The 288,358-nt window shown below is 41.7% G+C and overlaps 11 protein-coding genes and 1 pseudogene across 21 annotated transcripts; 10 read left to right on the forward strand and 2 right to left on the reverse strand.

The window, feature by feature from the left end:
* Positions 1 to 4,023: 4,023 nt before the first annotated feature.
* On the forward strand, positions 4,024 to 38,359 carry LOC139367745 (glutamate receptor, metabotropic 6a). The gene is made up of 11 exons (XM_071106064.1): positions 4,024 to 4,164; positions 10,365 to 10,979; positions 26,633 to 26,849; positions 27,149 to 27,284; positions 28,948 to 29,102; positions 29,960 to 30,100; positions 30,224 to 30,424; positions 33,152 to 33,291; positions 33,818 to 34,441; positions 36,983 to 37,294; positions 38,114 to 38,359. Exons 2-11 carry the CDS (start codon positions 10,416 to 10,418, stop codon positions 38,357 to 38,359), a joined length of 2,736 nt encoding a protein of 911 aa, XP_070962165.1. The 5' UTR covers positions 4,024 to 4,164; positions 10,365 to 10,415.
* Positions 38,360 to 51,308: 12,949 nt separating this feature from the next.
* LOC139368915 (ubiquitin specific peptidase 11) lies at positions 51,309 to 64,767 on the forward strand. 2 transcript variants are annotated; one of them, XM_071108405.1, is made up of 22 exons: positions 51,317 to 51,515; positions 53,181 to 53,290; positions 53,377 to 53,507; positions 53,968 to 54,085; positions 54,254 to 54,399; positions 54,602 to 54,663; positions 54,863 to 54,962; positions 55,061 to 55,234; positions 55,357 to 55,515; positions 55,640 to 55,864; positions 55,955 to 56,038; positions 56,167 to 56,261; positions 56,365 to 56,571; positions 56,711 to 56,829; positions 56,948 to 57,170; positions 57,225 to 57,517; positions 59,005 to 59,075; positions 59,190 to 59,302; positions 60,302 to 60,451; positions 61,406 to 61,521; positions 61,602 to 61,690; positions 61,786 to 64,767. In XM_071108405.1, the coding sequence occupies exons 1-22, from the start codon at positions 51,406 to 51,408 to the stop codon at positions 61,954 to 61,956; spliced, it is 3,066 nt and encodes a 1,021-aa protein (XP_070964506.1). In that variant the 5' UTR covers positions 51,317 to 51,405; the 3' UTR covers positions 61,957 to 64,767. The 2 variants fall into 2 exon arrangements, with proteins under 2 accessions (XP_070964505.1, XP_070964506.1); XM_071108404.1 differs by having other exon boundaries at positions 51,309 to 51,515; positions 56,948 to 57,517.
* A 157-nt stretch (positions 64,768 to 64,924) lies between these two features.
* LOC139368916 (ER membrane protein complex subunit 3) lies at positions 64,925 to 68,799 on the reverse strand. Of its 2 annotated transcripts, none has more exons than XM_071108407.1 (9): positions 68,536 to 68,799; positions 67,993 to 68,176; positions 67,810 to 67,867; positions 67,631 to 67,724; positions 67,346 to 67,450; positions 67,054 to 67,135; positions 66,490 to 66,569; positions 66,146 to 66,228; positions 64,925 to 65,883 (listed from the first exon to the last, which is right to left on the reverse strand). In XM_071108407.1, exons 2-9 carry the CDS (start codon positions 68,139 to 68,141, stop codon positions 65,755 to 65,757), a joined length of 780 nt encoding a protein of 259 aa, XP_070964508.1. In that variant the 5' UTR covers positions 68,142 to 68,176; positions 68,536 to 68,799; the 3' UTR covers positions 64,925 to 65,754. The 2 variants fall into 2 exon arrangements, with proteins under 2 accessions (XP_070964508.1, XP_070964509.1); XM_071108408.1 differs by having other exon boundaries at positions 68,292 to 68,608.
* Positions 68,800 to 76,313: 7,514 nt separating this feature from the next.
* Positions 76,314 to 78,193, forward strand: LOC139367746 (ubiquitously-expressed, prefoldin-like chaperone). Of its 2 annotated transcripts, XM_071106065.1 has the most exons (7): positions 76,314 to 76,381; positions 76,516 to 76,670; positions 76,780 to 76,861; positions 77,185 to 77,252; positions 77,342 to 77,449; positions 77,672 to 77,735; positions 77,894 to 78,193. In XM_071106065.1, exons 2-7 carry the CDS (start codon positions 76,585 to 76,587, stop codon positions 77,954 to 77,956), a joined length of 471 nt encoding a protein of 156 aa, XP_070962166.1. In that variant the 5' UTR covers positions 76,314 to 76,381; positions 76,516 to 76,584; the 3' UTR covers positions 77,957 to 78,193. The 2 variants fall into 2 exon arrangements, with proteins under 2 accessions (XP_070962166.1, XP_070962167.1); XM_071106066.1 differs by lacking the exon at positions 76,314 to 76,381 and having other exon boundaries at positions 76,415 to 76,670.
* A 1,511-nt stretch (positions 78,194 to 79,704) lies between these two features.
* Positions 79,705 to 100,015, forward strand: LOC139368917 (ETS transcription factor ELK1). Of its 2 annotated transcripts, none has more exons than XM_071108409.1 (9): positions 79,705 to 80,470; positions 89,055 to 89,263; positions 89,586 to 89,999; positions 90,115 to 90,258; positions 90,500 to 90,769; positions 90,849 to 90,984; positions 91,269 to 91,504; positions 91,775 to 91,876; positions 94,766 to 100,015. In XM_071108409.1, the coding sequence occupies exons 1-9, from the start codon at positions 80,446 to 80,448 to the stop codon at positions 94,862 to 94,864; spliced, it is 1,635 nt and encodes a 544-aa protein (XP_070964510.1). In that variant the 5' UTR covers positions 79,705 to 80,445; the 3' UTR covers positions 94,865 to 100,015. The 2 variants fall into 2 exon arrangements, with proteins under 2 accessions (XP_070964510.1, XP_070964511.1); XM_071108410.1 differs by having other exon boundaries at positions 80,227 to 80,470; positions 89,586 to 89,960; positions 94,766 to 95,088.
* A 21,096-nt stretch (positions 100,016 to 121,111) lies between these two features.
* On the forward strand, positions 121,112 to 133,825 carry LOC139368918 (leucine-rich repeat neuronal protein 1). Its single transcript, XM_071108412.1, has 2 exons — positions 121,112 to 121,319; positions 129,378 to 133,825. Exon 2 carries the CDS (start codon positions 129,461 to 129,463, stop codon positions 131,687 to 131,689), a length of 2,229 nt encoding a protein of 742 aa, XP_070964513.1. The 5' UTR covers positions 121,112 to 121,319; positions 129,378 to 129,460; the 3' UTR covers positions 131,690 to 133,825.
* Positions 133,826 to 139,744: 5,919 nt separating this feature from the next.
* On the forward strand, positions 139,745 to 162,237 carry LOC139368919 (OTU deubiquitinase 5a). 4 transcript variants are annotated; one of them, XM_071108413.1, is made up of 9 exons: positions 139,745 to 140,564; positions 143,348 to 143,441; positions 156,698 to 156,762; positions 156,846 to 157,002; positions 157,472 to 157,620; positions 159,865 to 160,053; positions 160,223 to 160,427; positions 160,558 to 160,671; positions 161,719 to 162,237. In XM_071108413.1, the coding sequence occupies exons 1-9, from the start codon at positions 140,010 to 140,012 to the stop codon at positions 161,838 to 161,840; spliced, it is 1,650 nt and encodes a 549-aa protein (XP_070964514.1). In that variant the 5' UTR covers positions 139,745 to 140,009; the 3' UTR covers positions 161,841 to 162,237. The 4 variants fall into 4 exon arrangements, with proteins under 4 accessions (XP_070964514.1, XP_070964515.1, XP_070964517.1 ...); XM_071108414.1 differs by having other exon boundaries at positions 139,750 to 140,564; positions 159,868 to 160,053; XM_071108416.1 differs by having other exon boundaries at positions 139,750 to 140,564; positions 143,351 to 143,441; positions 159,868 to 160,053.
* A 732-nt stretch (positions 162,238 to 162,969) lies between these two features.
* LOC139368921 (Pim-2 proto-oncogene, serine/threonine kinase) lies at positions 162,970 to 166,908 on the forward strand. Its single transcript, XM_071108417.1, has 7 exons — positions 162,970 to 163,252; positions 163,524 to 163,624; positions 163,771 to 163,821; positions 164,239 to 164,459; positions 164,605 to 164,774; positions 164,888 to 165,064; positions 165,192 to 166,908. The coding sequence occupies exons 1-7, from the start codon at positions 163,192 to 163,194 to the stop codon at positions 165,344 to 165,346; spliced, it is 936 nt and encodes a 311-aa protein (XP_070964518.1). The 5' UTR covers positions 162,970 to 163,191; the 3' UTR covers positions 165,347 to 166,908.
* Positions 166,909 to 167,859: 951 nt separating this feature from the next.
* LOC139368922 (solute carrier family 35 member 2) lies at positions 167,860 to 180,290 on the forward strand. The gene is made up of 5 exons (XM_071108418.1): positions 167,860 to 168,241; positions 170,588 to 170,770; positions 173,318 to 173,469; positions 173,738 to 174,447; positions 179,548 to 180,290. The coding sequence occupies exons 1-5, from the start codon at positions 168,166 to 168,168 to the stop codon at positions 179,573 to 179,575; spliced, it is 1,149 nt and encodes a 382-aa protein (XP_070964519.1). The 5' UTR covers positions 167,860 to 168,165; the 3' UTR covers positions 179,576 to 180,290.
* Positions 180,291 to 180,511: 221 nt separating this feature from the next.
* Positions 180,512 to 204,431, forward strand: LOC139368923 (B cell receptor associated protein 31). Of its 4 annotated transcripts, none has more exons than XM_071108423.1 (8): positions 180,512 to 180,856; positions 183,586 to 183,694; positions 184,111 to 184,211; positions 184,382 to 184,526; positions 191,605 to 191,740; positions 196,929 to 197,061; positions 197,226 to 197,326; positions 202,172 to 204,431. In XM_071108423.1, the coding sequence occupies exons 2-8, from the start codon at positions 183,603 to 183,605 to the stop codon at positions 202,211 to 202,213; spliced, it is 750 nt and encodes a 249-aa protein (XP_070964524.1). In that variant the 5' UTR covers positions 180,512 to 180,856; positions 183,586 to 183,602; the 3' UTR covers positions 202,214 to 204,431. The 4 variants fall into 4 exon arrangements, with proteins under 4 accessions (XP_070964524.1, XP_070964522.1, XP_070964523.1 ...); XM_071108421.1 differs by lacking the exon at positions 202,172 to 204,431 and adding an exon at positions 197,386 to 197,504 and having other exon boundaries at positions 180,828 to 180,856; positions 197,226 to 197,351; XM_071108422.1 differs by lacking the exon at positions 180,512 to 180,856 and adding an exon at positions 181,371 to 181,692.
* A 5,365-nt stretch (positions 204,432 to 209,796) lies between these two features.
* On the reverse strand, positions 209,797 to 238,828 carry LOC139368924 (solute carrier family 6 member 8). The gene is made up of 13 exons (XM_071108424.1): positions 237,830 to 238,828; positions 229,460 to 229,591; positions 228,894 to 229,158; positions 226,255 to 226,387; positions 224,123 to 224,257; positions 223,897 to 224,000; positions 223,648 to 223,772; positions 218,919 to 219,031; positions 218,374 to 218,511; positions 218,161 to 218,263; positions 217,878 to 217,978; positions 215,869 to 216,039; positions 209,797 to 213,738 (listed from the first exon to the last, which is right to left on the reverse strand). The coding sequence occupies exons 1-13, from the start codon at positions 238,140 to 238,142 to the stop codon at positions 213,598 to 213,600; spliced, it is 1,974 nt and encodes a 657-aa protein (XP_070964525.1). The 5' UTR covers positions 238,143 to 238,828; the 3' UTR covers positions 209,797 to 213,597.
* A 12,628-nt stretch (positions 238,829 to 251,456) lies between these two features.
* On the forward strand, positions 251,457 to 253,884 carry LOC139367369 (calcium/calmodulin-dependent protein kinase type 1-like; annotated as a pseudogene).
* Positions 253,885 to 288,358: the final 34,474 nt, after the last annotated feature.

Genomic DNA, 288,358 nt, shown 5'->3' on the forward strand with positions numbered 1-288,358 from the left:
GCAACCGCAGGGATCTCCAGAAGGTGGTGCGGTCTGCCCAACGCATCACCGGGGGCAAACTACCTGCCCTCCAGGTCACCTACATCACCCGATGTCACAGGAAGGCCAAAAAGATCATCAAGGACAACAACCACCCAATCCACTGCTTGTTCACCCCACTATCATTCAGAAGGCGAGGTCAGTACAGGTGCATCAAAGCAGGGATCGAGAGACTGAAAAACAGCTTCTATCTCAAGGTCATCAGACTTTTAAATAGCCATCACTACCACAGTAGAGGCTGCTGCCCTATATACATAGACTTGTAATCACTGGCCACTTTAAAAATGGAACACTAGTCACTTTAATAATGTTTACATATTTTGCATTGCTCATCTTATATGTACACTTGAAGTCGGAAGTTCACATACAACTTAGCCAAATACATTTAAGCTTAGTTTTCACAATTCCTGACATTTAATTATAGTAAACATTCCGTGTCTTAGGTCAGTTAGATCACCACTTTATTTTAAGAATGTGAAATATCAGAATAATAGTAGAGAGAATTATTTATTCCAGCTTTTACTTATTTCATCGCATTCCCAGTGGGTCAGAAGTTTACATACACTCAATTAAGATTTGGTAGCATTGTCTTTAAATTGTTTAACTTGGGTTAAACGTTTCAGGTAGCCTTCCACAAGCTTCCCACAATAAATTGGGTGAATTTTGGCCCATTCCTCCTGACACTGACCTGTAACTGAGTCAGGTTTGTTGGCCTCCTTGCTCGCACACGCTTTTTCAGTTCTGCCCACACATTTTCTATGGGATTGATGTCGGGGCTTTGTGATGGCCACTCCAATACCTTGACTTTGTTGTCCTTAAGCCATTTTGCCACAACTTTGGAAGTATGCAAAGCACCCCCACAACATGATGCTGCATCCCCCGTGCTTCACGGTTGGGATGGTGTTCTTCGGCTTGCAAGCCTCCCCCTTTATCTTCCAAACATAACGATGGTCATTACGGCCAAACAGTTCTATTTTTGTTTCATCAGACCAGAGGAAATTTCTCCAAAAAGTACGATCTTTGTCCCCATGTGCAGTTGCAAACTGTAGTCTGGCTTTTTCATGGTGGTTTTGGAACAGTGGCTTCTTCCTTGCTGAGCGGCCTTTCAGGTTATGTCGATATAGGACAAATTTTACTGTGGATGTAGATACTTTTGTACCTGTTTTCTCCAGCATCTTCACAAGGTCCTTTGCTGTTGTTCTGGAATTGATTTGCACTTTTCGCACCAAAGTACATCTAGGAGACAGAATGCGTCTCCTTCCTGAGCGGTATGACAGCATGGTGTTTATACTTGCGTACTATTGTTTGTTCATATGAACGTGGTACCTTCAGGGGTTTGGAAATTGCTCCAAAGGATGAACCAGACTTGTGGAGGTCTACAATTTTTTTTCTGAGGTCTTGGCTGATTTCTTTTGATTTTCCCATGATGTCAAGCAAAGAGGCACTGAGTTTGAAGGTAGGCCTTTAAATACATTCACAGGTACACCTTCAATTGACTCCAATTATGTCAATTCGCCTATCAGAAGCTTCTAAAGCCATGACATAATTTTCTGGAATTTTCCAAGTTGTTTAAAGGCACAGTCAACTTAGTGAATGTAAACTTCTGACCCACTGGAATTGTGATACAGTGAATTATAAGTGAAATAATCTGTCTGTAAACAATTGTTGGAAAAATGACTTGTGTCATACAAAGTAGATGTCCTAACCGACTTGTGGAGTTTTAATAATAACCTAAGTGTATGTAAACTTCATGCTTCAACTGTATATACTGTATTCTATACTATCCTACTCTATCTTAGTCTATGCTGCTCTGACATTGCTCGCCCAAATATGTATATATTCCTAATTCCATTCCGTTACTTTAGATGTGTGTGTATTGTTGTGATATTGTTAGATATTACTTGTTAGATATTACTGCACTGTTAGAGCTAAAACCACAAGCATTTTGCTACACCCGCAATAACATCTGATAAACACATGTACAGTGCCTTGCGAAAATATTCGGCCCCCTTGAACTTTGCGACCTTTTGCCACATTTCAGGCTTCAAACATAAAGATATAAAACTGTATTTTTTTGTGAAGAATCAACAACAAGTGGGACACAATCATGAAGTGGAACGACATTTATTGGATATTTCAAACTTTTTTAACAAATCAAAAACTGAAACATTGGGCGTGCAAAGTTATTCAGCCCCTTTACTTTCAGTGCAGCAAACTCTCTCCAGAAGTTCAGTGAGGATCTCTGAATGATCCAATGTTGACCTAAATGACTAATGATGATAAATACAATCCACCAGTGTGTAATCAAGTCTCCGTATAAATGCACCTGCACTGTGATAGTCTCAGAGGTCCGTTAAAAGCGCAGAGAGCATCATGAAGAACAAGGAACAGACCAGGCAGGTCCGAGATACTGTTGTGAAGAAGTTTAAAGCCGGATTTGCATACAAAAAGATTTCCCAAGCTTTAAACATCCCAAGGAGCACTGTGCAAGCGATAATATTGAAATGGAAGGAGTATCAGACCACTGCAAATCTACCAAGACCTGGCCGTCCCTCTAAACTTCCAGCTCATACAAGGAGAAGACTGATCAGAGATGCAGCCAAGAGGCCCATGATCACTCTGGATGAACTGCAGAGATCTACAGCTGAGGTGGGAGACTGTCCTGAGACTGGGACGGAGATTTGTCTTCCAACAAGACAATGATCCAAAACATAAAGCAAAATCTACAATGGAATGGTTCAAAAATAAACATATCCAGGTGTTAGAATGGCCAAGTCAAAGTCCAGACCTGAATCCAATTGAAAATCTGTGGAAAGAACTGAAAACTGCTGTTCACAAATGCTCTCCATCCAACCTCACTGAGCTGTTTTGCAAGGAGGAATGGGAAAAAATGTCAGTCTCTCGATGTGTAAAACTGATAGAAACATACCCCAAGCGACTTACAGCTGTAATCGCAGCAAAAGGTGGCGCTACAAAGTATTAACTTAAGGGGGCTGAATAATTTTGCACGCCCAATTTTTCAGTTTTTGATTTGTTAAAAAAGTTTGAAATATCCAATAAATGTCGTTCCACTTCATGATTGTGTCCCACTTGTTGTTGATTCTTCACAAAAAAATACAGTTTTATATCTTTATGTTTGAAGCCTGAAATGTGGCAAAAGGTCGCAAAGTTCAAGGGGGCGGAATACTTTCGCAAGGCACTGTATGTGACAAATAAAATTAGATTTGATTTGAAGTAATATAACAGGTAGGGAGAATGAGCTCCTCTGTGGTGGTTGGCAAACCCTCAGCCTCCTGGCCCATAGCCCTGCATGGAATCCACTGCGCCACAAAAGCCAAGTAGATATCCACGTTTATAAATACAGGTTCTCTACAGTTATTTTAATTTCTGGTCGTAAACATTATTTTGATTTAATTCCCCTCCATAGTAAATTTTGACGTGTCCATTATTTGTCAACCAAAAAGGAGTTAGGTTTGCCTTAATAACCACATATAACCTCAAATAAATATCCTCTCAGGTACAGTATATCATCCTTCTAATGGCTTCCAGATGCTTCGCCATGTTTCACTGTGATGGTGATGTAATGGTGATGCACCAGTAAAGGCCAAATAAAGGGAAGCCTTGAGATGACCAGTATGAGCAGTCTGATGTCATATAATCATATTTGACACACAAACATTTAAACCACATCTGCAACCATAAGTGTGTAGCTGGGAGAGAGAAAGAGAGAGAGAGAAAGAAAGAGCGAGAGAAAGAGAGAGAGAGAAAGAAAGAAAGAGCGAAAGAGAGAGAGAGAGACCATCCTTTTAAGAGATTTGATAGTGATTTGAAGCGTCACAGTTGTGGGGAATACTGCACATTTTAGTGTGATGCAATTTCAAAAGCCTCGAAAGCAACTTATAAAGACTTTAATCCAATTAATGACACATTTTTTTCAGAGCTATTCGTCACAAGCAAGTATCGTTCTTGATGTTTGATATAGTTTAATCGATGACAACCGCAAATTGCTTTCGGAGAGTGTGAAAATGTGAAATATTTTGTTGAGGCTGATCTGCGTTTTGGAATGTTTCAATGACTGCGTATTTTTAGGAGCAAGTTCAAGAAACATCAAGATGGAATTTCCAGGTAAGTGATTGCACATTTCACTGTTTTATGTAAACTTCAAGCAAATATTGTATGTTTAGTCGTGTAAATATTATAACTATGCTAAATATTATAGTAGACCACTGTCCAGCTTTTTTAGGACTGAGATGTGATGGTGATTTTCTGCTGTTAGTCACCTTTTCTATCAGCATCCGCCACAGTAGCTGTAATTATAGCTACTGTACAATACAAATATGTAGATTTTGCAGTAATACACCAAAAGTTCTAGCTTACAAATAGTTGCATGTTAAAATGCTCCAATTAATTACATGGGTACACAGCTGAAATTTGGCGCGTGGGCTTGCGTTGTGATGATGCGCAAAGTTCTTCAATTCAAGTCATACTCGCTCACACATTGTTGTTTCAGTTTGCCAGTTAGCAGTTTTCTTATTTAAACCGAAAAGTGTGACGAGGTTTACCTCGACCCTCTGTCTGTCCATTCATCCGTATGCAACTGTACCTCATCTCTCACGCACTGCGTTGGCGCGTATTTGCCATGGTTCTGGATTCATGGTAGCCTAAACGACACTATACTTCTTCCAGCCACTTAAGCGAAACTGCCCCTAAAAAACAACTTCTCATTTAGAAAACAATCTGTGTGGCATTGGTATGTTATAAACATTTATTTTAATGTCAAAATTGACTACAAAGAATTTTGGTCATAAAGTCGGTCTCCTCCAAAACTGAGTTTTGTGAGACTTAAGGTCAGGACTGCGTCACAATGTAAATTACAGTTGGGTTTGCAGCACACAAGTATCATCAATTCAGGTGGGCAGCTGCAGGTGACCCAATATTAATGCCAGTTGTAAACTTGGGTTGCCTTTGGATATCCCTATGGGGCTAGTTAGGGACCATCTGTAAATTGCACAATGTACATGGGACAATATGTTAAAATTCCAATAGCTCCAAATTACAATGACTTAAAAACCTCAAACCAACTATAAATTGTAGAAATACATATACAAATATTAAAATAATTTAATGAGAAAACAAAAAATTGTGCAACAGGGAAATATTGTCTCATTTACATTGTGTAATTTATTGACGGTCCCTAACTAATCGTGGAGACAGGCTATCCAAAGTAGGGTGATCACATTGTGCGGGATAGTCACGCATTTTGGCCCTTTGTCCCACTTCCTGCAACCAAACAATCATGTCCCACATTTTATCAACACATTAAAACACCACTTATTTACAAAAAAGGTTGATTTGTCCCATATTTCAGTCAGACTTCCTATTCATTTGATGAGAATTGACATTCCAACCTGTCTCTTTTGCAGTCAAGTTGTGCTTATGACAAGATGTTATATCAAGGATGTGGTGCTGGTGATGATAAACACTTCTTCAATCGTTGTTAAAATATGATATTCTGTGCAGTGCAAGAAGAGACGTAGGCCAATGGCATATTGTCAACCAATCACATTTGTCAAATCCTTTCTGGCTAAATTCCAGCTTAACTTGGAGAGGACAGTTAACTGTTTACAAAAAGCGCGAGTCTAACGAAGAGCTACAAAAGTAAGCAAATAGCCATATTAGACTGAAAGATATAAGGTAATTTCATCAAACTTGTGGGGCTCTTCATGCTCATTAGTTGCACATTCAACATATTTTTTGCTACTTCACTCAAAAAAAGTCTCCCTTCCTAACTGTGTACATTCCCAGAGAACAACCAGAAATGTTTCATTGGCCAAATATTCTCAGATTTTCATAAAACAGTCACATGTGCACTCACACAAAAATCTCCCTCCTGCAGCACTGAGCAAGCTAATTGATGCGCACGTTGCCTATTTTTGCAACACGCTAAATTTTGGTGATGAATAAGTGGTTTCTCGTTTATGCATCACCGAAATTTTGATCCCGCTGCTGACAGCAAACTGTGGGGTTAGCCGGACTGGGATTCGAACCGGGGTCTTGATTAGGCCATTAGGTGTGTACTTATGTTGTTACTATATGAGGAAAAAATTGACCATTAAGTATTCAAATGTAGTAAAACAGTAAAAAAAAATAAAAAAATACTAACACAAATAGTAAGTATTTTGAGATGAGATGAACCTGACTATTGATCAGTTTGATCTAGTATCAGCTTTGGTCCCTGTTGTGTACCATGTGAACTACAGCTGGCAATTTTGAAAGAATGAAACATTATCAGCCCTCTTGGGGCCATTGGTTAATGGACCACACTACTACTACTCCCGTGTTCCAAATGGCTCTCGGCGCGCATGCCAGTAGCTGTTCAATAACCAACCACCATGGTGTTTGATAGTGCTGGTGTATTCTATTCCTCACTCACTTCAGTAATCTTCAGATTTCCAGGTTTGGGGCCCTTTTCCTCTCCTGGACAAGCCTTGATGAGAGCACATCACAATCCATGATCAGACAACAACAGTGTCCCATATCCAGAGACGTTGTCTTATAGGATGAGAATATAGGATGGTTATTTTTGGAACTAGTCTGTCTAGAACTATAATGCCTTTGTTTATCTGTGGAGGTGACTGTCCATCATTTGAAGCCAGTGAGAAACTCACTCATACATGTGTGTCAACGTAGGATCATCCTCAGTGTGTCTGTTGACATATTTCAATGAAATGTTCCCAAAATAGTTTAGGGATGAGGATAATCCAAACATAGGGAAGATTAAAGTATACATCAACAAATGATAGAAGTAGATTCAAATATAGCAAGAGGTGGTTGTAGTCAGACCAAACTTGATAATTAGTTTAAACTTGAAGCATTTACCTCGGTGTAATCATGCATTCAGATACATTCAGACTACTTGTTTACTTGTTTGACTGATGAGTCAATGCTGCCTGTGGATGTCATGAGCAGCATTTGAATCATGATTTTCTTTCTAGTGCAAAACAAGTTACTCTCTCTTTGAAAAGTTACATCACAGGTCACAAACACACAGCAGCTCCCGGCAGGAGGATTTTTTCTGCATCAGACGTCATAATGACGTCACGTTTGGTTGAAATCTGGTTGAAGTGATAACTGGTAAGCAGATTACAACCAGGTAGTGACGCCTTTTTCTGGTCGCCAAAAATGACTTCTTCCATCAGTAAAAATGTCAGCGTCATGTCCTTGCAATCAGTTTTGCCTGCTGGGCTTGAGCCTACTGCTGTCAATTCTCCACATCTATGATGGTTGACCTGAAATAGACCGTTAATTAACAACATTGTTGGTTTGAACATGAAACTCCCTGCCTGCTTGCAATCCTGCCGCTATAAAATGTAGGCATTATAACTCTGACAAGACGCTTTCTCGTTTACACTGTAATTAGAGCTCTCTCATTTACACTTCATTTAGAGCTCTCTCATTTACACTGTAATTAGAGCTTTCTTATTTACACTGTATATAGAGCTCTCCAATTTACACTGTAAATAGAGCTCTCTCATTTACACTGTAAATAGAGCTCTCTCATTTACACTGTAATTAGAGCTCTCTCATTTACACTTCATTTAGAGCTCTCTCATTTACGCTGTAATTAGAGCTTTCTCATTTACACTGTAAATAGAGCTCTCTCATTTACATTGTAAATAGAGCTCTCTCATTTTCACTTTAGAGCTCTCTCATTTACACTGTAATTAGAGCTCTCTCATTGACACTGCAATTAGAGCTCTCTCATTGACACTGTAAATAGAGCTCTCTCATTTACACTGTAATTAGAGCTCTCCCATTACACTGTAAATAGAGCTCTCCCATGTACACTGTAAATAGAGCTCTCTCATTTACACTGTAATTAGAGCTCTCTCATTTACACTGTAATTGGAGCTCTCGCATTTACACTGTAATTAGAGCGCTCTCATTTACACTGCAATTAGAGCTCTCTCATTTACACTGTAATTAGAACTGTCCCATTTACACTGTTATTAGAGCAACACAAGAGTGTTTCTATATGTTATTGATACTGACCATTAGGCTCACAGGTTTAAGTTGTGTTTATAACCATCAGAATGACATTTCCAAGATCTACTGGAGTGTAACCCAGAGAGTGCTTGTCTCTCATGTTTAACATCCAAAGTTCCACCACTGTCATTTTACAGCATGCTCCAAATCAAATTATGTAATGAAGAGCCTGCTTTAAAACGTAATTAGGTTACACATTTTGAATTTGACTAAGGAAAGTTGTCAGCTCGAGCCAGCAATTTAATCAGAGAGTTAGAGAAAAGTCATGCTTCAAGTGAAGGCCTTTTCATTACACATAGATAATTGGGGTGACATATTTCAAGCCTATTTGATAGTAAGTCTGATCTTGGCTTGTTATCAGCTACTCAGAGAAGAAGCCGTGGCAGAGAACCCTTTAGGCATCCGTTATGATTTCACCAATCTGGCAGTGGAAAGTGTCAGTAGTGCTAATTTTCCCAGAAATGCAAAGTTACTGAAATATCACATATTGTAGATAAGGGCCATTTTTAACCTTCATTTAAGCAGGGGATAGTCCCATTGAGACTAACGTATCATTTACAAGGAACGACTGCATTACAAAGCAGCAATGAATTGTATATGTAAGACGGGCAGCTTTATCACTCAATTTCCATGTAATCACACATAATTGCAATTTAGGGACATATACCTCTGTTCCTACAGATACAGACTTTATATTTTGAGGTTGGATGTTATCACCTTCTTTTCTTTCTTTTTTTTGTGGTATTTTTAAAAAAAACTGCATTGTTGGTTAAGGGCTTGTACGTTAACATTTTCATTGTATACCTGGGCATGTGACAAATCATTCGATTAGATTATATTTGATTTGACATGGGACGCACTGATTGGTGTCACCTCGTTAGTCAGTATGTGTTATACCTGTGCTGGTTGCCATCTTGTAAGTGGGAAATTGTTTCACCTGTGCTGGCCCAGGTGCTATTTAAGAGTGGCTGGCCCAGTGCTCCAGTGGTCTTGAGAGATGTGGAGGATTAACATGTTTAATTGACTCTCACTATTTGAGTTCTAGAAAAACAATACTTTATCTAATCTTACCTGTTTTGGATTAGCTCCACTATTTGATTTGATGTGCGTTCTTCTTTTGTTTGCTTCTTCTTGTGCAAATTAATGGGCGCTCATGGTGGGTGTCTTTTAGGTTCTAGTTGTTGTTGCTTATCAACTTTCAGTGGACACCCCCATGAGTGTCTTTCAGAACCTCTCCTAAAACCCCACCTGTTTTGTTTTGCTTGTTGTCAGTGACTCATTGTTAGTTCCGCCTTCTGTTTGAGTGACATTTGTTGGTTTCTTCCTGGGGAATGTAACAGTACATATAGTAGGCCTACATCTATAAGAGTTTGCCTCCATGTAAGCAACATTTTATGATCAGTTGACCATCCACTTGTGTACAAATGCCTTGGCTTATGCTGCAATGCAGTCAATGCTGTCAATCGCGCATCCATTCTGATGCCCCAACTTCTGTGATCTCTATAAGAAGCTTTAACCCTATTGGGCCATAGATGGTCACAGTCACACCATCACTACACTTAGAAAAAAACGTGTTATCTAGAACTTAAAAGGGTTCTTCAGCTGTCCCAATAGGAGAACCCTTTGAAGAACCCTTGTTAGTTCCAGGCTAGAACCCTTGTTGTTTCCAGGTAGAACACTTTTTGTTCTAAGTATAAACTGGTTTGGGTTCCATGTAGAACCCTTTCTACAGAGGGTTCTACATGGAACCCAAAATGGTTCTAACTTGAACAAAAAGGGGTTATCCAATGGGAACAGCCGAATAACTCTTTTGGAACCTTTTTTTCGAAGAGTTTAAGAACCAGTCAAATCCACTTTCTACAATGAAAACAAGCTACATACTGTATCAACTCATTACACATTTCATTCCTATAGAGTGAGGGGATTACTGTACAATTTTGCAACAGGAGTGTGCCCTGAGCAATTGACTGAATGGAAGATGTAACCATTTATAGCTGAAAAGAATACAATATTACCTTGAGAATCATAAATATTGTTTGGCCGTTACTGGCATCTCCCAGATTTGTATTCAACAGTAAATCCTGGTTTGTGTGACTGTCCTCCATCCTTATATATTCTGAGCTCCCTGATTGGTCTGTGCTATCTCCTTCTCAATTATATCAGTTTTTGTACTCGCATAAGAAATAAGGTATAAATCTGATGAGTCATGCTCTCTTGGAAATGTAAAGCCTTGAATCAAGGCCTCCCAATTACTCCCTTCTCCTTATCTTATCTGTTAGCAGGTGCTTCAAGTAGAGGGTAAAGACTCGTGCCAATAAAGTCATAGCATCATGACATCTAAATCCCCCCCATCTCTACACTACCACCACCAGTATGGCATGGTTTGGCCATTTGGATGGGGTGGCTGTCATTCCACCACGTGGCCTCGCTTCCTATGGATGCTGTGTGTGGGGATGAGCCCTGGGTCCTGGGCCTCCCATCAACACTTCCATCCCCACTCCATCAAGATCCCTGGAGACATCACCCTTGGAGGCCTGTTCCCCATCCACGCCAGGGGGCCTCATGGCCTGCCCTGTGGGGAGATCAAGAAGGAGAAAGGCATTCACCGCATGGAGGCTATGCTCTACGCCCTGGACCAGATCAACAGTGACCCGGAGCTACTCCCCAACATTACTCTGGGGGCCAGGATCCTGGACACATGCTCTAGAGACACCTACGCCCTGGAACAGTCGCTCACCTTCGTCCAGGCCCTCATCCAGAAGGACACCTCGGACATACGCTGCTCCAACGGAGAGCCGCCCATCATCCGCAAGCCTGAGCGTGTGATAGGGGTGATCGGGGCCTCAGCCAGCTCTGTGTCCATCATGGTTGCCAACGTGCTGCGTCTATTTGAGGTGAGATCAATGTGAATGTCCTATACGTGGTGGGAGTTTCCATTGGCCAGTTTGTTTGTGTTTGTAAGTCATTTGTTACAGTGTTTTGATGTTGGACCAGTGTGTTATCATGTTAGACAATGTGTATGGTTGTTCTTGGCGATACATGGGGTCAGGGTGACCCTGGCGCTGTGGCTGTGGAATGCCATCGCTCTCCCACAATCCCCTCTGAGAGGGGGCAGTCACATGGGGCTGCTCTGGGACAGTCCATTCAGCTGACTTAGAGCTACAGTTAATTGACAATAAGGACTTAGACAGTGGAGCTAATCATGTTTATGGCTTTGATCAGCCTAAAGGTTCCGGTATTGTATTCTCTGGGCTGGATTGAGCCTGCTGGATAGAGTTCGGGTAGGAGTTGAGTAACAACAAACTTTCCATTACAGTTTTTCTACTTTATCTCTACTTCATCACATTTGGTGTCAAGGCAAAAGTTATGAAGGCCAATAATCTACTCACAAATTGAATTGTGAATGGAATGGAATGGAAATATACTGAGTTTGATTCATTATGGGACTCAATCATCTACTTTCTAGTGAATTGGTCAGATATGATCTGTGGTCATATGTGTTATTAGGCCACAGACTGTACAATAAGATTGGTAGTAAAAAAATAAAAAATAAAGCCTATTGTGAACTAACACTCACACTTGACCTTTTTTCCCCCTTACTAGCTCTGACTTTGCTGATAAGCTACTTTATTAAGGAAAAATGTACTTACCATGACTGTGATGTGTGGTTGTCCCACCTAGCTATCTTAAGACGAATGCAGTAACTGTACCAGGCTCTGGATAAGAGCGTCTGTTTATTGACTAAAATGTCAAATGTAATGGTATGCTTCTGCCATAATCAGAATGATACAGTTATCACCATGGTAACTCATTAGGTCCAGGGTCTGTAGTATACACTACACTATGAAACCAGTGTCTGTAGTATACACTTCACTATGAAACCAGTGTCTGTAGTATACACTACACTATGAAACCAGTGTCTGTAGTATACACTACACTATGAAACCACGGTGTGTAGTATACACTATGAAACCAGGGTGTGTAGTATACACTACACTATGAAACCAGGGTGTGTAGTAAACACTATGAAACCAGTGTCTGTAGTATACACTACACTATGAAACCAGGGTGTGTAGTATACACTACACTATGAAACCAGTGTCTGTAGTATACACTACACTATGAAACCAGGGTGTGTAGTATACACTACACTATGAAACCACGGTGTGTAGTATACACTACACTATGAAACCACGGTGTGTAGTATACACTACACTATGAAACCAGTGTCTGTAGTATACACTACACTATGAAACCAGGGTGTGTAGTATACACTATGAAACCAGAGTCTGTAGTATACACTACACTATGAAACCAGGGTGCGTAGTATACACTATGAAACCAGGGTGTGTAGTATACACTACACTATGAAACCAGGGTGTGTAGTATACACTATGAAACCAGGGTGTGTAGTATACACTATGAAACCAGGGTGTGTAGTATACACTATGAAACCAGGGGGTGTAGTATACACTACACTATGAAACCAGAGTCTGTAGTATACACTACACTATGAAACAGAATAAAAGGTATGGCTCTGATTAGGGAACAAAACAACCTTGTGTTCACACAGACATTTAGTGAACATTAAAATGATAAACATGTATGGGTAAACTGTATTAATGAATATATGGTTACAGCTCAAAATGTGTCCTTTGTAGCGTAAGGTAATGCAGTCAATGGATTATGCTTAATTACGACAAAGAATAACGACACAAATCATGCGTGAGATGGAACATGTAAATGTATTGGAGGGGAAGTCAAAAGCCCCAGGTAAACAGAACACAGAACAACCTCTCTGTTGCTGCTGCCAGACCTGGGCTTTTCATCTGAAGTCAGCAGGCATATGGAGATGTGATCATCTAAAAAGCTGAACTAATGGAACGCAAAATCGGAGAAAAACTCCAAACCGATCACTGAAAAAGGTTTGTTAAACAAGAGTCTTCAGGTTATTAGGTGTTGTTGTACAGTAGTATTAATGACAGTGTACCTCAGTATCGTTTGCAATGCATGCTCTATCATGTCTCCTCCGCTTCATTGGGTCTTGTTGGCAGTCAGGCTCAAGAGCTCTTTACTCCGTATAGATAGTGTGCCAGAGAACAGAAAATGTGGAATCTCTGTAACTAATTGTCAGATTTGCACCATACTGTAAGCTTACTGAGTATTTCCCTCTTCTTCTTGGCCCTCCATGAAAATAAAATCCCATCCTACATGGGTCTTATGTAAGAAAGTGAATTATGAAACGGAACAGCATTGTTAGGGATCCTTGTTGGTGTTTACGTGCTTTGAATCTAGGAAGAGGGAAATTGATTGTACGACACCTATTTGTCCGACTGCATAGTTATACAGTTGAAGTCGGAATTTTACATACACTTAGGTTAGAGTCATTAAAACTCGTTTTTCAACCACTCCACAAATTTGTTGTTAATTAACAAACTATAGTTTTGGCATGTCGGTTAGGACAACTACTTTGTGCATGACACAAGTCATTTTTCCAACAATTGTTTACAGACAGATTATTTCACTTATAATTCACTGTATCACAATTCCAGTGGGTCAGAAGTTAACATACACTAAGTTGACTGTGCCTTTAAACAGCTTGGAAAAGTCCAGAAAATGATGTCATGGCTTTAGAAGCTTCTGATAGGCTAATTGACATAATTTGAGTCAATTGGAGGTGTACCTGTGGATGTATTTCAAGGCCTACCTTCAAACTCAGTGCCTCTTTGCTTGACATCATGGGAAAATCAAAAGAAATTAGCCAAGACCTCAGAAAAAAATTGTAGACCTCCACATGTCTGGTTCATCCTTGGGAGCAATTTCCAAATGGTACCACGTTCATCTGTACAAACAATAGTACGCAAATATAAACACCATGGGACCACGCAGCCGTCATACCACTCCGGAAGGAGACGTGTTCTGTCTCCTAGAGATGAACGTACTTTGGTGTACCTTGTGAAGATGCTAGAGGAAACAGGTACAAAAGTATCTATATCCACAGTAAAAACGAGTCCTATATCGACATGCTCAGCAAGGAAGAAGCCACTGCTCCAAAACCGCAATGAAAAAGCCAGACTACGGTTTGCAACATCACATGGGGACAAAGATTGTACTGTCTGGTCTGATGAAACAAAAATAGAACTGTTTGGCCATAATGACCATCATTATGTTTGGAGGAAAAAGGTGAAGGCTTGCAAGCTGAAGAACACCATCCCAACCGTGAAGCACGGGGGTGGCAGCATCATGTTGTGGTGGTGCTTTGCTGTAGGAGGGACTGGTGCACTTCACAAAATAGATGGCATCGTGAGGTAGGAAAATTATGTGGATCTATTGAAGCAACATCTCAAGACATCAGTCAGGAAGTTAAAGCTTGGTCGTAAATGGGTCTTCCAAATGGACAATGACCCCAAGCATACTTCCAAAGTTGTGGCAAAATGGCTTAAGGACAACAAAGTCAAGGTATTGGAGTGGCCATCACAAAGCCCTGACCTCAATCCCATAGAAAATGTGTGGGCAGAACTGAAAAAGCGTGTGCGAGCAAGGAGGCCAACAAACCTGACTCAGTTACAGGTCAGTGTCAGGAGGAATGGGCCAAAATTCACCCAACTTATTGTGGGAAGCTTGTGGAAGGCTACCTGAAACGTTTAACCCAAGTTAAACAATTTAAAGGCAATGCTACCAAATTCTAATTGAGTGTATGTAAACTTCTGACCCACTGGGAATGTGATGAAAGAAATAAAAGCTGAAATAAATCATTCTCTCTACTATTATTCTGATGTTTCACATTCTTAAAATAAAGTGGTGATCCTAACTGACCTAAGACAGGGAATTTTTTTACTCTGATTAAATGTCAGGAATTGTGAAAAACTGAGTTTAAATGTATTTGGCTAAGGTGTATGTAAACTTCCCACTTCAACTGTACGTACATCATATGTCGGCAAAGCCCATTTCCTTTTTCAAATGTTTTGTTAGACAAGCTATTTTCCAATGGTGTCCATTCTCTCAGTGGCCTTTCCTGACTTGCTCTCTGTTGGGTATCAATTTCAAAGCAAAAACAAACGCACAGTGAAACAACAACATTGCTATTTAGGCTCTAAAGGCCAATGGCCTATAATCCATATATTCAGCCGAGAACTGTATTCTACATGGTGCAAAATATCAACTCACACTCAACTGACAAATACACTGTAGATTGTTTTCGTTATGAAAGGAAGCAATCCGTTCAAATAGAAAATAGATTTGTAAAGAGGCACTGGGCAATGGGCATGCAGTGGGACAGCTGTCTGAAGACAAAACACTAATTAAACCTTCCACATTCAGACGATACGAGGACAAAAGAGGAACACTGCACAACGCAGCCTGTGCACCTTCATTAAAAGCACATTTTGCATTGGAGAGATGAAAACCATTGAACCACACAACTTGTTATGATTTGGGCCTGAGCATTGTTCAGTGGAGGGCAAACAAAGGTTTACTATGATCTATTGTTTTTGAGTTTATTTGAAGTTACAGACATTTTTTTTTAAAGTACTGGACACAGATGTCAGTTGTGTCTCGTTTTGGATTTACATTTGGTTGTTGTCAACTAACGTGAATTCAACGGGAAAACAACATCAAATGTCACCAAGTCATTGGATTTAGGTAAAAATTTGGTTGAAAAATATATGAAACGCCCTTTATGTTGTTGACTTTTTGCCAATCTAAGCAGTTTTCCATCTTGATTCATTGTCATCACATACATTTTTGGGGTTGAAATTAAGTGGAAACACTATTGATTCAACCAGTTTTTGCCCAGTGGGAGCTTTGTCTGAATTGCTGTTAAAAGGTAGGCAAAAAATGTTGTAATTATTATTTATATTCAGATAGAGGTACTTTTGAGTTAAAAAAAAAAAAACAGGACCAGTTTAAATTAGTTGTGGAAGATTTAAGTCAGATTTGAGTGGTGGTAAGTTACGTCTAAATTGTCAGCACAGCACAGTAAATTGAGCATTAGCCCTGTCTGCCTGTCTATCCTCCAGCAGTTTTTTGCGCCAGTAAATCCTCTTAACAATCAAACATGTCAGGATGGGATATTGTGTTTTGTGATTGGTGAGGCTATTGTCTGTCAGCCCTATGTCAGTTCAGTGACTGTCTGAGTAGCCCTAGCTGCCAATGTTCTTCCTCCCTCAAAACAAGAGACACATTCACACACTGTACCTACAGCAATGTATGGCCACGGTCCTCAGATACACTGTCTCAGTCCCCTGTCTCTAATCTATCAAAGAGCCAGCTAAAGAGAGGCAGACAGCCACACGCATAATCACTGTCATCCGCACTTATTTTGATTACAAACAGGTCATGAAGTGACAAAAAAGCACCGAACAGTGCTGTCAATTCCACTCAAACAGCGGCTACAGCACTTCAGCGACCTGCCAGCTGCATAATTGCAGAATGCTACGCCGTGGACCCTTCTGGAGATGTGGAGATGTGCTTTTGAACGCAGCGTATGTTTATTTAATGAAGAGACATTGCATTTTGGTTCAAGGAACATCTTTAGGTACTCAATTTTTTAGCATTCAGCGCTGTGGCACGGCCATGCTAATAGTCCTTCTAGACCCTGCTTTTTTACCTCAGACCGATTTTTTTTTTACCTTTAAAAAAGAAATCTAAATATGTTAGTTCGCCTCAGAATGTATTAGATATTGCAATTAAATAGAAGCAACTCTAAAATAAAATCATGATTTACAGTTTCCTTCCCTGAACTGAACATGTATCCATCACTGACGTCTACTGGACAGTATGTATGCCTGCCTCTACATACAGTTCATAATGTCTTTGTCTAGAACTTGTCACAGGATATTTTAGTGAAAAGTATCCCCCTCTACAAGTATCTGATCCTTTATTTTCCTCCAGTAAACGGGCAGTTCTAATTCCCCACTCCTCGTGAGTTAACAGAACTCCCATGCTCCTCACTGACTGCTTGTCACACATTCTTAATGACACTTCCTTCACAATAAGCCATTTAACAGTAGCTGAGGAACCAGATAACATACAATGCAGCTGTTAGCCAGAGAATTAGGCAAGCCTTCCGGGACAATAAGCCCCTGGCCACCGCTCAGACCCCTGGCTATATTTAGAGCACTAGCAGGGAAGAGAAGAGACAAAAAATGAAAAGAAAAACGTTCAGCTCCAGGATACACTTCTCTAACCAACCAAAGCAAATGTTTGATAGAAAAAATACATTTAGGGAATTAAGCAAATTGGGAAGAACTGTGGGAAGTGTTTTAACTGTGCAATTTACTCAACTATAAATGGCTCGTGACGAGCGAAGATATTGTGGAGAGTAAGCCATCGCTTAGGATAAAGTTTAGCATGTTAAACAGATTCAGAAGAGCAACGAATTGCAGCAAATAAGCTTTATTTATGCCTATGAGTGCAGCAATTAGTTGCAAAGGGTCAGAAACTTTCCAATAAATTTCCAGCATTTTCCCAGAAATTTTCCATGGGAAGTTAAGCCCTGGAATTTGGGGAATTTTGCTTAAATTAAATTTAAAAAGTTAGCTTATAACAGTGAACGTTTTTTTTGTGGGATACACGTAAGGCAATTCTAGGTCTTGTGGCATATTTTGGTTAACCTATCCCCAATTCAATGGAATTGCAACACTGCATGCACAATGCATTCTTCCATCACATGTACAGCCGATTCTCAAGATCTTGCACACGAATGAGATGCTATTGAGCCTACACTACTACACTGTCTGAGCCAAGGACTACATGCTTTCTGGTAAGTTTTGATTACAATACTGGGTAAGGTGAATATGTTTTATATGACATACATAATTTTTTTGTTAACTAGTAAATAGTTTTTCTAACTCATTTATGCTAGTTCGTTTTTGCTACCATCTGGGTTTAAGCTTGCTTGAGCCTGCTAACTGAGGAGTGTTCAGTCACCTGTTTCCACACGTTTCATTTTAAAACATTTATCTTACAAAATTAGTTTTGTTTAATCTAACTGCTTAGCTATTTATCTGTACATGGAATTGTATTTGTTGTTTATTTACTCATTTTATTTCGAATATTTACAGGAAAATGCCACAGGCACTATCTGATATGTGGAGACATTTCACTGCAGCTGATGTAGAAGGATTGGCAAATACTGTGTCAAATAATCTGTAAAGAATGCAACAAAGGTGCAGAATCATCTGGCCATGTGCATAAAGTTCCCTCAGCACTCGCATCAAGCAACCTCTGACAAAAGTCCCTCTACTTCTATTCAAGATGAAAATGATGAATCTGACACCTTATCGATGGCAACAGTTCATGGTCCTCCTGGAATCAGAAGTTTTTTTGACTCAATGGAGGAAAGTAGTCAGAGATGCTGATGAATGTCTTGCTCGAGCTGTGTATGCAACTGTTTCACCTCTGATGCTCATAGGCAATTTGTATTGGAAGAGATTTCTGAATGTTCTTCGCCCAGCATACACCCCTCCAACCAGACATGCTTTATCTACTCATTTGCTGGATGCAGAGTTCAACAGAGTTAAAGTGAAGGTCAAGCAAATCATAGAGAAAGCAGACCGTATTGCAATCATCTCTGATGGGTGTTCAAATGTTTGTGGGCAAGGAATAATGAACTACATCATCTCCACCCCTCAACCAGTATTCTACCAGAGCACAGACACAAGGGACAACAGACACACCGGTCTCTACATTATAGATGAGCTGGAGGCAGTCATCAATGACCTTGGACCTCAGAAGGTATTTGCACTGGTGACAGACAATACTGCCAACATGAAGGCTGCTTGGTCTAAAGTGGAGGAGTCCTACCCTCACATCACACCCATTGGCTGTGCTGCTCATACATTGAATCTGCTCCTCAAGGACATCATGGCACTGAAAACAATGGATACACTTTACAAGAGAGCCAAGGAAATGGTTAGGTATGTGAAGGGTCATCAAGTTATAGCAGCAATCTACCTCACCAAGCAAAGTGAGAAGAATAAGAGCACCACATTAAAGCTGCCCAGCAACGCCTGTTGGGGTGGTGTTGTCATCATGTTTGACAGTCTCCTGGAGGGGAAGGAGTCTCTCCAAGAAATGGCCATATAACAGTCTGCTGATATGGACAGCCACATCAAGAGGATCCTCCTGGATGATATATTTCAGGAGAGAGTGGTAAGTAGCCTGAAACTCCTGAAACCTATAGCAGTAGCCATTGCACAGATTGAGGGAGACAATGCCACCCTGTCTGATGTTCAGACTCTGCTTGCAGATGTAAGAGAAGAAATCCGTTCTGCCCTGCCTACTTCACTGTTGCTCCAAGCAAAGGAAACTGCAGTTCTGAAATACATCATAAAGCGTGGACTTCTGCCTGAAGCCCATACACGCCGCAGTTGACATGTTGGACCCCAAGTATGCTGGCAAGAGCATCCTGTCTGGTGCAGAGATCAACAAGGTCTATGGTGTCATCACTACTGTCTCTCCACCTTGGCCTGGATGAGGGCAAAGTTCTTGGCAGTCTGGCAAAGTACTCTTCCAAGCAAGGGCTTTGGGATGGAGATGCAATATGGCAGTCGTGCCAACATATCTCATCAGCCAGCTGGTGGAAGGGACTTTGTGGATCTGAGGCTCTTTTCCCTGTTGCCTCCATCATCCTTCAAATCCCACTTACATCAGCCGCCTCAGAACACAGCTGGTCCTTGTTTGGGAACACACACACACCAAAGCACGCAACAAGCTGACCAATACAAGGGGTGAAAAATTGGTGGCCATTCGGGCATATTTTTGCCTGTCAACGAGCTAACCTCAACTAGATTGGAAAGTGACAGTGAAGATGAGGCCTCAGAGTCTGATGTTCAAGAGGTGGACATTGAGGAGGTCCAGGGAGAAGACATGGAAGCCTGAGAGGAAGACAACCAAAGCTTTAGTTTCTAGACTATAATTCTACAGATGTGTGTTGAAAACGTTTTTGGGAGATGCGATGGATCAATGGGAATCATTCAATATTTCTATCAGGAATCAAGGTAAGACCCAGATGCAGACATGTCGAATTGACAGTGGTTTAATTGTCCAACAGGAGCAGGCAATAGACAGGTTAAAGCGGGCAGGGGTCAGTAAAACAGAGGTAGGGCAAAGGTACCGTACGGTGGTCAGGGTAGGCAGGGGTCAGTAAAACAGAGGTAGGGCAAAGGTACCGTACGGTAGGCAGGGTCAGGGTAGGCAGGGGTCAGTAAAACAGAGGTAGGGCAAAGGTACCGTACGGTAGGCAGGGTCAGGGTAGGCAGGGGTCAGTAAAACAGAGGTAGGGCAAAGGTACCGTACGGTAGGCAGGGTCAGGGTAGGCAGAGGTCAACAATCCAGAGGTGGGGCAAAGGTTCAGGTTGGCAAACAGGGTCAGGGTCAGGGGCAGGCAGAGCAGTCAGGGGCAGGCAGAGCAGTCAGGCAGGCGGGCTCAGAGTCAGGACAGGCTCAGCGTCAGGGGCAGGCAGAGCAGTCAGGCAGACGGGCTCAGAGTCAGGACAGGCTCAGGGTCAGGGGCAGGCAGACTCAGAGTCAGGACAGGCTCAGGGTCAGGGGCAGGCAGAGCAGTCAGGCAGACGGGCTCAGAGTCAGGACAGGCTCAGGGCCAGGGGCAGGCAGAGCAGTCAGGCAGGCGGGCTCAGAGTCAGGACAGGCTCAGGGGCAGGCAGAGCAGTCAGGCAGGCGGGCTCAGAGTCAGGACAGGCTCAGGGGCAGGCAGAGCAGTCAGGCAGGCGGGCTCATAGTCAGGACAAGCAAGAGCTGAGAACAAAAACGCTGGTTGACTTGACAAACAAGACGAACTGGCAACGGACCAAACGAGAACACAGGTATTCATACAGGGGATAATGGAGAAGATGGGCGACACCTGGAGGGGGGTGGATACAATCACAAGGACAATCACAAGGACAGGTGAAACAGATCAGTGTGTGACAATTCCCTCTTTTGTTGTTCAGTGAAATCATCGCATGTGAAGAGTCATCTCATTTAATTAAAGTTCAATTCGTAACTAAATTGTTTTTTGTTTTTTTTTCTATTGGAAGGATTTAATAATTTGTAATTATGTCTACTCATGATAAGGTAAAAGGTTTATGTTTCTGTCTCCATATGATTTGGTAAATATATCCAATACAAAAAACATCTACATTTAAATGGTGTTAATATTAATTTGCATACATGTCCATTAATTCCCATATATTCCTGTTAATTCCCATATATTCCCATTAATTCCCATGGAAAGTTTCCACCTCTGAATATTCCCCAAAATGTGCAACCCTAGCTGCAATCAAGGTGCTGTTTTGTCTTCACTGTACAATGGCTCACTCTTCTCTTCAATAAACATTAGCATTTCCTTCAGGATGATCAGTATGCCGAGCAGTGTCTTTGAGTGCATAACCATGAACAAATGTCACGCAATACCCATGCAGGAGTCGGTCTCGGGAGTTCAGATGCTCTTATGCATACCTGTTCAGTGTGTTTAGGAATAGTGCCGTTGTCTTTCAGGGCTGGCCCAGTTGGCTGGTCTCCAGGGTGGTGGTTTGAGTTGAAAGGTGGTCTACAGTAGACTTTCCCCCTTCTGTGGTGACTCCTCACGCTTTGGGCCACTCAACCTCTTCCTCCGAGAAAAAACACTAAATCATACATGACTTCTGACTCGGTTCCTCTTCCTTAAATAGAGCTTTATTCCAATGTAAAAATCATGAGCAGCTGGATTTTATCTTCAGATAGGAATGTAAGTTCAGAAAACCCCAACTATTTAATATCCAGAGTGTAATTGAATTCCAGCTAGATGTCAAATGTTGATGGAGGGGAGGGTTGTGTAGAGGGGTGGACATCAGGGTCGACATGTCTACTGCTTCGCTGCCCCTAGGTGAAAGCCGAAGCCAGCAGGTAAAAGAGAATAGACTCATTTCCCCAGACAGACCCAGATACAGACAGAACAGTGAGAACCAGCTGTGCCCAGTAGGAGCTGTTCATCCCTACTGTGAAATTACCTCATAATGTAGGGTCACTAACATTGTTTTATAACACTGATTACTGTAATCCAGCCCATTCTGTGCCAAGGTCCTGTCTATTCTATTCAGTCCTGATATTTTCTGCAGAACGATATGGTAAAAAGCTAAATATTGTGATACTTCCCTCAGAAAATGTATCACAACTTAATAATGATGTTCTTTGTATTGAATCTGAAAGCATAACCATTGTCTGTAGTCTGCACGTAGGGGACTATTTGAGTTGTCTGCTGAAGATGTAATAGGTTGTTCAGTGTAGATGATTATCATAACATTATTTCCCTCATGATAATACTTTAGGTTGGGACCATCACCTGAACTCCACATTACCTTTGTTGGAAGCACACATGTTTGTTTTGTTCATTTAACTGTCTCACTGACAGACAGACAGACAGACAGACAGACAGACAGACAGACAGGCAGGCAGACAGACAGACAGACAGACAGACAGACAGACAGACAGACAGACAGACAGACAGACAGGGGGACAGACAGACAGGGGGACAGACAGGGGGACAGACAGGGGGACTGACGGGACAGACAGACAGGGGGACTGACGGGACAGACAGACAGACAGGGGACAGACAGACAGACGGGGACAGACAGACGGGGACAGACAGAGAGATAGATAGATAGATAGATAGATAGATAGATAGATAGATAGATACTATACACAGACAGACAGACAGACAGACAGACAGACAGACAGACAGACAGACAGACAGACAGACAGACTGACTGACTGACTGACTGACTGACTGACATTGTACAGATATTGTACAGATATACAGTGGGGCAAAAAAGTATTTAGTCAGCCACCAATTGTGCAAGTTCTCCCACTTAAAAAGATGAGAGAGGCTTGTAATTTTCATCATAGGTACACTTCAACTATGACAGACAAAATTAGAAAAAAAAATCCAGAAAATCACATTGTAGGATTTTTAATGAATTTATTTGCAAATTATGGTGGAAAATAAGTATTTGGTCACCTACAAACAAGCAAGATTTCTGGCTCTCACAGACCTGTAACTTCTTCTTTAAGAGGCTCCTCTGTCCTCCACTCGTTACCTGTATTAATGGCACCTGTTTGAACTTGTTATCAGTATAAAAGACACCTGTCCACAACCTCAAACAGTCACACTCCAAACTCCACTATGGCCAAGACCAAAGAGCTGTCAAAGGACACCAGAAACAAAATATTAGACCTGCACCAGGCTGGGAAGACTGAATCTGCAATAGGTAAGCAGCTTGGTTTGAAGAAATCAACTGTGGGAGCAATTATTAGGAAATGGAAGACATACAAGACCACTGATAATCTCCCTCGATCTGGGGCTCCACGCAAGATCTCACCCCGTGGGGTCAAAATGATCACAAGTACGGTGAGCAAAAATCCCAGAACCACACGGGGGGACCTAGTGAATGACCTGCAGAGAGCTGGGACCAAAGTAACAAAGCCTACCATCAGTAACACACTACGCCGCCAGGGACTCAAATCCTGCAGTGCCAGACGTGTCCCCCTGCTTTCGCCAGTACATGTCCAGGCCCGTCTGAAGTTTGCTAGAGAGCATTTGGATGATCCACAAGAAGATTGGGAGAATGTCATATGGTCAGATGAAACCAAAATATAACTTTTTGGTAAAAACTCAACTCGTCGTGTTTGGAGGACAAAGAATGCTGAGTTGCATCTAAAGAACACCATACCTACTGTGAAGCATGGGGGTGGAAACATCATGCTTTGGGGCTGTTTTTCTGCAAAGGGACCAGGACGACTGATCCGTTTAAAGGAAAGAATGAATGAGGCCATGTATCGTGAGATTTTGAGTGAAAACCTCCTTCCATCAGCCAGGGTATTCAAGATGAAACGTGGCTGGGTCTTTCAGCATGACAATGATCCCAAACACACCGCCCGGGCAACGAAGGAGTGGCTTCGTAAGAAGCATTTCAAGGTCCTGGAGTGGCCTAGCCAGTCTCCAGATCTCAACCCCATAGAAAATCTTTGGAGTGAGTTGAAAGTCTGTGTTGCCCAGCAACAGCCCCAAAACATCACTGCTCTAGAGGAGATCTGCACGGAGGAATGGGCCGAAATACCAGAAACAGTGTGTGGAAACCTTGTGAAGACTTACAGAAAACGTTTGACCTCAGTCATTGCCAACAAAGGGTATATAACAAAGTATTGAGATAAACTTTTGTTATTGACCAAATACTTATTTTCCACCATAATTTGCAAATAAATTCATTAAAAATCCTACAATGTGATTTTCAGGATTGCTTTTCTAATTTTGTCTGTCATAGTTGAAGTGTACCTATGATGAAAATTACAGGCCCCTCTCATATTTTTAAGTGGGAGAACTTGCACAATTGGTGGCTGACTAAATACTTTTTTGCCCCACTGTATATACTGAGACAAAATATAAATGCAATATTCAACAATTTCTAATATTTTACTGAGTTACAGTTCATATAAGGAAATCAGTCAATTGAAAAACATGTATTAGGCCCTAATCTATGGATTCCACATGACTGAGAATACAGATATGCATCTGTTGGTCACAGAAACCTTTAAAAAATGTAGGGGCGTGGGATCAGAAAACCAGTTAATATCCGGTGTCACCACCATTTGCCTCATACTGAGTGACACGTCTCATTTGAGTTGATCAGGCTGTTGATTGTGGCCTGTGGAATGTTGTCTCACTCCTCTTCAATGACCATGTGAAGTTGCTGGATATTGACGGGAACTGGAAGACACTGTCGTACACGTCGATCCAGAGTATCCCAAACCTGCTCAGTGGGTGACATAGAGAAATACTCACTAACAGGGATGTACATTTGAGAGAAAAAAGCTTTTCGTGTGTATGGACAATTTCAGAGATAATTTTTTTCAGCTTATGAAACATGGGACCAACACTTTACATGTTGCGTTTATATTTTTGTTCTGTGTAGATACAGATAGTCTGCTTTCACAGTCACGAAGCAATAACAGTATGATAGAGATAGAAACCATTATGGTGATTAAAATATTGGATTTGGATTGGGGTCCCCTCAGCTAAAAGATAATTAAATTCTCTGTCTGGTTAGTCCGCCAGTATTTCATCCATGGGCTGGGCTGATCCCATGTGAAATCTTTAAGGAATTAATTAATTCATATGATTGGTTCTTACCAACATAACCTTTAATTGTTAAACAAAATACACTTGCATTTCTCCTAGTGCTAATATATATATTTACTTTGATTCGGATAGGGCATGGCACACACACACACACACACACACACATATTGTGTGTAAATGTGTAGAATGAGTTGAGACTTTGAATGCAGGTTAAGCGGCACATTGTCAGACTTTGAATGCTAAGCGGAACATGGTCAGACTTTGAATGCAGGTTAAGAGGCACATGGTCAGACTTTGAATGCTAAGCGGCACACGGTCAGACTTTGAATGCAGGTTAAGAGGCACATGGTCAGACTTTGAATGCAGGTTAAGCGGCACATGGTCAGACTTTGAATGCAGGTTAAGCGGCACATGGTCAGACTTTGAATGCAGGTTAAGAGGCACATGGTCAGACTTTGAATGCTAAGCGGCACATGGTCAGACTTTGAATGCTAAGCGGCACATGGTCAGACTTTGAATGCAGGTTAAGAGGGGCACATGGTCAGACTTTGAATGCAGGTTAAGAGGCACATGGTCAGACTTTGAATGCAGGTTAAGAGGCACTTGGTCAGACTTTGAATGCAGGTTAAGAGGCACATGGTCAGACTTTGAATGCAGGTTAAGAGGCACATGGTCAGACTTTGAATGCTAAGCGGCACATGGTCAGACTTTGAATGCAGGTTAAGAGGCACATGGTCAGACTTTGAATGCAGGTTAAGCGGCACATGGTCAGACTTTGAATGCTAAGCGGCACATGGTCAGACTTTGAATGCTAAGCGGCACATGGTCAGACTTTGAATGCTAAGCGGCACATGGTCAGTATTAAATGTACTGTGTGGTGTAAAGCTGAGAAACAACACCACTGCCTCTTGCTCTCTGTCTCTCTCCCTCTGTGCTTAACTTAATTATACTAAAAAACCCTCTAATCCAAACCAGATAATCTGATAATCAGATAATCAATGTTTTCTCTCCTTTTCTATTTACATCCCTCTGTATCTGTCTAAACCTGACTATGAAAAAAATATATTTTTAAATGCCTAGACAACACTGGAATGAGTAGCCATGACATTAAGACCCTTATACAAGCAGAGAGCCTTGGGAAATAAGCACAGAGTCAGTTTATGCATTGACAGACACCGCTCTATCAGGTTGATATCCTAATATAAAGCATTGGCTTGGGACTGTGGTATGTTTGCAGTAAAACTGGGAAATGCCTTCCAGATATACTGTATATACTGCATACATGTATATATAATTAGACATTTATGAACCTCAGGGCACATAAAAAGAGTTGACGCAGATAAAATTTGCTTTTATTGTTAGTGTAGATGAACAGCTGTACAGATGAATTATAAAGAGAAAGTTTACTGGTTTACCATGTTCTCTGTTCAGATTCCCCAGATCAGCTATGCCTCCACAGCCCCAGAGTTGAGTGACAATAACCGCTACGACTTCTTCTCGCGTGTGGTCCCTCCTGACTCGTACCAGGCCCAGGCTATGGTGGACATAGTCAAGGCAATGGGCTGGAACTATGTGTCTACACTGGCATCAGAAGGAAGCTACGGGGAGAGTGGAGTTGATTCCTTCCAGCAGATCTCGAGAGAGGCAGGTACAGTCAACAAGCTCCTCTCCTCTCTTCCTGGTACAATATATATAATCTGTTACGTTAATCAGCTGTCCATCATAATACATATATTGGCTGCTGTAGCCGAAAACAGCCATTCTGAAGTCTATCGTCTCCTCTCTGTGGTCAACACGTTCTTCCTGTGGCCATCATCAATTAATAATGAGATCTCCGAGAGCACAAATATGGATTATTGCTGGTAGCCGTCATGTTTTATTCTCATTCATATTTCATTTTTATTTGTTCAGTATCAACATCAATGTCCATGTCTTCTCTCTCTGAAGGAGGTCTGTGCATCGCACAGTCTCTAAAGATCCCACGGGAGCCCAAGCCGGGAGAGTTTGACAAGATCATTAAAAGGCTGATGGAAACTTCCAATGCCCGGGGGGTCATCATCTTTGCAAATGAGGATGACATCAAGTAAGTGATAGAGAAGTTACGCCGTAGAGAACTGCATGTTAGATTCTCCTCTCTTCGGTGATGGTTCACTGTAATTAGAATGCAGTCTCCATATGAATGAGGCTCAGAAGTATGAATGGAATACTGTCTAGAGTGTTCTATTAGGTATTTAAGGAGGGGGATTTAAAAAAAGGAAAACCCAACTGGCCCCCTAGTGAATTCATCTATGTGGTACCTGAGGATTAAATGTCTGTGGAGCTCAAATGGATTTTGCATTGATTGATGCAATCAATTGTGCTTCTACACCTGCATTGCTTGCTGTTTGGTGTTTTTAGGCTGGGTTTCTGTACAGCACTTTGAGATATCAGCTGATGTAAGAAGGGCTATATAAATACATTTGATTTGATTGAGTGAGAGACATGTCTGTTTCATGCCTGAACTGATCCAAACTATGGGCTCAGTTGATTCAAGCTTGGGTGGAAAAGGAGATGAACTTACTATGAAAATACGTGAAGTACCCTTGTGTGTTCTAATTGAACCACACATCTTAAAGGATGAAAAACGACCACTGTCCTGTCCCATGACACATAAAATAGAAACACAGATTGTATTATCTGATTTAAATATAAGGTAAATGTAGGTTACCATTGAACCGGAAAAAGGATATTCAAAAATTATGGAATAGATGTCATACAGGATCAGTCATCCCTTTCTTTAAATTACCATGGTTTTACAAGGACACAATTGCATGAGTTAATGTACTCAATGACTCATGTCTTTTTGCTGCTGCTCTGCTCTTGCCACGTACAGTGTAACAGAATCAGACTCTCTTGGAAAGCACTCATGTTAGTCTCTTTTCCAACCATGTTTCTGTAGGATTTCCATGTGGAACGTTTTTAACACAAAACCTGCCTATTTCATTCAGATTGCACGATACTGTAGGTCACATGTTTTATCTCATTTCATTACGCCACTTGTCCTGTATATATATATTGTATATTCTGACACACAAAATATATATATGTGTGTGTGTGTGTGTGTGCATGCGTGCGCGCGCCTGTCTGCCTGCCTGCCTGCGTGCGTGCGTGTGCCTGCCTGCCTGCCTGCGTGCGTGCGTGTGCCTGCCTGCCTGCCTGCCTGCCTGCCTGCCTGCGTGCGTGCGTGTGCCTGCCTGCCTGCGTGCGTGCGTGCGTGTGCCTGCGTGCGTGCGTGTGCGTGCCTGCGTGCGCTGCAGGAAGGACAAACAAGACATGTACTACAGTATATGTTGTAGTCTTACATCTCTACAAGGTGTGTTGGCAGCCAATCCATCTGATTGATTCCATCTACTTGCCTGGAAGCAGTCATGTCTCCCTGTCAGTTGTTAAACATATATCAATCAGCACACCATATGGAATATGGAGTTGTCAGGTGGCATTATGTAAATTGCCTAAAGATTTGTGTGAATATATTTAATTTCCTTCTGTACGATAAGATTAAGCCTCCCCTACTGTTGATTCTATTCTCACCTCAGAGACTTGGTTGCTTATTATTCTAACACACAAAGCACCTTTGGCGTACGTCTTGTATGAAATTTGAATGTGAAAAACAGGAAAGTCTGTCTCTGATTGCTATAGTCTAGGTTACTGTGCCCTAGACTAGAGTTTAACCCACTCCATTTCCTCCTTTGTGTGTGTGTGTGTAGACGGGTTCTGGAGGCAGCGAAGAGGGCCAACCTCACGGGTCACTTCCTGTTTGTAGGTTCTGACAGCTGGGGTGCCAAGAGCTCCCCTATTCTAGACCAGGAGGACGTGGCTGAGGGAGCTGTCACCATTCTACCCAAGAGAGCCTCTATTGAAGGTATCCCCAACAACCCTACATTCCAATTCAACCACCTAACATCCCAATCCAACAACCCTACATCCAAATTCAACAATCCTACATCCCAAGCCAACAAATCTACATTACAATCTAACAACCCTACATCCCATCCAACAACCCTACATCCCAAACCAACAACCCTACATCCCAAGCCAACAACCCTACATTCCAATCCAACAACCCTACATCCAAATTCAACAACCCTACATCCCAAACCAACAACCCTACATCCCAATCCAACAACCCTACATCCAAATCCAACAACCCTACATCCAAATTCAACAATCCTACATCCAAAGCCAATAAACCTACATCCCAAACCAACAAACCTACATTTACAAGCCAACAAACCCAACATCCCAATCCAAAAACCCTACATCCCAAACCAACAAACCTACATCCCAATCCAACAACCATACACCACACTTCAACAACCCTACATTACAATCCAACAACCCTACATCCCAAACCAACAAACCTACATCCCAATCCAACAACCATACATCACACTTCAACAACCCTATATTACAATCCAACAAACCTACATCCCAAACCAACAAACCTACATCCCAATCCAACAACCATACATCACACTTCAACAACCCTACATTACAATCCAACAACCCTACATCCCAAACCAACAAACCTACATCCCAATCCAACAACCATACATCACACTTCAACAACCCTACATTACAATCCAACAACCCTACATCCCAAACCAACAATGCCTATGTATCATTGCCATGGTGGTTGATCAAAGGTGAGAAGATGAAGATGCCACTGCTTGCCACTTCACTAATCCTCTGACTGGATGTTTTGTTTCCATGGCTCAGGCTTCGACCAGTACTTCACCTCCAGATCGTTAGAGAACAACCGTAGAAACATTTGGTTCGCTGAGTTCTGGGAGGACGATTTCAGGTGTAAACTGACAAGGCCAGGCATCAAAATAGACAGCGAAAAGAAAAAGTGTACAGGTCAGAACCTAGCATTGATTAAACATCAACGTTGGTTACTCTATTTTGTAGTGATAGGACACTGGCAATAGTGTATCTTTCTCTCGCTCTCTACACCTCCCCCTCTCTCTCTCCATGTGACAGGAGAGGAGAGGATAAATCGTGACACTGCCTATGAGCAGGAGGGGAAGGTGCAGTTTGTAATCGATGCGGTCTACGCCATGGCCCATGCCTTGCACAGCATGCACCTGGACCTGTGCCCCGGCGCCATGGGCGTCTGTGACAAGATGGATCCTGTGGAGGGCCGGTTGCTGCTCAACTATATTCGTTCTGTGAACTTTAACGGTGGGTTATTATTGTGCCTTACTGACACAGCAGATGTGTATTTTGAATTTGTGAGGGATTTAGCTCAGCTAACTACTGCATCTACTCAGGAAGAGCTGGCTGGCTGGCTGACAGAGTTGTCTGATGGTGATACACTGTGGCCATCCTTCTCCTCCATGCTAACGTGCTGTGCTGTGGTTCTGAGAATACATCTCTTTAAGCTACTGTCAGTCCCCAATCCCACCACCATTGTCCAGGCACAAAATCCCCTTCCCCTCCCCGCTGTCCCTCCCTGGGCTTCTCATCTCATAACAGACCATTTTTGTTCTGTGTTGCTTTTGTGGGACGGAAGCTTTCTATGAGAAACATTCCCATTTAGACTGCCCCTCTGTGCCAGTGTCATCTGAAAACACTCTGTGAAGGGAATGCCTGAAGGGACCTACCGAAACAAGCAATATGCATTACTGCAGAGAACCTGCTAAGTCCTTATTTCCATGCAGGCATTTCAAATGAGGCTTCCTTTATCTTTAAGGTGGAGGAGAACCGCATCTGTATTTATCTGAAAATGGTTCGCAAATGGTCAGATGTCGCTGTACAGTTCAGCTAACTAACGGTCAGATGGAGCTGTACAGTTCAGCTAACTAACGGTCAGATGGCGCTGTACAGTTCAGCTATCTAACGGTCAGATGGCGCTGTACAGTTCAGCTATCTAACGGTCAGATGGAGCTGTACAGTTCAGCTAACTAACGGTCAGAGGGCGCTGTACAGTTCAGCTAACTAACGGTCAGATGGCGCTGTACAGTTCAGCATAACTAACGGTCAGATGGCGCTGTACAGTTCAGCTAACTAACGGTCAGATGGCGCTGTACAGTTCAGCATAACTAACGGTCAGAGGGTGCTATACAGTTCAGCATAACTAACGGTCAGAGGGTGCTATACAGTTCAGCTATCTAATGCAAATGAAACAGCTGCTCATCCATTGAAGATAAAAGACCTTGGCTAATGCAACAATTGTATTTGCCAATCACGTTTTTTAATTTTCTGTCCTTTGATTTACCAAAATCAGTGATTGTCCTTTATGCAATTCAAAATCCATCTGTTTTTATTTTGTCCTTGTTTAGAAAATGAAAGGAAATGTGTCTCTGTGTGGTATTTGAGGGAAGGAAAGTGTCTGAATGAATAATACATATGTAACAGCTGGTTGGGTTGAAGTACAGGACTGTAAAAAGCTCAGAGGAATATGCACAAAGTGGTTAGGAGTATTTAGGATTTCTGTTGCATAAAGCCTGTCTTCTACCTTGGTTTAGGAGTTCTGTTGCGTAAAGCCTGTCTTCTACTTTGGTTTAGGAGTTCTGTTGCATAAAGCCTGTCTTCTACCTTGGTTTAGGAGTTCTGTTGCATAAAGCCTGTCTTCTACCTTGGTTTAGGAGTTCTGTTGCATAAAGCCTGTCTTCTACTTTGGTTTAGGAGTTCTGTTGCGTAAAGCCTGTCTTCTACCTTGGTTTAGGAGTTCTGTTGCATAAAGCCTGTCTTCTACCTTGGTTTAGGAGTTCTGTTGCATAAAGCCTGTCTTCTACCTTGGTTTAGGAGTTCTGTTGCATAAAGCCTGTCTTCTACCTTGGTTTAGGAGTTCTGTTGCATAAAGCCTGTCTTCTACCTTGGTTTAGGAGTTCTGTTGCATAAGGCCTGTCTTCTACCTTGGTTTAGGAGTTCTGTTGCATAAAGCCTGTCTTCTACCTTGGTTTAGGAGTTCTGTTGCATAAAGCCTGTCTTCTACTTTGGTTTAGGAGTTCTGTTGCGTAAAGCCTGTCTTCTACCTTGGTTTAGGAGTTCTGTTGCATAAAGCCTGTCTTCTACCTTGGTTTAGGAGTTCTGTTGCATAAAGCCTGTCTTCTACCTTGGTTTAGGAGTTCTGTTGCATAAAGCCTGTCTTCTACCTTGGTTTAGGAGTTCTGTTGCATAAAGCCTGTCTTCTACCTTGGTTTAGGAGTTCTGTTGCATAAAGCCTGTCTTCTACTTTGGTTCTGGTCTATCCTCAATACGTTGAAAGGACCAATCATGCAAACCTTGGTTTAACTAAAGCGTTAAAATCAAATTGACATGCTTCACAATCACTCAAGTCACATTTTTACATCATACCCTTCTGCTGTATATCCACTAAGAACTACTGTATATTCCCTCGACTCTTCTCCAGTCATCTCTTTGTAAGACTCTTCTCCAGTCATTTCTTTGTAAGACTCTTCTCCAGTCCTCTCTTTGTAAGACTCTTCTCCAGACTTCTCTTTGTAAGACTCTTCTCCAGACTTCTCTTTGTAAGACTCTTCTCCAGTCCTCTTTTTGTAAGACTCTTCTCCAGTCCTCTCTTTGTAAGACTATTCTCCAGTCTTCTCTTTGTAAGACTCTTCTCCAGTCATCTCTTTATGGACCAAAACGGTGTGTTTAGCTGTTTCACAGTAAAAGATAATACAATCTTCTTGAAAGGATGATGATAGTGTGTTCCCTACTTATTATTTATGACAGGTGGACTTGTTTGTAGGCAATGTTGACATGTATCAGTGATCAGATAACACTGTATCTTCCCATTGACACCGATTTTCACGTGCATTATGCATTTATGTTTCATAGAATCAATTTATCTTACTTACTCGTCAGCGATTTCAGCAGTACTATCGGTAAATCTGTTATTTCCCTCAATGTGATTGAATTTGCTGGTTTGTCTCACTAGTCTTCTCTTGTGTTTTCATACAGGCAGCGCAGGGACAGGAGTTCTATTCAATGAGAATGGAGATGCACCAGGACGATATGACATCTTCCAGTACCAGATGTCAAACACTACCATTCCTGGATACAGAGTCATAGGTCAATGGACCAACAATCTGCGACTCAATGTAACTCATATTTAAGGACAATTACATTGTCTGTCTGAACATCTTGCTACATTGTTGATGATTTGTGAGAAGAAAGATATATTTCTAACTACATTTACAGCACTCATACTGTCCCCTCTCTCTCTCTCTCTCTCTCTCTCTCTTTCTCTCTCTCTCTATCCCTCCTCTCTCCCCCTCTCTCTCTCTACCCCCCTCTCGCTCTCCCCCTCTCTCTCTCTTTCTCTCTCTCTCTTTCTCTCTCTCTCTACCCCCCTCTCTCTCCCTCTCTCCCTCTCTCTCTCTCTCTCTCCCCCTCTCCCTATCTCCCTCTCTCTCTCCCTCTCTCTCTCTTTCTCTCTCTCTCTCCCTCTCCCTCTCCCTCTCCCTCTCTCTCTCTCTCTCTCTCCCTCTCCCTCTCCCTCTCTCTCTCTCTCTCTCTCTCTCCCTCTCTCTCTCCTCTCTCTCTCCCTCCCTCTCTCTCTCTCTCTCTCTATCTCTCTCTCTCCCTCTCCCTCTCTCACTCTCTCTTTCTCTCTCTCTACTGTAGATGGAGGAGATGCAGTGGTCAGGTGGAGACCGTCAGATCCCTGACTCAGTGTGCAGTTTCCCCTGTAACCCTGGAGAGAGGAAGAAGATGGTGAAGGGTGTGCCCTGCTGCTGGCACTGTGAGCTGTGTGACGGCTACCAATACCAGCAGGATGAGATGACCTGTGAGACCTGCCCCTTCAACATGCGCCCTACGCCTAACCGGACGAGCTGCCGGTCCACGCCCATCATCAAGCTGGAGTGGCACTCCCCCTGGGCCATCATCCCTGTGTTCCTGGCCATCCTGGGTATCCTGGCCACCTCCTTTGTTGTCATCACCTTCATCCGCTTCAACGACACGCCCATCGTCCGCGCCTCTGGCCGGGAGCTCAGCTACGTCCTCCTCACGGGCATCTTTCTCATCTACCTCATCACTTTCCTCATGATCGCAGAGCCAGGCGCAGTGGTGTGTGCGTTCCGCCGGCTGCTGCTAGGCCTGGGCATGGCCATCACCTACTCCGCCATGCTCACCAAGACCAACCGCATCTACCGCATCTTTGAGCAGGGCAAGAAGTCTGTGTCGCCACCTAAGTTCATCAGCCCCACCTCTCAGCTGGCCATCACGTTCATCCTCATGTCTGTACAGGTGAGTTTCAGGGCAGGCTCAGAGCGAGGCAACGCTAGTTGGTTCCCCTGGTGTATTGATTTGCGTCAGGTTTAATGTGTTGGGCGTCTACTTGCTCTCACTGTAGCTAGAACTGGCTCTATGTGCTCATCAAGCTACAACATCAAGGTCTTTCATGTACTGGTGTTGATTAGTATGTAGTGGTAGTGTGTTTCGTATATGGTAATGTTACATATGTATATCCTCCAATGCTTTTTAAGCTACAACATCAAGGTCTCTTTAGGATAGATATTGATTTATTTGTGTACTGTAGTAGTACATTCATTATAAAGAAGAAAAATATATAAAATGTCATATCCAGAACTTGAAAAGTTCAGTAATTATCTTGTCAATCAAGATAAACTCTGTGAGATATATTAAATACATGTATTTTTGATTTAAGGCAATACTGTGAAAAGATTATGATTTTATGCCAACATAGTGATTGATTTGAATGCAAACTGATAAACCTCATCAATGTGAGTGCTTATCAACTCAGCTTGTTCATCATAGATGTCGGCCAGCGGTATTTAGAAAATGACTCTAAATAAATGTAATACCAAGAAGAGCAGGTTGCTGCATGGATGTTCTGCAGGTGGCCTGCAGGTAAAATGTAATTGATCTAATTGAAAACAGTACATAGTCTATGGCAGATTATGAAAGTTGTCTGCTTGCCTGCCTGGGATTGACAGCAGCAAGGCCTTGGCTTCTCTCTCTCTCTCTCTCTCTCTCTCTCTCTCTCTCTCTCAGCAGCAGCAAGGCCTTGGCTTCTCTCTCTCTCTCTCTCTCTCTCTCTCTATCTCTCTCTCTCAGCAGCAAGGCCTTGGCTTCTCTCTCTCAGCAACAAGGCCTTGGCTTCTCTCTCTCAGCAGCAAGGCCTTGGCTTCTCTCTCTCTCTCAGCAGCAAGGCATTGGCTTCTCTCTCTCTCGCTCTCTCTCTCTCTCTCTCTCTCTCTCAGCAGCAAGGCATTGGCTTCCCTCTCTCTCAGCAGCAAGGCATTGGCTTCTCTCTCTCTCTCTCTCTCTCTCTCTCTCTCTCTCTCTCTCTCTCTCTCTCTCTCTCAGCAGCAAGGCCTTGGCTTCTCTCTCTCTCTTTCAGCAGCAAGGCCTTGGCTTCTCTCTCTCTCTCTCTCTCTCTCTCTCTCTCAGCAGCAAGGCCTTGGCCTCTCTCTCTCTCTCTCTCAGCAGCAAGGCCTTTGCTTCTCTCTCTCAGCAGCAAGGCCTTGGCTTCTCTCTCTCTCAGCAGCAAGGTCTTGGCTTCTCTCTCTCTCTCAGCAGCAAGGCCTTGGCTACTCTCTCTCTTTCAGCAGCAAGGCATTGGCTACTCTCTCTCTCAGCAGCAAGGCCTTGGCTTCTCTCTCTCTCTCTCTCTCTCTCAGCAGCAAGGCCTTGGCTTCTCTCTCTCTCACTCTCTCTCTCTTAGCAGCAAGGCCTTTGCTCCTCTCTCTCAGTAGCAAGGCCTTGGCTTCTCTCTCTCTCTCTCTCTCTCTCTCTCTCTCTCTCTCTCTCTCTCTCAGCAGCAAGGCCTTGGCTTCTCTCTCTCTCTCTCTCTCTCTCTCTCTCTCTCTCAGCAGCAAGGCATTGGCTTCTCTCTCTCTCTCAGCAGCAAGGCCTTGGCTTCTCTCTCTCTCAATTCAATTCAATTCAAGGGGCTTTATTGGCATGGGAAACATATGTTAACATTGCCAAAGCAAGTGAAGTAGATAATATACAAAAGTGAAATAAACAATAAAAATGAACAGTAAACATTACACATGTAGACGTTCTCTCTAGCTCTCTCTCAGCAGCAAAGCCTTGGCTTCTCTCTCTCTTTCACTCTCGCGGCAGGGTAGCCTAGTGGTTAGAGCGTTGGACTAGTAACCGGAAGGTTGCGAGTTCAAACCCCCGAGCTGCCCCTGAACAGGCAGTTAACCCACTGTTCCCAGGCCGTCATTGAAAATAAGAATTTGTTCTTAACTGACTTGCCTCTCTCAGCAGCAAGGCCATGGTGTCTCTCTCTCTCAGCAGCGTAACATAACAGATGAATGAGTTGCCACTTAACCACTCAGTCTGACAGGACACATCTGCTCTCTCTTGCTCTCTCCCCCTTTCTCTCTCTCCCTCTCTCTCTCCCCCTTTCTCTCTCTCTCTCTCTCTCTCTCTCTCTCTCTCTCTCTCTCTCTCTCTCTCTCTTGCTCTCTCCCCCTTTCTCTCTCTCCCTCTCTCTCTCTCTCTCTCTCTCTCTCTCTCTCTCTCTCTCTCTCTCTCTCCCCCTTTCTCTCTCTCCCTCTCTCTCTCCCCCTTTCTCTCTCTCTCTCTCTCTCTCTCTCTCTCTCCCTCTGTCCCCCACTCACACCTCAAAACAACTTTTATAGAAGAAGAATATGTGTTGTTGTGATTTGAATGTAAAGGTATTTTGTTTTGTGTAATTGCAATTCAATTATACATAAAATTATAGACATGCAGAACAGATCAACATATATAAAAACGCATATTCATTTGAGAGCCCTGATTCGTAGTGTGTGTCTCTATGTGTTTATGAAGCTGCTAGGGGTGTTTGTCTGGTTCGCTGTGATACCACCCCATACCATCATAGACTACGAGGAGCAGAGGCCTCCCAACCCGGAGATGGCCCGGGGCGTCCTCAAGTGTGACATGTCCGACCTGTCGCTAATCTGCTGCCTGAGCTACAGCATTGTCCTCATGGTGACCTGCACTGTCTACGCAGTCAAGAGCAGAGGGGTACCGGAGACCTTTAACGAGGCCAAGCCCATCGGCTTCACCATGTACACCACATGCATTGTCTGGCTAGCTTTTGTGCCCATCTTTTTTGGCACGGCACAGTCCACAGAGAAGGTGAGATTCTACCGTGACGTGATACTGATGTAACTTTTTGAAATGGGCTGTTTTGCATTATTTAATATAATAGAAATTGCTCTGTAAAAAAAGTATTTAGCAGGAAGTATTTCCCACGCTCACTTGCTCACGCTGACTTTCTTACCCTGTTCTTTACTCTGAATTTATGCAAATGAACCATTGTCTAAATGAGAGCATTAAATTGGGAAACAACCTGCCTGGCTCTTGATAACATTTGGAAGTTCCAAAGCAGACAGTATTTCTCTATAGCCAGCCTTTGATATGGGCATGAGGAGAGACACGGAGCGGGATGAAACGCCAGGAACACTTTGTTCCTTTTTATCATACGACGACACACCATGACACACTGACAAAGACTGCTCTTACCAACCGCATGCTTTGGGGGAATTTTATTGTGGTAGCAGGAAGATAAGAGAAGTGTGTGGGAGAACGGGGAACAATGTTTTAACCCTCTTAATAAATCTGTGTGATGGGAATATGGAATTATTGCATTAGCATGTATTACCACCTAGTGGCCAGGTGGCCTCCGACAAAAGACTATTGATTCAAAGCAAGGGGCGGGGGAGAGGTATTATTTTGTTCATATGTGTGAGAATCAGGAATTACTCAGAAACAAATATATGATTCCCCTGGGGAAGATACATAAAACCTACCCTGAAATAGAACAGCTAGGATCACATTCCATGGTCTCGTTTGTCCTTAGTCTACTATGTGTCCAGGTTGAATGTGTTACCATATGAATATGGAGTCTCTGTATCTGTGTCTCTGACCCTTCCCTGTGTTCCTCTTCCTATCTAGATGTTCATCCAGACCACCACGTTGACAGTCTCCATGAGCCTGAGTGCCTCTGTGTCTCTGGGGATGCTCTACATACCCAAGGTCTATGTCATCATCTTCCACCCAGAGCAGAACGTACAGAAAAGAAAGCGCAGCTTCAAGGCCGTTGTGCAGGCAGCCACCATGTCTACTCGGCTCTCCCAGAAGTCCAACGACAAGCAGAACGGAGAGACGCAGAACAAGATCGAGCCAGACAGAACACAGTAGGTCTCTCGTTGGCTGATGAGCCAGACAGAACACAGTAGGTCTCCTATTGGCAGTTGAGCCAGACAGAACACAGTAGGTCTCTCATTGGCTGATGAGCCAGACAGAACACAGTAGGTCTCTCGTTGGCAATTGAGCCAGACAGAACATAGTAGCTCTCAAGACGCTGTCGAGCCAGACAGAACACAGTAGGTCTTTCATTGGCTGATGAGCCAGACAGAACACAGTAGGTCTCTCATTGGCACACATTTGTCTCCTGCACTGTGACTTCACTTCTGTAACTACACTAAACTCGGTACATTTGCTAAGCATCAAGGTACAATATATTTCTTATGTATTGGCCATCACAGCTAAAGTAACAAACAGAGCTAATTGAATTCATGACTTACCAGTACCACGCTGTAGTACCATAAAATGTCAGAATCCTTTTGCCTCACAGCAGAACAAATCTAAAGGATGACCTCTTGAGCTGATCCTAATGTATCTATAGAATCAACATTTATAAGGTGACTTTAATTATTTTAAGTTGCCTGTTATAAATGCCCCATGGCCAGTCTTTTCATCCACACATTGCTCTGAAGCTTTATTTGTGCAATATCCAACTCCACTTCTCTCTCTGTCCTTTCTGTCCTTTCTGTCCCTCCTAAATCTCTGCAAAGCCTTATGGGTTTATTTCCACCGGTCCTCTATCTCGACCGAACACACTCCCTTCCATTACCAAAGGAAAACTCAGGCAGTTTCAGGCTGTTCATCTCATTACAACCCTATTATCTGGTTTTTGGAGCAAAATATTGCTAAGTTAGCATGACATTTCCAAAATGATAATTATTGATATGGATATTCCCATAGTGAACATTTGGATGCACATGCAAGAAACTTTATTAAAGACAAATTATGAAAAGGAAAGAAAAATACCTGGAGGTAAATTTAAGAAGAACTGATTCAGCAATTAATCTATCCCTCCCTTCACCTTGGAATTTCTTAATTAATAAGAATATATCTTTCCTCCTACATTTCAAAAAATGTTTGATGTTATTGAGGCTATGCTATAGTATGTACAGAGAGTAGGTTGATGTTTTAAAAAGAGTACGCATTAATAATGCCCCTTTCCGTGAATCCAGTGCCTTTTGTTTCTCCTCCAGTGAAGCTTCATATTTATTTCAGCTTCCCCTCCAGTTTTCAGTTGACATCACATCTTTGTATAGAGCTGCATACATTTCAGTCTGTTCAAGGTATAACCTACTCAAAGACTTGATTTCTTGGATGCACAGAAACTGGGAGTACAAGGCTCACTACTAGTTTACTACATTTTACAGTTCCATGGTATTACTGCAGCAAAACCTAGCTACTTCAGTATTGAACTAATGTTATCACCGTTTAGTGGGGTATCTCATTTCATTAACTTTCTTAAGTAAACATATAATACTTTATTGAAATTCCAGACTGCTGTTGAGACAATTGTCATGATTTCTCTATAAATTAACAATGTGTATTTAAAACAGTATTTTAGCTCTTGGTTGACGTGCTTCTGAGAGTCACATCACTCCCGAGTGGCGCAGCGGTCTAAGGCACTGCATCTCAGTGCTAGAGGCGTCACTACAGACACCCTGGTTTGAATCCAGGCTGTATCACAATCGGCCATGATTGGGAGTCCCATAGGGCGGCGCACAATTGGTCCAGCGTCATCCGGGTTTGGCTGGTGCAGGCCGTCACTGTAAATAAGAATTTGTTCTTAACTGACTTGCCAAGTTAAATAAGGTTAAATAAAATCACTACTCTGATGCATGACATAGATTAATGAAGGTGTTTCTAACAGTATTTGTTGTGAAGTAGCAAGTCCATTGAGGAATAGCTTGGAGTTTAGCTGACTATATCTTCAGAGTAACTTCCCCAACAATGGTTATTTTACTCAGATTTAAACATATTGCACAGACCAGTCTCCAATGCTCTCTGCTTTTTGTTTATCATACACAGTATAGTCAATAATCATTTCAAGTGTCCCATCAAGAATGGAATTTTAGAAAAAGGAAATTACATTTCTGCCCATATTTAGGTGGTGAATCTTTCAGCCAGTATAATCCTTATCATACACTATAATTGCTTTCATGGAGTTTTGGCATGATGAGTCAGTATAGCTTTCATTGAGATTATGAATCATATCACTTTAATCTTGGAACAGGATATTGAAGTACTGGATAGCATATGAATCGCCTATTTTTAACTCGTCTTTTCAAGTATGAGTGAATATCAAAGCTATTGCCTTTTTTGCCCAACTGTTCTTGGTCATGTTCATTGGAACTACAATAATTATTTCACTATTTCAACAACAGATCGTATTAATCAGTCAAACACATTGCTATGCCCATGAAACAATGGGTCGTTTCCATGAAACAAGTTGGCGCACATATCGAATTTAGTCAAGGCAGGAAATTCCAAAATGGATTGGCCTTCATGCACATAATGGGCCAGCTTAATTAAATATCTGTTCCAACAAAACAGGATAGCTGTAGAGTACCAGTGACTCTTGAACATTAAGGTCTGACAGGTCTTGTAATCTATTTTCCACTAATTAGAAACAGCAATTCATTTAGTTTCTTCCTTCCTCTTCACAGTCTTAGTTCATTTGCATCCCTCTCTACAGACTTAAGAAAATCTACTTTGACTGAGACCAGAGACCAAACACAGAATATTATCTCCCAAGCCCATCATCTGAGAGGACTATAGGAACACACCATGTTTTAGCCTCATTCAGTCACACAGCATGTTCACTGCTGCGTTAACTCTGTTGTCCAGACTCATTGTGAAAAGTGTCATGTGGTTGGACTAACTAAGAATAACATGGTCATCACGACTGTGGAAATAGCAGAGACTGTTACTTTGAAATACTGTATGTTTATAATGTACATTCTACACATTTTGTTAATCATGCATGTGACGTTTATGATGAGCTTTTGATTATGCATCATTCTGACTTACTCGTTATCCTTTTATCACAACAGGTAACTGAAGTGTGGCCAATAATTTATCCAGAGGACCTACATTTCACTAAGGAGCAGGAGATGTTATTGAAGGCCATGCAGTAGGGAGAGGAGGCCTGTCTTTAACAGTAACTAGGTACTTCACTGGTCCACTGGATGTCAATGGAATGAAACTGCAACAAGGAAGTGTTACACCCTTTCAACAAGAACTAGAATGAACTTAAACTGGTGTCAAAATGTTAAAGACTTCCAAAAGCCCACATTAAAAATGGGAGGGGTGGAGTCAAACTGGACCCATCCGTTATCAACCAGTTAGATTTACAGCATCACAACGATCATCACATTGAAACACATCTGGATACTGAGACACAGCAAACAGCAAGAGGTGTGGACCAAGGCCACCACAATGTGAGACTGATAATGTACTTTTCTAAATATTGTGCTGTTTTAATCTCTTTGCTCGCGGTTCTATTACCTTGACATTCAAACTTGCTCCAGAGGACATGTTGTCTCCATTGGATCAGTTGTATGCTTTGTTCATCAACATATCAACATGAGTTGTTTTTGTGTGAATATTTGTGTCCATAAAAATCTACAGTGGAGGTCTGCAGAGATGCTCAGACACTGCAATAAATGACACAGATGCCCCAGTTAGAAACTGACCTAAATGACAGTGAACTATTTTGTAGTGAACAACATGCAGTGATACTATTTGGCTTTGTTTGCTTAATTTCAAACTTAACTTAGGTTATATGTTGTTTGAGATGCCCCAACAATATTTTGCCCCTGTTATTTTGTCTCCTTACTGTATGTATGTGGAAGTAATGTACAAAGCTGTAGTGTAGACTGTACCTGGATCAATATAGTTATTTATCAACTCATTCAATAAACCGTGTTGATTTTTATTCATCTTTATATCCTTATTTTCCCTGATTTACTTTCATTTAGATGCTTTTCTTCTTCACGATTGCACTTTTTACCACCTTATCCAAAGATTTACGGATGTTTTCTCACAAAAGGCCCAAATGTTGTTAACAGGATGATCTATTATAAGGTCGTATCTACAGAGTAACCAATTTGTATTCATACTGTACAATTTAAAGTACAGAATGGATTTTCATTCTCTCCCTCATCCAGTCCATAACTACAGTGTTATTTTTTAAAGGGAAATCCTGAAATTAATTTTTTATTTGTACACCTTTATGGTTCCTTGGGCATTTTTGCATGTGCACAGAATAAAATCTGACATTTTTATATGATAAAGTATACACATTATAGACTTGATTCAGATAATGATGTAAATAGGGTGTTTATAAAGGTCATGGCAAAAACATGTCTGACTTATGTCTGAATTCAATGTACTGTATGTGTGATGCAGATGAGAGCATGCATATGATCGTCATGTCTTTAAGCACAAAGACTCCGCATCACAGAAAGCTAATGAAGGGAAAGCAGCCATTCCTAATATCCGGTGGGTTCCCATGTATTGTCAAATCATATCAGCACTGATATAGAGCACAGCACAGCTTCATTTTCAGTTAAAGTTGTCATAAATTATTTGTGGTGGAACATTGTGTTTTTGCATATATGGTGATCACAGATGACAAAAGTATTGCTTGAATAGTGGCATCTAAATTTAATCTCAACATAATTGACAAGGAAGCAATGTGCATTGTTGATGACAGGACATCTATTTATCAGAAAACGGGTTCTCTCCCATGACCAGAAGGAACAAAGTACATACACTTCAGACATGAGGCACACTGAATATCTGGGTGAATATTCACAATACTTTACCCGACAGAATAGTTCACTGTACCCATGTGGTGGTTAACAGAATCCATGACATTGATACATTATCATGGCGACTACTTCTAGGATTGGCAGAAGGTCTTACAGACACAACTTATATTAAAGCACAACAACCGATAACAAAAAATAAACGAGGTTCATAATGTGTGGAGAAGCAGCTTCAATTACATTTTGCTTTAAGCCTTTAATAGCTCATGCAATCAGTGCATTAAAACAAACAACAAGGAAATGTTGTATACATTTAAAGTTTTTCTGCTCTCTACATATAGTGTCAAGTATGGCATAAGAATAGAATACAAGTAGAAACCATCTTGATTGTGGCAAGTTTCATTGTTTATGTCATGCTTTATGTATGGTGCTATCACCTATTATTTATCAATACGTTTCAATTAGGTTATGCCACAATACCATTAGTGATTCCAAATAAGGCATTAGGAAGAACCACTTAGTTGTTTATACATGCAAAGACTACAATGTCCTCCTCTACACGAAACTCAGGTGTTTTATTTAGCATTTGGATAAAGGACAATCTCTCATTGTAAATGTCACACTCTGTATGGGTAGTTCCTATTTGTAAAGAAAGCTGTTTCCTTAGGACAGATACCAGGCATAAAGGTATTATGTTCAATATATGCCTATGACTTGCCTAGTTAAATAAAGGTTAAATAAAAAAATTGAATAAAAAATGCCTATGATGATGCATGTTGGAATAAATGTTTTAATACTGCAATGAAATGATTCAGCTTGACTTTAATTTGTGCACATTGCAGACACTAGTACGGTGTGGCTTTTAAATGATGTACAGTTAATCAATGTTTTTCCCTGAAAGGTAAGAAACATAACTGCGTAAATAACTGTTGTGCTCCATCAGATTCATATTTATGACATTCACCCGATGCCTACTAGTAAAAGAAACACAGGTGTGACCAACATCTTTACCTGGAAACGGGCGTGACCAAAATCTTTACCTGGAAACAGGGGAACAACATCTTTACCTGGAAACGGGCGTGACCAACATCTTTACCTGGAAACAGGTGAACAACATCTTTACCTGGAAACAGGTGACCAACATCTTTACCTGGAAACGGGCGTGACCAAAATCTTTACCTGGAAACGGAGGTGTGACCAACATCTTTACCTGGAAACAGAGGTGTGACCAACATCTTTACCTGGAAACAGACGTGTGACCAACATCTTTACCTGGAAACAGAGATGTGACCAACATCTTTACCTGGAAACAGAGGTGTGACCAACATCTTTACCTGGAAACAGAGGTGGGACCAACATCTTTACCTGGAAACAGGTGAACAACATCTTTACCTGGAAACGGGCGTGACCAAAATCTTTACCTGGAAACAGGTGAACAACATCTTTACCAGGAAACGGGCGTGATCAACATCTTTACCTGGAAACAGGGGAACAACATCTTTACCTGGAAACGGGTGTGACCAAAATCTTTACCTGGAAACAGGTGAACAACATCTTTACCTGGAAATGGGCGTGACCAAAATCTTTACCTGGAAACGGAGGTGTGACCAACATCTTTACCTGGAAACAGAGATGTGACCAACATCTTTACCTGGAAACAGAGGTGGGACCAAAATCTTTAACTGGAAACGGAGGTGTGACCAACATCTTTACCTGGAAACAGAGGTGTGACCAACATCTTTACCTGGAAACAGAGGTGTGACCAACATCTTTACCTGGAAACAGAGGTGTGACCAACATCTTTACCCGGAAACAGAGTGTGACCAACATCTTTACCTGGAAACAGGTGACCAACATCTTTACCTGGAAACAGAGGTGTGACCAACATCTTTACCTGGAAACAGAGGTGTGACCAACATCTTTACCCGGAAACAGAGTGTGACCAACATCTTTACCTGGAAACAGGTGACCAACATCTTTACCTGGAAACAGAGGTGTGACCAACATCTTTACCTGGAAACAGAGGTGTGACCAACATCTTTACCTGGAAACAGAGGTGTGACCAAAATCTTTACCTGGAAACAGAGGTGTGACCAACATCTTTACCTGGAAACACAGGTGTGACCAAAATCTTTACCTGTAAACAGAGGTGTGACCAACATCTTTACCTGGAAACAGAGGTATGACCAACATCTTTACCTGGAAACAGAGGTGTGACCAACATCTTTACCTGGAAACAGAGGGGTGACCAACATCTTTACCTGTAAACAGAGGTGTGACCAACATCTTTACCTGTAAACAGAGGTGTGACCAACATCTTTACCTGGAAACAGAGGTGTGACCAACATCTTTACCTGGAAACAGAGGTGTGACCAACATCTTTACCTGGAAACAGAGGTGTGACCAACATCTTTACCTGGAAACACAGGTGTGACCAACATCTTTACCTGGAAACAGAGGTATGACCAACATCTTTACCTGGAAACAGAGATGTGACCAACATCTTTACCTGGAAACACAGGTGTGACCAACATCTTTACCTGGAAACAGAGGTATGACCAACATCTTTACCTGGAAACAGAGATGTGACCAACATCTTTACCTGGAAACACAGGTGTGACCAAAATCTTTAACTGGAAACACAGGTGTGACCAACATCTTTACCTGGAAACAGAGGTATGACCAACATCTTTACCTGGAAACAGAGGTGTGACCAACATCTTTACCTGGAAACAGAGGTGTGACCAACATCTTTACCCGGAAACAGAGGTGTGACCAACATCTTTACCTGTATAACAGAGGTGTGACCAACATCTTTACCTGGAAACAGAGGTGTGACCAACATCTTTACCTGGAAACAGAGGTGTGACCAACATCTTTACCTGGAAACAGAGGTGTGACCAACATCTTTACCTGGAAACAGAGGTGTGACCAACATCTTTACCTGGAAACAGAGGTGTGACCAACATCTTTACCCGGAAACAGAGTGTGACCAACATCTTTACCTGGAAACAGGTGACCAACATCTTTACCTGGAAACAGAGGTGTGACCAACATCTTTACCTGGAAACAGAGGTGTGACCAACATCTTTACCTGGAAACAGAGGTGTGACCAAAATCTTTACCTGGAAACAGAGGTGTGACCAACATCTTTACCTGGAAACACAGGTGTGACCAAAATCTTTACCTGGAAACACAGGTGTGACCAACATCTTTACCTGGAAACAGAGGTATGACCAACATCTTTACCTGGAAACAGAGGTGTGACCAACATCTTTACCTGGAAACAGAGGGGTGACCAACATCTTTACCTGTAAACAGAGGTGTGACCAACATCTTTACCTGTAAACAGAGGTGTGACCAACATCTTTACCTGGAAACAGAGGTGTGACCAACATCTTTACCTGGAAACAGAGGTGTGACCAACATCTTTACCTGGAAACAGAGGTGTGACCAACATCTTTACCTGGAAACACAGGTGTGACCAACATCTTTACCTGGAAACAGAGGTATGACCAACATCTTTACCTGGAAACAGAGGTGTGACCAACATCTTTACCTGGAAACACAGGTGTGACCAAAATCTTTACCTGGAAACACAGGTGTGACCAACATCTTTACCTGGAAACAGAGGTATGACCAACATCTTTACCTGGAAACAGAGGTGTGACCAACATCTTTACCTGGAAACAGAGGTGTGACCAACATCTTTACCCGGAAACAGAGGTGTGACCAACATCTTTACCTGTATAACAGAGGTGTGACCAACATCTTTACCTGGAAACAGAGGTGTGACCAACATCTTTACCTGGAAACAGAGGTGTGACCAACATCTTTACCTGGAAACAGAGGTGTGACCAACATCTTTACCTGGAAACAGAGGTGTGACCAACATCTTTACCTGTAAACAGAGGTGTGACCAACATCTTTACCTGGAAACAGAGGTGTGACCAACATCTTTACCTGGAAACAGAGGTGTGACCAACATCTTTACCTGGAAACAGAGGTGTGACCAACATCTTTACCTGGAAACAGAGGTGTGACCAACATCTTTACCTGGAAACAGAGGTGTGACCAACATCTTTACCTGGAAACACAGGTGTGACCAAAATCTTTACCTGGAAACACAGGTGTGACCAACATCTTTACCTGGAAACACAGGTGTGACCAACATCTTTACCTGGAAACAGGTGACCAAAATCTTTACCTGGAAACAGAGGAGTGACCAACATCTTTACCTGGAAACATAGGTGTGACCAACATCTTTACCTGGAAACAGAGATGTGACCAACATCTTTACCTGGAAACAGAGGTGTGACCAACATCTTTACCTGGAAACAGAGGTGTGACCAACATCTTTACCTGGAAACAGAGGTGTGACCAACATCTTTACCTGGAAACAGAGGTGTGACCAACATCTTTACCCGGAAACAGAGTGTGACCAACATCTTTACCTGGAAACAGGTGACCAACATCTTTACCTGGAAACAGAGGTGTGACCAACATCTTTACCTGGAAACAGAGGTGTGACCAACATCTTTACCTGGAAACAGAGGTGTGACCAAAATCTTTACCTGGAAACAGAGGTGTGACCAACATCTTTACCTGGAAACACAGGTGTGACCAAAATCTTTACCTGGAAACACAGGTGTGACCAACATCTTTACCTGGAAACAGAGGTATGACCAACATCTTTACCTGGAAACAGAGGTGTGACCAACATCTTTACCTGGAAACAGAGGGGTGACCAACATCTTTACCTGTAAACAGAGGTGTGACCAACATCTTTACCTGTAAACAGAGGTGTGACCAACATCTTTACCTGTAAACAGAGGTGTGACCAACATCTTTACCTGTAAACAGAGGTGTGACCAACATCTTTACCTGGAAACAGAGGTGTGACCAACATCTTTACCTGGAAACAGAGGTGTGACCAACATCTTTACCTGGAAACACAGGTGTGACCAACATCTTTACCTGGAAACAGAGGTATGACCAACATCTTTACCTGGAAACAGAGATGTGACCAACATCTTTACCTGGAAACACAGGTGTGACCAAAATCTTTAACTGGAAACACAGGTGTGACCAACATCTTTACCTGGAAACAGAGGTATGACCAACATCTTTACCTGGAAACAGAGGTGTGACCAACATCTTTACCTGGAAACAGAGGTGTGACCAACATCTTTACCCGGAAACAGAGGTGTGACCAACATCTTTACCTGTATAACAGAGGTGTGACCAACATCTTTACCTGGAAACAGAGGTGTGACCAACATCTTTACCTGGAAACAGAGGTGTGACCAACATCTTTACCTGGAAACAGAGGTGTGACCAACATCTTTACCTGGAAACAGACCAACATCTTTACCTGGTGTGACCAACATCTTTACCTGTAAACAGAGGTGTGACCAACATCTTTACCTGGAAACAGAGGTGTGACCAACATCTTTACCTGGAAACAGAGGTGTGACCAACATCTTTACCTGGAAACAGAGGTGTGACCAACATCTTTACCTGGAAACAGAGGTGTGACCAACATCTTTACCTGGAAACAGAGGTGTGACCAACATCTTTACCTGGAAACACAGGTGTGACCAAAATCTTTACCTGGAAACACAGGTGTGACCAACATCTTTACCTGGAAACACAGGTGTGACCAACATCTTTACCTGGAAACAGGTGACCAAAATCTTTACCTGGAAACAGAGGAGTGACCAACATCTTTACCTGGAAACATAGGTGTGACCAACATCTTTACCTGGAAACAGAGATGTGACCAACATCTTTACCTGGAAACAGAGGTGTGACCAACATCTTTACCTGGAAACAGAGGTGTGACCAACATCTTTACCTGGAAACAGGTGACCAAAATCTTTACCTGGAAACAGAGGAGTGACCAACATCTTTACCTGGAAACACAGGTTTGACCAACATCTTTACCTGTAAACAGAGGTGTGACCAACATCTTTACCTGTAAACAGGTGACCAACATCTTTACCTGGAAACAGAGGTGAGGCCAACATCTTTACCTGGAAACAGAGGTGTGACCAACATCTTTACCTGGAAACAGAGGTGTGACCAACATCTTTACCTGGAAACAGAGAATCTTTACCTGGAAACAGAGGTGTGACCAACATCTTTACCTGGAAACAGGTGACCAACATCTTTACCTGGAAACAGAGATGTGACCAACATCTTTACCTGGAAACAGAGGTGTGACCAACATCTTTACCTGGAAACAGAGGTGTCTTTACCTGGAAACAGAGGTGTCTTTACCTGGAAACAGAGGTGTGACCAACATCTTTACCTGGAAACAGAGGTGTGACCAAAATCTTTACCTGGAAACAGAGGTGTGACCAACATCTTTACCTGTAAACAGGTGACCAACATCTTTACCTGGAAACAGAGGTGTGTCTAACATCTTTACCTGGAAACAGAGGAGTGACCAACATCTTTACCTGGAAACAGAGGTGTGACCAACATCTTTATCCTGGAAACAGAGGTGTGACCAACATCTTTACCTGGAAACAGAGGTGTGACCAACATCTTTACCTGGAAACAGAGGTGTGACCAACATCTTTACCTGGAAACACAGGTGTGACCAACATCTTTACCTGGAAACAGAGATGTGACCAACATCTTTACCTGGAAACACAGGTGTGACCAACATCTTTACCTGGAAACGCAGGTGCGACCAACATCTTAGTTATGCCTTTCTCTGCAATGAAGAATATTGACATACAGGAAATGATAGGATATTCTTTTTGCCATAAACGTGTGCAGATTCTCTTGAGGATGTGAACTATTTATGGATATAAAAAGGCAGCATGGCCATGAGGTGTCAGTGAATTCCAATATCCCATGGGTTCTAACACTGCAAAAGATACACATGGGGTTCTGCAAGCCTAACACTCTCAGACCAACACCAAAGCTTGTTTGCATATTTAACAAATAAGGGCAGACAGACCAAACTGCTGAAAAATAATTCCCGCACTACAGGTGGCTTTATCGATCTGCTAATACAGAACTAGTAAAGGCCCAGTGCACCACTTTTGAGAAAATCATTGTTTTCAAATGTTTTATTTATTCAGATTTTTTTTTACGGGGTGCTCAGAACCCTCAGCGCCAATACTACCTGAGGCTTTGGACATCCATTGTGATTGCAATTGGTAGTTAATTTCTGCAGCGTGCTACAGTGGGGCAACTGAGACTTAGTCCTCACTAGGTAACTGTGTAATTATGGATGCAGGTATTAGAGATTAATGTAACTACGATAGTCATAGGTTTGGGTTCATTGTGTCAAATGCAATCAAATAACACCTTTAGATAACTCTGACCAGACTCTGAAGCAGCACTTACAACTGATCATAACTACACCATGTCCATATAATGAACCCTAAAAGAAGGAAGGCTAGGAATATACAAAAACAGCCATGTTACTTATATTTCAACCACAGAGGAAATAGGTCATGTTTTTACTTACAAATGTTTTTACCAAATGAGTGTATAGTGCCATCTTGTGCCTATTATGAAAATGGCATTCCTCCGTGATATTCTCTCCAATATCATCATCCATTGACCACACTTCACAAATCATGTGTAATTTATAAAAACGTATCTTACACCAGAACAGCATATGATAGCCGCCCTGTAGGAATGCATATTACTGACAATCAAGAGGCCTGGAGCGCCATAACCACTGGGTGGCTGGTTCAAGCTGCACTATATTTAGCATTTTAGTCATTACGCAAACACTCTTATATAGAGCGACTTACAGTAGTTGGTGCATTCATTTTCATACTGGACTCAGGTGAGAATCGAACACAACCCTGGCGTTGCAAGTGCCATGCTAAACCAACTGAGCCACATGGCACCCTGCATTACAACTACCTTGTCAGGTATTCCCATGAGTGATACACTAGTACAGGTATACAGTTCCCCAACCCCACAGGCCCAATAGGTGGTCCTCGTTTTTGTTCTTGCCCTAAACTGATACAACTAATTCAACTGATCAGCATAAACCATTCTGGCCGTCCCCAAGGAGAGATATGGGAAACACTAACATTAGAGAATGAAGTGACGATTGGATTCATAATTCTTGACATACTGAACGTATGACCTCTGGATACAATATCACCTGCTTGGAAGGAAAACACTCACAAGTAAAAAATTTTTTTACAAAAAATACGTTTGCATTCAAGGATGTTGTCACCATCAAAATACTTCCTGCTTCCTGAATCATCTCACCAAGGGTTTCTCCACATAATCTATGCGGTGGTTGACTTCAGTGTTTTTCTTGCAGAATTCTGATATTTATGAGTTATTATGGCTACTACTACTTCAGCTGCGGTTACAGAACCTCCTGGATTAGAGACTCAACGCAAAGAAATCGAGTCTTTACTTCAGGAACATGAACTCCGTGCAGGGGATACTTGGTAAGACTAAAGATACTTATAACTAACCCGCCCTCTGCTCTGAATTTAAACCCTACACTGATGTACCGACAACAAATAATGACAGTGATGTCTTTGCTGTTGCTTAGATGGCATATATCGTAATCAGCATAATTTAGCATTATCTTTAGATAATGGCATTTTTTAAATTGCCAAATGTGTGTTATTACTCTTGCCTGAAATATATGCGCTGGTGTTTGTGGAATGACGTTTGATCACTGCGTTATTAGCAAGTTAGCATTTTAGGGAAGAGCATGATGCGGAAAACTAGCGAGCTAACGTTATGTCAACTCACTGTAGTTGTTTGGTTAACCAACTAGTTAGTTGGATTGTGATACTATTATTACGATTAACATCACGTCCCATACTCCCAGCTGACATAGCCTGTTAGGACATATCATGTCAAAGTTTTGGCTGTAGGAAGCAAGCTTACATTAGCTAGCTCCACTGCCAGCAGGCTAGCCCGCCTGTTAGCTGTTACGCTAGCTAGGAGAGGGACAGCTATCTAGTAAACCTTTCTATCTAGTAAACCTTTCGGTTTAATGTCAAATTGTTGGCATTCTGTTTGTTTTCTAAAGCTTGCAGATTATTCTGTGTTGTCCCTATTATTTTGAGAAAGTGAGCGCCATCTAAGTTAGCTAGCTAGCTGGCTGGTACTTTCGTTTTGCCAGCAAAGTTTCGTTTTATTCAGAGGTGGAAAAAGTACCCGATTGTCATAGTTGAGTTGAAGTAAAGACATCTTAATAGAACATGACTCCAGTAAAAGTCCCCCAGTAAAATACTACTTGAGTAAAAGTCAACGTATTTGGTTTTAAATGCACTTAAGTATCAGAAATAAATGCTAAGTATCATTAGTAAAAGTATAAATAATTTCACTTTCCTTATATTAAACAAACCAGACCGGACGATTTTCTTGATTCAAAAAAATAATATTGACGGATAGCCAGGGGCACAGTCCAACACTCAGACATCATTTACAAAGAAAGCATGTTGTGTTTAGTGAGTCCGCCAGATCAGAGGCAGTAGAGATGATCAAGGATGTTTTCTTGATAAGTGTGTGAATCGGACCATTTTCCTGTCCTGCTAAGCATTCAAAATGTAAGAAGTACTTTGGGTTTCAGGGAACATGTATGGAGTTAAAAAGTATATTTTCTTTAGGAATGTAGTGAAGTACAGAAACCCCCCAAAACTTCTTAAGTAAGTACCTTAAAGTATGTTTTACTTAAATACTTTACACCACTGGATTTATCAGTATAACACCCAGATGAGGAAGGATCGCTGCTACGGTTGTGGTTATATAAAGGCCAGGAAATCTGTGTGAAGGAATGAAACACCATTCAAGTGCTGTTTTGTCCTAACAAACTCAATTTAAAAAGGGAATTATACCACTAACGTTAGCTAGGTAGCCATGATTTGCTAAAGGTTAGCTGCCCTAATTTTGAAATATCCATTCCTGCAATTGTGCATTTTCCATTATAGCTAGAATTGTATCAGTAAATAAACCAAATGCACCCCAATCAGAAAAGAGATTGCTCTAATGATAAAATACTAGTCTAGGGGGATGTGATGTGGAGTTGTTGGTTAATTAATGTCAGCAGACAAAATATAAGTCTCCAATTTAGCTGTTCCTATAACTAACACATGCAGGTACCTGGTGGAGAGGCGATGGTATGAGCAGTGGAAGGAGTATGTGGAAACAGGAGACCAGAACTCCTCTTCTTTTCCTGGACAGATTGACAACACAGAGCTGTTTGAGGGTGAGTGTCACATCACAGAGGTCCTGTAACAACAGAAGACACAGTATTAAGTCAGAGACGTATCATTATGATTATGATACCCACAGAACTGGATTCATACCACCTGAAGGAGCGTCTGGTGGAGAATGAGGACTTTGTGTTGATCCCTGCTGAAGCATGGCATAAGCTTCTGGCCTGGTATGGCATGGTAGAGGTCCAGCCTGCCCTGGAGAGGAAGGTAAATGGCAATTCCACAGTAACAGTGACACCGAGACTCAGATCTTTCACTATGAAATGTATGTCAAACAAAAACCAATGATTTCAAAGTTAAACAAACAATACAACTCTATGCACAGGACTACTTTTAAAAATGTCCACTGACAATTTTACAAAAAACACATTTAATTGAAGAACAATGCAGATGCAAAGTTTGGTAACAAAATGACAGCACGCTGTCATTCTGTGACCAAACTTTGCATTGGCACTGTTCTTCAAGTAAATATTTTTTTTTTTAAATGTCACTCTTAACTTGGAATTGCCCCAAAATAGAATGGTCACAGAGATGCAGAGAACCTGCAGAACCAATGGTCAAATCATATCATGTTGTACTAACTCATGTTATGGCTATGAAAAAAAGACAAAAAGTGTTTCATTTGTATTAGGCAGTACATTGACTGTTAATGCATGGTCTGTTTCAGGTGGTGGATCTGCCCAGCCTAGTCAAGGTTGAGGTCTACCCTGTGGAAATCTTCTTGTGCCTCCATAGCAACATGGAAAATGTTGTGACGGCACAGTTTAGCCGTGCTGATCACATCCGTAAGTAGAAACACATTCAAAAGATGCGTTAGTAGCTATGTTGAGTCACTGTGCACCTCTATATATATGTGTGTGTGTGTGTGTGTGTGTGTGTGTGTGTGTGTGTGTGTGTGTGTGTGTGTGTGTGTGTGTGTGTGTGTGTGTGTGTTTTCATGTTTTCCCCTTCAGATACGATTCAGAAGGTGATGATGAAGCAGTTTGATGTGGTGGAGGGGGCAGAGACCCGGCTGTGGATGAAGAGCTCAGACACCAGCTGTGAGAGGCTGAGGAATGTCCACGTCAGAGTCCTCGACTCCTGCCTCAGCTCTGGCATGGTATGTCTGCTCCCCAGACTGTCAGCGTTCCGCCCCTCATCCCACCCCTCCCCACACCTTCCTGCTCCCCTGGCTGTCAGCGCTCCGCCCCTCATCCCACCCCTCCCCACACCTACCTGCTCCCCTGGCTGTCAGCACTGAGATACAGTGGTAGTGTGTTTCAATGGCAGCTGTGTTGTAACATGTCCTGTCTGCATTGCAGACGGTGATCATGGAGATGAGGAATGCAGATGGTACCTGGCCCAGCTCCAGACCGCAGATCATGTGGGGTTCTTTCTTTTAACCATTTTTCTTTCTTTGCTAATATTATCAGTGTGTCATTAGAGAATGTACTGTTGCTAATGTAGCAACGCAGTTTTGTGGCAATGGTGATTCCCATATGTCGGATAAGAAAGCGTGTTGTATCTGTACGAGTCTACACTACCTTTTTCTTATTGTATTATTCTCCTTCCCTGTCTTGTAGGAGGAACTCTGTGGAGGAGCAGGACTCTTACCGGGGCCAGCCAGGAGTTTGTGGCCTCACCAATCTGGGAAACACGTGTTTCATGAACTCTGCACTGCAGGTAAGTCATCATTACTACATAATGTGTCAATGCTGTACCTAAATGCAGGGACCTGGTCTATGATGGATGGATTGTGTTCCTCTCCCTGCTCTGTCCAGTGTCTCAGTAACACTCCTCCACTGACGGAGTACTTCCTGAGGAATGCCTATCTGGAGGAACTCAACTTCACCAACCCCCTGGGCATGAAGGGGGAGATCGCAGAGGCCTACGCTGATGTCATCAAACAGATGTGGTCGGGGAGGCACTACTCTGTGGTTCCCAGGATCTTCAAGGTAGTTATCAGTGTGTGACACTCTGCCCACACTTGTATAATAAATTAAAAAGGCTTGTCAGTCTGTCATGCCACAGTGTTACCATGCGTACCTTGAGAACCTCGTGTTGTTTTTCGTACCAGACCAAGGTTGGTCACTTTGCCTCCCAGTTTCTGGGCTACCAGCAGCATGACTCCCAGGAGCTGCTCTCCTTCCTGCTGGACGGGCTTCATGAGGATCTCAATCGGGTCAAGAACAAGGAGTACATCGAGCTGAGGGACGCCGCTGGCAGGCCTGACCAGGTAACAACATGTAGTGGAAAGAGGGCAGGGAGAATAATGGTAAAATACTGTACCACCATGGCTCTGCAAGCTGTAGTAGACCTAAAAGGCATTTTCACACTCACCCTTTGACCTCAACATTCAGGAAGTGGCAGAGGAGGCATGGCGTAACCACCGGAGACGGAACGACTCCGCGATTGTTGACACCTTCCACGGCTTGTTCAAGTCCACCCTGGTTTGCCCCGAGTGCCGCAAAGTGTCTGTCACCTTTGACCCCTTCTGCTACCTGAGCGTGCCCCTGCCTGTTAGCAAGGACCGGGTAATGGAGGTATTCTTCGTTTCTCTGGATCCTGTGGCCAAACCTGTTCAGGTACAAGATTCCTCTTTCTGTAGCTGGCCCTACATCATGCTTTTTATATGTGACCATGTGTATTGATTTATTTGTTTACTCTCCCACCAGCATCGCTTGGTTGTACCCAAAGCTGGCAAAGTGTTTGACCTGTGCTCCGTTCTCTCGGAAATGACCAAAATCCCAGCCAATCAAGTAAGACACCGTTTTAAAGTCACTGTGAAATAAACAGTAGCCTCTGGTAACTCTTTTGTCATTCGTCACATAAAATGTTGAGTTGATACTGACCTGTGCTTCTCTCATTTCCTTATTTCCTATTTCAGATGGTTGTGGCCGACGTGTTCAACCATCGCTTCTATAAGTTGTACCATGCTGATGAGTCTCTAAGCTGCATCCTGGACCGAGATGACATATTTGTGTATGTAAAAAAAACAGCATTTACCTCCACACCAAAAACATACTTTTTGGGGCTGTTCCTGTTAGCATCTCCCCTGACATCTGTCTGTGTGTTTTCCTGATAGGTATGAGCTGAACAGAGGCTCTGTGGAGGAGGAGGGGGATGAGGTGGTTCTGGCTCTGTACCTGAGGGAGCGCTCCCACTACAGGGACTACGGCTCAGGGAGCAGCAGCTACGGGACGTCCCTGTTCGGACACCCACTGCTCATGACCGTGCCTCGAGGCCAGTGCAGCCGTGACGCCCTCTATCACCTCTTCCTGCAGCGGCTAGCGTGAGTTACTGTCACAGACCAAACATCAGCTAAAAGAGTCAATGCTTTATAATGGAGGTTCTTATCAAGTTTGATTGTGATAACTGGTTGTAAAGATGCTGTACTGTGTTTGAAAGATGGTGCGATGATGTTTCCACAGGCGGTATGTCCGACCACCAGATCCCTCAGAGGAGGAGGATGAGGAGGAGGGTGAAGATGATGATGACGACGATGAGGAGGAAGAATTGTACAAGACCCAGACCAATGGTGTCAGCTACGGTAACTGAGCTCTAAAATTCTCACTTAGCAAATCATTGATACGCTGGACAGAATGGATTTCTACAAGCTCACGATTTTACTTATTGTCTCCACTCCACAATGTTGTCTGTCTCCACAGATGACGGCGAGGATGACTGTGAGAGGCCAGAACCCTCCAAGAGGGATCACTGTTGTGATGGTGTCGGCCAAGGGCCTGCTGTGACCCAGACTCAGCCAGACCAGACCCAGGAGTCTGGAGGAGAGGCACAAGCTGACGAGGGGGCCAGCAGTGAGGTCAGGGCAGGGTGCAGCACAGAGGACAGTGCCTCGGCATCCTGCAGTGCCTCGGCATCCTGCAGTGCCTCGGCATCCTGCAGTGCTGGGCCATCCTGCAGTGCTGGAGCCAGTGGTGGTGCTGGAGCCAGTGGTGGTGCTGGAGCCAGTGGTGGTGCTAGTGTTGATGCCAGTGCTACAGGCCCAACAGACAGCCAGCAGGGTGCAGGCCACCAGCAGCAGCAGCCATGTGAGGATGAGGAGGAGGAGAGGGGTGAGTGCCCCCCCTGCCTGCCACAGGCCAACGAGAGGCAGGCAAAGAGAAAGGGCTGCGAGGCCAGACGGAGGAAGCTGCTCTTCTCCATCCAGGCGGTCAACTCCAACGGCACCACAGAGAGAGGCATGGGAGAGGACGGCAGTGCCTTCTCTTTTAGCTGTGAGTCTCAGACATCACTTTCACACTGCCAACTGCTTTGTCACTCCTGTAGCTAGTGTCATATACACTGTCTATACAGCAGTATGTGGACACTCCTTTAAATTAGTGGATTCAGCTATTTTAGCCACACCCATTGCTGACGGGTGTATAAAATCGAGCACACTGCCATGCAATCTCCATAGACAAACATTAGCAGTAGAATGGCCTTATGAAGAGCTCAGTGACTTTCAATGTGGCACCGCCATAGAATGCCACCTTTCCAACAAGTCAGTTTGTCAAATTTCTGCCCTGCTAGAGCTGCCCCAGTCAACTGTAAGTGCTGTTATTTTGTAGTGGAAATGTCTAGGAGCCACAACGGCTCAGCCGCAAAGTGGTAGGCCACATAAGCTCACAGAACAGAGGACCGCTGAAGTGCATATCGCGTAAAAAATGGTCTGTCCTCGGTTGCAACATCACCACCGAGTTCCAAACTGTCTCTGGAAGCAACGTCCGCACAATAACTGTTCGTCGGGAGCTTCATGAAATGGGTTTCCATGGCCGAACAGCCACACACAAGCCTAAGATGTGCAATGCCAATCGTTGGCTGGAGTGGTGTAATGCTCACCACCATTGGACTCTGGAACAGTGGAAACGCGTTCTCTGGAGTGATGAATCACTCTTCACCATCTGGCAGTGCGACGGACAAATCTGGGTTTGGTGGATGCCAGGAGAACGCTACTTGCCCCCAATGCATAATGCCAACTGTAATTTTTGGTGGAGGAAGAATAATGGTCTGGGCTGTTTTTCATGGTTCAGGCCAAGCCCCATTTAGTTCCAGTGAAGGGAAATCTTAATGCTACATACAATGACATTCTAGACCATTCTATGCTTCCAGCTTTGTAGATCATTTTTACATTTTTAAATGTAACCTTTATTTAACTATGCAATTCAGTTAAGAACAAATTCTTAAGTACGGCCTACCGTGGAACAGTGGGTTAACTATCTTGTTCAGGGGCAGAGCGACAGATTTTTACCTTGTGAGCTCGGGGATTTGATCCAGCAACCTTTCGGTAACTGGCCCAACGCTCTAACCACAAGGCTACCTGCCACCCAACAAAGCGAGGTCCATACAGAAATGGTTTGTTGAGATTGGTGTGGAAGAACTTGACTGGCCTGCACAGAGCCCTGACCTCAACCCCATCAAACACCTTTAGGATGAATTGGAACACATACTGCGAGCCAGGCCTAATCGCCCAACATTACTAATGCTCCTGTGGCGTTAGTCCCCCGCAGCAATGTTCCAACATCTAGTGGAAAGCCTTCCCAGAAGAGTGGAGGCTGTTAAAGCAGCGAATGGAGGACCAACTTCATATTGATGTCCATGATTTTGGAATGAGATGTTCGACAAGCAGGTGTCCACATACATTTGGCCACGTAGTGTACTTTTCCTTTGTTTTGGAGCTTAGTAGCTGGACATTTGATGTGATGTTTCTGTATCTCTTTCACAGCTCAACCATATGTAGCCATGGACTGGGATCCTGACATGAAGAAGAAATACTACAATGAGAATGAGGCAGAGGTATGTGTGAATAATGCTTTACAGTATATGTGTAATTAAAGTGTGAAGGTGTTAAATGTGTTTGGGCCTGCTTGCTGGTCATTTAGCTAACTCCAGAACTCCTTCCATCCACAGAAGTATGTGAAACACCAAAGCATGGAGGTTCCTCACCAGCAGACCACAGTGCAGCTGCAGGAGTGCATTGAGCTCTTCACCACTGTGGAGACCCTGGAGGAAGAAAACCCTTGGTACTACTGCCCCACACCTGTTATTTCTATCTATCCTACCCTATCTGTCCTCCTGTGCCATTGGAAACTATTCAGGCCCCTTGACATTTTCCACATTTTGTTACGTTACAGCCTTATTGTAACATTGATTAAATACAAAATAAAATCCTCAGCAATCTACACACAATACCTCATAATGACAAAGCAAAAACTGTTAAAACATTTTTTTTTTTTTTAATTACATACGTTTTCAGACCCTTTGTGATGAGACTCAAAATTGAGCTCAGTTGCATCCTGTTTCCTTTGATCATGCTTGATGTTTCTTCAACTTGATTGAAGTCTACCTGAGGTAAATTCAGTTGATTGGACATGATTTGGAAAAGCACACACCTGTCTATATCAGGTCCCACAGTTGACAGTGAATGTCAGAGCAAAAACCAAGCCATGAGGTTGAAGGAGTTGTCTGTAGAGATCCGAGACAGGATTGTGTTGAGGCAGAGATCTGAGGAAGGGTACCAAAACATTTCTGCAACATTGAAGGTCCCCAAGAACACAGTGGCCTCCATCATTCTTAAAACGGAAGAAGTTTGGAACCACCAAGACTCTTCCTAGAGCTTTACAGTATCTATCTTTCTATCTATCTACTGTATTTATCTATGTACAGTATCTATATCTACACTACACTATCGATCTATTTAAAGTATTTATATATAATCTACAGTATTTATCTATATACTGTAGATTTTATTTAACCTTTATTTAACTTTAACTTAGATACTATAGTATCTAGTTAAAGTTAAATAGGATCTGTCCGTCTACAGTATCTCTATCCATCTACAGTATCTATCGATCTCTGTCTAACAAGAATGATGCTGAATAGAGTTAAAATGTCAGTTTTCCCAGAAAAAGATGTTGACTTAATATTTTTTACATCAGTAACATATTACAACTTACTGCTAAATACTGTTGTGATTTGTGTGCAATGGTCTTCTAAAGATGTGTTGCATGTGTTTTCTGCAGGTACTGCCCAATGTGTAAGAAACACCAACTGGCCACTAAGAAACTGGACCTGTGGTCACTGCCGGAGGTTCTCATCATCCACCTGAAGCGCTTCTCTTACACCAAGTACTCCAGGGAGAAGCTGGACATCATCGTTGACTTCCCTCTCAGGTTAGTTACATCCTGTCTGTGTCTTCTACACTGAACAAAAATATAAATGCAACATGTAAAGTGTTGGTTTCATGAGCTGAAATAAAATATACTTTTTCATACACACAGTAAGTTTATTTCTCTATAATTCTGTGCACAAATTTGTTTACACCCCTGTTAATCAGCATTTCTCCTCAGCCAAGATAATCCATCCACCTGACAGGTTTGGCATATCAAGAAGCTGATTAAACAGCATGATCATTACACAGGTGCACATTGTGACCATAAAAGGCCACTCTACAATGTGCAGTTTTGTCACACAACACAAAGCCACAGATGTCTCAGGTTTTGAGGGAGCGTGCAATTGGCATGTTGACTGCAGTTATGTCCACCAGAGCTGTTCCCAGAGAATTTTATGATACTTTCTCTACCATACCATAAGCCCCCTCCAACGTCGTTTAGAGAATTTGGCAGTACGTCCACCCGGCCTCCCAACCGCAGACCATATGTAACCACCCCAGCCCATGACCTCCACATTCAGATTCATCACCTGTGGGATCGTCTGAGACCAGCCACCCAGACAGCTGATGAAACTGAGGAGTATTTCTATCTATAATAAAGCCCTTTCTGTGGGGGGAAAAACTAATTCTGATTGGCTGGGCCTGGCTCCCCAGTGGGTGGGCCTATGCTCTGCCCCTCCCAGGCCCACCCATGGCTGTGCCCCTATCATGTCATGAAATCCATAGATTACAGCCTAATGAATTTATTTCACTTGACTGATTTCCTTATAGTAACTGTAACTCAATAAAATCATTGTTGTATTTATAGTTTTGTTCAGTATAATAATAAACATTCTGTCCACATGGTTTTAAGTGGGGAGGATGTCAGTGTGACTAGTGTAAACTCTAAGCCACTACAGAGTTATTCGTGTTGAGAGGAGCTATCCTAATCCAACCCTATTGCTCTTTATTGCAGACACCTCGACTTTTCAGGTTGTCTGCTAAGGAAGACCGGTACAAACGGAGAGCCGCCCAGCCGATATGATCTGATAGCAGTATCCAACCACTACGGCGGACTCCGAGATGGACATTGTGAGACGCTGCTTTTGTATGTCATACTTTGATATGCCTTCAAGTCTGAAATGTTTAACATTTCTCTCCTCTCTCGACAGACACCAGTTATGCCCGGAACAAAGACAACGGACAATGGTATTACTTTGATGACAGCAAGGTGACATATGCAAGGGAGGAACAAATTGTGGTAAGTTTAGCTAAAGAACAGCTGATAATTATTATTTTTTGTTGTCTTGCAATGTCATGATCTCCCCTCTTTTGCCTATTACCCTCCCCTTCTAGACCAATGCTGCCTACCTCCTGTTCTACCACCGACAAGATAAGATTCGCCAGCCCACCTTACCCGCCCCCTTGGACAGCTCCTCTCCCACCCAGCCTGCTAATGATGTCCCTTCCCCCAAACGCGATGGGATGGAGGGAGCCACTCCCTGTGTCAACATGGAAACAGACTGAAGCAGATTTGTTAGTTTTTTTTCTTCTTTTTCCTGAGTTGATGGGGCTTTTTGATTTTGTATTGTTTTATTTCTTTTCTATTCCAAAAAAACTTGAACCTTCTTCCTCTGTTCTGCATTGAACAAGGAGTGAGAGGCTAGATTCTCAGGCCGGTGGAGAAGAGTGAGGAATACAATTTATTCTTTTTTTTTTTTAAGATTATTGAGTAAATCTGGGGACACCAATATAGTAGAACATTGAATGATGAAATCTGTCATTGCTTAATCAGACTAAGGTATGCAGTGTCTGTCTATGCTGATGCCAAATGGACCTCTTAGTGATTGGATATAGTCAATCATAATTTAGATGACTCAAGACCTATGAATTGTGAATATCTGTGCACCACTATCTATCTGTACTGTGATGCACTGCTGGAAAGATGACCTCTAACTTTGATCCACTGCTGTGCTTCTTAATTGAGCTGAAATCGAGGCAGATTTCCTTGAGGCTGTTTGAATAGAATTTAACGCATTTTGCTCTAGAAGGTAAATCACAAAGGTTAAAGGCCCAGTGCAGTCAAACTTGATTTCCTGTGTTTTATATATTTCCTCATTATGAGGTTGGAATAATACTGTGAAATTATGAAAATTATGCCCTTTTGGTATAAGCTATTTTGAAAAGACCTGAATTTCAGCTTGATTTCCATGGGTGGAGTTTTGGCATGCCTTGTGACATCACCAGGCGTTATAAGTTAGACCAATAACAGTTTCAAACCTCCCTACCAATAACGGCTAGTTTTCAGGATACATATCCCTCCAATTATGGCTCATTCAATACAACTCAGAAATATCTGACTTCAGTGCCTTCAAGACAACTGAGAACTCTGAGAAGAAAAAGAAAAACTCTGACTGGTAAAAATAGTTTTGAACGGTCCTCCACCTCGGAATTCCGAATCGGAAACTGTGGCATCTTTCTAGAACTCCGACTGTCTGACTTGAAGATCACTGACATCATGATTTGACCTCGCCCCCCCCATAAAAAAAATATATATATATTAAATCACAGTACGGTACTTAATTGTTACACAGAAATTATTTGATATTCAGATCATAAGGGAAAGGGAAAATCCACTCAAAAGCTATCTTTTGTTATTTTTCCATTAGTCTACTGTTGATACAGCAAAATGCATGATCATGATGATGTGGTGGTCAGTGACACTTTGCTTCTTGAATGTCCAATATCTTGAAAACTTGACTGCTGACATGGAAAACATGTTGTGACTGTGTCAACAGTGTACTATTGAAAAATACACCAAAAGATAGTTTTGTTTGTGGATTTACACTTTAACAGCATGGATAACCTGGTTTGAGTTAACTCCTGATTTTAAAATTAGATTACATTCTATTACTCTGTTTTCTTTATATCAAGAACTGCATTAACCGAAACATTGCAATGTGATTTATATGGAACATAAAGGTGAAGAAAACCGTAGTATTAGAAGCAGACACTTTGAATACCGTTGGAGGAGTTGTATATTTTCTCTTGCGATCCATTATTTGTTTTTCATTGAATTATCAGACACACATAAATTGGGGCTCTTGGTGCTCGTGGAGATATTTCTAGTTAGGATTAGTTTTCCACTATCAACAGTGATTTTGAGATAGAATCTCTGGTGCAGGACATAGACAGATGCATATTTTTCGGATTCAAATATAATTTGTACTCTTTTAGTAGAAGCAAATAAATGGCTACATCTTTAAAATTAGATAGTTTAATTTTATTCTGTGCAATTTCTTAATGACGAGCAATGGATAGAGAGCTCTTAAATGATTTTTTAAAGCGCATCTGTACAGTATTTTTCTATTGTAATAAATGTTTTCTTTGGTCATCTGATTCAGAGACAGGGGCGGGGTGAATTAATTTACTTTGTTAATAGATTAAATATTTTATTGTATACTCATCTTTTGATATTAATAAATGATAATGACTATAGCCAGTAGGCATGAGGTAGATTTTACACTTTTACATGACATCCTGGCTTTCTTTATCTTTTTTTTACCAGTAAATGATCAGGGTTTATAATCCGATCGAAGGTGGCTGTGAGAGCTGGTTAACTCGAGCCCTTCTTTAGAGATGTCGTTTAGATTGGGCTGTGGCCATGCTCTGAATGGCAAGGCCTGCTTAGTTTGGGATGTTCATTATTTCCCTGAGAGAGCAATATGCAGTATGTAGTTGTCAATATGCAGTTTATAGAAACTGGAGCGGAAGGCCATTATACTGCCTAAAAACCTGTAAAAGGTCAATCACATTGGTACAATATGTTCAGGCACACACAAGGTTAATGCCAGCCAGCCTGACTACACAATTATCTTATTCACCAACACCCGTTTGGTCTGAAATTGCTGTTCACAACATAAAGCCATTTTGTACAATGGAGTGACTGCAATGATTATATTCTTGTATCAACACGCGATTGGTGATGCTGCAGTAAATGTCTGGGCTTTTAGTGGGAAGAGAGGCACTCTAAGGTAGTTTAGTGTTTTCTGAGTGATCTGGAAGAGGCCAAGATGCCATCTCAAATGTATTCCTTGGTCCTCCAGAACTACTTAACGTCCAGTCCGATACATGAATGTCCACATTTAGGATGTTGAGGTGCACTGAATACTGTACCCACTTTCTTATACGAGAAACTTTTTTTACAATAAAGAAGTTTTCATATTCACACCTGCATCATCTTCCCCTTCTGTCCCAATGTTACTTAGACACAACACAGTGAAGTTGCTACTTTGCGATGAGTATGTGAAATAAAATAAAATGTCTGATTCATTCTTATACATTGTATGCGTATAATACTTCAGCCTCAGGATGACATGGCTAAACATCTAATGATGCAGTCCTCAGATGTACCATACATGCTACGCATTGCTATATCTACACGGAGATCAGGCATTCCACGTAATTGATGAAACATACACTTTACGAGAAAGCCTTCAGATCTGCAGATAATTTATTTCTAAATCTCCACAGCCAAGCAGATGGTATATTTCCAATACATCCTCACCTCCCCATATCACCACCTCTTCTGGCACAGATACAAAAAACATCAGCTCCAATGGACAGGCTACATCTCATTCAATTATACAGTACAGCCAAAGCGGATGTTTTGGCAAGATTTTGTATGTTTAAAAATGCTTAAATGGTATTGGGAGCTAATCAGGTAACACCAGTTCACCTCTGAAAGAGACCCCACAGAATAGCTGAAGAAAAAAAACTGTTTTTTTTACTCCTAAGAACCTTACAACTTAAACAAACACAAACAATGCAGACAATATCAGAGATGAGGCCTTGGTTCACACACACACAAAGAGAACAAGCCATTTCAGAAATGTGCAGAGAAGCATGTCTGAAATTAATCAACGCAACCAAACTATTTTCTACAAATAATACATCTGTGTGATGCGCTGATATTTGAATGCAGTATGAAATCAGTTAACAGTAAGGCGTAATAGTGAAAAATTGCAAGGCAACAATAAAACTAAGCTGAGAACATGCATAATTTACACTCAACTTACACTATTTTCACACAACGAAACAAATAGGCATTAGTTGTCATTAAATTAATGTCAGAGGTTAAATATGTTTGCCTTCTATTGTTTTTTTTTTATTGCCTTGAGCCAAAAATATACTGTTTAGGTATCACAATCATATTTAAGACATTTTTTAAATATTTTTTTTTACAACTGCCTCAGAGAACCCTGATGATACACTGTATCACAGAAACTGGCTGCCTCTACAGCAGCAGTTAAGTCAATAACCTCATTAGAACATTGTGGCTTTTATCTCTTGACTGAAGATTCCACAAAAGTTCAGATCTCGAGACATCAGCTCCTCCTCAACGTTCTCCAGGGCCCATTTGTGCTCCACAATCTCCAACGCCTCCCATTCACTCTGAAAGAACAAGGGAGACAGGCTTAAAAAAAGAAAACCCCTACTAGTACGAAAACTGGCTCCAACAACCACTATGTCTTTGATTTAAGTCCATCATTACACAATAACTATTTGCCCCAGGATAGAACAAAACCATATCCTCATGACTTTAGATGAAAGTATATTAGCAAGATTAGACATTAAAGCTTAATGATTGACGGTGATCGTCCACGTACAGCTAGCTAATGCTGAGAGACTGACATCAAGGCTGCTTGTTTCTCACCTTAAAGGCCTTGTTAGGATCAGGCGGCATGGCCATGGCAGCGCCAGTCATCTGATCCTGCATGATCCTTGACTGATCCGCAGCTGTAACACAAGACCAACAGTCATCATGTAATACCAAAATGTGCCCGCCACATCGTACCTCCGTTGGGTTGCAACTGGGACAAGTACAGTAAACAACTCTGAAATGCATTCACGAGGTAGATACAGTATTCTGTTAACAGAGTTCTAAAACGAGTTGTTCCAACATGTTTTCTACATTAACACCAAGGTACCAAGTCTTTCTGTATTCTTGTTAAACATATACACTATGAAAATGGCAAAGACTTGGCATTATCAGCTTACCATTGTCCTGTCCAAGAATGAGGCTGTACATACTCCTCAGTCCAAAAACATTAAGGAAATACCAAGAGGCTGAGCTCACCCTAGAAACAATTACAAATAAAATAATCTACTGAATCACATCCTCAACATAGGAATATACTGAATCACATCCTAAAGATTGTCTTGACAAGAATGCAATTGGATAATTCCTACATACAACTCTACGCAAAATGACTAATTTGATCAATTTACACAGTAAAAAAAAATTAGCTGTGCTGATGCTAAGTTTGGTACCAGAATAACAGTAAAATCTCCCTCAGTTGTATTCTGTTGCCAAACGTTGTATCTGCACAATTCTTCCTGTAAATTTGTTTTTGTAAAATGTTTAGTGGAAATTGTTAGAAGTTGTGCATAGAGGTCCATTCTATGGTTTGTTAAACTTCAAGAGGTTTTTGTTAGGTATACATTTTCTGCGTAATTCCATTACCCTTGAATTACCCAAAGTATGTTTCTATTTTTGCTTTGCTGGTGTAATTAAACGACTGGTTGAAAACAACAGACAACTGAATGAATGGAATACTGTACCAGGATGCATCAAGAGACAACAGTTCAATTCCACGCTGCAGCATTGGTTTGAATCTCAATGTCAGAGGAAAGGGAACCTTAGCTGTGGGGGGAAAAACTATTATTAACAGTGTTCAATACCACTTCAACACAATAGTAAGTGGCTGTGGTGTAATTATATTGCAAACAATTCAGGATGACTGTATATTATGTAGGCATCGTTTCCTATCTAATTATTGGACCAATTTTGCAAGTTCAACATCTAACATGAGGTTATGCAGGGCAGTCAATGTCCCTAACAAGCTGAACTTACTGATGACAAAGCCAGAGAATGCCCAGTTGATCCATCCTCCAATCACAATCATGGGAAGTACATTGGTCAGATTTCCCTTCATCATGTCAGTCAGCATGCTGGTATCTGAAAAAGGAAGCGTTGTTGAATAATTGTGTGTAGCACAGCAGTAAAAAAAAAAATCATTGTTACCACATTTTAATGCATCTCTGAGAGTGAGAAAATGTGTTGCTAATCTCATTTATAAGAATGGAACTAAAATAGACTGTCAAAGTGGGAAGAACACAAATAGTTAGATTGACTCACCAGTCATTGGGTTTTTGGGAGTCACCTTTCGCTTGACCTTCTTGAAGAACCCAGTCTCCGCATCATTGAAATATTGCTTCCGCATGTTAAATGACTACAAAAAAATATATACATTTATTCTCTAACACACACTAGGAATAGAACATTTCAGAATATAAAAAATATTATGCAAATCTTACTTGTTTAGGGATATATTTTCCATTTTCTCTTAAGATGCGGCTACGCAGAAGGACTTGGCTGCAAAAAAGTCAATTTAAGGTTATAGTAAGCAATAAGCTGACATATTTAGTAATCATAATTACAACAGTTTGCCTAAAGTTTTTCATACCATGGGATAACAGTATTTCAGTCAGTTAACTCACCTGTCTGACACCTGTTCCAGATCAACTTTTTTGTCACTTTGCAGGAGTTGGGTGACATAGTGACGGATAATTCCAACGCAAAATGTAATCAATACAATTGGTAAAACCACCCATATTCGGATACTTGAATCCAGAAGCAACTCAGCCATGTTTTTTAACTGGTTAGCGTACCTACAGGACTATTCTGTGAAGGAAAAAAGACAGTTGAACAAATAACGTTATCCTAATAGATTGTGAGCTGCTCAAGTCACTAGACAAATAACTTCCTCGTTCTAGGCTGTCATGAAAGCGTTGCTTACTATCTTTGGCTCGGATCTTTAGTTGACACGACGGCCCTAGGGGGCTTCCTGTAACTTAACTTAGCTAGCTGCTAGTTCGCATGTAGCATGCTACCCAAATAGGTTTCCTTAAATAATTGAAGAAGACAAGACCGTCTCCAACCACAGATTATTGAAAGGAGTGAGTGTAGCCATCCAAACAACAACCGTATTTTTCACATACGTTAATATATTAATTAAATAAGCTCAAATAACGCGTTTATACCCGTTTTAAGTCCAATTCTCCGACCATCAGAGAAGCGAGCGCTCATTCTTCAGACCTTTGAACTCCATAACGCTTTGACCCCTGACGTATGATCAAATACGGTCATTATGCATTATGATATTATGTATTTTCTGAAGATAGAAAGCATCCACATTTAAATAATCAATAATACATTTTAGTTCAACCAATTAATTATCTAATTAATGTAGTTTAAGCTGTCGAAAAACGGTGCGTGCTATTAGGGATCCTTGGGACGTCCCCATTGAATAAAAAAATGATGGATAAACTGACAAGATACTACATGTCTCTCCACCCTAGCAATGGGAGAGCCGTTGTACACACAGCGGTATGTTGGGCTTTCTAGCTCCCGCTTATACTTTCTCTGGATTGGTGGATACATCTCATTACTGTAATCCTTTTTGAAATATATGATGAGGGTTGTTGACCTCAACTGCATTCATACCACGGCATTGTTGAATAGTTGTTTCTGATTGGCTTTAAGGGAATTCTAGAACGTGCATTATTTCCGTATAACACACAGTATATCAGCACAGTAGAATTCAATGGCTATAGTTCATTCCCACATGTTGTTTGAACTGCATTTGAAAGCAAAAGTCAAATTGAAAACCTTATTGGCACTGTTGAATTCGATTTTCATAAAAGCAAACTAGGATTGATGTTTTGGTTAGCTAAACTAGCAAATTTGTTTCGTTACCAAGACAACAACTGTAGCTATCTAGTAAACATGCTAGCTACTTCAGTGGATGTTGAACACATTTCTATCAGCAAATGTGGCTAAATTATAGCCATGGTATAAAATGGATAATCAAATCGGAGTTATGCATACTCAGGAAAATAATACAAATCCGTGGAAGGTTAGTTCCACCACTTTCATTATCCCTTATGTATTAAATTGAGAGAGATGCTATGCTACTAGCCTCATGCCATGAATGAGCATATCAATCTCCAGACAACTCCGATAAAAAGTGTTTTTCTCAAAGATGCCGGGATGTCACGTGTCCACCTTATATCAGTACACTCGTAACAACTTAAGCATTACGAAACGTATATTTAATTAAATAAACCTCACATAGCAAATAAGCCATAAATGTTTTTGTTCACCAAATTCAACGCTTATCGAACTCCATACAAAAACTCCCTGTTTTGTGTGCGAAAAAAACTCCACCTGTTGGAGGGAGACAGATTTTCCGCTGAGTTGGGCCTCTCGCTCTCAATTCAAAGGGCTTTATTGGCATGGGAAATGTGTTTTTATTGCCAAAGCAAATTAATTGGATAAACAAAAGTGAAATAAACAACAGAGTTAACAGTAAATATTACACTCACAAGTTCCAAAATAATAGAGGCATGTCATATGTCTATATACAGTGTTGTAACGATGTGCAAATAGTTAAAGTACAAAAGGGAAAATAAATCAACATAAATATGGGTTGTATTTACAATGGTGTTTGTTCTTCACTGTTTGCCCCTTTCTTGTGGCAACAGGTCACAAATCTTGCTGCTGTGATGTTTATCAAAATTTGATTTGTTTTCTCTCTCTTCCTCTCTATTGAAGTTGACATTTTAAATGGTAAGAGTTAGGGTTTAGGGTAGGTACGTCCCAAGGAAGTCGGATAGCACTAACCATCGAAAAACTAAAAAGTTCAGAAGAGCTAGCTACTTCCGTTTCCGGTACATGCAAGGGCATGTGAAAATCCGTTCCGCCAGCAAGACCTAGCAAGAATATGGACGTGACCTCGGCGATTTCCCTTAAAAGTCCCACAATGAAGATTGTAAAGAAATAAAATGGTCGAAATTCGTAACATTTTATGAGGAAATCTTAGTAGACTTAGATTTTTTTTTTCTTGATGAAAGTGAATCACCTTTATAACACAAATAATATTATATCGTTGACATTATTGTTAACAGCAATACACGTAATGATTAATAGATAGTTATTAGAGTAACAACGAGAATACAAATAACACATTATTTATAATGCTACTATTAATTATAAATTATAGTAACAATATTATTAACATTGCTAATTAACCCATCGTACTGCACAATGTTTATTACGTTTTTCATATTGGACATACATATTGCATCGTACATAATTCCCTGAATGTACAGTAGTGTTGAAGTAAAAGGGGGTCCATTCTACTCAAGAGCACTTTCAGTTTCCAAATCCACAGAGTTTACACCTAGAGGAGTGTCACTGCACATTGTACTTTCCTTAAAGAGTGGCCAATCACAAATGTAATAGCTTTTTCATATTGGACATACAGTGCCTTGCAAAAGTATTCACCCCCATTGGCGTTTCTCATATTTTGTTGCATTACAACCTGTAATTTAAATGTATTTTTATTTCATGTAATGGACCGTCCCCTCGCCCATACCCGGGCGCGAACCAGGGACCCTCTGCACCCATCGCTCCACAAAAGCCGCGACCCTTGCAAAACAAGAGGAACTACTACTTCAAGGTCTCAGAGCAAGTGACGTCACCGATTGAACCGCTATTTAGCGCACACCGCTAACTAAGCTAGCCGTTTCACATCCGTTACACATACACAAGATGGTCCAAATTGGTGAAGTGAAAAAAAACTTGTTTAAAAAAATTAATTAAAAATTAAAAACAGAAAAGTGGTGTGTGCATATGTATTCACCCCCTTCGCTATGAAGCCCCTAAATAAGATCTGGTGCAACCAATTACCTTCAGAAGTCACATACTTGCTCTTGCTCTCGCTGCTGGTGATTCTCTGATCCACCTCTACGCAGACAACACCATTCTGTATACCTCTGGCCCTTTTATGGACACTGTGGTAACTAACCTCCAGACGAGCTTCAATGCCATACAACTCTCCTTCCGTGGCCTCCAACTGCTCTTAAATGCAAGTAAAACTAAATGCATGCTCTTCAACCGACCGCTGCCCGCACCTGCCCGCCCGTCCGTCCAGAATCACTACTCTGGACGGTTCTGACTTAGAATATGTGGACAACTACAAATACCTAGGGGTCTGGTTAGACTGTAAACTCTCTTTCCAGACTCACATTACGCATCTCCAATCCAAAATTAAATCTAGAATCGGCTTCCTATTTCACAACAAAGCATCCCTCACTCATGCTGCCAAACATACCCTCATAAAACTGACCATCCAACCGATCCTCGACTTCGGCGATGTCATTTACAAAATAGCCTCCAACACTCTACTCAACAAATTGGATGCAGTCTATCATAGTGCCATCCGTTTTGTCACCAAAGCCCCATATATTACCCACTACTACGACCTGTATGCTCTCGTTGGCTGGCCCTTGCTTCATACCTGTCGCCAAACCCACTGGCTCCAGGTCATCTATAAGTCTCTGCTAGGTAAAGCCCTGCCTTATCTCAGCTCACTGGTCACCATAGCAGCACCCACCCGTAGCACGTGCTCCAGCAGGTATATCTCACTGGTCACCCCCAAAGCCAATTCTTCCTTTGGCCGCCTTTCCTTCCAGTTCTCTGCTGCCAATGATTGGAACTGCAAAAATCACTGAAGTTGGAGACTCATATCTCCCTCACTAGCTTTAAGCACTAGCTGTCAGAGCAGCTCACAGATCACTGCACCTGTACATAGCCCATCTGTAAATAGCCCATCCAACTACCCCATCCCCATACTGTATTTATTTATTTATCTTGCTCCTTTGCACTCCAGTATCTCTACTTGCACATTCATCTTCTGCACATCTACCATTCCAGTGTTTAATTGCTATATTGTAATTACTTCCCCACCATGGCCTATTTATTGGCTTACCTCCCTTATCTTACCTCATTTGCACTCACTGTATATAGACTTTTTATACTGTATTATTCACTATATGTTTGTTTATTCCATGTGTAACTCTGTGTTGTTGTATGTGTCGAACTGCTTTGCTTTATCTTGGCCAGGTCGCAGTTGTAAATGAGAACTTGTTCTCAACTAGCTTACCTTGTTAAATAAAGGTGAAAAAAAATAATTTAAAAAAATGTGTTAAATAAAGTCCACCTGTGTGCAATCCAAGTGTCACATGATCTGTCATATGATCTCAGTGTATTCACACCTGTTCTGAAAGGCCCCAGAATCTGCAACACCACTAAGCAAGAGACACCACCAAGCGGCACCATGAAGACCAAGGAGCTCTCCAAACAGGTCAGAGACAATGTTTGAGAAGTACAAATCAGGGTTGGGTTATAAAAAAAATATCTGATACTTTGAACATCCCATAGAGCACCATTAAATCCATGATTAAAAAAATGGAAAGACTATGCCACCACAACAAACCTGCCAAGAACTTGCCGCCCAACAAAATTCACATCAGGCAAGGAGGGCATTAATCAGAGAGGCAACAAAGAGACAAAATATAACCCTGAAGGAGCTGCAAAGCTCTACAGCAGAGATTGGAGTATCTATCCATAGGACCACTTTAAGCCGTACACTACACGGAGCTGGGCTTTTCAGCTCTCCAATTAGCCATGGAGTCGACCAATCAGCTGCTTGAGTGATTTCAGGAAGCCATTTCCTGAAATAAACACATGCAAATACACAAACTACAACACATAATCTGGGGAACGTAACATGCATGCCCAAGTTTTCTGTTTTTATGTCATATTTCTTGAAATATTTCTTAAAATCCATTTTAATTCCAGGTTGTAACAACAAAATAGGAAAAATGCCAAGGGGGTGAATACTTTTGCAAGCCACTATACAAAGAGAAATAATAATGGCGTTTATTTTGTAGGCACTAACTCTGCCATGGTTCATTAGACAGAGACTCTGGGGAAAATTAAGGGCATTTTTGTAGGGGTTTTGGATAAATGCCGAAAATAAGGTCTGTGGCGAACACAGCAACACAGGTTTAGAATATTTTATAAGTTTTGTTCTATGAGATAATCTTCATTAGCTAACCTACATTTTTGTGAATTTTGAAGAATGAATGTAAGAAAAGCACATAACACTTTATAATTCATACAGGCCATGTTAACTGACTGCTATTATCTTATAGAACAACACTTATAAGATCTCCTAAGCCTGTGTTAACCTCAGACCTTATTTTCGGTGTTTATTCCAAAACCCTATACTTTCTTTCCCCATTCATTTTCATTCCAAATGATTAACCAAGCAAGGGAGGTTTGCAACGTAAACACCAAGCCCTCGTTTTTAATGGAGTTTGCGAGTGTACAATTATGTTCACTTCGGGCCTGAAACGCCCCATAATTCAATTCGCGAATGTAAACAAGTTAGAAATGGTGCTACTAATGCACAAACACTTCTCGTAAAAGTAGTTCCAACTGCACAGGCTAACGTAAGTAAGATAATTAATTTGCTAGCTATCATAAAGTAGGCGTATATTAATAATTGTATAGTTAATATAAGTAGACATGCAATCATAATTGACTGTAGCGCATATAAAGCACCCCCAAGCGACCGGTGGCTGAAAACACAATCATCAAGGGATGAACGAGTGATGAATTTCCAGGCAAGGACGGTCCATTTAAAAATCATTCCTTCCTCCCTCACCCCTTGCCCTGCAAGTGTAATCGTTAGATGTCATGATAAGTCATTAGAGGTGCCCTCTTAATTTGAGGGCTGAGGGGATAGGGTGTGTGTTTTAAGTGTTTAGAACACAGTTCAAGTATTTAAAATCACAGCGTTTACACACAGGGGAGATGAAATTGAGTATGTTTTTATCTGTACAAAATAGATGAGTTGAAAAATATAGATCATTGGAAGTGTTGCTGGCCTTTTACTGTAGTCAAACAGCTTAATGTGGGGTGTCTGGACACAAATATAGCACTTTACAGGAAAAACTATCGATTGTGTCTCCATGAAACCAGGGTCCAGGCTAGAGTCCGTAGATTATAAAATAGATGAGTTTGAACAAAAAGCTAGGTCATAGGAAGTATTGCTAGACTTCTACTGTGGTCAAATAGGTTTGCGTGGGGCCACTATATGGTACAAATATAGCACTTTACAGGAAAAACTATTGATTGTTTTTGTCCATAAAACCAGAGCTGTGTTCGAATACTCATACTAACCATACTATTTGCAACGTAAATTGAGTATGTAGTATGCTTATTGGTCATTGTATGGATATAGTTAGTATGCCAAAAGCTAAAATCGGGAGTAGATAGCCAGAGTGAATTTACGAACGCAACCTATTGACTTGATTATTCACGTCATATAGTTTTTGCTGCATCATAATATAGGTATGCTTGTAATCATTAAGGACTGGTGAGTTTTTCAGGATAAAAAATAAACATCATGGAGCTAAACACAGGCAAAATCCTAGAGGAAAATCTGGTTCAGTGTGCTTTCTACCAGACACTGGGAGATGAATTTACCTTTTAGCAAGACAATAACCTAAAAAACAAGGCCAAATCTGTTCCTGAGTGGCCGAGTTACAGTTAGACTTAAATCTGCTTAAAAATCTATGACAAGACCTGAAAATGGTTGTCCAGCAATGATCAACAACCAATTTGACAGAACTTGAAGAATTTTGAAAAGAATAATGAGCAAATGTTGCACAATCCAGGTGTGTAAAGCTCTTAGAGATTTACCCAGAAAGACTCACAGCTATAATCACTACCAAGTGTGATTCTAACATGCATTGAGTACTTATCAAGATATATATTAGTATTTTATTTTTCATATATTTTTTTTAAAATTTTCTAATTTTTCTTCCATGTTGACATTACAGAGTATTTGTGTAGATCATTGAAAAAAATGACAATTAATCCATTTTAATCCCACTTTGTAACACAACAAAATGTGGAAAAGGTCAAGGGGTGTGAATACTTTCTGAAGTCACTGTACCTGTTAATGACCTACATTATCCTAATGGTGAGAAGGCTACAGACTTTACACATTTTAGGTGCCAAAACATGCATCAGGTCAAGTGTTTTGGCTAGATAAATAAAATATATATTTTTGAGGCAGTATGCTGGTAAGATCATGTTAGTAGAACCCCAATCATTGCATAGATTTTTGCTTAAAACGATTTGGAAACAATGTTGACTCAGCCAGTTTGCGCCCGTGGACTGACTCTACCCATGAGATGAAGAGGATCTTGCATATAATTTCAAACTTCTGTCACACTGTTGATGATCAATTTCACGAAAAGTAGTTGAATAACTTCACTGTGATATTTGTTATGAATAAAGTATGCTTTTTTGACCAAATTGCATCTCTTGTCTTTTTGAATAAACATATTGTTTGCCTGTAGAATGAGTGACACTCCTCGGAGTGTAAAATCTGTGGATTAGGAAACTAGAAGTGCTCCTAAGTACAATGGACCCCCTTTTACTCTGACAAAACATATAGAAAATGGTGTACAGTGCAATATGTATGTCAAACATGAAAACCATTTTGGATTTAAGCTGATGGGCCGCTCTTTAAAGTCCGCAGAATGAGCGGTGAAGCTCTTCTTGACGTAAACTCTATGGATTTGGAAACTAGAAGTGCGCCTTAGTAGAATTGACCCCCTTTTACTGTGACACAACGTACAGAAAAGTGTGTACGGGGAAATAAATTATGTTAGTAGACACACAATAAACATTGTTGACCATTTAGGCCTGAATTTTTTTCCCCAAAAATCACAATATCTAATAGAAAAACTTAAAATGATTATTTGTATGATAACTAGCATAAAATGTATCGATAATTGTTCAAATGTTCACCCTAATTATTAATTTACAAAGCATACAAGACACAACTCTTATTCTGAAGAATTCCACAAATCCGTGACCCCGGAAGGACTTAGTTATTCATGCCTGCTAGCTTGACAGTGGTTACATAAGATAGCTGCAGTTTTTTTTGTGCTGTGGAGCTAGGTAAGCCAAAGCTACAACAAAATTGTGGACTATGTTGTTATTAAACATAGATAGTCAGCTAGCTAACAATAACTCTGCAGTCGCCTTATTAACTTCATTATATGGGTAAAATCTTTGGAACATTTTTTTTTCAGGATTCAGAATCATTGCCTCGTTTTCGAACACGAATGACCATCAACAACTGATTGATTTCACGACTCATAATGGCTCATGCTGGAAAACCCAGCATTGACAAAAAGGTCTTGCAGTATGAAACGTTTATTAGCGATGTGTTGAAACGAGATTTGGAGTAAGTAGTCTATTTTCCTTAGACCAGTGTCATTTTATTCGCTAACTCGGATGTGCGCAACATTTTCGCGCATGTGCACAATTTATATAGATTTTTTATGTTCTGACAGGAGGGTATTGGAGCAAAGAGATGGAGTGTATGAAAAAATTGCACAATATCTACAACTGAAAAATACCATTGAAAGCCTAAAGGTATAAGTTACCACCATGGCACCCACTTACATTGGATATCTATGGGCCAACACCATGATGAATAAATGTGACCATCAAACAGTGGGCCATCAACATTTCTAAATTTTCTATACATGTATATTAATGTAGCTATGTTGTGGCATATACATATTGTATAACAGAAATGTTGTACAATATAAATGTGTTGTTTTGTTGTGCTTTTCCTCAGTTATTGAGAACATTTACATTTTGGTCATTTAAGCAGACGCTCTTATCCAGAGCGACTTACAGTAGTGAGTGCACACATTTTTACATTTGTTTGTACTAACAAATTGTCTTTGTAGGAATCTGAGACGAAGGGACTCAAAACAGAGATAGATCTTGGCTGTAATTTCTACGTCCAAGCACATGTGTAAGTGATTAGGCTTATTGAAAATTGTCCATATTACTTTATTTTTATTGTGATTTGATTGAGGCCATGACTGAGTTGTTTTGTTTCAGGGAGGACTCGTCAAAAATCTTTGTTGCTGTTGGATATGGCTTTTTTGTCGAGTTAACGCACTCGGAAGCTCTGAAGTTCATTGAGAAAAAGACAAATCAGCTTACAGTGTGAGTAGCACCAGCAATATCCATTAAAACACACACACACAGAGGTCATTAGTGCAGTATTTTGTAAACATCTGTCAAAATGATTGCCTCTAGAGGGCACATGTGTTTTGTTATTACGTTACTGTGATACAGCATTGTGTTTAGGCCCATGTTTCAAGCTCTCAAATCTTGGATAAACCTTAGAAATGAGTGAATCCTTATAAATTATATTTCCTTTTCCAGACATACCGAAGTGTTGACCAAAGACGCAGCTAAAATCAAAGCCAACATTCGCATGGTGTTGGAGGTGAGTGATTGAAAATATGGTATTCCTGCTCGCACAATAGTATTTACTACTTGCAAACTATTATGATGGTATTATGAGCATGGTACAATATTACACAATGTGGGAAATGTAATGGCAAATACATGTTTTAATGATGCAAATGTTTTTCTAACTAACAGGGATTAAGAGAGCTTCAAAGTCTTACGGATGTTCCGGAGAAAAGGATGAGAGACGCTCTTTAGCTGCAGTAGTGCTTCTGTTCAGACCTTTAGATATCAGTTTTCTATCACATTCATAATAGTGATAAGACTGTATTATTTCCATTGCTCTTTGGTTTATCTGAAGTAATATAAATGGTGTGTAAGACAAACCTTTGATACAAACTTGGCATCTGAACAGGTTGTACTGTTTAGAAGTTGCTTTAAAACTGTAATTCTGCATAAAATAAAATGGGGAAAGAAGTTTTAAAATCTGTTAAACAGTTTCAGTGGCTTGCTTATGTTTGATGCATTTTTTTCTGCATTGTATTACTAGATCAAGCAAACCTTATGTTGACAAACTATATTCCTACAACTCTTTCCAATAATATCTCAAATATATTCACATTTTTGGTATCCTGACCTCTCTTTTCAATGCCTGAAGTCATCATCAATAACACAATTAAAGATTGAAGAAAATGAAGCTTGCAAACGCGGATGAACATGCATGCCTGATCTTAGTATGGTATCTCGCATAAATGCCACCTCTTCAAAGCCACCAGCACTTTCATCTTCGAATAGCATGGTGAAGTGCTGTTGTGAAGGGAACGTTCAGAGTACTCTATATTAGTTTCTCATGCTGAGAAACTGGATAATACTTCAAGTATCAGAGACATGGTCTCTTGACTTATACGGCAACAGGAACCAAATCCACAGGAACCATATCCACTTTTTCACTTAATTTATTTTTGTAATGATGTATTTTTAAACTTTCACTTATTAAATTATGACATTTGAAGCCATGTCACCATCGCTTTACAATGTACTCACATTAATACATATTTTTATTCCAATCATATACCTGTAAGGCTTTTGTGACCATAAAATTAGGGATACTCATTAATTGTATAAAAAAAAAAAAGTAATTTCATAGGATCTCTGTTTGACTGATGCCCCATCACACCAGAAATAGTTTCCATGGCAACTGGATGTTAAGACCTGACTCTTAAAATAGATATTTTTTCTGGGTACATATTGCTTAAAAGGGACACATTCATGATTATGTGCCCGATACGGTGTTAGTTTGATGTGGAACAAGAAAGATTCATGCTGCTAAGATATTTAGCCCACTTTTAAAAAAAATACATTTTAAAGATTTACAATTGAAGAAAATGTGACCTAAGGTTAAAAAGAAAGATGTAAGCTAATAGAATGTAATAGTTAAACATTAAATAAATAATATTACTGGGGCTCTGAATCTTAAAATGATGGTCTTGTTGTAAAGAACATAATGTTTATATAAAGCTAAAAAATTATACTACCAGTGCTTGACTTGGGCAGGAGCTCAATGGAGCTGAGTACCAGCACCTCAAATGTTCTACTGCTTGTGCTCCTGTTCCTCTTATAGAATATTAGCTCAAAAGTATTGTGGAGCTCCTGCACCTAAATATAAACAGTACCGGCACCTATTTCAGTCTAAGTCAGGCACTGAGTACTACCACAAATAGGCCTGTACTTTGTTATATGCCTGCCCATGCCTAATTGCATTCATCATGTTTTGTTATGCTATGTAAGAAAAAAAATAAAACAATATGGCGGGGGAAAGTATACCTGTGGGTTGTTCAAGATTACTACAGATTCAGTTTATTCACTAAATGAATGCTGCTCCAAATATAATGGGTACAAATTGAACTGCAAGGGGACACAGTTGAAATTCTCACTTTACCACCTTGTCTAAATCCTTGGTGAGCAAGAAACGTCATCGATTTTGTGACGTTTGAAGCCTTTCAGGCAGCAACCGATCAAGGAAAAAAAAGCCAACAGGCAGCAATGAGTGATGGTGGAACACGAAAGTAGTCGAGGCATTTGTGGAAACAGGAAGCAACGAGGGAAAAGCAAAGGATTAAGTCAGGCCGTTCGGGCGTCAGAAAGACACACCTTGTTGAATGTTTTTATACCATGAACTATAATCGCAAACGCCGTTTACATTATGGAGGACTTTTGGCGCTCTCCAGTGAACTCGGAAGCAAGTCTACATTGAGCGTTGAGTCGTTCGAATTGACGCACAAATGAGAGACGGTGGGGGTTTCATAAGGGGCAGCGACGCAATCTTGGCGATTATGTTAGCTTGCTAGCAACATGATCTGTTGTCATTTGTTTAAAAAAAAAATTACATACGTCATTTTGAAAGTTTTGATTATCTAGCTAAAAGGAGCGAATTAATGTTTTGCGAATTTAATTCTCATATTTGCTATAATTAAATCAACATGACTTTCCCTCAAACAAACATTCATACCCGTTAGCTTCTAGATAGCTAGCTCACCACTGTCAATAACCAGCTTCTGTAGCATGGAGGGAGAGATGCAAGTGTTACCATCGGATCACTGTTGCATAATAACAAATCGGTGTTGTATCTGTAAATCGCATCCATCTCTACCGTGTCGCAAATCGACTTTTGACACCTTCGTTCAGTGCGCTGACATAATGGACGTAATTTGATTGACGGATAAAATAAAAAGGAATTTCAAGACGAGATGGAGTCTAACCCCTTAATAAGTGGTAAGTGTTTACCCTGAATTTATGTAAATTGAATGTAGTCGGGGAAAACATTTCCGTGCTAGTCTCGACTGTCATGTATATTTGTTTATGTTCATCTTGTGCTAGCTAAAAATAGAAAGGTTTGGCCTTCAATTCATAATCGAACTAGGATGTTGCCAGTGACTAGATTGCTACTAGCCATGTGGATATTGAACTAGCCTCTGGCTAAATGTAATGTCACAACAGGTGTTTTAAAGCATTTGATTATAGTCACAATAATTTGTAGGTTCAGCCATTGGTGATTTTGAAAGCAATTATTCAATATTCATGAACTACTGTAACGTTAGGCTGTAACGTTAGTATAAAGATGATTTACTCACAAGAGATACAGTTTGCTCCCCATTCCAAGAACAAGAATGTTAAACCACACATTATGTAAGATTAGTTTACTGTGAAGAGTAGACCATAATGTAAGCAAGAATTGGTGCATTATTCCAAGGTGCATTTCACGGTGTATTCTCGCATACAAGTTGCACTTGATTTCTATATAGCCTTGGCCTAACTGTTGTGAGTTGAAACGGTTGGCTAATTTGTATATAGGTCATTATGCGGTACTAAACTAATCATAAGTAATCTCCAAAAATGAAGGGGTAAACTTGATCAATAAAATGTATGTGTATAGTACATGAAACATGCTCCCCCTCTTGCCTTACCTCACAGCCCAAAGGTCACCCATACTGTTTCTCTGTGGTGCACTTCACAGAATTATTGCCGCTGCCTCCTCCACCCCAGTTTATTGAAGGTCTGTACCTGCTAACAACCACAAAAGCAACATCACATAGCTTCCCAGGACTTCTCACACTCAAGGTCCTATTCCCATTAGATCTACCATCCAAACCAGTATCTTACTGGACTACACAATTATACCTCAGTATTAAGTGTTGTGATTTATTCCATTGTTTTTCAGTACATTCATTTACTACAATGGCATTACTCGTCTCATGCTTGTAGTGAAGCTAAAGCCTTGATAGATGGCTAATACCACTTTTCAAAATGGAGACACCCTTTGATGCATTGTCCCCCTGAAGGATGGTCATATGGGTGGCATGAAGCCCCCCAAAATCATAGTTAGCCTATAAAATATCGCCATTGGTAATTGTTCTTCTGTCAGTTTTGAATGAATGGAGATTCAGATTGATAGATTTTAGTCTAATCTCTATGTACAATGCTGCTGCTTTGTCTTGATGAGGTCAATGCAGTTCATTCATTTAGGTGTATAAATCCTCTGACCTTTTTGTCTGTGAATAATAATTGGCTATTGAAGCTGAGGCTCACTCCATGCATAGGTTTACCTCTGAGACAATAATGTTTGTCAGTGAAAACAGATTTACAACAACTCTTTGTCAGTTCCGCTAATATTTATACGGCCATTTAATTTATGATGCATTGTACACTGTTTAGCTGAACATTACAACATGTGCACATTACTCAATTCTTCTATCCCAGCACTCACCCAAAAACCTAGTGACATGTTCAGAGTGTGCCTTAAGGAAGCTGGGAAACAGTTACTTTGAAGCTAGGCCTATGTTCTTCCCTCCTTCACATGAGCTAAAGGACTTGTAACTTTGTTATTCAAAATCATGTTGACAGTAATGATGCATCCTTACACTTTAGTACTTGCCTAACTTGGCTACACTCACATATGTTCATGTTAGACTTTGTTGTTTCCCTCCCCTAGTTACCATTAATGAAAGGCTTTTTACCATGGTGATAGTTTCCAAGGTGTTTGATAGGAGTTATGTAATTGGGGGAAAAAATGGTAATAAGGTTCATTTGCATGCCCAACATGTCCTTCCTTAACTACTAATGCACTTCCTTTCTTTCTGTGGCCTGTTGTTCGCTAGTAGCTCTTCGTTTACTGTCTTTTATTCTGGAATTAGACCTGGCTACTATCTGTCAACTACTACACTACCCAGTGTATTGAAATACTACACTACTCAGTGTATTGAAATACTACACTACTCAGTGTATTGAAATACTACACTACCCAGTGTATTGAAATACTACACTACCCAGTGTATTGAAATACTACACTACCCAGTGTATTGAAATACTACACTACCCAGTGTATTGAAATACTACACTACCCAGTGTATTGAAATACTACACTACCCAGTGTATTGAAATACTACACTACCCAGTGTATTGAAATACTACACTACCCAGTGTATTGAAATACTACACTACCCAGTGTATTGAAATACTACACTACCCAGTGTATTGAAATACTACACTACTCACTTTATTGAAATACTACACTACTCACTTTATTGAAATACTACACTATAGAGTCAGTGTATTGAAATACTACACTACTCAGTGTATTGAAATACTACACTACTACACTACCCACTTTATTGAAATACTACACTATAGAGTCAGTGTATTGAAACGCTACACTACCCAGTGTATTGAAATACTACACTACCCAGTGTATTGAAACGCTACACTACCCAGTGTATTGAAATACTACACTACCCAGTGTATTGAAACGCTACACTACCCAGTGTATTGAAATGCTACACTACCCAGTGTATTGAAATACTACACTACCCAGTGTATTGAAATACTACACTACCCAGTGTATTGAAATACTACACTACCCAGTGTATTGAAACATTACACTACCCAGTGTATTGAAACACTACACTACCGAGTGTATTGAAACGCTACACTACCACACCACCCAGTGTATTGAAATACTACAATACTACACTACCCAGTGTATTGAAACACTACACTACCGAGTGTATTGAAACGCTACACTACCCAGTGTATTGAAATACTACAATACTACACTACCGAGTGTATTGAAACACTACACTACTACACTACCGTGGGGATTGAAATGCTACACTATCCACTGTATTGACATACTACACTACCAACTGTATGGAAATACTACACTACCCACTGTATGGAAATACTACACTACCCACTGTATGGAAATACTACACTACCCACTGTATGGAAATACTACACTACCCACTGTATGGAAATACTACACTACCCACTGCATGGAAATACTACACTACCCACTGCATGGAAATACTACACTACCCAGTGTATGGAAATACAACACTACCCAGTGTATGGAAATACTACACTACCCACTGTATGGAAATACTACACTACCCACTGTATGGAAATACTACACTACCCACTGCATGGAAATACTACACTACCCAGTGTATGGAAATACTACACTACTCAGAAACAACTGTATTGAAATACTATACTACTCAGAAACAACTGTATTGAAATACTACACTACTCAGTTTATGGAAATACAACACTACCCACTGTATGGAAATACTACACTACCCAGAAACAACTGTATTGAAATACTACACTATTCAGAAACAACTGTATTGAAATACTACACTACTCAGAAACAACTGTATTGAAATACTACACTACCCAGAAACAACTGTATTGAAATACTACACTATTCAGAAACAACTGTATTGAAATACTACACTACTCAGAAACAACTGTATTGAAATACTACACTATTCAGAAACAACTGTATTGAAATACTACACTACTCAGAAACAACTGTATTGAAATACTACACTACCCAGAAACAACTGTATTGAAATACTACACTACTCAGAAACAACTGTATTGAAATACTACACTACCCAGAAACAACTGTATTGAAATACTACACTACTCAGAAACAACTGTATGGAAATACTACACTACCCACTGTATGGAAATACTACACTACCCAGAAACAACTGTATTGAAATACTACACTACCCAGAAACAACTGTATTGAAATACTACACTACTACTCTCTTCACTGTAATGAAATGAGCAAGGCCAAATAAAGATGCTATTTTATGTTAGAAGGGATTGAACTTAAAATGCTGAATGTTGTTAAACCCTAATAAGGGGAATGGGTAGGCAACATTAAACCCAATAATTAAAATAATCTGTTTTGTACACCATGATCACAGATAGGGTTGCAAAGGGTTGGAAACTTTCCGGTGAATTTCTGGAATTTTTCAGGATATTTTCCATGGGAAGTTTAAGCCTGGGAATTTGGGGAATTTTGCTTTAGTTAGCTTATAACAGTGAACCTTTTTTGTGGGATACACGTAAGGCAATTCTAGGTCTTGTGGCATATTTTGGTTAAACTATCCCCAATTCATTGGAATTGCAACCCTCTGCATGCACAGTGCATTCTTCCATCACATGTACAGCTGATTATCAAGATCTTGTACACTAATGAGATGCTTTTGAGCCTACACTACTACACTGTCTGAGCCAAGGACTACATGCTTTCTGGTAAGTTTTGATTACAATACTGGTTGGAGTGAATATGTTTTATATGACATACATAATTAAAGTAAATAGTAGCCTAGAGCAAAGTTTGTTTAAATCATTTCTAACTCATTTCTGCTAGTTAGTTTTTGCTACCACCTGGGTTTTAGCTTGCTTGAGCCTGCTAACTGAGGAGTGTTAATTCACCTGTTTCCACACGTTTCATTTTAAAACATTTATCTTACAAAATGAGTTGTTTAATCTAACCGCTTAACGTTTTATCTGTACATGGTATTGTATTTTACTTTTTTTTTACTATTTATTTTTCAAATTTTTACAGGAAAATGCCACGAGCACTATCTGATATGTGGAGACATTTCACTGCAGCTGATGTAGAAGGATTGGCAAATACTGTGTCAAATCATATGTAAAGAATGCAACAAAGGTGCAGAATCATCTGGCCATGTGCATAAAGTTCCCTCAGCACTCGCATCAAGCAACCTCTGACAAAAGTCCCTCTACTTCTATTCGAGGTGAAAATGATGAATCCGACACCTTATCGATGGCAACAGTTCATGGTCCTCCTGGAATCAGAAGTTTTTTTGACTCAATGGAGGAACGTAGTCAGAGATGCTGATGAATGTCATGCTCGAGCTGTGTATGCAACTGGTTCACCTCTGATGCTCACAGCCAATGTGTATTGGAAGAGATTTCTGAATGTTCTTTGCCCAGCATACACCCCTCCAACCAGACATGCTTTACCTACTATTTTGCTGGATGCAGAGTTCAACAGAGTTCAAGTGAAGGTCAAGCAAATCATAGAGAAAGCAGACTTTATTGCAATCATCTCTGATGGGTGGTCGAATGATCGTGGGCAAGGAATAATGAACTACATCATCTCCACCCCTCAACCAGTATTCTACAAGAGCACAGACACAAGGGACAACAGACACACCGGTCTCTACATTGCAGATGAGCTGAAGGCAGTCATCAATGACCTTGGACCACAGAAGGTATTTGCAATGGTGACAGACAATGCTGCGAACATGAAGGCTGCTTGGTCTAAAGTGGAGGAGTCCTGCCCTCACATCACACCCATTGGCTGTGCTGCTCATGCATTGAATCTGCTCCTCAAGGACATCATGGCACTGAAAACAATGGATACACTCTACAAGAGAGCCAAGGAAATGGTTAGGTATGTGAAGGGTCATCGAGTTGTAGCAGTAATCTACCTCAACAATCAAAGTGAGAAGAATAAGAGCACCACATTGAAGCTGCCTAGCAACGCCCGTCGGGGTGGTGTTGTCATCATGTTTGACAGTCTTCTGGAGGGGAAGGAGTCTCTCCAAGAAATGTCCATATAACAGTCTGCCGATATGGACAGCCACATCAACAGGATCCTCCTGGATGATGTACTGCCCTGCCCACTTCACTGTTGCTCCAAGCAGAGGAAACTGCAGTTCTGAAAAACATTACAAAGCGTGATGACTTCTGCCTGAAGCCCATACATGCCGCAGTGTACATGTTGGACCCCAAGTATGCTGGCAAGAGCATCCTGTCTGGTGCAGAGATCAACAAGGCCTATGGTGTCATCACTACTGTTTCTCGCCACTGTGGCCTGGATGAGGGCAGTCTGGCGAAGTATGCTTCCAAGCAAGGGCTTTGGGATGGAGATGCCAACATACAGTGGGGCAAAAAAGTATTTAGTCAGCCACCAATTGTGCAAGTTCTCCCACTTAAAAAGATGAGAGAGGCCTGTAATTTTCATCATAGGTACACTTCAACTATGACAGACAAAATGAGAGAGAAAAATCCAGAAAATCACATTGTAGAATTTTTTATGAATTTATTTGCAAATTATGGTGGAAAATAAGTATTTGGTCACCTACAAACAAGCAAGATTTCTGGCTCTCACAGACCTGAAACAACTTCTTTAAGAGGCTCCTCTGTCCACTCGTTACCTGTATTAACGGCACCTGTTTGAACTTGTTGTCAGTATAAAAGACACCTGTCCACAACTCAAACAGTCTCACTCCAAACTCCACTATGGCCAAGACCAAAGAGCTGTCAAAGGACACCAGAAACTAAATTGTAGGCCTGCACCAGGCTGGGAAGACTGAATCTGCAATAGGTAAGCAGCTTGGTTTGAAGAAATCAACTGTGGGAGCAATTATTAGGAAATGGAAGACATACAAGACCACTGATAATCTCCCTCGATCTGGAGCTCCACGCAAGATCTCACCCCGTGGGGTCAAAATGATCACAAAAACGGTGAGCAAAAATCCCAGAGCCACACGGGGGGACCTAGTGAATGACCTGCAGAGAGCTGGGACCAAAGTAACAAAGCCTACCATCAGTAACACACTACGCCGCCAGGGACTTAAATCCTGCAGTGCCAGACGTGTCCCCCTGCTTAAGCCAGTGCATATCCAGGCCCGTCTGAAGTTTGCTAGAGAGCATTTGGATGATCCACAAGAAGATTGGGAGAATGTTATATGGTCAGATGAAACCAAAATATAACTTTTTGGTAAAAACTCAACTCGTCGTGTTTGGAGGACAAAGAATGCTCAGTTGCATCCAAAGAACACCATATCTACTGTGAAGCATGGGGGTGGAAACATGCTTTGGGGCTGTTTTCTGCAAAGGGACCAGGACGACTGATCCGTGTAAAGGAAAGAATGAATGGGGCCATGTATCGTGAGATTTTGAGTGAAAACCTCCTTCCATCGGCAAAGGCATTGAAGATGAAACATGGCTGGGTCTTTCAGCATGACAATGATCCCAAACACACCGCCGGGCAACGAAGGAGTGGCTTTGTAAGAAGCATTTCAAGGTCCTGGAGTGGCCTAGCCAGTCTCCAGATCTCAACCCCATAGAAAATCTTTGGAGGGAGTTGAAAGTCCGTGTTGCCCAGCAACAGCCCCAAAACATCACTGCTCTAGGGGAGATCTGCATGGAGGAATGGGCCAAAATACCAGCAACAGTGTGTGAAAACCTTGTGAAGACTTACAGAAAACGTTTGACCTCTGTCATTGCCAACAAAGGGTATATAACAAAGTATTGAGATAAACTTTTGTTATTGACCAAATACTTATTTTCCACCATAATGGCTTTTTGAGCCTGACAACGAGCCATCCTCAACAAAGTTGGAAAGTGACTGGGAAGATGAGGCCCCAGAGTCTGACGTTCAAGAGGTGGACATTGAGGAGGTCCAAGGAGAAGACATGGAAGATTGAGAGGAAGACAATCAAAGCTTTAGTTTCTAGACTATCATTTTACAGATGTATGTTGAAAACCTTTTTGGGAGATGCGATGGATCATTGGGGATCATTCAATATTCCCTTTATTTTGTTGTTCAGTTAAATCGTCCAATGTGAAGAATCAACTCATTTAATTAAAGTTGAATTCATAACTAAATTGTTTTTTTGTTTTTTTCTATTGGAAGGATTTAAAATTTTTAATTATATCAACTTATAAGGTAAAAGGTTTATGTTTCCGTCTCCATGTGATATGGTAAATATGTCCAATGCAAAAAACATCTACATTTTAAATGGTATTGATATTCATTTGCATATATTTCTGTTAATTCCCATATATTCCCGTTCATTCCCATGGAAGTTTTCCACCTGAATATTCCCCAAAATGTGCAACCCTAGTCACAGATCTGAAAAATAACAAATCAGTGTGACAAAATATTTTCCTTTTCTTCCAATGTTTCCCAAACACTGGCACAAATGAGTAGGCCCCAACCTGAATTCAGTAGCTAGCCATGGCACAATGAGTAGGCCCCAACCTGAATTCAGTAGCTAGCCATGGCACAAATGAGTAAGCCCCAACCTGAATTCAGTAGCTAGCCATGGCACAAATGAGTAGGCCCCAACCTAAATTCAGTAGCTAGCCATGGCACAAATGAGTAGGCCCCAACCTGAATTCAGTAGCTAGCCATGGCACAAATGAGTAGGCCCCAACCTAAATTCAGTAGCTAGCCATGGCACAAATGAGTAGGCCCCAACCTGAATTCAGTAGCTAGCCATGGCACGAATGAGTAGGCCCCAACCTAAATTCAGTAGCTAGCCATGGCACAAATGAGTAGGCCCCAACCTAAGTTCAGTAGCTAGCCATGGCACAAATGAGGTGGCCCTAATCTTAACTCAGTAGCTAGACTAGCTGCTGTATCTAAATGAGGCTGTGAGAGCTCATTCAGATGTTGTCTGTTATGGATCGTTGCTGCAAGGCAGTCTCACTCATGTTTCTGATTTGTTCCCCCCTGCAGCCATGGACCCGTCCATCACGTTGTGGCAGTTCCTGCTGCATCTCCTCGAGGACGACAGCCATAGGCACCTCATCTCCTGGACCTCTGGGGACGGGGAGTTCAAGCTGCTGGACGCAGAGGAGGTGGCACGCCTCTGGGGGCTCCGCAAGAACAAGACCAACATGAACTACGATAAACTAAGCAGGGCGCTGCGATACTACTATGATAAGGTATCCTTGCTGCTTATTGTTTGGTATGAGACTTTTTCAAGTATTTATGAGATGTTTGATCCACTGAGTGAAGCTATAACATTAATCATATTTGTTGATTTTCTGTCCACAAACAATGAGCTCAGCATTGTGTTCAGGTGTAAATTCACGACTCAAAGCAGAAAAGGCTGTTCCAGATCATTTATGTGTAGCAGTATACTGGTAGCAGCCCAGTAGGTGTAAGCCTACTTCTTTCAGCTAGATATTTTGTTGAGGTAATTGTTTTTGTTTTTTCAGTATGGTTTATTGCAATTGTCTGTTAATTCAGTGTAATCCTTTATAGAATATCATCAAGAAGGTGAGTGGGCAGAAGTTTGTCTACAAGTTTGTAGCCCACCCTGACCCTTCATCAGTGGACTGTGTCAGAGGCGGTGAGGATTCTCAGCAACAGGAGAATCTTGATGCAGCGGGCCAGACCAAGTCCCCAGGAGGGGGGTCTTCTAACTGCCCCTCCAAGAACCTGCAGATGCAGCGGTCCTCTCCAGTCTCTGTCCAGCGCAGCTCTCGCAACGACTACATGAAGTCAGGGCTCTACTCCACCTTCACCATCCAGTCCCTCCAAGCCCCCTGCAGGACCTCTCCACAGCCTATAAAGACTGAGCTGCTGAATCAGGACTCTTCCCCCAGACCCCACAGCGCTGATCGGACACTGCGGGAGGTGAGGGCCCATGACGAGGACCTCTCCATTTTAACCATGGTCATTACTACTAAATATCCTTTTTTTCCGTTATTGGTGTTGATGAAATGTCAAATGTGTGATTAAAGTGACTATTGAACGGTTCAGACTACTACAAGTGTTACCTGTCTGTCAGGTGTGTCTGGATGGCCAGAGCTCCTCCATGCAGGGCTGTGGCAGCGTAGAGGGTAGCCTGCAGGTCACACTGACTCATCCCTCGCCCTGTGTCACGCCTGCCCTCAGCCCCCAGACCTTGTCAGTGTCAACCACAGGCAGCTCGGTAAGACACTCACAAGTCACAAAATGTCCTCCTTTTGTCAAAGATTCTGTTGATCCATATGTTTGTGCTTAAAACAAATGTAAAACATTTGTGCTTAAAACTATTTTCTACAAAGTGTACCTAAATGCCCTGTTTGAACCATAGTACCCTGTTGACTCAAATGTTGCTCACGGATTCTGATTCTGGATGCTATGGTGTGCAAATCTAATGTTTCTCTTTAAATGCTGTTTTGAACGTCCAGAAGTCTCAGCCACAGAAGACCCAGAACCTATGCGACCCTCCTCAGATCTATCTGACCAGTGTGTCGGACCCTGGCTCCCTCACTCCTCTGACCCTGACCCCTGTTGCTGCACCTGGGGCCCCGGGGGAGTGTGTGGTGAACCAGCCTCAGGGCCATCCTGTCTTTGTGGTCATCAAGCCCTCACATTTGGTGCATTCCAAAGAGCAAAACCTCACGTCTGAAGAGGAACTGGTGAAGATCATGACCTTGGGGGAGAAACATGTTGTAGAGGTGAATGAGAAGAGAACACACAAGCAAATTACATGTTCCATTGTTCCATGGTTTTATTTGGACCTTTCTCCTCTTCTAGGTTCCGGAATCTGCATCAGGACCAAGGGAACCTGAAACCCCCCTCTCCATTGATGTCCTCCCACCCTGCGTGGAACCAGTGGGCCAGCCTGTTGGGGAAGGGGAGGAACAAGGCAAAGATGAGGCCCATTTACCAGGCAAGTCATACATACCTCACACAATATGATGTCCACATATTTGTAACTATACTGTATGCTTTAGATGTGTGGAATTATACAACAGATGGGTCTAATCTGCAGTGCCGATTGGTTAAAACCGCATTCCAGCCGGTGTCTATTCCAGAAGTTACACCCGTGCCAATATATCTTCCTAACACTGGCTTCTCACTTAAACATGACACTGTTCTTATTACTGGGTTTTTATTCCTGTAAAGACAGGTATGCCTACTGTTCCCTCATTCTTGGTCCTTCCTCCCCCTCAGAAAATTCCATGACTCCAGCAGTTGCTCTTCAAGCGGCTACTCATCCAGCCTGGTCGCCCCAGGAAGTACAACCCCCGAAAGCCAAGAAGCCCAAAGTCCTAGAACTGCCCTCTTCCTCAACCCTCCTACCCCCTGGTCTGTCACTGGATCAGGTCAATGCTGCCGTCAACAGCCTTCTGGCCCCTGGAAGTGCCACCAACACTCTGACTCCTACAGTGTTCACCTCCCATTCTCTGGTAAGTGACATCTCTGGCCTGGTCAGTGCCACATAAAAATAAATTAAACTGTCACACTTCCTGGGGCCTCATTTAACAAATGTCGGTGTATTAGTGTGTTTTCAACTTTCCAAACGCCTTTCTACCCTCACCAAATTATTATTATACATGATTTATCAAGACAATAATGTATTTAGTTTGATATGATATGAATGCATTGATTAAAATAGTTTCTGTGTTAAACTGGCTAATAATCATAAATGTTCTATATTTTTGTGCTCTGTCCCTTAGACTCCGGTATTACTGACACCAAGTCCTCTCCCCTCCACCATCCACTTCTGGAGCACACTCAGTCCCATTGCTCCCCGGAGCCCGGCCAAGCTCTCCTTTCAGGTATGTCCTTCTGTCCTGTCCCTGCTGCTGCCTGGCAGAGGGCACTAGAGCAGGCCATCTGGCCATCCTGATCTCATCTACATCACTAACAGAAGTATAGAGAGATGGGTTGTATTATACATATTTTTAGATTTACCTAATGCCATATAATGTTGGTCACAACTTACTAGTGCTGAGCGATATGTCGTTACATAGTTTAGCGCAGAAAACATGCTAATTAATTACAATGACCATAATCCATTGCGCGCCCGCATACTTGTCCGGTCTGTGTGGAGTAGACAGGGAGACTGACTGAGAGAAGAGAGCTTGTGTTCGAGAGGGATAGAAAGCAGTGCTTCGCGAGCCTGAAAATACATGATATAAGTCCAGGGCCTCCGATCGATGTTTTTTCTGTAAAAAAGAATCCTGGACTTATTTTGTATTTAAAAAAATAAATACATTCACTCTCAATATTACAATTATTGATAGAGAAAAAACAAAAAATAGGTTTGAAGTTCATGTCAATGCTTAAATCACATCAGAAGAAAATAATAATATGGAATTCCCCTTTTAATTGCGCATCTAGCAAGAGAGGAATGTGTCAGTCTAGCGATGTTTCTGCTGTCAGGCCTACTGCTGCAGCACATGTCATGGCACAGTTTGTAAAACAATGGCCACCCAATTGATACAGATCATCATGATATAGTTCTGTCAGCTAGGCCTAATTATTTGCAGTTAACATTTAATTGAGAAGGTTTTTGGGAAATTCTTTGTCTACCCACATGGCGGTTATCATTAGCATCAATCAATGGCTACATATAGAGTGGTAAACAAACAATGCACCAAATAGACAGACATAGACAAACGTGCTGGAAATGTATTGGCAGAGGTTGTTACTTTTGCAGTGGCTAACCAGGGGTGAGATAATGTCATTGTGGCTTTGATTGGATAGTAGCCGGGAGATTTATGCTTTTGACAGTTTGCGATGGAACAAATGAAGAAATGCATGTACTTTCAGAATTGATTGGCGAGCCACTCATAGGTGAGCCACTCATAGGTGAGCCACTCATAGGCGAGCTACTGGTAGCTCGGGATCTATCTGTTGGAGACCCCTGATCTAAACTGTTGATAGTTGGTATTCAGCAGTCATAAAAGGGTACTTTATTTACTTTGAAGAACTATTCAAATTGTGATTTTTGTCAGACAGAATAGGCTGCAGCTCTATAGATATGAGATGATGACTCGGAATTAAATAAAAAAAAGTTGTAAAATAAAACAAATATTTTATTAAAGTCATGTGAATAAATGATGGTTAATAAGTGAATAGCAGGTAATGGGCAGTCACTATCATCATGGGACTTAAGTATTAATTGTTTTATTCTGTGGTGTTACAGCATTCAATATATATTCATAGTGCATTTAAAGCTACAATATGAAACTTTTGGGGCGAGCTGACCAAATTCCCATAGAAATGTGAGTTATAGATCAGTCATTCTCATTGAAAGCAAGTCTAAGAAGCGGTAGATCTGTGTGCATTATTTCAATGCTTCCCGTTCTTAAGTTTTGTTTTTGCGTCTTTCACCTTCGGTTTTGTACACCAGCTGGAAATACAATATTTCGGGTTATGGAAAAGATATTTCACAGCGGTTTAGAGTTATGTACACTTAGGTACAATGATTATCTATCTACAAGAGCTTGTTTTGTCACAAACCTGAAATTATGCAAACTATTAACATTTTAGCAACCAGGAAATGGTTTAGCAATTTCTGCATAGTGAACCTTTAACGTCTAAAGAAAATTCTCGAAATCGAAAACTGACCAAAAATCACTAATTGCTCAGCACAACTACTTGCGTATGTACAGCACCGGTCTAAAGTTTGGACACCTACTCATTCAAGAGTTTTTCTTTACTTTTACTATTTTCTACATTGTAGCATAATAGTGACGACATCAAAACTATAAAATAACACACATGGAATCACGTAGTAGCCAAATAAAGTGTTAAACAAATCAAAATCAAATTATATTTGAGATTCTTCAAAGTAGCCACCCTTTGCCTTGATGACAGCTTTGCACACTCTTGGCATTCTCTCAACCACCTTCACCTGGAATGCTTTTCCAACAGTCTTGAAGGAGTTCCCACATATGCTGAGCACTTGTTGGCTGGTTTTCCTTCACTCTGCGGTCCAACTCATCCCAAACCATCTCAATTGGGTTGAGGTCGGGTGATTGTGGAGGCCAGGTGATCTGATGCATCACTCTCCTTCTTGGTCAAATAGCCCTTACACAGCCTGGAGGTGTGTTGGGTCATTGTCCTGTTGAAAAACAAATGATAGCCCCACTAAGCGCAAACCAGATGGGATGTCGTAATGCTGTGGTAGCCATGCGGGTTAAGTGTGCCTTCTAAATGAATCACAGACTGTGTCACCAGCAAAGCACCATTACCCCTCCTCCTCCATGACTGTGACTACCTCATTAAGAGGGTTGAGAGAATGCCAAGAGTGTGCAAAGTTGTCACCTTGAAGAATCTCAAATATGAAATATATTTTGATTTAACACTTATTTTGGTTACTACATGTGTTATTTCATAGTTTTAAGGTCTTCACTATTATTCTACAATGTAGAAAATAGTAAAAACAAAGAAAAACCCTTGAATGAGTAGGTGTGTCCAAATGTTTGACTGGTACTGTACTGTATGTAGGTTTAGGTACATTATGATTTCTGCGTTAATAGAAAATACTTTAACCTCCCTCTACTGGTTAACAATCATACTACAACATCTTACACCGTCCCAGTGCTGGACCACAACTTCTCATTTATTACATAGTTGAGCCTTTTAACACATAACAAATGGACAACAGGATGTAACTACTCTAGATGTTACTAATCAGCTGTACTTTATTGTTTTAGTTCCCCTCCAATGGAAGCAATCATATCCATATCCCTGCCTTGAGTGTGGACGGCCTGTCTACTCCTGTAGTGCTGTCGCCAGGCCCACAGAAACCATGAGGAGAGTCCTGGAGTCCTTCCACAGTCGTGTGGACATTGATTCCCCAGTTCAGCCTATGGGACAGAAGGTACACTCCATGACCAAATCAAGTACTCCAAGCCAGAGTGCACTCATGAGTGGAGATCTGGTGTCCGGAGTGCTGTTGAATGAATGATTTTTTTAGCAGTTGGAATCTGCATTCAAAGAACCTCATGACGGGCTAGCCCAGATGTTCTGGATCAAGGCCAAGAGGTGGTGTTGGCAACTTTGAAACTTAGAGGGGCTACTTTTTTTTTCTTTTTTTGTTGCCAGATAAGGAATTTTTGGTGCGTCTCTCTTTCTTTTTCGATTCAGATTTTTGCCTCAAATTTAAATTGATATTATATATATATTTAAATATATTTTCCTGTTTTATAATTTCCCCCATGACAGGGCACTTGACTTTATAGATTAAACTTTGTCCATGAAAGCATTATGGTAGTGCTTGCCCATTGCTTTACATGTAATTGGTTTCTTATTCTCTAGTACTTTTCAAATGACCAGTTACATGAAGAAAAGATGGGTACCTGTAGTGGTACCATACCAAGTGTTTTACTTGCAGATGAACTTGGAAGGCATGTTGATGCTTGATGCTGTTTTTTTTTAAGAAGCCAAGTCATGTGAACATTTTATAATCATGGTGAAGAAATGGCGCTTACCATTGATAATCTCATGGCTGGATTGGAACTTTTATTCTGGAAAAGTCTAGCTTTTTACATTTTTAACATGAAAACCAGAGAACTAGTGGATGTGTTTTAACGATTCAGATGAATACATTCAAATGTACTGTTTATTTTGATGGAGAATCAGGTGTGATCACGTTCTGTTGTTATGTGAATTTGATAGTCGGTCATGTTCACTGTCCATTCCAGGTTTTCTTTTAGGTTTAATTACTAGTTAATTATTTTGATGCCAAGATGGAACATTGGTTCTGGAGTATCATGTGAAACTTCACCAAAGACCAGCTGTATTGATTAAATCCTATGTAATTTTAGAGATGCAGTGGTAGCCTTCATTCATGCAAGGGCTATAACACCTTATAATGCTACCAAAATCACACACAGAATACCCAGTTTACTTTCAAAATGGATTTAAAAAAGACTAGGTTTGCTAGCATAATTGTATATAATCATTATGCGACATGGTTAAAGACCAAGTATAACTTACAATAGATCAGGTTATCATTGAAAATAAAATGGTTAAACTTTTGATCAGCTTTGATTTCATTTAGTTTTTACTGAAAATAACTTGGTTGATTTATAGAGATATTTGTCCACTGGCCATTTTTACATTAGCAAACAATTGGAAACGTTGACACAATTATTTTTAATTTATTTAGACAATGCTTATAGCAAAAAGCTTAAAAAGCTTTGTTGGTTGATTAGCAATTGGTGTCCAACAATTATTTTTGTACATTAAAAGAGTACATATGTTACTCTTAAAGAGTGCATTTTATAAAGTTCTGACTCATGACATTGTTAGCTCAGTTTGCTCCTAGTTAAAGGAGATGCATTAGTATCCTTAACAACAGTCCAGCTTCACACCAAATAGCCTTTCCAAATATACTTACTGTACCATCTAATGAAGTAGTGTTAGCCTTCTAGAGTCAGTGGACCACAGTAACTTGTTATTGGCAGGGCTCTTTTGGTCTGTTACTGTACTGGAGTCTATAATGTATATCTGAATTCATTAATAATATCTGAATTCATTTAATCATCTTTTGTAGTTTAAGAGCTTGTAATTATTGTCTAATCGGGGGCTTATTCAGGACATATGAGTCTTTTTGTTGTAATGTATTTTTTAGTGTTATGTCTACGGACAATATCTGAAATTGTATTTAATGAGGTGATTCAATCAAAACACACCTAGTTGCATTTGGTATTTCATTTGTAAAGTTAGATTGGGATAGTTTAAATCATAATTGTAATGTGTATCTAAAAAATATACAAAAAAAAAAATAGGAGTGCCTCAAGAATAAGGAATTGAACCCAACTGTTAACCAGTTAGTGTTTTGGTTGAACCCTCTCCCCAGAATGTAATGTGTGTCTCTTCAATCACTGCTCTGTGACTGTTTGTTTCTCTGTGAGCCTGTCTAACCTCTGGTTTTAGTTACAGGTGCCCAGCAGATCCCAGGAAATAGGCTTCATTCGATTACTAAGCAACCTTTAGAAATGTCACATCTGCCCACTCAAAAGCACTTCAAAATAATCCTAGTGGATGTTTGGCTATTCTAAGTACCTGCTTCACTCCCTTACCCTACTTCTAGTCAAGTAAAGACTGTTGGCCAGTGATTTCATGCATAGCACTTTACCTTGAACTTAACATCACAATGTCAAAACCCTCTTTGAGGGACTGACTTTTTTCTACTTCATTCCTAGTCACAATTGGCAAAACAATTAGCTAGTATTGGAACGGTGTGTGCCACTCTCATCAAATCAGTTACCCTTCACTGTTTGGTGATCAGTCATTCATACACGTAATCGGTCACTAACGCCGATGTCATGGTGGTACACTTACCACAAGAATATGCCTTGTTATTATTCATCATGACATGGGTCTAAAAGTCATTTCTAACGCTGATCACACTATTGCAACTGAACGGTTAGAAACAACAGTTCTAAATATACATGCAATCTATTCTATGACAATGCGCTTAGCAATGCCTTGTTGGCTAGACTGTCTTTTTGTGCAGAGTGTATTTAACAACAAAATTGTAAACATCACGGAAACAAGAAGATTATAAATGCCTCTGTATATTTTAACATCCTACGCCCCAGTCTGTAGCTTTATACATCTCAGGCTGTGTTCTGTTCATGATATTGCTGTCTTTTAACAGTCGTGTGCTAATATTATTCGATTGTATTACCTGGGACTTAAAATGTACTTACCCCTTCTAATTCAAAAACTATAGTTTTGATAGTTTGTGTGTAATATTATGTGTCCGTGGTGTAACTCCAGTACCTTGTTGATACTTCTGCCTGTGTATTGCTACAGTACTGGTGATACATCCTGCTCTAGCCTAGCATGTTTGTGTTGTGTAGGCAATTGAATGAAATGTGTTTACTATTGACCAGTCACTTTTATGACATGAATGTTGATGGATTGCTCAAATACCTGGCCTATTTCTCAGTTTGACAGCTGGGGGATTTCCCCAGACCCATGGGCTGACAGTTTAAATCAGACGGAGCAACAGTGATGGGATAGTGATGTCATAGGTTAGTGAGGGATAAATGGCAGCATTTTACAGAAGAGAGAGACTGCTACTGTTTGCTCAGTGTTGGGGCAAAAGCCTTTTGATTTAAAAAAAAGTTGTCCGTTTTGGTCACAAATGAAAACTATTCTTGGAAATACAAGCCTAAATGATATACCTAAGAATACAGTATGTTTGTCTGCATATGAATAATTGTCTATACAGAAATGTATTGCTTTTGTAAATGTGTTATTGCAGTTTTATCACGTAGATACAGCGCTCTGCTACGTCTTCTATGATAAGAGGATCTGACTGTTGTGTGCTAGAGTTTATTCTACTGCATATATGGACATAAGCCTTGTAATGTGCTGTAAATATGTTCTACAGGCATCTATGTTTAAGCTCTTTTCAGATATGGATAACATGAAAATACTCACTTGATCCTTTCTTCATCCCAATTTTCAGATGGCACATGACCCACTGGGCACAGACGTCAGTTCAAAGTCTAGTTTCGATTTACATTTGGTTGAGTTGTCAACTAATGTGAATTCAACAACAAAAAAATCACCATGTCATTGGATGTTGGTTAAAAGTTGGTTAAAATAAAAATTAAATGCCCTTTGACCTTTTGCAAATCCAATCAGTTTTTCACGTTGTTTCGACGTCCTCACAATGACGTGGAAACAATGTTGATTCAACAAGTTTTTGCCCAGTGAGGAGGAGGAGGAGGTTGTTCATCATGTGCTTGTCTTTAACATACTGGCCCTCTTTGTCCCAGTTCCATAGTCTACACATTTTAGCATTTTGCTGTCTCAACTCTCCTGAAAACTGTTCAGAAATCAGTTATTAATGCGAAGCAAGTTTAGCTGAACTAATAAACTATGATATCCATCAAATATAAAATGGATATAAACGCACCAGGCCATTCTGAACCCTCTTCAGACTGTTAATAATATACAGCATGTATGAATTTGATAATTCTTTTTTGACTACCATGCAAATGAATTAGCCAAAGCCTTAAAGTTAAGTTTTCAGACAAATGGAGATGAGGAACATTTGGGTGTTAGGTATCCATTTATGCAAGTGAGGGATTTTTTTGAAACGGGTGAGATGGATATTGTGAAGAAAAGCCATTTATTGGAACATATTTTCACCTACCAGAAGTGGGGAAAAGTATGAGCATCTTGAGTTGCTTAGAAGTTCGATAAACTTCAGTATTTGAGTTCACCACTTCTTTCACCAGCAAAAGATGTATTGATTGTCTTTTTTCAAAGGAGGGATATTTTACTCTGCTCATGAGCGCTATAGTCTGAATGCCACACAGACAGACCCACATTGTCTATCATCTCATTGTAACTTAAATGCTACATACAGTACATTTGTGTTTTTAGGTTGTATGAAAAATGCAGTTGTGTTTTCAAACGTTCTGTGGCTCTCAACTCTGACCAGAGATTTGAGCTACATTTTGTTGTCTCTTTTTGAATGTTTCTGAAACATTATGGATCTACAACCTTGACATGTACTATTGTGTGATAGCTTTGTCATTGTGTACAGTTTTTTTATTCAAGAATGTTTAGGGAAACCTAAAACACTGTATATATGTTTGTGAAAATTGTCGTATCTCTTGCTGAAATAAGTACCCATGTCTTTGAGGTATTGGCTCTTGTTTGTTTCTGTCGCGTTTGGTTTCAGATGCGTGTAGCCTTTTCCCTTCCCCATGGGAGTGATTGTCTCTGGGGGTTTATTTACAGAGGGGAGGGTTTGCTTTTATTTTTTTGGAAATATCCAAATATATTATATTTACTGGAAGAGAGAGAGACAAACTATTTTTTATCTACACACTTCAATTTGTTTGTGTAAATGTTATAGATATTATTCTTGTTTTCTAAAAACAGATCTAGAACTAATATTAGGAGTTAATAAAATCCTATTTTGTTCTGTACAAGGTTTTGTTCTTCCTTTCTTTGAAATCACGTTGATGCTGTTTGTTTCTCTGAAGTGTATTGCAGTTTGAAGTACACCTCAAAAGTTTTATTTTAAATGATGCACAATGCTGAAAGGTGTGTGGAGTGACAGTCAAACTAGTATGCCAACACTGGAACTACACTCAACCCAACAGCATATGATCCTTTTCAGCACCATGTACGTTTCTTCTTTCTGAAATGACAGAAACCAATAATGCCCCAGTTGGGAGATATTCTTGACACCAAAACTTTACAACAAATGAATAAACATCTCTGAATATCAAAATGCAGCCTCTTAATTTAGAAATCCAACCACACTCATCCTTCCTGTTTTTGGTTGTGATAGCATCAGATGCAACCTGTGAGGGATTTAATACACAGTACTATATCCCTCAAAATATTCCAAAAGCACTCCCTGAAGGAGCTTCCGTCGCTGGTGTCATCATCCCTCTGGGGAGAGCGGGTCCTCCAGAGTACCAGGCTAGGTATTAATTAAAGAGGAAAGCAAGCAGAGGCACAGCAGGACTTTCACACAATGTACTGATTAACCAAACCCCAGAACACTCCCAGAAAATGTTCTTTGATAACACTTGGCTGGAAGTTGAGAGGGAATGATGGACGACTATCTGCTCTATTTAGAGGTGGGCGGTGGAGAGTCTTTATTGCAGAGGAGTTGATTAGGCGAAGAAAATGAGGCAGACTCCCTGGCCGTCTGCAGGCAGGTTGGGAGACGACTGATGCAGATGGTGAGATAGCTGATCCTTGTCATGGATCACAGAGCTGCCAAATGTTTCATTTCACCAAACTGATGGTCTTGTCTGGGCTCTGCTGCTGTTCAATGTTTATTGCTACACGCCCTCTGACCTCTTGGTAATGACACTTTGGCTTGTCATCAACACTCATTAACTCTTAATTACTCTACTGATCAAAGAGAGAAAAGTCACCTTTATTCGATGAGGTGGCTTTTCAAAACGTATCCTAACCAAGATGACTATCAAACTAAATGACTATTGACATGTGAGGTGCAACCTATTAAAGGCATTATTTTATCAAAGTGCATAAGAAGTGTGTGAGATGTGAGGGAAGACAAGCTGATGGTTGGCGCTCGGCCAAGACTAAAATATTACCATCCCGTCTTCTTGTAAGAGATCTAGGGGTCTTAAAAAACCTTTGGGGTCATCTCATACAAAAGTCCATCCTCCATACAGAGACGTATCTACAGTCCAGACTTATCTACAGTCCAGAGACGTATCTACAGTCCAGAGACTTATCTACAGTCCAGAGACTTATCTACAGTCCTACAGTCCAGAGACTTATCTACAGTCCTACAGTCCAGAGACGTATCTACAGTCCAGAGACTTATCTACAGTCCAGAGACGTATCTACAGTCCAGAGACTTATCTACAGTCCAGAGACTTATCTACAGTCCAGAGACGTATCTACAGTCCAGAGACGTATCTACAGTCCAGAGACTTATCTACAGTCCTACAGTCCAGAGACTTATCTACAGTCCAGAGACGTATCTACAGTCCAGAGACTTATCTACAGTCCAGAGACTTATCTACAGTCCAGAGACGTATCTACGTCCAGAGACGTATCTACAGTCCAGAGACGTATCTACAGTCCAGAGACGTATCTACAGTCCAGAGACTTATCTACAGTCCTACAGTCCAGAGACTTATCTACAGTCCAGAGACTTATCTACAGTCCAGAGACTTATCTACAGTCCAGAGACGTATCTACAGTCCAGAGACTTATCTACAGTCCAGAGACTTATCTACAGTCCTACAGTCCAGAGACTTATCTACAGTCCAGAGACTTATCTACAGTCCAGAGACTTATCTACAGTCCAGAGACGTATCTACAGTCCAGAGACGTATCTACAGTCCTACAGTCCAGAGACTTATCTACAGTCCAGAGACGTATCTACAGTCCTACAGTCCAGAGACTTATCTACAGTCCAGAGACTTATCTACAGTCCAGAGACGTATCTACAGTCCTACAGTCCAGAGACGTATCTACAGTCCAGAGACGTATCTACAGTCCTACAGTCCAGAGACTTATCTACAGTCCTACAGTCCAGAGACTTATCTACAGTCCAGAGACGTATCTACAGTCCAGAGACGTATCTACAGTCCAGAGACTTATCTACAGTCCAGAGACTTATCTACAGTCCAGAGACGTATCTACAGTCCAGAGACTTATCTACAGTCCTACAGTCCAGAGACTTATCTACAGTCCAGAGACTTATCTACAGTCCTACAGTCCAGAGACGTATCTACAGTCCAGAGACGTATCTACAGTCCAGAGACTTATCTACAGTCCAGAGACTTATCTACAGTCCAGAGACTTATCTACAGTCCTACAGTCCAGAGACGTATCTACAGTCCTACAGTCCAGAGACGTATCTACAGTCCAGAGATGTATCTACAGTCCAGAGACGTATCTACAGTCCTACAGTCCAGAGACTTATCTACAGTCCAGAGACGTATCTACAGTCCTACAGTCCAGAGACTTATCTACAGTCCAGAGACTTATCTACAGTCCAGAGACGTATCTACAGTCCAGAGACTTATCTACAGTCCAGAGACGTATCTACAGTCAAGAGACTTATCTACAGTCCAGAGACGTATCTACAGTCCAGAGACTTATCTACAGTCCTACAGTCCAGAGACTTATCTACAGTCCAGAGACTTATCTACAGTCCTACAGTCCAGAGACGTATCTACAGTCCAGAGACGTATCTACAGTCCAGAGACTTATCTACAGTCCAGAGACTTATCTACAGTCCAGAGACTTATCTACAGTCCTACAGTCCAGAGACTTATCTACAGTCCTACAGTCCAGAGACGTATCTACAGTCCAGAGATGTATCTACAGTCCAGAGACGTATCTACAGTCCTACAGTCCAGAGACTTATCTACAGTCCAGAGACGTATCTACAGTCCTACAGTCCAGAGACTTATCTACAGTCCAGAGACTTATCTACAGTCCAGAGACGTATCTACAGTCCTACAGTCCAGAGACGTATCTACAGTCCAGAGACTTATCTACAGTCCAGAGACGTATCTACAGTCAAGAGACTTATCTACAGTCCAGAGACGTATCTACAGTCCAGAGACTTATCTACAGTCCTACAATCCAGAGACGTATCTACAGTCCAGAGACTTATCTACAGTCCAGAGACGTATCTACAGTCCAGAGACTTATCTACAGTCCAGAGACTTATCTACAGTCCAGAGACGTATCTACAGTCCAGAGACGTATCTACAGTCCAGAGACTTATCTACAGTCCTACAGTCCAGAGACTTATCTACAGTCCAGAGACGTATCTACAGTCCAGAGACTTATCTACAGTCCAGAGACTTATCTACAGTCCAGAGACGTATCTACGTCCAGAGACGTATCTACAGTCCAGAGACGTATCTACAGTCCAGAGACGTATCTACAGTCCAGAGACTTATCTACAGTCCTACAGTCCAGAGACTTATCTACAGTCCAGAGACTTATCTACAGTCCAGAGACTTATCTACAGTCCAGAGACGTATCTACAGTCCAGAGACTTATCTACAGTCCAGAGACTTATCTACAGTCCTACAGTCCAGAGACTTATCTACAGTCCAGAGACTTATCTACAGTCCAGAGACTTATCTACAGTCCAGAGACGTATCTACAGTCCAGAGACGTATCTACAGTCCTACAGTCCAGAGACTTATCTACAGTCCAGAGACGTATCTACAGTCCTACAGTCCAGAGACTTATCTACAGTCCAGAGACTTATCTACAGTCCAGAGACGTATCTACAGTCCTACAGTCCAGAGACGTATCTACAGTCCAGAGACGTATCTACAGTCCTACAGTCCAGAGACTTATCTACAGTCCTACAGTCCAGAGACTTATCTACAGTCCAGAGACGTATCTACAGTCCAGAGACGTATCTACAGTCCAGAGACTTATCTACAGTCCAGAGACTTATCTACAGTCCAGAGACGTATCTACAGTCCAGAGACTTATCTACAGTCCTACAGTCCAGAGACTTATCTACAGTCCAGAGACTTATCTACAGTCCTACAGTCCAGAGACGTATCTACAGTCCAGAGACGTATCTACAGTCCAGAGACTTATCTACAGTCCAGAGACTTATCTACAGTCCAGAGACTTATCTACAGTCCTACAGTCCAGAGACGTATCTACAGTCCTACAGTCCAGAGACGTATCTACAGTCCAGAGATGTATCTACAGTCCAGAGACGTATCTACAGTCCTACAGTCCAGAGACTTATCTACAGTCCAGAGACGTATCTACAGTCCTACAGTCCAGAGACTTATCTACAGTCCAGAGACTTATCTACAGTCCAGAGACGTATCTACAGTCCAGAGACTTATCTACAGTCCAGAGACGTATCTACAGTCAAGAGACTTATCTACAGTCCAGAGACGTATCTACAGTCCAGAGACTTATCTACAGTCCTACAGTCCAGAGACTTATCTACAGTCCAGAGACTTATCTACAGTCCTACAGTCCAGAGACGTATCTACAGTCCAGAGACGTATCTACAGTCCAGAGACTTATCTACAGTCCAGAGACTTATCTACAGTCCAGAGACTTATCTACAGTCCTACAGTCCAGAGACTTATCTACAGTCCTACAGTCCAGAGACGTATCTACAGTCCAGAGATGTATCTACAGTCCAGAGACGTATCTACAGTCCTACAGTCCAGAGACTTATCTACAGTCCAGAGACGTATCTACAGTCCTACAGTCCAGAGACTTATCTACAGTCCAGAGACTTATCTACAGTCCAGAGACGTATCTACAGTCCTACAGTCCAGAGACGTATCTACAGTCCAGAGACTTATCTACAGTCCAGAGACTTATCTACAGTCCTACAGTCCAGAGACTTATCTACAGTCCTACAGTCCAGAGACGTATCTACAGTCCAGAGACTTATCTACAGTCCAGAGACGTATCTACAGTCCAGAGACTTATCTACAGTCCAGAGACTTATCTACAGTCCAGAGACGTATCTACAGTCCAGAGACGTATCTACAGTCCAGAGACTTATCTACAGTCCTACAGTCCAGAGACTTATCTACAGTCCAGAGACGTATCTACAGTCCAGAGACTTATCTACAGTCCAGAGACTTATCTACAGTCCAGAGACGTATCTACGTCCAGAGACGTATCTACAGTCCAGAGACGTATCTACAGTCCAGAGACGTATCTACAGTCCAGAGACTTATCTACAGTCCTACAGTCCAGAGACTTATCTACAGTCCAGAGACTTATCTACAGTCCAGAGACTTATCTACAGTCCAGAGACGTATCTACAGTCCAGAGACTTATCTACAGTCCAGAGACTTATCTACAGTCCTACAGTCCAGAGACTTATCTACAGTCCAGAGACTTATCTACAGTCCAGAGACTTATCTACAGTCCAGAGACGTATCTACAGTCCAGAGACGTATCTACAGTCCTACAGTCCAGAGACTTATCTACAGTCCAGAGACGTATCTACAGTCCTACAGTCCAGAGACTTATCTACAGTCCAGAGACTTATCTACAGTCCAGAGACGTATCTACAGTCCTACAGTCCAGAGACGTATCTACAGTCCAGAGACGTATCTACAGTCCTACAGTCCAGAGACTTATCTACAGTCCTACAGTCCAGAGACTTATCTACAGTCCAGAGACGTATCTACAGTCCAGAGACGTATCTACAGTCCAGAGACTTATCTACAGTCCAGAGACTTATCTACAGTCCAGAGACGTATCTACAGTCCAGAGACTTATCTACAGTCCAGAGACTTATCTACAGTCCAGAGACTTATCTACAGTCCAGAGACTTATCTACAGTCCAGAGACTTATCTACAGTCCTACAGTCCAGAGACTTATCTACAGTCCAGAGACTTATCTACAGTCCAGAGACGTATCTACAGTCCAGAGACGTATCTACAGTCCTACAGTCCAGAGACGTATCTACAGTCCAGAGACGTATCTACAGTCCAGAGACTTATCTACAGTCCAGAGACGTATCTACAGTCAAGAGACTTATCTACAGTCCAGAGACGTATCTACAGTCCTACAGTCCAGAGACTTATCTACAGTCCAGAGACGTATCTACAGTCCAGAGACTTATCTACAGTCCAGAGACGTATCTACAGTCCTACAGTCCAGAGACTTATCTACAGTCCAGAGACTTATCTACAGTCCTACAGTCCAGAGACGTATCTACAGTCCAGAGACGTATCTACAGTCCAGAGACTTATCTACAGTCCAGAGACGTATCTACAGTCCAGAGACGTATCTACAGTCCAGAGACTTATCTACAGTCCAGAGACTTATCTACAGTCCAGAGACTTATCTACAGTCCTACAGTCCAGAGACTTATCTACAGTCCAGAGACTTATCTACTGTCCTACAGTCCAGAGACGTATCTACAGTCCAGAGACGTATCTACAGTCCAGAGACGTATCTACAGTCCAGAGACTTATCTACAGTCCAGAGACTTATCTACAGTCCAGAGACTTATCTACAGTCCTACAGTCCAGAGACTTATCTACAGTCCTACAGTCCAGAGACGTATCTACAGTCCAGAGATGTATCTACAGTCCAGAGACGTATCTACAGTCCTACAGTCCAGAGACTTATCTACAGTCCAGAGACGTATCTACAGTCCTACAGTCCAGAGACTTATCTACAGTCCAGAGACTTATCTACAGTCCAGAGACGTATCTACAGTCCTACAGTCCAGAGACGTATCTACAGTCCAGAGACTTATCTACAGTCCTACAGTCCAGAGACGTATCTACAGTCCAGAGACTTATCTACAGTCCAGAGACTTATCTACAGTCCAGAGACATATCTACAGTCCAGAGACTTATCTACAGTCCAGAGACTTATCTACAGTCCAGAGACGTATCTACAGTCCAGAGACTTATCTACAGTCCTACAGTCCAGAGACTTATCTACAGTCCAGAGACGTATCTACAGTCCTACAGTCCAGAGACTTATCTACAGTCCAGAGACGTATCTACAGTCCAGAGACTTATCTACAGTCCAGAGACTTATCTACAGTCCAGAGACTTATCTACAGTCCTACAGTCCAGAGACTTATCTACAGTCCTACAGTCCAGAGACTTATCTACAGTCCAGAGACGTATCTACAGTCCAGAGACGTATCTACAGTCCAGAGACTTATCTACAGTCCTACAGTCCAGAGACTTATCTACAGTCCAGAGACGTATCTACAGTCCAGAGACTTATCTACAGTCCAGAGACTTATCTACAGTCCTACAGTCCAGAGACTTATCTACAGTCCAGAGACGTATCTACAGTCCAGAGACTTATCTACAGTCCAGAGACGTATCTACAGATTCCAAACATAATAATGACAACATATTGCTGGTACATTCATAAGGGTAGAAACAAACAATTAACTCATACTTCATTACAGTGGAATTACAGTTTTACCAAGACTTACTTGTCAGTACATACCTGGTAATATGTGAACCATAAAATAAAATGCAACCTACATAGGTTTCACAACTGACAAGCAGAGTGAGGGTCTGTACCAAAGCTACAGTACATTAGTAAGTGACTGGTGCCAACTGCTAACATTAAAACCTATTCCTCTAAAATGACACAGAACGTACTCTGACCTAGATATAATGGTGGGCGCCTATTTAAAATCTCAAATGGCCCCATAAAAATACAGTGAAATGAGCCTCTCTGTACCCTAACAGTCCCTTTATCCATCAGAAGCAGACTGTATTTCAAACCAGTTCAGCAATTTTGTCTCCTTGAACATATTGAATTGTATTAGCAAGGTTACCACTAAATGCTGTGGGTCAAGACATAGTCCTAAGCATAATATGCTGAATAAGTACAGTAACACAGAGTGACTGCAATAGAAAGTTCACAAAATGCTGTGGCACCACTACAGAATTACAGTACAGCATCAGTGAATGTGTTTTGACTCAGTCCTCAGGCGGTGAATAGACAAAGACCACATGATAGAAATCTAGACTACTAAACAGACAGAAAAGCTAAGAGCTATATTAATTTGCATGCTTCTTTCCTGGTTAATGAGAATAATAATTCATATTAATTAATTACATTTCTATAGCGCTTTTCATAGAATCTTAAAGCGTTTCAAGAGCAAAAAACAAACAACCAATATATCATGACAGGTCGACCAATAGAGGCCAAGTCTTTGAAAGCGGAATCCTCCGAAGATAGAGAGGGTCAGTTCATGGCTTGAGAGAAGGGATCTGGACAGAGGATGGTAGATGATGTTGTAAGAGTCTGGGAACCATCCTGACTCATATAGCCACTGGATTTCTCCTCTTCCACTCTGTGTAACACCACTTAGGTGAGGCCTCAGCAGCTCTGGGCGCCAGAAAGATCACCACACAAAGTTCAGAATAGTACCAAGCCAGTCGTCCTCACTACGAGCCCTCTGCCTCACCACTGCAGTATGCCTCCATCTTGCATTCCTCTCATGCTTCAGGCGACTCCTCAAATGATGTTAAACCAGAGGACAAAAGAGAGTGGTGGAGGAGAGGAGAGAGGGCAGAATTCAAACACGTCAACCGTCTGTTGATGAGTCAGCACTATGCTCTAATGCTGGATCAATATCCTGACCTACAGTAAACAATAACAATTATAATACAACAATAACTAACTCAACTAGGCAGAAATATACATGACATCACAGATGAAATCGTAAAAAGGGAAAAAAAAATATTATCAAGATGAGCTTTGAATTATTACAAGTAAATTGTTTATAAAAAAACTGATGAATGTAACATCTTCAGTTAGTTTTCTGGTTTATATAACATATATTTGATTTCAAATCCAATGAGTTTGATTCCTCTAGCATTCAACATAGCAATGCTATCACTTCTCTGTCTAACTTGTATCATCCTACACTGCACTAGTGTCATGTCTTTACTATCATTAACTGAAGACTGATCGTTTTTATCAAAGATTCTCTGTAATTAGTTACTGCACGATCAACTGATTAATCACGTAACTAATTAACTAGGAAGTCGGGGCACCAAGGAAAAATATTCAGATTACAAAGTATCTGATCAATTAGTCTTCGAATTAATGAATTATTTACTGTACCTCACGCTAGTCTCATTCCAAACGTCGTAAATTGTTGGTTATCTGCACGAACCCAGTCTTCACTATGAGTCATCCATACATCAATTGTCTTAAATCATTTATTTATTACTAAGTCATTCACAGAAATGCATAAACAAACAAACAAGGTAAATGTAATGATAGGAGAATGTGCCCTAGTGGGCTAAACCGGCATGGCGGCTTGTTAGATAAAAAGGGGAAGTGGGGGTTGATTAATAAGTCACTACAGAGTGATAATTACAACAATTAAAATGTGAATCCTTTACACATGAACGCTCACTCATTCGAGAACAATTGCAATCAATATATATATTTACGCTCAGTGTGTCGTCTTGGTCGCTGTTGAAAAGTTTGTGTCTTTCGTAGAATTGTCCGTCTCTCTCCCTCTCTCTCTCTGTCTTGGTTAGAGGGGATAGTTCAAAGTGACATTTGTTATAGAATGGATGATGTCGTTGTTCGCGTTCAATGATACCGAATTCCTAGCTGCAGACTAGCAATTAGTATCAAAGACTTGTTCTTATTCTGTCGGTATCAATAGTCTAAGAGTTTAACCACGTGGTATGGTTAAAAGATTCAGCAATGGTCTGCAACCTTTAGCCATCTCGTAATTGAGGTAAGCTCGGTCTGCTGATATTTTCTCAAAGTTGGGTTTTATTCGGAATGGCAGAAAAGGGGCTGTCCCAGGATGTCTGACCCTAACTGGGCTCAGGGGCGGTCCTCTGATTTAGTTCAAATCAAAAGGGAATTGTATTTTTCTTCATTAAACAGTCCACAATCATATTACTCAATTATACAAACAGTATCATCCTCACTCATTCATCTTATACAACAATTAGATGTAAACCTCATATCTGAGGCTATTATATAAACAGCGTTATGGTAATATGGCCACACCGTCTCCCATGAGCTTCCCCAAGTTGTGACAAACGGACCAGTTTGTAGCTGGATTCTTCACCGATCTTTTACACTTTCTCCGGAACATGAAATGTGTTCGTACCTCAAGTTCTGTGAGGTGGAAGGATTTCCTTTGTCCTCTATGAAAGTTTACCCTCTCTCTACTATGTGGCCATGTGGCAGGGTCTTCTCAGGAATTTACGACCTCTGACCACAGCAGCCTAGTTGAAGGAGGCAAGGGGGGAGGCAGGGAGAGGGGGATGGGGTTGCTATACTCAAAGAGGCCATGTCATGACACTAGAGATACATACAGTGCCTTCAGAAAGTATTCATATCTTGACTTGTTCCACATTTTGTTGTGTTACATCCTGAATTCAAAATGGATTAAATTGTTTGCTTTTTCTTACCCATCTACACACAGTACCCCATAATGACAAAAATAAAACATGTTTTTATACATTTTAGTAAATGTATTTAAAACGAAATACGGAAATATTCCATTTACATAAGTATTCACACCATTGAGTCAAAAATTTGTAGACGCACTTTTGGCAGCGATTACAGCTGTCTTTCTGGGTACATTTCTAAGAGCTTTCCAGACCTGGATTGTGCAACATTTTCCCATTATTCTTCAAGCTCTGTCAAATTTGTTGATGATCATCCTCGCTAGACAACCATTTTCAGGTCTTGCCATACATTTTCAAGTAGATTTAAGTCATAACTGTTACTCGGTTACTCAGAAACATTCACTGTCTTCTTGGTAAGCAACTCCAGTGTAGATTTAGCCTTGTGTTTCAGGTTATTGTCCTACTGAAAGGTGAATTCATCTCCCAGTGTCTGTTGAAAAGCAGACTGAACCATATTTTCCTCTAGGATTTTGACTGTTCTTAGCTCCATTCCGTTTATTTTTTATCCTGAAAAACTCCTCAGTCCTTAATGATTACAAACATACCCATAACATGATGCAGCCACCACTATGCTTGAAAATATGGAGACTGGTACTAAGTAATGTATTGTACTGGATTTGCCCCAAACATAACACTTTGCATTCAGGAGAAAAAGGGAATTGCTTTGCCAATTTTGTTTCAGTATGACTTTACTGCCTTGTTACAAAAAGGATGTATGTTTTGGAATATTTTTTATTCTGTACAGGCTTTCTTCTTTTCACTCTGTCAATTAGGTTAGTATTGAGGAGTAACTACAATGTTGTTGACCCATCCTTAGTTTTCTCCTATCACAGCCATTAAACTCTGTAACTGTTTTAAAGTCACCATTGGCCTCATTGTGAAATACCTGAGTGGTTTCCTTCCCCTCCGGCAACTGAGTTAGGAAGGATGCCTGTATCTTTGTAGTGACTGTGTGTATTGATACACCAGCCAAAGTGTAATTAATAACTTCACTATGCTCAGAGGGATATTCAATGTCTATTTAAAAAAAAAAATCTCATCTACCTATAGGTGCCCTACTTTGCAAGGCATTGGAAAACCTCCCTGGTCTAAACAACTTCCATATACACTGAGTATACCAAATATTAGGAACACCTTCCTAATATTGAGTTAACCCCCCCCCCCCATTTTGCCCTCAGAACAGCCACAATTTGTCAGGGCATGAACTCTGCAAGGTTTCAAAAGCGTTCCATGGGGATGCTGGCCCATGTTGACTCTGGCCCAATGCTTCCCACAGTTGTGTCAAGTTGGCTGGATGTCCTTTGGGTGGTGGATCACACACAGGAAACTGTTGAGCGTGAAAAACCCAGCAGCGTTGCAGTTCTTGACACACTCAAACCGGTGTGCTTGGCACCTACTACCATACCCCATTCAAAAGCACTTAAATATTTTGTCTTGCCCACTCACCCCCTGAATGGCACATATAAACAATCCATGTCTCAATTGTCTCAAAGCTTAAAAATGATTATTTCACCTGTCTCCTCCCATCAGCTACGCTGATTAAAGTGGATTAACAGGTGAAGAAAGAGAAAGAGCAGGTGTTCCTAATGTTTTGTACACTCAGTGTAAGTCAGTACATACAGTACCTTGTAATACACTACATGGACAAAGGTTTATGGACCCCCATTCAAATTAGGAAATTTGGCAATTTCAGCCACACCCATTGCTGATAGGTGTATAAAATCGGGCACACAGACCTGCAATCTCAATTGGCAAACATTGCCAGAAGAATGGCCTGTGAATTTCAAAGTCATGGGATGCCACCTTTCCAACAAGTCAGTTTGCCAAATGTATGCCTTGCTAGAGCTGCCCCAGTCAACTGTTAGTGCTGTTATTGTGAAGTGGAAACGTCTAGGAGCAACATCGGCTCAGCAGTAAAGTCGTAGGCCACACCAGCTGACAGAATGGGACCGCTAAAGTGCGTAGCCGGCGAAAAAAATGGTCTGTCCTCGGTTGCAACACTAACTACCGAGTTCCAAACTGCCTCTTGAAGCAACTTCAGCACAAGAACTGTTCGTCGGGAGCTTCATGAAATGGGTTTCCATGGCGGAGCAGCCGCACACAAGCCTAACATCACCATGCACAATGCCTAGCGTCGGCTGGAGTGGTGTAAAGCTCTCCGCCATTGGACTCTGGAACAGTGGAAACGCGTTCTCTGGAGTGATGAATCACCATCTAGCAGTGCGACGAACGAATCTGGGTTTGGCGGATGCCAGGAGAATGCTACCAGCTCCAATGCATAGTGCCAACTGTAAAGTTTTGTGGAGGAGGAATAATGGTCTGGGGTTGTTTTTCATGGTTCGGGCCCCTTAGTTCCAGTGAAGGGAGATTTTAACTCTACATCATGCAATTACATTCTAGACGATTATGTGCTTCCAACTTTGTGGCAACATTTTGGGGAAGGCCCTTTCCTGTCTCAGCATGACAATGCCCCCGTGCACAAAGAGAGGTCCATACAGAAATAGTTTGTTGAGATCGGTGTGGAAGAACTTGACTGAACTGCACAGAGTCTTGACCTCAACCCCATCGAACACCTTTGGGATGAATTGGAACACCAACTACGAGCCAGGCCTAATCGCCCAAAATCAGTGCCCGACCTCGCTCATGCTCTTGTGGCTGAATGGAAGTAAGTCCCTGCAGCAATGTTCCAACATCTAGTGGAAAGCCTTCCAGGAAGAGTGGAGGCTGTTATAATAGCAAAGGGGGGACCAACTCCATATTAATGCCCATGATTTTGGAATGAGATGTTTGACAAGCAGGTGTCAACATACTTTGGCAATGTAGTGTATGTGAACCATAAAATAAGGTGCAAACTACATAGGTTTCACAACTGACAAGCAGAGTGAGGGTCTGTACCAAAGCTACAGTACATTAAAACCTATTCCTCTAAAATGACACAGAACGTACTCTGACCTAGATATAATGGTGGGCGGCTATTTAAAATCTCAAATGGTCCCATAAAAATTCTGTGAAATGAGCCTCTCTGTACCCTAACAGTCCCTTTATCCATCAGAAGCAGACTGTATTTCAAACCAGTTCAGCAATTTTGTCTCCTTGAACATATTGAATTGTATTAGCAAGGTTACCACTAAATGCTGTGGGTCAAGACATAGTCCTAAGCATAATATGCTGAATAAGTACAGTAACACAGAGTGACTGCAATAGAAAGTTCACAAAATGCTGTGGCACCACTACATAATTACAGTACAGCTTCAGTGAATGTGTTTTGACTCAGTCCTCGGGCAGTGAATAGACAAAGACCACATGATAGAAATCTAGACTACTAAACAGACAGAAAAGCTAAGCGTTATAGTAATTTGCATGCTTCTTTCCTGGTTAAGCCAGAGGACAACAGACAGTGGTGAAGGAGAGGAGAGAGGGCAGAATTCAAACACGTCAACCGTCTGTTGATGAGTCAGCACTATGCTCTAATGCTGGATCAATATCCTGACCTACAGTAAACAATAACAATTATAATACAACAATAACTAACTCAACTAGGCAGAAATATACATGACATCACATATGAAATCATAAAAATGTTATCAAGATGAGTTTTGAATTATTACAAGTAAATGTTTATCCCAAATATAAGACATGAATGTAACATCTTCAGTTAGTTTTCTTGTTTATATAAAATATTTGATTTAAAATCCAGCGAGTTTGATTCCTCTAGCATTCAACACAGAAATGATATCACTTCTTTGGCGAACTGGTATTATCCTACACAACACTAGATGCGGACAGCATTAAATACATTTCTCTATGGCATACTGGAATTCACTTTGAGAATCTCAGTATCAGAATGACTCTGAAGTCCTAAGGCATTTGGATGTTTCTGTGTCACTTGCAACGTGACTGTCCCAGAGTGACAGACTGAGGCCGACCAAGCACAATAAAGTCCCGACCCGGGGGAATTAATATTTGCCTTCCTAATCCAACTTAATCCCGGATTTCAAGGGATGTGATTGTTTTTCATTCAGCGCTGGGGAGCTGAAAGACAGACACACAGGTCTGAGGTCTCACACATTAACCAGAGTGTGTGAAGGAGCCCTATAAACACAAACAACTTATTTGCTCTCAGGACTGTGTACACTGAGGTTGAATTATCAGAGAGAGGTCTATAATTTCATCATGGTAATGCAACAAAGATATATCAACCCCAGATATAAATGTACATTTTGAACATATGACCTTATCATACATTTGATATGTTCAGTCATTTCAATGATTATTTAATGTAGAATAATAGTGAAGACATCAAAACTATGAAATAACACATATGGAATCATGTAGTAACCAAAAAAGTGTTAAACAAATCCAAATATATTTTATATATGCGATTCTTCAAAGTAGCCACCCTTTGTCTTGATGACAGCTTTGCACACTCTTAGCATTCTCTCAACCAGCTTCATGAGGTAGTCACCTGGAATACATTTCAATTAACTTGTTAAAAGTTAATTTGTGTAATTTATTTCCTTCTTAATGCGTTTGAGCCAATCAGTTGTGTTGTGACTAGGTAGGGGGGTATACAGAAGATAGCCCTATTTGGTAAAATACCCCTTTTTTCACCTTTATTTAACCAGGTAGGCCAGTTGAGAACAAGTTCTCATTTACAACTGCGACCTGGCCAAGATAATGCAAAGCAGTGCAACAAAAACAGCAACACAGAGTTACACATACACAAACATAGTCAATAACACAAAATAAAAGAAAAATAAACATATCTATATACAGTGTGTGCAAATGTAGAAGAGTAGGGAGGTAGGCAATTTAGCATTAATACTGGAGTGATAGATGTGCAGATGGTGATGTGCAAGTAGAGATACTGGGGTGTAAAAGAGCAAGAGGATAAGTAATAATATGGGGATGAGGTAGTTGGGTGTGCTTTTTACAGATCGGCTGTGTACAGGTACAGTGATAGGTAAGCTGCTCTGATAGCTAATGCCTAAAGTTAGAGAGGGAGATATGACTCCAGCTTCAGAGATGTTTGCAATTCGTTCCAGTCATTGGCAGCAGAGAACTGGAAGGAAAGGTGGCTAAAGGAAGTGTTGGCTTTGGGGATGACCAGTGCAATATACAGTGGGGCAAAAAAGTATTTAGTCAGCCACCAATTGTGCAAGTTCTCCCACTTAAAAAGATGAGAGAGGCCTGTAATTTTCGGTACACTTTAGGTACACTTCAACTATGACAGACAAAATGAGAAAAAAAATCCAGAAAATCACATTGTAGGATTTTTAATGAATTTACTCCTCCACCGCAGGAGCCTCGGTCTGGCTCTGATGCCACGGTGCCAGGACCGGCTGGTAGCCCAACACGCACTGAAACGGTGACATGTTGGTGGAGGAGTGGGGGAGTGTGTTCTGGGCCATTTCAGCCCAGGGGACATATCTCGCCCACTCCCCTGGCCAGTCCTGGCAATACGACCGCAGAAAGCTACCCACCTCCTGGTTCACTCTCTCCACCTGCCCATTACTCTCCGGGTGATACCCCGAGGTCAGGCTGATCGAAATCCCCGGGTGACCCGACGAGGGTAGACTATGAGCCCACCAAATCAATTGATCACGAACAGCAAGCGACACGTACCTATGACCCTCCGGGCACTGTGGAGGCGCAGGTTACCCCCTTAGCGCCCGCTCGATGTCCGCGTCCACCTCCCATACTACCGGTGCCACCAGCCTAGCAGCCGGAATGATGGGAGCAGGATCGATGGACCGATCCTCGGTGTCGTAGAGACGGGACAGCGCGCCGGCCTTAGTGTTAAGGGAACCTGGTCTATACGAGATCGTAAATCTGAATCTGGTGAAAAACATGGCCCACCTTGCCTGACGAGGATTCAGTCTCCTAGCTGATCGGATATACTCCAGGTTGCTGTGGTCAGTCCAGATGAGCAAAGGGTGCTTAGCCCCCTCAAGCCAGTGTCTCCACACCTTCAGGGCTTTAACCACAGCTAACAGCTCCCTGTCCCCCAAATCATAGTTTCGCTCCGCCGGCCTGAGCTTCTTCTTCAAAAAAAAGCACAGGGGCGGAGCTTCGGTGGCGTACCCGAGCACTGTGAGAGCACGGCTCCAACCCCAGCTTCGGACACGTCCACCTCCACTATGAACGCCAAAGAGGGGTCCGGATGCGCCAACACCGGAGCGTCGTTGAACAGCGCCTTCAAACGGAGGAAAGCTCTGTCCGCCTCTGTCGACCACTGTAAACGCACCGGCCCCCCCTTCAGCAGAGGTAATGGGAGCCACCACTTGACCAAAACCCCGGATAAACCTCCGGTAGTAATTGGCAAACCCTAAGAACCGCTGCACCTCCTTTACCGTGGTCGGAGTCGGCCAATTACGCACGGCCTTGACACGGTCACACTCCATCACCCCCCCCCCAAAAAAAAAGTGGAAATGCGATAACCCAGGAAGGAAACGGCTCGTTTGGAAAACTCACATTTCTCAGCCTTAATGTACAGGTCATGCTCTAGCAGCCGCCCAAGTACCTTGTGCACCAGAGACACATGCGCGGCGCGTGTTGCGGAGTAGATCAAGATATCGTCAATATACACCACCACACCCTGTCCGTGCAGGTCCCTGAGAATCTCATCTACACAGGATTGAAAGACGGCTGGATCATTCTTTAACCCATACGGCATGACGAGGTACTCATAATAGCCAGATGTGGTACTAAATGCGGTTTTCCACTCATCTCCCTCCCGAATACGTACCAGATTATACGCACTCCTGAGGTCCAGTTTCGTGAAGAACCGCGCTCCGTGAAATGATTCCCCCGCCTTAGCGATGACAGGTTGTAACTAAAACCCACCGTAATGGAATTGAGACCTCGATAATCAATGCACGGACACAGATCTCCCTCCTTTTTCTTCACGAAAAAGAAACTTGAGGAGACGGGTGACGTGGAGGGCCAAATGTACCCCTGTCCCAGAGCTTCCGTGACGTATGTCTCCATAGCCAACGTCTCCTCGTGACTCTTGGGCAGTGCAGCGTTTACCTGGAGGTTTATCGCGCAATCCCACTGTCGATGGGGTGGTAATTGGGTCGCCTTCTTCTTACAGAAGGCGATAGCCAAAACGGCACACTCAGCGTGAATGCGCACGGTGGAAACCTGGTCTGGACTCTCCACCATCGTAGCACCGATGGAAACTCCTACACACCTGCCTGAACACTCCTCAGACCACCCCTGGAGAGCTCCCTGTCTCCACGAAATCCTAGGATTGTGACTAGCCAGCCAGGGAACCCCCAGCACCACCGGAAATGCAGGTGAATCAATAAGGAACAGACTAATCAGCTCCTTATGATCCCCCTGCGTAATCATCTCCAGTGGAACCGTGGCCTCCCTGACCAGCCCTGACCCTAATGGTCGGCTATCTAAGGAGTGCACAGGGGAGGGGGATCTATCTGTACTAACGGAATCCTCAACCTCTGGGCAAGTCCGCAATCTATAAAGTTCCCAGCTGCGCCTGAATCGACTAGCGCCTTATGCTGGAGAGAAGGAGAAAATTGGGGGAAACAAATTAATAAAAACATGTGACCAACAGGAAGCTCTGGGTGAGTGTGGTGTTGACTCACCTGGGGTGACCGAGAAGTGTTCTGCCTGCCCTCTCAACTCCCAGATGGACTCCTCCAGCACCGACCGGAAGTGTGCCCTCTCCGGCCACAGCTGGTGCAGGAGGAGCCTCCTCCTCCGGTCCCCCTCGATGCGGCCCCCCCTAACTCCATTGGTATGGGAGCGGGAGGGCCAGGAGGTGGAAGAGACAGGACCCTTTCAGAACGTCCGCGAGCAGCCAGCAGATTGTCCAGCCTGAATGACAGGTCTATGAGCTCGTCCAGGATGAGCGTGGTGTCCCGACAAGCCAGCTCCCTGTGGACGTCCTTTCTCAGGCTACACCTGTAATGGTCTATTAGGGCCCTGTCGTCCCACCCCGCCCCAGCGGCCAAGGTCCGGAACTCCAGTGCGAAGTCCTGCTCGCGCCTCGTCTCCTGCCTGAGATGGAACAATCCCTCACCCGGGTAATGGCCCCTCGCCAAGTCGGGTCCGATCCAGGCGGCATTGGCCCACTCCAGGGCTCTACCCGTCAAGCAAGAGACGAGGACCCTCACGCTATCATTGTTCGAGGGAGTCGGCCAAGCGGTGGCCAGGTAAAGCTTGAGTTGGAGCAAGAATCCCTGGCCCTCCGCCGCCGTTCCATCGTACTCCCTCGGAGGCGCAATACGCAGTGCGCTGGTTTCCGGATACCGCTGGAGGAGGTTGTAGCGTTGTAGGTGGGGGGGGTTGGAGGGGAAGTAGGGAGACCACTCCTCTCCCATTGATCCATCCTCTCCATCATCTGATCCATCGCCGATCCGATGCGATGGAGGATGGACGTATGATGAAGGACACGGTCCTCCATCGTTGGGAGAGGGGTGGTTGCTGCTCCTGCTGACTCCATAGTTGATGGTGTGGGCTTCTGTTAGGTTTCGAAGAGTGATGGGTGTGGAGTCAGGCGCATAGAGCAGAGGATTCGGAAAAAACATTTATTCCGCAACAATCACAGCAAACAAAAGAGGGTAACGCAGAACACAGGCGTAAAACATTCCAAAATGTACAACACTGGTACATACGCTGTACAGCGGAAAATCAATGACAGGACACTCCTGAACCAAAACCAGCAAACAAGCCCGCACGAACACAGGCGGGCTAACTGAACTTAAATAACCCCAACCCAAAACCCCAAACAAGGAACAGGTGAAACCAATTAGACCAAACAAAACGAAAAGGGGAAAAGGGATCGGTAGCAGCTAGTAGACCGGTGACGACGACCGTCGAGCGCCACCCAAACGGGAAGGGGAGCCACCTTCGGTGATAGTCGTGACACAAATAAGTAAAGAGAAACAACAGTACATCATTACATTAAGACATCAAAGTTAGACAATCCGGAAAAAGTCAAGAATTTTTAAAGTTTCTTCAAGTGCAGTCGCAAAAACCATCAAGCGCTATGAGGACTTGGATTAGCTAACACAATGTGCAATTTGAACACAGGAGTGATGGTTGCTGATAATGGGCCTCTGTACGCCTATGTAGATATTCCATTAAATATCAGCCGTTTCTAGTTACAATAGTCATTTACAACATTAACAATGTCTACACTGTATTTCTGATCAATTTGATGTTATTTTAATGGACAGAAAATGTGCTTTTCTTTCAAGAACAAGTACATTTCTAAGTGACCCCAAACTTTTGAATGGTAGTGTACATGACAAACAGTCTTCTGTAAATGCAATCCTTGGATCCTTAACCTCGATGGTACTACCTGGTTTAAATAAAGGTTAAGAGTGTCTGGGATATTAAATGGGTTTTGGGGATAACAGGCTTGGGAATCAAATATCTAATTTCATGTCATATCTAATCCTTTTGGATTCTTCTCAATCCACTTTGCTATTGTCTAGTTTTCATATCACTTACTGACCTCAGATAGTAATGTAATGGCTTTGGAATGTTGAAATACAGAGATTGTGAATAAATAAATCGTTGCAACTATTGCATGATGTATGAAACACATGGAACCTAAATGCATGACAATACATAGCCCCATATTAAACATACAATACCTAAGTAAGCAATATTATACTTTTAAGTAGGTAGGTAAGTAGGTAATACAACATGTTACATTTCATACATGATAAAAATAAAGGTAAAGATGCCATGTTTTTGTAGAATTGCTGGAAATTAGCTTTAAAACTTCAACAATTTCTCTCAGCCTCATGGAAAAAAATTTGTAGAATAGCAGGTTGGATTAAAAGTTTAGAATTGCCTGTCCATGGTATCTCTCTTGCCTGTGAGTTGTAGGTTCTTCATCACCAGTGATGAAGGAATTGGATAGATGCCACAGCTACACAAACTGACATGCAGGTTGTCATTTAGTGGCTTAGTGGAGGAAAACCCGTCTGAAATGGAAACAAATGGGTCGCTTTGACAGTGCATGTTCGTCCTTTAAAGAACCACTGCTAATATGTCAACAAAGGATTAGCGGTTGCTAGGTAGACGGTGTAAAGAGGAGAGTATGATGAGAACGCAAAACTACAACTCATATTTCCTTCTGTGATATATCATTTTAACATTCATAATTTGATACAATAATGCAAGGTAAGAAAAGTACATAATAAATCATAACAATATCATAATCCACCAATAACAATACGGCCATCAAAAATGCTCTGTGTTTGTGTACATAATAAATTACATTGTGTCTCTGTATCATGTTTGGCACATTACCTTTATACTGGAAAACATGACCTCACTGAAAATATTTATCGTTTACAGAAAGTGAATGACCTAATCGATGACCGAATCATAACATGATTTACAATTCTGTCTCATTCTTTCTGGCGCATCGGTAAACATTAGGGCAGGATGAAAACTGAAGCATTACATCATTGTTTGAGAGAAAGCACGATAGCCTCCTCCATGTGATTGGAGGATACTCGTGGCCCAATAATTCTATTGGCTAATGATAGTAAAACAGGCGGACTTTAGCGATGTATTCTGTGGAGCGCGCATAGTGCTTCAAATACAGTGAGGAACGTCGGGCCAGGTTATAATGCACTGATGTTATGATTTTACAGAAGTCGGTTATTCTATTGTAATGCGAGCTTCGAGATAGCGAGAAAGGTTCAAATTCAACATCCGCAAGGTTATTACGACCGAAGATGTCGATATTGGTAATTTAATTTTCAAGGTGACAGCGAAATTCTTGTAACCAAGGAGTGGAAGACATCGTTCAATTGGAAGCCGCCTGCATTTGGTACAGAGGTAAGGGCGTTATCCAGTTACAGTAGACTACAGTAGACTAGCCTACTCTGTTCCTCTCCTCAGTGTAGCAATTTAGAAAAAGTTTCAAAATGCTTTATTTTATTATAATATCACATTTTGTCCGAGTAGCCTATGTATCTATCACATCCCTCTCTGTCTGTGACTGTGTGGTTTAGGTTACGGTGATACTCAAGTTTACCAATAATGTTGCCTCACAGTCAGCCTTTAACCTTGGAAATGCTTCTTATTAAGATTATCAACCATCCTCCATATTCATAATCTTTGGATACATGTTTATAGGACAACACAAAGTAGCCTAAACATATTCTCATAATGGAATGTATGTATTTTCTTTGCAGGTTTATAGATCATGCTCATCATTCCGATATGATGTTGTACATTTTCTGGATTATACAGGTGCCCAAAATAATAAACAGCAACTACCTGGCTAGATAAATTAAAATACGTAAGGCACATTTTGAATGAATGCTTTCAGTTGTGCAACTGACTAAGTATCCCCCTTTACTGTATCTCATAAATAAGTAGCCTCCGGTAAGGTTAAACTGCTGCAAGTGATATACAGTATCATGATATGTAAATATTATTTTATTTCCGATCATTTGATTCAAAAGGCAATATGTGTTCTCAGACTTCAACTTGATCATGTAATATTCATCACCTGAACATATATTATATGCTTTGGCTGACAAGTCCAGAGGGTCTGTACCTAGGGCTCATTAAGCGTCTAATTGTATCTTATTTGACAGTTTAGAGCTTCAACTTGGGGAGCTATTCCCCAAAGGCATGGATGGTTATTTTGAAGAATTCATGCTCTTGACCTCCTTTTGCAACACAATTAGTTTTACTGCTTCTTGACTTCTTGAATGTCCCCCACCTAAATTGTCCTCCACAAATATAGGATCTGCAAAAAACAGGGCCGGATTATCGCATTTAGAGCCCCGGGGCACCGACCACCAGGGGTCCCCCACCAGATTATTATTATATATATATATTTTAAATGTGTGTGTGGGGGGGGGCCTTGCAATTTTTATTTTTTTTACAAACTTCCAAATTGAAGCCCATCCCCACCCCTCAGTTGTTGGAAACTTGGTCTGAAGTTAAAAGTGACTGATAAACTTACCCTTGCTCAGAGACATATTGGACCCAGAGAATGTGCATTGGACAGTATAAAGGATCTTGCAAATAAACGTAAATCATCATCAGCATCACTTTTCAGTGTTAGGGCTGCAAAGAGAACAGATGCCACCAGATCTGTAATGCAACTCACGCTAGCTTCTCTGAGATGAACATACTGAAAGGGCAATCAACTGCTCTTTGATATCTTGCAATTAGGCCCATACAGTATATCTAATGAATCGCATGCTGTGCGAGACCCATGCATGTACTTACAGGCATCGTGCTGGAAATACAGTTGAATACGTTATTCACTCTCAAATATAAGTAACTGCCAAAATAAAGGAAACATCAACCTAAAGTGTCTTAATAGGGCGTTGGGCCACCATGAGCCAAAACAGCTTCAATGCACCTGGACATATATTCTACAAGTGTCTGGAACTCTATTGAAGGCCTGCGACACCACTCTTCCATGAGAAATTCCATCATTTGGGGTTTTGTTGATGGTGGTGGAAAACGCTGTCCCAGGCTGCTCTCCAGAATCTCCCGTACAGTAAGTGGTCAATTGGGTTGAGATCATTTTATACATGACCCTAAGCATGATGGTATGTTAATTGCTTAATAAAATCAGCAACCACACCTGTGTGTGGAAGCACCTGCTTTCAATATACTTTGTATCCCTCATTTACTAAAGTGTTTCCTTTATTTTGGCAGTTACCTGTATATGTATTTTCATCCTTCAAGTGGATGAAATTCAGGAGACACATGCCCCCTCAGTTTCAATGGGATTGAGGCCTCCTCATGTACTTACCCAGACATCATTGCAACAGGAGTGGGGCCAGAATGGTTGGTTGGTTGGTTGCTGTAGCTTTACATAATACAGTGAAACACAGTGAAGAAGCTCTGTGCATCACTTTGAGGAGATAATAAATTAACTTCACAGACTAAATCATTAACAGTCGACTCTGCACTGTGGGAGGAGAGTGCGTTGGTAGCTTTTATGTCCCAGAACAAATGAACATGAAAGCGCTCCAAGGCATGTCCTTGAGCAAGCCTTTTCTCCCCTGAGTGATGCTTTTTCATTCTAACTAGCCAGAGTAATATGTCTATTGATGTGTATCACTAGCTCTGTCTTAGCAGATTCACACTCTCACAGTAGACAACGCATCAGATATACACAGGGAGAGGGAGAGAGAGAGAAAGAGAGAGAGGGAGGGAGAAAGAGAGAGAGAGAAAGAGGGAGAGAGGGAGAGAGAGAGAGGGATGGAGAAAGAGAGTGAGAGAGAGAGAAAGAGAGAGATGGAGGGAGAAAGAGAGAGGGAGGGAGAAAGAGAGAGAGAGAGAGAGAGAGAGAGAGAGAGAGAGAGAGAGAAAGAGAGAGATGGAGGGAGAAAGAGAGAGGGAGGGAGAAAGAGAGAGAGAGGTCATTGCAGCAAATAAAATGGATCAGACTAAAATCTTAGGCTGCATACTAGTATAACCCAATACAGCATGGTATTAAGAGTGTTGTTTGCATAAAGCCTATAGCATGAATTGATGATAACATATTATGTTACCTCTATGCTGAAATACAACTACCTGTACTTGAAGTGCTCTGGAAAATAGTGGAACAAAAAGTGGATAATTAGGAAATTGTTTCTGGTATCTCCGGAAATAATGGAGTGCTATGCTATGCATCTGTGGAAGTTTAAATGTCCTTTAAAACAATGCTTTAAAAAAGGTGTTAAATATGCACTCTCAAACGTTGTAATAATTTCAGCCAGCCAAAAAGGGTCCCCGTTTTTTGTGTACTACATCATCAAATTGTGTACTACGCATGTTACGAATTCCATTCGTACTATATATTATGAATTTGCTGTGCTTAAGATCCTGGGGTGCATCTTTAAGTGATTAAATGGATCAATTTGGATTTTTTTAAAAGAGTGAATTTGAATAATGAATGCAGTCATATTTTAAAGATGTTACAGGTTTTTGATTGTTCATAACCTTAATACTTAAATTCAAGTTATCCCCAGGGGTTGAATATCCATTAGTTTGTTCAATAACTGTGAGGTCATTTACTGTGCATTTGCATGAAGACTGCAAGAAACGGTTAAGAATTACAATTTCAAGCATTTTGGAAAAATGCTTTCACCAGTGGTTCTTTTCAGAGACTAATTTTATGCATTTTCCATTTGTCATGTGCACATGTTCCAAACACCAACTGCAGTGACCATGTGTTAGATATTAAAAGGGGTAGAGATCATTTTCACGCTGCTCTGAATTACATAGTGCCAAAGTCATTTTCACAGAAAGCATTGTAAGAAATTAACATATTTATTTTCCCACCAGGACCAGTGTTGATTCAGTCTGGCTGAGCTGAAATAAAATTATGATGAAATTAGTATAAAAACCTGTGCAATTAATTTCATTATCATTAAATGAGACATCCCACTGGGCACACACTGGTTGAATCAACGTTGTCGCCTTTTTGCTCAGTGCAAAAAAGGCAAGGCTGAAAATTAAGAGACATGCCTGCAGCCCTATCAATAATTCATAAAGCAGACATAAATGTTTTATCGTCTCCAATACATTTGCAAATGTGCTGAGATGTTGTATAACATTCAGGATTAGGGGAAAGAACATGTTTTAGAAGGAGCGAGCACAAGAGAGGGTATAATTAGAACTGCCCCTGGTTGTGAAGTCATCATACATATGTGTGGCTTCTGAATGACAAGGTAGATGACCAATACTGTATGATACATTGTCACACATTTCTTGCACTGCCACAGCCATTTTACATTATATAGTGATTTAGTGGTGGGCAACAGCAATATTATGTTCATTTGTATAATGTATATTTTTTTGCGATTGATCTTTCATAAAGCACAGGCTGGTTAGCCAATAACTGTCACTTGAAAGCAGAGCTAGTGTATGTTGGGTTGATTTAACAAACAAAACAACTCTCCCCTGCCTGTAAGTAATGAAGTAGTAGCTCAACTTCACAATGGTAGTGTGAACATCTGGCGCGGTAATCTCTCTTAAATTAAAATGTGAGCCATGCAAAGCACCCTGCCTGGTCATGGCCCTGAGTGGCTCAACTTAGTATTAAGGGGAAGCATGGAGTCTAACATCTGTCTAAGGGTTGTGTTTCTAATGCCAGAAAGGGCTTTTCAGATACTTAGTTATTATCCCTCATTTCAACATGAGAGCACCTAAACAAGGTTGTTCATGGCAGCATTCAGAAAAACAATAACAGACCTTAGTTCCCAGCATTCCGTAAAATGTATAATGTCAGGTCTGGTGCAAATTGTTTATTCATGAGGAGGACTGTTATTTATTAACAACAGGGTGTTGTTGTCTTCCTAGGACATTAGCTTACATGGTTACCAGTGCATTTAAAAAAATATGAAATTACACTTGTAAAGCAAAAATTGTAGTGAGAGGTAATACATAGTGATTAGTGGTTAATTTGTTGTTTTGTGAGGTTGTCATATTAAATAGCCGCGTCCATCAAAATGAGACAGCTGCAAGCATCTGATGCCCTAGGTCTAGGAGCACAGTTGACAGCCTAAAAATAACACTAGACCTTTGGACAATTTATTAATATACTGTCTGGATTGGACAGACACATCACTCATGGTTAGGAGAGGAGGCAAGAAGTCATGTCTGAGTGACAAAGGATTGGATAATGATGGGGACTGAGCATCCTGTTGACAAAGGATTGGATAATGATGGGGACTGAGTATCCTGTTGACAAAGGATTGGATAATGATGGGGACTGAGCATCCTGTTGACAAAGGATTGGATAATGATGGGGACTGAGCATCCTGTTGACAAAGGATTGGAGAATGATGGGGACTGAGTATCCTGTTGACAAAGGATTGGAGAATGATTTGGGACAGAGCATTCTGTTGACAAAGGATTGGATAATGATGGGGACTGAGCATCCTGTTGACAAAGGATTGGAGAATGATGGGGACTGAGTATCCTGTTGACCAAGGATCCATTGTAGTTGGGTTCTTTAAACATGGCTAGAGGGGTTGATAATGATGGGGACTGTAGTTGGGTTCTTTAAACATGACTAGAGGGGTTGATAATGATGGGGGGACTGTAGTTGGGTTCTTTAAACATGGCTAGAGGGGTTGATAATGATGGGGACTGTAGTTGGGTTCTTTAAACATGGCTAGAGGGGTTGATAATGATGGGGACTGTAGTTGGGTTCTTTAAACATGGCTAGAGGGGTTGATAATGATGGGGACTGTAGTTGGGTTCTTTAAACATGGCTAGAGGGGTTGATAATGATGGGGACTGTAGTTGGGTTCTTTAAACATGGCTAGAGGGGTTGATAATGGGGCGAGGTATGTCTGCCTGGGTAGTGCTATCAAAATGGAAATGAAGGAAAATGTACAGTGATACATACTGGTGTCAGAGTACAGGCTGCTGAATGTGCCTCTGATCCAGATAGAGGTCTGGTTGTTGTGTTCTCCCAACTGATCCATCTCTCCTACTGTACATCCTGCTGTAAAAGCATTCTCACACACACTATTTTGTATATACCTACATTTCTATATTTTAGTTACACCCACTGATCTTTCAGCTCTGTGTCTATCCTGTCCTCCATTTGCATGTTCCAGTGTTCCACCCGTTAGAGCCCGTTGAGGTTTTAGAGATAAGGAACAGCCACGGAGCACCAGCCATTAAGAGCAGCCCAAGGGTTGGTGCCTTTGCTACTTCCTGTCAGGTTGCCATGGCATCAGGCAAGGTGGCCCTGTTTCCTGCCGCCCAGAGGAACTGTGGGGGTTACGTCCTAAGTGTGCCCCTGTTCTCTAATGTGATCAGACAGGCGTGGTGGAGACTGTCACACTTCCCAGCCAGACAGGGGCCCCAGCCCATCGCTGAGTGCTGCCAGCTCAGCGAGTACCACTCTGAAACATCTCCCAATGTAATATTAGGACTGGAGCTTGCCTCCACTGTAGCCTCCTCCATCAGATATATTTTAAAGCCACTAACCGTGCTCGGCTCTGCCCCTCTGCGGCTTAGCTTTCTCTGATGCAACTCTCCAGGGAGTCAATTTGTGTGCAGCGCTTGAAAGGAGCTGGGTAATTATTCCCATCTTGTTTTCATTTTCGTGTCTTTTCATTCTGGTTCTATTGGTGTAACTCTAGTGTGTCAATGTACCGGCTTTGTTCAGAAGATTTCAAACAAGGCTTTGTCATGCCAACGTTTCCAAAGGCTGAGCAAGAGAATATGTCTTGGGAGCGCCACAGAATACTCACACTGTGTTTTTGTGATTTGATTTGTTACCCACTTCTTTTTCTCCCCACACTGTACTTTGGTGAATAATTGAATGAGACTGTGGGTTTGCTGTCTCTTTGGTGTAAGCCACTGACAGCATGAGGTATGTGTCTATGGAGGTTTGTGGAGAAACAACAGATTTGGAGTGGGTTGACAATCGACCTCTTGACAGCTATAATTAAAAAAATCATAGTTAATACATTGGATGTGGGCTAGAGTAGTCCACATGTTACTGGGGTTGAATGAGATACTAATGTTTTGTGCTGATGAATAAGTTACATTTGAGGAAAGGCGTCTGACCTAAATACCAAAAATACCCCAGTCTACCTGTGCATCTCTCACATTTTAGAGCTATTTCTCTCATAAAACATCAAGATGGTTGAGCGTAGAAGAAACATCAAGATGGTTGAGTGGAGAAGAAGCCATTTCCTGACATTACGTCAACAGAGCCTGATGCTTGTCATCTTAAGGCATTCCAATCGCACTCTGCCAAAGTTAAAATCCTCTTTACTGTGAGGTCATTGGTAAACAGAGTCATTCTAATGTTGGAGAAATCGGTGTGTGTTGACATTTCCCTATTGAAGCTGACTGGTAGTTTTCAAAGAAGCTTTTTTGGATAGCAATATGAACTTCAATATGGCAGGTATGCTAGGGAGGCTTCAGTTCCATTAGTACGATACTGAGGTATTTAAAACAAGCAGTGGAATCAAAGTCTGTAATATAGATTTAGGTGCCAGTTTTCAACATTTCACCCTTGTCTGGTTTCAGGTTTTCTTTTCATGTTGGTGTTGTTTCTGACCAGTGCGGAGGCAGAAGGGAATAACATTATTTAGCTTCCTGAGCAGTAAATACTGTTCAACCCACTGATTCATTGTGTAACAATGCCTATTACCTGTCACCAGCCTCTCACTGCCTGCCACAGAACCCACAGAAACTAGTGGAGAGAGACATGGAGGCACACGTCTCAACGCCACACATAAACTGATCCTAGAGTTATTGTAACATGTAAATGATCGTCACAAACACATTACATTATTAAAAAGCCACATTCAAAATGGATATACACAGCTACCGTATTGATTTCTACATTTAGTTTCCTCAGGGTTAGAAGATAGATTTTGTGTCACAGAAAAGAAAACAGCCCAATGTCTGCTGTGCCATGTGGAGGTTCGGTTGAATTTACCGTGGGTTCCATAAGCTGATGGACACCTTAATGCCTTTGGCTTGACAATATGTTTTCCTGCTGGGTCAGGGTGATTTACAGAGTAACAGGAGCTCTGAATCATTCATACTGCCCCAGTCTTCACATATACTTTTATTTCTTATAGTTGTGGCCCCCTGAAGTAGCACAACATCACAGCTTTAGGGAAACCTTGTTTTCCACGATGTGTTCTTACAATTACCATGAACGTTAAAAAGAGATAACTATTCATCACCCGTTTAAGTGGGCTGCCTCATTAAATTGTATTTTTTTTATTGATTTATTTGCAGGTGTGTCGTAAAACATAAACAAATACCTGATAGATGTATCTTCACCTTAAATAAATAATAACTTACAAATGAATGATTGTTGACCATATTTACATGTGAAATGCATTATTGTCATGCAATATTTTTTACAATATGTTTTATAATTTCTTCTTACAGGATTAGAGCTCCATCGTCATAGCAGAAGAAGTCACAGTTTAACCTGGCCCAGGGTTAACAGGGTTACCTCATTCTATTGCAACATGGGAGGATCTGGGATCTGTGCTCGGCTGATGATTGTCTTTCTAATGGTGATCTCATGTCAAAGTTCAGAAGCTAGTTCTCCCTGCCCAGCGCAGTGTGTATGTGAAACACGTCCATGGTACACACCTCAATCGGTATACCATCAGGCCAAGACAGTGGACTGCAATGAGCTCCATCTTAGTGGGGTCCCGTGGAATATTTCAGGTGACACTCAGGTGCTTCTCCTCCAGAGTAACAACATCTCCTCTGTGTCTGTGGAGCTCCAAAGTCTAGTCAACCTCACAGAGCTAGACCTCTCCCAAAACCACTTCACACAGATCCAAGACATTGGACTGCACAACCTGACCCAGCTTGTCACTCTCTACCTTGAGGAAAACCAAGTAAAAGAACTGCAAGATTTCTGTCTGAAGGATCTTGACAGTTTGGAAGAGCTTTACATCAACCATAACCAAATCTCCTCCATTGGGCCTAAAGCCTTCTCTGGGCTCAGAAACCTCCTGAGGCTCCATCTCAACTCCAACAAGCTGGTGGCCATAGACAGCCACTGGTTTGAGTCTCTCCCTAACCTGGAGATTCTCATGATAGGGGAGAACCCCATCCTGGGGTTACAGGATATGAACTTCCACCCCTTGTCAAAGCTGCACAGTCTGGTGCTGGCTGGCATGGGCCTCAGGGAGGTCCCGTCGGGAGCTTTCCAGGGGTTGGAATACCTGGAGAGTCTGTCCTTCTTTGACAACAAGCTGACAGCAGTCCCCAAAGATGCCCTCCGGGTCCTACCAAATCTCAAGTTCTTAGACCTTAACAAGAATCCCATTGGCCGTGTTCAGGAGGGAGACTTCCATGATTTCCCCCATCTGGAGGAGCTGAGTCTGAATAACATGGAGGGCCTGGTTGCCATTGAGAGGGGGGCGTTCTCCAACCTCCCAGAGATGGCAAAACTGGAAATTTATAACAACCCCCATTTAGCTTATATTGATCGTGCTGCTTTCATTGACATGGGCGGCCTGCGCACTCTGTTAGTCCACAACAATGACATCAGCCTCTTGTCACACGAGGTTTTGTCCTCTTTCCCTAGCCTGGATGAAGTGAGTCTCCACAGTAACCCTCTCAGGTGTGACTGCCTCTCTAACTGGGGCCCAGTCCTGGGGAACCAGTCCACCCTCAAGTTGCTGGAGTCCCAAATCACCCTCTGTGCCTCCCCTCCCCATTTGGTTGGCCACGCCCTCCAGGAAGTGGTCACCACCAGCTGGAATGTTGTCAGCAACACCTGCCTCCCTCACATCTCCCTGCACACATTCCCCCCACTGCTCAATGTCACTGCTGGACAACCCCTGACTCTGGACTGTTGGGCTGTTGCTGACCCTGCACCTCAGTTTTATTGGGTGACGCCAACAGGAGACAAGGTGACCTCAGAGGCTGTCTCTGCAGTCATGGTGGACGGCAGGAGCACAAAGAAACACAGACTGCAGGAACAGGGGGCTCTGGAGATCCTCCAGGTTGAGCCAGCTGATTCTGGTCTGTACACGTGCGTGGCGTGGAACACAGAGGGGGCGGACACGCGTAGTGTGTCAGTGTACGTGGAGAAAGGAGACTGGCACGGTGGCAGGCTGAATGTCGGGGGGCACACAGTAAACACCATAATGGCCCTGGTGGTCCTGGCTAAGATCATCCACTCCCAGTCAGTGGTCCTGGAGTGGAAACTCTACCCTCCTCACTTCCACAGCCATGAGGCATCTCAGCCCAAGTGGTCCAGCGCCACCATGAAGATTGACAACCCTCAGATCAGCTATACAGCCAAGGTTCCGGTTGATGTGCAAGAATACAACCTGACTCACCTGTTGCCCTCGACAGAGTACAGAGTGTGTCTGACCATGTCAGCTACAGAACAGCAGACGCAACACTCCTGCATCAACGTCACCACCAAGGAGGCCAGTTTTGCTGTGGAGATGGTGGCCCAGCCCACCAATGTGGCCCTTGCAGCTGTCATGGGCTCCATGTTTGCCATCTGCATCATGGCCCTGCTTGTGTTCTACATGGGCCGGCGTATGAAGCAGAAATCCTGCCATCACTCCCTGAAGAAATACGTGCAGCATGCCACCTCCATCCCCCTGAATGAGCTCTACCCTCCCCTGATCAACCTGTGGGAGAATGAGACTGAGAAGGAGAAAGAGGGTCCAGTGGATCCCCAGAACTCTCAGATTGACACCTCAAAGACATACATGTGGTAATAAAGGTCAAAGTGCGTAGAGGTAAAAGAGACATTTAAAGACGTTTATGTACTGTACTGTATGTAATCTTAGTTACTGCTCAATCTTGAGATTTAAGAGTAAGATGTCATTGTGAAAGATAAGGTATTTTTAGACTGCAGATCTCTAGCTCAAGCACACTTAGTTGTCCCGTTGAATAAGGATCCTATTGTAATGCAGTTATGTTACATAAGGAAATATGCTGAGTGGGCCAGGTTTGAAGTATCCATGGCCAAACACACCTCCACAGAAGTACACTGTAACATCAAGCATGTAAGATATTTTATTGTTTATTTAATTCACTTTCTAGATTATATTTAACTAAATATGAAACGAAACCATACTACATTTCTGCCAGAGCACTTAGGTCAAGACCTGTTCACTGCTGCGTACTAATTCCAAATCACTGTTTAGGATTTCTTGCATGTCTACCTGCATGTTTTTCCTGTGCTCTGAGTATTTAGTCAAGTACCCCTTCTCTCCTTTCCCTTTGAAATATACAGGTGTAAAGCTGACAACAAAATGTTTCTTCTACTTGGGGGTCGTATCCTGTTGTTCTTTCTTCTTTAGATGATTACTCCTAACACAACGGACCCTGTTTCATAGCTTTAAAGGTGGACTCGGCGATATGACGTAGATGGAGAAAGTAAACAGCATAGTGGGTCAATTTCCGCAACAACTAAGAGCGTTGAAGCGCGAGGCTCAACTTCTCCGCTTATTTTGGTGCCATGGCTACCACGCTGTGAACCCCGTGCACATGCGCATATACTGTGTGTGACTGTGTGAGAGCGAAGTCTTGCTCATATCTGCGGTGCAGCTTGTGGCAACGTAATTTCACTGAGTCTACCTTTAACAGTTCATGAACATACAGGAAATAAATGCCATTCTTGTCTGGCATTGCATTTATTGTCAATTTGTTACTGTTAGCCTGCACATGAAGAAAAAAAACAGCATTTGAATGTATGTTTATTTATTTGTTTGCTAACTTGTTTCATATATATTTATTTTCTCACATTTTATAATCGAAAAATGTGCATTATAGTTAACCTATGCAGGATAAATGAACACTACCCTCATGTTCTTTGACTTGTTCATTACCAGACCGAGATCATGATGAAGTCATGCAGAGTTGAACCTTTATTAAGTTTCTCTGCATGGACAGCTAAGGGGTATTAACAACATGCATTTTCCTTCACACACAATGCAACATTTAGTGCTATCTACTGTCTATCATGGTGGTTAATTACCACATACACGTGATTTATTTATGTTCTATTAAAAATAGATTTCTAGAATATAGCAATTTAAGGTTGCACACAATGGCCAGTTACTGCATGAGTTTGCACTATATTTTGTGGACTGTTTTTGACTGTTTTTTAAACCATGCCATACAGTACAAGTGAACCTATTTAAGATGGAATATTTACTCACAGTACAATGCACTTAGTTGTTCGACTATGCTCATCCAAATGTCTCCCCTGTACCAAAATATTTCAACCAAGATTCGACAGCTTGAGCATATCTGGAAAATGTCTCCAGGATATACTGCTTTTTAACTCATAGATGTAACACAATATTTAGACACATTACATGGTTTTGCATTAGATGTAGGAAACTGCTTATTTTTTCATTTAATTTTATAACCTGATGAAACATCCAAACTATTTATTTATGTGCTTATTTGTTTATATATTGATTGATTGATTATGAATATGACACATATTAATCAAAAATCAGTTTTTTATATATATATATATTGAGCTATTCAAAAACATTAAGCCAAGGAATAACATTTCAGACACAATACATTTATTGTGTGTATAGTTCCATAACAAAGAGGCTGAAAATATCTTTTGATCTATCAAAATGCTGTATGTAGCAAAAGGCTGACTCTCAAAATGAAATGTTATTGACTAAAGCATGCCCTCTAGTGGCATTAGGTCCTTAATCAAAGTACAGTGTAACGTTTCAAATGCTGTAGTCTAGAATTTGATTAAACTTGACAGTGAATTGCAGGGTATTTTGTAATATAAAGCAATCTTGTTATATTTTAATTAAACCATTAATATTCCTCAACACTTTAGACGTATCGGTCTGTGCTTCTGTAGTTAATGGGAGATGACTGTGAAGAAATGTATTTCTTGACATGAATAAAATCATTATCCCATTTATTTGAATTTCCTGTATCCATTTTTTTTTTTGTTACGGGAACATTCTTCTCTTGTAGTATGAAAGAGAAAACGTTGCAAATTTTAGAAAATGATAGGCACAATCTACTGCACACCCACAGCTGATTAGTGAAGGTGTTGTAGGCAAAAGTGAAGAAACAGGAAAAAGTCTCTGCACACTTCTAGTCAGATGCAATTTTCTTTCATTGTGGCTTAGCTTTCGGTCAGCTGACCTTCATCAGCTCAGCAACAAGAATCTGAATGGAAATGTGAAGACTTTCCTGTTTCTCAAGTTTTAGTAAAAGAATCTTATAAATCAAATCAAATGTTATTTTTCGTACACATATTTAGCAGATGTTATTGGTCACATACACATATTTAGCAGATGTTATTGGTCACATATTGCGGGTGTAGCGAAATGCTTGTGTTCCTAGCTCCCACAGTGCAGTAGTATCTTAACAATTCACAACAATACACAATACACACAAATCACTGAAGACTCAAATCACTGGAGACTCATATCTCCCGCATTAGCTTTAAGCACCAGCTGTCAGAGCAGCTCACAGATCACTGCACCTGTACATAGCCCATCTTTAAATAGCCCATCCAACTACCCCATCCCCATACTGTATTTATTTATTTATCTTGCTTCTTTGCACATTCATCTTCTGCACATCTACCATTCCAGTGTTTAATTGCTATATTGTAATTACTTTGCCACCATGGCCTATTTCTTGCCTTACCTCCCTTATCCTACCTCATTTGCACATACTGTATATAGACCTTTTTTTCTCTCTACTGTATTAATGGCTGTATGTTTGTGTATTCCATGTGTAACTCTGTGTTGTTGTATGTGTCAAACTGCTTTGCTTTATCTTGGCCAGGTCGCAGTTGCAAATTAGAACTTGTTCTTAACTAGCCTACCTGGTTAAATAAAGGTGAAATAAATAAAATAAAATAAAAAATCTAAAAGTAAACATATGGAATTAAGAAATATATACATATTAGGACGAGCAATGTCAGAGTGGCATTGACTAAAATACATTAGAATAGAATACGGTATATACATATGAGATGAGTAAAGAAGTATGTAAACATTATTAAAGTGACAATATATGTAAGGCTGCAACACAAGAAGGATGTGTATACAGCTAAGAGCTGTTCTTTTGCATCGCATAGTGACTAGACACAGCCCTTAGTCGTGGTATATTGGCCATATACCACAAACCCCAGAGGTGCCTTATTACTATTGTAAAATGGTTACCAGTGGAATTAGAGCAGTAAAAATAAATGTTTTGTCATACCCTGGTATATGGTCTGATATACCACGGCTGTCAGACAATCAGCATTCAGGGTTCGAACCACCCAGTTTAGGGTGTATCACATCCGGCTGTGATTGGGAATCCCATAGCGAGGTGCACAATTGGCCCAGTATCATCTGAGTTTGGCCAGAGTAAGCCGTCACTGTAAATAAGAATTTGTTCTTAAACTGACTTGCCTAGTTAAATAAAGGTTAAATAAATAAAAAAATAATAATAATTAAGCAATAAAGCATGAGGAGGTGTGGTATATGGCCAATATACCACGACTAAGGGCTGTTCTTATGCACAACGCAATGTGGAGTGCCTGGATACACCCCTTAGCCGTGGTTTATTGGCCATATACCACAAACCCCTGAGGTGCCTTATTGCTATTAAATACGGGTTACCAACGTAATTAGAACAGTAAAAATAAATATGTATATGGTATATGGCCAATATACCACAGCTAAGAGCTGTTCTTTTGCACGGCGCATCGCATAGTGACTAGACACAGCCCTTAGTCGTGGTATATTGGCCATATACCACAAATCCCAGAGGTGCCTTATTACTATTATAAAATGGTTATCAATGGAATTAGAGCAGTACAAATAAATGTTTTGTCATACCTGTGGTATACGGTCTGATATACAATGGCTGTCAGCCAATCAGCATTCAGTGCTCGAACCACCCAGTTTATAATTGCTATTCAGTTTATAATTGCTATAATAAACTGGCTGGTTTGAGCCCTGAATGCTGATTGTTTGACAGCCGTGGTATATCAGACCGTATACCACGGGTATGACAAAACATTTATTTTTACTGCTCTAATTGCATTGATAACCAGTGTATACTAGCAATAAGGCACCTCAGAGGTTTGTAGTATATGGCCAATATACCATGGCTAAGGGCTCTATCCAGCCACTCCGAGTTGCGTCGTATGTAAGAACAGCCCTGAGCCATGGTATATTGGCCATATACCACACCTAGTCGTGCGTTATTGCTTAAGTAACTCTACCTAAATAAACACATTATGACTATATTTCCTCTTTTTGAGGAATGAAAGGATTGGGAAATTGTGAAGGTAAGGCAGGATAGCAGCCCTAATTAAACTACTAGTTTAATTACTAGTTTAATTAGTATTCTAGTTCCTAATTCTATGGCAGCAGCATCGCCATTTGATCATTCCAAGAATTACAGCTAGTTTATCAACATTCTAAATGCTCTTCCCACAATGAATAGCCCATGAATTGGAAGATAAATCACATGGGGGGCTGTCTGTAATAAAGCCCTTTTGTGGGGAAAAACTCATTCTGATTGGCTGGGCCTGGCTCCCCAGTGGGTGGGCGTATGCCCTCCAAGCAGTGGCGTTGGCCTTATTTCTATTACAGTATATTGGATGACTCTCATTAATTTTACATTCACCCAGTTCAATGTAACAGCAATGCGTTTAGGCTACTAAATGATACTCAAATTTGCCCTATACCCATCATGAGATTGTTACAACCTAGCCTATGAATTAAAATTTACAACGTAGGTGCACACAGGTCGAGTGACAAATGTGATACATGGACAGACAATGACATTCAATACAGCCTTGCACACTCTTGCCTGCATCTATCTGAAAATGGTGTAATCATTAGTCCAACAGTTGCAAAAGAGAGTTTCTGTTGGACAAATTCAGGTATGTTTATCCCTGTTTTGTTCTGTTTGCTTCCGTTTAAGAAACGTTTTTCAACAGAATCGGCAGAATTAATAGACCCCTGATCACACGTAAATACAGTTCACTTTCATAGCAGCCACGTTGTATTCCTTCTTGCATCCTCTCTCATCTTCCTTTCACTTGTGGACTTCAATGCACAACACATCATCTGTATGTGACCAGGCGAAAAAACCTTTCCAAGTCAAACCGCTACACACAGCCTACATCGTTGTCACCATGTTAGCTAAATTAACATCATAGTCAGCATAGCTGTCACAGTCGTCCTCCTCTTCATCTGAAGAGGAGAGGCGAGATGGATCGGAGGACCAAAATGCGGCGTGGTATGTGTTCATAGTGAATTTTAATAAAGAGAACACTGAACACTATACAAAAGAGTAACAAAAACAATAAACCAAATACGACCGTGAAGCTACAAATTAGACCTGTGCTGACACAAGCCACTAACATAGACAATCACCCACAAACAAACAGTGCAACCCAGGCTACTTAAGTATGATTCTCAATCAGAGACAACTAATGACACCTGCCTCTGATTGAGAACCATACTAGGCCGAAACATAGAAATGCCCCAAAACATAGAAAAACAAACATAGACTGCCCACCCAACTCACGCTCTGACCATACTAAATAAATACAAAACAAAGGAAATAAAGGTCAGAACGTGACAATAGCTAATAGAACTAACGCGTTAGTAAACCCGCTACAATCATACAATAACGCTACAGTACGCAGTTACACTGGCTCCCGGTGGCAATAAATTAGCAACACCAAAAGCTTACCTTGACTTGGAAAAGTTCCAGTGTTGTGTTGGAAAGCCATAGGCAGCTAACTAACATATCATCCTTCTGTTTGAGCAGGGTGTTTCAGTAGGCTGAACTAACTCACTGCATTTGATAGCTATGTAAGTGAAAATGAAAGTGAAAACTATATATATCTCTCTCCCTATTTCTCTCTTGCTTCTCCTTCATTTTGGAAAAATGAATTTGTTCAAAATTGTTAAACTATTGTCTTTCTCTCTCTTTGAGTCAACTATTCGCCACATTTTACACACTGCAGTGCTAGCTAGCTGTAGCTTATGCTTTCAGTACTAGATTCATTCTCTGATCCTTTGATTGGTGGACAACATGTCAGTTCATGTTGCAAGAGTTCTGATAGAGGACGTCCTCCGGAAGATGTCATAATTACTGTGTAAGTCTATGGAAGGGGGTGAGAACCATGAGCCTCCTAAATGTTGTATTGAAGTCAATGTACCCAGAAGAGGACGGAAGCTAGCTGTCCAACCAGCGACACCATGGTTCTACCCTACAGAGTGCTGTCAAGGCTACAGTAGACCTTCATTGCAAAACAGTGTGTTTTAATAAATTATTTGGTGACATATTTAGTATAGTTATCAAAAACACGTAACTTTTTTAATGTTTCATTTTTTCATTTTTTAAAATTCACTGAGGAGGATGGTCCTCCCCTTCCTCCTCTAAGGAACCTCCACTGCAAGGCCCAAACATTGCTGCACCCCTACCCAGTCATGTGAAATCCATAGATAAGGACCTAATTTATTTATTTAATTTGACTGATTTCCTTATATGAACTGTAACTCAGTAAAATCTTTGAAATTGTTGCATGTTGCATTTATATTGTTGTTTAGTATACTTTATTTTTCCAGGAACAACTTCAGTTGATCAGAGATGTGATGACCCACCTCAACCATGTATTGTAGGCCCAACAGAGTAAATATAGGCTATGCACATTCACAACATCAACAATACTACATACAGTAAGTTTTGTGCAGTGGGGCTTGGAGCATATCTAAACATCTTGGCGAAAAGTGAGTATTTAATTTGTTTTATTAGACCTACTATTTCAAAGGTGAATGCTGAAGCAATTGCCATCACATGGGGCCCCTATGCCCAATCACACAAATCAAGTAAAGAAGGCTTTATGAACGGAAAAAAAATAACAACTAATCATGACACATGCCAATTGTTATCATATGGATTTTCCAAAATGCCTCTTTTTTTGAGGGTACATTTAATTAGGCTAAATTGCTGGAATTTGCATTAGGAATATGTACATACAGATACTAAAATCAAACACACATTTTATCTAATTATTCTATTCATAATCTGAGTCCAAAAATAGTAACACATGATTATTATAGAACGGCAGGTAGCCTAGCGGTTAAGAGTGTTGGGCCAGAAACCAAAAGGTTGCCGGTTTGAATCCCCAAGACAACTAGGCGAACAACCTGTCAATGTGCCCTTGAGCAATGTCCATAACCCTAGTTGCTCTGGATAAGAGTGTCTGCTTAATTACTAAAATGTAATTATATGTTCAGCAAACATTTACTGTGGTCTCTTTCAAGAAAAAACAAACACTTAATCAATGACATGTGGATTAATAAAGAAAAAAACATCTGGTAATATTTATATTTTCCATTATAATGTATACATTATTTGCATTTGTTCTACATTATCATTAAAATGCCACAAAGAGTGTTTCCATTAGTTACCACACCCAAAGTGGCTATATGGTAAACATTCATAAAGACTAAAATGAGCTTTTCAGTCTTAACTTAAGGTTGGGGTTAAGTATAAGGTTAGCTGTTTGGTTAAAGTGAAGGTCAAGGTCAGGTTTAAAATCCAATTTTAAGAAAATAAATGGTAGAAATGGGCAGGGTTTTGGACTTTGGGGCTGGGGTAACTGGTGACGACCCAGAAAGACCATTGACGAAGGAAAACGTCCAACCCTTAACCATTTTTAAACGTCAACTTGAATGGGGGTTATGGACGTTCCAAGGATCCTATGTAGCACAGACCCTGAAAAAAGCTCTTGCAAGGGAAGTGACGTTCCTGTGTCGTCAGATCTGTGTTGATGTTTTGTGGGGAATGGAGAGCTTGGAGGACGGGAAGAGGGAGACGGTTTGTTATTGTTCAACTAGCTAGCTATCCCCAGAAAACAAAGCCAATAACAGATGATATCGATATATTTTGTAACCTAAGTGTTTAAGGTCGAATATTGCACAAAAACTGACGGCCTTAACGGCAAAGTAGGCCTACTAGCTACATTCTGGAAAGAAGGAATCGTCACCCCGTTGACCCCCTCCCTAACAGACAACCATGACGATTCTTCCGAAGAAGAAGCCGAACTCGAGTGTCGGTGTTTCGGACCACCCGGACGAGACTGACAGAAGGAGTGGCTCTGACCCACATCAACATCCACACGGAGGTCGTACAGGTGCAAGACCGAGGGCCTCGCCGCCACCATGGTCCTATCAAGCCGCTCCACCTTCGACAAGGGAGGATAGACGGAACGAAGCTAGCTCTCGGCCGCAGCAGGCCTCTCCCCCTCCCGTGGTTTCAGGGTCTCCTGTTGGACCTGGGGATGGTAATGGGACTGGAGGAATACCATGCGTTGCTGGGACACGCGGAGAACTGTCAGGCAGCGTTGGTTGTGGTGGGGGAATTGGAAGTTGTTGTTCGGGGCCTGGTCTGAGTAAAAGGCGACGACAAGCAACCTGCTCTGGGGTGGCCGGTGGTGGAACACCCGGCGTAGCTGGAGGTGGCGGTGGAGGTCCCAGTGCTGATTCGGAGGAAGGTGCGGGTTACAACAGTGAAGATGAATACGAGAACGCATCGAGACTGCAGTCTGAGGACCCAGCGACAGTGGAGCAGGTAATGCTGTGTAAAATGTATTTCATTAGTTCAGCTCATGGCCTCCAGGGTGACCACTACCTTCGTCCCGCAACTAGCCATTTAAATGAACATTTATATTAAAATGTCTTACTGTTTATTTCACACAATACTTTTTTTTGCAAAATGAAGCAATACCAGTAGCACATTGGTTTTAAATGGGCGTTCTAGAAATGGCCAGTTTGGGAGTAGCAGGTAAAATGTATATGTTTTGAATGTCACTAGTTATTTGCTTTTTCCATCCAGGTCTGTTCTGTCAACCACATCAATTCAGGCGTCATCTAAAATGGAATGTGAAAGTATTCAAAGTTTGGAGAAATAATGAGCTAGCTAGTTTTTTTTTTTTGTATGCCAGTCATTTGTTTTTATTACATACCAGGTGTCATAATGCAGCACCTTTTCATTAAGCCTTATCATTAAAGACAGTCTCTGCAGGATGTGAATACTATCAGCGTCACAAACAATGGAGCAAATGCATCCCATTCTTTTTTCACATGCAAATAGCAGTTTGTTTGCTCTACTGCTAGTCAATAAATGGCGTTAGGCTACAGGATAGCAATATCTCTGGCTAAATATGATATGATGTGGTAGCATTAAAAGCTAGTGTAGGCAAACAAGTAATATTCATCCATTAAAAAAGAGGGCTAAGCTAAAATGAAATTTACAGATTGTAGAGTTGCTCAAAGATCTCAAATAAGTGTATTCCTGAAATTCATCATAGCTTCTTATTCTGACTGAATTTTCCTCATTATGAACATATCTCGGCTGTTTATTTTTTTTTACATTTTACCTTTATTTAACCAGACAAGTCAGTTAAGAACAAATTCTTATTTTCAATGACGGCCTAGGAACAGTGGGTTAACTGCCTGTTCAGGGGCAGAATGACAGATCAGTGACAAATGAGGTATGCTATTTAATAAACCAGGAATTTTCAGTTGTTCTAGCGTCGCAGAAAGTAGGCCTATTTAATTGTTCAATCAGCAATAGTAAGCCTACTTCTCCTTTTCAGTGGTCATGTCCATTATTGATATACCTAGTCCTATTTGTTTCTTCAAGAATCAAAATGCCATGAACATACTCATGAACTTAGTACAGCTGTCTTACTCCATCATAACCCAAAATATAGGCTAAGTTTGTTTTACACAATTGTTTATAAACAATGTCTTTTAAAAACCATGTAGCCTAGGCCTCTGCTTTTAAAAAGGATGAAATAATTGCAATAGGTTACACATCGATTTGAATAAGGTGAATAGACTAAGCCAAGGCTGTGTTTAATAGGCCTACTCATACGGTTGGCTTTGAAGACATTTGAGGATATTTGTATTTTACCTCTCGATAAGAAAAGGACAAACTTAATACTACAACTTGTCATTAATGAATTAGCCTACATAAGTTGGAAACAAACCATGTTAATGTAATGGTGTGTGGTAAACAAGGATTTTCTTTAATTCAGTTGGACGTAGGCTTGGCAGATATACCATTTCGACCATATACCGGGGGATTTTAAATTACCGACCATAGGATTTTCAATACCGTTTTTTGGGGGAGGTCGGGGGCATCCCCGCCTCACGGGGTCAGTGGGGATGCGTGCTACGCCACTGTTTAAGTATAAGAAATCTAAGATGTCAAATAAATGATATCTAGCTCAGGGTTCCAGCGACACATTTGGTTTGCTAACTTGCTAGCGAAGTGTCTAGATGTTGTGATCAAGCTTCATGGTTACAGCAGAGACATTCAATCCCCTCCTGGATCAAGATCCCTATTACCTAAATTGTTTTGTGCAGGTTTTGTAAAAATAGCTCTTGTTGTGTGCACTTTCGGTAATATCGTATACCCCGGTATGACGTGTGAAAATCTGGATATTGCCAGTGGTCGAGAAATTATTCAATTGTCATACTTTAGTAAAAGTAAAGATACCTTAATAGAAAATGATTAAAGTGAAAGTCACCCAGTAAACCACTACTTGAGTAAAAGTCAAAAAGTATTTAGTTTTAACTATACTTAAGTATCAAAAGTAAATAGAATTGCTAAAAATGTACTGAAGTGTTGAAAGTAAAAGTATAAATACTTTCAAATTCCTTATATTAAGCAAACCAGAAGGTACAATTTTCTAGGTACTTTTTTATTGACGGATAGCCAGGGGCGCACTCCAACACTCAGACATAATTTACAAACAAACAAGCATTTGTGTTTAGTGAGTCCGCCAGATCAGAGGCAGTAGGGATGACCAGGGATGTTCTCTTGATAAGTGTGTGAATTTGATAATTTTCCTGTCAAAATGTAAATAGAACTTTTGGGTGTCAGGGAAAATGTATGGAGTAAAAAGTACATTATTTTGTTTAGGAATTTGGTCAAATAAAAGTTGCCAAAAATATAAATAGTAACGTACAGGTACCCCCCAAAAACGACTTAAGTAGTACTTTAGAGTATTTTTACTTAAGTGCTTTACACCACTGGATATCGCTCAACCCTAGTTGGACGAAATGATTCAATGATTTGAGAAATTTTGGGCTGTTACCCATCTAGAGGGCGTCAACCTCACACCTTGCTGGCACACAGGTCTGCTTTAATGTCATTGGAGACTTTGTAAACAAATGTGTAGCTAAAACTCTATTTTAGCCTAATCTGCACTCTTGAAATGTTATTCCGAAAATACTTCAACAAGCTCACTTGAGACGTTAATGTAAGGTTGCCTCCTATGGTAGTCGGATAGACCTGCCTGTATAACCCACTGCATTGAATTACAGATGTTCTATTTCTCTCAGCAGGAGCACTGGTTTGAGAAAGCGCTTGGGGAAAAGAAAGGCTTCGTCATTAAAAAAATGAAAGAGGACGGAGCATGTCTCTTCAGAGCTGTCGGTAAGTGGACAGCCTTCTCATTTGCCCTCCAATGGACCCAGGCCTTGTCTTTGAACTCGATCAATCCAACATAAAACCTGCAGCAAAGATGTGCTGATCATTTGTTAAACCTTTATTTGACCAGGGAGTCCTACTGAGACCAAGGTCTCTTTTACAGAAGAGCCCTGAATTACAAAAATGACTCAACTGCATCAAATACGAAATGCAAACGGAAACTAAACACGGTCATAAATAAACAAAAACATTCATCAGTAATAAGGTCCTCAATCACCAGTCTAAATTGCTCTAGAGGCACCGAAACGTCAAATCAAATGTATTTATAAAGCCCTTTTACGTTACCAGATGTCACCAAGTGCTATACAGAAACCCAGCCTAAAACTCCAAACAGCAAGTAATGCAGATGTAGAAGCAAATTTAAGAGAAATTTTGACATTGTTCCTCAAATACAGTGCAAAAAACCCCTAAAAGCTGATTTACCTAACTCAATGGAGACCGAAAGAATTTACAGAGTTAGCCATCCCTGAGACTGGATGTGGTAATTCATATGCTTTAAGATTATTAATGATTTAAGGTACAGTGGTAGTTTTTGTAAAAGGGCTTTATAAATAAAGAAATTAAGGAATCTACCTACACGATGTCAAAGATTACCAACCTACTTTCTGGTAAAGAATGCAGTGATGTGAAATGCTCCAATGAAATGTGGAAAGAATTTTGAAAGAATGTCAGTAATGGACTCCATGGAGGAGCTTGAATGTTATGTACACGTTTTTGACATTGGTATGGTTAGCCTGCATTTTGTCTACCAGACATTGAACTAAATCAAGGTATAATTTGGTAAAGAGCAATGCCAACCAATTTCCGTTCATGACACTAGATGGCGCTACTTTATCATAGTGGATTCAATGACGCCGTGACTGTATGAACCCTGTCAAAAAGCACAGGGGCAATTTTAATGCTTCTAGTTCATGTGTTTTTTAAAAATGAATTACTTATGTATACTATTTCTTGACCCAAAAAACGTTGTTTAGGCCTACTTGTAAGGTTTTCATTTTTGTCATTATTTTGTCGCATTTCTTCATGAATTGTTGTGAAAAAATGCATTGTTTCCCTGAATGTGTTCTGTCGATTGAGCATACCCATGACCTGGCCACCTGCAGGTGTCAGAACGGACTGAGAATGGCTCCTCTTATCTGGGTCTCATAGCTTTGTTATTACCCTTAGGCATGGATGGATACCACATTCATATTGACCTACATCTATGAATTCACACCAGTTACATTTCTCTTCACACTCCCAGTACTTCTTGTATGAAATCAATCCATTCCCAAACAATTGGGATAGTTGAACAAGAATGGGGTTATATAAGAGCAGTCCTGAAATGAGGCTAGCACTTTCCCTTCAGCCAGGTGCTCAAAAAGACTGGCCTAGTTTCTTCTTACTCCATGGGAAAACATTACACTAAATTATTTGGGAATCTGATGGAGGTTTGTTATTTTAGTTTAAAGCCTACAGGTGTTTGCCTTTGTTTTTCTGGTTAATATTTTTCTTTGATCTGGATACAGGCCTAGCTAAAGAGAAGATTTAAACAGTAAAACAACCTGTATTCTTATGCATCAACTGTGTGTGCTTTACAACTGTTTACATATCACTCAACTGAATGAGGGTTATTGTAATGTTGCATTCTTCCTCTCCCAGCAATACGCAACCACAATACCTAAAGCACTCTCTTCTTAAACATAATACAGCTCTTTTAGTCACCTCACTTAAAACTAGGGTTCTCAGGTGAAGTCATGAAGGTCTCCATTCGCTTCAGTGTAAAGTTTTGCCTTAAACTAGTTTCATTTCATAGAAATGAATTTCGCCATCAACGTGTAACAATAATACACAGACGACATGCTGGTGGGTTTTTCTACATCAGTGGTGTGAATGTGAGTTGTATTTGATGGTAATTCACCCCTGTCCACACCTGATGTGTTGTGGTGGGGATTTCTCAATGCTGTAGTTTCTGCTTTGGTTTCAGATGTGGCCAGATCACATTTAGTGTTCCTGAGAGAAAGCATTGGCCTATCTAACCCACAACACACTTTTTGTAAACCGGTATATCTCCCCCTGTCCACTGAGTATAATTTACCTAGATGTTTAAAGACCTAGCATCATTCATTACTGACTTCTGAACTGTGATGTATTATGGCTTAACTAAGCTAAGCTACAGTGAAAAAAAATATATAAATGCAACAATTTCAAAGATTTTACTGAGTTATAGTTCACATAAGGAAATCAGTCAATTTTAAATAAATTCATTAGGGCCTAATCTATGGATTTCACATGACTGGGAATACAGATATGCATCTGTAGGTCACAGATACCTTTAAAAAAAAAAATGTTGGGGCGTGGATCAGAAAACCATTCAGTATCTGGTGTGACCACCATTTGCCTCATGCAGCACGACACATGTACTTTCCATAGAGTTGGTCAGGCTGTTGATTGTGGCCTGTTTAATGTTGTCCCACTCCTCTTCAATGGTGGTGCGAATTTGCTGGATATTGGCAGGAACTGGAACACGCTGTCGTACACCTCAATCCAGAGCATCCCACACATGCTGAGTGGGTATACAGGCCATGGAAGAACTGGGACATTTTCAGCTTCTAGGAATTGTGTACAGATCCTTGCGCCATGGGGCTGTGCATTATCAGACGTGACGGCGGGAGATAAATGGCACGACAATGGACCTCAAGATCTCGTCACGGTATCAAATTGCCATTGATAAAATTCAATGGCAATACTGCACATTTTAACAAATCAAATTAGTGGCATTTTATTGTCCCCAGCACAAGGTGCACCTGTGTAATGATCATGCTGTTTAATCAGCTTCTTGATATGTCACACCTGTCAGGTGGATGGATTATCTTGGCAAAGGAGAAATGCTCACTTACCGGGATTTAAACAAATTTGTGCACAAAACTTGAGAGAAATAAGCTTTTTGTGCGTGTGTAAAAGATTGTGGATCTTTTATTTCAGCTCATGGAACATGGGACCAACGCTTTACATGTTGCGTTTATATTTTTGTTCGGTATATATTAGGCAATATATTTACATATATTTGTTAAGAGTATCCTAAATACCCTCAATCCTCCTTTCATTCATTTTAGATTTCAGTCACTTTGTTCCCTTTCCTTGCTCTGTTGGCAGAGAATAATGCATACCGGAAATCGACTTGACATTAGAGCTGTGTGTAAACTTTGTGTGGACATGTGGGAGTGGGCCACTCTAACCCAGGCAGCTAATCACCTGGTCAACCATCTAGGTTATCTGTTAATATTTTCCTGACACAGGCGCCAGAATAATAGAACTTCATTGGTATTGTTTTGGTTGATACATTTAATTGATATCCGTGAGATTAAAAGGATCAATGGGGCATTCCACGAAAATAGTGATATTTTAAGTAGAAATTGTGCACCAATGTTGAATTTTAAAAGCCTTTTATATTAAAACAAAGTTCTCTTTTACTTTAGATAACATGGAGAATTCAATCAATCAGATTTGTAATATTAATAAAGACTTTTTAAAGTGCACCCTCTGTGACTTCTAGGAAGACTTTAACCCACTTAATCCACACAGTTTTCACCATCATTGTAAAGTCCTAGTTATTTTGTTGCATTTCTGAAGATCATTATTTATTTAATGTGATTAGTGATTAATTTATCCCTCATTATAAAGTCAACCCTGTTCTGTGAACTGAACTCTTGTTTTAATATGGTGAAACTATGCCTTTAAAAAAAAAAAAAGTCAAAAGCAACATTGAACATGTAATAGTCAAATCATAGTGTAAAAGCAGTTTAGCCGGTCATGTATTTGTTTAGTGTTTTCTGGTGGAAAACTGAGTGGTGGAGCAGAACATGTCAACCCTGTTACCATAGACGGACAGGTTCCAAATGTTAATACATTTTTGTGGGTGAAGCTTGCATTCAATTGCAACTCCTTGTTGCACGCAACAAGCTTCCATTCCTCCTGTCACAAGGGGATTCATGACTGATTTTAAGGTGAGATCGTCAACCCTGGTAGTTTTATTTGGCACTTAATAGGCAATTACTGTAGTAATTCCTTTTCCCTTTTAACCTGCTGAAATTAGAACGTGTTTTTTATTAAGTTCAACAGCTCTTTATGACAGAATGTTAAAAAAAAAAATTAAACATGTAAACACTTCTCAAAATGCACTAAATTGGTGCAATGACCCTAATATTGAGAGGACTTATTGGAGAAATGAATTGTCACTGTCTTTCTCTCATCAATATCGAGCCTGTTTTGTGATAATTGGTTGGTAGTGGGACACTTGTGCAAAAGGAGCTCTAGTCTAGACCCTTTGTGCTTTTGATCCCTACCCTTTCTTGATTAACAGACTGGAACGCACACTGCCAATGAGCCAGAACTAACAGTCCCTGCCTAGCACTTATCATTCCCAGGACTATCTCTTCTCTATACAGCCCAATTCCACTAACTATTATTAAAACACTTTTTTTGTGTGTGTGTGCCTAAGATGCATACAAAAGTTAGTATGTTTTTGTTCGTTGCCAATCGCACAAGAGAATCAAACATCAATCAAATATGTCTGACAATTCACATACCATGGAGCATTGCTTTGATCAGAATGTCCTACTAATTCTATTGCCATGGTTTCATACCAATTAACATTCCAGCAGTATTCTCGCCAACCTTGTGGCATTCTCAGGTATGAGTGATACTATCACTAGTCACAATCCTATACGGTCTGTAAGTAGGAATGTGAATTACACATTAACATGCTAGGGCTGAAACAAGTTAAACCTGTGTGTGTGGAGACTGTAGGTCATCTCATTTCTCAGGTGTGTGTGTATGAACCTGTCGGAGAAAGCCTCAAATTATGCAAAACACATTCCAGCTGCATGTGACTCTGGGTTGTGTGTGTCCAACGAGTTGTGTTCAATGTTTCTCTGTCTGTGGTAGTAAACAAAATTATTGAGATTATTTCTGTCTGGCATCCAGAGAAAAGACAGGTGTGAGTTAACATGTCCTTTGTTTGTGTTTTACACTGTGAATGTATTTTTGTTTAGCATTGTCTGTCCATGAATCCAAACATGGATACTTGCTGCACAACAACAATGATGTCATCCAGAGAACCAGGCTTGATTGATAGACCCATAGCCTCTTCTCATTTCCTACTTTTTCCCATGACAACATTGATGGGTTCCCCTCCATTAGGACCCTGCAGGGCCTGTATATTGCTGCTATCATTTAGGCCTTAGTTATTGACTTCTGTGCAGTCCTCTCCCCAGTCCTTTGATTTCATTGTGCGTTAAGGTGCGGTTGAAATTCCTTACCGACAATGTTGACACGGTAACGGGGTCTCCACTAAGGAAAAGAGTCGTGTGCATTGTCATGGTGTTTAATAAGCCCAGAGGGGCTTTAAAATAGTCTAAACTTCTTAAAGAAAGTTCCAAATCCACATAGCCTAAATTAAGTTTATGACTGGTCTCTCTGTTTTACAAAATGTATTAACAACTTGGCCTACAATCTGAGGTAGAAGCCAGTTAATATATTTTCTTTGCTAAGTGAGTGAGTGTCCCAGGAGGCTCAGGATTTGTACCTGTGACTCCCCAAGCCACTGAACACACAGCCTGAAGGCTGACAAGAGCATCTGGATATTATGCTCGCACATTTTCATAGTAATAAAATTACTGGCATGAAGGCTACTGGCTGAGCTTTGATAACATTGAAGCTGCTCCACTAAGGATCTAATTTTATTTGTCTATTCAAAAAACGTAGAGCAAAGTTTGAAGCTAAACTGGAGTTAAGATTTTCTGTGGTGCATTCCAAAGACGTCGATCATTGTGTTGACCCTGTGCTTCTTCCAGGCCTCAGGACTACACATTTCATAAGGATCACTAAACACTACCCATGTAACCGGCAGCACGTTTGGTGGCCTTTGACCTTTCACAGTGAGGTCATGAGCGAAGCTAGTTGTACCTGTGTAAATGAAACTTCAACTGGCAAGATCTTTTTTTTTTTTTTTTTTTAAGCGAGAGAAAAATAAACACTTATCTTAATTTTGTATGTGAAGGCACACTGTACTGGTGAACTTAGATATGGTGCCCTTTGGCTTAATTACAGTTACAGTGCGTCTACACATTTTCGTCTGTCTGGTCTGAAAAAGCGGAGTTTTGCAATAATCCCAACCAGCATAGACGACTGTCTGAAAAATTGAGAAAGATTGGAGATCACTCCCCACTATCATTTTGAAATGTTACCCAGAGTCAGTCTGATCAGAATACACTTCATGATCTTAAGCCATACTATGATTCAGAAGTGATGCTAATCTTAAGTAATAATTGTTCATTTGGACTTTTTGAAGTTCACACATTGCTCACTTTGCCCTTTTGCCCAATTGCACATTGCTCTTATGAGTTGCAATAGTACAGACAACACACACCCACACAACACGTGGGACGCCCCCCCCCCCCCCCCCCCCCCACACACACACACACACTGGGCTTAGTAATTCAGAGCTAGTAAGTTTGAACTTTTCCATATTGAAATGCTTCTGAACTGTTAGATGAAGGTGAAGACAGTTAGAGATAAAGGGGTGTAATGACAGAATAAGCCCATACAATTGAGGCTTTAAGCAATCTTTCATCCAGTTTTAGGCCTAGCAGCCTGATTGAAGAAGTCTAATTTGGGTAAGAATTACACTGAAGCGAGCATTGAGGCCGCAGTGTAATTTTAGCTCAAAAGATCAGACGGTAGCAGCTAGGCCTTATCTGTGATTAGATGTTGAATGCAGTTGACATAGGTAGGGGGCTATTGATCTGTTTATGTTTAAAGAGCAAAGTTCAAGTTGGAGATGTCCGGTCAAATACAACAGGTCACTGGAACCTGGCAGTATCATTGTCAAATAGGTTACACTGCTCTGCCTTTGACTATGACAGTGGTGCTCATCTCTTCCAGGATCATTCAGTGGGTCAGTATTCAGTAGCAAAACATCAACAATGGTAGCCATGATTCACCTGCATCTGACTGGCTGGGCTACCTTACCCTAAAACGTTCTTCTTCTAGTTTTTTTGTATGTCCACTCAACTGTGGTGTCTGAAATGGTATGAATACAGGGCCATTCATAGTATTCAATATCTGCTCTCAACTCATCTTCTTGAGTTGATTCTGCCCTCAGCCCTTATTACTTTGTTTCCTGGCCAGAGTAGCGTGAGTGAAGCAGTCTCTAAGGATCTTTTAGTAGCATGTCTTATTACAGCCTACTCCAATACTGTTTTGAGTTGGCAAAACACTGCACACTGGGTTTTTTCTATCTTTCCACAACTCGCTGCATGAAGACACAATGGGAGCAACGTCAGGCCTTGCCGATATGATTCCAGTGAAGAGCAGATTTCTTTATTCACGTGCTTGTTCTCCATTGACGGGTGACTTAAGAGTAATTTATGCATCATTTAGATAAACTTTATCAACCGTTGACAGACCAGCAGGGTAGGAACCGAACTAATCTGCCTGTCTCTAGATCTGCATAGAGCCCTGCCCCTTTCTTAGAAATGCACTCATTGGTTACTTACCAGCATTGCATTATCGCTTGGTTGTAGCTAGCATGCATGTGGTTTCTGGTTCTCTGTGTGGTGTTGGTCTCTTGTGAAATGTAGCCTATCTATTCAGCTCTTTTCTCAGTAATCTTGCACATAGAATTTCTTCCTCTTCCGTTTTTCTCGTCAGTCTCCTCCTCATTGACCAGTTGCCTGGTCATGTTTTCTGACAGGCATCAAACCCCACTTCATCATATTCACCAACCCTACCCATAGAACACTGATAGGTTGCTTTGGGGGGATATTCTTGGTACAATATCTCAGATTGTTCTGGCAATTCTCACATAGAAACTTCATTGGGAGGAAGGATGTTTTTTTAATTTTACATTTGTATTACTATTTTTTCTGTTTTTATCATGATGAAAGTGGCCATTTTAGGCCCCTTTTCAGACCTCTTCATTCTCCTGTAAGACCCATGATACATCCTGGTGTCACTATAGTTCTTATATGGAGTATGTCTAGATTCTGAAATACACATTTACACATGAATTTATTCAACATGAATGATATATCTCAGACTACCCTTTTTTAGATTGTTCATTTTTACAGGTTTTGTTTAGAACAATATACTCTACAAGTACATCACATTTCCGGAGTGGGCTCTGCAAATTCCGAAGTTCTAATCCATTGTATGAGCACCGTAAATGGTAGGCATGTGCCGAGTACTCGGACAAAACAAGTATCGTAACTGATATGAATTTTCCGAATATGATTATGACACAAGTCTATTTTTTTTATTTTTTATTGTCCATGATCGGAAGAAGAACAAAAAAACGATTTCAGCTCCCAACACACCTCTCTTTCATTCAAACAGTGTGAAGCACTGTGTGTGCTAAATGACTGTTGGCTATTTCTTCTGTCTGTAAAGAAACGGGCGGGGTATCGGTTGAGCCTGTTGCAACGATTGGATTATAACATATGCCGCTCTTCCTCTGCTCTCATTCCCAAGACAGACACGTGACGATCTCTTTAACTCACTTACTCATCTCCAAACATAATTTATGAATCCGTAGCTAGTCATTGTTGTTCAATCTACAACTGAGGAGTGCTTCTTTCTGTCATAAAGCCCTTTTGTGGGGGAAAACTCATTCTGATTGGCTCTGTCAAGTGAATTCACCGACCTTCATCTAAATCTGTGTCTGGATTAAATGCAGGCAGTAGTAGCCAGCCATGCATTAAGCTATTTATTAACCAATTTTGTTGATAATTGAATTGGACTAAGTAAGTAAATGATGTGCATTTACATCTGTCAGGGTACTTTACCTTTGCAACTCAATATTAGGAAGGTCTTCTTAATGTTTGCTATACTCTGTGTGCATTCTATGGTCAAAATGGGGCATATCATTATAAGTACCAGAGAAGTCACTGAAGTTTGAAGACTATATTCTTCCACAAAAAAACAAACAAATTAAATCAAAAAGGGTTGTTTTATGATATTCATACTAATAGTTGTAATGTTGAATAAATGAATGTGTATTTCAGAATGTATGTTGGAGCCCACTATAAGGCAGGGGTCCAACCGGTCAATCTTCAAGGCATTCCTAGTTGATCACCAAACATTTCTGTAGAAAAGCCAATGATAAAGGAGTTGATAAAAGGCTTGCGCTCTTTTTGAAATTGTATTTGTGTTGCACTGTTGGCGGTAGGTGCACTTGATTCAGAAGCCCTGCGCAAAGTGTTCCTATTTTGAACCATTTCATTTGTCTGAAAAGACTCTTACCCAGTGGACTGGGAGATCTGTGGCTAAATGAAGTGCTCCTACTGCCCTGGCCAATTGGATAGCTCATATCACCGTCCCAACAGAGCTTCCACAACCCCGGCCACAGCAAAGTTTGATACTAACTAACTAAGATTTAATAATTTTCAAAACCATGACCACAGAGAGACTCTCAAAGAATACAGCAAAGAACTGCTGTATTTTACGCGTGAGTTCATGTTAAAAAATGTGTTCAGCACTGTCAACACTGTTCTTTTTCAACACTATTACAAAACATAAAACATACTTCTCACTACTTCCACTCACGCTGCAATGAATCAGTAGCCAAGAGTATCAATAGTCCTGCGTTATTATTATTATTATTAGCAGCTTGTCCTGTCTATTTTAATAGCGAGAAATATTTATCTTTATTTGGTCATAGGAACAACATGAATTTGTGCATGAGGCACATGCGGTGCGACTAGAGTTCACCATCAGGTGGAAGACGCTTTCCCCTCTCTCTGGTCAGTCTCACCATAGGAAGGAGAGAGCAGGGACCGTGAGAGGCGGACCCTCTGCCGCTCTCGCCCGCCCTTCCGCTGAGACTAATGTCGTGTTCAAGACAACTGGGAACTCAGAGGGGGGGGGGGGGGGGGGGGTGGGATGGGATGGGGGGGGCGAGATCCGACTGGGGAAAAATGGTTTTGAACGGTCATCCAACTCGGGAATTCAATGTCGGAAACTCTGGCATCTTTCTAGACCTCCGACTTGAAGATCACTGACGTCATGATTTGACCTTGTTTTTTTCAGTTGTCTTGAAAGCACCATGACCATTAGATGCAGGTACCATCAGTCCATTAAAATAAAAAAGGTAATTATTTAAATTTATGCTCAGCTGTGCCTTGCAAGTGCTACACCAACTGATCTATTTTGTAATCAAAGCTTGAGTTTTGAAATATGGTTTGAGAAGAACAATATTGTGTGGCCAGGCAAATAGCCAATATGCTGTGATAATGTATTAGGCCTAATGCACAAACCTCATTCACATATAACTGTTTTATTAGGTTAATAGTAATAAATAAATAAAATGTAAGTTATGTTTAAAAAAAATCTGAGCGGTAGATCTCTGCTTGCTTTTTGACTGAGAAAGTGATCTTGACTCAGAAAAGGTTGGTGTCCACTGCCATAAGGAATATAATGACACTAAGATGTCTGTATCGTGTACAGTTCACAGATCAGAGGGTCTTACAGGAGGCATGTACAGGTCTAAAAAGGGCCACTTTCATCATGGAATTTCTAAAAAAATGGTTTGTGATACACATTTAAAAAGCATTTCAAACATCCTTCCTTCTAATGAAGTTTCTATGTGAGAATTGCCAGAATATTCTGAGATACCAAAAATGTGTTCTGCTCCTGCTGGCATGGAATCACCCTTTGTACTCCTCATTGATGATTTTTGTTATTTTAGAAAATGGCTGAAGGCTACATGACAAATCAACCACATAACGAAATGAGGTCCTAGCATCTGTTTTGTTCAGAACTGAAACGTGCAGTGGAAAGATCTCATGAGAATGGGATTTTTGGCAGATGAGTCAGATTTACACCAATGGGTTTTGGGGTAATCCCCATCTCAAACAGCCCTCCTACACCTGTCCAAGTCATACTTCACTGGAGTTTACTTGGTTCATAGACCATTACATCTCAACCTCATCAGGGGAATTGGGTACTGAAAGCAGTCAAACATGTGACTCGTCTCCTCTAGCCTAATTCTCCACCACTTCTTTAAACCAGTAGGTCACAGGCTGCTGAATGATATTTAAACATCCATACATCTGTACTTTATGTATTGTAGGCCTATTTGTTTAAATCTGACTCTGTCCAGAGTGACAGTGAGGAACATGTTGAAGGTCAGGAACACCATGAGCAGCTCATTCAGGCGTGTTGCTGAGGCATAATGACAAACTGGACCTGCCAGAAAATGTGCCCTCCATCCAACACTAGCCACTTGGAGTGTTGCCAGTGCCACATCTTGCCATGAGAACATTCAGTCACAAGGGAACTAGAATATTTTGTGCTAGTCATACACAAGCTTCAAAACACTTATGTTTTTTTTTTGTAGTGAAATTCAAGACTACGTTGTCAATATAGACATTTTGGAACTGACATTTTTCAAAGACTAATATAACCACCCTTCAGGTTAAAACATTGAGGCTGTTTACTCTTTTTAGTTTGCGTTATAGATATCTTTATTTAGTTAAAAAATATGTTTGGTGGTGGGAAGTAAGATAGGTTTTACTGTTATTCTATTTCCATAACCATTTTTGCTAAATGTATTTCTGTTAAGCAGGTTGATGCTGAGAAAGAGGAAATTGACTAAGAGTTTCTCAGAATCTTTGCGGCTTACATTACCATGTGACTTGCCGGAATGAAGACTGAAACGGGTGCTCATTTGCATATTTTGCGCTGGTTGAGGAAAGGGGGGTCTGTGGAGATGAAACCTTTTTAGTTTTGTTTACATATGTGGATCATACAAGTGACTCAACTCATCTCTCTATATAGATCACGTATAGCTGGGGATGCAACCACAGAGAAAGCCCGCCAAAATACCCCTTTATAGTCAATCTACCATCGTATGCATTCAAATGTGCAATACTGATGATAAAGCATTTGCACCTGCTTTAATAGAATAGTCCGAAAGATCCATATTGATTACAGTACCAGTCAAACATTTGGACACACCTACTTATTCAAGGGTTTTTCTTTATTTTTTACTATTTTCTACATTGTAGAATAATAGTGAAGACATCAAAACTATGAAATAACACATGGATTCATGTAGTAACCAAAAAAAGTGTTAAACAAATCCAAATATATTTTATATTTGAGATTCTTCAAAGTAGTCACCCTTTGCCTTGATGACAGCTTTGCACACTCTTGGCATTCTCTCATCCAGCTTCATGAGGTAGTCACCTGGAATGCATTTCAATGAACAGGTTTGCCTTGTTAAAAGTTCATTTGTAGAATTTCTTACCTTAATGCATTTGAGCCAATCAGTTGTGTTGTGACAGGGTAGGGGTGGTATACAGAAGATAGCCCTATTTGGTAAAAGACCAAGTCCATATTATGGCAAGAACAGCTCAAATAAGCAAAGAGAAACGACAGTCCATCATTACCTTAAGCCGGGAGGGTCAGTTAATTAGGAAAATATAATGAACTTTGAAAGTTTCTTCAGGTGCAGATGCAAAAACCATCAAGCGCTATGATGAAACTGGTTCTCATGAGGACCGCTACAGGAAAGGAAGACCCAGAGTTACCTCTGCTACAGAGGATAGGTTCTTTAGAGTTACCAGCCTCAGAAATTGCAGATTCCAACCGCTGTGTCTTTGTGAGATGCAGAGTAGGTGAACGGATGATCTCTGCATGTGTAGTTCCTACCATGAAGCATGGAGGAGGAGGTGTGAGGATTTAGAATTATAGGCACACTTAACCAGCATGGCTACCACAGCAATACGACATCCCATCTGGCTTGTGCTTAGTGGGACTATCATTTGTTTTTCAATAGGACAATGACCCAAGACCAAGAAGGAGAATGATGGAGTGCTGCATCAGATGACCTGGCTACATTGAAGAATCTCAAATATATTTAGATGTAACACTTTTTTGGGTTACTACATGATTCCAAATGTGTTATTTCATAGTTTTGATGCCTTCACTATTATTCTACAATGTAGAAAATAGTAAAAAATAAAGAAAGAAAAACCCTTGAATGAGTAGGTGTGTCCAAACGTTTGACTGGTACTGTAAATGACATACAACTGCATTAATCGTACTTTGTTATACTTTGTCAGTCATATGCTACTTCATACGTATTCATTTGATCTAGGCTTCGTCAGAAAGATGTATGTTGCATTTTGTTGTAACACCTAATTCCCTCTTGTTTGCAGCTGATCAAGTATATGGAGACCAAGATATGCATGAAGTTGTCCGTAAACACTGCATGGACTACTTGGTAAGTTTTCTTCTTTCTTTGGTTACCAGGCAGATTTCACCTGTTGGGATTTTTCATAATGAAAATGTGTACTCTAATTTCAGACGAAAAATGCAGACTACTTTTCGAACTACGTGACAGAAGACTTCACCACGTACATCAACAGGAAGAGGAAAAACAACTGCCACGGGAACCATATCGAGATGCAGGCTATGGCAGAGATGTACAATCGACCAGTGGAAGTTTACCAGGAGGGCACAGGTGTGTTTTTCAGTAGTGGGCCATGCCAGGTGCATTGTTATCAGAGCTAATGGCCCTCTGGTAGGTCCTCTGTAACTCAGTCAGTAGAGCAATGGCGCTTGAGACACCAGGGTAGTGGGTTCGAATCCCAGGATCACACATACGTAAAGATTTATGTAAGCATGACTAAGTTGCTTTGGATAAAAGTGACTGCTAAATAGCATATATTATTATTACTGTACACAGTTTGTAGTTTTTGAGTTTTATGGCCTTTGATGTGTAGGCCTACTTGAAAGAGATTACTAATAGGTACTCCTGTGAGTTATTGGACTGTTTTTCAAACAGGACTGACATTTTATTATTGATTAAAATCTAGACCATTTGGGCATTTGTGTTTTAAAATCTAATTTCTTCTGAATAAGTGTGGACATAGTAGTGCACTACATTGATCACGTAGTTCTGTTAACTCTTTTTTTTCCCTCTCTTCCAGAACCAATCAACACGTTCCATGGCATTCATCAAAACAATGACGAACCAATCAGAGTCAGCTACCATCGTAACATTCACTACAACTCTGTGGTGAACCCCAACAAAGCGACAATTGGCGTAGGCCTTGGGCTTCCTGCTTTAAAACCAGGGGTGGGTACCTACATCTTGTCTATGGGATTTAACACTGAAGTGGGCAATATATCCTTGTGGTTGTTACATTACTAGAAAATAAAAACAGTATTTAGATGTATAAAACATGCCATTTGAGGACAACTGGTAGAGTTATGTAGGCTCAGCTATAAGATACCTTGGTCTCAGCATGGTTACCTGTCAGAATAGAGGTTAAATGTGTGTTCGGGAGAATTTCATTAGGTTCCCTTGATTCTAATTGATTCACCTTGATTCACCTTGATTTACGATGCTAGAGATGTTGGCCCGGTTTACGACGGTGTGACTGTCTTCTTCCTGTGTGTGACTCAGTTGACCCCTCTGTCACGCTAAATGATTGTTTGAAAGCACTGTTGCCTAATCGTTGCTTTTCAGTGCATTGACATGTTCCAGCTGGCAGCCTGCTTTGCCTCTGAGTCACAGACGCATCTCACATTGCAGTGTCATTTCAGTGACGAGTAGTTTAAGTTGAGTTCATGATTATTTGATTTATTGACATTAACCAATTAGCAGCTGGCTAGCATTGCTGTTAGTGTTGTTATCTTTTCCTGTCTTAAACAGGTGGTTGTTATCAAATTTGACTTAGTTGATTAGCCGCATAAAGTTATAAAGGCTTTTTGGATGCTGCGTTGGTTGTGTAATAGTGCAATTGAAATCTTTCATAACTGAATCATTCGGAGATCTTGTGACTTTCCCCTGACGAAATGGATGACGTCCATCCAGACACAGTCAGGCAGCAAGGCACACTCAGTCAGAGTGGAAAAGTGGGAGAGAGGTGACAGTCTTTGGGTCATCATAGCTTAAGATCCCTGCGAGACGGGAGCGTGTGGCTTGGAGTGTCCCACTTTCAGAACACATACACATCAAAGGAAGGGAGGCTGAGCTCAGAGAGGGGCAACATTCCACATGTCCCCGTCTCTCTGGAGGAGCCTATTAGCAGTACACTGTGCTGTTTGTGTTGCGATGCCTAATGATAACACTACCATGATCAACAAGCAGCGCATCATGGTGAATGACCCCACAGTAATTAGAAAACACTAGCCTGGGCTCCTTGGCCAGGAAAACCACTGTAGCACTCAACAGAATAGCTGTTTGTTGATGTATATTGTATTTATTGAAGATTCCTGTTTTGTATTGTTATTGGTTGAATGTTGGCAGATGTTTGAGCCAGTTAGAAGCGACAGTGTTTTGATTACAACACATTAATGAGGATGGAGAGTCTTATCTACTTTTTTTTTTAAACTTTCTAATTTGTAAAGGAAAAACATATTGTCTTAGTGTCATTGGTTGTCAGTAAACAGCTTCACATTGCGGTTGTCATGAAGTGCTAGCTAGATAACGGTGGTACTGTTGAGGTATCTTGGGTACTCAAAGTGCTTTAGAAGCACATCAGATGTTATCGGTAGGCCTAAGGAGTTGTTGTTAGTTGGGACTTTGTGCATTGGTCTCATTCATCATATTGAGCAGGGCAGAGGACCATGACGTTATGGGGAACAGACTGTGCCGTTGGATTGTTCAGGCACTAAGGACATGTTGTCTTCCATGGGCGGAGCTCCCACATAGAGGGCCACACACCTAGCCATCTCCATTAAGCCTTAGATTAGGAAACGGGCATGCTTTCCCAGAAAGGCTAAAGGCAGTTTTTCCATTTGCTAAATTCTGAGTGTCCTGATTGTCTCTTACTAATGCGCGCATGGACAAAGATATCAAAGAGCTGGAGTCATTTCTAGACGGATAAGGAAACATTCTCTTGATAGCCAGCAGACTAAACTTGTCAAATCTCCTTGATAAGGTGTGAAGGATCTAAAGAGTTTGTCTTTGTCGTTACACGTTACTTGGTCGTTACACATTGTCCCCTAGGCCTGGGAATTGCCGGGGACCTCATGATACGATATTATCACGATACTTAGGTGCCAATGCGATATGTAATGCTATTCTCATGATTCTATATGTGCATATTGCTCACCATATGTCTGCTGCAGAGGGACAAGAGAGAGAGAGAGTGAGAAAAGAGAGTGAGGCACTCTCACAAGAGAGTGAGCCATGAGAAAATGAGTTTGGATCCCTATGTTAAAAATTGAGTTTTCATGCAGGCCCAGCCAACTAGTGCAAAAATGATATTGTCGATATGATATATCATCAAAAATAATATCCCGATATGTAACTATCGATTTTTTTTCAGTTTTATGTCCAGTTAGTGACCTCTGTCCTCTCCCTCCCTCCCAGCAGTATGTAGACCAGTCACTTATGAAGAACGCTATAAAGACCTCTGAGGAGTCATGGATCGAGCAGCAGATGCTGGAGGACAAGAAGAGAGCCACGGACTGGGAGGCCACCAACGAGGCCATTGAGGAGCAGGTGGCCAGGGAGTCCTACCTGCAGTGGCTCCAGGACCAAGAGAAGCAGGCACGCCAGGTGAGAGAGAACTTGGAAGTACATGGCAGATTAAAGAGCAATTCAGTGACATCCTTCTTAGAAAGACAATAGTACCACATTTGGTTCATATGAATCTAGTGTCCAGTATTGAAGTGTTGCAGCAGCTTGCATGTGTTTTAATGAGGTCCATGTTTCCCTCTCCTCCCAGCCCCGAAAGGCTAGTGCCACCTGCAGCTCGGCCACCGCAGCATCTTCTAGTGGTCTGGAGGAGTGGAGTGCCCGCTCGCCCCGGCAGCGCAGCTCAGCTCCCTCACCGGAGAACACTGACCCCTCTCACTCAGACACAAGCAACAAGCCTCCCTCCCCTGCTGGGGCAGCCCACATGTCCAAGCCCCCTTCACCTTGTGCCCCAGGTTCGTCACTGTGACAAACCATCAGAAGCGTCATGAATCAACTGAGAGGGTTGTGAATCAAATGAACATTGGAATCATAGGATTTCATTTTTGTCTCATGATGGGAATGTCTCTCTGCCCCCTACTCTAGGTCCCAGCAACCAGGCTTGTGTTGGGCCTGATAGACCCACCTCCTCTCTGAAGTCTCTGTACCCGGCCCTGGAGTACCGTGCTATCATGAAAGAAATGTCACCCACCGCCTTTGGTAAGATAATCACTTGCTCTTTCTTTACTTAAAGACTTATTGAATGCATTCAATTTAGTTGAAACAACTGTATTACTCCCCTTTAGGGCAATTACTGCTGTTGTATGTTATGTTATTTATATGTTATTCATAGAATGGGTAGTATGTTCAGTTTGAGATGTAATATTTCGCTTAGGATAGTTTTCAACACTAGCTGCAATCCTTAACATAAGGCATATCAATCACAGTGTTCTAGACAGTGTTATTACACATCCTCTGTTGTGAAAGCACGGTGCTGTAGCTGCTGCTGGACTGAAGACACTTGAATAACAACATATGTATGCTAGAGATTAGTGGAAATGTTTGTTTTATTTTACATAACTTTCAAATGTTAATGATAGGATAGGTTACAGTGTATCATCTTAATGTTTATTTTTTATTAGATTTATTCGGATCCCCATTAGCCAACGCCAATGGCGAAAGCAAATCTTACTGGGTTCCAACACATAACGAAAAATACATTACAGACAAAATCATTTCAAATGTACATAATGTACATTTAAAAAACTGTGTGTGCACCTATCAGTTATACATTCATGTAGCTTTAAAGTATTTGGGTCACCATATGACATGTATTTTTTTAAATGATAATTTCTCATGATGGTATATTCTATCGCTTAGCAACTCTGTATCTGAAAGGACAACAAACAGGAAATCAGAAGAAGAATTGTAAAAACGTAGAAACATGAAACAAGGTTGTGGTGCCGGAGCAAAGCTGAAAACGGATGCACTTCACCTGAAATTTCCTCCCTCTCATATTGGCTGGGTCGTGATTGGGTGCATATACTGCCACATTTGTATTTGTGTACAAGCTTTTTCTACCCAAACAAAATCTATGTTAACCACTGTCACTAATGTGCAGAATATAAACAGCAACTAACAATATTTTATAAACTAGTAATTCCAATACCCCTCTTGATTTCAAATAACTACCAGATTTTTTCCCCCTCAAAATCCTCTTACATTAGAATGCTAGAATGTGTATTTTTCCCTTTCTCTATGGTGTAGGCTTAACAGACTGGGAGGATGATGAGATTCTGGCCTCAGTCTTGGCCGTTTCACAACAAGAGTACCTCGACAGCATGAAGAAGAACTCAATGCATAGAGAACCCTCTCCAGACAGCAGTTGATAAAGGGGATCAAGCACACACACAACGTCCCCTGGAAGGAAGGTGGCAGAACGGGGAAAAATCCAAACGTCATCATGTAACCATCCAGTCTTCTCTCCTCCTTCTCCCTATCATCCATCTCTGCCTCTCCACACTTACCAATAAAGATCCAGCATAATCAGACTCCACCCCCTTCCTTTCTAATACCATAGACACCATCATTGGACTTATTTAGTTGCATGTTTAATTGAACACAACCAATATCATCATAGAAAACAAGAAGAAAAAATATATAAAAATGGTCATACTTATCCTCTTAATGATTGGTTAATATAAGTTTGTTTTATTTTCTTTTCTTGTTTGGGATGAAAATACATTTTTTTTTTCTTGGAATAAAAGAGGAAATCTTTCTGAAAAACAGCATTTTTGTGTATTTCTTTTTGCTATAACTGTACTTATTAATTTCATAGCCACTCGAAATGATATACACTTCTAAATATTGAATTGCATTTTACCTGAATAATTGATTGGATTTGTACATAAATGGTAATTCCATTGCATTCGTTATGTGAGGTTTTTTCTCTCTGTTATTGCTGCCCACCAGCGCCCACCCTTCACTGTTTACTTGTGGGCACAGTTTTTTACTCCCACCTAATTAACGTTAACCTCCCGGCAGCATTTCTTTCACAAATTAATCTGAAAGGATTATATCCAAACAATAACAGACATATGTGCTGAAGGAAATTTGGCTGCAATAGTGACAGGCAGACAATACTTTGTTATTATTAATCTATTACTATACTGTCAATGATGACAGAGCTGTGTGCAATTTACTTCAGTAAAATGTTAAATATTATGTTCATGCCATGAGCACACACCTATGCACAATGAATGCAGATACAGAATCAAGCACATCATGCACTGTAAGAAGAAGAGAGATGTGCGCGCTAAAATTAAAAAGTACCACAAGGAAGGTGCTTCTCATCAAAAGACCGCTCATTTACTGGAATGTAAGCTAATTCGGAGGAAAGTAGTAGTGGTATATGAATATTAATATAGTTAAATCATGCTACATTGTGATTGGACCACAATTCAAAATACTACCGCTAATGCAGCGATGATTGGATAGGTGCGTCGTGTGGGCGTGTTCACCGCTTTAACCTTAAAAAACAGCAACAAACTTTCTTTGGCCAGACGTGTCAGTTTGTTGTGCAAATTGGTCTTTCTGGGAAGCGCATCTGTCTACAGCAACTTGCTCTGTGTTGGATATTTTGAAAACTGAAGATTCTTCACGGATTAAATTCGAAATGGACATAACCTTGAACTAAATCTACACAACTGTTTTTACTTCGGATACATTCAATTTATAAAAATGTTGGACAAACGTAGTGTTGAGCTGCAATTGGATCAGGAGGATGTCAAAGAAAAAAGCGGTAAGAATTTGGAGGTGCCAGTGCCATATGTTTTTCATTTAATGGCTCATTATGTCTCATTAATGTATGGTTCACGTTTGACTGGAATATCAAGGTTGATCAAGAAAGGAGGTATAGCCAGTATATATTTGCTTTCACAACAAGCAAGACACATACCTAGTAATGACACAATGTAGTGGACATAGAGACAGTTTCTTACATAGCCTACCTACATTACCTACATTCATTACAGCTTTGACTATGTTTTGATGTATGTTATTTGACACCACAGGTAAAGAGTCCTTTGAGAAGCATTACCAATTCGGTGCGCTTCTTGGAAGTGGTGGATTTGGGTCCGTCTTTGCTGGTCAACGCATCTCAGATGGTCTGCAGGTACTTACAGCAAAATATTGTATTTCATTTTTTTCTTTCAAGTGACGAGAAAATAGTCAATTAATGACAATAACAAAAATTCAAAACGTGTTTTTAGACTAATTTAAAAAAAAATGGATATATGAACACTTGTTTTTTATCCTTAGGTGGCAATTAAGCAAGTTTCAAGTGACAGAGTGCAGCAATGGGCGCGATTGGTAAGTTTAAAAAAACTTTATATGATTTAAGATGTGCGTTTATGTCTTGTTGGGGCTTCTGACAATTGTATTTTTTTTGTGGTTACCATTCTTGTACACCTGACAGTCTTGTCATGTGTGGAAACAAAAAGCGGGTATTTCGTGCCCTCTGCTGGAAATCGAAGAGAAACCACATGTTGTTTTTTCATAACCATGACGTAGTTGTAATATTGTGGAAATTACGTGGTAGGGTTTTTCCTATTTTTTTTTTGAGGAACTTAATATCAGTACTTACCCTGTCTGGACCAAAAAACAAATGTCAATATATGTAAAAAAAAAAAATACTATTTTTATTCTCATGTGTTTTAGGAACAAGTATATTGATGCTGACCTACTCTTAATAAGACTAACCCTCCCTCTGTCTCTCTCTGCCAACAGCCAGATGGACCCAACCTGGTACCCATGGAGATAGCCCTGCTCTTACAGCTGGGGGGTGGTGCAGGGGCAGGACCCTGGCACCATGGGGTGATCAGGATGCTGGACTGGTTTGAGGTGCCAGGACAGGGATTCCTCATCGTGTTCGAAAGACCACAACCCAGTCAGGACCTCTTTGACTTCATCACAGAGCGGGGAGCCCTGGACGAGCCACTTGCACAAAGGTATATGACTGTTTCAAGTCAGTAGACTTATTTCACTCACAGGTTGATCATCTCCACTAAGTTTCCATGTTTGGGAGGCTGCTGGATTTTCGGTGCTCATTAATGTGATTTTATATTATATTCTAATTAAGGCTTCTTTTTCCAGGTTCATGCTCCAGATAGTGGAAGCGCTGCAGTTCTGTCAAGCACAGGGGATCGTTCATAGGGATGTGAAGGATGAGAACATTTTAGTCGACACTCGGACAGGAGATGTTAAGATCATTGACTTTGGCTCCGGTGCTCTGCTCAAAGACACTGCTTACACAGAATTTGAGGGTGAGTGAAAAACACTACTTATGATATCCATATGTACCCGTCTAAACTTATTTTAGAAGTATTGATGACTCATTTTTTTTGTTAGTAATATAACCATCTCTTTCTCTCACTAGGCACCAGAGTGTACAGTCCTCCTGAGTGGATCCAACATCAACACTATCATGCCCGGTCTCTGACTGTCTGGTCACTTGGAGTGCTTCTCTTCGACATGGTTTGCGGGGACATCCCCTTCGAGAGGGACAGAGACATTGTGCAGGCCACGCCAAGTTTCACCAAGCGCATTTCAAAAGGTACATTACTACATAGGCCTATTCTTACTATCTGACAACATTTCTAGGGCAATGACAGAACAAATTATGGATTTCATTTCTAAATACAATTCATCATGACTGAAAATCCCCCCCCCCCCCTCCACAGAGTGCCAGTCTTTGGTTCGTTGGTGCCTTGCCTACAGACCAGAAGATCGGCCAAGCTTAGAAGAGATTTTACTCCATCCCTGGATGGAGTCATCTAACGACAGTGGAGACTTGCATGGGGATCACAACTCTTTGCCAAGCCAGTCAAGCCTATGATTCCTGGATACTATTGGGTGGCTAAAGAAACTTCAGATGCCTTTTAAGATCACACTTATCTTATATTCTCTGTGCTTAACTTATCAAGTCCCCCTATGGAAAGCTATTTATTTATCATTTTGTGGTGTTGCAATACTATTTTATTTTAATTTGACAAGTATTATACAAAAAATTATGCACTAATGTACTACCTTAGTACAAAGAAATGTATCACACACTTATCTTGAGCCAAGGCAAACTATATCTAAATTATCTTCACAAGTGTTAGAAAACAGCACATTCCATAGTAATATAGACCATATTGGGAAGAGATATGTATGCTTTATTTAAAAAAAAAAAAAAAATCATTTATGGGTATTTATTTCAATTACTATTTATTTATCTTTAGGGTTGGACTTTCTGTTTACATCAGTTATACTGGAGGCATGTCGAAGTTTCTGATGCCATTTGATTCTATTATTTAATGTGATTTGGTTGAGATCACATACTTTTCCATGTGAAGACCTGGTTTTACAGGTTATTTAAGTTACCTCGTTTCAAGAGGAATAGAGGACTACAAAACAACAGTAATCCGGAGCACTATGGATATCTTAAATTTTCCATGGATTTTGTCCTGATGGTTTGGTAGTGACACAGGCAAGGTAACATCTCTATGGACACGCAAGTCAGGCTCATACGCCTCATACAATGGACTTATTCGCTGGAGCTGAGTAGTCTTGGGAATGGGACATTGACACTGTTTTCTCTGCAAAATAATATTTACATATTATTTTGGAACTTTAACGCATTTAGAATGTCAAATAGTATCCAGGATGTAATACTATCCTTCAGGATTGACCTTTAGAATGTCTGTGTAATTTTTTGTGATGGGCAGGCCTCCAAGGGTTTGTCAACACCACAGCAATGAATCATCCAAGAATGTGTCCAATCCAGAAACTAAACTGGGTGATCTTTATCTGGGAGGGAAGTTAAAATCTGTGCTTCCATTTTCCTTCCTAGGACGTATGTTCTTGTTTTCTGTGGAGTTTGAAGGTTTACCTGAAGTAAATGCCTCAGTGTTTTAACCAGTGACTGTTGTTCAAGGCAATAGACAACGTTCAAAACTGGGTGATTTTGACTTTTGTGTTATTTATTTACTTTTGTTCTATTGTTGCAAGTGGAACCCACATGACCAATTGTATGTATGTATATATGTTGTTGTTTAAATGTTGGTGAGACTTCATCATATGCCTTAATCTAAATCCTACCTTAATGATGGGACTGTAATGACAAACATTTTCTCATTCATGACTCAATTTACCCAATGGAAGAGTTAATACATTGAAATCTTGTCATGAAAATTGGATTTAAAAAAAACATAGTTCTTAACAATTAAGTGGAATTATCATTGACATAATCATAGTCAATGAGCTGAGGTAGCATAGTCATATTTGTTGTAAATACTTATGTATTGTTTTATACACTGTCAGTTGTCACAAATCTCTTTACATTAAATGAGAATTTCAGGAGACACATTCTGTCAAATTCTTGATTCTTAAGTGTACATAAAGGCTGTCAATGTTTATCTGTACTGTTTGGTTTTCATTAATCATGATTTCACAAGATTAGACTTCACTCATTTAGAGTGCCTTTGTGACAAGTCAAACACGTGTAGGAAGGATAGGCCTCCATTTAAAGGGCTTGATAGCAGTTGGAAGTTTGAACCATCACTTAGTTGTTATATCAAAACGAATGACAACATCACTCATAAACAGGCAAAGGGGTGTCCCTGACAAAAAAAGATTACCGTTTTGAAACTGCAGTAATGGCAGTCGACTATGGTATTTTGGACACAGTAATTGCAGAATAACTGCAGTGTACTGCAGTTATAATGCACTGTAACTGCAGTTACACTGCAAAACTACTGCATTATATACAACTGCGGGATCATACTGCAGTTATACTGCTCTGTAACTGCGGTTACAATGCAAAATTACAGCAGTAAAAAAAACTATGGGATCATATTGCAGTTAAACTGCACTGACTGCAATATTTTTTTGTAAAAGGCAAGGCAACCACAGGGCAGAATGGTTTAGTACCTCGCCCTGTGGGCAAGCACCAGTACTGTGTGTGAAAGGAAGTTATGTGACTGTTGGTTGACACTTATGGGTCCATTAGGGGATACATTTTAAGATCCCAGTCTGTCCTGGCTGTACAATGATCAACCAACCCTATACAGCACATCAAACTTGATTTCTCTCATCAAAGACAGGCGGACCATTAGTTGATACTTTCTTTCACAGCTCGAGTGCAATGCTGCCGTAGCCTATAATTTGAGTCTGGCGTAATCGTTTTAAGCTAATGTTGAAATACAGTAGTCGTCTTTATGGTCTGCAGAAGATGAGGACAATAATGGCGGTTAATTGGCGAGTTCGTTTTGTTTGCATCGACGGGATTTGCACATTTTAGACCATTCCATTGGTCCTATCAGTACCACCGAACGACGGAGAGGCTGTCCCTCAACTCAACAACCAATAGGATCATCTGCACTGGAAGCTCGGGGGTTTTGTGAATGTGCCAGCGAACAAGGAAATGATTGTGAAGTAAAAACGAAAAACAACACATCAGTGTTTTAATCGTAACGTGGAATGGCTCAGCTAGTGGGGTTGGGAATCCTAGCACTCGTTGTCAGTTGACGTGTGAAAGGGGCTGCAACAGCAATTGGATGCAAGCTAGCTACCAGTGCTAAATTAGCTAACATTAGGTGAAAGTCAAAGGCAAGGAATTAGCTCACTGGCTAGGTGACAACACATTCCAGTTCACATAACGTCAATGCCAACATGGCAGGGAGCAACAACAACGGCCAAGGGACAGGAGTTGGAGAGGAGAAGACAGCCTCTCCTAGACAGAGTGAAGGTACAACTATATTTTGTTCAGCTGCTCGTTAGCATGATATTTAGCAGACTGTACTGTGTTGATTTGCTATCCATGTTAGCTCATTTAGCTAACGTTAGCGAACTAACTATACAGCTACAGCAGTGTCAGTGGCTCGTATCTAGCTATTTTAAAATAGCTACCTAGTTCATTAATAAAGTATCCAGGCAGAGGATATGGCCTATTATTCAGCGTATATATATGTGTGTGTGTGACTCTGAAAGTTGCATTCAAAACGTTAGCTATAGCCTCTTTCATGCATTGAGCCTGTGTGTGTTGTAACTTTGGTGATGTGGAACTTGTCTTTCTCTTTTTTTACAGCCAGGTGAGGGTGGGGTCAGAAACTCCTCACACCTGTTTGAATTAACTGCGCCTTAATGTAACTAATATGAATCAACCAACCATACAAGTCAGATAACTAGTAGGAACATGTGAAAAGAGTAGTCCTTTATCGTACAGTAGGCAGATATTAATAATTGTAAACTGGGTAGTTCGAGCCCTGAATGCTAATTGGCTGACAGCCGTGGTTTATCAGATCTTATACCAACGGGTATGACAAAGCATTTATTTTTATTGCTCTAATTACATTGGTAACTAGTTTATAATAGCAATAAGCCATCTTGGGGGTTTGTGGTATATGGCCAATATACCACGGCTAAATGCTGTATCCAGGCACTCCGAGTTGCGTCTTATGTAAGAACAGCCCTGAGCTGTAGTATATTGGCTGTATACCACACCCCCTCGGGCCTTATTACTTAAACAATGAACGGTTTAAATCAGCACAGTAGTTTATTATAATAATAATAATATGTTCTGTTTGCTTTTGAAAGTAAAAGTCAAATTTAAAACATTGGCATTGTTGAATTCAATTTCCATAATAGCAAGCTAGGACTGATGTTTTGGTTAGCTAAACTAGCAAGTCATTTTGTTTGGATACAAAGGCAACAACTGTAGCTATCTGGTAAACATGCCAGCTATCTACTTCAGTGCATGTTGAACACAGTTCTAGCGGCAAATGTGTTAAATTATAGCCATGGTATTTAAGTGATAATGCCTGAGAAGCCAGTGTTTGGAGGCTATATTGGCACGGGTGTTGTTACGCCTGAGATGGCAAACCGTACCAATATATCCTCCAAACACCGGATTCGAGGGCATTATCACTTTTATACAACATATTCAAATAACAATTGACATATTTTCATAAACGTTATTTGGATTAATATCTTCCTTCCACAAGTTATAGTCCCTATACATCTAGGGTTGCAACCCAAGCCGGCTGGTCGTTTGTTCTATCAGTTCAGTTGCCAGAGACGGGACCCACTCTTTTTGTTCTGCATCTATGGACGTGACCCAGTCGTCCATATTGGCTGGCAACGTTCTTATCCCTTGCTATCAAATAAACGTAACAATCCAAGTTTTGTCCTAACCACACCATATTCCTGCCGAGTTAGACAGCGGGCTGCCATTAGACCACGCATAACTTCTTAACACATAATCTACGACTGTTTACACAGCAGGAATATGGTGCAGTTTGGACAAAAGTTGGATTCAGATGTTTATTTTATTTACATTTTTTCATTTAAAATTGTACCCCCTTTTCTCCCCAATTTCGTGGTATCCAATTGTTAGTAATTACTATCTTGTCTCATCGCTACATCTCCTGTACTGGCTCGGGAGAGGTGAAGGTCGAAAGCCATGCGTCCTCCGAAACACAACCCAAACCAAGCTGCACTGCTTCTTAACACAGCGCGCATCCAACCCGGAAGCCAGCCGCACCAATGTGTCTGAGAAAACACCGTGCACCTGGCTACCTTGGTTAGCCTGCACTGCGCCCGGCCCGCCACAGGGGTCGCTGGTGCGCGATGAGACAAGGATATCCCTACCGGCCAAACCCTCCCTAACCCGGGACGACGCTAGGCCAATTGTGCATTGCCCCACGGACCTCCCGGTCGCGGCCGGCTGCGACAGAGCCTGGGCACGAACCCAGAGTCTCTGGTGGCACAGCTAGCGCTGCGATGCAGTGCCCTAGACCACTGCGTGACCCGGGAGGCCCAGATGTTTATTTGATAGCTAGGAACAACTTTACGTTATGTCTGATAAGTAAAATCCTTAGAGATTATACATATGGTTTTGTTGACAGGAAACTTTTTGGGGGGGTGACGACGGAGGGGTTCCAACCAATACACAGACTCCCAAAGTTGTCCCAAAGCTATGCTCTGCCTATGTCTTGTGAGAATAGATTTTCATCTGGTTCAACTGACTTGGATTTTCAGCTATGCAATGCAAAGTAGTCTAATGATGTCATCTGATGTTGTCTTCTTACTACAGTGAACAGAAAGCTGAAATACATCAGTTTGGCCATCCTTGTTGTCCAGAATGCCTCTCTCATCCTCAGCATTCGCTATGTCCGTACGCTGCCCGGTGATCGTTTCTTCACCACCTCTGCAGTGGTTATGGCAGAGGTGCTCAAAGTACTTACCTGCCTTCTCATCATTTTATTCCAGAGAAAAGGTAAGCCTCAATTATTGAACATTGAAACCCCCTAAGGTCGATGTCCGCGCCTGTACGGAAATTTAATTAGCATAATACAAAATCCCCAATAAAAATCTGCCCGTTTAAGCTCTAGATATGTTTGTTTTTGCATTTGATGCATCTAAATCCCCTACATCCGTCTGTACATCCGTCTGTCGCACTTGCCGGCAGAGCTGGAGCGGTGTTTGTCAGACCATGAGACATCACGAAAATCGGTGTTCTCATAATTGTCTGAACAGTTTGGCCTACAAACTATGGTGAACAGATGAGACTCTCAGGAACACAAAGGGTGTTCTCTGTTTTGCTCTACGACCCCCACAAGCGTCTTGAGACTCATCTGAAGTCGGTACAGCCGATCTGCCAACTTCTGTCTGAAGCGTCTGAACAGTTTGGGCTACAAAACTAATATGACGCCTCTGGGTAAAGGTGAGACTCACACATGTGCAGTGCATTCAGAAAGTATTCGGACCCCTTCCCCCTTTTCCACATGTTGTTATTTTACAGCCTTATTCTAACATGGATTAAACAATTATTAATCTACACACAATACCCTATAATGACAAAGCAAAAAGTGTTTTTTAAACATTTTTGCAAATGTATTAAAAATGAAAAGATACCTTATTACTACATAAGTCCCTTTGCTATGAGACTCGAAATTGAGTTAAGGTGAATCTTGTTTCCATTGATCGTCCTCCATTGATCATATTTCTACAACTTGATTAGAGTCCACCTGTGGTAAATTTAATTGATTGGACATGATTTGGAAAGGTCCCACAGTTGATAGTTTTTGCTCTGACGTGCACTAAGCCATGAGGTTGAAGGAATGGTCCGTAGATCTCAGACAGGATTGTGTCGAGTCACAGATTTGGGGAAGGGTACCAAAACATTTCTGCAGCATTGAAGGTCCCCAAGAACACAGTGGCCTCCCTCATTCTTAAATGGAAGAAGTTTGAAACCACCAAGATTCTTCCTAGAGCTGGCCGCCCGGCTAAACTGAGCAATCGGGGGAGAAGGGCCTTGGTCAGGGAGGTGACCAAGAAACAGATGGTCAGTCTGACAGAGCTAAATACTTCTCTGTGGAGATGGGAGAACATTCCAGATGCACAACCATCTCTGCAGCACTCCCCCAATCAGGTGTTTATGGTGGAGTGGCGAGACGAAAGCCACTCCTCATTAAAAGGCACATGACAGCCCCCTTTGAGTTTGCCAAAAGGCAGCTAAAGACTCTCAGACCATGAGAAACGAGATTCTCTGGTCTGATGAAACCAAGATTGAACTCTTTGGCCTGAATACCAAGTGTCACATCTGGAGGAAACCTGACACGATCTGTACGGTGAAGCATGGTGGTGGCAGCATCATGCTGTGTTTTATTTAGTTTTGCGGCAGGAACTGGGAGACTAGTCAGGATCGAGAGAAATATGAACGGAGAAAAGGAGAGATCCTTGTTGAAAACCTGCTCCAGAGCACTCAGGACCTCAGACTGGGGCAAAGGTTCACCTAACAACAGGATAACGACCCTAAGCACACAGCTAAGACAATGCAGGAGTGCCTTCGGGACAAGTCTCTGAATGTCCTTGACTGGCTCAGCTAGAGCCCGGACTTGAACCCGATCGAACATCTTTGGAGAGACTGGAAAATAGCTGTGCAGCGACGCTCCCCATCCAACCTGACAGGGCTTGAGAGGATCTGCAGAGAATGGAAAAAAACTCCCCAAATACAGGTGTGCCAAGCTTGTGGCGTCATACCCAAGAAGACTCAATGATGTAATCACTGCCAAAGGTGCTTCAACAAAGTACTGAGTAATTTCTCAAATTTACTTCAAGGGGTCTTAAAATTCTAAATCAAATAGCAAAATTATGCTTGGTTTGACCAGTATTAAACATTCCATATAGCTTACTAGAATGGGTTAATGTGTGTAATGGGGATTTTCGGTGGAACCAAGGAGCGAAGTCATTGTTAATATCAAACAGAAATGTTTTACAAAAATTCAGGGAGAACACCTCCAGAGCAGAAGCAAAGAACATGAATTGGAGACAGGCCCTTATTATTCTAATCAGTACCCAATGTTCTCCAAACATCAGCCTGAGAATCTTGTACAAAGTCAAAACAAAAGACAGTGACTTTGCCAGCTGCTGTAGAATCGGTGTTCATAATGTCATCAATACAATAATAATCAGTGTGTCCTGGGTCCTTGTACCTTCAGTAGCCCTGATGTCAATCACTATCAAACGACATAACAACCCATAACATTCGGTAACAATTCTGCTACTGACCATCAACCAGTACACAAATGAATATAGCCCTGGAAGCATTGTTAATTACTCTTAACTGAATATGAACTTTATTCAGCTTAAATATTTCCATTTACATTGTGTTTACTGCAGAAACATTTTGGCTTTGTTTTTTAAAGTTCAATACTTGGCTAATTTGTGTTGTCAATACACATGACCTACCTGCAAAATGTAAATGTGGTGGTCTGCATTTTCACCTGTCTCTTACAATCAACTCGCTCTCTCCCTCTCCCAGGAAACCTAAAGGAGTTTATTGTATTGCAGTACAACTCCATTGTCATCCAATACAAGGACACGCTTAAACTGGCTGTCCCAGCCCTCATCTATACCTTGCAGAACAACCTCCAGTATGTGGCTATCTCCAATTTACCCGCAGCTACTTTCCAGGTTAGTTGCTCTGGCTGCCTGGTAATGAGATATGTTTCTTCTAGCGTCGCATCCTTGATTATGATATCTCATAGCAAATCACTTTACCACAAGCATAAACCCTTTGAGTACCCCACAATAGCCTATAATGCCATTTTTTGTTTTGTTTCCCATACCCCCCTGTAAGTTAAAAAAAAATATATATATGTTATGATTTTAGTCTGCAATATGCAAAATGTATGTTGTTAAATGCTGTTTGGTTTAATGAATGTTGTGGTTATTTCTCCAGGTGACCTACCAGCTGAAAATTCTGACCACAGCTCTTTTCTCAGTGCTGATGCTGCGGAAGAGCCTATCACGGATTCAGTGGCTGTCCCTGCTCCTGCTGTTCGCTGGAGTTGCTATCGTACAGCTGGAGCAGGAAGGAAAACAGAAGGAGGAGACTACCGTCACTGGACCGAGCCAGAACTATGCCAAAGGACTGGTGGCAGTGATAGTGTCCTGCCTCTCCTCTGGCTTTGCTGGAGTGTACTTTGAGAAAATCCTTAAGGGCAGCTCAGCCTCTGTGTGGATGAGGAACATCCAGCTGGGCATATTTGGCACTCTACTAGGCCTGTTGGGCATGTGGTGGAACGATGGCCTTGCCATTGCAGAGAAGGGCTTCCTGTTTGGGTACACACCCATGGTGTGGGGCGTCATCTTTAACCAGGCTTTTGGGGGTTTACTGGTGGCGGTGGTAGTGAAGTACGCAGACAACATCCTGAAGGGCTTCGCCACTTCCTTTTCCATCATCGTCTCCACTGTCGTCTCTGTCTACCTCTTTGGGTTCCACGTGGACCTCCTCTTCACTCTGGGTGCTGGTCTGGTCATTGGAGCCGTCTATATGTATAGTCTGCCCAAAGCAGCTGCTCCCTCCCCGTCTACTGCTACCCTCTCCTCTTCCAGCCACAGTCTGGCCGACGGCGCTGGAGACTCGGAGACGGAAGCTTTCCTCCCAAAGTCAGTCCTGGTGAAATGAGCGCTCTGCAATCCTGTCTGTCCTTCTCTTCTTCCTTTCAAATCTCATTATTTTTCCATCTGGACTAAAACAAACTTTGCCTTCCATCTTTATCTTTCTGCTACTTATATTTAATTTGGGAACTTCATATCAATAGATTTTTTTGATACAAACGGAAGGGGTACGGCATCGCTGTATTTTAGTTCTGTAGATAGCCCAAGGTTGTTATTCCTCAGACTACCCATCAGTGTATTCTGCCTATAATGGAATGGGTAGCCAGAGATTTTAACTCCGTTTTCGTGCAGTAGTCTGCTAAGTTTCAATACTTTTTGAAAGCACAAGAGGGTGAAGTATGAAAACTTGTGATATTCTGTTCATGTTAATCATGCCTCTGGGAATATCTTTGCTTTCAATACTTAGTTCTCTACAGACCCCTCTTTGCCTTAAACAATGTATTTTTAATCAAAAGAAAGCCTTACCACATATCTAGATGACTTGCCAGAGGACTTAAAATACAGCTGCAACTTTAGTTGTTTTTTTAAAATTGAAGTTATGGTCTTCAAGAAACCTAGTTACTTGGATACAACTCTTTAGACAGAGAGTCTGGCCATTCTACCATAAAGGCCTGATTAGTGGAGTACTGCAGAGATGGTTGTCCATCTGAACTATAACGGAATATAGTTGAAAGACTTCCAATTGGCATGGCGACTTTATAAATGTCTATAAACCTAGAAACTGAAAAGGAGTTTGAGGTGTTCCGGAATTAATGTATTTCTGTCTGCTCTCGCTTGAGCTCCTCAGGTGTAGACCCAACTAATCGAATCCCATCCTAACAGCGCCTAAAATGGAGGCTAGTTTAGGGTGGGCCGGGCTAGTTTAGGGTGGGCCGGGCTAGTTTGGGCACCACCTGAGCTAATGGTCATGCTGTGCCTTTTCTCTTTCATTTGTACAGTAATGATATCATTTGTTGACAAAAGTTGAAAAATGCATAAATAATATCACATTTATAATTTCATTTTTTGCTTTGACTAATTGTGACAGGTTTGTGGAAATATGCTCATGCTCATATTTATACAAACTGTTCTCTGAGATGTCTTTTCTTTTTTTTTTTTAAATATCAACTGGAGTTGATGGAATGTTTTCATGTTTTTTGTCAAAATGGAAAGTGTTTGTCCCTGAGCAAAAAACACAGAGTAAACTGGACAAGTATCAAATGATAAAGCATTAGTTGTGGGTGTTTTTTTTTTTACACTCAAGTCTGCTTTATTATCATATTAAATTAAGGAGCTTTTCTCTTTAAATCGAAGTTAAATCCCAATGTTACCAGAGAATATTGAGCATACTTGCTTAGATTTTGCAAGAATGGTTTCTTTAAAATCATCAAGCTGACAAGGACAATATACTGTATTTTTAGGCAGCTAAAATTCTTTTTTGTCATGAATTGTTTTTAGTTTTTGTTTACTTTCAGGCTGTTGGTGTTAGATTGGGTTAAAAATTCAGATACAGCTGCTCATAGTCTTTTGACCTACAGCCAATTCATATCATTTAAAATGCATAAATAAGTAGGCCTGTATATAGAATTCTATCTTAAGTCTGGGTTAGTATCATTGACATTAAACAAATGAATTGATAGACTTATTAAAGCCAGTTTGAAAATGCTTTACAAATGGAATTCATAAGGGAGGTGATATTTCTCACAATTTGTTTTTCAGTGTGAAATATCAGGGGGAAAAACTAATTGATACAGTTTAGATCAAGAAAAGTATTTATCTGAAATTTGTTACTATGTTCATGACTTAGCTATTTCTGTACACTCTCAGACAAAAGCATATTTTATTTAGTCATCAACATTTTACTACAGTATCCCCAAGCCTTTTGGCCTCTGAGAAATGACCTGACCACCATATGCTGGAATAATTAATAATTACCTATTTAAGTTACCTAAGAAATAGTATCTGGTCTCAGTATGATGAGGTTATCGTTGTGTTCCTCCTCAGAAAGACTATTAGCAGCTGTTCAATATGGGATGAATTTGTCTGCGTTCATTGCCTTCAATGTTGACACAGAGCCACTGGCTTCTACTTGGTGTCTTATTGTCCCACATCACTGTTCAGCGTTGGATGCATTTATATCTGTGTGATATGAAATTAACTTATGAAGAAAAAGATAGTTATCATGGTTAGTTTGCACTTTTTATGAATGCCTCTGTACAAATAATACTTCTTTTAGTAAAACTTTTATAAAACTGGAGCTGGTTTCCATCCCTCTGGATTTTGTCTTAATTCATGTATACTGAACAAAAATATAAACGCAACATGCAACAATTTCAATGATTTTACTGAGTTACAGTTCATATAAGGAAACAAGTCAATTGAAATCAATTCATTAGGCTCTAATCTATGGATTTCACATGAATGGGCAGGGGCGCAGCCATGGGTGGGCCTGTGAGGGTGTAGGCCCACCCACTGGGGAGCCAGGCTTAGCCAATCAGAATTAGATTTTCCCCACAAAAAAGGCTTTATTACAGAAAGAAATGCTCCTCAGTTCCATCAGCTATCTGGGTGGCTGGTCTCAGATGATCCCGCAGGTGAAGAAGCTGGACGTGGAGGTCCTGGGCTGGCGTGGTTACATGTGATCTGTGGTTGTGAGGCCGGTTGGACAAACTGCCAAATTCAATAAAATTACGTTGGAGGCGGCTTATGGTAGAGAAAATAATTCAATTCTCTGGCAATAGCTCTGGTGGACATTCCTGCAGTCTGCCTTCTAAATGCACGCTCCCTCAACTTGAGATATCTGTTGTACGATGTTGTGTGACAAAACTGCGCATTTTAGAGTGGCCTTTTATTGTCCCCAGCACAAGCTGCACCTGTGGAATGATCATGCTGTGTAATCAGCTTCTTGATATGCCCCACATGTCAGATGGATGGATTATCTTGGCAAAGGAGAAATACTCACGAAGAGGGATAAAAACAAATTTGTGCACAAAATTTGAGAGAAAAAAGCTTTTTGTCTATATGGAACATTTCTGGGATCTTTTATTTCAGCTCATGAAACATGGGCCCAACACTTTACATGTTGCGTTTATAATTGTGTTTAGTATAATTGTAATGCAAGTACAAAATCCTGTGTCCCTTTATAAGTAGAGCTAACAAAATGTTAACATTGTAATATTACACTTGGTGCAGAGCACCACCAGGAGTGTTATCACCGTGATCCAGTGCACTATTGCATCCGTTTAAGTCATTAGGCCGTTCTTATCCCTGCATCTTTTTCCAACGAAGAATTATCGCCTGTAGTGACAGAGATGTCGAGAGATGCTATTGTCCATCAATGTTAAAAGACAACTATCCCAGTCAAACCAGTAACATCGGCTTGCCTACAATTTTTTCATGATAAACTGGGAGTGAGAGACAAGTGAATATCAGGGGAGGAAAAAATCAGGATAAACATCAGTCAACCATTTTTGTCGGAAATGATACAGTACACTGCCTTTAAGAGTTTTTGACTTACAGTACCTACTCATTCAAGGGTTTTTCTTTATTTTTACTATTTTCTACATTGTAGAATAATGGTGAAGACAAACTATGAATTAACACATGGAATCATGTAGTAACCAAAAGTGTTAAACAAATTAAAATATTTTAGATTCTTCAAAGTAGCCACCCTTTGCCTTGACAGTTTTCCACACACTCAGCCAGCTTCATGTGGAATGCTTTTCCAACAGTCTTGAAGGAGTTCCCACATATGCTGAGCACTTGATGGCTGCTTTTCCTTCAATCTGTGGTCCAACTCATCCCAAACCATCTCAAATGAGTTGAGGTCAGGTGATTGTGGAGGCCAGATCATCTGATACAGCACTCCATCACTCTCCTTCTTGGTAAAATAGCCCTTACACAGCCTGGAGGTGTGTTTTGGGTCATTGTCCTGTTGAAAAACAAATGATAGTAACCCTAAGTGCAAACCAGATGGGATGGCATATCGCTGCAGAATGCTGTGGTAGCCATGCTGGTTAAGTGTGCCTTGAATTCTAAATAAATCACACAGTCACCAGCAAATCACTATCACACCACCTCCATGTTAGGAACCACACATGCAGAGATCATCCGTTCACTGACTGCATCTCACAAAGACATGGTGGTTGGAACCAAAAATCTCCAATTTGGACTCATCAGACCAAAGGACAGATTTCCACCGGTCTAATGTCCATTGCTTGTGTTTCTTGGCCCAAGCAAGTCTCTTCTTATTGGTGCCCTTTAGTAGTGGTTTCTTTGCAGAAATTCAACCATGAAGGCCTGATTCACGCAGTCTCCTCTGAACAGTTGATGTTGAGGTGTCTGTTACTTGAACTCTGTGAAGCATTTATTTGGGCTGCAATTTCTGAGGCTGGTAAATAATGAACTTATCCTCTGCAGCAGAGGTAACGTCTACCTTTCCTGTGGCGGTCCTCATGAGAGCCAGTTTCATTGTAGCGCTTGATGGTTTTTGCGACTGCACTTGAAGAAACTTTCAAAGTTCTTGAAATATTCCTGATTTCCTGACCTCCATGTCTTAACGTAATGATTGACTGTAATTTCTCTTTGCTTATTAGAGCTGTTATTGCCATAATATGGACTTGGTCTTTTACCAAATAAGACTATCTTGTCACAACACAACTGAATGGCTCAAACGCATTAAGGAAAGAAATTCCACAAATTGACTTAACACGGCACATCTGTTAATTCTAATGAAAAACGGTGGCTAATTTGAAGAATCTCAAATATAAAATATATTTTGATTTGTTTAACACTTTTTTGGTTACTACATGATTCCATACGTATAAAGAAAACCCCTGGAATGAGTAGGTGTGTCCAAACTTTTGACTGGTACTGTATATATATTCAGTGTTTGAGCTTTTCGCTGCCCTATTTTCAGAGCGGTAAGATATACAGTTCTAAAGTTCTCCCTAGGGAGAATGTTTATTTTCACATTAGTTCATGTGAGACAATAACATGTTATTTTTTTTGATACGGTTGTTATAGTATTTGCTTAGGACAGAACAAAGATCTCTTCTTGAAAACAATATCTGACTGGTGCTTTGTGTTCCATTTTCTCTCTGTTCCTAGGGCCTCTGAAAAGGAAAAAGGATGCTAAGAAAGTGCTTCACGTCTGAAGGCATACCATGCCTGCATCTCATGCCAAAGTGATGTTGAAAGGAAAATTATTACAAATGCCTTCTATTAATTTAATTGAAATTCCTATACTAGCAGATCTGTTGGAGATGTTTGCCTCGGTTGCGAATGGGTATTGTATGAAGAGAATTACATTATCTTTTAATCATGCTTAGTTTACATGTAACAGATCAGGAGTTGAAACTTCCTTTGTAGAAAATATTTCCTTACACTGTTGCCTTACTATTTATCTATACAACATTAACATGAGTTCTTGTTAAAAAAATATTTTTCTGCTCCGTATCTACCCATTTACAACAAGTATTATTTAATCCCCATAAGATTGTTGAATAGTGTTTAATTATTAGTTGTATTATGTGTGTGATGCATTGAAACACTAATATCAGCCTTTAATGTAAATCTATCACGGCCTATATTTAACTTTTTTTTAAATGTTTGATGTGTTTGTTCAAAACCCAGCTAAGCAAAACTGAAAATGTGTTGAAAGTAAGGGCAGCAGGTAGCCTAGTCGTTTAGAGGGTTGGGCCAGTAACCGGAAGGTCGCTGGTTCGAATCTGTAGCCGATTAGGGGGGAATCTGTCGATGTGCCCTTGAGCAAGGCACTTAGCTCTAATTACTCCTATTAGTTGCTCTGGATAAGAGCATCTGCTAAATAAATGTATATGTGTTGACTTTTATTTGGGTTGAAGACAGTCCATGATCATTTGGCGCCCTCTACTGAACAATATTTATTATGTCAGCTTTGAATGTTTTTTATTTAACCTTTTATTTAAATAGGTAAGTCGGTGAAGAACAAATTCGTATTTACAATGACGGCCTACCAAAAGGCAAAAGGCCTCCTGCAGGGACGGGGATTAAAAATATAGGACAAAACACATCACGACAAGAGAGACACAACAACACTACATAAAGAGAGACCTAAGACAACAACATAGCATGGCAGCAACACCATATTACAACATGGTAGCAGCACAAAACACGGTACAAACATTATTGGGCACAGACAACAGCTAAAGGGCAAGGTAGAGACAACAATACTTTACACGAAGCAGCCACAACTGTCAGTAACTGTCCATGATTGAGTCTTTGAATGAAGAGATGGAAATAAAACTGTCCAGTTTGATTGTTTATTGCTGCTCGTTCCAGTCACTAGCTGCAGCGAACGGAGAAGAGGAGCGACCCAGGTGCTTTGAAGACCAAGCACTTGTATGAGGTGACTACCTCAAGCTCTAAACCCTGAGAGGTAATAATCACACCGGTGGTTAATGCGCATGACAAAATCATGATTTGGGAGACGTGTAATTATTGCCTAATAACTATGTATGAAATTAAATAACTGTCCTAGTTTGTCATGCAAATTGAAATATTTTACAAAATTGTCAATGTTGGTTCAAGCTTTCTCAGATAAACATGCTTAGATGTCAAAATATTTTCTTTGCCTTTTATTTAATGATATGTAATGTATTAGTAAAAAACAACAGCATAGTTCTTCACTTACCAGACCATTTTAGTTGACAAGAGGGCCCACTAGCATGTTATTATGGAAGGATACAAACCTCTAAAATGGTCGTCACTAGTTACCACAGCCACAATTCCCGCCCATTTCTACAATGTATCTTCTTTAACTGTGATTTTTAAACCAACCTTATGCCTAACCCTAACCTTAAATTATGACCAAAAAGTACATTTGTCGCTGTGGTAAAAGTGGAAACCTTCTAAAATAGATTAGATTGCCCAACCTCGTTTTATGGACTTTTGATCTGTGCCCTCTTTCACCAAGCAGATGTGAAGTCTTGTGCTTTAACTGACCTTAGACAAAGATGATCTATATCAGTATCTGGAATGCATCTCTGACTCAACTATACTGTAGTATGGGGCAATTTAACCTTTACCCCCGTCTCATGATGAGATGAGCTGGCACCGGAAGTAGGAAGTAACTAGCTAGGAAGTCTTCAAGAATGCATTTTGCTAATTAGCGCTCAAGCGAACTACGCGTCGTTTCTGTTTTGATATACCTCAGCGGTCGAGATCCCTATAGGAAGACCAGTCTCCGTGCATCCAATAATTGAAGTGTTGTAGGTGAGTACTGCTAACCGTTGCATAAAGTGAGTTTTATTAGGCCTGTGCTGAACATTAGCAGGTAACTTAGTCACAACCATTGCTCGAAATCCAGCTAGCATGCTAGTTAACTAGCATATTTAGCTATCTACGTCATTATTTCGTATTTGCAATGTCTGGTCTTTGTCCAAACTTCCAGCTACTAGTAATTTATACGTAATGTCCAGCCAGATATTACAAACAGTTGGCTGGTTAGCGAAGCACGTGTGCGTCACATTTGGAAGCACAATGAGGTTTGAGTTAATAAAAGCCTTCATTTTTTTCTATGCGCGCTGGAGCACCTAAATAAAACATACCAGGTCGCACAAAAATATTTAGGCCCATATCTGAGTAAAGTGGTTGCACTGTAGAGCCCTGTAGCTACCTTTGTTAGTTAGCAGCTATTACCAACTTGAATAATTAACTAGCCATCATTGATGAAAGGGAGGTAGCTAGTCAGTTGTACAACTGAATGTCTTCAACTGAAATGTGTCTTCCGCATTTAACCAAACCCATCCTGAATTAAGAGGTGCGGGTGCTGCCTTAATCTACACCCACGTCTTCGTTGCCCTGGGAACAGTGGGTTAACTGCCTTGCTCAGGGGCTGAATGACAGACAGCGTGACAGGTTTCTTAAAGTTAAAATGTTTTACTTTTTGGGCGACGATTCTCTATACGGTTGCTTGTTTTGTCACACTGCAATTAGGCGAACGACAAATGTTAGCAACCAGAAAATAGCGGCGCGATTTCTACATATTGCAAGTATTACCCGTGTAGTCAAAGATGTTTATAACTAACCAAAGATGGACCACAGCCTGGAACAGGCAAAGAGGGGGCGGAGCTAGCGAGATCATATTGGCGCGCTGTCGCATTTTTTTTGCTTATTTCCGTTAGTTCGATTCCAGGCTGTATCACAATCGGCTGTGATTGGGAGTACCATGGGGCGTCGCACAATTGGCCCAGCGTCACCCGGGTTAGGGTTTGGCCGGTGTAGGCCGTCATTCTAAATAAGAATGTGTTCTTAACTGATTCATTAAATAAAGTTAAATAAAAAATTAAGTAGTCCATGGGCAGCAATACTCTTTTTTAGAATATGCGAGTGGAATCATTTTAACTTACTTTACCTGATTTTGTCCGTGTGTCGGAGGTAATCTGAGACAAAATATCCACAGTGAACTGTTATTAACCCGACTTCCAGCACGCTGGTCTGTATATCGGTTTGTATTTACAATACTGATGCAATTCGCACGTGACGAACACCTTGCACAATATGTAAACCATGGCTGGCCTAGCTTAACCAAACCACAGATCGAAAGTTGTTCCACGCGAACAGCTGGCAAATTTCACTATCGCTTCCAGCTAATTTGCTTGGAAATGTGCTTCGGTCAACGAAGTTTAGTTACATTCGGTTGTTTACATGTTGTGCATCACGTGCAGAGTATCAGGATATTAAATATACAAGCGACAGAATCTACCCTCGGGTGAACAAAAAATATCCACAGGAAAGTAATCTCCACTTCCTGCTGCCAAAAGGACCAACAACTGGTAAAGTGAAAAGGGGTGGACAGCAGGCCACTCAGCTTTCCTAGCAGTAGGCATATCTGTCCTGCTGTCTCTTTTCCATTCTCCTTGAAATTATGTAAACATTTTGTGCCAGCATTAATTCAAGGATAGAATGACCTGATTTAGACTGTCGTGTTCAACTGTCCAAAAGTATGTTTATGGTAATGGAAGATGTTAAAATTCTTGAAAGTTTACAGCAAGCACACTAATAACCTTGAATTATGTTGGATAACGGTAGTGTTGTTGATTTCAACAAGAGTGTTACTTTCTTATGTTTTATTTGCTTAACAAATGCATTTTTTTTCTCTCACAGAATCTTATCTGATCAACATGAGTCTACAGTGGACGGCCGTGGCCACATTCCTTTATGCGGAGGTCTTCTTTGTTTTGCTTCTGTGTGTGCCCTTCATCTCCCCCAAGAGGTGAGCCACCCACTGCAGTCAACTGGTCAAAACAAACCGTCTCCATGCACACAGTCTAATTCCACTAGTGCAGTATCTAATTTGTCATAAAAAAAAACATGTATTTCCTCTATTGCTTAAAAAGATTTGATCACATAATCACTTAATTATTTGCGATATTGGCAAGTCTTATTGCAAAGTGGGAATTGCAAACATTAAACATATTACCCAATAGCCTTTAGTCAAAATGTGAATTACCTTGAGACTTGGTTGGGTTACACAACAAAATTTTTTGAATGGAGTGATTATTTCTTGCCATTCAATAACCTGTTAAATAATATATTTAAGATATACGGCGGTTGCCCGGTCTCGGTATAAGATGAGTTGTTTCAAGTCTTGTGTTCACTTTCAAATGTTTAATGAATGTATCTTTGCAGATGGAGTAAGATCTTCAAATCTCGTCTGGTTCAAACTATCGCATATTATGGAAACACCTCCTTCATTGTAGCCATTGCCATTCTAGTTTTCTTACTAATTGGTAAGTGTGTGTGGTCTACACCCAACATATCACATCAACTTATGTTCACAGGTTTTGATCATTTATTGTTAATTGTACTCACGATCACAAATTGTGTAGTGGCCGAGAAAAACCCACACCACTTTAGTCTTCCATAGTTTCCCCATGCTCTTGTCTCTGTTTCTATGTAGATGCGTTCAGGGAGGTGCGAAAGTACAGTGTGACTGAGAAGGTGGACCTGACCAACAACCCAGTGGCTGTAGATCACATTCACATGAAGTTGTTCAGAGCCCAGAGGAATGAGTACATTGCTGGCTTCGCCCTGCTCCTGTGTGTGTGAGTATCCATGCCTGCCCACCTCCTCCCCCTCCCGGAGCACACCAACTGGCTCCAGTTTGTTCTTGTTCTAGAATGGTTTCTGAGGAAGGGAGGTTGCTGTTTAGTTACTCTGACTTTTCACTAGCGCTCCTGGTTTCTTAGTACACAATCACTGTAGGCATCTGTACCTTTCAGGAACCAACCATTTGTCACCATATTTCTGATTGAATTATGACATTTAAGTTGCCTAGTTAAATAAAAGGTAAGTCAGCTAAGAACAAATTCTTATTTTCAATGACTGCCTAGGAACACTGGGTTAACTGCCTTGTTCAGGGGCAGAACGACAGATTTTTACCTTGTCAGCTCGGGGATTCAATCTTGCAACCTTTTGGTTACACGTCCAATGCTCTAACCACTAGGTTACCTTAACTTTACAGTTTAAAATAAACTGCCATTCATGTTCTTTATAGAATAGCTGGAATCACTTGATAGTAGGACAAAAGACATGAAGATGAAAGCTTACGTTCTGTCATCAGCCCAAACGATTGCCCTTATGCTAGTGGTGAGTAGGTGGTGTGTATACTTTACTAATCTACTGAGATTTTACAGTAGCTATTGAAGGAATGTCCGGTGGGGGGGCTAGCTAGCTAGATAGATAGACATTTTCCATTCACAAGTCTCATCCGAAGTGTAAAGTCTGGTTAACATGATAGGATGAGCATTGTCTGACGTAGTGTATATTCAATTTTTTTTTTTTTTTAATGCCTGGTTGTGTCCAGTCTGCATATCTTCTCCATACAGGGACCCTGTCATATTCCTCTGAATGGTATGCTATAAATAGACCTTCGAGTGGCTACTACAGCTATTTGTGCTACTTCTTTGCTCTACCTCTGCTTCCAGGTTTGGGTGTTTGGACGTGTAATCTTTTGGGCAGCTGCGTCTGAGAAACTAAATGACATGTGATCAAGCAACTGGTGATGAGATTTAAATTTAGCCTCAATGCCATGCTTGGCTGTAGACCTATAGCTCAGGATTCACATTACTAGCTGCCTAGTGTTACCTCTCACACAGGGGCTGGCCACTTAAATGGCATCAAAGTAACTCATTTATGGCGTTACAGAACAGTGCATAGGGACATCAAATATACCCTTTTTTTAAATTTAAAAATGGCTGAAATGTTGTCTACTCCTTTTGTATAGACAACACATGTTAGATTGTTTATAGCATGTTATTTGCATAATGTTAGATTGTTTGTGGCATTGTTGGACATAAGACTTAACACTAGGAAATTGACAGCAAGTGATTTTAATTTAGGAAATTTGCTCAAGTATTCCCATGCATAATCCACGCTAGACTTGGGCGGTATCCAGATTTTAATACGGTCCTTCTCTCATCCTGGGATTTACGGTATTACCGGCACAGCACACAATGGGGTGCTAAAAATGGAAGAATAGCCAATTTGGCCTCTTACCAGAATGCTAACTAAATTTGGACAAACTAATGGCAAAATCAAAAACACAATTAGTTAAATGCTAACGAACGAGAACTAACATGACCATTTGCAAAGATTGGCAAATCCAGCTCATTATACAGTTTTACAAGTGAAAGTGAACCAGAAATGTAAGCAATTGTTTATAATGATTGTTTTAGTCAAATATATCGATTTGGGCTTCTTGCGGTTAATTTACAGTCTACAAATGATTAGTAAATATGTTCCGGGGCCTGACCATCCTCTCAAGAAATATCACCCCATAGCTGAGTCTAGTTGATGATCCCTGATTTACAGCATATCAAATGCATTGTTAGATTATTTGCAGCCATATTTCCTCCATGTGGAAGGGGTTGCTCCAGCTTTTGTATTAGGCCTGCTGAAGGCAGCAGGGAGGTGTCATTTGTGATATTAGTATCACATCCAGCACTTCTGCATATCTAAGAGAATTACAACAATGATATAACTACAAATCACATGACTTTTGTTTACAAATATGGTATTGAAACTGGCCCTGACTATAGGTTATTTTTCCTATTTTTATTTCTTGTGCGTTTTTGTTCCACCTTGTTATTTTTAGTGCTATCATTGATGTTGATTTCGGCATTGTTGTATTTAGAGCTGGCAAGATAGGCATTTCACGACTTGTTCACGTGACACCAAAAACCCTATACTGTTCAAGTGCAGTGGTACCTATTTTCTAAAGGTCAACAACCACTGCAGTAAACTAACGAGTAGGAATATCAAAGAAATGTCAAACATTTTTGTGAAAGTGTTGTGAAATGTGCTGATGAAGTTTTAACACAGTAACTGAACAGCTGAGGTCTGTTTGTGTGACATGAGCATGAGAGCAAACTAGGCGAACTGCATTCGTCTGCCCCCTGTGTAACTCTCTACAATGCTGACGCTTATCTTGTGCATGTGCCCCTTGCCGAATACAGTGACCTCAACTTAAGCATGCCAGATATTGCATATACTATTTGAATGTAAAGAGAATCCACCACCACAGTTTGTATAAATGCTGCTATAGTTGATTTTTATGGCAGGATTTACATCACTATCATGCAGTTCCTTAGCATACAAGTCTTCACTTAAATCTCCATTACATTTTGAAGTAGCATATAAACTCAGCAAAAAATAAGTCCCCTTTTCAGGACCCTGTCTCTCAAAGATAATTCGTAAACATCCAAATAACTTCAGATCTTCATTTGTAAAGGGTTTAAACAATTATTGAACATGCACCTGTGGAACAGTCGTTAAGACACTAACAGCTTACAGACGGTAGGCAATTAAGATCACAGTTATGAAAACTTAGGACACTAAAGGGGCCTTTCTACTGACTCTGACATCTTTGCCCGGGGTCCCTGCTCATCTGCGTGAACGTGCCTTAGGCATGCTGCAAGGAGGCATGAGGACTGCACATGTGGTCAGGACAATAAATTGCAATGTCTACTGAGACGCCTAAGACAGGGAGACAGGACGGACAGCGGATCGTCTTCGTCGTGGAAGAGCACGTGTAACAACATCTGCACAGGATTGGTACATCTGAACATCACACCTGCGGGACAGGTACAGGATGGCAACAACTGCCCGATTTACACCAGGAATGCACTATCTCCATCAGTGCTCAGACTGTCTGCAGTAGGCTGGACTGAGGGCTTGTAGGCCTGTTGTAAGGTAGGTCTTCATCAGCAACAACCTCTCCTATGGGCACAAACCCACCGTCGCTGGACCAGACGGGACTGGTGTGGAAAAGTGTTATTCACTGACGAGTCGCGGATGGTCGGATTTGCGTTTATCGTCGAAGAAATGAGCATTACACCGAGGCCTGTACTCTGGAGCGGGATTCATTTGGAGGTGAAGGGTCCGTCATGTTCTGGGGCGGTGTGTCACAGCATCATCGGACTAAGCTTGTTGTCATTGGAGGCAATCTCAACGCTGTGCGTTACAGGGAAGACATCCTACTCCCTCATGTGGTACCATTCCTGCAGGCTCATCCTGACATGACCCTCCAGCATGACAATGCCACCAGCCATACTTCTTGTTCTGTGCGTGATTTCCTGCAAGACAGGAATGTCAGTGTTCTGCCATGGCCAGCAAAGAGTCTGGTCACGTCAACCCCATTGAGCATGTATGGGACCTGTTGGATTGGAGGGTGAGGGCTAGGGCCATTCCCCCCAGAAATGTCTGGGAACTTGCAGGTGCCTTGGTGGAAGAGTGGGGCAACATCTCACAGCATGTTAAGTTTGCTGAAAATCAACGCAGTTGACAGTGAGAGGACGTTTCTTTTGCTGGGTTTACATCATGCAGATGAGATTAATGTAAACATAACAGCTAGCAAGCTGACTTTAATACACCTTATGTATGTTAAAGCAACCTGGTCTCAGAGCATTTTGTATTCTGTATGTAAATCCACAATTCCATTTAGATGTTACAATTCATATGGTATGTATTAATTTGTAGATGTCCATCACCCTTTTCTATGATATGTTACAAATTTAACATTAGAACAATTTTAAATGTTAAGAATTTGCTAAATGTATATGTTACGAATTCTGTAAAAACTGTGGCGGTCGCTGGCCGGCTGGCTGAGGGCGGGTGGCTGGCTGGCGGTCGGTCGGTGGCTGGCTGGCGGTCGGTGGCTGGCTGGCTGACGGTCGGTCGCTGGCTGGCTGACGGTCGGTCGCTGGCTGGCTGACGGTCGGTCGCTGGCTGGCTGACGGTCGGTCAGTCGCTGGCTGACGGTCGGTCGCTGGCTGGCTGGCTGACGGTCGGTCGCTGGCTGGCTGGCTGACGGTCGGTCGCTGGCTGACGGTCGGTGGCTGGCTGACGGTCGGTGGCTGGCTGACGGTCGGTGGCTGGCTGATGGTCGGTGGCTGGCTGACGGTCGGTGGCTGGCTGGCTGGCTGACGGTCGGTGGCTGGCTGGCTGGCTGACGGTCGGTGGCTGGCTGGCTGGCTGGCTGACGGTCGGTGGCTGGCTGGCTGACGGTCGGTGGCTGGCTGGCTGACGGTCGGTGGCTGGCTGGCTGACGGTCGGTGGCTGGCTGACGGTCGGTGGCTGGCTGACGGTCGGTGGCTGGCTGACGGTCGGTGGCTGGCTGGCTGGCTGACGGTCGGTGGCTGGCTGGCTGGCTGACGGTCGGTGGCTGGCTGGCTGGCTGACGGTCGGTGGCTGGCTGGCTGGCTGACGGTCGGTGGCTGGCTGACGGTCGGTGGCTGGCTGACGGTCGGTGGCTGGCTGGCTGGCTGACGGTCGGTGGCTGGCTGGCTGGCTGACGGTCGGTGGCTGGCTGGCTGGCTGACGGTCGGTGGCTGGCTGGCTGGCTGACGGTCGGTGGCTGGCTGACGGTCGGTGGCTAGCTGGCTGGCTGACGGTCGGTGGCTGGCTGGCTGGCTGACGGTCGGTGGCTGGCTGGCTGGCTGGCTGGCTGACGGTCGGTGGCTGGCTGGCTGGCGGTCGCTGGCTGACTGGCTGGCGGTCGCTGGCTGGCTGGCTGGCGGTCGCTGGCTGGCTGGCGGGCGGTCGCTGGCTGGCTGGCTGGCGGACGGTCGGTGGCTGGCTGGCTGGCTGACGGTCGGTGGCTGGCTGGCTGACGGTCGGTGGCTGGCTGGCTGACGGTCGGTGGCTGGCTGGCTGACGGTCGGTGGCTGGCTGGCCGACGGTCGGTGGCTGGCTGGCCGGCGGTCGGTGGCTGGCTGGCCGGCGGTCGGTGGCTGGCTGGCCGGCGGTCGGTGGCTGGCTGGCCGGCGGTCGGTGGCTGGCTGGCTGGCCGGCCGGCGGTGGCTGGCTGGCCGGCCGGCGGTGGCTGGCTGGCCGGCGGTCGCTGGCTGGCTGGCCGGCGGTCGGTCGCTGGCTGGCTGGCCGGCGGTCGGTCGCTGGCTGGCTGGCCGGCGGTCGGTCGCTGGCTGGCTGGCGGTCGCTGGCTGGCTGGCTGACGCTCGCTCGCTGGCTGGCTGGCTGACGCTCGCTCGCTCGCTCGCTGGCTGGCTGGCTGACGGTCGCTGGCTGGCTGACGGTCGCTGGCTGGCTGACGGTCGCTGGCTGGCTGACGGTCGCTGGCTGGCTGGCTGGCTGGCTGGCTGACGGTCGCTGGCTGGCTGGCTGGCTGGCTGGCTGACGGTCGCTGGCTGGCTGACGGTCGCTGGCTGGCTGGCTGGCTGACGGTCGCTGGCTGGCTGGCTGGCTGACGGTCGCTGGCTGGCTGGCTGGCTGGCTGACGGTCGCTGGCTGGCTGGCTGGCTGACGGTCGCTGGCTGGCTGACGGTCGGTCGGTGGCTGGCTGGCTGACGGTCGGTCGGTCGCTGGCCGGCTGGCTGGCTGATGGTCGGTGGCTGGCTGACGGTCGGTCGGTGGCTGGCTGGCTGACGGTCGGTCGGTCGCTGGTCGGTCGGTCGCTGGCTGGCTGGCTGGCTGACGGTCGCTGGCTGGCTGGCTGACGGTCGCTGGCTGGCTGACGGTCGGTGGCTGGCTGACGGTCGGTCGGTGGCTGGCTGGCTGGCTGACGGTCGGTGGCTGGCTGACGGTCGGTCGGTGGCTGGCTGGCCGGCTGACGGTCGGTCGGTCGCTGGCCGGCTGACGGTCGGTCGGTCGCTGGCCGGCTGACGGTCGGTCGGTCGCTGGCCGGCCGGCTGACGGTCGGTCGGTCGCTGGCCGGCCGGCTGACGGTCGGTCGGTCGCTGGCCGGCTGGCTGACGGTCGGTCGGTGGCTGGCTGACGGTCGGTCGGTGGCTGGCTGGCCGGCTGACGGTCGGTCGGTCGCTGGCCGGCTGACGGTCGGTCGGTCGCTGGCCGGCTGACGGTCGGTCGGTCGCTGGCCGGCCGGCTGACGGTCGGTTGGTCGCTGGCCGGCTGGCTGACGGTCGGTCGCTGGCCGGCTGGCTGACGGTCGGTCGCTGGCCGGCTGGCTGACGGTCGGTCGCTGGCCGGCTGGCTGACGGTCGGTCGCTGGCCGGGTGGGTGGGTGGGTGGGTGGGTCGCTGGCTGGCTGGCTGGCCGGCCGAGGCTGGCTGGCTGGCTGTCGCTGGCTGGTTATAGGAATAACATGATATGCACAATGATGTCATTTTACGTAAAATATGTCACAATTTGATTTATTTGAAATTCATGACTAGTTCAGATTGACGAGGTTTATATTTCGGATTTTTTTCTGGTCAACTGTTCCTAGAAGTGTGATGTGCTTTCACAAAGTAATGTGCTGTAATTTTATCTTGGGTCCAGTTTGACCTTTTCAATAAGACTGGGGCCCATCACTCACATAAATGTCTTATCATCTGATACCCTGAAATGCTGCCATTTACCTCATCATGATTCCTTGGATACTGCTTAAACTACAGGAAATGTGCAAATCTTGGGCCTAAGCCATGGGTGTCTTGTAACGGTGATTGCAATTTCTAATGCGTTTTTGAATATGCTCACATTTTAAAAGTGACTTGTTTGCTAACTCCCCAGATTTCCGTACTGCATGTAATGTGTTGTCTATTTGTATACTGATGTCAATCTATTTCCACATAAATGGACCAAGTATACTGTATCATAAATCTGTTTTGAAACACTCTTAAAAGTTGGAAATTAGTCAGTGACCCTTTAACCCCTTCCCATGTCCAGGTTGCTGAGGCGACTGGCAACCCTGCTCTCTCAGCAGGCCACTTTGATGGCTTCCAACGAGGCCTTCAAGAAGCAAGCCGAGGGAGCCAGTGATGCTGCCAAGAAGTACATGCAGGAGAATGAGGATCTGCAGGCGGTGAGCTGGGTTTGGGTGCTATACAAGACACTGTTGTGCTTCTGATGTCAATCGTGACCTTTACAGGAGTTTTGGCTTTCTCCGTAAGGTCAACACATAAGACATCCTTAGATATGAGGTAAATGCTTGTACGTGATTTATGTGGAACAGGATGTTATCCTACGCTTACTAAAGTCTTGTGGTTTACTGTTTGAGTGTCCAACATTCCTCAGAGTTAGGTTCACGGGCAGAACAATACAAGTTTAATTAAACCAGCGTTCTGCTGCTGTTCCTTTGACAGCCACAGGGGGCAACACTGTACTTCAAGCAGTTAACAATTTAACAATTTAAACAGCTTCATCGTCACCTGATACAATCAGTGTGTATTTGAATCTGTCATCCAAGAGATTAGCAAAAAAACAACTGTAGCTTGACAGGTTTGTATTTTACATCATAATTATTTAGTTTTTTACCAACTTATCCCAATTGCTATGATGGCTCAAAGTCCCTTGTTATTGCCATATTAAGTGTTTGAGATGAAAAACAGTATGCTAGTGGAATTGGGTTACTTGAAAGTCACAATATAGGCCTAATGTGTTCTCCCTCTGCTGATATCTTTGGTTGGATGTTCTGCTAGATCAGAACTGCCACTTTTTTCTGAGGTTTCTCTTTGCAGCTCACTTTATTCAGAGTATTATAGGGATTAGGTCCAGACCATATAATATTAACAAACTATTAGTGTTTGGAAAAGGCTTAATTTACTCCAATGCATTTATAAACACTTGGAATATTTTCCTAGTATTGAATTAGAGTGAGCAAACATATATTCTCGTCCTTCTATGGGCTGAGTGTTTGAGTTTAGATTTAATCAACAAACTGGTTTCATTTGGTAAATAAGCACTGTGGCTGAAGCTTGTAATGCACCTCAACTACGGAAGGTAACAATGTAATCATTCAAAATATGGATCTCGGGTCTGCAGAAGGTCACCATGCATGTGGGTGCTCCACAAGCCAAGGCCCTGAATATGCCATCATTATTTATGACCAGCAAATGGGTGTAATGCTCTGAAGAGTGGAATCATAAGCCATATAAAATACAACCCTGCAGCAATGTGGGGATGGAAATACTTATGTTTAGATAGATGGAGAGGTTTTATTTACACATTTGGCCTGCCAGCAAATTGTCTCCCAAGTGATATTAATTTTGGAAATCGCTTCCCAAATATTCCTACGCATAATAGAGAAGTGATTGTATACAAATGTAAGCGAGGTTTGAAATGATTGTTTTAGTCAAATATTATCAATCAAATGTATTTATAAAGCCCTTTCTACATCAGCCAATGTCAAAGTGCTATACAGAAATCCAGCCTAAAACAGCATGCAATGTAGAAGCATGGTGTCTAGGAAAAACTCCCTGGGAAGAAACCTAGTGGAACCAGGCTCTGAGGGGTGGCCAGTCCTCTTCTGGCTGTGCCGGGTGGAGATTATAACAGTACATGGCCAAGATGTTCAAATGTTCATAGATAACCAGCAGGGTCAAATAATAATCACAGTGGTTGTAGAGGGTGCAGCAGGTCAGCACCTCGGAAGTAAATGTCAGTTGGCTTTTCATAACCGATCATTCAGAGTTACAGGTTTCTTACGGTCTACAAATTATTAATAATTATGTTCTGGCCCCCTGACCATCCACTCAATAAATAATTGGCCCGCGGCTGAATGAAAGCTGACGATCCCTGGTTTACAGTAAAGAAAACTACATTGCAGTGCAGCTTACATAAGAAAAAGGAAGTGATTTATTATCTATTTTATCCCTCACCGAAGCCAGAGGCTTTAAATGTATTGTGACTAGCTTGTCCTCAGAAGGCCCAGCCCCTGTTAGGTATGTCCTTTAAATCTTTAAAACTCTGGGCTCCCTCTACCCAATCACTGAGTAATGGCTGTCCATATTGCTATTGATTCCCTGCACTACCTATCTGAGCCAGACTCTGACTAACCCAACTATTGATCTATTTAAGCAATATGGCCCGAGGGGGTGTGGTATATGGACAATATACCAAGGCTAAGGACTGTTCTTTGCACAACAGAGTGCCTGGATACAGCCCTTAGTTATGGTATATTGGCGACGTGCCAGAAACACCTGAGGTGCCTTGTTACGTAAATAAACTGCCTACCAATGTAATTAGAACATGATTCTTTTTTATATTTTTTTTGCCATACCTGTGGTATACGGTCTGATATACCACAGCTTTCAGCCAATCAACATTCAGGGCTCGTACCACCCAGTTTCTAAACTAGAATGAGTATCTTCTGTAGCTGACTGAGCTTAAAGTGGATTCCAACTAGGTGATATGGAAATGTTTATTCTCTTTGATCTAACCAAGCTTGTGTATGAGGCTCCTTGCTATAAATGTACAATCTGAGCTACAACTAGGCTAGCTACGTGTTTTGTGTTTTCACTTGCGTCATCAAACAAATACACTGTAACGGCTTGATTTATTTTACAGCACGCAGCATTTCTTAGCCTAGATTAGTACATTCTGTCTGGCCCTAGAATCTGTCTGTAAGGAACATCACAAATCCTCTGCCCTAGTTACAAGGTCTGTTCCCTCTTAGGGAAAATCCTAACCCAGATCTGTCTGATATTATTTAGACATACATCTATTCTCCTGTTAGACCTAGAGTTGGGACACTTCAAATGGCAGTCCTTAATCGGATCCTAGTGACATCAGTGACGGCTCCTAATGTCCCTCTAGGACATGGATTCTGTGTTCCTGGTGATGTGTGTGTAGCGTTTATCAGTGTTTTGGTCTGAGGTCTCAGGTGGCCTTGAGAAATATATTTTAAATGATTTGTACCAATGTTGTTTTCGCTGGATGTTTTTGATACACACTACTTCACAAACACAATTTACTTAAATGCAGATGGTTTAGAGGAAGCTAATCGAAGCAAGGTATCAAATAAGATCATAGTTCGCTTTGCTGTTCCAACTAGCTACACGTAGAGGGGCAGCTAATCATACCAGTTTGTGATCAAAGCACAACATGTTTCATTCAAATATTTAGATATCGGGCCATCGCAGGTTTGACACCTGTTAGCCGCACCGGCAATTCGTTTATTTTTTTTTTAATATATATATTTTTTTAAATGATAATGCTAAAAGTTTCCACAAATTCCCACAATTGAATTTTTTTTCTAAAATAATACCCACTCTGATACTAGCACCGGCTCTCTAGCCTACAGTGCAGGTCAGCTAGCCTACATTTTGAGATTATTATGGCCAAATGAGCTCGATTTGTCAAATTGCAGCCAAGCATGTCACCAGAATAAGACCCTCGATATTTATTGGCGCATCACGCTCAACTTGCACGTTCACCACTCTGAAGTGAATCATAATTTATTTGATGTGTAGCCTAAAACGGCATGCTTTCTCGAGTCTTAGTGGGAGGACCACATGTCATCATGTGTCTTCAAGTTGACGTTGCCCATTAACAGCGTTCCACCGTCATTTCTCCCATAAATTATTTTACCGACACAAAGATCCCACCTTGTCTAGCGTATTTTGTTTCCATCATGCCTGACATGACTTTTTATCTGACTTGTACTTGCATTAAAGGGCTGGGTGGGAACCTGGTTTCTGTCGTTATCCATCTCCGGTTTTAGCTAGTGAAGAGCCAATGTCTTCAGCAAATAACATCACAATCCGTTCCCTGGTTTTTGGCCAGCATATCAGGAAATTGACCTAATCAAATGTATGTTGTGTTGCTTAAGACTGTGATACACCTCAAATATGAGTGGTGTGGTGGATGATTCTGTGGAAGGAGGTTTTGAGTCATTGTTGCAATCCAAGAGGATCAGGGCCAAGACCAGCAGCTGGGTGGTGGGCTTGGTATGAGCACCTGTTCTGAGGCTGTTGGCTGGATGGAACCAGTCACACTAGCTTTATGTAGGCTAATGGTCATTAGGGCTGTGACGGTAACGGTAATCGCAATATTTTTGTCCATGGCAAAAATGAAAACACAAAGCAGACCAAACCCTTTAGTCCTTTAATAACCTGATGTATGTCAAATGTTGTGTGCTGTAGCTTGGAAAAAAAATCCACATGACTGGATGACAACCATGTTTTTTTTCTAACATTACATCTTCTTTTTCCTAAAGAAGTGAAGTCCACTTCGTGTTTCCTTGTCAGGATACTGAGTATCGCGATACTGGTATTGTCCGGGCCCCAAGTCATGCAGCTGCAGAATGATTCTGGTGGCCATGGAATGGGGTCATTCTGGGGTGGTCTGACCACACCTCCTACAGTAATATTAAACAGACAACAATCTTAGTGCAAATGTCATACTTTCCTAGAACATTTTTTTTTTTTACACAGAACAAAATTATCAACACAACATGTAAAGTATTGGTCCCATGTTCCATGAGCTGAAATGAAAGATCCCAGAAATGTTCCATATGCACAAAAACCTTATTTCTCTCATTCTTTATATATTTGTTTACATCCCTATTCATTAGCATTTCTCCTTTGCCAATATAATCCATCCACCTGACAGGTGTGGCATATTAAACAGCATATTTTGTGCTGGGGGTAATAAAAGACCCATCTAAAATGTGCAGTTTTGTCACACAATACAATGACAGATGTTTTGAGGGAGTGTGCAATTGGCATGCTGACTGCATTAATGTCAATCAGAGCTTTTGCCAGAGAATTGAATGTTAATTTCTCTACCATAAGCCATCTCCAACGTCGTTTTACAGAATTTGGCAGTACATCCAACCGGCCTCACAACCGCAGACCATGTGTATGGCGTTGAGCGGTTTGCTGATGTCAACCATTGTGAAGAGTGCTCCATGGTGGGGTTATGGGTATGGGCAGGCATAAGCTACGGACAAGGAAAACAATTGCATTTTATCAATGGCAATATGAACGCCCATTGTCGTGCCCTTCATCTGCCTTATCACCTCATGTTTCAGCATATGCACGGCCGGCCCCATGTCGCAAGGATCTGTACACAATTCCTGGAAGCTAAAAATGTCCCTGTTCTTTTACGGCCTAATGAATACATTTCAATTCACAAATTTCCTTAACTGTAACTCAGCAAAATCTTTTTTAAATTGTTGCATGTTGCGTTTTTATAATTTTGTTCAGTATAGTCAGTTATCCACAGCCCGTAATCAGGGGTTAAAGGAAATTCTTAATTTTTATTTTTAGAAACTGAAGGATGCCGGCGTCGCTGTCCCAGAAGTGGGCAAGAAGCCATCTGGAGTTGGAGTGCAGGAGGAAAACAAGACACTGAAGGCAGAGGTGCGCTCTCTGAAGGATGAGCTGGAAGCCACAAAGAAAGGTGACTAACTTTTTATTTTTTCTAGTAGAGGTTCTCTCTACCAAATGGTGATGGCTGGATGAAAATGGGGAGAGAACCCCAACATGTAATTTGATCATCAGTGAAATGTACAGTGGCCTGCCCTCTTGTCCTGACTGTATTGTGTGTGTGTGTGCCCCCCCCAGTCCTCCTGAAGTCTGACGGTGACGTGAAGGCAATGAAGAAGCAGGCGGAGAACCTGACTGTGGAGTATGACCGCCTGCTCAATGAACATTCCAAGCTGCAGGTCCGTACTGGGAACGCGCGCGTGTACACACACACACACACACACACACACACACACACACACACACACTCCCACAGAGGCACAAACAACCACACCAGGGTTTCCGTTAGCCGGTAATAGTAATAATAATAGTATTTATAAAAAAAAATTGAAAAGCCGATAAATAAAACTGGCACCGGCCAATTGTCCGGGAGAAGAAGAAAAATCTATGCTTTTCACCCTATTTATTGATGAAATGCATTGACTGGTCGTGCTTATTGGTCTATAGGTCAATTTGCATAATTGAGTGGATTTAATTGCAGCGTGTGTACAGGTATATTCGTTATGCGTCTTTATCACGCGGTTTAAGATGGATACAGGGCCTTTGAGTGGAGAATCTGTCAGGCAGCACGAGAGCTGTCCCAGAGTCTGTTTGGAATGGGCTATTTCTTTCTCGACAAGCTGACCAATAGAGTAGGTTAACTTTGCTACTATGCGTTATTGTAGATCGACAGGCTAGTGATTTCGCTGTTTGTTACTCGTCTTGTTGGCCGAGGAAAAGTAATTGTGGACAGTTATTCTAACGTCTTCAAAGTGCGCATCAGAATTAGGTAAAGAGGACCGCACATTGTTCCATCCTTTACTTACACGTTCTGTTAATGAGAGTTACCATAATATAAATGTGATTTCTGTTATTCTGAGCACGGTGGGTGGATGTCCTAATCAGGTTACGCATCCAATGCATAGGGTCCGGTACATTTCTAAAACGGCTGGTAAATTTAAAATGTTGCCGGTTAAATGTCCAGCGCCACATTTTCCTAATGGAAACTCTGACACACTGATCTGAGCAAAACTACTACAATCAGGTAACGATCTCATTGAGTAACAATGGATCTCATCGTGTGTACGTGCTGGGAAGCATGGATCTGAGCTAGTTTAAGACACACCCTATCGCAGTATCAGTCATTGTACATGTTGTAATGATTAATTGTCTCTTAGTGCGCTCTACTGCACTCATACAGTATGTCTGTAATACGAGCTGCTGATTAGAGGAGTAATGATATCACAACCGTACAGGAAGGTAATTCATGACAACTAAAACCTGTCAATGGTCACGGAGGCAGATGTTTGCGTTGTGAACTCTTGAACCTAGAGTGATGCACCAAGACACTGCACTAACCCTACATCATGTTGTGGCCATTCAAGTCCCACGGGTATATTGACCTGAGCAGTGATTAATAGCTTAGTAATGCTGAACATATCCCAGTCCCACCTCAAAACAGTGTGTGGGGCTTTCTCATGGCTGATGCTTGAGCGATAGTCTTATGATAAAATGAACACATCCCACTTTTACTGGCGGGGGAGTCAGCCGCATGTCTTTCAAAAAAATTAAAAGGAAGACACTTACTCTTCTGCAATGAACATGTCTCATGAAGACGTTTGACAAGTTGAAGAAGCCTAAAATTCTACCAGGCGTTTAACACTTAAAAGACATGTTACATTTATAGCACTCGGGGGGCATATGCCACAGCTACTTGAATGACCTCCCACACGTTGTTGTCTCGTGTTTAAGTGTTTTTGTTTGTTTGTTTTTTTGCTGTCACTCGAGGCTCTAGACATGTCAGCAGGCAGGTGGTCTGGTACACGTGTGGTGAACATGGCTACTTAATGTTTGGATCCGTGGGTTTTGGAATCCCTCTGAGCTCGTTGCACCTGATCACATGGGGCTACTCTGGTTTCAGGGACTTCATTTCCCTGGCACAAGGCTCCTGCTCATTTCCCTGGCACAAGTCCTTTACCCTGCTGCTTTAGGCCTGCCCACTTCATTCAAATGTAAACAGGAGAAAACCCGGTTATGTTTAGACCGTTTTCATTCGCATTCCCTGGCCAGTGGCCCGATGTTCGTGTAACCTATACACAAAGGTTAAATCGTGTTACTTATTTAGACCAGAGGTCACGTCGGCTATCAGCTCTCAGGATGAGCAGTGCGGAGAGACATGCTGTAATTTGAGATTGGCCTTTCAGTAATACAAGGAACTAAAGGTTAACCTACCTAAAAACTTGAGATTTTACTGCCCTATCTGTAAATCCCTGTGTAGATGTTTAGGTAGGTTAACCTTCAGGCCCTTGTATTACTGAAAGGCCATTTGATTATCAGAAAAGGCCTATTTTCAATTCTATAATAAACTGTGCCAATGCAGTGGCTATTACTTCGTTGACTTGTTTAAATTACAAAATGGACTGTACTAGGGTTGCACATTTTGGGGAATATTTAGTGGTCGAAACTTTCCGTGGGAGTTAACGAGAATATATTGGAATTAACGGAAATATCTGAAAATTAATATTAATACCATTTAAATGTAGATGTTTTTTGCATTGGATATATTTACCATATCATATGGAAACATCAACCTTTTTACCGTATCATAAGTAGACAATTGCAAATGATTATATCGTCCAATAGAAAACAAACAAAACAATTTGCTTACGAATTAAACTTTTGAGTTGATTGTTCACATGGGACGATTTCACCAAACAACAAAAAGGGAATATTGAATGATCATCGCGTCTCACAAAAACGTTTTCAACACACGTCTGTAGAATTATAGTCTAGAAACTAAATCTTTGGTTGACTTCCTCTCAGGCTTCCATGTCTTCTCCCTGGACCTCCTCAATGTCCACCTCTTGAACATCAGACTCTGAGGCCTCATCTTCACTGTCACTTTCCAACCTTGTTGAGGATGGTTCGTTGTCAGGCTCAAAATGACTTACATTTGCCCGGATGGCCACCAATTTTTCAACCCTTATATTGGTCAGCCTGTTGCGTGCTTTGGTGTGTTCCCAAAAAAGGACCAGTTGCGCTCTGAGGTGGCTGATATTGGTGGGATTTGGAGGATAACAGGGGAAAGAGCCTCAGATCCACAAAGTCCCTTCTACCAGGTGGCTGATGAGATATGTTGGCATGACTGCCATATTGCATCTCCATCCCAAAGCCCTTGCTTGGAAGTGTACTTCGCCAGACTGCCAAGAACCTTGCCCTCATCCAGACCATGCATTCACCTCAAATAGAAGTAGAGGGACTCTTGTCAGAGGTTCCTCGATGTGAGCGCTGAAGGAACTTTATGCACTTGGCCAGATTATGCATCTTTGTTGCATTCTTCACATATGTAGTGTAGTCTATAGCTCAGACAGTCTAGTCGTGTGGGCTCAATAGCATCTCATTAGTGTGCAAGATCTTGAGAATCAGCTGCACGTGATGGAAGAGTGCACTGCACACCTAGAATTGCCTTAAGTGTATCCCACAAAAAAGTTCACTGTTATAAACTAACTTCTTTCCCCCAAATTTTTTCATGAATTTAAGCAAAATTCCCGGGCTAAACTTCCCATGGAAAATGTCCCGGGAAAATTCAGGGAAATTTCCCGTAAAGTTTCCGACCCTTTGCAACACTAGACTGTACAATGTTTTTACCTTCTATTTAATGCCTTCAGTTTATGTATAAATGAACAGCTATAGTAAGTCATTGTGTTTTTATATTGAACACAAATATAAACCCAGCACAAAAAGCTCTCAATTCTGTGCACAAATTTGTTTACGTGTTAGTCATAATTTCTCATTTGCCAAGATAATCCATCCACCAGACAGGTGTGGCATATCGCAAACCTGATAAAACAGCATGATCATTACACAGGTGCACCTTGTGCTGGGGATATTAAAAGGTCACTCTAAAATGTGCAGTTTTGTCACACAACACAATGCCACAGATGTCAAGTTGAGGGAGCGTGCAACTGGCATGCTGACTGCAGGAATGTCCACCACAGCTGTTGCCAGAGTATTTAATGTTAATTTCTCTATCGTAAGCCACCTCTAGTACGTGCAACCGGCCTCGCAACCGCAAATCACGTGTAACCCTGTCAACCCAGGACCACCTTCACCTGTGGGATCGTCTAAGACCAGGTACCTGGACAGCTGATGCAACTGTGGGTTTGCACAGCTGAAGAATTTCTGCACAAACTGGATGAAACTGTCTCAAGGAAGCTAATCTGCATGCATGTCGTCCTCACCAGGGTCTTGACCTGACTGCAGTCCTTCCTTGGCCACTGGCACGCTGGAGGAGTGTGCTCTTCACTAATAAATCCCGGTTTCAACTGTACCGGTCAGATGGCAGACAGTGTGTATGGTGTTGGCAAGCGGTTTACTGATGTCAACGTTGTGAACAGAATGCCCCATGGTGGGGTTATGGTATGGGCAGGCAGTCAGGCATAAGCCAAGGACAACGCACACAACTGTGTTTTGTCTGGCAATTTCAATGCACAGAAACACTGTGACTAGATTCTGAGGCCCTTTGTCTTGCCCTTCATCCACTGCCGTCACCTCAGGTTTCACCATAATGCATGGCCGTTCCCATGTCGCAAGGGTCTGTACACAATTCCTGGAAGCTGAATGTAATTTCTTATATGGCCTGCATACTCGCCAGACATGTCACCCGTTGAGCATGTTTGGGATGCTCTGGATCGACGTGTACGACAGTGTTCCAGTTCCTGCGACTTCAATCCATTGAAGAGGAGTGGGGCAACATTCCACAGGCCACAATCAACAGCCTGATCAACTCTGTGAAGGAGATGTCACGCTGCATGGGGCAAATGGTCACACCAGATACTTACTGGTTTCTGATCCACGTCCCTAACCTTTTTTTATTTTTAAGGCATCTGTGACCAACAAATGCATATCTGTATTCCCAGTTGTGAAATCCATAGATTAGGGCCTAATTTATTTCCTTATGAACTGTAACTCAGTGAAGTCTTTGAAATTGTTGCTTTTATTTTTGTTCATTTTATGAATACATTTTCTGAATCCCTTTTCTACAGGCAAGCAGTGATGCTCAATCGCAGGACAAAAAGTCCAACTGATCGGGAGAGAAGTGTTGACGTGCTCGTACCATCCACCGTCAACAACAACAACAACAACCACCCACCACCACTGCTTTACACAGGAAGTCATTAGGTGCTGAATGTGCAGACCTGCAGGAGGAGGATTTTGTTTATCTGCCTTTAAAGCCTCGCTACTCTGTTGTGGCGTACAATGGATAGCCATGTTTTTTGTATGGTTTGCCTCCATTTGTGAAACCACCATGTACTTTATATCTGTACTTAGCTGTTTTCATTCCATTTGAAATTAAATGAACAAATTGCACATCTGAACAGATGATCCTCTTTGTATTTGAGAAGGCTATGTCCCCTGTTGGCAGTCTGATTTTACTACTTTAGTTGTTCAACCAATGTATCTATTCTGAGGGGACCTGGTAACAGTTGTCCATGTCACAAATATTCCGATATCTGATAGAAAATATGTAGTTGCGAGTCACCTTTGGACTTACTGTAAGGTGTGGTTTAACATCTTATTCCTATTCGTCAATTCTTCATTGTTTTGAATGTAATCTCTGTGTTACCTGTTACAGTATGAGGCAGACCCTACTGTCATTAAGGGCATCATATTGTATGGGTGGGAATCTGCATATGCTCCTTTGATGGAAAGCAGTTCATTTTCACTCCAGTAATTAGGCCCATTTCATGCTTTTGACTGAACAAATCTGTGATTTGGCACATCTTGTTCTTTGAAGCCCTTATCCTCTTGCTTTGTTTGAAAATTAATAAGTTCCTTTTACCTCGTCTGACTGCACACTTCTGTATTGGAGAAGTGCCTCAGGCACATGGTGTGACGAACTTGTACCACTCAAATCACTAAGCCTGCATAACATGATATGAGATGAGCTATATTGGAATGTAGGGCTTCATGGCGTCCTTCCATTTGAAGTCAGTTTGCCTCTCTCATTGGTTGAGATGGCATTTAAAAACACGGTTGGTTCAGTCTTTCAAATGTTAGACACGATGTAGTCTTTAAATTCTGATATTTGAAAGAATGTTGGAAATGTGTTTATTAAACTTCTTTGCGATCTCACACCCTGTCTTTTCTTTCCTGTTTTCCCACTTGCTGATCATAGAATGGTCTATTTGGAGTGCTTCACCCGCCATTTTGAATATAATTGGAGGGGTAAATTTATGAACTGCAGAACAAGCTTTCCCTGCCTGTAGATCCAATTTGAACAGCGAGGGCTGTAAATAAATTTACCGTTAAGCAGCAACCTAAAGAATTGTGGAACTTTCAGTAATTAAATAGTCAACTGGCCTTTCACCAGGTGACAGTGGAATATATATATATATAGCCTGGTAACTTGCTGAAATTAGTGCTTTGGGTCATCTGAGGAATTACATCATGAATTGTTGCATCAGGTAAAAATAGGGACTTGTAGAAAGTCATTGTCATGGCCACTCTGACCAGGGGAGATGGTAACCTGTCGGGGTCCGTCTGGGGTTGTACGAGAAATTCTTAGTTTGTGGTAATATTAACATGCCTAAGAACAGGCATGAGTACACTATTCATCCATGTTTATATGTAATATCAGTGTTTAGTTACCTTCACTTATAATGCGTCCTTTACAAGGTCGCCGAGCAGGCCTAGTACTCGAGGTGAAGGTTCTATCTATGTATTTGACGATTTCTTTTGCTTTCATCTATTTTCTTGTGGGCGAGGGGTTTGTTTTGATGAACTATTTACAGTAGGTGGTAGATGTCTGTGAGCCATCTGATTTTACACGCCACTTTTTTCCCCTCATTACATTGTCAGTTTTTCCATTTTGTCAGACACTGGTGATATTCATTCCTTAGTCCAAGGGCTATTGAAATTCATATTCTCAGCAGAGAAGATGAATCTCAAAGGTTTTGCAGATTTTTGTCCTTGATGTTTAGTCATTGACTCTTGACGATATTAATTCTATAATCTCATTTGGTGGCCTTAAAAGTGATGTCATTTAACTGACCTATTTTTGCATGATGACTTTCTCACACTGCATTTACACATCGTATGATCTTCTACTGTCCTTTCAAGAAATGTTAGCTAATTATGTCACATCAAAGTTTTCCCCTTATCTTGGAGGGAAGACGTTTGCTGTTTCATTATAACTAAATGTATTTTTTTGGATTACAGCATCTATGTTTGCAGTCAACTACATGTATGAACATGGTCAATGCTGTTGGTGTGTAAATGCAAAATAAATATATTTCTCAACAATGTCTGACAAGAACTAGGTTTGGTCATTTGCAGTATGTTTGTCCACAATGTGCCCCACATGCTGTATACAAATCGTTGAGTTGTTCCTCTATTGCTCTTTTACTAAGTTATAAATGACTAAATATGGATGGTTAGGCTTTTGCTAATCAGGTTTCTTCATGACATCGATTTTTGTTCTAAAACAGCCTCCCACAGAGACGGTTTGTTCTAGAACAGCCTTTCAAAGAGTTGTTTGCTCTAGAGCAACCTCTCACCGAGACAGATTTTTGTTGTGGAACGGTCTCTGGCACATTTTTGTTCTAAAACAGCCTCTCACAGAAACAGATGTTTGTTCTAGAGCAGCCTCTAGGAGACAGATGTTTGTTCTAGAGCATCCTCTCACAGAGACATAGGTTTTTGTTCTGGAACAGCCTCTCAGTCAGATTTTTGTTCTAAAACAGCCTCTCACAGAAACAGTTTGTTCTAGAAGAGCCTCTCACAGAGACAGATGTTTGTTCTAGAGCAGCCTCTCACAGAGACATAGATTTATGTTGTGGAACAGCCTCAGAGACACAATTGTGTTCTAGAACAGCCTCTGAGGCATGATTTTTGTTCTAGGACAGCCTCTCACAGAGACATAGATGTTTGTTCAAAAACAGTCTCACAGACAGATTTTTGTTCTAGAACAGCCTCTCACAGACACATGTTTGTTCTAGAACAGCCTCTCAACAGACACATAGATTTTTGTTCTAGAACAGCCTCTCACAGAGACACAATTGCATCATCCTTGATGATGATCCAACTGCTTTCTGAATAATTCCCTTCATGAGCGATTGAAGACCAGGCACCCTGTCTTTCCAGTCGTATGACACTAAGCATGTTTAATCGGCTTTTAAATATTTTTTTTATACGAGTAATAAGTAGTCTTTTAGCCACTATCAATGGTTGTGCTCATGCAGTAGGGTTTCCTTCCCTTTCAAACACTATAGACGGGTTGGCTGACATCACAAATGATGCAAGGCGCATTTGACGAGGCCGAAAGGTGTGCGTTTATGATTCTGAACTGAACGGTCCTAGCAACAATGACAAGAACCTGCCTTTTGAGGAATCATAGGTGGCTAGTTTCAGCTCATCTTGTTATTGTTTATACCATGTTTTGTTTGGACTGATGTCATGCCTATGCTAATATGGCAGAAACTCGCTAGCTAACCAGCAACTGTAACAATGTATTTGAGACAAGTGCTCATTGTGCAAATGTATTTGTTTTCAATAAACATAGAGACTAAATATACAGTGGGGCAAAAAATATTTAGTCAGCTACCAATTGTGCAAGTTCTCCCACTTAAAAAGATGAGTGAGGCCTGTAATTTTCATCATAGGTGCACTTCAACTATGACAGACAAAATGAGGGGGAAAAAATCCAGAAAATCACATTGTAGGATTTTTTATAAATTTATTTGCAAATTATGGTGGAAAATAAGTATTTGGTCACCTACAAACAAGCAAGATTTCTCGCTCTCACAGACCTGTAACTTCTTCTTTAAGAGGCTCCTCTGTCCTCCACTCGTTACCTGTATTAATGGCACCTGTTTGAACTTGTTATCAGTATAAAAGACACCTGTCCACAACCTCAAACAGTCACACTCCAAACTCTACTATGGCCAAGACCAAAGAGCTGTCAAAGGACACCAGAAACAAAATTGTAGACCTGCACCAGGCTGGGAAGACTGAATCTGCAACAGGTAAGCAGCTTGGTTTGAAGAAATCAACTGTGGGAGCAATTATTAGGAAATGGAAGACATACAAGACCGCAAGATCTCACCCTGTGAGGTCAAAATGATCACAAGAATGGTGAGCAAAAATCCCAGAACCACACGGGGGGACCTAGTGAATGACCTGCAGAGAGCTGGGACCAAAGTAACAAAGCCTACCATCAGTAACACACTACGCCGCCAGGGACTCAAATCCTGCAGACGTGTCCCCCTGCTTAAGCCAGTACATGTCCAGGCCCGTCTGAAGTTTGCTAGAAAGCATTTGGATGATCCAGAAGAAGATTGGGAGAATGTCAGATGAAACCAAAATATAACTTTGGTAAAAACTCAACTCATCGTGTTTGGAGGACAAAGAATGCTGAGTTGCATCCAAAGAACACCATACCTACTGTGAAGCATGGTGGTGGAAACATCATGCTTTGGGGCTGTTTTTCTGCAAAGGGACCAGGACGACTGATCCGTGTAAAGGAAAGAATGAATGGGGCCATGTATCGTGAGATTTTGAGTGAAAACCTCCTTCCATCAGCAAGGGCATTGAAGATGAAACGTGACTGGGTCTTTCAGCATGACAATGATCCCAAACACACCGCCCGGGCAACGAAGGAGTGGCTTCGTAAGAAGCATTTAAAGGTCCTGGAGTGGCCTAGCCAGTCTCCAGATCTCAACCCCATAGACAATCTTTGGAGGGAGTTGAAAGTCCGTGTTGCCCAGCAGCAGCCCCAAAACATCAATGCTCTAGAGGAGATCTGCATGGAGGAATGGGCCCAAATACCAGCAACAGTGTGTGAAAACCTTGTGAAGATTAACAGAAAAAGTTTTTTTTTACCTTTATTTAACTAGGCAAGTCAGTTAAGAACAAATTCTTATTTTCAATGACGGCCTAGTGGGTTAACTGCCTGTTCAGGGGCAGAACGACAGATTTGTACCTTGTCAGCTCGGGGATATGAACTTGCAACCTTTCGGTTACTAGCCCAACTCTCTAACCACTAGGCTACCCCTTGCCCTCTGTCATTGCCAACAAAGGGTATATAACAAAGTATTGAGATAAACTTTTGTTATTGACCAAATACTTATTTTCCACCATGATGTATTTAGTATTTAGTCAGCCACCATGATACCTATGATGAAAATTACAGGTCTCTCTCATATTTTTAAGTGGGAGAACTTGCACAATTGGTGGCTGACTAAATGCTTTTTTGCCCCACTGTAGTTGACATGTTGCCAACCACGTCTGTTTTGCCCCATTGTTGTGCACGTGTCAGTTTTGTTGATAAACAACCAACCTGTCTATGTCCATCAAGAATGTGTTCTGGCTGGGATGGGTATGTCCATGTGACAAGTGCATCCAAATAAGCGATGAATATAGACGCTCAAATACTTGTGTTGCATATGTTTGATTCTATAAATGATAGTCAATAACTACTAGTACACTTTAGGAACTGAGTGAAGTGTTCTCTACAACTGTTTGACAACCAATTAAAATAACCAAAGAGTAATTGAACTTTGACCAAAAGTAAAACATCAACTATTTTCCTGCCAATCAGTAATCTGACCCTGAGCTGAGATTGGTGCCAAACCACTCACTGATAAACTATCTGCTTCAGTTTTTCTGGGTAAATCATCTGACATTGGTTGGTCCTTGTTTTGCATTCAAAAATTCTGTCCGTTATGGTAGACCTGGTAGACCGGCAATGAATTATTTTCTTACTAGCTGACGGCTACTTTGACGTAAAATGTACTTACTATGCCTGTGATATGTGTTTGTCCAACCTAGCTGTCTTAAGATGAATGCAGTATCTGTAAGTCACTCTGGATAAGAGCGTCTGTTTATTGACAAAAATGTGAGTTAGAACAAACTAGCTTGTAAGTGAGCAGGGAGACGTTTCACCTGCCGTTGAAACATAACCTCAGAATCTCTACTAGAGGAAAGAATCACCCTCTCAGCTGACGATCTGATCTGTAACAGCTAACCTCCAGGCCTCAATGCCAGTCAACCCAATGTGATCTGTAACAGCTAACCTCCAGGCCTCAATGCCAGTCAACCCAATGTGATCTGTAACAGCTAGCCTCCATGCCAGTCAACCCAATGTGATCTGTAACAGCTGGCCTCCATGCCAGTCAACCTAATGTGATCTGTAACATTTAACCTCCAGGCTTCAATGCCAGTCAACCCAATGTGATCTGTAACAGCTGGCCTCCATGCCAGTCAACCCAATGTGATCTGTAACATTTAACCTCCAGGCTTCAATGCCAGTCAACCCAATGTGATCTGTAACAGCTGGCCTCCATGCCAGTCAACCCAATGTGATCTGTAACAGCTGGCCTCCATGCCAGTCAACCCAATGTGATCTGTAACAGATAACCTCCAGGCTTCCACGCCAGTCAACCCAATGTGATCTGCAACAGCTAACCTCCAGGCTTCAATGCCAGTCAACCCAATGTGATCTGTAATAGCTGGCCTCCCTGCCAGTCAACCCAATGTGATCTGTAACAGCTGGCCTCCATGCCAGTCAACCCAATGTGATCTGTAACAGCTAACCTCCAGGCTTCAATGCCAGTCAACCCAATGTGATCTGTAACAGCTAACCTCCAGGCTTCAATGCCAGTCAACCCAATGTGATCTGTAACAGCTGGCCTCCATGCCAGTCAACCCAATGTGATCTGTAACAGCTAACCTCCAGGCTTCAATGCCAGTCAACCCAATGTGATCTGTAACAGCTAACCTCCAGGCTTCAATGCCAGTCAACCCAATGTGATCTGTAACAGCTAACCTCCAGGCTTCAATGCCAGTCAACCCAATGTGATCTGTAACAGCTAACCTCCAGGCTTCAATGCCAGTCAACCCAATGTGATCTGTAACTGCTAACCTCCAGGCTTCAATGCCAGTCAACCCAATGTGATCTGTAACAGCTGGCCTCCATGCCAGTCAATCCAATGTGATCTGGGGTCTGCCCCATCACTATTGGGTGTCTATGGCTTCCTGCTCTGGGGATGTCTTGGGGTATCTGAGGTGCTGGGAGGGGGGCAGCTGTCCCTCTCAGATACAGTTTGGGACTGAAGGCCGACCTGCTCTAGACTCCAGACAGAAATAGCCCAGAGCTCAGAGGGCACTGGCTAAACATAGCCAACCAACTTTAGCATGCTGGAGCCCTGGCTTAATATGGCAGCTGCACTTCACTGACAAACTGGGCATTTGTCATTAAAACCGGTTTGAACTGCATTAACTATCCCATCGCCTCCCCTTACAGTGGTGACCATGGTTTGAGTTGAATTAGTGGGTAATGTACTGCTGCTGTTCGCTAATGCCTACAGGCTCCGAGGTTCATACCTATCAATTTCTGTGAAAATACTTTTCTGGATTAATAAAGTGATGTGAGCTTGAATGAACCTCTTGATCATAAAATGACTTTTCCCACCTGTTCACAGTGGAAGCACAGAACCATGAACCGGGTTACCAGGTAACAAGGTGGGATTCTAAGTGTCTGCCAGTTGAAAATATGGGATAAAACGTAAATCCTTTTGGATTCAAATGAACAATTAAACCGGAGATGTTCCAAATGGTAATTGTTGAAAGTTGGTTCGACAATTTCAAATGTATTCACAAAGACAGAATCTTTTTATTGAAGTAAGTTTTATTGCCATTTTGTTATTTTGAATAGGGCGAGTGGATTTTTAGCACAGAATCACAGTGGTATTAAGCATGAATCCCTTCATAAATTGTGAGGGACAAGGTTGATGGAACACTTGGGATGTCAACATAGGTTTACAGTCATCTCTTTATCACTATTCTATGTTATGAATGGAAGACTGATGTTAAATCTTACATGATACAGAGTACAATAACAGTTAGATGAAGTCAACAGTGTTACTATATCTTTTTTCAAGACAGTATCCTTTGCCAAAGTACTCAGTGGATGATGAAATGCCATTTTTTCAGGCTTGATTGTACCCTTCTTTCCAGGCCTTTGTGTAGGATTTGTGAAAACAAAACTCAAAATGACATTGTAGAAAAGGAGAGGGGATGAGGAAGAGAGATAGCTGTGTAGGGGAGAGTTGTGGCCCCATTTGCACTACTATCTGTTCACTGTCAATCATACAGCAGATGCCATAAGAACTATTCAACTGTCAACTGTCGCAACAAGTGTTTCTTTACAGCTTTGCATAGTTGGTTAGCGTTAGTCTTTATCAGCTAATGATGGATATTTCCGTTTAATGTACTGTATACAATCATTACAGTACAACATATTCCATGGTAACTATGGTAATTGGTCTGTATAGTTTATGAAAATAAACAGAACATTTTAAAAGACTTCATGTAGATTTTAAAATAAACAAATCATATTCAGCAACGGGGAATGAGTATTTTTTCATATCTATTACATTTTTGACCATTTTGTATGATATGGAATAGATCCACAAAGCTTTCATTATCAATTCAACATTTCCCCTTTGTGAGTCATACTTTGGATTAAAGATACTGTCAAGAATAATTTGGCAGAGCGCAAAAGATGACACCATACATATGATTTTGCTTATGTATATTTCATTTCGATTTTCTACATTTAATGACTACATTTAAATGTTTCACCTTTTGACCAACCCAGGCTATAATCTAGGAGTATTATAAGGAAGGCCAATGTAAAAAACGTTGTTCAAATAGATTCTTAACTTTAACATTTATTTGACCATAGCCTTGCTATAAAACTTCCTTGTGTCCTCATCCTTACATATGTCCATAGACCAACAGTATGAAAGGCGCATTTAGTTCTAGCACTACATTTAGGAGGGAATGTTTGTTCTGTCTCAAGGTTTCATAACCAACAACCAAACTCACCACTTTTACCATGTGGTTTTCAATTTTGAAAGGTGGGAGAGCATTAGAGCATTTTCTATACGCCAGGTTTAGTGTAGGAGGACCATGGCAGATAGTCAATAGGCATATACAGAAAGAGAGTTTAGTTTTCTTGTCAAATTCTGTAATATCTGCCACAAAAGAGGACCTTTTAATCTTAATGATTATTATTTTGATTTTATTTTTTTACAAATGAGAGCACACTGCTTCGAAGTAGAGAACATAAATTACACTTGAAGCCAGACGTGAAATATGTTGAAAATGATGAAATCCCAAGTAAAAAAATATTCCAAAATCTTTTAATTCTTAATCAAATGAATCCTCCTGTGTTGTGTGGACCAAATTAGAAGGTCTTTCTGAGAAATATTAACGTTTAACTGAGCTCTGGGTGGTCTGAGGGAAATACTGTAATTAAACACACACAAATAATCTATTAGGCTACTTAACACTGGAGCACTTGATATTTGAAACCAAAAATCCCTTCTGTGTGTTATGAATCACACAAGCCTTTAGAGGAGTACTGCATCGCAGCATCTCAATGGCGCATGCTCTTCCCCTTAGAAATCTTCATCAAAATTACATACTGCATCAAACTCTTTCAAATATAACACACAAGATATTCAATATATTTTTTTATACTGTATGTATAAGCAAAATAAAAGCCTTCACAAAATAAAATCTCTGATTTATTTTACAATATGTAAAACAAAACAAAAATTGTTATTCTAACACGATTTTTTTTTAAAGTGCTAGCGAGATATTTTACAATGTGCAAATGTAGTTTTTAGCATTGCATTATTTAATATATTTTACATTCTAATGATCTTTTCAATATCGAAATAAATCATATGTTATCCATATCATGGTAAATGGCAGAATTTCCATTTGGTTATCTTCAAGACTGTTCCTCAGTGGACCAGGTAAGAATATGGCTAGTCAGAGTTGACATATGGGCTCTAGATTTAAGACAAACAACATAAGGCAATGATCTACGTGTCCAGCTCCTGTACGGCTGCAACATTAATACTGTGTGTGTGTAATACTCAGAGTTAAACTCACAATATAACACCTTACAGTTAGTTACTCATCACCCTGTTCCAGTCACTGGCAAATGGCACAGCAGCTACTTGTTGTGGCAATGTTGTAGTTAGATCCAAATACTGTCCTCCTACATGCTGCAGAGATGTACTTGTCTTCGTAACAATAGGTTGGTTGAAATATGAGGTAAATCCTTAAATCCTTACCACTTGGCCAAGTGATCATTTTGCAAGTTAATGCCAGAGGAAGTATCGGATCATTTGTTTTTAATGGCCATTACGAGCAATATATCAGCCAGTCACCTTTTTGAATTAGAGAAGAGTGATCTTAGATCTTACAGAACAGTTCAATTTAGTGATTATTGTTGATTAAAAAATATATATCTGTAGACACACTTATCAATGAAAATGTTTCAAGGCATCTAAACTGCTTCATGAGTAAGAGCTGCATTGTTTGCTTTCAAGATGTTCCCAAACATCAGACAGTTAAATCGGAAGACACAATATATATAAGACTGATCTAGGCAAATAAAAATAGATAGTGTATATGGCAACCAAAACCATTCTCTATCAATAACAAGAGAATGACAAGTATGCTCCATTTTGGCACTGAATCAATCTTTAGTTTATGTCTAAAGTTCTGAGGACTATTGTCACCATGAAAGACACATTACACAAGCTCAACGATCAAAGATGGTCATTTTGAGTTTGGCAACTACATAACTTCAGGGGCCTAAAGAAGCCAGAATATTGAAGTCAATTGGAAAAAAATCTGTATTTTATGTATCAACTCAGCCAAACCGACAAACTGTAGTGTATTATACAGTATATGATATAATATCAATTGAACAAATGCTTTTAATTATATATTCATATATCAAATCAAACTTTATTTGTCACATGTGCCGAAAACAACAGGTGTAGTAGACCTTACCCTGAAATGCTTACTCTCAATGTGTAATACATATATTTTCATGTATCAAATTAGCCAAATAGATTTTTATGCAAGATATCTTATAAAGGAGAACTACACCGGTTGATACACAAACCCTCCATACCACATGATTGGTCTTGCAGTAATGTGTAATATCAAGGAATTCCATATCAGTCTTAAAGATAGCCTGTAAAAATTCTGCCATACTGGGTGAGGTGGTGGGCTACACATTGGTAGACTATGGCTCTGGCCTGATGGAGTCACAGACAGGGAGGGACAGTTTGGGTATCAGATCACCCCCCCTCCCCCCAAAGACTATACGGCACCTGTTTATAGAATGGACCAATCAGGACATTGATTATCAACATCCCAGGTGAAGATTATCGACTGTCCAATAGACCGTTGTGAATTGATTTTGTATAGGTGTAGAGAACCGTCTGTGTACATTATCTGCATCCTCTAATTAATTGCACATAATTACCAGGTGATTCCTTTTTGATTGTGTCATTAACCCAAATGAATACATCAATTATTACATAAATTATCATCTGGTCTTTAGAGTGTTGTCAAAGGCTTTCCCGTAGGCTATAGCCTACATACCACTTTCAAAGATGATAACCTTGTTGTCTTCTGTGCTGGCAGAGAGGGAGGCCAGGCTCTTTATGTCAGTATCAGGCGCCATGTATTCAAGGTGATGGGGACCCCATTGTGGTTTGGTCAGCTTCTCCCAACGCTGAAGGAGGAGAAAACATGTTCCTTTAAGACATGGAGACCCATACTAATCAAACTGCTGTATTACTCATTCTGATGGGTGAGAATGAAATTAAAATGGAAAGCTATATTAAAAGAGTAGGCTACATGCTGTCAACTGTCAACTGAGGTTTCCACGTTCCCATTTTCCCTTAACTATTTACACTTTCGTATGTTATGCATTTTATTTTTGTCACGGCTTATACAGTAAATTCCTTTCCACCCTCCCTAACTCGATGCTAAGTCTTTATCATTATTTTCATCATCTAATAGAAATATTAATGTTGACCAATGTTTCAAAAAGAGCATTCAACTGTGTTGAGTGTTCCACAGGTTTTGTGAGGGCATGTGTGTTACAGTGAGGGAAAAAAGTATTTGATCCCCTGCTGATTTTGTACGTTTGCCCACTGACAAAGAAATGATCAGTCTATAATTTTAATGGTATGTTTATTTGAACAGTGAGAGACAGAATAACAACAACAAAATCCAGAAAAACGCATGTCAAAAATGTTATAAATTGATTTGCATTTTAATGAGGGAAATAAGTATTTGACCCCCTCTCAACAGAAAGATTTCTGGCTCCCAGGTGTCTTTTATACAGGTAACGAGCTGAGATTAGGAGCACACTCTTAAAGGGAGTGCTCCTAGTCTCAGTTTGTTACCTGTATAAAAGACACCTGTCCACAGAAGCAATCAATCAATCAGATTCCAAACTCTCCACCATGGCCAAGACCATTGAGCTCTCCAGGGATGTCAGGGACAAGATTGTAGACCTACACAAGGCTGGAATGGGCTATAAGACCATTGCCAAGCAGCTTGGTGAGAAGGTGACAACAGTTGGTGCAATTATTCGCAAATGGAAGAAACACAAAAGAACTGTCAATCTCCCTCGGCCTGGGGCTCCATGCAAGATCTCACCTCGTGGAGTTGCAATGATCATGAGAACGGTGAGGAATCAGCCCAGAACTACACGGGAGGATCTTGTCAATGATCTCAAGGCAGCTGGGACCATAGTCACCAAGAAAACAATTGGTAACACACTATGCCGTGAAGGACTGAAATCCTGCAGCGCCCGCAAGGTCCCCCTGCTCAAGAAACCACATATACATGCCCATCTGAAATTTGCCAATGAACATCTGAATGATTCAGAGGACAACTGGGTGAAAGTGTTGTGGTCAGATGAGACCAAAATGGAGCTCTTTGGCATCAACTCAACTTGCCGTGTTTGGAGGAGAAGGAATGCTGCCTATGACCCCAAGAACACCATCCCCACCGTAAAACATGGAGGTGGAAATATTATGCTTTGGGGATGTTTTTCTGCTAAGGGGACAGGACAACTTCACCGCATCAAAGGGACGATGGACGGGGCCATGTATCGTCAAATCTTGGGTGAGAACCTCCTTCTCTCAGCCAGGGCATTGAAAATGGGTCGTGGATGGGTATTCCAGCATGACAATGACCCAAAACACACGGCCAAGGCAACAAAGGAGTGGCTCAAGAAGAAGCACATTAAGGTCCTGGAGTGGCCTAGCCAGTCTCCAGACCTTAATCCCATAGAAAATCTGTGGAGGGAGCTGAAGGTTTGAGTTGCCAAACGTCAGCCTCGAAACCTTAATGACTTGGAGAAGATCTGCAAAGAGGAGTGGGACAAAATCCCTCCTGAGATGTGTGGAAACCTGGTGGCCAACTACAAGAAACGTCTGACGTCTGTGATTGCCAACAAGGGTTTTGCCACAAAGTACTAAGTCATGTTTTGCAGAGGGGTCAAATACTTATTTCGCTCATTAAAATGCATATCAATGTATAACATTTTTGACATGCGTTTTTCTGGATTTTTTTCGTTGTTATTCTGTCTCTCACTGTTCAAATAAACCTACCTTCAAAATTATAGACGGATCATTTCTTTGTCAGTGGGCAAACGTACCAAATCAACAGGGGATCAAATAATTTTTTCCCTCACTGTAAGTGCCTTGCCCAAGGGCACGATACATTTTTCACCTTGGCGGCTCGGTTATTCAAACCAGCGACCTTTCGGTTACTGGCCCAACCCTCTAACTGCTAGGCTAGCTGCCACCCATGTTGGTAAGGAGCACAGTATGATATTGATACTGACCTCCTTGAAGGTTCCCGTGGCCCTGCAGAGCTTGTACAACACGCTGACAGGGATACAGAGCATGGACATCAGAGCCATGCACCAACCAATCACCTCACCCCACCATGGGTACACATACGTATTGTTGTAGGTAAGAGGCTTGTAGTTGAACAGGTGAAATAGGAAGATACCCTTTGGAAGGACAAAAAAAACATGATTATTTTACCAGGCACAATTAGGCACAAATTTACAATGACAGGCTATGTAGTCATGACTAGAGGTATGTATGTAGTCATGACTAGAGGTATGTATGTAGTCATGACTAGAGGTGTGTATGTAGTCATGACTAGAGGTGTGTATACAGTGGTGTCTGGAAAAGTGTGTATTATCTAATTTGACAAACATTTCTCAAACGGCCCGAAGGAAAGCTGCCCTGTGTGAAAAATTCTATGAGAGACAGTGAACACAATGAATGACCTAAAATGATCAATTGGTCTTTCACAGTCAGGACAACCCAAGCTGTACTGTGCAAGTAGGCTAATAATGAGCCAACATTTTTTGTTGTTGTAGAAAAACGTTTTTTTGACAGTTTTTACTTCATATCTGAAGGTAAAATTATGACTTACATTCTGCTACAGGCAGTTAGATTAGGTCTTCAGGCGGAAATTGAGAACAAAGGGATGCAGCAGGTTATTGTTTTTTGTCCATTTCTTTTTTTTTGTTGTTTTTTTTACCCCTTTTTCTCCCCAATTTCGTGGTATCCAATTGTTGTAGTAGCTACTATCTTGTCTCATTGCTACAACTCCCGTACGGGCTCGGGAGAGACGTACACAACCCAACCAGCTGCTTCTTAACACAGCGCGCATCCTAACCCAGAAGCCAGCAGCACCAATGTGTCGGAGGCTACACCGTGCACCTGGCAGCGCGCACTGCGCCCGGCCCGCCATAGGAGTCGCGCGATGAGACAAGGAGATCGCTACCGACCAATCCCGGACGACGCTAGGCCAATTGTGCGTCGCCCCACGGACCTCCCGGTCGCGGCCGGTTACGACAGAGCCTGGGCGCGAACCCAGGGACTCTGATGGCACAGCTGGCGCTGCAGTACAGCGCCCTTAACCACTGCGCCACCCGGGAGGCCCTAAATTGGATGTTCTAAGTCCATCACAATGCTCTAACCACATCAGGAGAACACTTTGGAGGTCTGGGAAAAATCTAAGTCGTTTAGATTTTTTTGTGTAGTTACCCTTTAATCCTAATATGCATGCACCTAGCACTGTTGTTTAGTTAGAGGTGTTTTTGTAACACATATGAGATGGATTTTGCAAAACAAATGGCAACTGGATTGATGAAAATAATCCTGATATCATTCTGACACGTAGACATAGACCACTTTGTAGTTAACATTTAATAGAGAAGGTTTTTGGGAAAACCTTTCCATCTAGCAGATGTTCCTTAATTATTTGGAACGTGCATGTTTTACTTCATATTATGAGTCATGTCTTACTTTGCTTCAAAGTAGCCTATAGCTAAAATCCCACCAATTGTGGAGGTATTATTTAATAAAGACTTCCTCATATGCTTTCTCCTGTTCTATTGGTTTTCTTTCAACTGTATTTGATCCTAATCAAATGAGCAACCTATGATCGTTGTTGCATCTTTAGATCTCCCCTCTATCTAACAGATACTTCCATCTCTGTCCATGAAATCGCGCGCATTTTAGAACTGTATATTCCCGCAGATTGCATTTTTGGAACATTTGCCCGAAGGCCTACTGCCGTGTGCACGTTGCTGTGCCTAAAATGTGAAAAAATAATACTTGACCAACATTTTAAGCTAGACATTCTGATGTGTTCCATCGGCCTTATTAAATGATACGGTGTTCACCTCCACTTCCCCATTTTGCTACGCATCGTGGGGATTAAGACTTGAGTGTACACGATGCCCACTGAACTATAAGTGGGTATACGGCGTATACTTGCGTACGCCCTCCACTACACCACTGTGTGTGTATAGTATTGTACATCACTTACCATGCAAACACATGGAGTAATAAACGACCAGCACCACTTCATCCAAGGAAAAGGCCGGTAACCAATCATACGAGCAATGTCATCCATGAACCTGTCAGCACCTGTACACACAGAATGGCACGGTTAGAGACTCGAGATGTCTAAGAATGGACGACAAGCACAACTACAAATACTGGTATACGGTATATACCATGTGTATCCTGTACATACGACTAATAAAACTTGTATTTACTCTTTATAGGACGGTAATACATCAATTGTCACAAAAGTGAATGTTTCTTACCGTAGACCCAGCTGACAACTATGCATTCCCAGAATGCTTGCCATAACAGGGTCATACCGCTGGCGGAGTAATAATCAAAAAGCTGGAAGACATACATCCCTCCCTGTTGGCACACATGAGAAATAATGAATCATTGTGAATCATTTGTGATTACTATCTGATATGGATGTTACACAATATGGAATCAGCACCCGTCAAACGGTAGTGGCTTACCTGTGTAACCATGGAGAGATCTATAATAAAGCACATTAAACAGCAGATTGCCACAGAGATTTCACGCTTATAGCGCATGTAATACTTTCCAGGAAAGAGATCTAGAATCCCAGTTACAAAACCTTCCACTCCAACAAACTGTGGATAGAAGAGGAGAAAACACAAATATAATTGTACTCAGTAAGCTTCCCACTGGGCACAGACATCAGTTCAACGTCTAGTTTTGATTTACATTGGGGTTGAGTTGTCAACTGATGTGAATTCAACACAACATGTCATTGGATTTAGGTACAAAGTTAAGTGAAAAATACTAGGAAATGCTCTTTTGATGTCACGTTGATTACTTTGTACAAATCAAATGAGTTTTCCACATTGATTCAATGCCATATCATTGATTTGTTGGGGGGGGGGGGGGGTTGAAAAGAGGTAGAAACACTGTTGATACAACCAGGGTGGATTGAGAGTAATCTGGTCCAGATACTTTAAGTTTGTAACAAATGGCAACCATTTAAGTGTTGTGTCCAGTAGTGTAAAGTTGCTCCTACCTGACTGTCAAGACCCAGTACGAGCAGCATAAAGAAGAAGAGAGCAGCCCAGACCGGGGGCATTGGCATCAGAGTCACAGCTTTAGGATACGCAATAAAGGCCAAGCCAGGACCTGTAGAAGAGAAGTAGGGATGAGAGACTCAACCCTACAGCTCAGACTAAGCCCTTAACACAGACACACTCTACACACATACGTACAGTACAGCAAAGAGGGAGAAGGAGATAGAGAGATAGAAAGAGAGAAAGAGAGGCACCTGAGTGAGGTGCTATTGTGCAAAAGCTGGATGTGACAATGTTGGCTGCCTTTTTGTCTCCTGTCTAATTCTATTGTTGTGTTGTTGTGCATTCTGTCAACGCAACAGTAGTGCGGCTTTAGTTGTTAAATACGTCATTGCAGTAGCTAGATATAATGATAATTTCAGTGTCTAACAACAATGTGCATTGTATAACGTCATGCTTTCTAGCTTTTTTTTGTATATTGTTAGTGAGGTACTTTCAAAAGAATCAATGATGCTCATGCCTTATGATGCTCAAACAAATGTTTTATTAATGCATATGAATAAGTAGGAGCTATTGTAACATTAATTTAAGCCAGGTGAGCGTCACACGGCTGAATGTGCTGACTACTGTAAATACTTGGTAGTGTATAGTCAACCAAGTTTAAATAGCAGATTTAAACTTGTGTAGCCTTAACTATGGTAGTAAAAGTAAAACAGTTGCACTACCTATAAAAACGCATCTATAATAGCGACCTCACAAACTTAAGGTCATGGTACATATTTGCATTATAAAGAGATTTTCGCTGTACTCCGCTTGTACTTGGTTGTAACCATAATTTAGATTGTAGTTTATAGACACACTGCACTGAAGTAGCAAAGAGAGAGGTGGTCAATATTTGCTTTACAGTTACAACTGCTTCAACTATACAAATTTCACTAGATAAATGATAATTTGAGTTGTGTCATTATAAATAGGTCCATGTTTTCATTGAAGATGAGAGGGATGGAACAAGTGAAGATGTATGACACTGTACTTTCACCACCAGAACTAGTCCTGGTATAGCAACTACTGCAAGGTTCATACACAAAAAAATAAGAAAATAACTTGAAAACACATATGTTTTGCAAATTGCTCTGGATATGTTTGCAGATTATGGGGCTATGGGGCTGCTGCCTGGGGTAGAGAATTTGTCAGGTGTCTTGTGTGTACACACAATTATCGAATAAGTTAGTTCTACCGTTAATGTTTTTATTGTGTTTGGGTTTAGTAAAGTTAGATTTGGGAATTTGGGCCTATGCTTGGAAAATGTTGTCATGTCACTGCTTTGATTTCTCTAGCCCTGTCCTCTGCTGCGGTCGGTAAATGCAGTCATTGGTTCTGATTTTGACTAGGCTGGATTAAGGTGTAAATGCTGTCATTAGATAACAGATGTTTACCTTCAACAGTAGTCAGCTCCAGGACCCCTCTTGAAAGCGAGATGTGCACATCTCAAGAGGCAAAGTTCCTGGTTAAATAATCCTTAAATTAATACTTAAAAAATCGAAAATATAGATATATAGAGATATAGATCAATGAACTGATGTCAATCACAAGTCATATAGAATGGGACTGAGGAAAATAAACCGAAACCCTGTTAAAAGGATAAGAAGATTCATGAGGAAGGGGAGTTTTTCTCTTTCGTTCGTACCAACTTGCAAAAAAAACAGGAGTCTAACGCTGAACCAAAATCAGGGCCTAGATCCATTAATGTACCTTCTCACAAAATCACACTCCTATTGACACTCTCACAGGCAGTCCTGCACACACACACACACACACACACACACACACACACACACACACACACACACACACACACACACACACGCACTCGTACACACACACGCACTCGTACACACACACGCACTCGTACACACACACGCACTCGTACACACACACGCACTCGTACACACACACACACACACACACACACACACACACACACACACTTGTACACACACACACACTTGTACACACACACACACACATGTACACACAGTAACTGCACTCATGTGTAGTACCAGTATAGTAAATATTGAGTGACAGAAAGCTATTTGTACAGTTGAAATGAGAGGGGTAACTAGGGCTAAACAAGGCCTATCAGTTTCATCGCCACCTCTCTCCTTCTGCGTGTGGGCAGGCAGTAACAGATGGACTTTAACTCAATATTGGTTTCACTGTAAATAGCAGTGCTTAGTAAATTGCCTCCTACAAAATCCTGCTCAACTGTGCTACTGCAACACAGTAACACTGTCTGTCCAAAGTCCCCTGTCTGTCTACTATGTTAACAGAGTCATGCTGGGGGATGGTAGAGGAATACTACTATTTAAGTTCACCAAGGGTGTCCTTAGGACAATTTTTTTTTTTTTTTAATTGCAGATTTCAAAATGTAGCTATCATCATCATTGTCCCATTGAATGTATTTAATATATATTTTACAGATACAGCTTAAGATATCTAATAAAATAAAATATATGTCATATAAATGACAGACATAGTACTTCCATGACCACCCTTGTTGTACTTCCAGTTAAATCCCGGTCCAGTGGTGTCTTTACAGATGACTGCTGCCAAAACAATGTATTGGGATTGGTCAACTTTGGCTTAGTATGATGAGATGAAACTAAGGGCCTGGTTTCAATTCGTATCGTGGAAGAATCACGTTAAGATCCGCGGTATAGCTTGATTGAAATTTAAAGGCAATGTTCCCCGCGTTCATGGAGATTCCATTTACGGTAAACGACTCAATCAGAAATTCCCTTTACATTTCAACGCAGATCTTACATGATACTTCCTCGAAGGATTAAATCCCAGCCCTAAGATGTATAGGTCTAAACTTCCTGCTGTATTTGAGTTTGATCGTCTCTTTGATGAGATGGTCCAGTAATTGAAAATCTCATGCATGGTTTGGTTGGTGAGGAGACAGGTATGCACTGCACTAATTGGGGAACATGAAGAGTGACTCAAATTGATTGGTTTATTTGTTGTGTTCATTCCTTAACAGCATGGCTATGGTCATAGCTGACTACTCTTCTACACGGGGTTCGACATTATAATAGTGCTAATGTATTTCTGAATAAATATAGTGAATATTTAAACTTACAGGGTAAAATATTAGTATAATTCAGTATGCTATTAGTAAAGAATATTTTGTGATATGCAGAGATGGATTTCATAGATGAAGTCCAGGATGATTCACTCCAATGATTCACTCCAGTGTGTTTCCGACTATGTATGTATAACTACTGTCATGAAGCCAATAACATGTGCAGAAAGTAATGGACTATACACGTCTACTTCCCTACTATTCTCAATAAGTCAATACTCAATTAAAATAATGATTGAGAGAGAGAGAGAGCTAAGACACTGAATGAAAATGGACAAACTATTAACTGATTTGGCAAACTAATGTGATTATTTTTGGAAGTTACATGCAAGAGCACTGATGTGAAAGCATGCGATATGTCAGAGGCGTGCCACACACAGATGCTATCTTCTCCAGTAAACCTATTAATAACTGAATGGATAGAATTAGTTGTGAATGTCATGTGCTTTGAAAGTCTATTAATACAAATAATTATCAGTTATGTGTGACAGTTTGGTAATTACACATCTCTTGTTAATTCACACACAACAAAAATGTAATTCTTACAACAATTTAGATGTTATGGACAAATACATGGCCACTGCCAATGTCTCAATCTCTCCTCTCTGCGTCCCCCTCACTGTCAAACACTCATACAGATCATCTATTCCAGCACGTACAAACACAGACAAATCTTCCACATCACTGTCTTTCATACTCTATACCAAGAGATCTCAGAATATTCTCTCTTGAATCACACAGAATTCACATACACAAATACACAAACACACGAAAACATACTGTTCATTCCCAGATTCATACACACACACACACACTCGTACACAAACACACACACACATACCGACACATACCGACACACACACACACACACACACACACACACACACACACACACACACACACACACACACACACACACACACACACACACACTCTCCATCAGAGGAACTTAATTCTATAATACTGATTTCCTTGTGAATCAATACAGGTGACTCCAGGCAGAAAACATTTGGTTGAGGTACAAGTTACATACAGTTAATGTAAATACATTTTTTACGTTTTGAATTTCTCAAATACTGACAGACTCAATTCAAACATGCATTTCAATAATTTCTTGATAGTTGGTATATTTCTAAATCATTACTGACACATTAAACAACAATATTTCATCTTCACATTTCTGTAGAGTAAACAAGTGACTTGCTACACCCACTATCCTTACACACTGTACAGCAAGTTTCCATTTTACACATTTATTTGTGCGTCATTTCTATATTGAAAGTTCATCGTATTAATAATGCACTGCCAAAAGTGCAGCACAAGCATAAAATAAGGATTCAGCTTTGAGGACCGGAATCGGTCTAAATTATTGAAGAGGTACGGCTGTCTTCCTCAGTGCTAGAGGGGCTGCCAATGTGAAGGTAAAACAATGACATCAACACTTTCAATGAACAGTTTCATGCATTCCTAACAACGAGGACCAAAGCCTTCAGTAATACTCTCCTGTTAGTACCATGGTAGGTTTTGAGATGCCAGAATATAAGACAACCTCTGTAGTGTAAGTGTGAGTGTGTTCTGCATACCTGTTTCAGCCACTTGGGAGATGTCCACTCCCTGCTCGTTTGCCATGAAGCCTAGAATGGCGAACACCACAAAGCCAGCAAAGAAACTGGTGCCACTGTTGATTAGAGCTAGCATGAAGGCATCCCTGGACAGAAATAAAAACAAAAACAAAGGGAGAAATAATCACAAAAAACAAGTCAGAATCATACAGGAGACAGTAAGTGCAACAAGAGGCCAAGGTGAGACCATTCAGCTGTCATATCACTTACTTGTAGCAGTCATTGTTGAATCTGTTGTAGCTGCCTAGGGCAGTGAGAGCTCCAAGCCCAATAGCATAAGAGAAGAAGATTTGTGTGCCAGCATCAATCCACACCTACCAGACAGGAATGATAATGAAAACTGATCAGTTTAATCTGCATCACAGCACCAGAGTTAACTAATCTAAATAATCAATCAGTTAGGACTGTGGACAGATGTGTGGATGATGGGTCGCACCTGCGCCTCGCCAAGCTTGGACCAGTCAGGCTTGATGTAGAACATGATTCCATCGTAGGCACCAGGAAGAGTCACCCCTCTCACCAGAAGGATGATCAGGACGACGTAGGGGAACGTGGCAGTAAAATACACAATCTGCAGCGAAACAGGGAGACCAGTGTCATTATTCTAAATTATCCATATGATATTTCGGTTACAGATGTAGGATCCTAATTTGACCAGTTTCTCACAGCAATGAAATAATCCTGCAGCAGCAAAATGTGAATCATTTTTGTAGGGGTTGTAGGGTTTGATACAAGTCCAAAGTTTTGAAGAGGAAATTACTAAATTTAGATGCCTTTTTAAAACTAGAATACATGACACATTTGCATTTCCTGCTGTACAGGAAATGTCCTGCAACAACAGGGTGATCTAATTAAGATCCTACACCTGTAGATGTCACATTATGAGAAGACTTGCAGAGTGGTGCAGTCGGAGACCTAAAATGATTGGATGTCATTTCAGCCTACTGTAGTTTCATTGACATGCATAGTGTGAGGAGCTGTAATGTACATAACTACAGTTTGGCTGATCATTCACATTTCAGACTGCAAAGGTGTCAAAGGTGTCAAAGGTGTCTGACACAAGGGGATTGCAGTCACAGTGACATGCTGGGGACTTTTCACATGAGCAATGGGAATATAATTTATTGCATTCCTGCCAACCTAGCACCCGTACAAGATAGAGCTAAGTGGAAGTCTTTATCTAATCAGGTGAATGTTTCAAACACTGAACTTTGACCTAGTGCCATATGAACCACTGTATTATAAAGAGCTTTTCTACAAGGCTGTTAGATTTCAAAGCCAATTGTTTTTGTGACTTGGCGGCCCAGGCACACCTTCAGGCATGACTACCTACTCTCCGTAGCCCAGTCTACTTGACCTAAATACACAGCTAATGTAGGACACCCATTCCCGACCAAGCCCTTATTCATATAACAAACCCATTTTGTATAATCATTACTCAAGCACTTATCTTTGATTAGCAACTTCAATAGGCCCTTACCTGAAAACTTGTAATATTAACTAGAGAACATTTCTATACGTTGCATCTATAAATGTTGTGGATGTATAGCTAATTGTCATTAATTAATTACATCACTAAGCCTATCCCTTAAAGAATAAAAATAAAAATTCCCTCTTGCTAAAATGTGAGCAGCTCTGACCTAACCTAATGATCTCTTAAAGATAAACTGTAAGTCATTTTAATATCATTACTATAAAAATATAAAAACAATAAAATGTTAATGAACACTAGAGGTTGATCTCATTATCTGGACAGAAAGTGCTGCTACATATAAAGTGATCTAGAAATCCTGATAGAGATCCATATAAAATGGACCAGCGCTGGAGATAAACACTGATATCATTTAGAGGCTTGGATGTGATCCCACCTCAACAAGCAGAAAACGTGGCTGTTGGAATATTCGCACAGGGCCCCAGTCACGTCGCACTGCAGTCAACCTACCAATTGCCCACCAATCAGAACGCACCATGTGACAGGGACACTTTGTGATATGTCATAGCCACACCCTCTGTCCTCTTTATGTTGCTATAGAAACACTGCCTCATCATTGCCTTGCTGTCACACAGCAGGAGAGGGTGGCACTATGTGAATCACACAAGGTTAGGAAAAAGTCACACTGCCTTCTCATTCACTCATGACTGAGAGTCCATTACCATAGCCAGAACTAAATTAGAAACCTATCTCCTCTTTCTCTCTGGGAGAACTGTATATCTATACATTTTAACCCTGTTTCACATCTATTTGTTACTTTTCTCAGTAACCTTTCTTGCTGTTTTAATATAATTCCAGACTATGTTTGATACCACACAGCAATATCCTTCCACTGCAGCTGTATTAGCCACTGAGTTGTTCTAATGCAGGTATCCAATCAGAGACCAGTGCAGTGACCTGAGCTGATGTAAAGCAATCTGTCTGCCACGGCCGGAGGATAGTCTGTTACATAACAGTTAGCTATAGGAGATACCTAAGGACCAGAGTGAGTCACATGTTCATTGCAGTCACCATCGTGGTGCTCATATAACTAATAAGATAACGATGAGCTTTTCAGAGAAATGTGTATTAGTTACCTTGCCTGTGGACTTCACCCCCTTCCACACACAGAAATACACCATCACCCAGACGGCCGCCAGGCACAGCAACAGCTCCCAGTTGATGGATCCTGGGTAGTCCAGCCCTTGTGAGATGTTCAGCACCTTGTTCCTGGAGGGAGGGGTCATAGAGTAAAACTATATGAAAACATGCGTTTGTCTAAGTTACAGGATAGAAAATGAACGGCATGATGCTCTACTCCTGTAACAAAAGTCTGCCCTTTGTCCCCAATAAAAGCTATGTCAGTCAGTAACAGCATTTGGCATTTTCTACCTACAGCCATGACAAAGGCACTTATGTCCCTGCACATGCCATAAGGGAGAGTGGGAACAAACACTCTGGTAGTCATGGACAACGGGACTAGAGGACTAGAGGAACAGAGAGGGATGAAGAACTGGGCCGAGGACAAATGAGATTCCAAATCAGAACACTAACCAGTTCTGTCACACTGCTCTTTAAAAGCAGAGCATTCAAAGGCCACTCATTTTTTTATTTTTTATTTAACCTTTATTTAACCAGGGAGGCTAGTTAAGAACAAGTTCTCATTTACAACTGCGACCTAGCCAAGATAAAGCAAAGCAGTGTGACAAAAACAACACAGAGTAACAGATGGAATAAACAAACATACAGTCAATAATACAATAGAAAAAGTATATATACAGTGTGTGCAAATGAGGTAGGATAAGGGCGGTAAGGCGATAAATAGGCCATAGTGGCGAAATAATTACAATATAGCAATTAAACACTGGAGTGATAGATCTGCAGAAGATGAGTGTGCAAGTAGAGATACTTGGGTGCAAAGGAGCAAAATAAATAACAGTATGGGGATGAGGTAGTTGGATGGGCTATTTACAGATGGGCTGTGTACAGGTGCAGTGATCTGTGAGCTGCTCTGACAGCTGGTGCTTAAAGTTAGTGAGGGAGATATGAGTCTCCAGCTTCAGTGATTTTTGCAGTTCGTTACAGTCATTGGCAGCAGAGAACTGGAAGGAAAGGCGGCCAAAGGAGGAATTGGCTTTGGGGGTGACCAGTGAAATATACCTGCTGGAGCGCGTGCTACGGGTGGGTGCTGCTATGGTGACCAGTGAGCTGAGATAAGGCAGGGCTTTACCTAGCAAAGACTTATAGATGACCTGGAGCCAGTGGGTTTGGCGACGAATATGAAGCGAGGGCCAGCCAACGAGAGCATACAGGTCGCAGTGGTGGGTAGTGTATGGGGCTTTGGTGACAAAATGGATGGCACTGTGATAGACTGCATCCAATTTGCTGAGTAGAGTGTTGGAGTCTATTTTGTAAATGACATCACCGAAGTCAAGGATTGGTAGAATAGTCAGTTTTACGAGGGTATGTTTTGCAGCATGAGTGAAGGATGCTTTGTTGCGAAATAGGAAGCCGATTCTAGATTTAATTTTGGATTGGAGATGTTTAATATGAGTCTGGAAGGAGAGTTTACAGTCTAACCAGACAACTAGGTATTTGTAGTTGTCCACATATTCTAAGTCAGAACCGTCCAGAGTAGTGATGCTGGACGGGCGGGCAGGTGTGGGCAGCAATCGGTTGAAGAGCATGCATTTAGTTTAACTTGCATTTAAGAGCAGTTGGAGGCCACGGAAGGAGAGTTGTATGGCATTGAAGCTCGTCTGGAGGTTAGTTAACACAGTGTCCAAAGAAGGGCCAGAAGTATATAGAATGGTGTCGTCTGCGTTGAGGTGGATCAGAGAATCACCAGCAGCAAGAGCAACATCATTGATATATTCAGAGAAAAGAGTCGGCCCGAGAATTGAACCGTGGCACCCCCATAGAGACTGCCAGAGGCCCGGACAACAGCACCCCCATAGAGACTGCCAGAGGCCCGGACAACAGCACCCCCATAGAGACTGCCAGAGGCCCAGACAACAGCACCCCCATAGAGACTGCCAGAGGTCCGGACAACAGGACCTCCGATTTGACACACTGAACTCTGTCTGAGACATAGTTGGTGAACCAGGCGAGGCAGTCATTTGAGAAATCAAGTCTGTTGAGTCTGCCAATAAGAATGTAGTGATTGACAGAGTCGAAAGCCTTGGCCAGGTTGATGAATACAGCTGCACAGTATTGTTTCTTATCGATGGCAGTTAAGATATCGTTTAGGACCTTGAGCGTGGCTGAGGTGCACCCATGACCAGCTCGGAAACCAGATTGCATAGCGGAGAAGGTATGGTGGGATTCAAAATGGTCGGTAATCTGTTTGTTAACTTGGCTTTCGAAGACCTTAGAAAGGCAAGGTAGGATCGATATAGGTCTGTAGCAGTTTGGGTCTAGAGTGTCTCCCCCTTTGAAGAGGTGGATGACCGCGGCAGCATTCCAATCTTTGGGGATCTCAGACGATACGAAAGAGAGGTTGAAGAGGCTCGTAATAGGGGTTGCAACAATTTTGGTGAATAATTTTTCATGCTGTGGACCAATTACTAAAATCCCTTTTCTAAGTGACGACTTGCAAAATATTTCAAATAATTAACTGTGACTGACAAATAACAATGTTTTATTCTTAGAACTTTCGGCACAGACGTCAGTTCAACGTCTAGTTTTGATATAATAGTGTGTTTTTCCATTGGGATAGAGGAAGTAAAGAACTTACTCCCAGAATTCAATAATGGGAGAACGCCCATCTGCCAGCTCCTCACATGTCATGTTGCCATAGGTAGTGTTGCCAATGGTGCCATTCAGGCAGTCTTCATGATGAAAGATCTCGATGCAGCTGGGCGTGTTCCAGGGGTTGTCACAGGTGGACCAGGGCAGGGTAGCGTTGAAGGACTTGATGAAATAGTAGAAGGCCCAGGCTAGGACCATGATGTAGTAGGTGTTACAGAAGAACACTATGACCATGGAGGCATACCCCAGTCCTGGAGGAATACGGAGCAATTCAACAGTTTAGTGTTCAGCACTGAAGAGACAAACAGTGCTTACTTATACATTCATGTCAATTTTGTAAGAAACATTGGAGCAGTCTTGATTTTTATGTAACAAAGGTGTATCAATTCTTAGAATAAAGCGATAGAGGAATACATAGTAAATAGGCCACAGCTGTGAATGTCTGCATACTGCCTTTCTATTCGAAAGGATCAGTTAAAAGACTTGACAAATGGCTGTACAAATGTTTCAGAGCAGCCACACAAACTGCCGAGAGAGCAAAATGTTCAGTACCTTTAAATAGAGGTGCGATGTTCCACACGTTGATGCTGCCAGCCTTCATAAACTGTCCCAATGCAATCTCCAGGAAGAATATAGGAATTCCCCCAACAACCCCAATAATGAGGTAGGGAATCAGAAACACTCCTGTGGGGGACAAACAGACAGGTGTTCAATGGAACAGTAGAGTAATGCACTCCTTGGGTCACTATGGGGGATGTATGAGCTGCACAACGCATTAGGATACCCATTATTAAACCACCATCTTATGTTCCCTAAAGAAAACATCACTCTGCGACATCAAATGGTAACAAGGATGCAACATAAAACCTTCTACCTTATAGTCTATGCAGCTATAGTTGGTGTTCTCATTATATTTTAATAGCTTTAAAATTATTCTTAAAGAGGTAAAGCAAGCCCCACAACTTTACTTCATGTAAAGTTACCATCTAGTTACATTTTAATGGCCTTATATAACTGGGTGTGAGCAGGAAGTGCATATTTCAGTCTCATCCACTAATTGGCACAGAAGGGGAGTCCATTTTATCGGTGAAAACACGCATGCTCACCTCACCCCTCCTACGTCTGCCTACACTTCAGTATGTTCAAATGTGACTGTGATTATGTTTGCTGCATTGGCTTTCATCAAACAGGGTCTAGGAGCACGGCAAACCATCAACAGTAATAACGCCATGGCTGACTGATTCCAAATGAACATCAGCAGCGGTAGCGGCTTAAGACTGACTGGGGGGGTGGAGCAAGGAAGGAGGTGGAAGGGGTGGTGGGAGGAGAGGGAGGGAGGGGTGGTGGGAGGGGAGGGAGGGAGGAGAGGGAGGGGTGGTGGGAGGGAGGGAGGAATGGTGGGAGGGACAGGGGGCTTTGCAGTGGTAGTCAGCTCCTGCTTCAGCCTATAACGCAGATTATCCATTGAACAATGTGCTGCACTGAATGAAGCTGAGATGACGTCACCTTCAGCCCAGAGGTCTCCTGATAGGCTGACATCGAGCGCCGGGGAGGGCCATGGGCTGCGTTATAAAAAGCACCACCCGTTGTGTAACGTAGGCTCTGCAGGCTAGTGGAAACAGCCAATTCCTCCCTGACAGAAAAGAGACATGGATGCGCAGAAGCAAAGGCTCTCCTTTGTGAAGAGGATGGGGTTGACAAACCAATCTGAATTAGCAATGGGGACTCTCAGCATGTAAACCAGCCTGAGAACACAATCACAATCCCTTCATACAGTTCAACACATATCCAGGGTGTGACTGAAAATAACACATAATAGCACCTCTATCAAAGGAAAAACGTGTGAACAGCAATTTCTACAGGGTGTGATTCAAGGCTAAAGCGGTTTCTTTAAGAGGAGACTGTTGCCATTACTACTGTATTGAAGACGCCTGACAAACTCAGTAAGATTGGGGAACTGCACGCACTATACACCACTGACCTGAAAGAAAGATTCCAGCATCAGAGGGAAGAATAGCTCTCTCTCTCTCTCTCTCTCTCTCTCTCTCTCTCTCTCTCTCTCTGTCTCTCTCTCTCTCAAGCATCTATAAAATGTGTAGTCATGTGGGCTTTGTGAGGGCTGATGTAAATGGCTGTTCATTTGCAAACAAAGCATTTGCTATAGAAGCAGCGGCAGTGATTATGTGTGAGAGTGTACACACACACACACACCCACACACACACAAAACACACAACAGTCGCAGAGACAGTCGCAGAGACAGACACAGGACCGACTCAGTGACGGCATGCCGATGAGTCAGACAGACGCTGCCTATGGCGCAGAAGGGGAAGGAGCTACGTAGTGCGTCGTGACTCCAGTCAGAGCTAGCAGAGCCACTGAGGCATTCCAGCCTGTCAGGAGACAGGAACCTGACTGAGACTCTGCTCAGCCTCTTAATTAAACAGTTAGATAGCAGATAGAGAGAGAGTGTAGTGAAGTGGGGGAGGAGGACGGTGAGAGAGGGAGAGAAAGAGAGGAGCTATTTGTCCACAAGATGCTACTCCCCTGTTAATGGCATCTCCCACTGAGGTAATGCTGTTACCACTGGTGAACATGCTAGTTATGTGATTATGGTGAACAAGGTCCTGCCTGGCTGGTAGATGCAATCACCTCACCATATAGTGATTATGTATGATAATTACTGATACTGTAATTCTCTTTTCAATAAATGGCCATTTTTAAATTAAGAAAACATGCTAATGAATTACAAAACTTCTACCTGTTTTCAGATAAAAACACAATATTTGGTATACTTAACTTTTGGGGAGGTTATTCATAGTACCCTGAGGAAGGCTCACATTTAAACTGAGTCACACAAATAGAGAACCAATTCAGGTACATATGGCATGTGCTAAGCTTTCTAATCTTGATTAAGTAAGAGTCGGGAGCAGCTCTGAACGCTCAGTATTGACAGGCCTTTCAATCCTTTTTCTGGTTAGTTGAGTGAACTGAGAGGAGCAGCTAATGCAGCATATAGCAATACAACTGAGGTTGGTTAGACCAGGTGTAATCTCTTGTGGACAGACTACATAAATCTAAAAAATAAATTACACTAGATTTTTGTTCTGGTTTAACCAAGAATAGAGCAGCAGGTGCATCATTTTGTCCGCTGATCCCTGGGCCCTGCCAATAACAAGCGTCAAAACACTGACCAAGCTCCAATGGGACACGTGTGGACTTGGATTTGACTTATTGTTGTGGTGTACATGACAATATATAAATACTCCCCTACACCTAGGGTTGCAAAATTCCAGGAACTGGTTGGAGGATGCTGGATTTCCTGCTTATTCCTTCCTGAGTCCGGGAGTCCTCCAACTGAGATTTCAGGAAACCAGGAAATGTATTGAAAGTTCCCAGAATTTTGCAACCCTACATACACCCTCCCCGCCCTAACATTCACATGGAAATGGTATCTTCCATGCACAGATGCAATCTCTTGTATGGTCCTGCGAAATTACTCCCGAAGCAACAACAAAACAATTGCAAATTGTATTGATTTTTAAATGACAATGTGCTATGCTGTCAAAATCACACAATAATTGTAATTCATCTCTTATTTTGTGAAGCTTAGCTTTCCCCTACAACTGAGTGCCCTACTTTACATGTTGCTCATGATGCCTGATTTTCAACTCCCAAGAGAGCCAGTAAACTTGGACAGATCACCCTGTTGGTCATCTCCATGTTAGTGGATATGTTGTTTACAATGAGATTACGGCACAAGAGATTGGCACACCTCTTTAAAGCACAGTAGGTTGTTGTCAGACGTGCTTGTTCATCCAAAAAAAGAAATAACTGCAGTGTCCTAAATTCGGGAATAGAAAAGATTAGCTTACATTTCAAACATGACGGTGCATTTATGTTGACCCATCCCCTTCATTCATGTGCTTCGTTCAAGCAGAGATACCGTGTATGTTACTTCATTATAATGACTACACACGCCACACTGCAAAGATCACCACAAAACCTAAATTGCGTCCCAATATTCTCTCCTTTTCTCCCAAAGTGTGCACTTGTTCACTTCCCCTCATGGATTTGAAAGGTAATTAATGGTATATAGAAACTCCCTCTCTAGCCCATGCCTACACCAATCCAAAGCGTTTACATTTGTAGGGAACAAGTACACAGTGCACACCATAGAAAGGAGAGATTATTGGAAGGCAACCATATTGAACATGAATTCTCTCTGCTGCACTACACCAGCATAAACATCATTCAGAAAAGCTGTGCAGGGTGTAATTGGTCTTATCTAAATGCCAGGTCAGAGAGCACACAGACATTTGCCCGAATGCATTGCTAACCTGAGGTGACATCATGTAGTATAGCGTTACATATATCCCCAGAGCATTGAGCTGACCTAACTGGGGGTTATAGCCTACCATTCCCTGCCTGAGGCTGAGCCATATCCCAAACAACACTGCACCGGACCGCACCATGCCACACCGAACAACACCAAACAACACCGAACCACACCAAACCACACCAAACCACACCCTACCACACCGAACCACACCAAACCACACCGAACCACACCCCACCACACCGAACCACACCAAACCACACCGAACCACACCAAACCACACCCCACCACACCGAACCACACCAAACCACACCGAACCACACCCCACCACACCAGCTCCCAGTCAGAGAAAGGAGATTAAAAGATTAACAGACACTCTTCATAATCGCCCGTCCACGTGGGGTGAGGAGATGATGTCACTCGGGGCAAAGGGCCAGCGTACTGTAACCCTGCGGTCTGCGCATCACACCCGCTCAGATGCTGGACTCACTTGCAAAAGGCAAGCCACCATGATGGTTGATAGTGTGACGTACACTAATTAGACACTGTGCCAAAGAGCATTATTCTGCTAAAAACAAATTGCTGGATAACTGAAGCTGACAGAAAATAAACTTTACAGATTGCTGTGTAAAAAGATAAATTCATAAACATAAATTCAACGTTATGTATTCTTTGACAAAAGAGGGCAAATGACTGAGTGTTTGACTTGGACCCAACTGGAAGCCCACTCTGTCTGACAATCCCTTTACGGTTTTGATTCAAAAGAAGGACTAAAAACAACACAAAGACATACTCAGTCTGCCTGACACCGTGCATGACCTTATCTGATGACCGAAATAAGAAAAATATGCTCATGACAATATTCCCTGCAGTGTAATGCCAAAGGGCCTTATTGGTGGGTAGTAACATGGCTTGGGTCCTTTGCTCTGATGAGAACACGTAGTCCGCTGCACGGCTGCAGACACACTGCCAAGGACAATCAGAGAGCTCACTGCAGAGCTCGTAAATCTACAGGCTGTAAGGCTGCTCTCTGACTGGGTGCTACCTGCTGCTGCTGCTGCTGCTGAGCAGGCCAGGCTACGCAGTACAGTACTGCTCTGGCTAGAGAGAAGGCAACCCCATCACAGGAGAACCCTAAAATCCCACAGCTCCCAGACAAACTCTCAGAGAAGAGTTATCACCTGTGCTGCGTGCTATGAACCCATATACTGAACATATGTTTATGGATGTGACAATAGGATAGTTACCGATGTGGTCGTTGATAGATATGCCTTCTCTCTATTTGAAAGGAGCACAAAGAATGGGGAATATTGTAAAATGTATGATGGTGATAGGCAACTGTACTTTGAGTAGACGGTCTATGTCGTTATATTGCTTTGATAGTATAGACAAGTCAGATTCTAAAACTTCATAAAAATTGCCATCAATACAGACTACAATGTACAGAGACACCAATCATAGAATGTTTAACAATACTTCCTGACAGGTAAAGAAGATACTTGCACTTGGCAAATACATTTATGTGTGTATTATAACAAGTCAAAATAAGCAAATATAAAGATTTTGACAAGAATGTCCTTGCATGACAGCAGATGATTTGCCATGGCAACTAATCCACCTGTCATGTTACAACTGATGGGAATAGGAAAGAGATTTAAAGAGACTTAAACCCAAGTATCGCTTGAATGAGGAATCAAATTAGAAAATGAAATTCATCCAATGTACCTGGGCATTAAACACCCTCACAGTGCATTGTTGTAGTTGAGGGATGGCAGAGATGCCATCTCATTAGATCTACTCTGCAGCAGCTTGGTTCTGTCTGTGTGAACAAGACCTTTTCAACTTGGGCAGCTTGATTTGATTTGGCAGAACCCTGCAGGGGTCTCCAAGGAAATTTACACAAATCCAGAGACACACACTGAGTCTGGCAACCTGAACTAGGAGAACATCTTCATGTTACCTTGGAGCTCCTAGTTGGGGGTAAAACAAGTATTTTTTAAGAGGAAAATTTAAGGGATCACCCAACGCGCGCTCCTGTCTCTTTAACATGTCTCTTTTCTCTCACTGTCAGGTCACGACTGAAGCTCTTTGTTTTTTTTACAGAATTGATGTTTTCTGTTACAGTTCCCACCAGCTGGTCGCCATGCCCTTTCCTTGCCCACCACCGGTAAGGTCAACCTGAACCGCCTCAGAGATATCCTTTATCCAAATAGTTGGATGGATACATAGAAACATTATCCCAGATGATGTTGCTCATGGATCCCAAGTGTAATAATAACACCAAGCGGAGCCCTAATACAATTTTTAGCCTGGGGGATTCAGAGGAATTTCATTCTTTACTCAATTTCTTTAACTCTATACACCAACCAAATATTTGTGTAGCATATAGTCAGTATTTATTCAGGTTCACCTCTCTGGTTTCATTTTTTACACTAAATATATATTGATACTCTGGAGATCCTGAGCTATCTGGAAGCCGAAACACCATACTTTCACTGACAGACAGTGATGAATTCCACTTTGTTTTTCATAAAATCCCTCCATATCGATCACTGTCTAGATACTCTATTAAAAAAAGATAGTGCATGGTTATGTAGTTTTGTTCAAACAGCCACTTATTTAAACCCCCAAAAAATACACATTTTCAGTGAGACAGCATCACTTATTCAGTGAGACAAATCCTTCATTCATTGAGTACATTTTAGCTGCTGTCCAGATGATTGAGGGCACATGGAGACAGCTATTTCATTGAGGCAGATACACTGCATCTCTCTTTGATCACACACTCATATTTTAGACAGACCTCATCATTATACTATTGTAGCGATGTTTAGTGAACGCCCTCATCTCGAACCCAGGTCTCCCAGCCCATAAGCAGACCTGCTAACCAGTGCTCCAATAGGGATGATCTATTTTGGGGGGTGGATCGTAACAGGCCTACCCAGGCAAAGTTTGTTACACTATCCCCACCGTTCAGGAGAGCGTGTCCCCGCGCTTCACTATACCAAGTCCCTCACCTGTGCACACCTCTCCAATGGCCCCTAAGGCACAATCCCACCACAGACACCAATGCAGCGAAATTTGCAAACAGCGACAGTGTAAAGGCCCTTCCTGGTCTCAAACCTGGGTCTCCCAGCCTGTAAGAAGACCCACTAAGGGTGTCGAAACAGGCCTATCTAGGAAAAGTTCATGAAGGACTTGCCAGTAGAGTGTATCACAAAGTTTTCTCAATAAATGCAATTTCAATCTAATGAAACAACAAGAAGATCCAATTGTTTGTTCCACTGAGTTTATAGATCCGAACCTGGTCTGAGATGTTATGGCTGCGATCCCCGTACAGGGACCAACATCAGGGGAAATTTCAGAGTGACATTCGTAACATTAAACATTCTTGAAAATGCAAGTGTTTTACACCCTTCAAAAGATTAGAATCTTGGTAATCAAACTACGTTTTCCAATTTAAAATAGCTATTACAGAGAACAAATCCCATGCTTTTGTTTGAGAAGAGCAATCAACAACAGAAACATTTTCCGCCATGACAGTTTTTACACATTCATATCTGAAGGTAAAATTATGACTTACATTCTGCTACAGGCAGTTCGATTAGGGTATGTCTTCAGGCGGAAATTGAGAACAAAGGGATGCAGCCATAACAGGTTAAGCTGGTAATGGTATTGTTTTTTGTCCATTTCAATGGAAAGGTGTGTAAACTGTGTTTACCATCAAGTCTATACACAGGTTTTTCTATTGACAGCAGTAAGTCATGTTTTAATGTAGTGTTTATTACACAAACCAAAATCTGTTTTGTTGTGGGAACAAAAATGTAATTTCCATGTTGTTTCACAGCCAATCTATCCAAGCACTGTGTATGTTGAATGTATAATCTCTTTAAATTTAGACTATTCTCATCTGTAAATGGACAAATCAGTTTAATTATACTTGTTGTTAAATTATTATTATTATTATATATATATTTGTTTTGCATATGGCAATCCATTTTACACAAATGATAATGATAATACAGTGGCAATGTGAGTTCTGTTCTGACATTCTCCAGCAACATGATGTGTATAGAAATGAACAGGACTCACCCACATCCACCCCCGTCACACAGCGTCATACGCAGGCCCACATGTGAGGTATGACCTGACGCTCTGATCAAGGGTAGAGAACGGTGTGCACTGTGCGGTAATCTTCACGATGAACAGCCAGTAGAATAGATAGACAGCCTGAACTGGCGTTAAAATATATCAAGGTGGGCACTGTAAGCGATATTGTCTCTCTATAATACCGTTTCTGATATAGACTAAAATAATTGTGTGGGTAAGAATGTGAGCTACTGCTATATGAGATGCCTGCAGTGCCCTCACAGGAGCTGATCATATGATTATTGCTTTGGATGCTATGACGTCTATACAATCCCTCACATAGACATCTCAAGGCAACATGTTATTCGCTCAGCCACATTTTCAATTGTTTTAGGGAATTTTTATTATGGGACAGGAGAGCCATCAGCCACTATAGGGATTTCAATATTTTGTGTTTAGATTTTTACTGGTTTATTTAGGCTACTGGTTAACTTACCTCCACCATTTTTGTAGCATAGGTAAGGGAAGCGCCAGACGTTTCCCAGCCCTACAGCGAAGCCGACGCAGGACATGATAAAATCCATCTGTCTGGTCCATTGCTCTCGTTCGGGATACCCTGGCACTGGTTTCTCCACTGACGACATCGTGCCAGGTGTGGCTCCGCATCCTGCCCCGTCAGTTCCACCAATGAGGCTTCCGTTCACGCCAGCTTGGTGCCCGTTTCCGTTCGGAATGAGGTGACCCTTTTTCTCCTCCCCGAGGACCACGTTCACAGCACAGCAGTCAGTTTCGAATGCAGGTTTCTCCATGCCAATTACGCACTTGTAAACAATGCACCCTCAATTTCCCACTAACACTGAGGAGGAAACCAGTGAAAAGATCGGTGAAGATTCAGGACAATAGATACAGCTTTCTTAAGCTTTTATTCGTTCGGGTCGATTTCCCTGGACCCGAAGATGGTCCTTTGTTCTTCTTCTGGCAATCCTATGGGAATAGGATCTGATTTATTTCCCCTTTTTAATTTAAGGGTATGATAAGTCACTTGAATAGGTATAATTTGTATCTCTATTATCGTATAGCAATGTCAAACGCGCAACGATGAGACGGAGATCAGAATTAAATGTTTATTACATTTGAGGTGTATAAAAATAAAGGACACTTGCCCCCAAAGAAAATCACCGAATTTGAGAGCACCTTCAAAAACAATCTACGAAACACTTGAATGTGAGTCTGAAGAATCGCATGGGAACTTATCTCTCAAAGAGGAGACGGGTGTCGAGGCGAAAAACTCAGCGGGCTTTGCGCGCGCTCGATGACGAATGTAACGGAATTACATTCGTGGTTTTGTCTTTAGATTCCGAGGCTAGATCATCCTGCTCCTTGGCTTCCTTCGCTTCGGAAAAATACTGACAATATGATAGGTCTATCGCGGTTATCCTTAGCTGCTCTCTCTTGGTGCACTGTATGACAATTAACTGAGCCTGCAGCCGCGCGCAGCTTTAAAAGGGTTGGTGCGGCGGCGATGGTACTGAGGCGCACGTCACTTGGATTTCATCCCTCCCCCATCCTTAAGGACACAGTTGCCTTATCAGTTGTATTAGCTCTGTTGCAACGAATATCAGGAAATTCTTAAGACACGCATTCAACATTGTCTAGCCTACGAGGGCGATAATTTATGTAAAAATTGCAGGTGCACTGATATTGTGTGCCTGCCAAAAGCACGGAATAGAGAACTGGGGCTCTGCTGTTCAATGGCATGAAATCCTTTAGGCAACCCGAGTGTCATTACACATGCACTGGGAAAGAATTAGGATATTTCGCACTATGATGAATGATGAACAACCTCTAACTTTAGTTCTGTCAAAGCTTCAGTTAGTATTAGCTTATAGCCTAACATCAGAATGTTTGACAGACCTGAAGGTATAGATTGTTCATCATTCAACATTACTGTAAGAAAGATATTTGACCCAGAATCCCAGTGCATGGGAGTCAGATAAAATGGAGGGTGTATCCACCCAGACCCTCCATCCTCCTCACTCATACTGTAGGCCAGGGGCGCAACTTTCACTGGGGATGGGGGGACATGTCCCCCCCACATTCTGAAATTGTATTTTTGTCCCCCCAGTTTTATCATTGGAATGTGATACAAAATGAGGCAACGGAGTGCTTTAGGACCATGCAGACGCCTCCGAGCGGTCGGGTAGGCTGTTTGGAGTGTTTATCCGACTGTATATATATATATATATATATATATATATATATATATATATATATATATTATGTCCCCCCCACTTCTATAACCAAAGTTGCACCCCTGCTGTAGGCTACAACTCGCTAAAGGGAGTCAGATGAGTGTTAGATTACCTGACTGACACTAAAACATTCCTCATATGATTAGTGGGCCTTTATCTTATCGTAAATTTAAATATTTAGACAATCAAACTTTACTATTTGGTCTTTAAACGCAATACCATTAGTAAGGAGACACCTGCAATGACAAAAATGTAATTATGTGTAAATGTTAACATTGGAATGTCTGGTAGTTTCATTTCATATAGAAACATCCATACTATATGTGGTACATAGAAAGTGTTATTGGTGAAGGAATTGTATATCAAGTAACATATAAAAAAAAAATATTCTCCCCTACCAAGTTTCATAACTAATTGTCAGAATGTTGTTTACCATTCTAGGATAGCTAAGGTAAAGGCACGTGAGGACATACATGCTTTATTTACACACATGCAAAGTGAGTTCTATTATTCCATTTATATATGATTGATCTTGTCAAATTGTTCATCAGTATGTATATTACCCCTCCAGTGTTCATTGTAAGTGGAAGTAAAGGTATATATATGCTGGAAATAAGTCCTACTGTCCTCCTGGTGGATGGATTACTTGGATGTTGACAGAATGAATCAGTTTAATATTTCAACTGTTGGTCTGAGCTACTGCTTTACTACAGAACTTTGGCAGAGTCCCAACTATTTTGAGCCCCACCTGTTCAGCTAAAAAAAAACTTTTGCCTGTTTTGCATATTATTTTGGCATTAATACATATCTGTTTGCAAACAATGTAAAAATAAATAATAATAATAATACTACTTGAGTTAATAAAGCCGCATACAAACATGGTCTCTTTTTTACTTTCTTGAGTAAGGCAGCTCCAAAATGCATCTGTTTCAGTCTAGCTCAGTGCTTTCTGTGGTGGTGGGGCAGCCACCTACGTAGGCACGTAGGGGTTGGTAATGTTTTCTAGGTGCACCGTGATTGTCTCAGTGTTCTGTCACTCATGGGGACACTACGTCACCACAAAATTTACGGGGGAAAGCTAAAAAATTCAAGCCCCTTGGGTGCTGCCATATAGTTACATTAGAAGTGCCCATCCATAAAGGCTCAAGGTTATTGGCCACAGATAAAATGATGTCAAATCACGTTATATCTACGATAGTTTTGATTGGACTGATCATGCCAACATCATACCTTCAAAATCTTAGCTTGCAAGCTAGCAGTCATCATCATGAATCAAGGCGACAACCGACTGGCAAATCCTTTTCAATCCTTGTCATGTGAAGATAAATAATGAAGAGAAATTATAGATAAAACGTATCGATGCTCATCGGCCGTTAGACATTAACATTACACAACAAGTTGATTTGTAAGGAATCAGTGGCTAACTGCAAGCATTGCAAAGCAATCACTAGCCTGCTATTCAGTGGAGTGGGTGTGTGGTCCAAGTCTGGGTTTAATTTAAGGGTCTCTTTTCCAAGCTTAAAAGGATAAACATTCAACATTGGCTTCTGCAGCGTTCAAAACAACTAGAAACTCGGAACTGGGAAATCTCAGACTTCAGTGAGTTCCAGACAACTGGGAACTCTGAAAAAAAACATGCTCCGACTGGGAAAATACACTTTGAACGGTCATCCAACTCGGAATTACAAGTTGGGAACTCAGGCATCTTTCTAGAGGTCCAACCTGAAGATCACTGATGTCATGATTTTACCTTGTGTTTTACCATTTCCCATTTGTCTGGAAAGCACCATAAATCCAGAGAATGACAGACTTTGATTACACGGTTTGATGACAAAATTTGCGCCACCTTCCAAGTCAAGTGAGCACAGCACAACAAGGTGAGTCCAAACATGTATTGTATGCTGCTGCATAATGATGTAATATTCCAGAGAGATATGTATACTGTATCTAAAAAAGTAATACTAAGTGTATGTTGTGTTAGTAGCCCATGTGCCTCACCCAAATAATTTGGTCCCTTTTCCCCTCATAACTTAGCCTACTGCTCTGACTTGGTGGTGCACATGTAGCCTATAGCTTGTTTTAAAGAAATGTCATCATCGAATATTGTAAGAGCTTTCATTGTCTGCTTATATGCCCCCTTTATTTATCCTACTGTTCTGACTTGGTGTACAGGGAGAACACTATAGGAAAACAACCCTTGTTCTGAATTATATCGCTGTACATTTCAAAAGTGCTGAACAAATAAACTCAGCAAAAAAAGAAACATCCCTTTTTCAGGACCCTGTCTTTCAAAGATAATTCGTAAAAATCCAAATAACTTCACTGATCTTCATTGTAAAGGATTTAAGCACTGTTTCCTATGCTTGTTCAATGAATCATAAACAATGAATGAACATGCACCTGTGGAATGGTTGTTAAGACACTAACAGCTTACAGACGGTAGGCAATTAAGGTCACAGTTATGAAAACTTAGGACACTAAAGAGGCCTTTCTACTGACTGTTTTTCTTTTGGGGTAAAAAACACCAAAAGAAAGATGCCCAGGGTCCCTGCTCATCTGCGTGAATGTGCCTTAGGCATGCTGCAAGGAGGCATGAGGACTGCAGATGTGGCCAGGGCAATAAATTGCAATCATCAAGTTTGCGGACGACACAACAGTGGTAGGCTTGATTACCAACAGTATCACCGCCTGGTACGGCAACTGCTCCGCCCACAACCGTAAGGCTCTCCAGAGGGTAGTGAGGTCTGCACAACGCATCACCGGGGGCAAACTACCTGCCCTCCAGGACACCTACACCACCCGATGTCACAGGAAGGCCATAAAGATCATCAAGGACAACAACCACCCGAGCCACTGTCTGTTCACCCCGCTATCATCCAGAAGGTGAGGTCAGTACAGGTGCATCAAAGCTGGGACCGAGAGACTGAAAAACAGCTTCTATCTCAAGGCCATCAGACTGTTAAACAGCTACCACTAACATTGAGTGGCTGCTGCCAACACACTGACTCAACTCCAGCCACTTTAATAATGGGAATTGATGTGAAATGATGTCAAATATATCACTAGCCACTTTAAACAATGCTACCTAATATAATGTTACATACCCTACATTATTCATCTCATATGTATATGTATTTACTGTACTCTATATCATCTACTGCATCTTTATGTAATACATGTATCACTAGCCACTTTAACTATGCCACTTTGTTTACATACTCATCTCATATGTATATACTGCACTCAATACCATCTACTGTATCTTGCCTATGCCGCTCTGTACCATCACTCATTCATATATCTTTATGTACATATTCTTTATCCCCTTACACTTGTGTCTATAAGGTAGTAGTTTTGTAATTGTTAGCTAGATTACTTGTTGGTTATTACTGCATTGTCGGAACTAGAAGCACAAGCATTTCGCTACACTCGCATTAACATCTGCTAACCATGTGTATGTGACAAATAAAATTTGATTTGATTTGATTTGATTGAATTGCAATGTCCGTACTGTGAGACGCCTAAGACAGCGCTACAGGGAGACAGGACGGACAGCTGATCGTCCTCGCAGTGGCAGACCATGTGTAACAACACCTGCACAGGATCGGTACATCCGAACATCACACCTGCGGGACAGGTACAGGATGGCAATATCAACTGCCCGAGTTACGCCAGGAACGCACAATCCCTCCATCAGTGCTCAGACTGTCCGTAATAGGCTGAGAGAGGCTGGAATGAGGGCTTATAGGCCTGTTGTAAGGCAAGTCCTCACCAGACATCACTGGCAACAATGTCGCCTATAGGCACAAACCCACTGTCGCTGGACCAGACAGGACTGGCAAAAACTGCTCTTCACTGACAAGTTGTGGTTTTGTCTCTCCTTCGTTTACTGTCGAAGGAATGAGCGTTACACCGAGGCTTGTTGTCATTGCCGACAATCTCAACGCTGTGCGTTACCGGGAAGACATCCCCCTCCCTCATGTGGTTCCCTTCCTCCAGGCTCATCCTGACATGACCCTCCAGTATGACAATGCCACCAGCCATACTGCTCGTTCAGTGCGTGATTTCCTGCAATGGCCAGCGAAGTGTTCTGCCATGGCCAGTGGAGAGTCTGGGCACGTCAATCCCACTGAGCACGCCTGGGACCTGTTGTATCGGAGGGTGAGGGCTAGGGCCATTCCCCCCAGAAATGTCTGGGAACTTGCAGGTGCCTTGGTGGAAGAGTGGGGTAACATCTCACAGCAAGAACTGGCAAATCTGGTGCAGTCCATGAGGAGGAGATGCACTGCAGTACTTAATGCAGTTGGTGGCCACACCAGATGCTGACTGTTACTTTGGATTTTGATCTATAATATAATATAATTTCCCAAGTTTTTTTACCATACAATATAGCTCAGTATTTGAATTATTTATTTTATACAGTCATTTATGATCATCTTTATCAAGGGTGTCAATAATTTCAGACCCCACTGTATTACTGCCATACCGATACATGGATATAGTTTATTTGTATATTATTGTAATTGAGCGTGCCACAAACAGGTTGTCAGTGTTGAAACATAACCGTTTAATAACAGAGAGCAAGCCATGAAACTGTCTCCATCTCACTTAACTGGCTCTGGCTTCACTCGATCATCAGGTCATAATGAAGTGCTTCAGAAGCACGTTTTTATTCTGTCTTCTCCATGAGCACAGGATCATTGTATATGTACCATATACAATGATCCTGTGCTCATGGAGAAGACAGAATAAAAACGTGGGTGGGTTTAATTCTTGAACCTGACGTTTCAGTTTGTTGGCAGTCAAGCCTCTGCCATCACATGAACGTTTGAACGATTCTTTGAAATGTTCACTGCGCATAGCAACCCTTATAATGCATTTCACCACCTCTTGTCCTCGATTAAGATTGTAACAGGAGAGATTACAACTACGGAATGTGATTTCCTGCTTGTAATTCTCACACTCCGTTGTTGAAAGTGTATTGGACTGCCAACGTGCTGAAACACAGATATGTTGGGAGTTGCCCGGATGTCTTTGTCAGAGCCACGATGTGTGAGGTAACGTGGTAGCCATGCCAAGGCAAGGTGGGGGTACTGCTATGGTAACTCTTACATGTTTTGCTCTAAGTTTAGTCCTGAATAGAACCCGTGACTTAGGAGCAGCTGCCATGAAAAGGTTACAGCCTCTTCTTTTATGGCTCTTTGGAAATAGCCATGCCACTGACTCACGATGTTCTCCTCTTTTTTTAAATATAACATGTTCATAAAATGACAGAGGTAGTACTGTAAATGTGTGTAGTGTTCAAATCATAACCGGCACATCATCCCCATCATGTACAGTATGTTCTCTACTGTATGTGTCAGTGAACATGGTGACTGATTATTGATACTATGGTTAGAGAAAGACAGTAGATCCACAAATCATTGTTTTTCTTCATTTTTTCTTCTTCTCAGTTCTCTGACAGGCTCACTTGAAAACATTAAGTTGGTATGATATGCTATGAAAATAATAATTGGCTTAATTGCATATGTGGTATAAAATATATAAACAGATAGTATTCTTCGTTGCTGTGAGTGCCACTGCCAATACATACACCCCCATCATGATGGCTCACACGTTTAGCCAGAGAGAATGGTTTGTTGTTAACCTCCTAATCGGACAGTCTTCAGAGATGACAGATGGACTTTAAGAGTTCCTCCGTTGACAGGAAAGATAGTTGCCGTCTAAGTATATTTGATGATATTTGAAATCTGCACAGGTAAGGTAAACTATTTGCTGTAAACTGGTTGATTGTGAAGGGATAACGATATGTTTACGTTTCCTGATGAGGAATGTCCAGTGTCCTCTGGAGAAAGAGAAGTGGCCTGAAGCAGCTCTGTTAGTGTGTTACAGGTAGAAGATCTGTCTTTCTAGTTAAAACAGGGACACAAAATGACGGACAATAACATCAGAGACCATATAAAAAGCAGTAGCTGCTATCCAGGCTCCTTGGGATGTCACAACCCTGGTTTTATGTCCACGCCCTGGCTCAACCCTGTTCGTAACCCTAACCCCTAGCCTTATTTCCAATCCAAATCTATTGGGGAAATCTTGAAGAAACCTGTCTGCAACTCAGGGTGCCTTTTAGTACCAATTGACCAGATTTTAGTACTAGTTTAACTGATTGTGTTATAATGAAGAGTTTACAGATAGCCTCTGCATTCTAAAAGGTTGTACTTGAAACATAAAGCATGTTGATACAATGTCTCTCCCTAGTGGCTAAATGTCCAAACATCACAGAGGGAAAATGTTGTAATATTGGACAGTATGGGATGTTATCAGTTATCACTCAGGACAATTTGAATTCTACACAGCAGTTAGAAGTTTGAAATTACTTTGTCGAACAGCATATTGTAAATTATAAATAGGGAGTGTAATTTCATTTAAAATAATATTCATAATAGTATACATATATCATTTGATTTCAGATAGACTAGGCACAATAATTACATTATTTGTTTGTATTTTCGTTCCCAAGGCATGACTATGTCCTTTGTGTAAATGCATCTTCCTCTATTGAACAGCTACTCTGTCGTGAAAGGCATGCAGACTGTTGTATAGACTGCTCTTCAGCCCGAGAGGTTTGTTTGAGTTCTTTGTGCCAGGTGGATTAGATCGATTCTCTGGTTAATCCTGTGCCCATAGAAGGATAGTGCAGGATGCAGAGACAAAAGCCAGATTTCATCATGTAACTAATGTAACTAATGGTCTGCGGTGCTCCCTTCACAGGCTCAGACAACCTGCAAGTAAACTGGTGCACATTGCTTTCTCCCTAATCATGTTATTATAATAAAACAAATTGGACAAAGTGCAAATAGTGTTACCAAACTTAATGTACCAGATGCAAAGAAATGTTCTGCATAGGGTATGTTCAACTGAGTAGTTCCTCTTGGCGGTAAGCTGCTAGCACATGGCTTGTTCTTGTGAAGTGGATGTAATGAATAACTGTGAGAGGCAGTTTCCATCCTTGCTCTCTTTATCTGTTTTTTCTGCTCTATCCTTTTTTTTAAAGTCAGCTTTTGTGTGGATAGTGTGGGTGGGGTGGACAAGGATGCTTCAGAAAAAGAAGAGTTTGATTTTCAATGAAAGCTCATAGAGGCTAAGGAGAGTGGTGACATCTGTATGGAGAGAAACACTGTGAAGACCGTTGACAGAATAATTATCCACCACTAGAATCAACAGGTAAACAGCACCATATTATTATTTATAACCAAACAACACTTTCCAGATACATTACACTTTCTTTGAATCGTAATTTCTTATTTGTGAGGGCTAGGATGAGGTTATATTTTGCCAAGTCATCCTGCCATGCTATTTGGGGCTAATATAACAGTGTTCAAAGGCTATCAAAATATATAATCAAAATGCACCTGAAGGGAAGTTGAATTCTGCATTTTAACATTTTGGCTCCACGGTTGGAAAATGCAATAGTGAATCCCTTGTACAGACAAGTGACTGAGTTGACTGTACAGCTGTCAGAAACCTGCACAGCAGTATAAAGAGTGACTGATTACTTCCAGAATTATCTCATGAATACTATAATGACAGATACTCGACATTTCAGTTGAATACCTTTTTAAAAGGATTTGGCTGGTTAGACATTAGCTCAAAACACTTTAGAATATAAAATGTGTGCTACTCTCAACATAATAGTAAAGATTTACATTTATTCTATAGGTTGTGGTTACTGGGATGGACAGTTGTGTGCATTGTTCAGTGACATAGCCAGGTTATGTTTAGCCAAACAACTTATCACTTTTCATTTGAATGGTGAATTAACGGCATATTTCTCTTTTCCCATTTCCTTGATGTTAACAGCTGTCATGGCACATTCTTCCGATATCAAGTATTGAAATGCTTTAGCAGAGGAACCCCGAAACGTCAGAAGGGATCAGATGATTGAATAATTATTTTCCAAAATAAAGCAATGAGAGCCAGAGCCTGTATGAATGGTTACTAATAATATTTTGGGGTGTTTCAGGGGATCCATTTCTGAGGTGCAGGTGGCTCAGCACTGCCGTACCCTGAGACTTGTAGCTGTCAAGTGTATCGGCAAGAGGGTGCTAAAGGGAAAAGAGGGCATGTTGGAGAATGAGATTGCAGCGCTCCGCAGGTTAGTGTCATGTTCAACGAATACAAAACACTTTTTTTTTTATACCAGAATCAACCATCCCAACATGGTGGCAATGGAGACCTTTCAGACATCGTCAAAACTGTCTCTTATGACTCAGTGGTGGAATCTTATTTTAGATATCCAGTAATTATGTCATCTAAAGATTGATTGTTCATCCCATCTCTTATATTTCACATTGCAATAGAAGGCATGTCCCCGCACCAAGAAAAAAGTTGCGTCAATAATGAGCTACGGTGTTTACCCCTGAAAAGCGTGTCACAAGTGTGTTACAGGAGGCAAGTTTCTGGACCGTATTCTGGAGAGGGGGAGCTACACAGAGAGATAGATGCCAGCCGTGTCCTACTGCAGGTTCTGGAAGCAGTCCAATAATTCCACCAGCTGGGTATCGTGCACAGGGACCAGAATGTACAACTTGTCCTCTAGCTGTTATAATATCACATGTTACTACGTACGCCTCTTGGAGGGAATGCAGCACCCTGCTACATCTCAACTTCCCGTGGAGTGAAAACGTATGTGGTCGTAGGTGCGGGGAAGGACGACAGAGGCAGAGAAAATTTATTCTCCTTAACAAAGGGAAGGTGGGGAAAAGGGTCTGGTCAGAACCAAAGAAAGTACACATTAAAGAGTCCCCTCTCCTACAGCATGTTACCTGCCTTCCCACTACTTACCTAACTTTCAGCACCACCTGGCGCGCACTAACCAAAATACAGGGGGGTGGTCCGCACAGGTCTTATCTAGTGTGCATAGATAAATACTACGGGTGATGTATGCCCGTAGGCCTCTTGACTAAACACTCCCAAGGTGCGCCCCCCCTCTCGGGAACAAATGAAAAATAATATACTTTAAGTGAAAAATTTCATTAACAAAAAACACTAAATCCTATTGGCATACACATACCTCTGAAGGAGCAGCTACAAAACAATATCGACAAAACTTTTACTGACGGCAAAAACAATCAACACAGGACATTAAAAAAAGAAGAAGCTCTCTCTCTGACAAAGGAGCACTGGCTTTTATCAAGCTGTGGAAGGAGTTGGTAATTGAAGAGCCAGCTGTTTCCCCTGACGAGAGGGAGGGGTCAGAGCGCCAATCAGCGATGGGGCCGACCAATCAGCTGCGTGAGGAATCCAGGATGCCATTTCCAGAATACACACATACAAACCCACAACAACACAGAAACTGGGGAACATAACAACTTTACACAGGGACCTGAATGTACAACTGTCCTCCAGCTGTAATAATATCATTTAACGCATGGACCCGAAGGTGATCTGCTTTATAGTTTGGCAGCAGTGTTAAATGGATAGATAGATAGATAGATAGATAGATAGATAGATAGATAGATAGATAGATAGATAGATAGATAGATAGATAGATAGATAGCTTAATTGTCAATAAAGCATTATGGACTTTCTATTATTATTATTGTTAGTATTATTATTGTTATTATTGTGATCATTATTAGTATTGTTGTTATTATTGTAGGTGTTGTTATTATTGTTATTATTGTTGTTACCATTATTATTATTATTATTGTGATCATTAGTATTATTGTTATTGTTATGATTGTGGTTGTTATTATTGTTGTTATTATTATTGTGGTTGTTGTTATTATTGTTATTATTATTATTCCTCCCATCCTGAGAACTTACTATATCAGACATCGTCTATAGATTCCAAGTGACTTTGGCCTGTCCAAGTTGGAAGAGCAGTGTGCTCACCACAGCATGTGGGTGAGGATCCGCAAATACATACATCTCATCTGAACCCTCATCATGTAGAATTAAAGCAGTTTGAACCTCACACATAAACCCTCTCTTTAATTTTGTGTGCAGCCCCATAGCTTCTGCAGCAGAAATATTATGACAAAGAGGTGGACCTATGGGCTCTGGGAGTGATCATCTACAGTCAGAAGTTTACATACACTTAGGTAAAACTCATTTTTCAACCACTCCCAATTTCTTGTTAACAAACTATAGTTTTGACAAGTCGGTTAGGACATCAACTTTGTGCATGACATCAAGTAAATGTTCCAACAATTGTTTACAGACAGATTATTTCACTTATAATTCACTGTATCACAATTCCAGTGGGTCAGAAGTTTACATACACTAAGTTGACTGTGCCTTTAAACAGCTTGGAAAGTTCCAGAAAATGATGTCATGGCTTTAGAAGCTTCTGATAGGCTTATTGACATCATTTGAGTCAATTGGAGGTGTACCTGTGGATGTATTTCAAGTCCTACCTTAAAACTCAGTGCCTCTTTGCTTGACATCATGGAAAAATCTAAAGAAATCCGCCTAGACCTCAGAAAAACAATTGTAGACCTCCACAAGTCTGGTTCATCGTTGGGAGCAATTTCCAAATGCCTGAAGGTACCACGTTCATCTGTACAAACAATTGTATGCAAGTATAAACACCATGGGACCACGCAGCCATCATACCGCTCAGGAAGGAGACACGTTCTGTCTCCTAGAGATGAACGTACTTTGGTGCGAAAAGTGCAAATCAATCCCAGAACAACAGCAAAGGACCTTGTGAAGATGCTGGAGGAAACAGGTACAAAAGTATCTACTGTAAATCGAGTCCTATATTGACATAACCTGAAAGGCCGCTCAGCAAGGAAGAAGCCACTTCTCCAAAACCACCATTAAAAAGCCAGAATACGGTTTTCAACTGCACATGGGGACAAAGATCGGACTTTTTGGAGAAATGTCCTCTGGTCTGATGAAGCAAAAATAGAACTGTTTGGCCATAATGACCATTGTTATGTTTGGAGGAAAAAGGGGGATTCTTGCAAGCCAAAGAACACCATCCCAACCATGAAGCACAGGGGTGGCAGCATCATGTTTTAGGGGTTCTTTGCTGCAGGAGGGACTGGTGCACTTCACAAAATAGATGGCATCATGAGGTAGGAAAATTATGTGGATATATTGAAGCAACATCCCAAGACATCAATCAGGAATTTAAAGCTTGGTTGCAAATGGGTCTTCCAAATGGACAATGACCCCACGCATACTTCGAAAGTTGTGGCAAAATGGCTTAAGGACAACAAAGTCAAGGTATTGGAGTAGCCATCACAAAGCCCTGACCTCAATCCTATAGAACATTTGTGGGCAGAACTGAAAAAGTGTGTGCGAGCAAGGAGGCATACAAACCTGACTCAGTTACACCAGCTCTGTCAGGAGGAATGGGCCAAAATTTACCCAACGTATTGTGTGAAGCTTCTGGAAGGCTACCCGAAACGTTTGACCCAAGTTAAACAATTTAAAGGCAATGCCAATCAAATACTAATTGAGTGTATGTTAACTTCTGACCAACTGGAAATGTGATGAAAGAAATAAAAGCTGAAATAAATCCTTCTCTCTACTATTATTCTGATATTTCACATTATTAAAATTATGTGGTGATCCTAACTGACCTAAGACAGGGAAGTTTTACTAGGATTAAATAGTCAGGAATTGTGAAGAACTGAGATTAAATGTGGTTAAGGTGTATGTAAACTTCCGACTTCAACTTTGAGTGTTTAGTAATGGTAAATTCTTCACATTTTAGTTAAAGGGATACTTCAGGATTTTGGCAACGAGGCCCTTTATCTACTTCCCCAGAGTCAGATGAACTCATGGATACAATTTGTATGTCTCTGCATCCAGTAGGAAGGAAGTTGCCAATTGGCAAAGAGCAATGACTGGAAGTCTATGGGACTTCTATGCAGACTTCCAGGGTTAGTAGATAAATGGCTTCATTGCCAAAATCCGATCTATCCCTTTAATACAGACAAGTGGAAAGTGATGTTGTGTTAAAATGTTTTATTTGAATGTTCCAGACTCTGTGGCTACCCTTTGTTTTATGGCCACAATGACTCACATATGTACGTGTTGATCATAAAGGCTGAATATGAGTTAGACTCTAACTCAGGTACAGTATGTAGTTGAAGATACTGAGAGATCCTTTTACCTAGACTGTATTAGTTCTTTACATCACACCTCACATGTATTTGACACACAATGTCACCCCTGTCTTGGCAATAATTACTTATTTTTCTTTCAGTGTGCTTTTAATTTAATTTAAATGTTTTTGTTTTTTTAAATGTTTCTTTCAGTGTGCTTTTCTTTAGTCTTTAAAAATGTATGACCTCCTGAATGCTGCTTCCCTCTCCAAAATGTTCCGTTCAGCAATAGATTTCATTCCACGCATGTTGCAGAAAGAACCAGAGATGAGGTACAATTGTGAGCCGGCCTTGAAGCATCCTTGGTGAGTTTAAAAATAGACTAGTAGCTATGTGTGTATTCCACAGGAGGTTGGTGTCACCTTAGTTGGGGAGGAAGGGCTTGTGGTAATGGCCGGAGCGGAATCAGTGGAATGGTATTAAATACTGCATGGCCAGGCATGACTCCAACACCATCATTAACTTTTCAGACGACACAACAGTGGTAGGCCTATCCTCAACGTGATCAAGACAAAGGAGATGATTGTGAACTACAGGAAAAGGTGGACCGAGCACACCACCATTCTCATCGATGGGGCGGTAGTGGAGCAGGTTGAGAGCTTCAAGTTCCTGGGTGTCCACATCACCAACAAACTAAAATGGTCCAAACACACAAAGGCAGTTGTGAAGAGGGCACGACAAAGCCTATTCCCCCTCAGGAGACTGAAAAGATTTGGCATGGGTCCTCAGATCCTCAAAAGGTTCTACAGCTGCAACATCGAGAGCATCCTGACTGTTTACACCACTGCCTGGTACGGCAATTGCTCGGCCTCCGACCGCAAGGCACTACAGAGGGTAGTGCGTACAGCCCAGTCACTGGGGCTAAGCTGCCTGCCATCCAGGACCTCTACACCAGGCGGTGTCAGAGGAAGGCCCTAAAAATGGTCAAAGCCCCAGCCAACCGGTGCCTGTATGTAGCCTCGCTACTTTTATAGCCTCGCTACTGTATATAGCCTGTCTTTTTACTGTTGTTTTATTTCTTTACTTACCTATTGTTCACCTAATAACTTTTTGTGCACTATTGGTTAGAGCCTGTAAGTAAGCATTGCACTGTAAGGTCTACCTGTTGTATTCGGCGCACGTGACAAATAAACTTTGATTTGATTTGATTTGAAATACATCAAACATGGTTTCCATGTGTTTGATGTGATGCCATTCCATTGGCTCCGTTCCAGACATCATTGTGAGCCGTCCTCCCCTCAGCAGCCTCCAGTGCTGTATTAGCTTCTATATCTCCTTTAGTGAGAATGGTCAATACTATAACATCATGTGTTTTGTCTACTTAAGTACAGAATTAAATGTTCTATACAACACAATTAATGGGTGCCTCTGATAAATGGGGATATTTTCTATAGCCTATCATAACTAAAACATATCCATGGCAGTTGAGTTTGAAACATTAATTACTTTAATGCAAACAAATTCTTGAAGTTCAAAATATGACATTTTTTAAAATTTATCCTGTAAATTCAGGAATTTATTTGGATTGAATATCACCTTATTTATTTTAGGATTTCAATGAAAAGCATCCTGTAGGTCTATCAGTATAACACATACAGTAAAGTAAACATACACATACAGCATACGACTCCAACGTTCTATAATAATAGTGGGATGGATGGCTTGTTAATTGGTGCAGGATGTGTTGTTGCGTCAGGATATCGGGAGGAGCCGCTCTGGAGAATAACATACATGGGTCCATCAGTGAGCAGATTCAGAAGAACTTTGCTAAGAGCAAGTGGAAGGTAAGCTTAGTCCTGCCTGGGTACTGTTTAAAATGTCCAGAACATCACACCATGGCACATTTTCTCCTATAAACCTGGAACCTGGATATGTTTCCTAATTTTGGTTATGTGCATCAGCTCTTCTACGTGCAGGAATCCACTTAACTACAAGTCTGCATTGTGTTTTTCAGAGGGCATTTAATGCTCAGTAAGAAGAATGTAGCAGTAGAGGAGGAGGCTAAGATACAGACCAAGGCCATACTGCAAGGTGAGGGACGAATGGCATAAAGATCCCAACATCAACATCCCGCAGCAAACAGACAGCAGTCGCTACAGTAACCTGTGTTTTTTTCTCTTGCTTTATATTTACATCATGTAGCAGATGCTCTTATCCAGAGCGACCTACAGGAGTGAGTGCATACATTTCCATACTTTCTTCATACTGGGCCCCCCATGGAAATCAAACCTACAACCCTGGTGTTGCAAGTGCCATGCTCTACCAACTGAGCTACACTGAGCTAACAAGAGATGCCCTTTAATCTATGTCTGGCAGAGAAATCACCTCAGAAGAATCCTGTGCCATTTGGGGCATTTCTGCTCTCTAGTGCCTTTGCTGTATGTGATTAATTGCACATCCAGAGTGATGCAGAGTGATACTCTCCTTCGGCCAGCAGAGAGCGATCTTAATCAAGCTTTTATTTCTGTTGTAAATTATTATTATTATTTAATGGTCTCATCCAAATATTGCTCAGAATCTGGTCTGGCACCATACAATTTAGCAACAGGACTCATTTGACACATCAAGAGTAATTTTGTTGATAAATAATAACAATATACTAATAGGCCTAGTATCTATTGACCATGCATCAATGTAAACAGGTTTTCTAATTGTTTGATGCTAAGTATCTATAGACCCTTGTATTCTTCACTAATAAAAAAAGTGTGTTAGAAAACACAGTTTTTTCCCCCTCAAAGTTTGATATCTGATCATTTTCTAGTTGAGTTTGACACAGTCATTAGTATTCTTGAATGTCTTGGGACCTGGGATGAATAAGAACAAATGACATTGAGTACATCTTCAGAATTGAAAATGACAACCCCAAATGAAAGCAAAAAAAGTAGGGTAGGGGCAGAATGCATATTGCCTTTGACAGCAGAAACAACCCATGCTTAACCTAAACTAATGAGACAGCTCCTAGAAAGCTCTTCGCTGGATGTGCGTTAGAGAGGCAGCTATAAATGTCCAAGTGACCTAAGAACCCACAACATCATAAATGTGGCTCAGAATATAGCAGAGTGCCCTTGAACATGGAGTAGTTATTTTTTTCATTAGAGCAATGGTTTTAAAGCGTCATACATACATGCCCGTATAAAGCTCACTCCTCTCCAGTCTGTCTGGTGTTGCTCATATCAGTGGGCATAAAGCAGTAAAGCAGCTCCTGCCTTTCCATCACCCTATGAAATCCTGGTTAGGAGCAATCATGTGGAAACCTTTTAGTCTGCGCCAAAGCAATTATATATTAAACAATTTGAAAAGGGCTGCAAAGGGCACTTTACTGTGTTTTGTCAAGATGTTCCAAGGTGCAGAAATTGAGGTAGAACTCTGATTGGCTACCGCTGATGTCTCACTGACCAATAACAGAGTAACCGTTGTAAAGATTATTTTAATGTGCACACGACTCTGTATGAGAGCCATGGCTAATGCAGCAGGAAATACAGTGGGGAGAACAAGTATTTGATACACTGCCGATTTTGCAGGTTTTCCTACTTACAAAGCATGTAATTTTTTATCGTAGGTACACTTCAGCTGTGAGAGACGGAATCTAAAAAATCCAGAAAATCACATTGTAAGATTTTTAAGTAATTCATTTGCATTTTATTGCATGACATAAGTATTTGATCACCTACCAACCAGTAAGAATTCCGGCTCTCACAGACCTGTTAGTTTTTCTTTAAGAAGCCCCCTGTTCTCCACTCATTACCTGTATTAACTGCACCTGTTTGAACTCGTTACCTGTATAAAAGACACCTGTCCACACACTCAATCAAACAGACTCCAACCTCTCAGGGATACATTGTAGACCTGCACAAGGCTGTGATGGGCTACAGGACAATAGGCAAGCAGCTTGGTGAGAAGGCAACAACTGTTGGCACAATTATTAGAAAATGGAAGAAGTTCAAGATGACGGTCAATCACCCTCGGTCTGGGGCTCCATGCAAGATCTCACTTCGTGGGGCATCAATGATCATGAGGAAGGTGAGGGATCAGCCCAGAACTACACAGCAGGACCTGGTCAATGAACAGAAGAGAGCTGGGACCACAGTCTCAAAGCAAACCATTAGTAACACACTACGCCGTCATGGATTAAAATCCTGCAGTGTACGCAAGGTCCCCCTGCTCAAGCCAGCGCATGTCCAGGCCCATCTGAAGTTTGCCCATGACCATCTGGATGATCCAGAGGAGGAATGGGAGAAGGTCATGTGGTCTGATGAGACAAAAATAGAGCTTTTTGGTTTAAACTCCACTCGCCGTGTTTGGAGGAAGAAGAAGGATGAGTACAACCCCAAGAACACCATCCCAACCGTGAAGCATGGAGGTGGAAACATCATTCTTTGGGGATGCTTTTCTGCAAGGGGGACTGGACGACTGCACCGTATTGAGGGGAGAATGGATGGGGCCATGCATCGCGAGATCTTGGCCAACAACCTCCTTCCCTCAGTAAGAGAATTGAAGATGGGTCGTGGCTGGGTCTTCCAGCATGACAACGACCCGAAACACACAGCCAGGACAACTAAGGAGTGGCTCCGTAAGAAGCATCTCAAGGTCCTGGAGTGGCTTAGCCAGTCTCCAGACCTGAACCCAATAGAAAATCTTTGGAGGGAGCTGAAAGTCCGTATTGCCCAGCGACAGCTCCGAAACCTGAAGGATCTGGAGTAGGTCTGTATGGAGGAGTGGGCCAAAATCCCTGCTGCAGTGTGTGCAAACCTGGTCAAGAACTACAGGAAACGTATGATCTCTGTAATTGCAAACAAAGGTTTCTGTACCAAATATTACGTTCTGCTTTTCTGATGTATCAAATACTTATGTCATGCAATAAAATGCAAATTAATTACTTAAAAATCATACAATGTGATTTTCTGGATTTTTGTTTTAGATTCCGTCTCTCACAGTTGAAGTGTACCTATGATAAAAGTAGAAAAACCTGCAAAATCGGCAGTGCATCAAATACTTGTTCTCCCCACTGTAGATAACTAATGGAGGAGGTTTTTAATCAACTGACATGGGAATGATGGAGATCATGGATGGCAGGTCCTAGTGTATAGAAAACATGGTGTACAAAAGCCAACGGTTTAATGCAAATGACCCTAATGGAGTCACAGATACCTCAGGATGGTGACATCCTCTCTGGCACACATGCATGGATACATGTTAGCTATTGTAAGTTCCACACTTTAACCAGAACTGTGTTTACAGCAAAATTGGCTCATTTCCATAGTGCAAGCTGTCTCCCATCTGGTGTAACTCATTTTAATTAAGATGGGTAATTACCCGCCAAAAATTCAGAGGCCTTATCATTTAAATTTCCTAATTTACGTTTGTTCTTGACGTATGATGACAATGCCCAGTGCAGCTTGCCTCAGGTAAGAGCTCAAACACCTGTCAGACATCCGTCTTCCCAGCTGGGTCCACCACCCACCCACCCAGCCTCCCCTCTTCTCCTCTCCACACTGCTGCAGCCGACAGCTAGGCAGCCTTCTCAAACATGCAGGCGCTCCCCTTTCGCTCCAACACTTCACTGCCCACCTCTGTGGCCAGATGTTTGGGACATGACAGGAACAGCAGAAGCTTCCATTAATGCTTTTTACCATGCGAAAACAGAACTCTGTCTGCCTGTGTGTAGTTGTCTCAAACATGAGCCAGAGTGGTACCATGATGTTTTTCTACAGAGCTCTTGTCCAGATGGTCTCCTGGGGAGTTTTGGTAAAGTAACAGAGAGTCGACAGGATCTGTCTGTTTAACAGCCTACTGGGAATACAGGTACCTTTCCCTGCCACATGGACAGATACTAACAAACCAGAGAAATAGATTTAGACAGTTGGGCCAACATTTAGAATGGACACCGTGTTAGCACCTTTAAGCATTCCATTTGTCCATTCATGACGAAAATTGGAATCTTGTACGTAGCATTGTTTAAATTCTGATAATTCTGTGAACTGCTATTGGTCAATATTGCCCATGAGGAACTAACACGACTGCCATGTAATGTAAATGCATTATAACGCAGAAACCTCAATGTCCTACCTCTCTAAATATACTGTATCTGTCTGATACATATTGTACAAACACCCACCCTTATCACAACCTGCTGCTGGAGGCAGCTTTTAAAATATACTGAACAAAAATATAAACGCAACATGCAACAATTTCAACGATTTTACTGAGTAACAGTTCATATAAGGAAATCAGTCATTTGAAATTAATTAGGCCCTAATCTATGGATTTCACATGAATGGGCAAAGGCGCAGCCATGGGTGGGCATAGGAGGGCATAAGCCCACTCACTTGGGAGTCAGGAACAGCCAATCAGAACGAGTTTTTCCCCTCAAAAGGGCTTTTTTACAGACAGAAATACTCCTGGTGACTGGTCTCAGATGAAGAAGCCGTGGTCTGCGGTTGTGAGGCCAGTTGGACGTATTGCTAAAACGATGTTGGAGGCGGCTTATGGTAGAGAAATGACAAAAGCTCTAGTGAACATTCTTGCAGTCAGCATACCAATCCACGGTCCCTCAAAACTTGAGACATTTGTGGCATTGTGTTGTGTGATAAAACTGTACATTTTAGAGTGGCCTTTTATTGTCCCCAGCACAAGGTGCAACTGTGTAATGATCATGCTGTTTAATCAGATTATTGATATGCCACACATGTCAGGTGGATGGATTATCTTGACAAAGGAGAAATGCTCACTAAAAGGGATGTGAACAAATTTGTGCCCAAAATTTAAGAGAAATAAGCTTTTTGTGCATATGGAACAGTTCTGTGATCTTTTATTTCAGCTCAAGAAACATGGGACCAACACTTTACATGCTGTGCTTATATCTTGGAACAAAACCATAGAAAGACAAATAGGTTATTTACAGTAGCTCAGTGTTTTAGTACACTAAATGTGTTTGAATTCACATGCAGTACGTCTGTTTGTCACTCACACATCCATCTCATTAGGTTGTCTGTGTGTGAATAACTATTACATCCTATTGTATTGTTTGATCAAATTGCTACATTTCATAGACAGATTTTCCTGCAAGGAAAAGATGTCTCCAAAAAGGCTGATCTTTGAGAAGAATTGTTGATTTTCAGTATTAAACCCGGGTTGGTTGTCTTGCTTGGCATTTCACCACTCTTCCCAACCCTTCAGTCAGAGTCCTTCCAACCCTTTCCTCCCTTATCAGCGGCAAACAGCACCCTCTGTTTGGCAAATCTGTGGCAGTTCAAATTGGGGCTAATGTCTTCCTCTTTGTGTGAGAGGCTGATCACATCGCATGGATAAAGCGATTATGGAAATCCTACGGTGGTGTAAAAATCAGCTTTCAGGGACCAGGGAAGGCAGTTGACATTCAGTCAAGAGAGAAGGAAAGGGAGTGTGGATTATTGTATTAGAGACACTGGGCTGTTCCATAAAGGAAGGGTCTGGGGAGTGCGGAGTACTGAATTGGAGACGCTGGTCTGTTCTATAACGATAAAGGCATTTTTGTAGACAGTCTTTGTCATTCAAAAACAATCCCTTACTGCCAGTATTGACTTTAATCTGTCACATTATCTATATTTCATGTTCATCAGGAAACAAATGATTGTTGTTGCACAGTTGATGATGAACCAGGGTACACAACATTTTGGTCAGGTTCCCTTAAATTCCCAAACATTAGACAGAATAAACCTCTGATGAAGACAGGTGGTTCATTATTTTGTCAGGAACGATGACCATTATTGATAAAGTGTATTGAAATGAAGGTTGATTGTGCTAAGCCGGTATTCATCAGAAATCTCCATCATTACCTAATATTTCAGACTCAGATTTCAGACAGGCGAGGCTGATGGTGAATTCTATTTTATCCCAATTAGCCAAGGTTTTGGGCCATGGCTCAGCAGTGGGAGAGATTAGGAATGTAATTTCAGAGAGCAAGCCAGTGTGTCTGGGCATGACACTGGTGTGGTGTGGAGATAAATAGTGTTTTGGTGAATGGGGAGATGTATGTATGTATGTATGTATGTATGTATGTATGTATGTATGTATGTATGTATTGTATGTTCTGTATGTTCTGTATGTACTGTATGTATGTATGTATGTATGTATATATGTATGTACTGTACGTATGTCCTGTATGTATGTATTGTATGTTCTGTATGTACTGTATGTATGTACTGCATGTACTGTATGTATGTATTGTATGTATGTATGTATATATATATTGTATGTATGTTTGTACTGTATGCATGTATTGTGAGTATGTATGTATGTATGTATGTACTATATGTACTGTATGTATGTATGTATATATATATTGTATGCATGTATGTATGTATGTACTATATGTACTGTATGTATGTATGTATATATATATTGTATGTATGTTTGTACTGTATGTATGTATGTATGTATGTATGTATGTATGTATGTATGTATGTATGTATGTATGTAAAGGCAAAAAAAAGGCCATAGTGGTGAAGTAAATACAATATAGCAAGTAAAACACTGGAATGGTAGATTTGCAGTGGAAGAATGTGCAAAGTAGAGATAGAAATAATGGGGTGCAAAGGAGTAAAATAAATAAATACAGTAGGGGGAGAGGTAGTTGTTTGGGCTAAATTATAGATGGGCTATGTACAGGTGCAGTAATCTGTGAGCTGCTCTGACAGCTGGTGCTTAAAGCTAGTGAGGGAGATAAGTGTTTCCAGTTTCAGAGATTTTTGTAGTTCGTTCCAGTCATTGGCAGCAAAGAACTGGAAGGAGAGGCGGCCAAAGAAAGAACTGGTTTTGGGGGTGACCAGAGAGATATACCTGCTGGAGTGCGTGCTACAGGTGGGTGATGCTATGGTGACCAGCGAGCTGAGATAAGGGCGGACTTTACCTAGCAGGGTCTTGTAGATGACATGGAGCCAGTGGGTTTGGCGATGAGTATGAAGCGAGGGCCAGCCAACGAGAGCGTACAGGTCGCAATGGTGGGTAGTACAGTATGTGGGTACTGTATGTATTGTATGTATTGTATGTACTGTTTGTATGTTATGTATGTAATGTATGTATGTATACACTGTATGTATGTAGTGAATGTATGTGTGTATGTACGTATTGCATGTACTGTTTGTATGTATGTATGTATGTATGTATGTATGTATGTATGTATGTATGTATGTATGTATGTATGTATGTACTGTAGGTATGTCTGTATGTATGTACTGTAGGTATGTCTGTATGTATGTATGTATGTATGTATGTATGTATGTATGTATGTATGTATGTATGTATGTATGTATGTATGTATGTATGTACTGTAGGTATGTCTGTATGTAGACTCCTTCACTTGTTCCACATTTTGTTACATTACAGCCTTATTCTAAAATGGACTAAATTGTTTTTTCCCTCACCAATCTACACACAATAGCCCATATTTTTTAAAAGTTTGCAAAAAAATTGAAATACTGAAATATCACATTTACAAAAGTATTCAGACCCTTTACTCTGTACTTTGTTGAACAGCGATTTAACAGCGATTACAGCCTAGAGTCTTCTTGGGTAAGACGCTACAAGCTTGACACACCTGTATTTGGGGAGTTTCTCACATTCTTCTCTGCAGATCCTCTCAAGCTCTGTCAAATTGGATGGGTAGAGTTGATGCACAGCTATTTTCAGGTCTCTCCAGAGATGTTCGATCGGGTTCAAGTCCGGGCTCTGGCTGGACCACTCAAGGACCTTCAGAGACTTGTCCCGAAGCCACTCCTGTGTTGTCTTGGCTGTGTGTTTAGTGTTGTTGTTGTTGTCCTGTTGGAAGGTGAACCAGTCCCTGCCGCTGAAAAACAACTCCACAGCATGATACTGCTTCAACGTAGGGATGGTGCCAGGTTTGCTCCAGACGTGACGCCTGGCATCCAGGCCAAAGAGTTCAGTCTTGGTTTCATCAGACCAGAGAATCTTATTTCCTTTTCCAAACAGTCCTTTAATAAGTGCCTTTTGGCAAACTCCAAATCGGCTGTCATGTGCCTTTTACTGAGTAGTGGCTTCTGTCTGGCCACTCTACCATAAAGGCCTGATTGGTGGAGTGCTGCAGAGATGGTTGTCCTTCTGGAAGGTTCTCCCATCTCCTCGGAGGAACTCTGGAACTCTGTCAGACTGACAATCAGCTTCTTGGTCACCTCCCTGACCAAGGCCCTTCTCCCCCGATTGCTCAGTTTGGCCGGGTGGCCAGCTCTAGGAAGAGTGATTGGCTCAAACGCATTAAGAAGGAAAGAAATTCCACATATTAACTTTTAACAAGGCACACCTGTTAATTGAAATGTATTCCAGGTGACCACTTCATGAAGTTGGTTGAGAGAATGCCAAGAGTGCAAAGCTGTCATCAAGGCAAAGGGTGGCTTTTTGAAGAATCGACATGATTCCCTATGTGTTATTTCATAGTTTTCATGTCTTCACTATTATTCTACATTTTAGAAAATAATACAAAAAATGAAAAAAACTTTGAATGAGTAGGTGTGTCCAAACTAGGTAAATTAGGTACAGTATGTCAAAATGCTATAAATCTTAGAAAATGTTTTACAGATTTATGTGGGTTTTTCAGACCTCTTTATAAGTCTGCAGATCTAAATTGGGTGGATATGTTTAAAGGTCCAATGCAGCCATTTTTATCTCAATATCAAATCATTTCTGGGTAACAATGAAATACCTTTCTTTGATTTTTTTGTTAAATTAAAATAGTCAAAAATAAAAAAAAATAGATTCTTAGCAAAGATACATTTCTCAAGCAGGAATGTTGCTCGGCTTGTCTAGGAGTGATCTGAGTGGGGAGGAGAAAACTGAAAACTAGCTGTTATTGCTCTATTGATTAATTTAACGCCTGGCGATGTCACCAGGCAGGCGGTTATTTCAAACAGCTTTTCAACTAAAAGGACATTATCATAATTTTCAAAACTTCACAATATTATCAAATCAAGTCAAATGTTATTATTCACATGCGCCGAATACAACAGGTGTAAACCTTACAGTGAAATGTTTACTTACAAGCCCCTAACCAACAATGCAGTTTAAAAAATATGAATAAGAAATAAAAGTTACAAGTAGTTAAAGGCCAGCAGTAAAATAACAATAGCAAGACTATATACAGAGGGTACCGGTACAGAGTCAATGTGGAGGCTATATACAGGGGGTACCAGTACAGAGTCAATGTGGAGGCTATATACAGGGGGTACCGGTACAGAGTCAATGTGGAGGCTATATACAGGGGGTACCGGTACCGAGTCAATGTGGAGGCTATATACAGGGGGTACCGGTACAGAGTCAATGTGGAGGCTATATACAGGGGGTACCGGTACAGAGTCAATGTGGAGGCTATATACAGGGGGTACCAGTACAGAGTCAATGTGGAGGCTATATACAGGGGGTACCGGTACAGAGTCAATGTGGAGGCTATATACAGGGGGTACCAGTACAGCGTCAATGTGAACCGGGAACCGATTAGTCGAGGTAATTGAGGTAATATGTACATGTAGGTAGAGTTATTAAAGTGACTACGCATAGATAATAACAGAGAGTAGCAGCGGTGTAAAAGAGGGGGGGCAATGTAAATCATCTGGGCAGCGATTTGATTAGATGTTCAGGAGTCTTATGGCTTGGGGGTAGAAGCTGTTTAGAAGCCACTTGGACCTAGACTTGGCGCTCTGGTACCGCTTAAAGTGTGGTAGCAGAGAGAACAGTCTACGACTAAGGTGGCTGTTAAGGCCTTCCTGACACCGCTTGACACCGCCTGGTGTAGAGGTCCTGGATGGCAGTAAGCTTGGTCCCAGTGATGTACTGGGCCGGACGCACTACCCTCTGTAGTGCCTTGCGGTCGGAGGCCGAGCAGTTGCCATACCAGGCAGTGATGTAACAGTAAGGATGCTCTCAATGGCGCAGCTGTAGAACATTTTGAGGATCTGAGGACCCATGCCAAATCTTTTCAGTCTCCTGAGGGGGAATAGGTTTTGTCGTGCCCTCTCATGACTGTCTTGGTGTGCTTGGACGAAGTTAGTTTGTTGGTGAAGGAACTTGAAGCTCTCAATCTGCTCCACTACAGCCTCGTCGATGAGAATGGGGGCGTGCTCGGTCCTCCTTTTCCTGTAGTCCACAATCATATCCTTTTTCTTGATCAAATTGAGGGAGAGGTTGTTGTCCTGGCACCACACGGCCAGGTCTCTGACCTCCTCCCTATAGGCTGTCTCGTCGTGGTCGGTGATCAGGACTACCACTGTTGTGCCATCGGCAAACTTAATGATGGTGTTGGAGCTGTGCCTGGCCATGCAGTCATGAGTGAACAGGGAGTACAGGAGGGGAATGAGCATGCACCCCTGAGGGGCCCCTGTGTTGAGGATTGGCGTGGCGGATGTGTTGTTACCTACCCTTACCATTTTATTTTCCAACGATTGCATGTTAGCTAGAAGAACGGGGGGATTTATTCGATCACCTACGAATCCTCAGAAGATAGCCCAACCTCTGTCCGCTTTTTCTCCGCCATCTCTTCTTTTCTCCGTCATCTCTTCACACAAATGACGGTGATTTGGGACTGTTCCCGGAAAAGCAGTACGTCGTCAGGCTTGTCGGACTCGTTAAAGGCAAAAAAAAGCTTCTGCCAGTTCGTGGTGAGTAATCGCTGTTCTGATGTCCAGAAGTTATCGGTCATAAGAGACGGTAGTGTAACAGTATACATTTAGTCCCTCCCCTCGCCGGGCTCGAACCAGGGACCCTCTGCACACATCAACAACAGTCACCCACAAAGCATCGTTACCCATCGCTCCACAAAAGTTGCTGAGCAAGGTTCCCCTTGCTGAGCAAGGGGAACCACTACTTCAAGGTCTCAAAGCGAGTGACGTCACCGATTGAAACGCTATTAGCGCGCACCACCACTAACTAGCTAGCCGTTTCACATCCGTTACACTGACCCCCCTTTTGACCTCCTCCTTTTCCGCAGCAACCAGTGATCCGGGTCAACAGCATCAATGTAACAATATAACTTTAGTCCGTCCCATCGCCCCTACCCGGGTGATGGGTGCACCACCGCTAACTAGCTAGCCATTTCATATCGGTTACAGTAGCAGCAACATTATGTACAAAATCGTTTAAAGAATAAGTTACAAACTACGCAAAAAAATTAACATAATAACACAATCAGTTAGCACGTAAACCATCAGCCATTTTCTCCGGCGCCATCACAGATACCCAACCTCAGAGTGTGGAAATATATATAAAACACAGGAAAATCACATTTTGGACTGCACTGGGCCTTTAAAATCATAACTGCATTACGTAGGTCAGTTTCATCTTATGCATTAGGACATAATACAGTATATGATGTGCAATCTGGTGGTTTTCATTTGGATTTAAAATGTACTTCTATGACCATGTTAGACATCTTAGATCTAAACTTGGCACTTTGATTCATGTTTTAGCCCCACATTATAGAACTTTCCAACTTGTTGCCCTAAAGGCCTGAAATAAGTTACATCTGATTCGTTCAGCAATCCCTATGGGAAAAATGAATTGGGAATGAATAGGGTTTTGGAATAAATGCCGAAAAGAAGGTCAGAGGTTAACACAGGCTTAGGAGATCTTATACCTTTTGTTCTATGAGATAATAGCAATCAATTAACGTGACCTTTATGAATAATGAAGCCTTTATGTGTTTTTATCATTACATAAATTCTTAAAAATTCACAAAAAAAGTGGCGTTAGCTGACGAAGATTATCTGACAGAACAAAACACATAAATTCTCCTAAACTTGTGTTTATCACAGACCTTATTTCCGGCGTTTATCCAAAAACCCTACAAAAACGTCATTCATTTTCCCCATAGGCTTTGTCCAATAAACCATGGCAGAGTTAGTGCCTACAAAAAGACGACATTACTCTTTCTCTCTATTGACTGTGTCCTCTCCTTTCTGTCTTCCCCAAAGTCAACATTACAAGAGATCAGTAGCTATTGGTGTTCACATACACTTAGATATTACTCCCCCACTCCCCTTTTAGAACCAGTGGATCCAGCCTTAGAAACACACAATCAAGCAGAAATCTACAGATGTGCACACCGTACAGACATTTTCACTATTCAGGCAAACAGAGTGAATATTAGGGGTTTCAAGAGAACCAGAATGAATTGCTTGCTCTTTCAAATCAGTGTGTAGATGACAAAGGAACCACAGAAAATATGAAAGCAGAGAAGAGAGAGAGACAGAGAGAGAGAGAAAGAGAGAGAGAGAAAGAGAGAGAGAGAGAGAGAAAGAGAGAGAGAGAGATGGAAAGAGAGAGAGAGAGAGAGAGAGAGGGAGAGAGAGAGAGAGAGAGAGAGAGAGAAGGAGAGATGAGAGGAGAACAAGAGGAGGACACTGTACAGAAACTAAAAGAAGAGTTGAAACAGTTCAGGGAGGAGAGCAGAGCATCTATTGCTAAATTAGAAAGCAGAATGGCCAAACTGAGTCAGACAAATGATGACCTCAGAGACCATCTGAGCACAACAAGAAAGGAGCTAGAACAAAAAGAGAGGTACATTGACCACCTCAACCAGCAGCGAGTCATTATGTCCTCTGCATCTAGAGAACATGTCCACCAGCTTGGCATAACACAAGCAGAACCTGAGACCAGCATGGCCTCCACCACACAGCCGGATGACACTGCACCAGCCTACCAGTCTGCTCCAGCCCAGGTCAGCCAACCAGCGTCCCAGTCTGCTCTAGCCCATGTCAGCCAACCAGCGTCCCAGTCTGCTCCAGCCCAGGTCAGCCAACCAGCGTCCCAGTCTGCTCCAGCCCAGGTCAGCCAACCAGCGTCCCAGTCTGCTCCAGCCCAGGTCAGCCAACCAGCGTCCCAGTCTGCTCCAGCACAGTCTGCTCCAGCCAAGGTCAACCTACCAGCCTCTCAGTCTGCTCCAGCCCTGGTCAGAACACCAGCCACCCAGTCTGCTCCAGTCCAGGTCAGAATACCAGCCTCCCAGTCTGCTCCAGTCCAGGTCAGAATACCAGTCTCCCAGTCTGCTCCAGTCCAGGTCAGAATACCAGCCTCCCAGTCTGCTTCAGTCCAGGTCAGAATACCAGCCTCCCAGCCTGCTCCAGTCCAGGTCAGAATACCAGCCTCCCAGTCTGCTCCAGTCCAGGTCAGAATACCAGCCTCCCAGCCTGCTCCAGCCCAGGTCAGAACACCAGCCTCCCAGTCTGCTCCAGTCCAGGTCAGAATACCAGCCTCCCAGTCTGCTTCAGTCCAGGTCAGAATACCAGCCTCCCAGTCTGCTTCAGTCCAGGTCAGAACACCAGCATCCCAGTCTGCTCCAGTCCAGATCAGAACACCAGTCTCCCAGTCTGCTCCAGTCCAGGTCAGAATACCAGCCTCCCAGTCTGCTCCAGCCAGACAATCACCCACAACTGCAATCCTTATTGATTCAAATGGGAAGTTCTTAGTCCAGGAAAGATGATTCCCTAGACACCAGATGTATAAGTTCTGGTTTCCTACAACTGACAGTGCAATGCAGCTACTCAGTCAGACCAGGATTGACACCCCTGACAACATCATCATCCCCACTGGCACAAACGACCTTCATGCCAAAGGGGAAAATGTATCTGGGGCAGTGAGAAGAGTGGCAGAACGGGCACAGGCTATGTTCCCAACAACCAATATAGTTGTGTCCACTCTCCTACCAAGAAAAGACTTCCCAGGAAAGTTGATTGACAAAATAAATCAATAGATCACTGTGGACTGTGCCTCTCTGCTCAACGTCAGAACGGCACACCACCCCACTCTGACATGTCAACACTTATACCATAATGTACACCTTGATCAGGACAGTATCAGAACTGGGGACCTAAAAGATGGACCTAAAAGATGCACGGACCTAAAAGATGCAACACTTGGCAGGGACCCACACACCCGCGCTGCATGATTGTAATCCATGACGGCGTAGTGTGTTACTAATGGTTTGCTTTGAGACTGTGGACCCAGCTCTCTTCAGGTCATTGACCAGGTCCTGCCGTGTAGTTCTGGGCTGATCCCTCACCTTCCTCATGATCATTGATGCCCCACGAAGTGAGATCGTGCATGGAGCCCCAGACCGAGGGTGATTGACCGTCATCTTGAACTTCTTCCATTTTCTAATAATTGCGCCAACAGTTGTTGCCTTCTCACCAAGCTGCTTGCCTATTGTCCTGTAGCCCATCCCAGCCTTGTGCAGGTCTACAATTTATCCCTGATGTCCTTACACAGCTCTCTGGTCATGACCATTGTGGAGAGGTTGGAGTCTGTTTGATTGAGTGTGTGGACAGGTGTCTTTTATACAGGTAAAGAGTTCAAACAGGTGCAGTTATACAGGTAATGAGTGGAGAACAGGATGGCTTCTTAAAGAAAAACTAACAGGTCTGTGAGAGCCGGAATTCTTACTGGTTGGTAGGTGATCAAATACTTATGTCATGCAATAAAATGCAAATTAATTACTTAAAAATCATAGATTCCGTCTCTCACAGTTGAAGTGTACCTATGATAAAAATTACAGACCTCTACATGCTTTGTAAGTAGGAAAACCTGCAAATCGGCAATGTATCAAATACTTGTTGTCCCCACTGCTGATTTTGTAGGTTTGCCCACTGACTAAGAAATGTTCCGTCTACAATTTTAATGGTAGGTTTATTTGAACAGTGAGAGACAGAAAAACACGTCAAAATTTGTTATAAAATTATTTACATTTTAATGAGGGAAATAAGTATTTGACCCCTCTGCAAAACATTACTTAGTACTTGGTGGCAAAAATCAGGTCAGACGTTTCTTGGAGTTGGCCACCAGGTTTGCACACATCTCAGGAGGGATTTTGTCTCACTCCTCTTTGCAGATCTTCTCCAAGTCATTAAGGTTTCGAGGCTGACGTTTGGCAACTCGAACCTTCAGCTCCTTCCACAGATTTTCTATGGGATTAAGGTCTGGAGACTAGCTAGGCCACTCCAGGACCTTAATGTGCTTCTTCTTGAGCCACTCCTTTGTTGCCTTGGCCGTGAGTTTTGGGTCATTGTCATGCTGGAATACCCATCCACGACCCATTTTCAATGCCCTGGCTGAGGAAAGGAGGTTCTCACCCAAGATTTGACGGTACATGGCCCCGTCCATCGTCCCTTTGATGCGGTGAAGTTGTCCTGTCCCCTTAGCAGAAAAACACCCCCAAAGCGTAATGTTTCCACCTCCATGTTTGACGGTGGGGATGGTGCTCTTGGGGTCATAGGCAGCATTTCTCCTCCTCCAAACACGGCAAGTTGAGTTGATGTCAAAAAGCTCCATTTTGGTCTCATCTGACCACAACACTTTCACCCATTTGTCCTCTGAATCATTCAGATGTTCATTGGCAAACTTCAGACGGGCATGTATATGTGGTTTCTTGAGCAGGGGGACCTTGCGGGCGCTGCAGGATTTCAGTCCTTCACGGCATAGTGTGTTACCAATTGTTTTCTTGGTGACTATGGTCTCAGCTGCCTTGAGATCATTGACAAGATCCTCCCGTGTAGTTCTGGGCTGATTCATCACCGTTCTCATGATCTTTGCAACTCCACGAGGTGAGATCTTGCATGGAGCCCCAGGCCGAGGGAGATTGACAGTTCTTTTGTGTTTCTTCCATTTGCGAATAATCGCACCAACTGTCGTCCCCTTCTCACCAAGCTGCTTGGCGATGGTCTTGTAGCCCATTCCAGACTTGTGTAGGTCTACAATCTTGTCCCTGACATCCTTGGAGAGCTCGTTGGTTTTGGCCATGGTGGAGAGTTTGGAATCTGATTGATTGATTGCTTCTGTGGACAGGTGTCTTTTATACACTCCCTTTAAGAGTGTGCTCCTAATCTCAGCTCGTTACCTGTATAAAAGACACCTGGGAGCCAGAAATCTTTTTGATTGAGAGGGGGTCAAATACTTATTTCCCTCATTAAAATGCAAATCAATTTATTATATTTTTGACATGCGTTTTTCTGGATATTTTGTTGTTATTCTGTCTCTCACTGTTCAAAGAAACCTACCATTAAAATTATAGACTGATCATTTCTTTGTCAGTGGGCAAACGTACAAAATCAACTTTTTTCCCTCACTGTATATATATATATATATATATATATATATATACACACATATATACACACATATATATATTATTATTTTGGGTTTTTTCAATGTACTTTACTCAAATCAGTGAATATCACTTCTTGTAAATGAGATCATTAACTATCAGCTCTTGGAATATCCAGGGCCTATACTCTTCACATTTTGGTTTTAAACAATAAATCCAGAATTTATTAAAAACATCAAGGGACAGGACATCATAATCCTACAGGAAACATGGTGTTGTGGAGACATAGATACTCAGTGTCCCTCAGGCTATAGAGAAAGTTTACTACCATCAATCAAACATAAAAATGTTAAACGGGGCAGAGAATGGAATCACCATTTGGCATAAGCAGGACTTAGCACTGAATGAAATTAAAAAAGGTACCAGTCACATTTGGATAAACTTAACAAAGGTACGATCTATTGTGACAATGATGATTACATATGTGCTGCTTACGCTCCTCCTTCAGATTCATCACATTATGATGATCATTTTTTTTGACAATCTCCATACAGAAATCCTTACATTTCAGGCAGAGGGTAAAGTGCTTCTTTGTGGAGGTTTCAATGCAAGAACAGGTTCTGAGCCTGACTACACTGATGCGGAGGTAAACACCACATATTTGGACACCCCTCCTGGTACAGTAGCCCTATTATAAATAATAGAAACAGTCCTGACCAAATACTGAACAAAAATGGGAAGGAGTTAGTGCATCTCTGTCAAGCCTTATGCCTGTACATGCTTAATGGTAGAATCAGAGGAGACTCTTTAGATCAGTTTACTTACTGCTCAGCTCTTGGGACAAGTTTAGTCGATTATGCCATCACTAACATTGACCCCTCCTCCATTAGTGCATTCACTGTCAGACCACAGACACCATTGTCAGATCACAGTCAGATCAACGTGTTTCTGAAGAAATTAACCAGCAATATTAATTTAAAAAAACAGCCCAATAAACTCTACAACATAAACCAATCCTACGGATGGGCTCCAAACAGTGCAGAGAGATCCATTGAAACATTGAACTCAAATGAAATTATGAACTCTATACAGTTTTTTAATAACTCACAATACCAAAACAATAAAGTTGGTGTCAATTCGGCTACTCAAAACATCAACTGCATATTCCAAAAAGCAGCATCGAAAGCAAATTTGAGAAAAAAAAAAGAAACACAACATCAGAAATAAAAAACATTTTTTTTCTGACAAATGGTTTGATAATGAATGTAAAACAATTAGAAAACACCTAAGACAAATGTTAAACGAAAATATAAGTAGCAAAACAACCCAGAGCTACGATGTGAAAATGTTGAAACTCTGAAACAGTACAAACAAACACTGAAAAGCAAGAAATTGAATTATACCAACAAGACACTTGATGAAATTGAAAATGCAATTGACCAAAATTAGTTCTGGGACATGTGGAACAATTTAAGCACAATGAAGCCACAAGAATTAGCCATACTAGATGTAGGAATTTGGAAAACTTATTTTGATAATCTATACAAAAACGTCCCACAAAAAGACTTACAACAGAACCAATTATAAATTAAAGAAAATGGAACATCCTTGAATCAGTCATTAAAAACAACCAAAATCCTTTAGATTACCCAATAACCCAATAACCCAACAATAACTAAATGAAAAGCTAAAATCTATTAAATCAAAGTAGGCTTGTGATCTAGACAACATCAGAAATTAGCCTAGTGGTTAGAGCATTGGACTAGTAACCGAAAGGTTGCAAGTTCAAATCCCCGAGCTGACAAGGTACAAAATCTGTTGTTCTGCCCTTGAACAAGCAGTTAACCCACTGTTCCTAGGCCGTCATTGAAAATAAGAATTTGTTCTTAACTGACTTGCCTAGTAAAATAAAGGTAAACATTATTTTATTTTTTTTAAATGCTGAAAAACAGCACACCTGAGTTGCAAAATGCTGTGCTTAAATTGTTCAACATGGTATTAACTTCTGGCTGCTTCCCTGATGTCTGGAACCAGGGCCTCATCTCCCCTATCCACAAAAGTGGAGACAAATCAGACCCCAATAATTACAGGGGAATTTGCGTAAACAGTAACTTGGGAAAGGTTTTCTGTAGCATTTTGAATTCAAGAATTCAAACCTTCAAACCTAAGTAAATGTCAAATTGGCTTTCTCCCTAACCACCGCACTACTGACCATATATACACCTTACACACACTAATTAATAAACATGTCCACCAAAAAAAAGAGGGCAAAATCTTTGCTTGCTTTATTGACTATAAAAAAGCATTTGATTCTATTTGGTATGAAGGGCTAATCTACAAAATTCTCCAAAGTGGGCTTGGTGGTAAGGTGTATGACTTAATAAAATGTATGTACACAGAAAACAAGTGTGCAATAAAAATCAAAAACCAAAGAACATAATTATTTTCACAACGTCGAGGTGTGAGACAAGGCTGCAGTTTGAGTCCAAATCTTTTCAACATTTATATCAAGGAATTAGCCGACATGTTGGACCATTCTCCAGACCCAGGACTCACACTATTTGACACAGAGGTGAAATACCTGCTACATGCTGATGACTTGGTACTTCTATCACCAACCAAAGAAGGTCTTCAACAGAACATTAATATTCTAGAGTAATATTGCCATAATTGGGTCCTGACAGTACATTTCCAAAAAACGAAAATCATTTCAGAAACACAAATACAAATACAAATTCACCCTGAACAACACCATAACTGAACACACAAAAAATTACACCATATCTGCATCGGGAAACTTTTTGTTGTTGTTGGAATTTTACCCCTTTTTCTCCCCAATTTCATGGCATCCAATTGTTAGTAGTTACTATCTTGTCTCATCGCTACAACTCCCGTACGGGCTCGGGAGAGACGAAGGTTGAAAGTCATGCGTCCTCCGATACACAACCCAACCAAGCCGCACTGCTTCTTAACACAGCGCGCATCCAACCCGGAAGCCAGCTGCACCAATGTGTCGGAGGAAACACTGTGCACCTGGCAACCTTGGTTAGCGTGCACTGCACCTGACCCGCCACAGGAGTCGCTGGTGTGCGATGAGACAAGGATATCCCTACCGGCCAAGCCCTCCCTAACCCGGACGACGCTAGACCAGTTGTGCGTCGCCCCACGGACCTCCCGGTCGCGGCCGGTTACGACAGAGCCTGGGCGCGAACCCAGAGTCTCTGGTGGCCCTTAGCCACTGCGCCATCCGGGAGGCCCCCCTTGGGAAACTTTAATATGGCAGTGAATGCACTCAAAGAAAAAGCCAGCAGAGCATTGTATGCAATAAAAATGAAATGATTCAAAATCAACATCCCAATTAGAATGTTGACCAAAATATTTGACAGTGTAATCCTACCAATAGCTCTTTATGGAAGTGAGGTTTGGGGATCACTCAATAAACTGGACTTTAAAATGTGGGACAAACATCCAATTGAAGCCCTACATGCAGAATTCTGTCGGAAAATTCTACAAGTCCAGAGAAATACACCAACTAATTCATGTAGGGCAGAATTGGGCTGCTTTCCAGTAATAATGAAAATACACAAAAGATCATTAAAATGTTGGCTACATCTAAATTCAAGTCCAAATTCAAGTCTGCAATTTAAAGCACTTCAAACCCAAGAGCTGAGCCCAGAAACGAGCCCTCTCGGTCAGCTGGTGTAGGACCTAACCAACCAAGCTGACACCAGCACTGCTTCAAAAGAAAGAATTCCAATAAACAAAATCATGAACCAATCAAAGGACTCAAATTTACAACATTGGAAAAACAAAATAAATCCCAATGGTTACTGATCAAAACCTTAGAAAAACCTTGACAAAGTACAGGCTCAGTGAGCACAGCCTTGCCATTGAGAAGGGTAGACACAGGAAAACCTGGCTCCCTGTAGAGGAAAGGCTGTGCAACCACTGCACAACAGCAGAGCCTGAGACAGAGCTGCATTTCCTGACAAAATGTAAAAAATATAAAACAATTAGAGAGTGTCATTTCCCCAAATTTGAAACCCTTATTCAAGGTTTCAAAGACCTCTCTGATGAGAGGAGGCTACCCGTCCTGTTGGGGGAGGACGCGGAGAGCTGTGGGTTGGCAGCGCACTACATTGCTGCCTGCCATAAGTTGAGGGACACTGTCTGACAGACCAATCAACCTGCACATGTACTCTACTATATGCTTATTGTTATTGTTGAATGTATGGTTCTTTTGACACTAGGTTATTGTTGTTACTGTTGTCCCGTTGACAATTTTGATTCTCATTTTTATATTGTAAATATCCAAAATAAGCTTTGGCAATATGTACATTGTTGCGTCATGCCAATAAAGCAAATTGAATTGAAAGAGAGAGAGAGAGAGAGAGAGAGAGAGAGAGAGAGAGAGAGAGAGACAGAGGGACAGAGGGAGAGAGAGAGAGAGAGAGAGAGGGAGAGGGAGAGAGGGCTAATAACTGCGCTACACTGATTGGTAGAAATTTAAAACTGTGACCTATTCAAAGGGCTAATTTGCAAAGATCTGTCATGTCTTGATGGAAATGCTAAGCACATTAATTTAAGACCTAATTTTTTTCTGTGTGGTTTAAAAAAGAGGCAGAGGAGTGAACAGGGGATTTGCCACAGCCAGGGATTAGATGAGGGGAAGCCTTTGATGCTTTCAATTATTACTGGGAGTTTGTGAAGGAACAGGGGGAGACATCAAAGAGTGCAGACGATTAACTCACTGCTAACTCTGGGGCGGGCGCAGGCTAATCTTAAAGGTGACACCAAACATCTTGTTGGCACTTGAATCCAAATCATGTGAGGGCTGAGCCTGCGGGTTAACGAGCCTAGATATCTTCAGCCCTGTCCTCTAGGACACCAACCCCTGACTCACCTCTCTCCAAAACAGGAGGCCTAGCTCGGCTGCAGCTTCCATCTGGGGGACGGTTGATCGGGGACTCGGGTATTATGCAATAATGCTATGCAGTCACACAAGCCACGCTGTGGGAGTCTGGGAGAGAGAGAGAGGCTGTTGATGTGTGACAATCCCCATGTTCTCTGTTTATTATTCTGGAGGATTTGGTTTAGTTGTTGAGGAATATCTATAGTATTGTTCTATTGCTCCTGTTGATAAAACGCTTGACAACTAACTGTAAGATCTCCTCCATGAAGCTGCTAATCATGTCAATATAATGGAAAACATGATGTAATTGGCCTTGTGGGTACGTATATGAAGTCAGGGGATGAGATTAATGATTTCTTCTGCTCAGCTCTATGAAAAGAGCCTAATTGATGAATGAGTGTTATCTGAATCCCAATCCTGTGGCTCTGACACCGAGGTTACTAGAGCATCACAAGCTCCATGTTATTTATCAGTGTGCAAATAAAATGCCATCTTTTTTGTGCGTCATATTCCCTTGTATTCAACAATGCTTCTTGGAGTTCACAGTTTGGTAAGTGTATTGGAGGATCAAGGGCAGAAGTCTACTTTGACCGAGGATGTGCTCAGTTTGTTGTTTATTCTGGCAGAAAATCTATCAGGCTGGGATCTGGTGAAGGGTGAAAATAAAGGTGGCCATTTCCTTGAGTAATGGTCAGTCCAGTCGGACAAGGAGGCAGCTCGTCTGGCATATTGAATAGGAAGCTAAATATGGCTGCCATCAATGCATTATTATGAAGAATTCTTATCTAATTTCACATCTTCACAAATATGATGTCATATATTCATGAATTAAATATAGACCGAATTGGTGACTTCCAGTCATTTCAATAAATGATGCAAAGACTTCACTGTCGCCATGTGGTTTCCATCTTTGGTCAGAAATAAGGCTTTGTGTGCCTTTTTTCAAAATGTACATGAGTGAATGAGATATGAGTCATTTTAACTCGATAACAAGATTGAAATGAATTTACCATCTCATTTCACCTCATTGTTGAAGCTATCGAAGCAGTGAAATAACCTTGGCAGTGCACACACAGGTCCACAGTGGCATTGTGTAAATACAAGCACACCGTACAGCTCTAAAATCCTTCACAGCAAAGCCTTGAAGGCCGTGTTACCAGCCTTTTATCTAAAAGAGATGATATCTGTCTCTTCTCATCTCCTATTGGTTGACAATGTAGTGTCATCAGCATCTGTAGTTGATGATCAGGACCTCCTCTTTATCACGTCTCATACAGACACAATATTGGGACCTGTGTACCATTCTCCTTGTATACAGTTTATGTGAGTGTAGACTTACAGTAACATGTAGGCTGTCTATTTAGGTCAAGCCAATGCTTTGTGTGATAATAAAATATAGGCATATACTGTAATCCCTCCGTAACCCATCCTTCCCTGTTCAGCCCTGCACGTAACTCCAGATCTTGTTACTTACTGTACACACACACACACATTAAACTCCCAATGCATCTCCTAACTTTTCACAGTCCCTGGAGAATGAAAGCAATTCAATTGTAGGTTTGTGGGCTCAGGTCTAGATTGGTTCAGTTTCCCTAAACTCTCTGGTGGGAACAATCATTAACTTAGTGGCTGAGAGCCAGCTGGTCAGTGGGGATCCTCCTGGACCTTGAGCTGAGCAGCACCTATACTTGCATTGATATCCAGTTCAGAGCCCTTCAGTATATCATTGATACTCAGTTCAAAGTCTTTCAGTTAGGAATTTGGCAATGTATTCCTTCAAGGAGTGGTTCATTGACTCCACCTTTCCAGAACTTTGAGAACGATAAGAATTCCCAAAAGCAGCAGAATTCCTTAAAGCACAATGACTGAGAAGTGTTCCTTCATCTCGGTCCAACCAAAAAGAGCCCTCCCTATGGAAATTCTCTCTGTCAATATTTGGAGGTCGGAGCCATTCAGTCTATCATAGAACCACTGAGTTAATTTACCATTCAGTCTATCATAGAACCATTGAGTTTATTTACCATTCGGTCTATCATAGAACCATTGAGTTTATTTACCATTCAGTCTATCATAGAACCATTGAGTTTATTTACCATTCAGTCTATCATAGAACCATTGAGTTTATTTAGAGATTTAAAGATTTTACTGTGCAGCTGTCTTCATCGACCTGGCCAAGGCTTTCGACTCAATCACCGTATTCTTATCGGCAGACTCAACAGCCTTGGTTTCTCAAATGACTGCCTCACTTGGTTCACCAACTACTTCTCAGACAGAGTTTAGTGTGTCAAATTGGAGGGCCTGTTGTCCGGACCTCTGGCAGTCTCTATGGGGGTTCCACAGGGTTCAATTCTCGGGCCGACTCTTTTCTTTGTATATATCAACAATGTCACTCTTGCTGCGGGTGATTCCCTGATCCACCTCTACGCAGACGACACCATTCTGTATACATCTGGCCCTTTTTTGGACACTGTGTTAACAAACCTCCAAACCAGATTCAATGCCATACAACACTCCTTCCGTGGCCTCCAACTGCTCTTAAATGCTAGTAAAACTAAATGCATGCTTTTCAACCGTACGCTGCCCGCACCCACCCGTCTGACTAGCATCACTACTCTGGACGGTTCTGACTTAGAATATGTGGAGAACTAAAAATACCTAGGTGTCTGGCTAGACTGTAAACTCTCCTTCCAGACTTATATTAAACATCTCCAATCCAAAATTAAATATAGAATCGTCTTTCTATTCCACAACAAAGCATCCTTCACTCACGCCGCCAAATATACCCTAGTAAAACTGACGATCCTACCGATCCTCGACTTTGGCGATGTCATTTACAAAATAGCCTCCAACACTCTACTCAGCAAATTGGATGCAGTCTATCACAGTGCCATCCGTTTTGTCACCAAAGCCCCATATACTACCCACCACTGAGACCTGTATGCTCTAATCGGCTGGCCCTCACTACATATTCGTCACCAGACCAACTGGCTCCTGGTCATCTATAAGTCTTTGCTAGGTAAAGCTCCACCTTATCTCAGCTCACTGGTCACAATAACAACACCCACCCGTAGCATGCACTCCAGAAGGTATATCTCACTGGTCATCCCCAAAGACAACACGTCCTTTGGCCGCCTTTCCTTCCAGTTCTCTACTGCCAATGACTGGAACGAATTGCAAAAATTGCAGACTTATATTTCTCTCACTAACTTTAAACATCAGCTATCCAAGTAGCTAACTGATCGCTGCAGCTGTACATAGCCCATCTGTAAATAGCCCATCCAATCTACCTACCTCATCCCCATATTGTTTTTATTTACTTTTCTGCTCTTTTGCACACCAGTATCTCTACTTGCACACCATCATCTGCACATCTATCACTCCAGTGTTTATTTGCTAAATTGTAATTACTTGCTACTATGGCCTATTTATTGCCTTACCTCCTCACGCCATTTCCACACACTGTATATAGACTTTCTTTTTTTCTATTGTGTTATTGACTGTGTGCTTGTTTATTCCATGTGTAACTCTGTGTTGTTGTTTGTGTCGCACTGCTTTGCTTTATCTTGGCCAGGTCGCAGTTGCAAATGAGAACTTGTTCTCAACTAGCCTACCTGGTTAAATAAAGGTGTTCTCAACTGACCTACCTGGTTAAATAAAGGTGTTCTCAACTAGCCTCCCTGGTTAAATAAAGGTTAAATAAAAAATAAATACATAAAAATCATAGAACCATTGAGTTTGAATGGCAAATAAACTCAATGGTTCTATAATAGACTGAATGGTCAATAGTCTATCATAGAACCATTGAGTTTATTTACTGTTTGGCAGTGCCTTGCTTATTTCTGTGTTTATGTCCCTATATCAGTAAATGATGCAAGGGGTTGTCAACTGGCACAAAGAGATACGGCAGGTTAGTGTATCATACAGGTTGGTGGAGGACCTGCGTAGGGCTGCGTCATTATCATTCTGCACTGGTAATTCTATCAAACAGTCAATAAGAAATGGAAATAGCATTCGATTAAATTCTCATTCTTTATCCAAATTGATTAGGATTACTAATGGCATTGTGTATTTCAAATGGCCATTACCTAATTGGATGCAACCTCATTCATAACAGCAACATGATTGGGCAAAGCTGTTAACACGCATATTGCTTTAAGTGAATGAGACATACAGTCTCATTGCCGTTTTAAGTCTCCTCCCTTCTTTTGTATATCGTTTATACGACTCCATGTTCATTAATCAGAAAATCTATGGAGCTGAATACAGAGAGAAAAAGTGAAACACAGATCCCAGATCAATACAATGGAGTGTATGTGGGTATGTTGGAGGCTGACTGTCTAACAATGTGATTGGAGGCCGAAGGCAATTTTTTAATTTCCCAGAGTGGTTCTGAAGCAGTGTCTCACGCCTGTGGATTGCTCCATCCATCCTGACAGCTAACTGGGGCTTCTTCAGACCTGATCCTGGGTAAGTGGAACGGACACAGAGCATAGGGATTTAAAAAAAAAATGTGCCCCCAGAAAACGAACCCCTGAGAAGCCGTTATGTAGCACGGACAAAGTAGTTCTGTGTCACAGAGAAGGAATTGAGTTGGATGGATAAAAATATTTCTTACCTATCCAGAGATTATACAGGAGATAAATGATTTGGCCTCTGTAATTGTGCAGAGGCATTCCTCTGAATAATTCATAGAACACCCTGGTATATGATTTTTAAATGTGACCGCTGTCTGACAGTAAGAGGCTGAATGTGAATTCTGAAAACATCACCTCTTTTAGTAGTTGTATCATTCCATTTCATTTTCACCACAAGTATTATCCAACCTTCTTGATTCTTCTGCATTTATTTTATTCATGGTTTTAAATCTTTTTATAAACTGCACCTCAATTATTTTCTCCCTTAGCCCCCAACAACATACACTTAGAATTTACAAGTCAGTGTTTTCGTAAACAGCTATTGGCTCAGATTCACTAAACCATCTTGCCTGCTCTTCCTTGTCAGGACAGCATCACCCGGGTTGGGGCGTGTCCTGGTGGAATCTATTGCTATAGAAACAGTAACTACCTTTAGTAGTACCTCTGAGGGCCTGCTTGTTTTGGACTGTGTAATCCCTGGATATCCAATTGGCGTATTTCTGTCCAAGCCATAGCTACTGGTAGAGTGGTTCTCTATCTGTCCCCATCCTAGACATCTGGAGATGGCTCTCCCTTTAATAATAGTGTCTCACAACAACTTCAGTATACGTAATAAAAGTAATTTTAATAGATACAACATCTGGATCATATAATTATATCTAAAGGTCATGCAGAGATTTGCCCCCTCAGTTGATTTCAAGATGAAAACACAATTGACCTTTATAACATTTGTACACAGACCTGCTAAAACACATCACCATTATTAAAACCTCGAGCTTCTGTGAGGCGGCGCTTGTGGCCCGCGGCATCAGACAGCAATATCCTCCTCACTCTGCTGGAGTCTCATTTAAACTGAATAAGTTACACAGTGGCTTCATAGACTACAGGAGAGGTGAAAAGTGTACTGGAGTCTCCCAGCCAGGAATGTGATTTGCAATGGTGCTGCAATTTTTTACAGGCTCCTGATCAATTCTGCCATTTTGTGTTTTTTTTTGCTCAGATTTTTAAACTTTTTGTTGTACATGTTTCCGCCATCATTTCCTACGGCCAAAAAGAGCTTTTGAACTTTAGAACAGTGATCACTAACCTCGATTTGGATGAAGATTTGTACTTCAACGAGTCAGAGGCAATCATGAACAGTCACTAGAGAACAAACTGGACGAGCTCTGTTCAAGACTACCCTATCAACGGGACCTGAAGAACTGTCAAATATTTGTTCAGTCGCGGATGAACAAAGACATGGATAATATACATTTGGCTGGTTTTCTATGGCAGGACAGAACGACAGCGTCAGCTAAGCTCAAGGGGGAGGTGTGTGTCTCTTTTTTAACCAGCTGGTGCACGTTCTCAAATATTAAGGAAGTCTCGAAGTTCTTGCTTGCCTGAGTTGGAAAATCTCATGATAAGCTGTAGACCATACTATTTACAAAGAGAGTTTTCATATATATTTTTTTGTAGCTGTCTATTTTCCACTAGAAACCGATGCTGGCACTAAGACCACACTCAATGAGCTGTATAGGGCAATAAGCAAACAAGAAAATGCTCACCCAGAGGTGGCGCTCCTAGTGGCCAGTGATTTTAATGCAGGAAAACTGAAATTCATTTTACCTCATTTCTACCAGCATGTCACCTGTGAAACTAGAGGCAAAAAAGCTATAGATCACCTTTACGCCACACACAAACACATACAAAGATCTCCCTCATACAAAGATCTCCCCCTTAACAAGTGCATCAACGACGTCATCACCACAGTGACCGTACGTATGTACTGTACATATCCCAACCAGAAGCCATGGATTACAGACAACATCCACACTGAGCTAAAGGCTAGAGCTTTCAAGGAGTGGGACACTAATCCTGACACTTATAAGATATCCCGCAACGCCCTCCAATGAACCATCAAACAGGCAAAGCGTCAATACAGGACTAAGATTGAATTCTACTACACCGGCTCTGACACTTGTTGGATGTGGCAGGGCTTGCAAACTATCATGCATTAAAAAGGGACACCCAGCGGCGAGCTGCCCAGTGACGCGAGCTTACCAGACGAGCTAAATGTCTTCTATGCTCGCTTCAAGGCAAGCAACACTGAACCATGCATGAGAGCACCAGCTGTTGTGGTTACACTCTCCATATCTGATGTGGGAAAGACTTTTTAAACAGGTTAACACTTTTAAACAGGTTAACACAGCTGTAGGGCCAGACGGATTACCAGGACATGTACTCAGAGCATGCGCTGACCAGCTGGCAAGTGTCTTCACTGACATTTTCAACCTCTCCCTGACCCAGTCTATAATACCTACATGTTTCAAGCAGACGACCATAGTCCCTGTGCTCAAGAACGCCAAGTTAACCTGTCTAAATGACTATTGCCCCATAGCACTAACATCTATAGCCATGAAATGCTTTGAATGACTGGTCATGGCTCACATCAACACTATCATCCCAGACACCCTGGACCCACTTCAATACGCATATTGCCCCAACAGATCCACATACAGTATGACACAATCTCTATTGCACTCCACACTGCCCTTTCCCACCTGGACAAGATGAACACCTATCATCACTAAGCTAAGGACCCTGGGACTGAACACCTCCGTCTACAACTGGATCCTGGCCTTCCTGACGGGCCGCCCCGGGTGGTGAGGGTAGTGAACAACACATACGCCACGCTGACCCTCAACATGGGGAGTCCTCCAGAGGTGTGTGCTTAGTCCCCTCCTGCACTCCCTGTTCGCCTCGCACCACTCCAACACCATCATTACGTTTGTTCACAACGATGAGACAGCCTAATGGGAGGAGGTCAGAGACCTGGCAGTGTGGTGCCAGGACAACAACCTCTCACTCAACATCAGTAAGACAAAGGAGCTGATAGTGGACTACAGGAAACGGGGGGCCGAGTACTCCCCCATACACACTGACAGGGCTGTAGTGGAGCAGGTGAAGAGCTTCAAGTTCCTCAGTGTCCACATCACTAAGAATCTATCATGGTCCACACACACCAACACAGTATTGTGCATGACAACACCCGTTTCCCCTCAGGAGGCTGAAAAGATTTGGAATGTGCCCTCAGAAACTCAAAAAGTTCTACAGCTGCAGCATTGACAGCGTTTTGTCGGGCTGCATCGCCCTGCCATCCAGGACCTCTATACCAGCCGGTATCAGAGGAAGGCCCTAAAAAGGTCTAAGCCACCCAAGTCACAGTCTGTTCTCTTTGTTACGGCACGGTAAGCGGTCCCAATGCACCAAGTCTAGAACCAACAGGACCCTGAGTAGCTTCTACCCCCCAAGCCATATGACTGCTAAATAGTTAGTTAAATAGTTAACCAAAATAGCTACCTGGACTATTTGCATTGACCAAGAATTTTAACTTCTCATGCACTGCTGCTACTGCTTATTATCCGTCACTTTATTCCTAGTTATACAGTGGGGCAAAAAAGTATTTAGTCAACCACCAATTGTGCAAGTTCTCCCACTTAAAAAGATGCGAAAGGCCTGTAATTTTCATCATAGGTACACTTCAACTATTTTTATTTTATCTTTATTTAACTAGGCAAGTCAGTTAAGAACAAATTCTTATTTTCAATGACGGCCTAGGAACAGTGGGTTAACTGCCTGTTCAGGGGCAGAACGACAGATTTGTACCTTGTCAGCTCGGGGGTTTGAACTTGCAACCTTCCGGTTACTAGACCAACGCTCTAACAACTAGGCTACCCTGCCGCCCCGAGAGAACAGACAAAATGAGAAAAAAAATCCAGAAAATCACATTGTAGGATTTTTAATGAATAACTTTTTTTATTTGGTCAATAATAAAAGTTTCTCAATACTTTGTTGGCAATGACAACGTTTTCTGTAAGTCTTCACAAGGTTTTCACATACTGTTGCTGGTATTTTGGCCCATTCCTCCATGCAGATCTCCTCTAGAGCAACACGGACTTTCAACTCCCTCCAAAGATTTTCTATGGGGTTGAGATCTGGAGACTGGCTAGGCCACTCCTTCTTACAAAGCCACTCCTTCGTTGCCCGGGCGGTGTGTTTGGGATCATTGTCATACTGAAAGACCCGGGGGGGGGGGATTTTACCCCTTTTTCTCCCCAATTTCGTGGTATCCAATTGTAGCTACTATCTTGTCTCATCGCTACAACTCCCGTACGGGCTCGGGAGAGACGAAGGTTGAAAGTCATGCGTCCTCTGATACACAACCCAACCAGCCGCACTACTTCTTAACACAGCACGCATCCAACCCGGAAGCCAGCTGCACCAATGTGTCGGAGGAAACACCGTCCACCTGGCAACCTTGGTTAGCGCGCACTGCGTCCGGCCCACCACAGGAGTCGCTGGTGCGCGATTAGACAAGGACATCCCTACCGACCAAGACCTCACTAACCCGGACGACGCTAGGCCAATTGTGCGTCGCCCCACGGACCTCCCGGTCACGGCCGGTTACGACAGAGCCTGGGTGCGAACCCAGGGACTCTGATGGCACAGCTGGCGCTGCAGTACAGCGCCCTTAACCACTGCGCCACCCGGGAGGCCCACGTTTCATCTTCAATGCCCTTGCTGATGGAAGGAGGTTTTCACGCAAAATCTCACGGCCCTCATGGCCCCATTCATTATTTCCTTTACACAGATCAGTCATCCTGGTCCCTTTGCAGAAAAACAGCCCCCAAAGTATGATGTTTCCACCCTCATGTTTCACAGTGGGTATCGTGTTCTTTGGATGCAACTCAGCATCCTTTGTCCTCCAAACACGACGAGTTGAGTTTTTACCAAAAAGTTATATTTTGGTTTCATCTGACCATATGACATTCTCCCAATCTTCTTCTGGATCATCCAAATGCTCTGTAGCAAACTTCAGATGGGTCTGGACATGTACTGGCTTAAGCATGAGGACACGTCTGGCACTGCAGGATTTGAGTCCCTGGCGGCATAGTGTGTTACTGATGGTAGGCTTTGTTACTTTGGTCCCAGCTCTCTGCAGGTCATTCACTAGGTCCCCCCGTGTGGTTCTGGGAGTTTTGCTCACTATTCTTGTGATCATTTTGACCCCACGGGGTGAGATCTTGCGTGGAGCCCAAGATCGAGGGAGATTATCAGTGGTCTTGTATGTCTTCCATTTCCTAATAATTGCTACCACAGTTGATTTCTTCAAACCAAGCTGCTTTCCTATTGCAGATTCAGTCTTCCCAGCCTGGTGCAGGTCTACAATTTTGTTTCTGGTGTCCTTTGACAGCTCTTTGGTCTTGGCCATAGTGGAGTTTGGAGTGTGACTGTTTGAGGTTGTGGACAGGTGTCTTTTATACTGATAACAAGTTTAAACAGGTGCCATTAATACAGGTAACGAGTGGAGGACAGAGGAGCCTCTTAAAGAAGAAGTTACAGGTCTGTGAGAGCCAGAAATCTTGCTTGTTTGTAGGTGACCAAATACTTATTTTCCACCATAATTTGCAAATAAATTCATTAAAAATCCTACAATGTGATTTTCTGGATTTTTTTTCTCGTTTTGTCTGTCATAGTTGAAGTGTACCTATGATGAAAATTACAGGCCACTCTCATCTTTTTAAGTGGGAGAACTTGCACAATTGGTGGCTGACTAAATACTTTTTTGCCCCACTGTATACATACAGTGCATTCGGAAAGTATTCAGACCCCTTTGTTCACATTTTGTTACGTTTCAGCTGTATTATAAAATGGATTAAAAAAATGTTTTGCTCAATTTACACACAATGCCCCATAATGACAAAGCAATAACAGGTTTTTAGAAATGTTTGCTAATTTATTAAAACATTTTTTTCCATAAGTATTCAGACCCTTTGCTATGAGACTCGAAATTGAGCTCAGGTGTATCCTGTTTCCACTGATCATCCTTGAGATGTTTATACAACTTGATCAGAGTCCACCTGTGGTAAATGCAATTGATTGGACATGATTTGGAAAGGCACACACCTGTAAGGTCCCACAGTTGACAGTGCATGTCAGAGCAAAAACCAAGCCATGAGGTTGAAGGAATTGTCCGTAGAGCTCCGAGACAGGATTGTGTCGAGGCACAGATCTGAGGAAGGGTACCAAAACATTTCTGCAACATTGAAGGTCCCCAAGAACACAGTTGCCTACATCATTCTTGAATGGAAGAAGTTTGGAACCACCAAGACTCTGCCTAGAGCTGGCCGCCCGGCCAAAACTGAGCAATCAGGGGAGAAGGGCCTTGGACAGGGAGGTGACCAAGAACCAGATGGTCAGTCTGACAGAGCTCTGAAGTTCCTCTGTGAAAATGGGAGAACCTTCCAGAAGGACAGCCATCTCTGCAGACCTCCACCAATCAGGCCTTTATGGTAGAGTGGCCAGACAGAAGCCATTCCTCAGTAAAAGGCACATGACAGCCCGCTTGGAGTTTGCCAAAAGGCAGCTAAAAGACTCTCAGACCATGAGAAACAAGATTCTCTGGTCTGATGAAGCCAAGATTGAACTCTTTGGGCTGAATGCCTATCGTCACGCCTGGAGGAAACCTGGCACCATCCCTACGGTGAAGCATGGTGGTGGCAGCATCATGTTGTGGGGATGTTTTTCAGCGGCAGCGACTGGGAGACTAGTCATGATCGAGGGAAAAATGAAAAAAGTAGAGAGCAAAGTAGAGAGAGATCCTTGATGAAAACCTGTTACAGAGCACTCAGGACCTCAGACTGGAGCGAAGGTTCACCTTCCAACAGGACAACAACCCTAAGCACACATCCAAGACAATGCAGGAGTGGCTTCGGGACAAGTCTCTGAATGTCCTTGAGTGGCTCAGCCAGAGTCCGGACTTGAACCCGATCGAACATCTCTAGAGAGACCTGAAAATAGTTGTGCAGCATCGCTCCCCATCCAACCTGACAGAGATTGAGAGGATCTGCAGAGAAGAATTGGATAAACTCCCCAAATACAGGTGTGCCAAGCTTGTAGCGTCATACCCAAGAAGACTCAAGGCTGTAATCGCTGCCAAAGGTGCTTCAAGAAAGTACAGAGTAAAGGGTACTTATGTAAATTTAATATTCAGTTTATGTTATTTGATAAATTAGCAAACATTTCTAAAAAAACTTTTTTGCTTTGTCATTATGGGTATTGTGTGTAGATTGATGAGAAAAAAAACCCAATTTAATACATTTTTGAATAAGGCTGTAACGTAACAAAATGTGGAATAAATCAAGGGGTCTGAAAAAAATCAAATCAAATCAAAGTTTATTTGTCACGTGTGCTGAATACAACAGTGAAATGCTTACTTACAGGCTCTAACCAATAGTGCAAAAAAGGTATTAGGTAAAAGGTATAAGAATACTTTCCAAATGCACTGTATCTACCTCAATGACCTGGTACCCCTGCATATCAACTCAGTACTGGTACCCCTGCATATCGACTCAGTACTGGTACCCCTGCATATCAACTCAGTACTGGTACCCCTGCATATCAACTCAGTACTGGTACCCCTGCATATCGACTCAGTACTGGTACCCCTGCATATCAACTCAGTACTGGTACCCCTGCATATCAACTCAGTACTGGTACCCCTGCATATCAACTCAGTACTGGTACCCCTGCATATCGACTCAGTACTGGTACCCCTGCACATCAACTCAGTACTGGTACCCCTGCATATCAACTCAGTACTGGTACCCCTGCATATCAACTCAGTACTGGTACCCCTGCATATCAACTCAGTACTGGTACCCCGTGTATAAAGCCAAGTTATCATGACTCATTGTGTATTTATTATTACTTGTATTATTACGTGTTTTACTTTTCTCTATTTATTCTTTCTCTATTTTCTTTCTCTCTACATTGTTGGGATGAGCTATAAGGAAGCATTTCACTGTCAGTCTACACCTGTTGTTTACGAAGCACGTGACAAATAACATTTGATTTAATGGAGGAGCAGTGGTGGCTGGTGCTTTAGGTGTGTGTTTTGGAGACGGGGGTATAGAAGCTGTGCTTGTGTGTGCAGTTATTTTGTGTTTTTGCAGTCACATATTTCTGTTCCCCTTAGGATTGACAGTGCTCTGCTAATGAGCACCCACAGCATGCATTACTTATTTATAAGCCCTGCCTGTTTTCCCCTCTTTCTCAGTAATCCTTCCCTTTAGTCTGAAGGAGCGGCTCTTCAGCTCTCACTCGATTTATCCCTCCTCAGAAGTTGCACCTTCTCACACATAAATATTCATGAATGCGTTACTTCTATTCTCAGAAATATCAGCCAGTGAAAAGGTGAGTCACCATTGATTTGTAGAGGTATGTGTATATCGTCAGTGTCTGATTAAAACCTCTTTTTGCCAATTCTTTTTTTTATGTTTTGAAAGCAGTAACTCCTCTCAATGCACTATGAACATGACTGTTGGACCAATAAAATATATTCTAATTAGGGTCTGAAGTTTTGAAATTGTATGTTTATTTGTCACGTGTGCTGAATACAACAGTAAAATATGGCTTTTAAAAAAATTCTGCAAAGTTTCAGAAAATAAGTTTTCATCCGATAGCGAGACTAATATTCATGTATAACTGACATGCAATGATTTGGAGAGAGAAAAATATGAAATTGCCCTATAAGCTACTGTACTGCAGATGGCCCTAGGAAATTATGCTACGATTAGTCCCTCATTCAATGTCATAAAATCATAATCCTTATACAAATCCCCAATAAACTGTTAAACATTTATTAAACAAAAATAGAAAATGTACAGTACCAGTCAAAAGTTCGGCCCCTTCTTACTCATTCAAGGGTTTTTCTTTATTTGTACTATTTTCTGCATTGTAGAATAATAGTGAAAACATCAAAACTCCTTGATGACAGCTTTGCACACTCTTGTTATTCTCTCAACCAGCTTCATGAGGTAGTCACCTGGAATGCATTTCAATACCAAGTCCATATTATAGCAAGAACATCTCAAATAAGCAAAGAGAAACGACAGTCCATCATTACTTTAAGACATGGAGGTCAGTTAATCCGGAAAATGTCAAGATTTTTCAGTCGCAAAAACCATCAAGCGCTATGATGAAAC

The sequence above is a fragment of the Oncorhynchus clarkii genome, chromosome 16, assembly GCF_045791955.1.
Source record: "Oncorhynchus clarkii lewisi isolate Uvic-CL-2024 chromosome 16, UVic_Ocla_1.0, whole genome shotgun sequence".
In the NCBI taxonomy this organism is placed as follows: Eukaryota; Metazoa; Chordata; class Actinopteri; order Salmoniformes; family Salmonidae; genus Oncorhynchus; species Oncorhynchus clarkii.

What these genes read in the sequence shown, in the direction of transcription:
- LOC139367745 (XM_071106064.1), top strand. Translation starts at nt 10,416, where the DNA reads ATGACATCTAAATCCCCCCCATCTCTACACTACCACCACCAGTATGGC. An exon ending in ACGTGCTGCGTCTATTTGAG is followed by an intron (nt 10,980 to 26,632) that starts GTGAGATCAATG and finishes TTCTCTGTTCAG; the next exon opens with ATTCCCCAGATCAGCTATGC. An exon ending in GCAGATCTCGAGAGAGGCAG is followed by an intron (nt 26,850 to 27,148) that starts GTACAGTCAACA and finishes CTCTCTCTGAAG; the next exon opens with GAGGTCTGTGCATCGCACAG.
- LOC139368915 (XM_071108404.1), top strand. Translation starts at nt 51,406, where the DNA reads ATGGCTACTACTACTTCAGCTGCGGTTACAGAACCTCCTGGATTAGAG. An exon ending in AGCCTGCCCTGGAGAGGAAG is followed by an intron (nt 53,508 to 53,967) that starts GTAAATGGCAAT and finishes GGTCTGTTTCAG; the next exon opens with GTGGTGGATCTGCCCAGCCT. An exon ending in AGCTCCAGACCGCAGATCAT is followed by an intron (nt 54,664 to 54,862) that starts GTGGGGTTCTTT and finishes CCTGTCTTGTAG; the next exon opens with GAGGAACTCTGTGGAGGAGC.
- LOC139368916 (XM_071108407.1), bottom strand. Translation starts at nt 68,141, where the DNA reads ATGGCTGAGTTGCTTCTGGATTCAAGTATCCGAATATGGGTGGTTTTA. An exon ending in TCCCAAAAACCCAATGACTG is followed by an intron (nt 67,451 to 67,630) that starts GTGAGTCAATCT and finishes TTCCTTTTTCAG; the next exon opens with ATACCAGCATGCTGACTGAC. An exon ending in TTGTCTCTTGATGCATCCTG is followed by an intron (nt 66,570 to 67,053) that starts GTACAGTATTCC and finishes AATTGTTTCTAG; the next exon opens with GGTGAGCTCAGCCTCTTGGT.
- LOC139367746 (XM_071106065.1), top strand. Translation starts at nt 76,585, where the DNA reads ATGGCTCATGCTGGAAAACCCAGCATTGACAAAAAGGTCTTGCAGTAT. An exon ending in GTGTTGAAACGAGATTTGGA is followed by an intron (nt 76,671 to 76,779) that starts GTAAGTAGTCTA and finishes ATGTTCTGACAG; the next exon opens with GAGGGTATTGGAGCAAAGAG. An exon ending in ATACCATTGAAAGCCTAAAG is followed by an intron (nt 76,862 to 77,184) that starts GTATAAGTTACC and finishes TTGTCTTTGTAG; the next exon opens with GAATCTGAGACGAAGGGACT.
- LOC139368917 (XM_071108409.1), top strand. Translation starts at nt 80,446, where the DNA reads ATGGAGTCTAACCCCTTAATAAGTG. An exon ending in AGATGAGGCCCATTTACCAG is followed by an intron (nt 90,985 to 91,268) that starts GCAAGTCATACA and finishes CCTCCCCCTCAG; the next exon opens with AAAATTCCATGACTCCAGCA. An exon ending in CGGCCAAGCTCTCCTTTCAG is followed by an intron (nt 91,877 to 94,765) that starts GTATGTCCTTCT and finishes TTATTGTTTTAG; the next exon opens with TTCCCCTCCAATGGAAGCAA.
- LOC139368918 (XM_071108412.1), top strand. Translation starts at nt 129,461, where the DNA reads ATGGGAGGATCTGGGATCTGTGCTCGGCTGATGATTGTCTTTCTAATG.
- LOC139368919 (XM_071108413.1), top strand. Translation starts at nt 140,010, where the DNA reads ATGACGATTCTTCCGAAGAAGAAGCCGAACTCGAGTGTCGGTGTTTCG. An exon ending in ATGTCTCTTCAGAGCTGTCG is followed by an intron (nt 143,442 to 156,697) that starts GTAAGTGGACAG and finishes TCTTGTTTGCAG; the next exon opens with CTGATCAAGTATATGGAGAC. An exon ending in AGTTTACCAGGAGGGCACAG is followed by an intron (nt 157,003 to 157,471) that starts GTGTGTTTTTCA and finishes CCTCTCTTCCAG; the next exon opens with AACCAATCAACACGTTCCAT.
- LOC139368921 (XM_071108417.1), top strand. Translation starts at nt 163,192, where the DNA reads ATGTTGGACAAACGTAGTGTTGAGCTGCAATTGGATCAGGAGGATGTC. An exon ending in GACGAGCCACTTGCACAAAG is followed by an intron (nt 164,460 to 164,604) that starts GTATATGACTGT and finishes TTCTTTTTCCAG; the next exon opens with GTTCATGCTCCAGATAGTGG. An exon ending in TGCTTACACAGAATTTGAGG is followed by an intron (nt 164,775 to 164,887) that starts GTGAGTGAAAAA and finishes TTCTCTCACTAG; the next exon opens with GCACCAGAGTGTACAGTCCT.
- LOC139368922 (XM_071108418.1), top strand. Translation starts at nt 168,166, where the DNA reads ATGGCAGGGAGCAACAACAACGGCCAAGGGACAGGAGTTGGAGAGGAG. An exon ending in CTCTCCTAGACAGAGTGAAG is followed by an intron (nt 168,242 to 170,587) that starts GTACAACTATAT and finishes TTCTTACTACAG; the next exon opens with TGAACAGAAAGCTGAAATAC. An exon ending in TACCCGCAGCTACTTTCCAG is followed by an intron (nt 173,470 to 173,737) that starts GTTAGTTGCTCT and finishes TTATTTCTCCAG; the next exon opens with GTGACCTACCAGCTGAAAAT.
- LOC139368923 (XM_071108421.1), top strand. Translation starts at nt 183,603, where the DNA reads ATGAGTCTACAGTGGACGGCCGTGGCCACATTCCTTTATGCGGAGGTC. An exon ending in TCTAGTTTTCTTACTAATTG is followed by an intron (nt 184,212 to 184,381) that starts GTAAGTGTGTGT and finishes GTTTCTATGTAG; the next exon opens with ATGCGTTCAGGGAGGTGCGA. An exon ending in AGAATGAGGATCTGCAGGCG is followed by an intron (nt 191,741 to 196,928) that starts GTGAGCTGGGTT and finishes TTTTATTTTTAG; the next exon opens with AAACTGAAGGATGCCGGCGT.
- LOC139368924 (XM_071108424.1), bottom strand. Translation starts at nt 238,142, where the DNA reads ATGGAGAAACCTGCATTCGAAACTGACTGCTGTGCTGTGAACGTGGTC. An exon ending in GGGTGAAGTCCACAGGCAAG is followed by an intron (nt 224,258 to 226,254) that starts GTAACTAATACA and finishes GTTTCGCTGCAG; the next exon opens with ATTGTGTATTTTACTGCCAC. An exon ending in AGTTGTCAGCTGGGTCTACG is followed by an intron (nt 217,979 to 218,160) that starts GTAAGAAACATT and finishes CTGTGTGTACAG; the next exon opens with GTGCTGACAGGTTCATGGAT.